Source organism: Phaenicophaeus curvirostris, chromosome 5 (genome assembly GCF_032191515.1).
Source record: "Phaenicophaeus curvirostris isolate KB17595 chromosome 5, BPBGC_Pcur_1.0, whole genome shotgun sequence".
Taxonomy (NCBI): domain Eukaryota; kingdom Metazoa; phylum Chordata; class Aves; order Cuculiformes; family Cuculidae; genus Phaenicophaeus; species Phaenicophaeus curvirostris.
The window spans coordinates 67830106-68114095 of NC_091396.1; the positions used below are offsets into that span (position 1 = coordinate 67830106).

At 47.8% G+C, this 283990-nt stretch overlaps 8 protein-coding genes and 1 non-coding gene across 23 annotated transcripts in view; 3 read left to right on the forward strand and 6 right to left on the reverse strand.

The window, feature by feature from the left end:
• Positions 1 to 3841: 3841 nt before the first annotated feature.
• On the reverse strand, positions 3842 to 93334 carry KTN1 (kinectin 1). 10 transcript variants are annotated; one of them, XM_069856763.1, is made up of 43 exons: positions 93276 to 93334; positions 63513 to 63963; positions 61694 to 61831; positions 59146 to 59313; positions 55983 to 56113; positions 53775 to 53891; positions 50737 to 50877; positions 46642 to 46748; positions 45070 to 45202; positions 43992 to 44079; positions 43518 to 43684; positions 42779 to 42847; positions 40325 to 40362; positions 39687 to 39777; positions 39309 to 39377; positions 38571 to 38608; positions 38363 to 38453; positions 35969 to 36037; positions 34273 to 34307; positions 34045 to 34135; positions 33103 to 33171; positions 32153 to 32190; positions 30900 to 30990; positions 30668 to 30736; positions 29059 to 29096; positions 27970 to 28057; positions 26670 to 26707; positions 24626 to 24716; positions 24460 to 24528; positions 23998 to 24035; positions 23009 to 23099; positions 20922 to 21008; positions 18992 to 19081; positions 17837 to 17917; positions 17080 to 17169; positions 16898 to 16990; positions 15621 to 15692; positions 15082 to 15165; positions 14799 to 14882; positions 12343 to 12426; positions 10729 to 10821; positions 5060 to 5183; positions 3842 to 4335 (listed from the first exon to the last, which is right to left on the reverse strand). In XM_069856763.1, the coding sequence occupies exons 2-43, from the start codon at positions 63928 to 63930 to the stop codon at positions 4331 to 4333; spliced, it is 3906 nt and encodes a 1301-aa protein (XP_069712864.1). In that variant the 5' UTR covers positions 63931 to 63963; positions 93276 to 93334; the 3' UTR covers positions 3842 to 4330. The 10 variants fall into 10 exon arrangements, with proteins under 10 accessions (XP_069712864.1, XP_069712860.1, XP_069712859.1 ...); XM_069856759.1 differs by having other exon boundaries at positions 59146 to 59247; positions 63408 to 63963; XM_069856758.1 differs by having other exon boundaries at positions 63408 to 63963.
• An 18135-nt stretch (positions 93335 to 111469) lies between these two features.
• On the forward strand, positions 111470 to 122928 carry TBPL2 (TATA-box binding protein like 2). Its single transcript, XM_069856907.1, has 7 exons — positions 111470 to 111520; positions 115574 to 115980; positions 117071 to 117158; positions 117809 to 117900; positions 118779 to 118946; positions 120646 to 120740; positions 122779 to 122928. The coding sequence occupies exons 1-7, from the start codon at positions 111470 to 111472 to the stop codon at positions 122856 to 122858; spliced, it is 981 nt and encodes a 326-aa protein (XP_069713008.1). The 3' UTR covers positions 122859 to 122928.
• TRNAG-UCC (transfer RNA glycine (anticodon UCC)) lies at positions 111848 to 111919 on the reverse strand. Its single transcript has one exon. It is a non-coding gene; the product is annotated as a tRNA-Gly (tRNA).
• Positions 122929 to 126864: 3936 nt separating the features above from the next.
• On the forward strand, positions 126865 to 152725 carry ATG14 (autophagy related 14). 3 transcript variants are annotated; one of them, XM_069856870.1, is made up of 10 exons: positions 126865 to 127077; positions 136390 to 136452; positions 136577 to 136619; positions 137031 to 137112; positions 142594 to 142831; positions 143496 to 143725; positions 144227 to 144348; positions 145583 to 145669; positions 145781 to 145866; positions 149971 to 152725. In XM_069856870.1, exons 1-10 carry the CDS (start codon positions 126881 to 126883, stop codon positions 150275 to 150277), a joined length of 1455 nt encoding a protein of 484 aa, XP_069712971.1. In that variant the 5' UTR covers positions 126865 to 126880; the 3' UTR covers positions 150278 to 152725. The 3 variants fall into 3 exon arrangements, with proteins under 3 accessions (XP_069712971.1, XP_069712972.1, XP_069712973.1); XM_069856871.1 differs by lacking the exon at positions 126865 to 127077 and adding an exon at positions 129182 to 129274; XM_069856872.1 differs by lacking the exon at positions 126865 to 127077 and adding an exon at positions 129337 to 129355.
• Positions 152726 to 155518: 2793 nt separating this feature from the next.
• On the reverse strand, positions 155519 to 204636 carry FBXO34 (F-box protein 34). 4 transcript variants are annotated; one of them, XM_069856813.1, is made up of 5 exons: positions 204541 to 204636; positions 187178 to 187256; positions 172398 to 172492; positions 169219 to 169418; positions 155519 to 158333 (listed from the first exon to the last, which is right to left on the reverse strand). In XM_069856813.1, the coding sequence occupies exons 4-5, from the start codon at positions 169293 to 169295 to the stop codon at positions 156164 to 156166; spliced, it is 2247 nt and encodes a 748-aa protein (XP_069712914.1). In that variant the 5' UTR covers positions 169296 to 169418; positions 172398 to 172492; positions 187178 to 187256; positions 204541 to 204636; the 3' UTR covers positions 155519 to 156163. The 4 variants fall into 4 exon arrangements, with proteins under 4 accessions (XP_069712914.1, XP_069712913.1, XP_069712916.1 ...); XM_069856812.1 differs by lacking the exon at positions 172398 to 172492; XM_069856815.1 differs by lacking the exons at positions 172398 to 172492; positions 187178 to 187256; positions 204541 to 204636 and adding an exon at positions 185709 to 185851.
• An 8137-nt stretch (positions 204637 to 212773) lies between these two features.
• On the forward strand, positions 212774 to 237728 carry DLGAP5 (DLG associated protein 5). The gene is made up of 20 exons (XM_069856791.1): positions 212774 to 212792; positions 214157 to 214214; positions 215624 to 215874; positions 217662 to 217870; positions 218896 to 218985; positions 220456 to 220540; positions 222718 to 222822; positions 223903 to 223973; positions 225558 to 225853; positions 226091 to 226212; positions 226289 to 226418; positions 226789 to 226874; positions 227477 to 227637; positions 229112 to 229204; positions 230890 to 231109; positions 232649 to 232895; positions 233567 to 233624; positions 235080 to 235248; positions 235635 to 235684; positions 237246 to 237728. The coding sequence occupies exons 3-20, from the start codon at positions 215634 to 215636 to the stop codon at positions 237366 to 237368; spliced, it is 2556 nt and encodes an 851-aa protein (XP_069712892.1). The 5' UTR covers positions 212774 to 212792; positions 214157 to 214214; positions 215624 to 215633; the 3' UTR covers positions 237369 to 237728.
• Positions 237729 to 239643: 1915 nt separating this feature from the next.
• Positions 239644 to 245491, reverse strand: LGALS3 (galectin 3). Its single transcript, XM_069856915.1, has 7 exons — positions 245445 to 245491; positions 242876 to 242929; positions 242733 to 242755; positions 241562 to 241882; positions 240941 to 241029; positions 240536 to 240704; positions 239644 to 239914 (listed from the first exon to the last, which is right to left on the reverse strand). The coding sequence occupies exons 3-7, from the start codon at positions 242748 to 242750 to the stop codon at positions 239759 to 239761; spliced, it is 753 nt and encodes a 250-aa protein (XP_069713016.1). The 5' UTR covers positions 242751 to 242755; positions 242876 to 242929; positions 245445 to 245491; the 3' UTR covers positions 239644 to 239758.
• A 4948-nt stretch (positions 245492 to 250439) lies between these two features.
• On the reverse strand, positions 250440 to 263351 carry MAPK1IP1L (mitogen-activated protein kinase 1 interacting protein 1 like). Its single transcript, XM_069856916.1, has 4 exons — positions 263267 to 263351; positions 255563 to 255590; positions 254337 to 255050; positions 250440 to 253179 (listed from the first exon to the last, which is right to left on the reverse strand). Exons 2-4 carry the CDS (start codon positions 255584 to 255586, stop codon positions 253168 to 253170), a joined length of 750 nt encoding a protein of 249 aa, XP_069713017.1. The 5' UTR covers positions 255587 to 255590; positions 263267 to 263351; the 3' UTR covers positions 250440 to 253167.
• A 19242-nt stretch (positions 263352 to 282593) lies between these two features.
• SOCS4 (suppressor of cytokine signaling 4) overlaps positions 282594 to 283990 on the reverse strand; it is a 2043-nt gene continuing 646 nt past the window's right edge. The window contains exon 1 of the mRNA XM_069856884.1: positions 282594 to 283990. This exon is cut by the window's right edge and continues 646 nt beyond it. Coding sequence (XP_069712985.1) covers positions 283228 to 283990 — 763 coding nt within the window. The 3' untranslated portion in view covers positions 282594 to 283227.

The following is a 283990-nucleotide window of genomic DNA, read 5'->3' on the forward strand; positions in this document are numbered from 1 at the left end:
GGAGGCTGAGGGGAGACCTCATCACTCTGCAGCTCCCTGAAAGGAAGTTGTGGTGAGGTGGGTGCTGGGCTCTTCTCCAAAGTAACAAGCGATGAAAGGAAATGGCCTCAAGTTACACCAGGGGAGCTTTGGATTGGATATTAGGAAGAATTTCTTTACCAGAACAGTGGTGAAGCCCAGGCAGAGGCTGCCCAGGGAAGTGGTGGAGTCTCCATCCCTGGAGAGGTTCAAAATATGTGTAGACGTAGCACTTGAGAACGTGGTTTAGTAGGCGCAGTGGTGTTGTGCTGATGGTTGGACTGGATGAGCTTAGAGGACTTTCCCAACCTTAATGAATCTCCCTGCTCACAGCTTCCACCCAGACCTGCAGGAGAGCCCCCCAAGCATAAACCCCGCGAAAGGCCAAAACTGGCCCATCAAGAGCTTCAGTGACCAGCCAACGATTCAAGGAAATTCACAGCTGACTGCAAGCGACACCGCGAGTGCTGCAGAAAATGACCAAGGTTATGCACAGAGCAAATGAGGCCACGGGGACGACGGTGGCGTGACCACCAGCAGCCCCACGGCACCAGCCGCCCTGTGGAGAAAACTCAGCTGCGTCATTGCCAAGGGGATTTATGGCAAAAATCATTTGAATTATTTGGGGTTGAATTAACAGTGCATGAGGTTTCTTTTTTAATCATGAAAATAAATAGCTGAGGGAGTCGCTGCCCAAGAAAACCCAACAGCAGCTACTGGATGAACAACTCGCTGCTCATGCCTGCTGGAGACAGGTGGGAAGGGTAGGAGGGGACGAAGAACCATAGAATCACGCGCTTGGAAAAGACCTTGAAGATCGTCGAGTCCAACCGTACCTGTCCACAACTAAACCAGATCCTTGAGCACCCCATCTACCCGGCTTTTAAACCCCTCCAGGGATGGGGACTCCACCACCTCCCTGGGCAGCCTCTGCCAGGGCCAGAGAACCCTTTCCATGAAAAAATTTTTCCTCATGTCCAATCTGAACCTGCCCTGGTGCAGCTTGAGGCCGTTTCCTCTCGTCCTGTCCCCTGCCAACTGGGAGAAGAGACCAACACAACTTCAGGGAGACCAAGCAGACAGCTCGGAGCCTTCCCCTGCGTTTCTCATTTCCAATTTGGATTGAATTTCTGTGAAGAACAGAAAGCAAGGGAAGCCGGGTTTGTACCCACGTAAGGGACACTGGAGAGCCAGCACCACATTGGAAACGGTCAGCATCGCATCACACACAACTTCCCTTTTCCACTTTGAAGGGACCGGTTAAAAACAGAAAGCGAGGGAAGGCTGGTTTGTACGCGCATCACGCTCAGCAATGTTGGGTGATCAGCACCGCGTTGGAAATGCTCAGCACCACAAGTCACCGCAGCCTCGCAATTAAAACCAAAAATCCTTCACTCGCATCTGAACATCCCCATTTGGGCTTTCTGTATCCATTAGCTATTGTCTCCCTCTAGCGCGGGTAGAGCCCGACCTGCCTCCTGCCACGGCTGCAGCTCCAGCCTGGCTGGAAACCAAGGGCTGAAGCTCTGCAGAGAACTAGGGGCTCGTGGCAGGCTCGGAGAACACGCTGGGTACCAGCGTCTACCTTTGCATTGATGAATCAGCTTCCCACACACACGCTTTTCTTGGTCATTAAATTTTATCTCAGCAGATGCTTCAGAACAGGAGAGATTCCTTAGTGACCGAAGCGGCAAGCTGAAGCATTCCAAATGTGAGAGAGCTGCCAGCAGCCGCATTTTAGCAAGGGCTGGAGAGGACACTGAGCTGAAACAGCATCCATCCCCCTGCCCGCTGCTCCAGGGGAGCCATCCTAACCCTCCTCACCCTTCAGAGAGGGGATTAGGGTTGGCTCAGCTGGGATTTTCAGGGGATCTTCTCCAGCTGCCTCTAACACCTCTGCACATCTCCTAAAGCAAAATAAAAACCTGCACTTACATTTCAGAATGAAAGGTCTCGCGTCCCCCTCCTGGGAGGATTTCTGCCAAGAGAGAAAGCAAATGACACTGCAAATCTCTCCCCTTTTAAAGTTAGCACTGCAGCAGCACCTTCACCCCCTGCTCCGCAGCTTAACCCAGCACCAAAATCAAGAGTCTGGAGAAATAGCCAGGTTTCTACCTCCAAGCTGTCATCTTTGCTCCTCCAAAGGCTGCACACAGAGACTCTCCAGGCACACCTGCCCCTTCCAGGAGTGTTTCCTCCTTGGACGAGGCATCATCAGCACTACAAAACTATCTATTTGAGGAAAAATGGATGTTTTATCTAGAGACCCCAGCCTTGCCAGGGACGTTATCTTTGCCAAGCTCCAGGGAGTTGTTGGAGAGGGAGGCAGGATGAAGGCAGCAGCTCCTCAACCCGCTCTGCCTTTGCACAAGGCCCTGAGCACCCCTAGACCAGTTACTTACAGACAGTAGGAGAATTGTTACCAGGCAAGTCCAAGAGGGATGGGAAACAGCTCCTTCTGATGATTCCCTGTGTCCATTGCCCTTACGCATCAAAAGAATGGAGAGGAGTAAAAAACACAGCTGAGACCCAGATGCATGGAGGACCCAAAGGAGAGCATCTGATCCAGGGGAAGGTTGAGCTTCCACCCAAACTCACATTAGAAAGCAGATACGACAGCAGAAACTCACATCTGGTCTCCCACACAAACCCCACAGCCAGCACCTACCTCCATGACTGTGTATTTTATGAAGTGGTGGAGCTTCCAAGAAGAGTTGCCCAGCTGGGGTGGCTACAAGGACTCTCCAGATGGGCAGGGCTACAACGACAGCACCACCACAACACCCCCAGCCCAAACTAACATCACTGAAGCTTGAGGGTTACGTTCATAGTTTGAAAACATTCAAATCTACGTGGATCTACGAAGCTGCTACTTACCCCAAAAACAGGAGTCCCAGTATCTGCCAAAGGCTCCGCTGCTGACCACGGGCAAGTGTGAGGATCCTCCAGGGTGCAGGTTTCCCTTAGATCTCATTGCAAGGAGTGTCCCTGATACTAGAAATGTTTGCCAGTTCAAAGCTCCTATGAAACAGATAAGACTGGAGGCATCTGAGCTTTACTCACTGAAATAACAGCTTCAAGGAACACAACAGTAACAGCTACAGGTGAAACCCCAAAGGTGGCTGCTTTTGTGAAAAAAACACGGGCTTCTCTCTCACCTGAACTATTTCCTAAGTCTCAACAGGGCTTGGGTCTGTTGGAGCAAGTCCAGAGGAGACCATGGAGATGATCTGAGGGCTGGAACACCTCTGCTATGAGGACAGGCTGAGAGAGTTGGGCTTGTTCAGCCTGGAGAAGGGAAGGCTCTGGGAAGACCTTAAGAGAGGCTTCCAGCACCGAAACGGGCTCCAGGAAAGCTGGGGAGGGGCTTTTGAGCAGGGAAGGGAGGGACAGGGTGAGGGAGAATGGTTTTAAGCTGCAAGAGGGGAGACTGAGATGAGATCTTATGAAGAAATGTTTTGCTGTGAGGGTGGGGAGGCCCTGGCCCAGGTTGCCCAGAGCAGGGGTGGCTGCCTCATCCCTGGAGGGGTTCAAGGCCAGGCTGGATGGGGCTTGGAGCCCCTGATCCAGTGGGTGGGACTGGATGGGCTTTAATTTCCCTTATGACTCAAACCACTCCATGATTCTACGATATTCTTTAAGTGGAAGAACAGCTCTGAAGCTTCTAAGTGCCCATGTCTGCCTCTCCTCAAGCTTGTACCTCCTCCCCTCTGCCCAAACCCAAGAACACTGAGTGCAGCCCAATGCTCATTTCTTGGAAGGGAGAGTTGGAAACCTCACCCAAGACATCCCTGTTCAGTTAAAAGACAAGAGCAAGAACACCTTGAATAACATCATCCCTTTATTTGCTGACACCATTACAAAAACTGATGAACATTAGCAACAAAAAAAGGAGTGTTTACTTGAGGTTGAAGTCAGAGGCAGCTAATCCCAAAAATGTAATTAAGTAAAACAGTGTACAACATCAGTATTAAAATGTTATAACCCATCGGTGACTTTAACACGTTGGAGTTTTCTGAACAAGTTTTACTGAGCAAAATAAGACAAAAGGTTATGTGTTTACTGTCTCTCCAGGAATGTAGAGGTCTAATTATCCAAACAGGTTTGGTTTTATTATAAAACTAAACTCTGGAGGTGTCTACAGAGTCGGGTTTTTTTCTTTAAATCAGTAGTCTAACAAGGATTAGAAAAGACAAAACTCTGTTCAGTGTTTGACGAAGTAGAAAGGGTGAAAACATAAATAAGGCCTTAATTTGGCAAAATATAATACAATGCCTTCTGCTATCCTCAAATTAACGATTCCCCCGTGACTTCATTCTGCAAGAGAGACACAAAACGCCACGTCAGCCAAGCAGCTCCTGAAGGGCAGTGTTGAAGCAAACCCACGCCTCGTCAGCTGGTTCGTTAGCATCAGCCTGCGATGAAGCCCAGAGGAACGGGCTTCCTCAGAAAAATGTGGTGTCTCCAGTTTTTCCAACCCTTAGCTAACTTTGGGTCACTTAAGAAGTTTACCAGCATGATGCAATTAACCACAAAGGCCCAGGTTTCCAAGTTCACTGAATATGAAAATAAAATCTTTTTTCATCCGTCCATAATTGGATGATGAAGAGTTCATGCCAGACTGGTGCTTCATATTCTCATATCCCTGTGACCACAGCAAGCCTGAAAGCCCAGTGGGTTATTCGATACCCATCATCCCAAAGCAATCGGAGCATGGAAGTGTACATGGAAACACCGCACAGGCACTGGGAGAACAAAGCTTTTGGAAACCTGTGGGAAGTGGGAAGTAGCAGAAGGGAAGGACAAAGCGTCATGAGCCCAAAGAGGGACCTGAAGATGTGAGACTGGTCCCAGCTAACCGAGCTATGGATCCAAAGAGAGACAAATCTAATGCCTATTAGAAGCTTTTAATGAAATCCACATAGACAGGCTCAGCTTTTGACACCGGACTTACTAAATCTGATCCGGGTCCCAGCGTCACAGACCAGTGTCCTTCCCAGCAGCCACCCAGTTCAACTAGACGACCAGCAGTCACACCTACCTACTAACTGGTAGTGTTCTCGTCCCTTTGACAGCATTTGGCTTACTGACACGAGCAGCTTCTTGAGATGACCTACGTCCTGGTTAAGATTCACCGCCACATTTTGTCTTTTATCAGTCAATTCCTAGAAGAAGAGGAAAAAAAGAAAAAAATCATTAAAAGCTCATTTACAATCTAATTACCAAGAAAGCCCAGAATTAGATCCGCCGTATAAAATTACAACTCCTTGCGCAGATGGGAACAATTCTTGTAAGTCAGAGGGTTATGGCCACATTTAAAAAGAACATGGTTCAAAGTCAAGAAGCCACTTCCAGGGAATTACGTGCACACGCCAGACACCGGCTAGAGCATCGCTGACCTCCGGATCCCACCTGCCCTCGCCTAGGAGCCCACAGCCCCCCACGCCTGGCTGAAAACCCACGCGGATGAGAGCCCACGGTTTATACCACAGGCTGCTAAGGACACTGAGCCCAGCGGGAAGGATGATTCCTGACCCCACAGCTCTAACAACAAGGCTGCTGGACCACCAAGGACCTGCTTTTGCGGGACGGTGCCCTCAGCAGTGTGTGATACCCTAACACGAGGCAGCTCCAGCTGTGAAACCATCTGGATCAGCCGGCTGGAGATACGGACTCTTCCTCACCCACGTGGCAGCATCGGTGCTCCTGCTCAAGGTCGGGACACGGGTTGCAGCCCACCAGCTGCCCCGTGGGTTCACCCTCTGCTCCAAGCCCTGGGAAATCCCTGCTTGCCAGTAACACACTTGGATGAGGACTTCACAAAGCACCAGTCACCATGGAAAAACAGAAACAAGAACAATACCTGAAACTAAGAAAACTGGTTTCCTGCACCAAAATGAAAATGCTGAGCATGCTTTTTTTAAACTAAAAAAAAAAAGTGCTTTTTTTCAGGAGTTCAAGTTTATTAATAGGGAAGTGTCACAACTCGAAATGGACTCTTCCTGTCTTGCCTGCCCTTCTCCCCAAAGTCAGCCTTGCTGAGCTAGCAGTGATACAATCCCTGTTTTACCACCTTTATCGATTAGCTCCTCCAGAGACGTGCAATGAACTTCACATCCAAAACACACACTATTGCTCCTTATTCAGTTCGTAAGGCAGACGTGCAGGTAACCTGTAGGGAAGCTTTCCCTTTGCAATTTAGCAGCTAAAAATAAGCAAATCTGCCTTGGTGCCAGCGATATAGAAGTATCCAATTCTCGACAGGAGCACGGGGTGTCCACAAGCACTCGGCATCGCCCAACTCCACGTCAAGTGAACGTGGTTTCCCTAATAGAACAAGACTGATGCATAACGCTGTTGCAAATCTCTCCCTAGAGTTTCAGGGAAATTAGAACGAGTTCAGACAGGGCCACTTTCCCAGCTCCCATTTGGCTGGAAATGCCGCTAGACTCGCTGTTACGCAGAGCAGGCAGTAAATCAAACTCAACCACCTGCACCATTACAGAAACTACTCTGGGCTCAGGCAAGAGAACAAAGCAATATATTGCAAAGCTCTTAAGTTCAACTGGTAAACATTTTTATACTGCTAAAAAAAAAAAAAATCATTGGAAATCCATAGGGCAGCCCAAACATTTTTTTGCCCTTATTAAAGTAGAAAATCAAGTCTGTCAGGATTGAGAATTTCCACAGCAATCTCATACAGACTGACGGAAGTGGAAAGGCAAAGGCAATTAGCATCCCGGCAAATGAATGAATTACAGCACTGACCGATAGTGCTGGGTATCAAAGTGCATTAGCACAGAAACCATTGCGAGCAGAAGCAGTGAAGGAGCTTTTCAGTTCACACTCAAGCCCTCATGTCTCTGCTCTCCCCTTATTCGCTTCCTCTCCCTTCTGTTTCTTGGCTTCACTAATCCCTGGCAGTATTTACTCATCAATTACAGACACATCCCTAACTCTCTTGGGGCTAATCCCGACTAGCCTCTGATGGATTTAGGCTCAACACAATCACACTCAGTTTCTGCTAAGCCAGAGGTGCAAGCCCCGTGCTCCCCAAGTGTAAAATCAAACTAAACCACTCGCAGGGAGCCACGCAGCTCATGCACCCATCACTTCAACCAGACCAGCCTGGAAGAATCTGCTCCTGCAGCGACTGCCCATTCCTGAGGAACTGCAGTTGTCCATTGATGTGGTGACTCTTTTTCCCTTCTCTCTCTTTCCTCTCTCTCTTATTTACCTTACAGTGTTTTCCTGACAACTATCAGTGCGTGTCGGATTGGATCTGAGTGACCCTGGCTGCATCCCAGGATCAGATTGTGATCTGAGCGGAATGAAATCTGTTTTCTGCCCCATGGGAAGTTGCACCCCTATATCTCGGCTGAGCACCTGACTATTTTGTTCTGTTTATTTTGGTCGAAGCCAGAATAAATTTTGCTTTTGATTCGCACCCTGAGAGTGACCATGTTGGCCTCCAGATCATCGCACAGATAAACAAACCACCTTCTTTCAACTGTGCAGGTTGAAAGAAGGTCCAGACACGAGCGTGTAGCTTGTGGTTTCAGGATGTGACCCAAGGAAATCACGTCCTTGGGACACAGAGATGAAGAGAGGAAGAGGATGGGAGCAGGGAACTCCCGAACCACAGACCCAGGGGTTAAAAGAAGCACTGAACTGACAGATTCCCCTCCACCACACTTTACAGCATTTCCAGTTTTCAGTGATGGAGCATTTGACACTCAGATTTGGGGGGGAAGCACATTAGATTTCCTATAAGCCTCAAAATAACTTTACTGCCTAAGCAAGTTGCTGAATATAAATGCCTTGCTTAAAGCGCACTAAAAGCCACCCTTTAGTCGTCATCCAGTCCCTTAAGTGACAAGGAAGCTGATTAGAAAAACCAAATGGTCTATTTTTAAACAGAAAGAAAAAGACTCTAAAACAAACACACAGAATGTGTTTGAGGCTTTACGCAAGCATCATTTCTCAATTTTGTGGGTTGGTTCCAGTATCCAGAAGGAACAAATATGCTCATTTTTGAGCATGTGTTTTCAGGTCCTTAAGAACGAGAGATACTGTTGCTAGGTGGAAGTGGCTGGAAGACTTGCTTTTTTAATCTGAGAGCTATTTTAAGCTGGGGGTTTGGGCTTCCGGGGAGACAGCTTCTTTATTTCCTCCAAAAAAAAAAAAAGAAAGAAAGAAAAGGCAGCAAAAAGGGCTTGGGGAAGAAGATAATGTTCTAAATTCCAGCCTCTGCCAATGGCTACCTGTCAAAAGCACTGTTTAGACAATTAACATTTTCACTAATGAAGGCTTAATTACAGGTTTATTAGGACTGTTTTTCCACAAGCCTCCTTAGAATAAAGCCATGGATATTCTGGAGGAAGCCTATCTAGGGTTCAACAATGCACCCACGCAGCTACAGCCGAACAATGCAAGAGCCCGATAGGTTACGGAAATTCAGGCTAAAGGAATTAAATCAAACCAACCACCCTGAGACCTGCACAGGGCACGTCTAATGACACCCAGCTCAGGAAGGGTGGCCAGAGACATCAGCCACACGATGACCATGCTCTGGGCTGCATCAAAAGCAGCGTGGCCAGCAGGGCGACGGAGGGGATTCTGCCCCTCTGCTCTTGTGAAACCCCAACTGGAGTTCCTTGGCCAGCTCTGGAATCCTCAACATAAAGATATGGAACTGCTGGAATGGGTCCAGAGGAGGCCATGAAGATGATCCAAGAGCTGGAGGACCTCCCATACGAGGACAGGCTGAGAGAGTTGAGGTTGTTCAGCCTGGAGAAGGCTCTGGGAAGACCTTAGATCAGCCTTCCAGTACCTGAAGGGGCTACAGGAAAGCTGGGGAGGGACTTTTTACAAGGGTATGGAGTGATAGGACGAGGGGGAATGGCTTTAAATTGGCAGGGGAAGATTTAGATTAGACATTAGAGAGAAATTCTTCACAATAAGAGTGGGGAGGCAGTGGCCCAGGTTGCCCAGAGAAGTGGTGGCTGCCCCATCCCTGGAGGCGTTCAAGGCCAGGTTGGATGGACTTGGAGCCCCATGGGAGGTGTCCCTGCCCATGGCAGGGGGGTTGGAACTGGCTTTAAGGTCCCTTCCAACCCAAACCATTCCATGACTATGGCAACACGGCTGATGGCATCACTGTCCTGAGTTACCACTTGATGAGCCATAAAGGCACAGCAGACAGCAAGCAATTCAGCACTGGTTTAAGGAGGGCTTTTTTCTTGCTGCAGACAGGGACACAGAGCACCTGGAGTGTCACCATCACCACCTCACTTCCTGCTGGCAATGCAGGAGGAGAAGGCCTGGCAGATCTGCCACCCTCCCAGGAAACCCAGCTCATCTGTGTCCTTACAGGCCCAGCTGCATCTCCGGTTTGGACAGTGAGCCTACAACACAAGGGTCGATCAGCATCCATGACTGATCACTCTAGAAAAGCCGTTTAATTTCTGCTAACGACTACAGAGGCAAAGGCTTTTCCACAGTACTCCTCAGAGGACTCCCAGCTTCCTCTCACAGCTGATGAAGCTACTTACTTTCAGCAGCTAAAAAGAGTCGATATAAATTATGTCCTATCAGCAAGTGCTCCTCTCCCTCCCAAACAGCGTTTCCCTCCACTCCATCCATCAGAAGCAAATCGGTAATGAGTTCCATTGACACCACTTAGCTGCGTAAAACATACCGGGGGAGGGCATCTGTTTTAGCTTTCCCCTTCCCAACTGCCTTCTGGAAAGCGGTTTTGAAGCTGGTGTGAAAGTTCTCCTTCCCAAGAGATGGAGAAGCCCAGCTACAGAGCCACAACTCAACCACTCCTACCAGCCGTGTCCTTCCAGGGCCAGGACTCAGCACACCAGCTACACGAGCGGTTCAGCAATTATCCACGTAAACAGTAGCCCCCCAGGCTCAGGCAAGTCACCTGCAAGCGTGGAAACGGGCACCCCAGACCGAGTCCAGCCAATTCCAGATCCTGCATCTGCAACGCCTTTACTGGGGGATATAAACACCCCATCAGACTGCAGATTTGCTCACCTGCAGGACAAGGCAGTGCTAAAGCTTCCTAAAGCTCATGCAAGTAAGATTTTCCTGCTGGACCACTTGCAGATTCCCACAAGGAGACCTGAAGCCGAGTCGGAGCACCTACCAGTGGCTGAGAAGAGGCTCTTGCCCACAGCTGCAAAGGACCAGAAGGGTCAAGGTTCTGGCTAGAGACACTGTCTCCTCAGTGTTACAGAGCATGCAAGGCTGCCTTCTTTTGTGAGCATTACCAATGCCACAAGTGCCAGCCCAGCAGTTAATATTTTAAGCCCATTTAGGAATCAGCAGATTTGGTTTTAGACTCCTTTGCAAGGAAAAGTCGGAGGAACTTCCCCAGACTCTTCCCAATTTTGCCCAAACCAACCCAAAACCCGTCTGGAAGCCCTGATCTCATGTCTAGAACCTCTCCCCTTCCTCCTTACACATTTGAGCTATGGGAAGGAGGTCACAAACCAGATGACAGCAGAATGCTTAGAACGATGTCAGCATCCTTGGGATACAGCTCCAGGACTTCACCCTGACAAGCTGTAGGACAGGAAACTTCATCAAGCCTTAATTTTCTGTCTGCAGAACATGGCCTGTTCCTTTCCTGGACCTTACTTCCCCCAAGGTGCACACTTGGCATGAGATTTGCACGGGCTCCAAAGCAACACTCACCGACTCTGTGCAAACGTCGCTGTTTTCAATAACATTGGCATCCCCGACAACTTTTCCGATTTCTCTCTCAAGAGATGCCAAAGACTCCTGGGCCTGCAGGGGATTAAAAAAAAAAAAAAAAGAAACAGGGGAGACAACGATTAGCTAAGGCTGAGAAGAAAACCCACATCTCTCCAAAAGCGACAAAGACACGGGAAATCACTATTCAGGAGGAAATCTGTTTTATGCCAGCTTTGCTCAGGGGACCAACACGCTTGCCAGGATTGACATGTCTCCTTACAATCAGCGTGTTGCATGTCAGCCTGCCTGCGTCTGAAAGCAACTCTACAGGGAAGCTTTAATAATCTCATGTCAAGTTATTAGGTAAAAACTGTGCAGGGAATTTTATTGTGCAAGAGTAACAGCACAGGCAGGTCTTCAAAAGCCTAATCATAAACCTGCATTTATATAAATTACACCACGAATCATGGACATCAGCAAAGCACTTCACATGTCAACATCCAACATTATTGACCTGAGCAGTGTGTTATAAGTGCCTTATTCAGCAGGTCTCCTTTACTTCCTCACCTCCTGGCAGTGCTTTTGTGATCTTCCGTCCACATGCATTAAATTGGAAGGGGGAAGATTTAGATTAGACCTTGGGAAGAAATTCTTCACAATGAGGGTGGAGAGGCACTGGAACAGGTTGCCCAGCGAACTGGTGGCTGCCTCATCCCTGGAGAAGTTCAAGGCCAGGTTGGATGGGGCTTGAAGCAACCTGATCGCGTGGGAGGTGTCCCTGCCCATGGCAGGGGGTGGCAACTGGATAATCTTTAACGTCCCTTCCTACCCAAGCCATCCTATGACTCTACGCTTGAACAAAACCCACCCCACCACCTGCAAGAACACAATCCTATTTCCTATTCACCTCCTGCAGAAGGAGGAAGGTGTTACACAGTCTGCAGCCAGAGCTCAGCCACACCACAGGCTATTCTTGTCTCTATTTATCAATACTCCCACGAGAGGTTCGTTTCTGGGGTGACAGATAGCACTGAGACCTCTCCTGCTTAAAGATTTCCCACTCCAATCCATCTTGGGAGAGCAGCCACTGAGGAAGAGCAGAGGTAACCCACCTGCTTAGCTCTGTGCAAGCTTGATGAGACAACTTTAAAGATTTGCAGTCTCCTGCATTACAGCAGATTCGTAACCTCGCGTAAGCGGGCAGATGGCTTGTAATCCAACCTGTAACCACTGCCGTTTGAGACTGGATTTCAAAGCTGCAGGCTGCGGTGTGGGTGTACGGCTGTGGGATGGGCTTTTGGTTAGGCTGGGGTTCTTTAAACAAAGAATTACTTGTCAGACCCAAATCGCTTGTTCCCATTGCCACAAAATTAGCATGAACGAGAGAGTCTTTCAAGACTGCCAATTAAAGAGAGCTCTTTGTTGAGTTTTTATTACCTAAACAGACATGCAGGTGTCTTGCGTGAGCTCTTAGACCCACAGTCCCAGTCATTTGGGGAACCAGGCAGGCAGCTCAAGCTGCTCCAATCACCACATTTTCCAGTAGTACAAAACTACAGATCTTGAGGGCTTCACGGATGCTTAAATCTGCAGCTGTTCAGGGTCTCTGCTTACCTTGGGCAAGTCACCGGCTACCTTCTGTCTCTCATTTTGATCAACTTTGAGTTTTGATAGTGTTTCATTTAGCTGTGTTTTCAGCTGCAAAACAGTAATAGAGAAAATCAGATTCCCTCACGCACAGAGATTTCATTTGTCTGTCCCACAGAGTAACCCAATGCACACTGCAACGGGAGTAAGATCACTAACGATTACGGCACACACTGGATTAGTCAACAGGTATGATGAGGTTTACAGGGACAGTCAAGGAAGAGAGATTCCATCTGTAAAGATAAACATAGAGAATGGAAACTACAGAAGAAAAGAAAAGACATGGTTGGCATCAGCTCCATTACAAGTGGATTCAACTTTTAAACTTTATTGCCAGTAGGAATATTAGCAATACTGACAGAGCATACGGTTGTCCACTGCTCTCATCACAAAATCAGCCCAGATTTCGCTGCAATTCACAGCAAATATGTGAAAATGTAGATGTCATCTTAATTCTGGCTAAACAGTCACTTTACTGTTGAATAAACTAAAAAGCTCTACTTGTCATCTTAATAAAGCACCACTTACTACAATTATGTTGACTTAACCAGTCTGTTAATGTCACATCAAGGCATGAGTCACTGACAAGGGCGTATTAAGTTGTCGATTGTGTTTAGATTCAATCTAAAAAACTGAAACTATTTCAGTCAAGAGGGATGAATACTTTGTACCGGCTGCCCTTAACCTGCAGCCTTCCAGAGGGAATAAACATTTCTTAAAGAATATTTCAATTGCTCTTCATCACAGCATGCAGAAGCAGCCACAGCACTCAAGGCTTGAGCCGCAAACAGGAGAGCTAACAAGAAGCTTGAGTGCCAATTTTGGTGGATTTGTGCCTCTGAAGAGCACTGTGCTAATGTTCACTATTCCTGCTGTCAATCTCCTTGGGAGCCAGCAGGGGATTAAAGAAGCGAACAATAGGCTACTCAGAGCCCTGGCTTCTCATTGATTCTAAACCTACGCGTTGTGTTTGTCTCACCCTTGGAAGGTTTCCCCACTTTGGAGCACCTGGGCTGGCAGATGGTGGTTTTCTACGTTTTGGAGAAGCACCATTGAGCTCCTCTGCAGTTTCAACCTCTCCTTGCTCACCTTAGAGATTAGTGGGAAACACATTCTGAAATCCCATCATTTCTGTTCCTCAGCCTCTTGCCTGCTGCAAAACCCACACATATACAATACACTGGATAACGTTCCAGAGCCCTTTGCTTGAAGGTGCTTGTTTACCACCTCCTCACGCTCCTACCAGCGCAGCAGCATCACATTGCAGAGTCAAGTAGCCCTTTTAAAGCTTTTAAAGCTTTGGTTGTTGCCCCTTACTCTCAAAGAGATGGCATTTACCAGTTAACTGAAAGATACGCATTCAATTCCCATTTCCCTTGTTTTCAAAATGAGCAGCTTTGGTTCCTGAGGCAGGATGCTAATCGATACCACACTAGACTTGCCAAGCACACCACTAACTTAAGCAGCCTGTTGTGGTGGTGGTTTTAAATCAACTATTTTAACCCCGTACATTATGGTTGGACTCGATGATCCAGCGGGTCTCTTCCAACCTGGTGATTCTATGATTACTGGCAGTACCCTGGTGACACCAGCAGCCTGCAGTTACAAGTTGTCCCATCACCTACTCTAAAACCCAAAGACATGGTGACGGAGGCAACTTTCCCCGATTCTAGCTCAAGAGCAAGACAGTGCCATTCAAACACAAGCAGAGGAAGGATCTGACTCCTCCTGCAGCCTTAAAAAAACCACATCACTCAAACAAACGGGAAGTGAAAGGACTCAAACTGGACAAGCGTGCATTTTGCGGTCTGTAGGTCCGGCCTTGGTTAACCCAACTCCTTGAGAAAATCTGGTACAGGAGGATTATCGGCTGGATAGCTCTGCAAGCCAAACACGGGGTGACACAGAGCATGCACCAAACCAGAACTGCTATTCAGCCACATCAGGGTGCCAGCTGCTGAATGGCTGGATGCTCTGAATTAATCTAACGTTGCTTTTGGCCAATTTCTGTACATACACAAGGAGGATGGAAAAGGCTCTGCAGAGCCACAGCACAGATACTACAGTTGGTTTGAGAGGAACCAATCAGAGAATAATCTTCAAATTAAACCATTAAGAGCATGACTTTTGTTGCTCCAAGGACATTGTATTTGCTGGGGTGTCTATACTGCAAAACATCGATTCTCAAGAAGTTTCAGGAATGAAAGTCTTACAGACTTTGGAAAAAGTCTTAAGAACCAGGCATGCTATTGTTAGGAGCGGAGAAAGAGACAAATTGTAAAAGTCAGACTACATAAATGATTGCAATGGACAAAAATATCAAGCTGGAGAGGTTAGCAGAACAGACAGGATTTGAAATAAGTCTCCGCTTCGTAAGTATGTTGGGAGCCTCATTTGTGCCCAGCGGAGAACAAGCTTCTTACCAAATTTAACTCTTCATTCTGTCTTACTGCTTCAGAATATGAATCATCAAGTTTTTTCTGCAATTCAGTCAACAGATCTTTGAGCTGAAATGAAGTTTAGAGTTTTAGGATTTGTCTCCTTAAGATGCCCGCTTTTCTTCTGCTCAGTTATTAGTGTGTTGCTCTACCCTAAGGTCACAAGCACATCAACTCCTCAGCCGCACGGGCTAAGCATTAGATTAGTTGGCCAGTCAACCAGTAACCAGACAAAAAGAGCAAGAACAGTTTGGTCAATAAAGTTTACCTCTCTGACTTCTGAAACATAAGTAGATCGTTCTATTTCTGCCTTTTCTAGTTCACTTTCCAAATGTTCTCTCTCTTTTTTAAGCTAGAAACAGAAAAACAGAGTTAAAACAGATGGTTTTGAAGCTTTCGTGCAGTATCATTGTCTTGATTAATTATAAGCTATGAATTTCTATCAGACATTCCATGACAGAACATCTCAAATCCAGTGAATGCACAGCACAGATTTAAACTGGTCCTTTCCAAAGGGATATCAAGGCAAAAGAACTGAGCCCAAGACCATCACCAAGCAGAAAACTGCTCAGCCTCATGAGGAAACAGACCCAATGGGTGAGTACGGACATAAAAAACAGGTCAACATCCAGCACCCAGCTTCTGTTTCTTAGAAAAGAAAAGATCCAACCAAAAGATCCAGTTTAAGCTGCAGGACAGGCTGCACTGCTTGGAGGAGTCCCAGGAAGTTTAGACTTGCAGCATCAGCCTAAATCATATTTTGGTTAACAGGAAGCTTTAAGGAAGAAAAAAACCACCTGCACGTACATTTTCAACTTCTTTGATTTCTTCCTTTAACCTCTCTACCTCACACTCCAAAGAAACGACCGAAGAACGCATCTGCAGTTTTCAAGAGAGATAAATACATCGATTAGTTGGGTTGGACAAACTCTCCAGATACAAACAATGATTCTATGTAGCGGACAGGGATGGTTGGACTCGATGTCAAAGTTCTTTTCCAATGAAATGATTCTATGATTTAAAAGTTTTAAGTATTAAATCACAGCGCCTGAAAACAATCAGACGCTCACTCAAATAACAGAGTGAGTCTCTTTTAGAACACCTTCCCTTCCATATCCCAACACAAGTTCTCTGACATATTTAGAGCCTAGATGCCCAAAAGATTTGGAATATAAGGACTGAGCCAGATGTCCATTACTCATGGTAAGGGAAATATCTTTGCTATCCTTCATCCGCGTGCTACATGTAGCAAACCCAGCGTATTTAGCTCTATCAGAGGCTGCATAAGTGCAGTAGATGGTGGCAAATCTATAGTTCAAGATCTGACAGTCTTTGATAATCCCCTCAAACAAGTTGATTTGAAATGATCTAATCGATCCTTTTGCTCCAGTCTCTCACTCTGGCACTCAAATTTACTAAGCAGAAGTACTTTAGAATTCATTTCTTTCAAAAAAAGAGTTTGACCTACTTTAACTCTAGATTAGGAAAGAAACATAAAAGGCTTTTTTCTTACCACTTTTGCTAGCAATAGAGCTTTCCTAAAGACGAAAGCTTTGCAGGCAATTTCAAGTACAATTAGTTGACCATAATGGATTAAGCACAATAGTAAAAATAGTTACAATTTTACGATACTTTACAATTTTAGCACAAAGAGTCTGTATCTGTTCACACGCAGACTTTAAAAAAATAACAGGTGAACAGAAATACAGTCTGAGTTGCCAGGATCACAAAAACATACGTATTCCTGGGCAAATTAACGTGACACATGTACATTCCTGAATCTTCAGTTTCCTATCCTACCAGTATTAGTGTTACTACAGGTTATTTAGCCGCCTCGTGCATCACCTGCAGAGCACTGGCCCAGGTTGCCCAGCGCAGCGGTGGCTGCCCCTTCCCCGGAGGGCAAAAATCCTATTGTTATAAGGAAGAATCATTCCTGTTCCACGGGTTGCAGACTTCACCTTTTTCACCCACTGGACGTACACGCATCAGAAAAGGCAGCCAGGGCTGTCCTGTGCCTACATCCTCTGCAACGTCAAGCAGAAGCTGCCTGGCTGTTATAAAAACCAAACGTTCAGAAATACCTGTTTAAGTTCCTTCTGTGATTCTTCAAGTTTTATCTTCCATTTGCTTTCTTCCTCTTCCACACTCCTCTGTAGCCTTTGTAAAATCCCCTCCTAAGAAGAGAGTGCGGTTTGAAAGCTCAGAGCAGAAGAAAGGCAGCTCGCAACATCACAAGGCAGTGGCGACCAGGCCTCCTGCTTACCGTCTCCGCCAGAACCGATTTGTATTTCTCGCACTCCAGTTGCAGCAATATGTGCATTTCCTCAGCCTCCTTCAACTTCAGCTGCACGGCCTGGCAAAGGAGAAAAGGGACCAGAAGAGTCACTTCTCAGCTGATAGATTTAAGTTTTCTTATTTAGTTGTATTTCAACAAGCACGTTGGCACCATTCACATTAGCAGGTCTTTACAACCCATGAAGACATCACGTTGATGAAGACACCAACAGCAAGAGCAACGTTCACCTACAGCTCTCAATACTTAAATCTCAACCATTACGGGAGTTACCACACCAAGTTACCTGAAAACAAGCAGATTAGAATCATAGAATAACCAGGTTGGAAGAGACCCACCGGATCATCGAGTCCAACCATTCCCATCAAACACTAAACCATGTCCCTTAGCACCTCGTCCACCCGTGCCTTAAACCCCTCCAGGGAAGGTGACTCAACCCCCTCCCTGGACAGCCTCTGCCAGTGCCCCATGACCCTTTCTGTGAAGAATTTACTTGCAAAATTTACTTGCAAGATTACTTGCAAAAGAGTTGGGATTTTGCATTTCAAGGACAACTCCAAAAGGCACTTCTCAAAGATGCAAATACACGCTTGATTTAAAAGATGCAAATATCCACAAAATCGTTTACCTGTCACCTGTTCACCAATCTGAACTTCACAATCTAGAGCACGATTTGCAAGATTTATACAGGAAAATATTCCTGCAGGAAAATATCCTTCGTGCCTACCTTAATGTCTTCAGATCCCGAAGCCTGTTGTAAGTATTCTTTTGCCATCTTTTCAAACCCACATATCCATTCACTGTGGCTCTGTTGGGAAACACATTCAGTCAGAGCAGAGGAAAACCTCAATAAAACTATCTTCAGGACGTTTGCCTCCCATCTGAAGGTTTACGGAGCAGTGTTTCAGTCCCCTAATTTCCCGGAGCTAACATAGCCTGAGCAGTTTTTCAGCAGTGCCGCGTGCAGCCAGGCTGAGCCGACAGTCAGCAGGGAGCAATCCGGGACCACAAGGCTGTGAGACACATGCAGTTCCCAGGGGTCTGGAAGTGCTGAAATACAACTGGGTGAGGGAGATCTCCCTGCAAGCGTCGAGGCTGTACGAGAAGTATTTGAAGACTTAAGGGAACGTTCTCCAAAAATTCCCAAGCGGTGAAAGCAGACGCTTGCCACATAATTCTAGGGACCTCACCAGGAAGAGTGAAACCTTCCTGGTTTCACTAACTTGAGCACATTTGAGAATACTTTCAAATATGAATATCCAAACCCCCTAGATGTAACAAATAAAACGCTGAGCCCAGTTTTCCAGCCTTACTTTACATCATCCACACAACATAAACCACACGAACCCAGTGCACTTCCCTTACAAACAACCGAAAGCCACCAAGGATATAAAAGAGGAAACTGGTGGTTTTCCAAGGAACTTTGGGAATAAAACGAACCCTCCAAAATTGTATTAAATCAGCCTTGAGGCAGCACAGTCCCTCTGGAACGGGGGGGCAGCCACTATCAGCACAGCAGTTGGGGAGGAGGGATCCCCACCGTGCCAGACAGCGAGCAAACACTCAGCAGACCTTATCTACCCCTGAAAATTTACTACCTCAGTCAGACACAAGGTAACACAGGCAGATGAAATAGCTATGAGGGCAATAAAGCGAACAAACAAGATAAAAACCCTCTTGTTTTAACACTTTTCTTGAAGTAACCATCTGCAGCTTTGTATCTTTGCTGGTAGCACGTGTTGCCAGCAGAAGACACTCAACATCCCACTGCAAAAGCCTTGGGACAGATGGGACTGTGGAGAAATGCTCCGGACTGCCCAGCGCGGCAGGAGCCGAGCTCCCTGGCCCCAAGCAGCCGAGTAGGAAGAGCCTCTTCTCTTACCATGTTAGAAGGAAGAGAGACTTTAGGGAACAGCTTCTGGAGTAATTCACGTGTCTCCACCTCAGCAGCTTCCAAATGCTGTTGCTTCTCCTAAACCAAGAGAAAGGCTCACGTGAAATTGGGCAACAAGCTCCGCAGACCTGGCAATAGCCTCTTCTATGAGTACAGCAACTTACTTAACCCAGAAAGGCATTTTTTAAGTGTGAAAGGCCCTATAGATTCTAAAATTGCCAGTAAACTGCTTCAGAAATTGACACTGGATTGCTTCAGAATTTGGCCTTCACTTTGTATGTGCTTTTAAGCTTTTATTTTCATCCAATCTAGCCTGTTTGTACAGAAATCACATCACCATTCACTTGTTCACAACACAACACCAACTACACAAAGCTTTGTAACTGCATCCCCAGATCACACCAACCCTGCTGCTCAAGCTGAGTGGTCTCAAACCCAAGAAATTTGGTCAATCAACAATTTTTTAACTCCATATTTATTTTCAACAATTTTAGGTGGGAAAAAAAAAATCACCATTAATTAACGTCACCACATCAAAAACTAAAGTCAAAAAGAAACTTTGTGTTAATGCACATTTGAACCAGGCCAAGAAAGTAAGACTTATCTTCTAAACATTACTTTTAAAGTACTCAAGAGGGAGACCCTTACAGCCCCTAGCTTGGATGCAGTAGGAAATAATTATCAGAGCTGTGTGACAATCTCCAGGTTTTCTTTGTCATTGCTTTGCAAACATAAATGCACAGAGTCAAGGGCCCCACAGATCCATCATTCCATTTAATTAACATTAAATGCAGACCAGGCATGGGACGTTTGCTTGCTGTGCTCATGGCAGATCGGTTTAATTTAGCCATACGATGCTCAGGCTCCTGTATGATTTTAAAAGCAGGAAGCCTGAAACCCCGCACAAAAGGCAGTTTTCAGCAAAAAACCTAGGTTTTAGGGGTTTTTTTTCTTTGCCATTCAGTGTTACTGTGCCTTGCTGCTCTGAGTTCCTCTGCTGCAAGAGATCGGTGGCATTAGTAGGTTGAGATTCAGAGACAAAAACAGACAGGAGACACTAGGTTGTGAAGTTGGGCTAAGTGGGTTAGTTCTCAGCAATTTAGGAACCACCGAGAAGGGGCAAATAGCTGTTTGATGAAGTCTTCCGACTGCAAGAGAAAGCAGGCAAGCGTTAGCACGTGGCAAAAGCAGCTACACAACTTCTCTGAGCACGGGGCCAAGCAAAGAGAACGGAGACGTCTCCGACACACACAGACGCACAATCCCAAACTGGAGCTCCTCTGCTTCTAGCTACCCGACTTGGGTTTTTAAAGTTACTTTGATTTTGGTTTTGAAGCCTGCGCAGTGGCAGTTAACACCAACTCAGGCTCACAGCAAATTCAAGCTCCTTTCAGAGCAATTCACGCTCTGAATCATTTTGAACATTGGCTCCGACGGGACCTGTCGAGCTCCATATGCTTCCGAGGAAGAAATTCAAAGCTGTGGTGACGCTGTTTTCCTGAGTTGCTCTTCTCAGGTTTTTAAATAATAATTTAATCCTAGTTCTTCAGGGGTCCAATAAATTTATTGGAGCACAGCGAAAGCCCAGTAGATGAAAGCAGGTTGCTCACCAACATGGGTTTTTTTATTCTAGAGCTCCCCACAAAATAAAAACGATTCACAACAGCTCTAACAATTATGCAAACAGAAATCAAAAAAATCAGCATGCCCACAAATTAAGGATTAAAAAAAAATATATATAAAAGAAATCTAAAGACAACAGGAAGAAGCAGAGGTGAGAGTGTATGAGTGATCACTCAGAATAGATTATATTTAAATTGCAGTAAAAGTTAAATGCCTCTGTTTCATTTAAAAAAAAAACCAGCTGCAGATCTGCTTCTAGCTTAAACGCATCGTTTCTAGCAGTTAATATTACAACCTTGGCAGTCTTGTTCACTTTGTCCTGCAGCAATTTTTCAGTTGATGCCAATGCCTCCATTGCTTTCCAGTTTTTCTCCCGAAGGTCCTAATCATTTTTAGAAAGAACGATTTCAGTTCAGCCAACATTCAAACTGGTGCCGCTTTTACTTCAGAGAGATATTTTTGCATTACATTCCACCACTTGCATTTAAATGCTGGTTACTGCAAGATGATTTTGCCGGGGAAGATGACATACACTAGTCAAAACAAGTGTGATGTTCAAAGAATTTGAATGAAAAGCGGGTAAAAACGCCAATTTTTGCCCAACTTGCCCCCATATCCAAAACAGATCCAAGTGTTACTGCAGACCGTTATCGCTACAGCAACCCCACACTTTGACTGCACTTGTAAATAAAAAAGAAAGAAGTTTTCAGTGAGGAACACAGACACCAAAACCACAGATTGCACAACAGAGTGTTAGGCATGTTGTGTTGCAGAACCCAGCGTGGACCCCACTCCACATGGAGGTGCGCACATTTACGCCCCCGATCTTGCAACCAGATCTAGCTGCGTAGATCCTTGGGCCTCAGCCCAAACCGACCACACCAGGGTCGATTTTAGAAACTCAAAGCTCAGGGTCTTAGTTTACAGCACTAACCAGGCAGCGCTCTGGACTGCGCCCAAAAGAAAAGCCGTTTGCTGCTCACCAGAGCCCTCCTGGGAGGTTTGGGGATGTCACCAGTGGTCAAGCACACCCCAGATCCACATGGAAACACCATCGTGCTGCGCTCCTACATCTTTCTTGGCGAGGTCATCAAACGTGTACTCCACAAGACATCGACATGCAAGCTCAATGAGGCTGGGAGCTCTTATAAAAAGAGCCTCGTAGCTCTTATCTAGGTATGATGGTGGGCCTTGTGGGGAGGTAATTTTGGTCCTTGGGGCTTAGATTTATTTTTTTTCTCCCCATCACCCTCAGAGCAGTCTGTCTTAGCAAAGGGCTGGTTGTGAAATGCTGTATTTTATTTTGCTTTAATTCACCGTGCAAAGGAGAATCCAAATCCTAGTCTGTACCTACACTGGTTTTACCTCACCACTTTCACTTGCCTTTTACCCTAAGGGCTGCTTCACAGGACATAAAACCAACAAAACTGCCATGTGGAAAGCTGGGATCTACAGGTATAACCTGCCTTTAGCAGTAACCAGATTTCTGCCTGCATGAAGTATATTCAGACTTTGCAATTCCCTGAGAAATAGGCACACATATGTTGCACCTTTACAGCTCATCTGTTTTCTGATAACACCCAGCCACTTTCTTTCTTCTTTATTTCAGCTCTTAAGCAACACTACTTGCTCAAAAGCATACGTTCTTAATATTTCCCTTGTGTATCTTCCTTACATTGTCCCAGTTTTAAGCAGTAAGACTTACTGCATGGTATTCATTGGGTTTTATAGGCTATCAAAGAGAGAGTGGGTTTTTAACAACTCTTCTATATAAAACTTGAGATGCTGTTCTCTTGCCCTGCACAGGTGATGTATTACAGGGAACTACCCAGCCCTGTGACAGAAGCTAGAATCTTTATTTCCACCCACAAACTACACCATTAACAGCTGCTGTGAAGCAAGGCTGACTGTCCTTCCCCTCCCCTTCAGAAGATCAGGTTTAATCACTCTCAGGAACGGGAAGACCCAGATCCTGAAGGTAACACCTCCTCCCATATCCACAGACAATGACCATAACTCAAAGTACAGCACCCTTTCATCCTCCCACCCTCCAGCCCCACACACATTCTTCTTCCTTTGGCAAAGGATGTGTTTCTGAGCTAAAACCAAGCCTGAGAACTTTCTACAGGATGTGTCCCACAGCAAGTCTCCTCTTCATCAATTCAGAAACTCAAAGAGCTGATGAAACTTGGAGCAGTAAAGTAAGATAAGCTCAGTCACTCCCAAGCAGAGAGGAGAGGATGGGACACAATAAAGCAGACAACAGGCAAACGTTTTCTTAGCATAACATCCTAGGCACTGAGGAGTGCTGTGCACGCAGCTTTAGTTGTTTTGGGGAATACGGGGGGGTTTTTTTGAGGGGTAGGGGAAGAATTTCCTTACATTGTTCTTTTTCCTCTGTTGCTCAACAGCATTTCTCTGAGAGGCGAGTTCGTTTTGGAGAGTGGCGATTTCCTTCTCTTTCCCTGCAACCCTGAATTAGCAAAGAGAACCAGAAACAAGGCAGGAGACATTTAAGACACTTCAGGTGAGGTATTGACACCCTTTCACATCTGCTAACTTGCCTTCTCTTCCAGCAACACACTCTTTGAAAAGCTGCTTTCACTGCCTTGACAGCACCGCTTGCTTCCTACCACTCTGTGAACCGCAGGCTGCCAGAGCAAAGCCCAAAGCAAAGCTCTTTGCCTCCACCAGGCATCTCCACACATTTATCAAGGCCACGGAAGGGTAATGCACGAGATGAGGATAAGTCAGCCAGCCCACGCTAGTACAACGTCACAAAACAGGCACTGCCTGCTGGATAAGAGCATTCTCTTTCAAGCACCTACTCCACAATAAGTCATTTAAAAGAAAAACAATTCAGCCAGCCATAAAAGCATGACAGGGGCAATTGGTGTAGCTCAGTATAAGCCGGTACGGCTTTAGCTTCCACACAGTTCTTAAGTGTATTTCAACTCTACATTATAATGCACTTTTACCCCCCAAGATTTCCCCTGGGAAGAGATTTCCACCTGACTATTTTATATGATGAACAACCTTCAACTAAGCTGAAGTTCCAAGAAAACAGCCTGTCCCTTTGTCTTGAAACACCAACACTTAACTCTTCAGACATACAGATGAGCTGGCATGCAGTTAAAATTAAATCAATCGTGGCTTGCTGACTTTGTGGGCACAACACAGTGCAAGCACTGTCTGCAGAAGACTGCAGCCGAGCATTATTAGTGTGAGAAGAATATCTATGTTTAAGTTTCATTAGAGATTACTTATTTACTGGCCGATATTGTACATTTGGCATTTCATTGTTGAAATTCCCCAAGCAGTAAGTGAAATAAAGCGCTTATCTGTTGCCATCAACTTCAGAAAGTACTCACACTCGCAGAAGCTCTTCACTTTGGACAGCCAGTGACGCCTACAAACAGATCAGAAACTCATTAGGGGCAGATCAGCAGCGGAAAGCGATGCAGAGAGCAGGCTCTGCTTCGTCAACCAGGCTTTGCACTAAGAAGCTGCACTCCTGGCCTTCCAGGGCACCTTGTCCAGCTTCCTTCAGCCAGAAGCAGCACAGCTATGATGCAGCATGTGAAAACAGGGGTGGAAAGCCAGACAAGAACACAGCAGGTGTAAGAAAGAGCACAAGGCTGCAAAAACCCACTCAATAAAGGGAAGAAAGAACAGATATGCAACAGCCAGTGAAGCTGGCTTAGTTCAACTCCACTTTGAAGCTGTCCTTGGATTTGCATGACCAATGAGACTACTGGTTTTCCGTGCATCCATACAAGTCATCGCCACCCCCTTTAATTTCACTCATTTAAAGCTGCAACTGGAAGCTGTACCTGTTTGCAGTTCTCCTGCTTTAATTCTTGAAGCTGAACTTTAAGAGATTCGTTTTCCTTTTGCACATCCTGTTGAAAGAGAAGAGGTAATTTATACACGTGCATGCACGCACACACGCACGATATGTACACTCCTCATCACAGAACATTTCCACCAAAACTGTACCTGCAATTGCTTCACTTGGCTTGCAATTTCTCTTTCTTTGTCTTCCACTACAGCCTTCAACATCTTCATTTGTTCTTCTTCCGCTTTCAGCCTGCAGAGATAGTTTGGAAAATAAGAAAAAAGGATTAAAGTAAGAATTTACACTGAAAATGGAGACACGCTAGCTGGCAGTGTTTTCAGTGGCAGAAAACAAGTAACCTTCAGAGGTCATATATAAGCAGCCACATGAAGAGCATGCACATGGAGGAAACCATTGCACTAAGGCTCTAAAGCAAGAAAACTAAGAAAAATACATGCTAGCTGCACCAACATGGACTGCAAACACTTATCTGCTAATAAGCAGTCTGGAGCAAGCTAGGAATTTCACGTAGAATCATAGAAGGGTTTGACTTGAAAGGGACCTAACAGATCATCTAATTCCAACCTCCTTGCCATGGGCAGGGACACCTCCCACGGGATCAGGGGCTCTAAGCCCCATCCAACCTGGCCTTGAACCCCTCCAGGGATGGGGCAGCCACAGCTTCTCTGGGTAACCTTGGCCATGGCCTCACCAGCCTCATTGTGAAGAATTTCCTCCTTATGTCTAACCTAAATCATCCCCGTTCCAATTTAAAGCCACTGCCCTTGAAAAAGGTCCCTCCCCAGCTTTCTTATAGGTCCCCTTCAGGTACTGGAAGGTCGCTATAAGGTCTCCCCGCAGCCTTCTCTTCTCCAGGTGGAACAACCCCATGTCTCTCAGCCTGTCCTCATAGCAGAGGTGCTCCAGCCCTTGCAGCCTCTTCTGGACCTGTTCTAACAGATCCATATCCTTTGTATGTTGAGGATTCCAGAACTGGACACAGGACTCCAGGTGGGGTCTCACAAGAGCAGAACAGAAGGGCAGACAGAATCCCCTCTCTCGCCCTGCTGGCCGCACTTCTTTGGATGCAGCCCAGGACACAGTTGGCCTCCTGGGCTGTGAGCGCACATTGCTGGCTCATGTCAAGTTTCTCATGAATCAGCACCCAAGTCGTTCTCCTCAGGGCTGCTCTCAATCACATCATCCCCTATCCTGTACTGAAACCGCGGATTGCCTCAACCCAGGCGTAGGACCTTGCACTTGGCCTTGTTGAACCTCAGGAGATTCCCACAGCGCCACTTCTCCAGGTCCCTCTGGATGACATCTCATCCTTCCAGTGCACCAACTGCTCCGCTCAGCTTGGCATCATCTGCAAACTCGCTGAGGGTGCACTCAATCTCCCTGTCTATCATTGAGGAAGATATTAAACAGCACTGGTCGCAGTACGGACCCCTGAAGGACACCACTTGTCACTGATCTCCATCTGGACAATCCACACTTCAATCAGCAAACCTACTGAGTCATAGCTGATCTCCACAGCATTCAGAACACGAGTGGGAGAGGAGCCATTGATCACCTGAGCAAATCTGCAAGCCAGCTGGCTGGGAAGGTGCCAGGGCCAGTCTCCCAAAGGGGATGCTACCTTAGGGACCGTGGACTGGCTACAGAGGCGCCCTGCAGGCAGGGCACCCCGTTCCAAGAGCTGCATTGAAGACACAGCCCTTGTTGGCACAGCCTCATACAACTTTCCTCTGACTTAGAGCAGCCAGACAAAGCAGAGTCAAAACAGAGGAAAGCCTGGCAGCTTTTCTCCATAAAACAAGAGCTAGAGAATTGGCTATGGCACCTCAGACCAAAAATGGCAAACCATAGCTGTTTGTTGCTTTTACCAACTCAGCCACAGGCACTGAAATCCATACTCTTTTTAAACACGCTAAACAGAAGGAGAAATTATCACTAAACACAAGAAGTAGCAACAATTTCATTAGTTAGTCAAGCCCTGGGCAACCATTCACTTTCACAAAGCGCTTGAGCACTGCGGCTCAGGGACGCCAGACGCACTGGTTGGTGAACGTCCATCGGCACAACCAGCTTCTTTCAACAAAGCCCATAAAATTGAAACCCATTCATACATCCCTGTTCAAGATAAACCCCAGCACCGAATGCCAATTATCAGCAAGTGTTTGAGAAACAAAGCATACTCACTGGTTCTCCAGGTCCTGGACTTGGGATGTAGCAGGTACCTGAAAACCAAAGCAATTCCCAATCATTTGGATGGCACACAGTAAAGCTTTCAAATTAACAGCAACTCTTGGCATGAGCAGGGGCACCACACAGGCTGCAAGTTACCTGCCAAATACCAGAAATCTTGCATCACTCATTGCTCCGAGAACATCTAAACACATAATGGATTTTAGAAGCACAGCTTGCACTAAATACATCCCAAACTTCACACCAAATAATTTCTCTTCATTCCACCTTTCTCCTGGGATAAATGCCTGTCTAGAAATCTACCCAAAATAAAAGGGAGAAACTGAGCTTCACGCTTATCATGGACAAAAATCCAAACTGAGCAAGAAAACCATCTTATCAGATAAATTCTTCTATTAAGCAACACCTTGCTTCAAGGATGTCCAGTTTCCTGTTCTCAAGTCTAGTGCAGGAAATCAAGAAGATAAAACATTCTGATCAATTGCAGATCCTGCAACAGGTAAAGGCAGGATTGCAGCAAAGCCTGACCACTTCAAGAGGAGCTGCTGTGTTCAGTTCATACACTCATAGAATCATTAGGTTGGAAAAAGACCTTAGAGATCATCAACTCCAACTCTACCTGTCCACTACTAAATCATGTCCCCAAGCACCTCATATACCAGTTGCAGAAGAAGTTCCTCCACAACCATAGTCCTCCAGAGATGCTACTGGAGTCTGAAAAGGAGGTACTAGGGACACAGCTATGATTCTGCCTACGAGCTTCAGAGTTTTCAGACCAAAACTACTCACTAGGTATAATTATCTTCCAGGTTAAAGCAAAGCTCTTGGAACTTGTTATCCATGTAAAATCTGTTTTGGATGAACACAGTTAACTAATGGGCTCTCTGCACTGCAGACTATCAATTGAGTCAAGTAGGATTTAAAACAGCTCTGTAGGTTGAAGCCAGTGCAAGCCCTTTGTGACAGGTAAAGGACAAAAGCAACATCTTCCAGCTCAACTGAGCAGCACTCCCAAAGCACAAGCACCCTGCAATTCATAGCTGTTGGAGCTGTTGCAGGTTCTGTTGTTCTAACTCCTGAACTTTACTGGTTAATTGTGCAATTGTATCCTTCTGTCCCTCCAGGATAAAAAAAAAGCAAGTTTAGAAGTATAAATGTAACTTTTCCACAGCTAGAAATACTGCAGCAGAATTTATGATTGGAATCCATGATCTCAAAGGTCTTATCCAACCAAATGATTCTATGGTTCAACGATTCTATTATTATTTCCCTTCAGAATACCAAGGAAGCTTACCTGCAGGCACTCTCCTTGCTTAATCTCTTTCTCTTTCTCTTCCAATAAGGCCTCCATGGCTTTCATCTGCTTTTCCTTCCCCTTCAGCCTGTACAATTAAATACATACACACAGCATAAACCCTTTCTTTCTCTTTTATCCATCTGAAAAAGAGACACCCTATGCTTTGCAGTATGTAACAAACAAAAGCAGCCTGTGCAATCAAAGGCACAAAAGCAATTCACCTGCTAAAAATCAACATGTGAACACTTCCACTTGAGGCTGGGTTAGCAGGAGGTGCCCTGGATCAATGGTACTGCTCATCAAGTGACAGCAGACAAATTCTGCACTTGCAAGGATTTCACACATGTGCTCTCCTCATCTGAAAATGCTTCCTGACCCCTCCCCAGCTGGGGACACGAGGGACTGATAACCACGGTGACTCAGTTCTCACTAACCCATCCAGTTACAGCACAGATATTACCAAAGTCATAGACTCATGGAATAGTTTGGGTCAGAAGGGACCTTAAAGCCCATCCAATCCCAATCCCCTGCCATGGGCAGGGACACCTCCCACTGGATCAGGGGCTCCAAGCCCCATCCAACCTGGCCTTGAACCCCTCCAGGGATGGGGCAGCCACAGCTTCCCTGGGCAACCTGGGCCAGGGCCTCCCCACTTCATCGTGAAGAATTTCTCTCTCTTTTGCCTGGTCTAAATCTTCCTCGTTCCAATGTAAAGCCATTTCCCCTCGGTTCTATCATTCCACGCCCTTAGAAAAGCCCCTCCCCAGCTTTCCTGTGGCCCCCTGTAGTCTCCTCAGAGCCTTCTCTTCTCCATGCTGAACAACCCCAACTCTCTGAGCCTGCCATTCTGACTTGAATTTAACCCCTTTAAGTTAATTCGGGTTCACAAAGTCCACCTCATTTGCTCCCTCAGACAGGACCAGGTATTTATTAAGGACACACATCTACCAAGAGCAGTGTTAATGGCTTGGCTCACTTCATGCAAAACGCAAACACTAGGCCAGAACATTTTGTCTTAAAATTAGACTGGAGGAGGGAAGCGAGGGGGGCACAGGGCAGATCAGCCACTTCAGCAACTGTACTTACAAAGTCTGAAGTTCTTTGACTTGTGATGCAATTGACACCTAAAGAAAATAATAAAGAACTTCAGTTCGATGCACATGGTAGACACACATAAATGCTACAAACTGCTTTAGGAAGAAATACAGGAAAAAAGCCATTAGACATTACTAAAATGGGCACTATTCGTTACAGTTCTGTAAGCATAAACAAGCTTTTTTTTGTGGGAAAATAAACTACGAGAAGCCAAGTTTCTCTGCTATTTACTTTCTCCACATATTTTAAATGTGACTTCAAGAGCAGAACAGAAAACAGTGCAAATGGGAAGACAAGCAGGCCCACCAAAGCACCCTTCCACCACGAGAGACAAAGGAAGCAGCAGACACTGATGACAACCATCTCACTAGCAACTGCAGGTCGTATCAGAGATCATCCCTGGTCATTTAAACCTTTGCATTAGCAAGTGTTATTTTAGATGCTCTCTCAATGCCAGCACTCACTGAAATTCCCATTCCAAAGCTGAACATGGATTGAAGAAACAAGATTTATGGGAATATTTGCATTAAAAATGACCGTGGCTCTCTGTGCAGGTACTGCTGTCCAAACAGCCTAGTTAATCCTCTACCATAAAACGGCAGGAGTTTCCACATTCCCAAAGGTCTCTCTATTCTGCTTGCAAGATACCACAAAGCTACAATATCCACCACCTGTGGAGCAAGCATCCCTCATAACCAGTTTTCCAGAGATGGCAACTCTAAATTGCATTTTGTTCTGGGCTCTGCACCAGCTCCAGGGAAGGAAAAACCACACAAATAATTCCTCCAGTTCCTGGGAATTTGCTTTGGAGGAAGAGCTCAAGAAGGAAACATTCTGTGAAGCTTTGCCCAAAAAGGACAACAATTACACTAAGGAAAGAAGAAAAGGGGGTGATATGTTGGAATGCAGCTAGGAAGACTGGGAAGCGCAAACCAAAAAAAAACACAGCAGTCCACACAAACAAGCGAGCAAACTTCCTGACAGCACGATGGATTACGCTGCCTGCAGAACAGGTTCCAAAAGGAAACACAGGTTCCCATTGTTTTGGATGCTAGACAGCAAGCGTGCCAAAAAAGCTAATCCTCCTCTGTTTCTGCATTCCTGATAGCTACAGTAAATCTGATTCAGCCTAGACAGGCTTTCTTTGGACACTAGGAAGAAAACTCTTACGTCTACCTCGAAATGAAACACTATTTGGGCCAGTGGCATTGTTCTAGCCACGCAGAAAAGCCAACAAAAGAAGCACCTTCAGCACTTGAGATTTCCAAGGTGCCAGCCTCAAAGGATGCCCCAGGGTTTCATGTTTAAAGAGACAGCATGCAATGTGCCCAGCCAGAGCTAATGCTGTAATACTTCAAGTTATTACATTCTTGCCGAATTTCATAATAAAAGACCAAAAAGCTCAGACATCCAGGGAAATGTGGTTTCTGAAGGGCAGCAGTAGTTACACTACATATTTACGGCTTGATATAGAAAAATAGTGTAGCTCTATGATTAAAAGTGACATTCACCAGTGAAAAAAACCACGCTATAACAGAAACGAGTGAGCAGCGCATCCAAGGCAAGGCTGTTTCACACTTCTGGCACTAAAATGTTTTACCTGCTTTTCCATCTCAAGCTGGGTATTTCCTATTTCTTCTTTCAGAGCCTCTATTTCCTGTGTCAAAGCCTTTTTAATGACAAAACAGACAGGATTGGACAATGGAAACATAAAAACGACACAAAAAATGGATGCTACATGTTCATCTCTATAGAATGCCATGCAGTAACAAATAAATGGTAGTCAGTGGCATAGACACAGAAAGGAAGGGAGGCATTGCAGAAACAGGTACCTGAACAGACTTCTCCTTGCTTGCTACCTTAAGGATTTCAGCTTGTAGGAGTTCTTCCACTGATTTTATTTTTCCATCCTTCTCATGGATCCTTAAAAAGAGCAGAGGAACATTCACTGGCTGAATGAATGCACTACACGAGCAAACTCACGAGCTTTAATTCTGCTATCCCATCACAACACCAGGCTCCGAGATCCACAGCGGGACCCTCACCTACAGCAGCTGCCAGCACTCACTGCAATCCCAAATCCAGATAGAACAAGGAGGAGAAACAAATAGGAGAAAGAAGACTAGGAAAAGTGCAGAACAAGTCGGCTCTATATAACTAGCAGTTTACACTCTGAATAAAATGATGGAATGGTTTGGGTTGGAAGGGACATTAAAGCCCATCCAGTTCCACCCCTGCTATGGGCAGGGACACCTCCCACAGGATCAGGCTGCTCAAGGCCCATCCAACTCTGAACCTTTCCAGGGAGGAGGCATCCACAACACCTGTGGAACCTGTGCCACTGCCTCCCCACCCTCACAGGAAAAAATTTCTTCCTCCTATCTCATCTCAATCTCCCCTCTTTCACCTTAAAATTGCTCTACCTCACCCTGTCCCTGCACTTCCCGACCAAGAGCTCCTCCCCAGCTTTCCTGGAGCTCCTTTCAGTACTGGAAGCTGCTCTGAGGTCCTCTCAAAGCCTTCTCTGCCCAAGGCTGAACAACCCCAACTCTCTCAGCCTGTCCTCATATGGGAGGTGCTCCAGCCCTCTGGTCACCTTCGTGGCCTCCTCTGGACCCATTCCAACACTTCCATATCCTTCTTACGTGAGGGGTTTCAGGACTGGATACTATTACTGCCTAAAAATGCAAAGGTGAAGTATCAACAGCCCCTGGAAGAACACACACACCCTTCAGCCTCTACTGGACATTCCAAAGTACTTATTAACTTCAGATGCACACACATAGAGCAAAACAGCTCCCCCCATTCAGAGCATCTACCAAAGGCAAACAATTAGCTGACAATTAAGTGCAATTCCTCATCTATTCAAAGTTAAGCTGATGCAGTTAACTGCTCAGCAGAGAAGGAACTGGATTTTCAAAAGGTATTGATCTGACTTCATGTGTTTCCAAAGCGAAAATGCTTCCCGACAAACACACACTTCAAGTTAAAAGGAAATAATTTCAGGGAAGCAAAGAATCTGTAAGTCACAGAATAAAGACAGACAGATGTAACAATCAGAAATAAAATCTGTGTAGGAACTTACACTTTCTGCAGTTCTTCAACCAGTGACTGGAAGGAAACCTGTTGAAAACAGAACTGAAACTTAGAAAAACAGAAGAAAAAAACAGTCTGCAAGTGTTGAGAAGAAAGAAGTAGAGTGCTTGAGCTCTTTGGCACTAGGTAAAGTATGTAGCAGCCTAAAGATTGTATCTATCTGACTGCTCTGGAGAAAATCAGCTGTTGGTCTCCAGTTTCTGGCAAACGAATGATGCCAGGCCTGCCGTGAGTTCCAGAAAAGTAAAAGCAAACACACACCATCTGTACAAGGAGAATCTGAGGATGAGGACCAGCATCCAATCCGCTAATCTTTTTATACTGGCACCACTGTACACCTCTCCACAGTGACTGTGCTTCTCCTTTCCCATAAATGATTGTCTAGAAACTAAGTGCTCTCCTGAGCTCTCTGGATGTTCAGGAAGGGCACTTCCCAATCAGCACCAGACGTGCATTAAAAGCAATAATACCATGACAGTGTCACTGAACAGAGACAAACAGAAGGGGCCATCACAGCAGCACAAGCATGGATTAACATTAGAAAGCTCAAAATACATGAGAAAAAAATACATATACGCTCATATATATGCAAAATACGCATAAAACAAGCTGGTGCGGTGTGAGCTGCCTACCAGCCATGTCAACTGCACTAGGCTTCTGGAAGAAAACAACCTCAGCCATTTCAGTACGTGGCAAACTCAAACCAACCCCGAGCCACTGCCGATTGGAAGCTTCACATCTGCCACGCTTCTGACACTCATGCAAAGGAAATATTTAACAGAACTATCAGCTTCCAGACCAACACTGGAAGAAAACAGGATGCTTTGCCAACAGGCTTCAAAGACATCTTCACCTTTTTCCCTTAACTTTTGCAGCCGCAGCAAGATTCTTTTTCGATTTAGTCTAGGTGTAATAAAAGTTGGAGATGAAAAGTACTACCTGCTCCGATTGCTGAATTTGCAGACTTTGAAGTTCTTTTCTCAAGGATGAATTTTCCGTTCGCAGAGCCTTTGAAAGCAGACACACAGATAATGAAAGACTCATTTGTTGGGGAAAAAGTGTTAAGCTTGACAGAAAAGTCATTTCTTTTAGAACAAGCAAAAGACTTTGAAACCCTCAGACCCCCTCTGCAGCTGGATTCCAAGTATTCAATAGACTAATTATTCATTATGCACACTCGGAGTGGATTGCAGCCTATGGGAAGTGGAGTTCAGGGCAACATCAAGGTGATGTGCTCTTATCTGACACAGTTTTCCAGTGTGCAACTCCTCCCCAGTACAGAGGCCTCAGTGATGCACCTGGAATTTGGGGACATGAAGAAAGCGAGCATTGTCTTAGCTACGTACAGACAGACAGGACACAGCTTTCCAGCAAAATCCAGCTGAAAACAGATAAGGATTTTTGGCTTTCCAGATTTCTCATCATTAACTTCTCTATCAACAGACGAGGAAGGAAGCACCTTAACAATCCCCATCAGAAGTGTCACTAGCTTAAGATCCATTTAAACCTTCAGATCACAAACTAAGCAAGAGCTCCAATACTGCTGAGTTTCCACAAAACATCCTTCCCTAAAGGCAGATCTCTTGCAGATTAGGCAAAATATACAGCTCTAAAGATGTATTCGCTCTATTCCAAAAGGCACCAAGTAAACAGACGAGCAAAATCTGCTCTAGACCAAGTGGAGAGAAGCACTTGCTGTGTGCCATCCATGCTCACATTTAGGTTTTATTACCAAAAGCGCATAAGCCTTGTCTCCACAAGATGCTTTTCCTAGACAAAGGGAACAATCTCAGCCTGCACTATAGGCACTCAAAAGATATACTTTGCATAAGAGCACTTAATCTCTATTTTTCCATTAAAAGATAACATGAGACATTTTACCTTCAGCTCCTCCTCTTTATTAGCCACCTGTATGAGTCCTGTCTCAAGCAGCTCTTCAACTGTCTTGATTTTATCATCCTTTTCTCTCATGCTGAGAAATCAAAATGAATATTAGGAAAAAGAGTTAAGCTCTGAAGGCAGCTTAGCTGTCAACATTAACCCTCCTGCCAACAAAACTGCACTTTTACTTTAGCCTCTGATTCAAAAGGAAACAAAAAAGTTTCTCACCTTCTTTCCATCTGCTCCAATGTGTCTTTGCTTGCCTATAAAAAAAAAAATAGAGTGATTTTTTTTTAGGGTGATTATAGGGAAACCCTAGAGCAGCTTCCAGTACTGAAAGGGGCTATGGGAAAGCTGGGGAGGGGTTCTTGATCAGAGAGGGCAGGGATAGGATGAGAGGAAACATTTTTAAGCTGCAAGAGGGGAGATTGAGATGAGATCTCAGGAGGAAATGTTTTCCTGCGAGGGTGGGGAGGCCCTGGCCCAGGTTGCCCAGAGCAGTGGTGGCTGCCCCATCCCTGGAGGGGTTCAAGGCCAGGTTGGATGGGGCTTGGAGCCCCTAACCCAGTGGGATGTGTCCCTGCCCATAGCAGAAGGTTGGAACTGGATGGGCTTTGAGGTCCCTTCCAACCCATTCCATTCTATGGTTCACTGAATCAACAGTGGTTTGGGATTTTAAAAACATAAATAACTAGAAAGCAGCAACTTAAGCAGAGGTTCACCTACCACACTAACCCAGAGGAAAATAAAACAGGGACAGAACATCCCTATGGCATGTGGGTCTAATAGTCACACTGGAAAGATGTCAGTCCTTCACAGATCTGTCCTTGATGATTTTACAGTGATAGACTCGAGGAGTTCTGACAACAAGATGCTGTGGAACACAGGATCCCAGTGATCTCGGGCAGGGTCAAGCATGCCAAGCACTGTGTAGCATCTAATCCATAGCAGCCAGCTCAGTACCCGAAAAATCTGCCTCTCGAGCATTTATCAAAATCAAAACTCCCACCTGAGGCTCACTCAGCAGAAAATTTAAGATTTCTCACCACCACCACATTGTGAGAGGCTGCATGAGAAACATAAACCAGCTAACAAGAAAAAATGAGCCCTATTTCAGAGAGGGCATCAAATCAGCCAGACCCAGGGGAATAAAGACGCAAATCTGGTTCTCCACCAGAAGAAAGGGAGCTGCTCCAGACAGGGAGCCACTGTCTAGCAGACAGCGATGCAGAAAAGGAAATAAGTTCCCTGTCCTGCACGTCTTTTTTCAGCGTTTCAGGGAGTTGTACCATTGTAGAATGAGTAAAAGTCGGGACTGTTGACAAGAGCTCTCCCAGACAGCACTTGCAAAGGAGATGGGGTTGAGCAACACCGCTTTGAACCTACTGCATCCTCTGTGAGCACCAGCTGAAGTGGCTGCAGCAGGCATGGCATGGGCAAAAACGTAGAAGAGAAGGGACTAAAGTCATCATGACATAAACAGTTCCCCCACTCCACGTGGGTCTGCTCTTTGGTTATAATCAGTTTGAGAATTCAGCTCTAGGATGGAAGAAAACAGGTAGGGTGAAGATCTTACTCTGGTCTCTCCACCACCCAGAAAAAGCAGGAAGGGCTGGTTGTTCATGGAATTTTTTCACTCCAGAAAATTGCCAATAAAAGTGGGAGAAGTTGCAGAATTAAATTCTTATGTTAACCTAGCATTCTTCAGGGGAGAGCAAAATCCACAGTTTGGTTGGATACCCTTGTCTAGGTCTAGAGGAGAGTTATGCCTGCCTTGCTCAAAACCTCCACAAAAAAAATTTACCTAAAAAGCAACAGGCTTTGACACCAAGCCACTCACCTAGGGCCAGCTTAAGAAAAAAAAATACTTAAGAAGTTAAAAAGAAGAGATGTTTGATACACCCTCAGCAAACACTGGCTATACCTGCTCAGACAGGAGAGTTTGCAGCTTCTGAACTTCAGCCTGCAGAGTTGCGTTTTGATCCTTGAGAACCTGGAAAGGAATTTAAACACTATCAGTTCAGAACCCTAACTGCAACATTTTCATTACAGCAACGAGGTACTTAAATAGCAGAGAAGTCATTACAGTGAGTTCTGTGGAAGCTACAAGACTACAAAGAGTCCTTTCCCCTTTTTTCTTGCTTTTCTGTATTAATACTTTTGTCCTTATGTTCCCGTGAGAAACTCAGCTGTTGCCATCTTTATTCCCTGGCAGAGAATCAGACAGCACCAAGCGTGAGAGGCAAGAGAAACTGCCTTTCCCTCCTAAAGCAGCTATCAAATCTTGACACGATGCTGATACTGCCTCTTACAAAACAGTCATCTGACGAAGCAAATGGTCTAGAATCACATCTCCCATTCTCTTCAGCTGCCTTAACACTGCGGATGCAAAGCAAGGAACTGGCAGTCCAGCAGCAGAGAGGATTGCAAAGCTCCCACACTTCCCAGACTGCAGGCTGGCAAGAGGTGAATTGGGAAGCCAAACAGCCCTTCTGCAGCCCTTGTCTCCCCTCCAGCATTCCTGCTCTGTGCAACAGACCCAGCAGCCCTTCACAGATACCCTGCCAGTCTGGATTCCTCATATCTGCTTTACAATCCTCCTCCACTACTTTACAGACTTGCTTGGTGCTTTACAAAAGCAAAAAGCGGGACACGTGATCTGTGCTTCAGACCTGAAGCCTCAAAGGGACAACACAGGCAGGAAGGGACAAAGGTGAGGATTAAAAGAATTGCTCTGTTTTTTGAACCTGGCTTTCCCCTCTTTCACATGCCTGGAAGAAAGCAGCCCTTCCTCAGGTGGAAGCATTTAACGCAGAGCTGGTCTGGCTTATGTTTGGGATCAAAGGCAAGAGGAAGGAGAAACTAGAAAGGCCTGCAACAGCCATGCTGAGAGCATGCTATGGATTCGCACAGTACCATGACTATGACAATCTGTGTTCAGTTCCCTATTCACTTCCCAAAAACTTCTAGAATTCTTTCTCCGTGATTTTTGCCATTACTTAGCACTGAGTCGATGTCAGCACGTAACCACCAACACCACGAAGGCCTTCTCCCTGGGGAAGTGTTACTGCAGAGACCATCCCTCTAAGGGAAGCTGAGATTATTCCTCCTGGTATTCACTTTCACCATTTTGCCTGCCATTTTGAAGTGTTCCACCACACTGAAACCATAATCCTAAACCAGATGCCTGAGCACCTTATCTACCCATCTTTTAAATCCCTCCAGGGATGGGGACTCCACCACCTCCCTAGGCAGCCTCTGCCAGTGCCCGAGAACTCCTTCCATGAAGAAATTTTTCCTGATGTCTAATCTGAACCTCCATTGATGCAACTTGAGGCCATTTCCATTCTATTAATTAGAAAAAACTTGCTCCCTCTTATTCTCCAACAGCCTGGAGAAACTACAGAGCCTTGCAAGGGACTCTAATCAAAACCTCTTTGAAAGTCCCACTTTAATAAATGAATCGAGCTTACTCCCTTCTTGTTAACACCTTCAAAGAGCTCCACGACACTCATGAGGAACAGCTTCCCCTACAAAATCATGCTGCCTCTGCCACTACCCACCAACTCTGCTCCTCACCAGCAAACCTACCAACCTGACAGGAGACTCAGACCGAGCGACCTTTCACCAGAAACAGAGGAGCAGGAGTACCCAACACTGGCTTTAGAGGAGAGAAAAAGATGAAGTCATCACCTTTATCACAGAAAAGGTCTATTTCTAACAGCTAATATTCAGAAGAAAAAGCCTAAGGTGGCAGAGGGAGAAGAGTTAAGCTGCTCTCTGTTCATGCCATCAAGAAACAAGCATCATTTCTGCTGTGCAAACCCCACATGTCACAACTAAAAGCTTCAACAATTTAGCTGCAGCCTTAGGAGAAACAATTTGGAAGACGGCAAGAGAAAAATAAGCTGTTTTATACCTACCTTGACAGAAAAAAGACTTGACAACGTGATAACTGAAGCAACAAAAGCTCACACCAAGGCCTTGAAAGTCAGATGAGAAGGTGAAGTGCAGGAAAACCACAAGAGCTTTTACTGAACAAGCTCCTCTGCCAGATTTCAAAGACCTTGCTCTTCACAACGACACCGCACTTAACTTGTGTCACCCCACCTCTTACCCTGCTGCACAGCCTGCTGCCACTGCTGTGACATCCCACATCGCTCCTGCCTTGTAGGCAGAGTACTGTAATTTACCTTAACACCCCAAAGTCAGGTCTATTTTATGAATCAACACTCAATTGTTGCTGTTGTCCGCAGCTTCTGAAGCTGGAAAACCTCCTATACGTAAGCACAAGGATAGCAGCTATTCTATATCTTACCTTGAATTCTTCTTTTGTGCTTGAAATCTGAGCAAGTTCTTCTCGAAGCTGATCTTCAAGGGTTCTTATTTTCTCATCTTTGATGTGAAGGCTGAGATACAGCAGAACAGTTAAATACGTTTCCTCATCCAAGTCTTACAAAAAGCAGTGAATCAAAAAAACATAAAAGACTGGCAAACATTGTTTACCATGTCCCAGAGCTATTTACCTTTTATGCATCCTTTCCAGCTCATGTGCAGCAGCAGCCTAGATTATAAAGAGGATTAACACGGACTTAGGATACATCACATGATTCAATCAACCTTTCATTCCACAACATTAAAAAGCTAGAACAAGTCATTTGGTCTCTCGGCACATGACTCGCCAGCGAGAGGGGAAGGGGTAAGCTTCTCTCCGTATGCTTTTACACCACCGCTACACACCAGGCAAGCACGCAATTACACAAAGGGAAGAAGATCTCAGATTCATTTGACAACCAGGATTATCTCTAAGTAAATACAGCATTCTCACCTCTGTAACAAAGCAGTAATAGAGGGACAGCATTTTGTTTGGTTCTAAGAATCTGTCCAAGGAGAGGCGGGCGGGTTTGCATGATTTTGAGTATTTTTAGAGGGATTCTTTACAATCCTTGTACGCAAACACCAGGACTGCATACTCTAGCTTCACCTCTGTGAAGCGCCCTGCACATCTAAACCAAGCAAAGAGCTTCAGTAACTTGGATTTCCAAGTAAGAAACATTCTGCTAATGAAGGAACGGTAATGAGGAACCCTCCCACCAGCTATAAGAACTCCAGGGAATCACATATTAGCCTGATTCTGTATTCTCTCACCTTTAATGTGCTTAAGCACAGCTCACTTAAAGCCAATGGATCTGCAGTTGAATTTCTGACAGAACAGGTAGTGGTAAAGGAATAAAATTAAATATTTAATGAAACAATTATTTTACCTGTTCATTTGTCAGAGCCTGTAACTTCTGTACTTCTGATTGCAGGGATAGGTTCATATTCTGCAAGACCTGAAAGAAGGAGAAAAATAAATACACCTGCACTTTGCATAGAGACAGTATTTCAGGTAAGTTCACTCTCCGGTGCAAGGCATTGTGGTCACTTTATGAAGAACTTTAGACACAATAGCAACGAAAAAACTAAAGCTTTCACATCAACTGCACCCCAGCATCAAGCGCTGGTGCTGCCTAGAACAGCAAATCAGCAGAGTTGTAGCTGAAAGAGCTGGTTCAAGACCCAAAGGCAGCTTCACAAACTTCATCTTGTACACACAACCAACAAGGCTCTCCCTGTATCAGCTGGCAGGGCTTTTATTATACCTTGAGCTCCTCCTCCTTGCTGGTTAAGTTGGCATGTTCATTGCTTAATGAGTCCTCCATCTGCTTTATCTGTTTGTCCTTTTCTGCAACCCTGCACAAACGAGAAATGATGAGCTGTCAGTACAAAAAGGTCTTGGATTAAGCGGTACAAGAAGCATCAGGCTAAACATGAGATACACACTGGTCCGTATGTCCAGCTCTACTCTAACTCCTGCTGACAGTACACTTTGGGTCTGAAAGCTTTTCCATCCATTTTAAATGCTGTTTGCTTGCCAAAAATTAAATGGGACGTTCTTTAGCTCTGAAACACAACAACTACCCCATCTCCTAAAGGGAGAAACCTCCTGGCATGGCCACACAGCCTGAGAATTCACAATCCTCATGGTCATGGACACTCCTGCACACAGGCAGTGGCAAACAAGGGGAGACATTGCTTTCTACGTAGCAAACACAGCCACAGACTCCAAACCTGAAGCCAGATACGGAAGGGAAATCCGCAGGAAATCAATCTCGTGGTGAGAAGTTAAAAGCCTAGACAGCAACATTGCCTTCACCAGTCCCTCCCAAGTGCAGAGGAAGAGTGGGGTGCGCTAAAAACCAGTCACACCTCCCAAACACCAGAGGAAATGAATGCTCACACTTTGTGTAGTTCTTCTGCCAGGACTGAAGCTGAAGTCTGTAAAAGGAAAACAAAAGAGCTGAAAATAAAGCAGGTCAAAGCATCATCACCTACAGTGAGCCAGGAATCACATCTGGAAGACTCGTAATGTTATGTAAATTGGCATAGGGCATTTCCAACAAGTAATTCCTGGCAAAGGAACACCAGCGCAAACTAATGTCCCTTCTCTTTAGGCCTAAGGCAACTTGAAGGGAAAACTGAACCAACTCTTTTCAGCGTCACAGAATAGTTAGGGCTGGAAGAGACCTTAAACCTCCTGCCATGGGCAGGGACACCCCACTAGATGAGGTTACCCAAGGCCCCATCCAACCTGGCCTTGAACACATCCAGGGATGGGGAGGTGTTTGCCCTTTATCAGATTCAATCGAGCCATGAGGATCACCAGCACTTGCCTCCCAAGGAGTAAGTGCTTTACGGGACATTCTGCTGACAAACCACTTGAAGAATTTCAAGAAAATCCTGCACAGTGCATCGGAAACAGCAGCAGAAAACCAACAAGTGGCACTGTTTCTCCCTGGAAAAAGCCTGTTCCTATGCAGTCACCCGCAATGGGGTAAGAAACTCATCCCACTAGTTATCAAAGCAGTGGGACCTCTGCAGACTATTTCACATTCAAGTTGAGTAGCAGCTGTGGTGGAACTTGCACATTCATTTGTGTTTCAGATATATCATAGAATCATGGAATCACCAGGTTGGAAAAGACCCACTGGATCATTGAGTCCAACCATTCCCATCAATCACTAACCCACGTCCCTTAGCACCTCATCCACCCGTCCCTTAAACCCCTCCAGGGAAGGTGACTCAACCCCCTCCCTGGGCAGCCTCTGCCAGTGCTCAATGACCCTTTCTGTGAAAAATTTTTTCCTCATGTTCAGCCTGAACCTCAGCTTGAGGCCATATGGCTCTCCACACCCAGCATTACCCTCCCCCAGATGCTGGATCTCACAGAGCTTGTGTCCATGCGGTCCTGCAACAATTCCTACACTGCCTTACCTGGATAGAACCATAGAATGGTTTGAGTTAGAAAGGACCTTAAAGATCACTCGGTTCCCTCCCACAGGATCAGGTTGCTCAAAACCCCATCCAACCTGGCCCTGAACACCTCCAGGGATGAGGCAGCCATTTCTCTGGGCAACCTGGGCCAGGGCCTCACCATCCTCACAGGATAACACTTCTTCCTAAGATTTCATCTACAGCTCCTCTCTTTCAGCTTAAAACCGTTGCCCCTTGTCCTACCGCTATGCTCCCTGATTAAGGGCATCCCCCCAGCTTTCCTGTAGACTTTTTAAGTAGTGGAAGGATCATACACCAGAGAAAAAAGCCAAAACCAAATAGTTCATCCACAGGGTCTCCTCAATGACTAAAAGTTTCATCAGCTCTGATGTCCAGAGTGGTGTTCCCGTCCAACTTCACTTCTGCAAAGTGCTACCTTCACACCCACCGTCCACGGGGGAAAGATGGCCTTGCATTTTCACAGCCAGTGGGGCTAAGTGGGGAAAGTACACACCTTCTTCCAACAGACTCCACATGAAATCCAGAGCAAACAAGTAAAACTTCCCTAGGGATTTACTCCCCAAGCCCTTTTAAAGGACTAGGATGAGGAGTAGGAGTAGGTCATGAAAAAGCCATAAATCCAGAGTATCTCTTCCTTTGCTACTCTCCCCACTCAAAGCACTAAAGCACCAAGCTCTTCAAAGCCAAATGACACCTCTGTAGTCTGATGTTGAATTGAACCAAACTACATGAAGGGTGCCTCTGATTAAAAGAACATAGCACCCAACTGCACCAGAACGGTCTCCGCTTATGCCCATGGAATTACAGCCCTTCTGAGCAGATTTCTGTGCCCTAACTCTTCATGGAAGCAACTTCAGTGACACTGAGGTTTTACATAGTGTCTACCACAGAAGCCATGGCTGAAAGAAACTATTAAAACTAAAATTTCAGATATTAAAAGAATTTAGAAAGGCATTGTGCAGGTTTGTTGGTTTGGTTTTTTTCCTTCCATCACTACCAGAACGAAGTAGCAGCTTTATACGGAGCTGCCATAAGAAACTGCCTTTCAACCTGATGCACCGGAGAAAAGCACAATTGGATGGATCGCAGGAGGACTGCGAAAAGACCAAAGAACCACAAGACAGAATTGTACACATGCAAAGCTACAGAAAACAAACATTCCATGAAGTATTGTATCCCTTGGTTATAAGTTAAAGCCAATACAGGAGGAAATAATTGGATTTTTTTTTTCCCCAACAAGCACAGAGGCTTAAGTCTTACACCAGTTGGAGAAAAATCAGAAAACAGGATGCTGAGTCTTCACTTTCAGCATTACATATCTCCTATCAGGTACAAAACCATCTTTCATTACATGTTCACAATTCAAGACTGCGAAAGGAAGTCTGAGAACACGCTGTACCTGGGCTGCCATTTGTGAATGGAACTTCTGAAGCTGAGCATTCAAAGCATCGTTCTGCTCAATCAGCTCCTTGTAAGAAAACACAGAAAAGAAAAGCAGGCTGAGATCTGCAGCTAGTCAACTTCTCCTAGGTTTAGTTTTTTGCCTTGATTATGTTTTGTAAAAATGGTTTAGCATTTACATGTCAGACACTTCTCAAAGATGCTACTTTTCGCCCCACTAAGATCAACCAGTTTGAGGCACGAGAACCTGTTCTGCATCAAAAGCAAAATATTCCCTGTCCCACTATATGCAATTTGGTTTCCCTGAAGCTCTCAAGATCTGTGTCCATGCTGCCTGTCACCACTTGGTGCCAAGAGGAGAGAAATCACTCCAGAGAGCTCTCACAAACATCAAAGGCACACGGCTGCTCTCCCAGGGTGTTCCCCAGACCATAGCGTCATTTCACAGCTGGGGAAGTTGCCTGGGTCAGCACGTTCTCCTGACTTGCCTGGAGTGTTTCTCAGGTGCGAGATTGCCCCAGACCTCCTCCCAGCACCACACACAAGGTCTCACTTCGTATGCGGTCAGAAGACAGACTGGCACAGTTTTTCTCATTCTCTATTCACTGGGAAAGCTTTACTAAAGCAGCATTTCAAGGCTATTACCATGTTTCCACAGGGAAAAAAAAAAGAGGGGGGAAAAAAAAAAAAGAGGGAAGAAAAAAACCCAGACTCTTGAGATACTCGAGCAATCCTACCTGCACCTGCATTTGCATGGAGTCCTCTGCAGAAGCTCTCTTCTGCTCAGCCTCCATTAACTGCAACATCCTCTGCTCCAGCTGTTGTTTCGACACCATTGTATCAGTAAGTTTGCTGTGCAAGCTCTGGATTTCATTGTCTTTGGCCACAAGCTTATTCTGCACATCTGTAGAAGAAACGTCAGGATTTTAATTCAGAGGTATATATTTAACTCTGGGGGAAACAGCTTTCCCTATGAACAGGGAGGTTGATTAGAAGCCTCATTCCAGCAAGCCAAGGTTTGGTTCCCTCATCAGCATTCAGGCTAACCAGTATCACAACACACTATTTCTCCAGGGTGCTGGAGCAGCACCGACTTCACTTAAGCTTAATTTAAGCCATTTACTTGATAATGCCTTTTTTTAAACAAACAGCAACAGCCAAATCACTGCGGCAAGTGTTATTTGGGAACTATGTTACTACGTGATACGTGCCTTGCTGTGCTGCTTCATGTTCTGCTGTTCTTTTCCTGAGATAAGCCTGGATTTCTTCCCATCTTCTCTCTGCTTCCTGCTGCTGGACCTTCACATTGAAGAGAAATTTGATGAATAAGAAACAGTCACACCTTTAATTTATTTTTTAAGTGCATCTCTTCAGTGCTATTCCCAGAACACATGGCAGTGAAGTAAAATTGTTTCTTGTTTCCATTAGGGCACATCAGAGAGAGAATGTCCTGTAATCCTCCTCCTAGAGCAGTTTAGCCTATTAATTTGAAAGGCAAATTGTGAACAGGATTTCTTTATAGGCTCCTAACAGGGTGGTTTCTGTAATATCAAAGTGTAGCATCTTTGCCCTGCAAGTTCAGAATTAACAGTAGAAGCCCAACTAGCCAAGCATCACATAAACCTGCATCTAGTAATTAAAACTTGTCTCCACTCTAGATACCAACTCTCCACCTGCAACGGCTTGAGGCACAGAGAACTCTGGGTAACTATGACTTAACTGCAAATATGAAAGAAGTATTGAGCTCTGGACTGGAATTCTCACCCAAGAAAAAAAAATAATAAAGACTTTCTTCCAAACAAAAGGAAAGGGATGCATCCAGAAGCCAGTCTATTTAGCCTTTAACTCTCACAATGCATATTTATTTTAAAAAATACGCATACATTTAGGCAAAACCATGGAGTTTCAAATGAAAACCACACAAGGACCTCACCATCTGGATGAACAACTCCAAAATACTGAACCTTGCTGGAATTGTATGCTCATAGAAAGCAAAGTTCAATGCCACAAGTTAAGCTTTCTAAAAGGTATTTATATGGAAGGAGAAGTTTCACGTCATAGGGAGGTTTGTCATAACTCAAAACCCAGAGCATGGGATAAAAACACTAAATAAACCATAGGCTGCCTCAGCTTATCTGAAAATAAATACTTGCACATAAAAATATGACAGATTTAGCGGCCGGGGAAGTGGCTAAAGCAGTTCTCACACACCTCATATCCCACCCCATTCAGACTTGGCTCAGATAAAGCCTCGAGAGCAACTCAACAGGCAGAGAAAACCCAAGTCACCTCTAGCTGAGCAACTGCCTGCTCGGCGTTCTTCTTCTGGAGCTCCTCTTGCTGCAGTTTGCTGTTCTTCTCTCCCAGCTCATTTACCAGGCGAGCACAATCCTGGCGCAGTTTGTTCAGCTCAGCCGACTGCCTAAAAATAAACATTTCCACAGGGGTTTGGTTTTGTTTTCATTAGGGGTTTTTTAACACAAAAGGCATATAGGCCATAACAACAGCTACTCAAATATCAACACCAAGTTCTGTATTTGCAGTCAGAGGACTGTGCTAGGTGGGTTTTTTTTCCTCCTACACTGCTTCATCCTAGGGAAGGGATGAGCATCGGGTACTCTTGGCCATCAGCACTGAGACAGAAACAAAAGGTCAGCAATAAGCCACAAGCATCAGTTCCTTTAAAAGGTTTGCGAGCTGATGGGCGTAATTTCTACAGGGTTACATAAACTGAAGAGCCTCAGCATAAGGAAAGGTCTCTCATTGAAATTCACATTCCTTTCCTCTTCCTATAAGGATTATTGATCTCTGACTTACTCAAGACAATTCCTCCTGGACTGCTAAACGCACGCATCTCTTCAGACTATACCTTGTCTCCTGTCCTTGACTTATCTACTAACTTATGAAGGTATCTGATGCACTGCGGAGGGAAGCAGCATTTGTATAGCCCAAGGGAAGAATTTAAAAGGCTCCCCTTCGTATCTAAGCAAATAAACAGGATTTTATTTTTATCTTGAGTTTGCTTAAATTAAGCATTTTGTGAGATAACTGTCTAAGAGATAACGATGCTTCATTTCTCTGAACAGGACAGCTAAAATCAAGGTAACAGCACCCTTCTCTGAGCGCTGTATCAACCTGCTGCAGGAGGAGGCACGCGGGGGGCAAAACACAGCACTGCTGAGCTGCAGAAACTGTTAACAAAAAGGTCTACATAGCAGCAACATCTCTGCAAGAACAGCATAGGCAGGAAAGGAAGATACAGAGCCCTTTCCAAGTCCTGACAGTGGGTTTGATATTCTGGTCTCCAACAATAACAAATCAAATATTAGAGAGCATATAAAGCGTCAGGTTTGCTTTATGCAGGCAGAAGCCCACTGGCAGCAATTCACCCATCTTACCAGGATGCTCAGCTTTTACTACAATACACACAATCCTCTCTGCCAGCTCAGGGCAGCCTAAGTCATAACTCACAAGAAATGAAACCTCGAGATGCAGTTTTGTTTCTCCAAGCATATGCAACACCAGCAGATAAATCCAAAGTACCATTAACTGTAGGGTGTTGAGTTTTTTTTCCTTATTGCATGACTGATTTACGACTACAGTGCCTCTCCTGAAGCCCCAGGGGAAAGAGCACCCTGCCAAAAAAATCAACCCTGGCTGCCTAAAGCTCAAACTGATAAGAGACAGTAACCCTTTTGAAAGCCTTGGCTCAATGCAAATACAAATAGCTACCGCCCCAGCCCAAAATAACTCTCTTTCTGGTTTAACCATAAATTCAGAGACAGTCAAGGAGACGGAAACAAAAGGAGCAGCTCTTCGGGGAAGAATTAAACACAGAGCTTGGAGTAGCTGCTAACGTACTTGCTCTCCATTTGATTGGTAGAAGTACTGACAGCATCTCTCAGGATACCGTTTTCCTGCTTCAGGTGGCTTATTTCTGCCTCCATCTGCTCACGGAGTTGCTGGAACTGACAGGGAGAAAAAGATCAATTCCACAACAGATTAAACTAAGAAGCAATTGAAAAAAAAAACAAACCACAACTTATAAAAACAGATGTCACATCAGTTTAAATAAAAAAAACTAAGTGGATTTTTGGAAGTGGGGAGAGGAAGCTTTACCTCCTCACACACCCACTCTTAAACCACGCAACTCAGACCCTCCTGTTTGATTAAAAGCACCAGTTTCCTTTTATACCAACTTATCAACTTGTGTATCAAGGCAATCCTACTTTTTTTTTATAGAATAAACAGTTGAAAAAATACCTCCAAGACCATTAAGTTCAGCTATCAATGCAAGATCAACGAATTTTGAATAAACAACTGTTGCTGACTATACCGAGCACTCAGCTCTATAACTTCAAATTCCTGTTAATAACTGGATAGCAATATATTCTTTTTCCAAACAGAAATAAAATGAATGCAGTGTGAATTAACATTAGAAATTTACAAAACCTAAATTACACAGAAAAAGTAAAAAATAACTAACAATATACAGAGGATAACTGGAAGGAGGTTGTAACAAAGTGTTCGCTTCTTCCAAGCAAAAAAAGATGAGACGAGAGGGAATGGCCTCAAGTTGCACCAGGGGAGGTTTACATTGGGTATTAGGAAAAATTCCTTTACTGAAAAAGCAGTGAAACACTGGCAGAGACAAGCCCATGCAGTGGAGTCACCACCCCTGAAGAGGTTCAAAAAGCATGTAGACGTAGCACTTGGGGACATGGTTTAGCAGACACAGCGGTGTTGGGCTGGTGGCTGCACTGGATGAGCTTAGACATCTCTTCCAATCTCAACAATTCCACAATAGCATGTAAACTGCAAAAAGCTAGTGCTGATCTAATATCCTGAAGTCAACATTATGAAACAGAGCCTTTATTCAGGCAATAACGTGTTTTGATTGCACTTTCAACATAGTTCCAAACTGAGGCAGAAGAGTGTCCCGATAACCTAAAGTGGCTTCAGAATAGCGCAAACAAAATCAAAGGAAAGGATTCGAAGGAAAAGATGGACTCTGTATATAAGCAGACAACAGCAAAGCTGATCTTAGAGCCCAACAGGCTGCTCTGAACATCCTCGAGCACCTGCAGCTGTAACACTTTCTGCCCCCACCAACCAGTGCCAGTTTGTAGATACGATGACACCATGTCCAACGTCCAGTTTCAAACAGCTGACTCACCAGTGAGAAGTCTGGATATACACCTCGAATCCTGGGTTCAGTTTTGGGCCCCTAACTACAAGAGGAACATTGAGGCGCTAGAGCACATCCAGAGAAAGGAACAGAGCTGGGCAAGGGGCTGGAAAACAAGTCTTGTGAGAGCTGGCTGAGGGACCTGGGGTTGTTTAGCCTGGAGAAAAGGAGGCTGAGAGGAGACCTCACCATTCCCTACAATTCCCTAAAAGGAGGTTTCAGCAAGGTGGGTGTTGGTCTCTCCTCACAAGTGACAGGATGAGAGGAGATGGCCTCAAGTTTCACCAGGGGAGGTTCAGATTAGGCATCAGAAAAAAATTTCTTCACATAAAGGTTTCTCAGGCACTGGCAGAGGCTGCCCAAGGAGGTGGTGGAATCCACCCCCCGGGGGGGTTTAAGAGATAGGGAGATGAGGTGCTTAGGGATCTGGCTTAGTAGTGGTCAGGTAGGGTTGGACTTAATTATCTCAAAGGTCTTTTCCAACCAAGCGATTCTATGATTCCAAATCCAAACAAAACAGCAGGAGACAGCAGTCCCTTGTAGAGCAGCCACCGGCAGCCCAGCCCCAGCACAGGTAACATTCCGTTCCTTGGACCTTTGTTATGGAGTCCTTTCCTCTTTTCCATCTTTGGTAGAGCCAACAGGCACACAAGACTGCAACAGAATCCCTCATCACTGGAATCATAGAATCATAGAATAACCAGGTTGGAAGAGACCCACCGGATCATCAAGTCCAACCATTCCTATCAAACACATAAGCCCCGACTATTTCAGCTTCTCTGCCGTGCCACAGCGTATCAGCAGGGGGAGCAGAACCAGAACACTGGTTCCTCTGTGCATCCTTTCTCCAGCTGTGACCATGACAGGAGTGTTCAAAAGCCACAGGGTCATGCCCACATATCCTTCCCCGTCCCCAGCCCACAGTTAACACCCTCTCAGTGTGCAGCTGTCTGTATAGGTTCAAAGGAAGTTGTCTCTGCTCAGGAGAATGCAGTCTGCTCCAAAACTGCAGAGATGCTGCTCTCTGGAGTGCCAAAACAGAAGATACAGGGCTGGAGCACCTCCGCTCTGAGGCCAGGCTGAGATAGTTGGGGTTGTTCAGCCTGGAGAAGAGAAGGCTCCAAGGAGACCTTAGAGCAGCTTCCAGCACTGAAAGGGACTACTAGAAAGCTGGGGAGGGGCTTTTTACAAGGGCCTGGAGTGGTAGGACAGGGGGGAACGGCTTTAAATTAGAAAAGGGAATATTTAGATTAGGCATTAGAAAAAATTCTTCACGCTGAGGGTGGGGAGGCCCTGGCCCAGATTGCCTGGAAAATTCACGACGCCCCATCCCTGGAGGTGTTCAAGGCCAGGTTCGATTGGGCTTTGAGCACCCTGATCCAGTGGGAGGTGTCCCTGCCCATGGTAGGGGTTTGGAAGATGATGATCTTTGAAGTCCCTCCCAACCTAAACCATTCTATGACACAGCATTAGATCTGTGAGGTTCACATGCTGGGTTTGACGCTCTGACAGTCGTATAGCAAAAAACACTAGAATGTCCAATCTATACCAGTCTGGCTGGTGCTTAGGAGGGGCTGTTATTCTTTAAAGTCTGATTTAAGAGCTGTCTAATCAGATGAAGCATCTTTTGACATCACTCTATTACAACACAACCTCAAGAAAGAGAGTAACAAGAGTTTTAATGTAAGTGTCTGCCCTTCAAATACTTTCAGCAAAGCCCTTTCCCAAGCAATGGTATTTCTTGTACGTTTTGCTATGTTGTAACTCTGTATTCCAATTTAAAAAGGTAGATTTATCAGCTAGTAAACAATCACCAGCATTAGTGGCTCTCAAGTTGAGTATTCCAATTAGATTTCACACTTTAATTGAACAATACCTCATCAGAATACCAAGAAGGAAAAGCAACCAGATCAGAGGCCAGCTGCCTAGCTAGCACTGGTCTTTTACAGGCTACAAAAGTCACCTACAAGGTCATTTTGTCTTTCTTTTTAAACCAGGAAACTGCCACAAAGCATCCCATCCTCACACAGATGTGTGATACCATCAGCTAGCAGCACTCTGCACCCAAGGCTCAGGGTAACCAGTGCAGCCAGTTTCTGTAGGAGCAAACAACAAACGCTAAAAAAAATGATTTCTCAGTGATGCAAGAAGTAGTTACTATTAAAACAACTGGGGTATTTTTATTTAAGCTAAAGTACGGTTAAGTTTCGTCTAAACAGTTGTGTTCTTTGAAAGTTAGACAGAATATCCCTCTCATAGCACATACTCTTTCTCAGATGGCATGTTTTCTCTAAAACTGTGTTTTCCAGACACTGCTCATGCCTTGAAAATGATAACGTCTTGTGTGAAGTATGATCTGTGCTGAACAGATGTCTCCTCTTCTGTGATCACCTCTGTTTGGAGTTTTCTATCTCAAATCCAAGGCTAAGGAGAGAGCTGGAGTCAGCTCCAAATTACCAAGAGTTTTGACTGTTGCACAGTTTCATAACACTCAAATTAGACCTTGGAAAGCCATAGAATATGCATAAGATTACTGGGAAAATACATACATATTCATGTAAGTGGGAAATACATTCTGTAACCAGCTCACCTCATTACCATGATTGATGGAGATCACTCCCGCATGCAGCCCAGGCCTGATAAAGGATGCTTGCTCTCAAACTCTCTAAGACTTGTTTTGGAATTTATTTGCCAGCATTTTCAGTATCATCAGCACTGACCTGCTTGTGCATGAACATGAACTCCAAGAGTTTTGGTAAAGCATTTACCTTTATCTTCATCTGCTGAAATTCTTGGAAGCTAACGTGGATTTTGCTCTGGAAAGTGCTGTGCTCCTTTTCCAGCGTGTTGATGCGTTCTCGCATTTTTGCTGTAATCACGCCGTTCCTCTCCTTTTCTGCAACCAGCTCCTTGGGTGGGAAGTGGAAGGAAAAAGGGAAAGAAGTCACTTACTGCCCCTTTCTAGATTTTAACCATGCTTTAAGACAACTAAAAATACAGCAAGCGTGCATCAAACCAGAGTCAGCACCAATCTTCACTCAGACAAATCAGTGTTAGACCTGACCAAACTTCCAGCACCTTTATAGAATCACAGAAGGGTTTGAGTTCGATAGGACCTCAAAGCTCATCCAGTCTCACCCCCTGCCATGGGCAGGGACACCTCCCACTGGATCAGGGGCTCCAAGCCCCATCCAACCTGGCCTTGAACCCCTCCAGGGATGGAGCAGCCACTACTGCTCTGAGCAACCTGGGCCAGGGCTTCATCACCCTCAGCATGAAGAATTTCTTCCTAATGTCTAATCTAAATCTTGCCCCTTCCAATATAAAGCCATTTCCCCTCATCGTATCACTACAGGCCCTTGTAAAAAGTCCCTCCACAGCTTTCTCGTAGGCCCCTTCAGGTACTAGAGGGCTGCTATAGTCTCCCCAGAGCTTTTCTCTTCTCTTTATGAGGATTTAGGATCAGCATAATTTCACATTTCTTAAAAAGAGATTTGCTAATTTGAACACTGGTCTTCTGTTGTCTCAGAAGTGCTGGATTCTTATTTCTACCAAGTTTGGCCAAATTATAGAGAGTCCTAACAGCTGCAAGCACAGATATCGTACAGGGCATAGATTTACATCCCAAGTTTAGTAAAATGGAAGCACACAGGTAAAGAACTGGGGCAAAACTATAGAGCTGCTTCGTAGAAGGTTGCAAAGCCAACACTAAAAACAGGAGATGGGCTACAGAACCCAGCAGCAGTTCTGGATCTCACCAGCACAACTCAATATGACAGCTTTCAAATGAAAATACACATTGCTATTTAGATTAATCATTTATCAGCCAGTAATTCAACACAGACACCTGAGAAATCCATAAATCTGCTCCTCTGCACTACAAATGCAGCAAGCAAAAATATTAAGTGCAGCTTTCAGCAAGTTCCCATCGCTGAATGAGCTTCAGGTGTCACCAGCTATGCCACACAGCATCTTACAGTGTCAAGGAGCCTCGACACCCAAGTGCTCTAAATTATTAGCCTGAACACCTTCCATCTCTTCAGACTAACCATGGCTTTTTCTCATTTTTATTTAAATAAAAGCCGCTGTCTCTTTCAGATCCAACTTTCCACCTCCACGAGGCCGCTTCCCCTGAATAAAACAGGTGACACGAGTTCCCAAGCCCAGGTTTGCAGAGGCTCTTAAGAACCTGAGTCACAACCAAAGATTTAAGCCACTTCTGCAAATACAGTCTAAACAGCTTGACACAAAGCCTTCTCCAAGTTATATTTGCACCTGCAAAGACGCAACAGAAATAAAGGTAACAGGACATATTGCAGCTTCTTCCTACCCCTTCACCAGAGTTCCACCATCCATCTGCAGTCCTCACTAACTCAGCCATGCTGCCAAGAGATCCTAGAGAGATTAACTTTCACCTAGCCTGTGTTTTGCCAAATCCTTCTGAGGTCAGGCAACTCTTACTCTTATTTATCCTCTCCAGTTATCATTTTTATCAGCATTCCTGCAGGCACATCTATGTACCTTGAAGTCCCTCCATAGCTCTGGCCTGGTTTCAGAGAAACATATTAAATAGCAGACAGGAGCTTTTGGTCAGTCAAGCTAAGCTTTTTCCCTTGTTTATCTTGATGTCTTGACACCGTAGCAACTCTGCTTTTACCCACTTTCTCCTGGCTTTCAGGAACACTCATTTATTTCTCCTTTCCTTCCCCCAATCCAGATGGCAAAAGATCCAGCAGGTCCTGCCTTGCCTTCACAAGCACCACTTTGCAGATGTTTTTTCCCAACCACAGCGGCTTCCTTCACACCCAGGCTCCGTCACGCAACCCCTCTGCTCCTTCACCAGCAGATACCTCCCCACTTTCATCCTGCAGTCCTGGGCCAGAGATCTTTTTGCACGCCCACAAAGACATCACAAGTTCTCTCTCCCTCCTGTTGCGTATGGACTATCCCAAACCTCTCGATCCCACCTGCACACGCACACCCTACCCATGTCCTGCCAGCAACTCACTCCTTTCTTCCTTCCCCATTTGCCAAGATTTCCAACTTTCACGTCCCTCTGGCCAGTGCTCTTCTTCAGTCACCTAGCTTTCTGTGCCCAACTCTTGTCCCACAACACAACCTAACGCCCGTGTGTTTCAAAACAACCTAAAACATAAAAATCCTTCCCACAAGAGTCCCCAGTTAACTCCACAGCTGCCTTATTATTTCTTCTACCATAACTGGTTCTTCTAAAGTCTCCATAAAAATGAGAAGTCAGGTTTCATTTGAGTCTTGACAGCATTACATCAGTAGCCCTGTAAGCTGAAAGCGATCAGAGCTGCAAATCAAGGGGCTAAGGCAGCACCCTGAGCCTTCTATACCTCCCTCCTTGAAGAAAACTGATGACGGCTGTGCCTAGAAGCACACAAGCATCTGAATGCTATAAAAGAACATGTAGCAAATTAAAAGTGCAATGCAGAAAAGGTGTTCAGTATTTGCATCCACAGATCCATATTATACTCATGAAGGAAGTGTTTTTAAAGTAACCTTTTGAAAAGATAAATAGTCTCAGCTTAAAAGTCTCAGTAAACAAACTCCCTGGAAAAACTACAAGAAAATAACTCTGCATAAATACATTAATAGCATCATAAAACCAAACACAGTGTCTTAGCAAGCTTTCCCAGCTTTTTCCACATTAAAAAAAAATAAAAAATCCATCTTTCAATTTATGCTAAGCTTGGTAAGCCAGCATTTGCTGGCTGCTAGTCCTAAAAGCCTCTGCTCATCTCTCACGGCTCTCGCTATGCATGAACATCTTTAGCTTTACCTGGGTTAGCTGCTTGCACTGCTCCTTCGCAAGGGCTGCCTCCTCCTTCATCGCAGCGAGCATCTTCTCTTTGTCTTGTAGCTGTTGTACAGCTGAATCCGACACAGCCTTGCTAGCCTGCAGCAAAGGTATGTAAAAATGATCATACATGCCACAAGAGCAGCACAAGAGCAGGCAGCAGAGTGAACTTGAGAGGAAGAACCCCCCCTTCCCACCCCTCAATAGCTCGTGTGCACGGCGTATGCGGCACCACCGGTACCCAATTCTGCCACTAATGGATCCCGCAGCACCGATTTCATTACATGAGGAAATGCATTTTCAAACGCACTGAAACCAATAAAGAGAATAAATGGGCTCTTAAGGTGCTTCCATGTTGGAGGAAAGCTGCTACGGTGGCACTGGGGAAAATAAAGAACAGCCATTAAGAGAAATAAAGGAAAGAGACAGAGAGATGCTGAATCATTCAATAATTGAGGTTGGAAAAGACTTCTAAGATTGCCTGCTCCAAACCACACTCAATGCACGTATAATCTAAACTTAATCTCTTGAAACACCTCACTACAAAGGGAAAAAAAAGGGAACACTGATCTGGTCTCTCCTTCCACTTCACAGGAGAGCCCCCAGATGACACAATCACATTGCCACTGGCACACTAACACACAAAGTTTCAGAGATCCTACAGGGAAGAGAAGCAGAGCAATCCCCACAGTCTTGTCACTTGTACACTGCTCCTAAAATGAAACAGCTCCATGAAGGGGCAAACCTGCTAAAATCTGTGCTCTGACTTCACTCCATGAAGACTGATAACTGAAGCAGCAAAGCAGTGGCAGCCCCACAGATACACTCAGAATTTCTTTGGAAGTTCTCCTTCAGTCCCCATATTCAGCTCAAAACACGCTGTCGGTATCTTACATGAGCTACAGATTAGAAAACATTCATGGTTCCATCTACAGAAACCTGTAACGTTTGGTTGTATACCAACCCAGGAACCCAATTTGATCCTAAAGCTTTAGCTCTAACACCAAGCCTTCCTTTAAAAGAAAAAAATACAGACAGCAAGTTGGCTGCTGTTCCAGATAAAACAGGTAATATCATTTCAAGTGGTATTCTACTACTATTGGGTGGCCAAGCACTGAAACAGGGGCCCAGAAACAACGTGAAGTCTCTGTCCTTGGAGGCTTTTAAGTCCCAAATGGACAAGTTCTTGTGCAACAGCTCCCAATCCAACATTGACCCTATTCTGAGGCGGCGACTGGACTGTATGACCTCCTGAAGTCCCCTCCAATGATGTCATACGCTACTATTTCACGTTAACTGCACTGACACACATCCAGTTCTGCATTTCTGTCCTGGTACCGTATCTGCAGAAGAACAGAGAATTACAAGACTTGGAGTGCGACAAACAGGATGTTGCAGGCACAAAGTGACAATCGTAATGAGTCATGGGATGGAGAGTAGATATTTGTAAGACATTGGTAGTCACCACTCTCTTCTGTCTTAATACAAACATTTAAAAAAGGAAAATAAAAAAGTGCCAAGTACTGGCACAGGCTGCCCCGACAGGCTATGCAGTCTCTGTTGCTGAAGGTTTCAAACGAGACAGGATAAAGTGCTGAGCAGTCTGGTCTGACCTCAGAGCTGGCACTGCGTTGAGTAGGAATGCTAGGCTACAGGCCTCCTGAGGTCCTTTTCAAACCTGAATTACCCTATGATGCCATAAAAAAATAACCACAGAAATCAGCAGACTGGAACATATAGACCTATAAGAGAGATTCTTGCAAAGCACAGAATTAGCTGGCCCCAGTGCACAACCACAGCAGCTTTTTCTTTACTCCTACCACAGCTTATCCTGTTTACGCACTCGCCAAAGATCACTCCTGGAAGCCACCAGCCAACCTTCTACCATGCCAACACCGCTGCAGCAGCAGCCCCACGTTAAACACCTTATTCTCTATGGTTATGTCTGCTCTTTAGGAGCAGTCAAAACCCATCAGCCGGTCTAGGCAGCCCATGGGATGGCAGATGGCGGCACACAGACATCTGACAAGGGCTTTCTGCATGCAAAGCAAGCACAGACCAGCTGGAAACAGTCTTCTAAAGACAGAACACTGAAATGACAACAGAACGTTGATAAAACTAATTTGACAGCAGCTCTTCCAATTTCTGCTTATTTAATGGTCTTCTCCCCCCCAGCCCACAGTCATTCACCTTTTGCAGGATGTCATGAAAGGCACTGGATTCCTCCTTTAACACCTCCACTATGTAACAGGCCTCGCCTTCGGTCAAGATCATGTTCTTCACGGACATTACAAAGTCTTTAAATTTCACTTCAGCGTTCTCTGCAAGACAGAAAGGAGGATATATTTGCTTTGGACTCCATGCAGAATTATCTATATTGCCTCAAAACAGCATGTGGTGAGATATCATTATGCATTATATTGAATTTCAGGCTGAAATGCCAAGAAAAAAAGGGTCAGGAACGTTACAGCAAAAACATCTCTACCACTTAAATCCAATAACAATCGACCAGCTGACAGTTTTGGGGGAAAATCCTACCACTTTGTTTGTACAGTTGGTAACATTTATAGTGCTGCTAGCAAGAAGACAAAGCATAACACAGATTTTGGAAGGAAAAAATAGCATGGATGTGAAAACTTGAAGAGTCCTTTCTAGCGTATCAGAAGCCTGTATCAGCCATGGTGTGGCCAGCAGGAGCAGGGAAGGGATTGTGCCCCTGCACTCACCACTGGTGAGGCTGCACCTCGAATCCTGGATCCAGTTCTGGGCCCCCCACTACAAGACGGACATTGAGGGGCTGGAGCATGTCCAGAGAAGGGAACGGAGCTGGGGAAGGGGCTGGAGAACAAGGGTTATGAGAGGCAGCTGAGGGACCTGGGGTTGTTTAGCCTGGGGAAAAGGAGTCTGAGGGGAGACCTCATCACTGTCTACAACTCCCTGAAAGGAGGTTGTAGCAAGGTGGGTGTTGGTGTCTTCTCCCAAATGACAGGACAAGAGGAAATGGCCCCAAGCTGCATCAGGGCAGGTTGAGATTGAACATCAGGAAAAATTTCTTCACTGAAAGGGTTCTCAGGCACTGGCAGAGGCTGCCCAGGCAGGCAGTGGAGTCCCCATCCCTGGAGGGGTTTAAAAGATGGGTAGATGAAGTGCTTAGTGAAGTGATTTAGTAGCACACAGGTACAATTGGGCTTGATGATCTCATCGGTCTTTTCCAAGCTAGCAATTCCATGATTCTAGTGTACTACAACAGTAATTCCAATTAAGCTCTCAATTTAAAGGACAGTCTGGCTCAACAAGCAATATGCAAATGACAAGGTAATTAATATAATAACTGGCATGTTTCTGATTGCAATATATGGAAACAAGAAAAATATTCCATCAGTCTGAGTTTGGGAATGCAACTGCTGCAGGAGTTCAGCAGTAGGAAGATAAATCAGCAAGTGTTTCAACAGACACAGACAAGGAATAACAGTTCAACTCAACTAATGCTATTACAGAAACAAAAAGCGTTTGTTCATAAAAACCAGGCTGCACATACGTAGGTCATTAGGTGGCTCCCTAACTTAAGTAAACGGAAGCACAAGAGTGAGGCATCCCATATCTCTTGTCAAATACCCACCAGCACGTGAAAGTACATAAAGGGACTGGAAGGGACAGGTGAGGAAAGAAAGGAAAAGCTTCAAAGTGATGCTTGAGATCCGAAAAGTGATCTTAAAGTCACTTAAAAGTGATGTAGAGATCATAAAACAGAATCACAGAATCATTTTGTTGGAAAAGACCTTTGAGATCGAGTCCAACCGTACCCGTCCACTACTAAACCAGATTCATGAGCACCTGCATCTGTCCATCTTTTAAACACCTCCAGGGATGAGGACTCCACCATGAGATCATGGAGAAGGATCCAGGTTTCCCACCACAGGTACTAAACCAAGCCACACATCAAATCTCTCCAGAAAGTGAAAAATTAATGAAGAATTAAGAAGTACCAGCGAAACTTAGCCCTTAGGAGAAATCATGGAGCATAAAACAAAATAACTGAGTAAGAGTCCAGGGAGAAAGGCAGGGAGTGCTGAGAAATTCTAGCACACTCTCTCCTAGTCCTAAATCCAACTTCCTCTTGGCCACAGACTTCAGATCCCATCAGTGCTGCACTGACATCATCAATGATGCTGGTACCAGGAATATGTCAAAATTCTGAGACCACGGTTCGGTTCGACCGGAGTCTGCAGCAGCCTGGCCTGGGTCAGCCCAAGCCCTGCACTCCCTGAAGACGAAAAGGCCTTGCCCTTGCACCCAAGAAGCTTACAATTAGAAGAGGGGAAGATTTCTATATCGGGAGGACAAATCCCAGCTGACACAGGAGAATTAGAAGCTCATGCAGAAGGTTACAGCTCGTAAGGGAAATGAGAGGGGACGGGCGCACACGAGAGGCTTTGAAGCTTCAGGGCAGGAATACGCAGCCACTGAGCTAGAAGCACAAGAGGAGCCTCAGCAAGTGGGAATCCAATCTAGGAACCATAAAGAATTGCCAGCAAGCTTTCACGACAGTGTTTTAGAAGACAAGTCTAAAGTGAGAGGTTCCAAAGCGTGCAGAGAGTGACCAGGTCACGTTGGGAAGGCAGCCCTCCGCACAGACTCGAGCAGGGAGTCGCTGCTCAGCCACGGCACTCGGCTTCTCCTCCCCAGCTGCCCAAAAATCCAAGGCTCTTGCCCCCGTGGCTCAGGCAGCCTGGCTTGTTCTGAGCAGGTCAGCGGCCTGTTTAAAGTTTCAGGGGGTGACATCAATTACTCCAGGCCTCCAAGGAAGCTCCTGTGTCCCACCCAATTCCAGCTGCATCAAAAGGAAAAATCAAAGTCTTGCTGGAGGCTGCCAGACTCCATCTCCACCAGCAATTTGATTCAGGTAACTCTGAACAGCACTCAGTGATACACGCTGGCTGATCAGCCCCAGCTAGCTCCACAAACAGCCCCAGAGCTGCACTCCCACTGTCAAGCAGACTCCCAAGAGCCCATGCTGAGAGCTCCAGAGTCCATCGTTGTTAGCAATGCCTGAACTAGCGACTGTAAAACCAGCTCGCATGCCTCTGTGTGGTCTGCGATCACCCATTTGGACACAAAAGCCTCCAGTCAGCGTCAAAAGGATTCAGATGGCACAAAGCCCTTTCAACAGTGCCAAAGACAGGGAAGAAATGAGCACAGACAAGACCAGTGTCCTGAAGCCACAAATGTTTCCCTCAAATCACTCCTTAGTAGCAAATAAAAGAGGATTTCCCTCCCCACATACACAACGTGCTCTCCCGGGTCAGGTTTGCAAGCAGGCTATGCCAGAAAGAATGTGTTATTGGTTTCTTACCTTTATCCGTTTCATTCTTCTGTTTCTTGCCACTGCTCTTATGGATCCCTTCGTTCACATTTTGTTTTGCTACTTCAACCGCTTCTCGCTTTTCCAAAGTGCCTGCGTCAGAATTATCCATCAAAGGAATGTAAGTAGTTGGTTGAATGAGAGGTTCATCCACCAAAACTGTAATCAAAAGTCCACAGGATGAGTTAAAGCTTTGTAATAATTAATACCGTCTCTAGAGAAGGGACATAACATACTAGAGAGTTGGATTAAAGCATCTCCAACCACAGCAGTTAGTTGGTTACGCTCTCTCTATTTTTATTACTCTTCACAGCTTAACTCATTAAAGCACTTCAGGTAAGTTCATTGAATAAAGGTCTCTAATGCAGAGTAATTTAATAGCTTCAATTAAATTTCTATTTCCAAAGTTGCCTTTTAGCATTTTAAAATGTAGCAGAGAAGAACCGCCACATTTTGACTTTCATTTCACTTTAATGAGAAAGTTGCACATAGCACAAATGAGAATGGTTTACTTGTGGCTGTGTGTGAAATCATTCGGCATCCTTGAAGCTCGAGTACAGTCAAGTCATTTTGTCCCCATTCTGCTAAAGGCTGGGATCGTCCTGCCAGCATTTTCCACCAGATTACATCACCTGCAAACTAATCCATTCATGCAGAACATGCAGTAGGGACAGCAACCAAGCTTTTTGCATGCAGACAAACTGCACTTAATGAAGGTATCTCATCCGTCAAAGCAGGCTTTAGGCGTCATTAATATTCAGAGAGGAATCCAGAGGTGCTGCCTGACCTCGGGTTTCCATTCATACAGGGCTGTATAAACACGGTGAGGATCGGCCTTTGCCCAAAGAGCTTTTCAGCCTGCGCTGCCAAGACAAAAGCGGGGAAGGGGAGAGGAAGAGCCCAGGAACAACAGATACGACCAGCAGAGCTGGATTTGCTGTTTGCCCAGCTCCTGAGCTGCTGGTCTACACCACTTGAAGTACACAAGATGATGTGCAGAGCCAGGCCACAGCAGGAAAGCTCAGTGACCCAGCCATCCCAGACTGAAGGGCTGATGGACAACAGATGCCACGCAGCCGACCGGAAAGGAGAAATTAGGTGGGATGCAAGGTTTCAGGCATCAGTGCAAGAACAATACATATTCCTGGCTGCCAGAGAGCCAGTTATAAAACACTTTTGTATTCTGGCTGCTGTTACAGAACAGAATAGGCCAGATGGACCTTTCATGTCACCTGCTAGAGCCTTTCCACTTCAGCAGCCAGCAAACAGCTGCAGGCACGCTTCAAGCTCAGAAGTGAGGAGACTTCACCTCTAGCAAAAATACCCACCACCTAATCCAGTTAAAATCCCCACCTTTCCCCTTCCTCTCCTTTCAAAATCTATTTAATATCAGACATTCAGTGTCAGTAACATCTGAAATTCCCTGTAGCACTGTCCTAGCTAACTCAGATGCCCATGGCAGCCAATTCCTGCTCTGTCATTTCGGAGAGGTGGCTTCAAAAGCAAACAGCCTGCATTCAAATAATGCATGAGATCTTCCCACGTAGCACTGATAGCTCAGCTTTAACGCTGGCTGAGCTGGTACTGACACTTGTTTGCCACACACAGAGAAGCGTGTGGTCCATAAAATCAACCCTCAGAAAAAAAGGGCAATCAAGAAAAGCAATCAGGAAAAGTCCATAAAAGTCAACCACATCCTAGATTCCCCATGACAAGGTTTCTTCTCAGAATAATTCAAAAGTTTTTCAGCTGTTATAATATTCTTGGAACCTCACCCTGCTCTGACCAGAACCCACAGCTGGTCTGGACCCTGATGACCTGATCAAAGCATAAAGCAAAGAGTGGCTGATACTTTTGCTCCAGGAGAGTTCACCAGCCACCAGCTTCTTCATAGCTGTCCCAGTAAAGAAGAGTTCTGAGAAGCTAACAAGGTGGCCTTGGAGAACTTTATGGTCATGCTCTTCGCAACAGCCGCAGACACAACAGCACTCATTGTAAAAAAAAAAAAAACCAAACACGGAGGCAGACTGAGCCAAGAAAAAGCATCTTGGCAGAGAACGAGGGCTGACAAACAGTAAAGGCCTTGACAGCAAAGATGAGCAGTTTATGTTGGAGCAACAGCTAGCTAACAAAAGGACAATAAGAGAGGAAGGCAGTCAAAGCAGCCAGTTAGAAAATGCAGTCTTGTTTGGGGTAGATGACTGCAACCACTACACACATGCCTTGCTCAGAGCAACTTTGAGGCTGCTCAGCTTATGCCTTAAATCAATATATCACTCCTCAAATCGAGTGTGGATGTTTGGATATAAAAGCACTCTGAGGAGCTCACAGCATCATCCCATGTTCAGTGGTAGCAGACGTTCACAAAATAAAACAGCCTCTCAGGCCAAACAATCTTTCCCACCTGGCATTCCTGCTTTTCAAATTAAAAGTTTCTCTTCCACGAGTTTCTTTTCTAAAGGAAGACAAACTAAAGCATGGATGGCAAAAAAGGCTTAACAGTCAGGTTTATCTGAATTAAGACAGTCTGTATTCTCACCATTATCAACTTTCTGCTTCTTTGCAGAGACTTTCTTCTTTCCTGACACGTTTTCTTGCTTTATCTCCTGGTGGAGCAGCACTGGGTCTTGCTTTTTGGCAGGAGATACAACAGAATCAGTCTTAGTCTCTTGATCATCTGTAACAGACAAGTAAAACAATATGCTTTTCTGTATATTCTTATCATTTTTAAATCAGTAAATCAGTAATAACCACCAAACGCCACTCCCAGAAAGAGAAAAACCCATGTATTTTAGATCAGAACACAAAGCCATCCATACATATGCACACACTCGCACTGACAAGCGCACACACCTCCCTTATCAGACAGGACCACAGAGCAACAGAAAGGTTTAGCAGACTCAAGAGCCACAGCACGGAGTGTTTTGACAGACAGGAATCTTCTGTGCAAGCAGAACACACGGCAATGCAAGTGACAGTTGAACAAATCCAACCGAGGTCTTGCTGCAGCCGAGCAGACAGCATGTTACCCGTATTAGTTTCTCATTTGTAAGAAGGATTTCATACCCCCCCCACAAGGAACCCACTCGGGTATTTTACACACACACACCCAATAGCTACTGGGACTGTGAGAAGCAGAAAATAAGCATTTCACATTAGGGAACGGGGTTTTTTTAACAGTTGTTTCTAGAGAGAAGGTTTTTATCATGCTGGACAGCCTGTGCTATGCAATCTTCTTGTCAGAGCTGCCAGAGACAATACAGGGTTATGGTGTTCGCTCCTGTAATCCAGGATAAGAGTCAGTTGTGGCTGCCCTCAAACAGTGCTTGCAGACCACATTTTAACCACGCCACAGAGATTTTTCAGAGAACACCCAGAAAGAAGATTTGATTCTTTTTTCTGTTGGGTCTTTTTTCTCCCTTTTTTCAGTAAAAAGAAAAATCCACCAGCCAAAGCAGCAATTTCGTTCTTTTTCCTCACTCCTCGTAGCAAACCTGTTATGCCTGCATCCCAAAAGGACGATCTGCAAATACCTCACGATTCCCTTATTTCTGAAACTGGGTATTTTTACCCTTGTTTAACTAGTCAGACAACAACTTCTGGATGTGGTAAAGGCAAGTCACAGGCAACTCTGTTTGCAGTTCTCTGTTCTAGGTTAGATGTTTCAGTTACAACAGCTGGACCAGTTTCCTTTTAGCATCAGTTCCATTCAATTATAGGGGTGTAGCAGGTGGGAAGCAGCTGGAAGCACTTCTTCCCATGAAGCAACCACCAAACACCTCTCTGTACATTAAGCCTGCACTTAAAGAGTGATCCATTTTGCAAGCTCTTCTCTCTGAAGTTTCCCTAGACGCCTTTCCTTATCAGAGCAATCTTAGGACTCCACTTTGTCATGGCTTGACATCAGAATGTACGCATCAAACATCTAATAATTCCTTTCAGGTAATCAAAACTTTGACAGCTCGAGAGCAAAGTAGCCAAACCATAGAGCAAAGCAGAGATACAAGCTGCTGTTTCCCCTCAACAACCTTTAGTAGAAGAAAGCAAAGACGGGAGGAGGAAAACCAGAGCGCTGCTGCCAGATGAAAACAGAGAGAAAAAAGCAATAGCTCGTAAAAAGGAAAAAGGTTAGAAGTGAGCTTTGCCCAGCAGAGATCAGGCAGAACAGTTGTGAGAGAGACTCTGTGGCCTTGCAAAAAAAGCAGAACACTGTTTTGGCGTTCTGTGCAAGAAGCATATGCAACATCAGATACCCATTCCATTTTTCTGCTTCTTCTGCCCAGACTTCTTCTTAGGTGCTCCTGATTCAGATGGTGGAGTGGGCTGTTTTGTAACAGGGACTGGATCTACTTTCTTGCCTGAAGACTTGGATCCTTCTGAATCCCTAGTTACGTGATCATCCTGAACGGCCTTATGCTTCTTCTCCTTCTTCTTCCGTTCTCTAACACCAGTAGATGCTTCGGTCACGCTCAACGGAACAGGAGTAACATGCTCTTCATCCGTACTCAGGGCATCAGAGAGCTTAAAGTCCCGAGGTGTACTTTCAGAGTCAGACTCGTGGATGTTCCCATTCTGAGCTTCTTTCTTCTTATTCTTCTTCTTCTCCGTTTTCTTTTTATCAGTCTTGGTAGGTGGAAACTTTAGGTCCCTTTTCTGTTTTGCAAGGACTTCATCATATAAAGTTTCTTTCATGGAAAGCCAGAAGAAAAGGAAGATGGCTACAATAACCACAAAAGGGACGAGGACGATGAAGTAGGTAGACTCGTAGAACTCCATTGTGCTTTTTCTTAGCTCTATTTAAAAAAAAACCTATGGGGAAAAAAAGAAAAAAAAGTTAGGTTTTGAACAGAATCAAAGTAATTTGGTTGGAAAAGACCTCTGAGATGCAGCCCATCCACACTAAACCAAACCTCCAAGCACCTCCTCTACCTGTCTTTTAAATACCTCCAGGGATGGTGAGTTCATCACTTCCCTGGGCAGCCTCTGCCAGTGCCTGAGAATCCTTTCAGTTGAGAAATTTTCCCTCATATCCAATCTGAACGTCCCCTGGTGAAACTTGAAGCAACTTCCTCTCACCCTATTACTTATTACTTGGGAGAAGAGACCAACACCCACCTCACTACAACCTCTTTTCCAGGAGCTGCAGAGCACGACGAGGTGTCCTCTCAGCCTCCTCTTCTCCAGGCTAAACAACCCCAGGTCCCTCATCCACTCCTCATAAGACCTGTCCTCATCCTCCAGCCCCTTCATCTTCATTGCGCTTTTCTGAACATGCTCCAGTGCTTCTTGTAGCCAGGGGCCCAAAACTAAACAGGTTTTCCTTAATATTATTTCCCCTTCTATCTACAGTAACAAAAAGAAGCTTTGCCATTGTTTTACAGAAGCCTTAACATTGCTTTTAATAAAATTATTAAACTATATCAATCATGGAACAACTTCTGGAACTACTTGCCATCTGCTTCAAAGCTGTTAGCCTGGATAGGGAGGAACTGCACTTTGCAGGATTGCTGATCTTGGAGGAGGGCAGTTCTCTTCCTCTACTTTTTGTAATCTTCCTCATTCATAGAATTATGGAATGGTTTAGGTTGGAAGAAAACTTAAAGCCCATCCAGTTCCAATTCCCTGCCATGGGCAGGGACACCTCCCACTGGATCAGGGGCTCCAAGCCCCATCCAACCTGGCCTTGAACCCCTCCAGGGACGGGGCAGCCACCCCTGCTCTGGGCAACCTGGGCCAGGGCCTCCCCACCCTCATCATGAAGAATTTCTTCCTAATGTCTAACCTAAATCTTTCCCCTTCCATCTTAAAGCCATTCCCCCTCATCCTATCACTCCAGGCCCTTATAAAAAGTCCATTCCCAGCTTTCCTGGAGCCCCTTTCAGCACTGGAAGCTGCTCTGAGGTCTCCCCGGAGCTTTCTCTTCTCCAGGCTGAACAACCCCAGCTCTCTCAGTCTGTCATTCCCCTATCCCCAAGTGAATTCCATAAAGACAAAGCTTTTGGTTTCAGAAATACAGCCTCTCCTTGCTTCTTGGTGGAGAGTGAATTACTCTTTAAATATTTGATAATATTACGTTTAAAGTTGTTCTATCTCAACTCCTGGCTGTGCTGGAAGCTGCTATCATGAACCAGCTCAGGATTCAACCACACCGACGTGCAATGGTTTGGAGTCTGGCTCTAGCTCAAGAAAAAGACTTGTCACATGTAATAGTTTCTAGACAGAGAGGAGTTACTGTGATAATATATTTATACAGTGCAGTGAGCAACACAGAAAGCAAAGAGTGGGAACGCTAATTTGGCTATTAAGTTATCCAAATAAAAGACTAACAATTCAATACATTAATTATTCATCAGTTGTCTTAACATGAAGTTTCCTCCCAGTTTGTACTCTTTTCTGCGTGTGCACGGATCACTGAAAAGGCTTGAGTCTGGAATTACATCCAGCACAGTTTCAGAAGAGCTGACAGGGATGGGAGGAAAAGCTTGTCTTTTGGGGAAAAAAAAAAGCACAGATGCTTAAAACCAACCTGGAGCTTTCAAAATAATCAGTTACAGCTACCTGATAAAACCAGCCTCCTGCACTAAGTGATCCAATATTAGTCATGTCTTGAAGGAAGCCGATCTTGAAAGTTTGTCTCAGCCAAAGTCAATACTGGGTGCTTACGGGAGAAGCTAATCCCCAAAGCAAATATGTAATTAAGCAGATTTTCCACAGGTGTAATTAAGTCAGTCATTAAAATACATTACTGCAACAATTACAATACCTAACCATGAGGAGCCCAGAGCAGCCCACCCCTGCCTTGCTGATACACAAGCACCCAGCTGGCCATAAACTCATCCAATGGCTTCAGCCAAGCCAGGAGGAACCAACCCTCCAAGCCGCCCTATGCTTCTACCAGTACCCAACATCAGATGCTCAAGTCAAAACACACGCTCAAAGAAACACAAATTCATATAATCACAGAATGATTTGGGTCAGAAGGGACCTCAAAGCCCATCCAGTCCCACCCCTGCCATGGGCAGGGACACCTCCCACTGGATTGGGGGCTCCAAGCCCCATCCAACCTGGCCTTGAACCCCTCCAGGGATGGGGCAGCCACCCCTGCTCTGGGCAACCTGGGCCAGGGACTCATCACCCTCACAGCAAAACATTTCCTCCTAAGATCTCATCTCTATCTCCCCTCTTTCAGCTGAAAACCATTATCCCTCATCCTATCCCTGCCCTTCCTGATAAAGAGCCCCCCAGCTTTCCTGTTGGCCTCATTTCAGTCGTGGAAGGGGTTATAAAGTACTTTGTAAAGCCTCAAGACATGAGTGCCAGGAGGTGCGATGGCCATCACAACCACAAATAAGCAGAAAGTGATGGTTGCCTTAAGACCAGAGAGACTAGACACAGTTAAAAGCTTCAGCTGCTTTCAAGAGGAGCCATAAAATACATAATTATAACACCTCAATCAAGTGGGGAAGATGCACTGGACAAGAGCTAGCTGAGCACCACGAGCTCTGCTGAGCCTCTGTCCACCACCAGGCCTCTCCCCTCCCTGCACATCACTCCACTCGTGCAATGGGACCGTCTGCATCCTCCACTGGACCCAGAGCGTTGCAACATTGCATTTCAGACCCTTCATAGACTCAGTTACTGCTTCTGTCTTCTTCCTCACCAGGGCAAAGGAAAGCAGAGCGCGAGCCAAACGAACGCTCCCACCACAAACACTGATCAGGGGGACACAGATTCGATCTCCAAACTCCAGTAGAGAATTTCGCACACACAAATCCAGCTTTTCACATGGAAGCAGGGTTCAGAAAAAAAACCCAAAAACAAATAAAAGCCTCAGGATGTAACTGGAATTGATTAAAAACATCCAGGAATGGTAAACGAGCTCTGCTCTGATGGCAAGACGCTGATTTCTTTTCTCAGCCCAGCATGAGCAAGGACATTTAAAATTCACCTCTAGAAGGAGGATACCGCTTCTGCTGGCTTGTGTGCAGAAGGACAGGATGCCATCCCCCTCATCCGCCCCTTGTCAAGGTATCGTGACGAGGTGGCATCCTTGCCATAGGGAATTTGGCTCATGTAGCTTCCAGTTGTCCTCTGACAACCTACAATTGCTAGAAGAGTTTCTCCACTCCCATCTATATTCCTGTATTACACTGACAAGCCATCTAGGAAAAAACAGAAGCAACCTATAAGGGAGAAAGACATCCTGTGCCATACAGAAAGAAAAAGGACAATGCAGCTGCTTTTATTAAACCAGAAACAAGCGAATGCTGCATTAAAACACCTTTACATACCAGCTGAACTGTTCCTCAGGATTCAGTTTTACCATTCCTCCCATTCCCGTCAGCTACGGAGCAGGAGATAACCTCATAAAAATAGTATTTCTCCCCGCTAAAAGTGCTGCAAGGGGACTTTTATCATCACAGCCCTTTCTGCCCAGTTAGAGCCCTGCACTCCCTGATTAAGACCCCCTCCTCAGCTTTTCTGGAGCCCCTTTCAGTACTGGGATGCTGCTCTAAGGTCTCCCTGGAGCCTTTCATCCATTTCTGATATTTAACCCGATATTTATCAGGTACATTTCTTCGAGTCCAGCTGCCCAGTGCCTGTGCCAGGCAGTCACACTCCCGTCTTGCCCATAAATGCAACAACTCGCATCACCCCTTGAGTCATTCTGAAAAAGGGGAACAAACCACATCTGTCCCAGCCCGCATGCACACTCGGTTACTGCTTCCATCCTGCATTTAACAAAAGAATTGCACTTCTGTTACCCTGAACAGAGGCCGTGCCACAGAGAAATGCCCATTTCTGAACACGGGCGCAGTGCTATTGTTCATACCTGGCTTCCTCCATCAGTTAACACTGCCCTGGATTCTCTAACACACCCTCCACTTTCTGCATTTCAATCTTGAGTTTCACCCTACACAGATACCACATTTCACAGTACGTTCATCCTGTTTAGGACCAGGGGATTAGCTTACTTGAGAAGATAGAAATAAATTACAGCTCCATCTGGCTAATGAGTCACTGCTAGCTTAGCCCCGGCACGTTAGAAGCACAACTTCTGTAAATGCTTGGGTCCCAAGATGCACATTAATCTCTAGGGATTTGTGTCTCTCTGAAAAACCAACATGAAAGGGGGGAAAAACATAGGTACCAAGCTTGGGTTTATTTTGTTTAAATACTAAGTAGTTTAAGAGATAGCACATGTACAATTTAACAAAGGCAACAGCTTCTTTAATTGGGGTATTTTCCCTGGGATTTTCTCAAGCTGGCAAGCTTCCTAAAAGGAAGCCCTCACATTCAACAGTCACTGAGAGCACAGCAAGGAGTATCTCTAGTAAGAGTATTCTTTCCTTGATCCATACCCAATTAGCAACACACTCCGAACGAACCAGCTGCGAAGACGAGGCTCTAAGATCAGCTTCACTATCAAACTCACCTACCCCAAGAGCTCTTCAGGAAAGTATGCCTGGCATCTTAGGCAAGACAAAGAAATTACACCTAAATCTCCCTTCTTTCAGCTTAAACCCCATTCCCCCTCATCCTATTGCTGCACTCCCTGATAAAAAGCCCCTCCCCAGCGTTTCTGTAGCACCAGATAAATCCATAGAATCATAGAACCATTCAGTTGGAAAAGACCTTGGACATGGAGTCAACCATACCTGTCCACTATTAAACCAAATCCCTGAGCACCTTATCTATCCATCTTTTAAACACCTCAGGGGATGGGGACACCACCACCTTCCCAGGCAGCTTCTGCCAGTGCCCGAGAACCCCTTCCATGAAGAAATTTTTCCAGCCCCCCAGTGCCTTTCTTGTAGTGAGGGGCCCAAACCTGGACACAGCATTCAAACCAGACCTGTCACAGGTAAAATATATCGATAAACGAGATGTTTAGCCACTCCACTCAAACTCCTCACCCACACAGCAGGAGCAACTAGCTCTCTGACTTCGTTGATTAGCCAACTAAAGCACTGCTGGGCTCAAGATCTTGAACCTAGAGGTTCTAGAACTTAGGTTGGTTCAGGTTTTATTTTTCAAACAGCCCTAATGTCACTGAAAACCCATGATGTGCTCTTCACACCCCAAGATGAGACACAAAAGCCAACAGAGCTTCTGAAACGGGACACCAAGAAGCAGAGAGTAAAAGCTGAGCTGTCAGAGCAGGAAGCGATTCCAGTCCATCAAATCTGCCCTGAGTTCATTAACACCTGGCTAACTTCAGCAGGTGAGCAACATCAGGAACAAAGGAAGCAACAACTTGACACCCTCCTCAGCCTTCGCATTCAAGGATAACCCATTCCTAAAAACCAAACTGCTCAGGGAACACCAGTGAGGAGCCAACTACATTCAAACACCGGTTTTAAGACAGGAAAATAACACATCACCTATCAATCTCACCTGCCAGGTACGGAAGGAAAAAGACACAATTCCCAATAAGATCACACACGATCTCACAGGTCACTTCTAGAATTGTGCAACTTAGAGATACGCAAAAAGCACCCACAAAAGCCAAAGGTCTAAACAGCTGGGCCAGTTTTGATCCAGACAGCAAGATTTAATCTTCCTTTTTGTATTCTTTCTAAACTCTACTTGTATATATATTTCCATGCTCTGCTTACAGAAGTTGTCTCAAAACTAAGACTTGGGGGGGGAACAGCAGTTCAGGCTCCGAGTTTCTTGTATTTAAATACTTGCCCTGACAGCGTGATTTATGCAGCAGTAGAAGAAAGCTGCAGACACACAAAATTACACACACTTCACATTGAAGTCACTCTTCGCTGGGAAGGAGACCTGCTCAAGTGAGGCTCAGCAGTGCTGCAAACTGCAAACAGCAAGAGGAGGATGAGACTTGTCAATAAATCTTGCTCTTCTTCACTTGATTACACTGATACAATTAAGCCATTTGCAGAGCGCAACCTCAGTGCTTCAAATGCCCTCTAGGTAAATATTTTTCATTCCAAACATGCTGCTGTTTGTACCATCTGTTGGGCTCTAGCTGCTCTCAGTTGCTTGATGTTGGTTAACACAGACATGTTATTTATTAAATTACAGAAAGAAAGAGCGTTGCTTCAACAAAAGCCTCTACTTTTAGGAGTTTTTAATACACCTTTAGAGCCAACACCTGACAAAACGCAGCAGCAGTGCCATGAGCGAGCCGGGAGCGTAACACTGCTACAAGACACGGCCACCACTACCTGGCAGATGACCTTGCTCTCATCCAAGGGTTTGCCGGGAGCAGGAGGGAGTTTTCCACCGCAGCCCGGCTGTCCAGGCAAGTTCACACAAGCTAAGGCAGGGCAGGGATTCACCGTGCGGCAGCTGACGCCCTGAAACCACCTGGGCTACAGGATAAAGCCCAGAGTTGGAATTAGCATCAGTGAAAGTGGAACGAGCAACCTCGTATTTATCCAGGGGGATAAAAGCATGCACAGTGGCTGTCGGCACAGAGCAAGGAATGGGCTGGAAAACCACACTCTGCCCTCCTGCCCAGCAGCTTGCCTGAATCCTCCAAAGCTGCGCAGGCTGTTACACCACGGGGTTCACCAAAGCATGAGGAACAGACACTCACGTCTTGAAAAGTCTTCGGAAAACTAAGCACTTCTTGCAGCTTTCGCGAGGGGATGTTATTTGGGATAAAAACTGGCACCAATCAGGGCCAGAGGAAAGAGTCCTTGGCCCCACCAGGCTCCAGAAACTGCAAGTTTTCCCTTAAAAACCACTGACTTCAATACACATCTTATCTCCAAAGTCAGAATTATCTTTACGCTACCTTCTTCCACAGTGTGAAGATTCAGAGGTCCCTAACTTCCAAGTAGAAGAGGGCTGGGGAGGACTGTAACACTCTCAGCGTTACACAGCATGGCTGCATCTTCCTATCGCTACTTCCAGGCAGTTTCTGAGGCTTCCCCAGCTCCTTCCTTCACATGCTCACTTACAGACACACTACCAACACCACTGTGAAGTATTCAGGAGGCATTTGAACACGTGAGCAGCCAGCTTGCAGTCTTTCAGGTAAGCATCTCCCCTTCCCTGCTCTCCTTGCAAGCTGAGACCTGATCCAGCGTTTGCTCTTCAATCACCACTCACTTCTGTGCACAGGGAAGTGGGAAAATACTTCCCAAAACACAAAAAAAGCGATCGCTGCACTTTCTCAGACTCTCAGAAAGGACCTAAACTAGAGGTTTAATGCAGATTTTCTCAGCTTGTGGTTTTTTGTTCATATCCCAAGCGGGCAGCAATAGCAGCCAAGGTCACTCCCTCACACAGTAGCTCCGAACAGCCACAAGATCCCTCATTCCATCTGTTGCGTTACACCAGACAGCACAGTTCAACAACAAAAAAAGGCTATACAAGCAGCCATACAAACCTACCAGCCCGCGTGGTTCTGCTGATGTTCAGGCAAGGAAAGATGCTGGTACAGCCACTCATGGAGATGCTGCCTCCACGAGCTGAGCAGCAGTCAAGCCTCCCTTCTCCAAAGCTGCCAGACAGAGCCAACAATCCCAGCCAGCAAGGCAGCCACCCCTTTCAGCCACATTTTAGAAAAGAATTAAGTTTACGTTTTTAATCACCTCTAACATACTGACTTGAATAAAACCAGCCTTCCCTGTTCACACCACAGCGCTGCCCAGCTGCCCCGCAATGCAGGTCTTACGAGGAGCAGCTGAAAGAGCTGGGGGTGTTTAGCCTGGAGAAGAGGAGGCTGAGGGGAGACCTCATTGCTCTCTACAACTACCTGAAAGGAGGTTGTGGAGAGGAGGGAGCTGGGCTCTTCTCCCAAGGGACAGGGGACAGGACAAGAGGGAATGGCCTCAAGCTCTGCAAGGGGAGGTTCAGGCTGGACATTAGGAAAAAATTCTTCACAGAAAGGGTCATTGGGCACTGGCAGAGGCTGCCCAGGGAGGGGATTGAGTCACCTTCCCTGGAGGGGTTTAAGGGACGGGTGGACGAGGCGCTAAGGGACATGGTTTAGTGTTTGATAGGAATGGTTGGACTCAATGATCCAGTGGGTCTCTTCCAACCTCATTAATCTATGATTCTATGATTCTAATGCAAGGTTTACACGGGTTTGTAACAACAGAAACATGGAATACTTTGGGTTGGAAGGGGCCTTAAAACCCATTCAGTCTGACAGCTCCCCCTGGATCAAGTTGCTCAAAGCCCCATCCAACCTGGCCTTCAACACCTCCAGGGATGGGGCAGCCACCACTGCTCTGGGCAGCCTGGCCCAGGGCCTCCCTACCCTCACAGGGAAACATTTCTGCCTAAAAATCTCATCCCAGTCTCCCCTCTTTCAGCTTAAAATCATTCCCCTTCGTCCTATCCCTGCATTCCCTGATCAGGAGCCCCTCCCCAGCTTTCCTGGAGCCCCTTTCAGCACTGGAAGCTGCTCTAAGGTCTCCTCAGAGCCTTCTCTTCTCCAGGCTGAACAACCCCAACTCTCTCAGCCTGTCCTCACATGAGATGTGCTCCAGCCCTCACATCATCTTCATGGCCTGCTCTGGACTCTTACATCTTATTTTCCCATCTTAAAAACAATACATCACAATAAGCCCAACACTGATTAACTCATTCATTCTGGCTGTGCAGGTAATGCCAGAGGTTGGGGTTTGGCCAAGGCCACCGTAAGGCAGGATTACGTACTAAAAATAAGAGACAAAGCTAGCAGATTACTGGCCAAAGCTGAGTTCAGATTCCCAGCCTGAGCAGCAGCTCGGCATGTCGTGTAGTTCTCAAGCATCCAGGGGTCTCCTGTAACATAAACCCATCGAGCAGCAGGAGCCGGGTGCAGATTTAAGCCAGGAATCTTGGATCAGCCAGGCAGCAGCATTAAACATGCAAAACCACATCTTAAGCGTGTTTGTACCCAGTACCTGGACAGGACAGAGGAATGAGGCCTGTTCTGCTATTCTGATATTTTGCTGTCTGCAAAGCTGGCAGAGCTTTGTACAAGCCCAGTTGATGCGACAGTCCATAGCAGCTTGGACTTACACTACACAAAAGCCATTTACACAAGTGTAAAGCCACTATGCACCTCAACAACATCCCTTTGACATCTGTCACAGCCTATATTCACAGTATATTCTTCACCTTGGCTTCATAAAAGCATCAGAGCACAGCTACCAGCTCCTGAAACCAGGGGCAGGTGCGATACGGCAGCGGCGATGCCGAGCACTGCACAGCCCGGGTGGCTTTGCTCAGGGTTTTGCCAGAGCTCTTTCAGCTGGCACGGAACGCTCTCCTGGGGCACGGAACGCTCTCCTGGGGCACGGAACGCTCTCCTGGGGCACGGAACGCTCTCCTGGGGCACAGGGTTTCTGCATTAGCCACACAACTGTTGGCATATCCTTCGGCTGCAGTCACATAGTTGCTCGTCACCCACCTTTATCCCCTGCTCTGCCTGCTGACACAAAAATCAGAGAATGGTTTGGGTTGGAAGGGACCTCAAATCCCAGCCAGTTCCACCACCTGCCATGGGCAAGGACACCTCCCACTGGATCCAGTTGCTCCAAGCCCCATCCAGCCTGGCCTTGAACCCCTCCAGGGATGGGGCAGCCACCACTGCTCCCCTAAGATCTCATCTCCCCTCTTTCAGCTTAAAGCTGGTCCACTTCATCCTATCCCTGCAGTCCCCAATCAAGAGCCCCTCCCCAGCTTTCCTGGAGCCTCTTTCCGTGCTGGAAGCTGCTCTAAGTTCTCCTCAGAGCCTTCTCTTCTCCAGGCTGAGCAACCCCAACTCTCTCAGCCTGGCCTCAGAGCAGAGGGGCTCCAGCCCTTAGATCATCTCCATGGCCTCCTCTGGACTCCTTCCAACAGGACCGTGTCTTACTCCAGCACTCCTTAATCCTTTTCTGACACAGGAGTAAGTCACTCTAGCGTAAATATATTTATTCTGAAACTTCTGCCCCTACCCTTGCTGTGCTCTATTGCTTTAGTTTGATGAAAGCAAGCTCTACAGCACCCACAGCAATTACACAGTTGACTCCTCTCTGAAGCACAGCCTTGAATTCCAAGTAAAAAATAAACAATTGAAGATCATCTATTGAGAAATTTGTGGCCGCTGCAGCCCTTTCAACTATTCACAAACACTTCAGCCTCTGCAAGCATGGAAGAACAGAGGGAAGCAGGTACAAGCAGTAGCTGCTCAGGACTCAAATTCCTCTCATACTTGCACAGCAACTGGCAAAGAAGAAACATCTGGAATGAACCCTTTTCCCTTTCCCAGTGTATATAGCAAATATAACTAAATATACATTCCTGGATTGTGCATTCTTGTTCAGACTTTAAAAAAATAAATGTTGAATAAGAGGAGACAGAAACAAAGGAAGAAAAGGCCTCCGGTCCAGCTTTTCTTTTTAGCAGAGCGCTGTGAAAGTATGAGGGGCATTCGAGAAGTTCATTAAATAAAACCAGCCCGAGTTTTTATGTATAAGAGCTGCAAATAGCCAAGGGAAAAACCAAGTGTATGATCTTCTTATGCATCCCAAAAGAGGCGATTAACTCTCTGTGAGCCTCCTCAGGCTCCCTGGCAGGAGCAGCACTGCTGCCAGTACCTCACCTCCCCAGGCAGGCACAAGCTGTCCCCCACTCTGAATTCAGGAGAAAGCAGATCTCCTCAACACCAGCACCACAGGAAAACCACAACAAATTGCTAACAAGGACAGCATTTTGAGTAGGGGATGTTTTTCTGAAGTTTGCACGTACCCACAAAGAGGTTGTTCTCCATTTATTGTTCAATTCTTCTAACTTCTCTTCAATTCTGCCCTTAACCATATTGGCCAGATGACATTTTATCCTAATTGCTTGAATTTCTCCAGACACACCAGAGTTTCCAACCTACCACTCGTTCTGTGGGGCTCCGTGCTACAGCTTTTCTCCAAAACTCTCACCAAAGCAGCAGCAGAAAAGCCAAAAATATCCAACCTTGAAGGGTTAGCAAGCCACTCAGAGCAACGTTTAGCTGAGCTTATTAACCTTTCTACCTCCACACCCTGATGGCACGGAGCCTGCCAAAGCTGTCCCACAAGCGAGCCACGTACAGCCCGAGCGTCGCGCTGCTCACACGGAGTTTCCGCCCACGCTGAACGAGGTCTCGCAGGCGCTCGGGGAGGGGAGAGCGTGCGTGCGCAGAGGAGACGGCACAGGAGGAAGAGAAGAAGCCTCAAAATAAGTGAGAGCAACTGGATATTTTCCTACAGCAATGTAACACCGAAGTTTTCCTGCCAGAATGTATTTAATTCATGGAAGGAATATTAACTTTGCTCATATTAGAATTTCTTTCCCCTACAAAAATAAACCAAAGTTATTCTCAGTATGGATATCATAAAAGTGACTTTATCCAGACTTGGTTTCAAATGTGGATTTAATGGATTGAGAACAGAAGAATTCTTCTGCCAACAAAGACAGGTATTAACCCAGGAGGATCTACTTAGCATCAGACTCCTTAACCATACCAGGTTTTACTGCAGCATGTGCCCGCAGCCCTTTACCCTGTTGCGAAAGGAACAAAGGAAGAGGAAATGACTAATCACGGCAGCAGCGCATTAATATATTTTGGTATGTGGAAAGGGGAAAAAATGTAGCGTATATTTTTAACATTCCCAACAGGAGAAGGCACTGCCATACGTACACCAGCTGCCACAGAGGCTTGGCAGCTCCTGGGAGAGGAAAAAGTGAAGTTGCGTCCCAGAGAAGAGTTCTGTGTTTTCCATTTCCCAGCGTGAGCTCTGCTGGAAGCGCAGGGCAGCGCGGCAGGAGCGCGGTTTGTGAGCCGGCCGACGATGCCTTTGCCCAGACACGCCTGGAAAGGAGGCACGGCTGGGGCAAACAGCAACGTCTCAGCGATACTGGGTGCCCTTTGATTCTACCAGGAGCTGAAGCCCAGCCTGGAGAGGTGCTCCAGAGGGAAAAGGGGAGAGTTTCTTGGAGCGTTGCCACCGGCAGGCACTCCTGCAAGTCCCACTGCCACCCAACTCTGCCAAGTAGGGGATGTCCTCCTTCCCCCCCCGGGCTGATTAGGAGAATCATGGAATAGTCTGGGTTGGAAGGGATCTTAAAGCTCATCTAATTCCACCCCTGCCACGGGCAGGGACACCTCCCACTGGATCAGGCTGATCAAAGCCCCATCCAACCCAGCCTTGAACACCTCCAGGGATGGGGCAGCCACAACTTCTCGGGGCAACCTGGGCCTAACCACCCTCACAGGAAAGTATTTCCTCCTAAGATCTCATCTCAATCTCCCCTCTTTCAGCTTAAAACCCTTCCCCTTCGTCCTGCCCCTGAACTCCCTGATCAAAAGCCCCTCCCGAGCTTTCCTGGAGCCCCTTTCAGTGCTGGAAGCTGCTCTAAGGTCTCCCTTCTCTTCTCCATGGCAAACAACCCCAACTCTCTCAGCCAGGGGAAGAAAAGTCTCTCACCGTCCCAGTGGAATCTGGCGAATCACAGCTCACCCACACCTTGCAGAGCACAACCCCGTCCCACACCTTCTCAAGCTCAATTCCCCCAAACTCCTCACGACTCTCCATCACACACACATGCCAAGGTGCCAGGCTGCCAGCAGAACACCATGCCTTTCCTTCTTTCCTTGCAAGAACTTTGCCACAGCACCCACACCAGCCAAGACACCCATGTCTTGGTCCAACTGGACTTAACAGCTGGTTTTTAATCCCCTGATCCCTTCAAGGGGAGCTCATTGGGGCAGCCACGGTAACAGATTTGCTCAGAGGAACAGGGCAGAAGCCTGAAGGACCACAGCGATGATAAAAAAAAAAAAATCATCACAGTTCCAAAATTAGAGCTTTCAAAATCCTTTCTAAAAGAGATCAAACCCAATCAGTCCAGCAACAGCCTGCTACGGTCGCTTGTGCGGTGGGATGGCAAACACAAAAGCATTGCTCGCTCAGTAAGAGAGGAGTTGGACCGCTGCCTGTCTGTCCGGCTGCAATTGTTCCTGCACTTCATAATTAAGGGCTACAATTCACCCTTTTTCTAGTGCCAAACCCCAAACAACTCATAACCAAGCCATTTTAAATACTCATGTGAGAAGCTGCTGCTCAACCAACTGTAATATTTCGAATCCCCCCCAGCTCCAACACTGCTAAGTGCAAGAGATGCAGAGAAACTAATATTTCATGTTCCTGCAGAGGGATTTGTAATCAACCACCCTGTACACAGCCAGAAGCTTGAAGCTTAAGCAAGTCTTCACCCTAGTATTGCAAAATGACAACCCCAGTCATTCCATCAACACTATTTTCCCATTATTTCTGTTCAGTCTGCTGTTCCACGCAGCTATACAAAGCAATTGGACCACTGACAAAAATAAAAGGGCTTCGTTAACCTCTCAGTGACTCAACAATCCTATTGTTAAACAGCAATGGACAAAAGGAGAAGCTGACAGCAGAGCGATGCTCTCCTCTATCTGAATTCCTGGAGGAAAATGAGATGGATCCGAGCTGGAAACAGGCTGCAAGTTAAAGGAGAGTTGTTAACTCATCAAGGGAAATCAGATCTCTCAAGCGACTCTGAATCACATTGGAACTAGATGTGTTTATGTGGTTTCTTCTAAGTACCTGAAGTTTTAAGACACTTGATGCGGGCTGCCAGGTGCCCACCAAGCCACTCCTTGCCCCCTGTCCTCAGCTGGAGAGAGGAAAGAAAGTACAACAAACAGCTAGTGGGCTGAGATAAGGACAGGGAGAGATCACTCACCAACTACCATCGCTGGCAAAATCTAACTCGACTTTCATTTATTGGATCAGAAGGGTAATGAGAAATAAAAACTGCTTCTTGAAACACCTTCCATCCATCCTTCTTTCCAGGCTAAGCTTTACTCCCTTATTCTCTTCCTCCACCCCCTTGTCAATGGCACAGGGAATGGGGGTCATGGTCAGTTCATCAAATATTGTCTCGCCTGCTCCTTCCTCCTCAGGAGGAGGACTCTCACTCTTCCCCTGCTCCAGCGTGGGGTCCTCTCACAAGAGACAGTCCTCCACAGGCTACTCCAATGCCAGCCCTTCCCACAGGCAGCAGTTCTTCAGGAACTGCTCCAGCATGGGTCCTTCAGGAACAGACCGCTCTGGTGAGGGTCCCTCACGGGATCACAAGTCCTGCCAGCAAACCTGCTCCAGCGTGGGCTCCTCTCTCCACAGGTCCTGCCAGGAGCCTGCTTCAGCATGGGCTTCCCACAAGGACACAGCCTCCTCCAGGCATCCACCTGCTCCAGCATGGGGTCCTCCACACACTGCAGGTGGGTATCTGCTCTATTCTGGACCTCCACGGGCTGCAGGGCACAGCCTGCCTCACCACGGTCTTCAGCATGGGCTGTAGAAGAATCTCCGCTGCAGGACCTGGAGCGCATCCTCCCCTTCCCTCTTCACTGACCTCAGTGGCCAGAGTTACATCTCTCACACATTCCCATTCTTCTCTCCTGCTGCAACTGCTGCTGCATGGGGTTTTCTCCTCCCTTCTTAACGATGTTATCCCAGAGGTGCTACCACCATTGCCAATTCACTCAGCCTCGGTGGGTTCATCTTGGAGCCGGCTGGCATGGTCTCTATCGGACAGGAGGGAAGCTTCTGGCAGCTTCTCACAGAAGCCACCCTGGCAGCCCCCTCACTACCAAAACGTGGCCATGCAAACCCCCCACAAGACTATTTACAGCACATACTCTGTCTGAGTAGTTAAGTGATTCCAGTTTTCTCTGAAGACAGAGTGTGATCGCTGCATGAAAACTACCGTAAACGTGGCACAGACCCAGACAATGAGAGCATCAGAAGAGAGCACTTGAAACAAGATTTCTGCACCCCATTATTAGGCTAAGTCTGGCTAATTCTTCAGCTGGAAAGGGAGAAGAAATCAACAGGCAAGGCTCTTCTCCTTTTCACTACATATGACACTGTGAAAAGTGAGAAAAGTATCCGTCAGTGAAACAACCAAAGTGCACAGAGCAGTAAAACTCAATGATACGCAGTTAGTTCTCAACCTTGAGAATTTAAAAAGGCAACTTCAGCGTAGGGTAGGCAACAGGAGGAACTCAGGCTCAACACAGAAGTTGCTATAAGTTGACAGAGGCATCATAAATAGAGTTGCCGTCAACACGCACAGTACAGATACCAAACTAGGACTTCGGAAGTTCGAGTACTACAAAGGCTGGAATTGCCGCCTCCTCAGCCTGCACAGCTGGGTAAGCACTGCATCAGCCAGCCTATTTTTGCTTTTATTACTGTAAACCCAAAGCCATGATTCAGAAAGACAAAAACAACAGAAAACCCAAACAGCCAGGCTTGAGTAGGCATTACTTGCCACCCTCACTTCACTCTGTGCGCGTACAGCTACGCTGTTCTAACTACACCCGAGCCAACGGCCCATACCCATTGGATCAGCTTCCTCCAGCTCCTACCTTGCAGGGTGGGGTTGAAGCCAGAGAACAATGCTGGCTGAAGAACAAGTGGGTAATAATGAGCCATGAACACATTCTGATGGTAAGTTGGACAAGAAGTTCTCAGTCTTTAATACAATGGGGTGCTCAATGCAGTAATGTTGCATCTTCAGCCTCCGAAGAGCATGGATGCTGCATTTTATTTCCCCTGGCCAGGCAGCAGTAGCGTAGGATAATAGAATCATTTAGTTGGAGAAGTTAATAGAGTCCAACCATCCCTGTCCACTACTAAACTAGATCACTCAGCACCTCATTTGACTGTCTTTTAAACCCCTCCAGGGATGGGGACTCCACCACCTCCCTGGGCAGCTTCTGCCACTGCCCGAGAACCCTTTCCATGAAGAATTTTTCCTCACATCCAATCTGAACCTGCTCTGATGCAGCTTGAGACCACTTCTTCTCATCCAACCACCCACCACTTGGGAGAAGAGACCAACACCCACCTCGCTACAACCTCCTTTCAGCAGTTGTAGCAGACTCCTACTCACCGCTCCTGTCACTGACCTACAGGAGGAAGCCAGAGCCCTAGGACTGCAGGGCACACATTTTAACAGATACGAGGCATCTACCACTTTTGCTAGCAGCAATCACTGAGTTTTAATCCATAATCACACTTGGAATGACACCTGCAAAAAGAGGGGTGGATTCTATTACAATTGTGCATTGAAATTAAAATAATTTGCCAAATTAAACCCTTGTGCTTTATTTATAAAACCCTCAAGCACGGGGAGCATGTAGAGGTGCATTCACTGGTAGAGGCTGCCCAGGGAGGTGGTTGAGTCACCATCCCTGAAGGTGTTTAAAAAGACAGGCTTCAGGATAGGATTTAGTAGTGGACTGGTACAGTTGGGCTTGATGATCTCAAAGGTCTTTTCCAACCTAGGGATTTCTATGATTCAGATCTTAATTTCAACCATAGAAGCTTCTGCTGCTGATGGGCTCCCTGCAACACCCTCTTCTCCAGCACCAATGTGCACCAAATGAAGGCTGAGCAGACTCCCATCACCCAGGCTTCCACAGCAGACAGGGGTTAGTCTGGCTGCTCCGTAGCGAAGCCGTCCTTCAACATTCACCCTCAAGTATGTTATCACACAGGCATGAAACACTTCCACATCCAAGCTGTAGAGCATGGTGCTGTTGCTACTCTTCGAAATATTCATTACAAGTTTCAAAACAGTTAAGGATCAAGAAAGGCTTCAGAAGCAATCCCTGCAGCATTGCACCCTGCGAGTTAACCCACTGTACTTCCAAGTATAAATCACATTATGAGCTCAAATTTTTAACTCTGTTTAAAAGCACAAAATGAAGTTTAAGAGATTGTTGCTGAACTGTGGTCATTCGCCTACTGAAACAGGTGAAGCATTGAGGTTCCTCTCTGCTCTCCTTCCAGACACTGCTTGTAGCCCATTTATCAAGGGCAGCACTAACAGGTCACCTCATCATCCATCCCAAACATCTCCTGCTCTGCCACACGGACCTCGCTGGCTATAGCTCCGCTGAGATACCATCTTTTCAGCTTCCGCACCAAGGAGGCATGCTCCTAAGCAGCAGCATCACACATGCCTCTCCACAAGGTTTCTTTTCACCTTGTTAACCTCTTCATGCTTCGTTTAACAGTCTGCTGAAAGGGCTCACACACTGTGCGATGATAACACAGCAGCATCGTATTGTGTGGACCCTTTGGGATCTGAGCAGGCACTCCGAGAAGGTCACACGCACTCAGAAACCTGTGCAGGACTCCAGCAGGCTCCAAGGCAATAACCGCATCTTGTCTCAAACACCCTGAGCAGGAAACTAAGCTCCCCTCCAGCACCAGGAGAAAAGGCTCCAGGTCCTCCACAAACCTGCTTAACACATTTGAATTACGCCTGGGCCTCATGGTTAAGCACCACCTTCCTCTTGTGGATTCCCCAGGTGAGCGATGCTGAGGCTTGCTGACCTTTCTCCAAGCAGCAGCAGCTCAGCAGAGCCTGTAACACCCCTTTGCCATACTGGTTCCCATTCCACAATCCAGTTGACTGCACAACCCCATGGTCCAGCATGATGTTAAGAGCTGGGAAGACAACACACAAGAACTACCCTCCAAAAGCTGCATTCAAAGTGCACCTCTAAGGGTTTCCTGTTTTTTTCCACTTGTGACCATAAGGACCAAGCTTGTGAGAGTTTTCTAAAGGGACTTCAAATATGCATTTCACCCATGACAGGGGAGGTGGAACTGGATGACCTTTAATGTCCCTTCCAACTCAAGCCATTCTATGATTTTCAAAATTTTGAGTTCAAGTCAGTAATCCAACATCCCAGACTTCTCCCCCAAAAGTGGCCTCATAACACACACACGCACTCTCATCCCAACACCCTCAGCCCGACTGATCAGCACAGCACCCATCAAAGCTTGACAACATGCCAGGTTGTTAAGAAGGCCTAAAAATCCTCAGCGACAGAAATGCAGAGTAATTGAGGTCATTCCTCTCATGCTTCTCTGAGTTCTCACTCTCCTGGCTTTGCTGTCCCACAATCTGCTCCTCCTTTGACATGTGATGACTGAACAAACACTGCCCTGCAACTAGAGAGATCTGAACTTAGGTGCCTCCAGCTTTGGTTACACCTCAAACCACGACTCCAGTAGCCTGTAATGGGGAGCAGGGATTAAGACATCAACTTTGAAATGGGTACACCAGACCCAAAGCCAAGAAATTCTTTTGACATACAAACACCATGGAGAAAAGGTAGAAACCAGGAGATGGAAGGGGAGGCTGAAAAGGCAAGCACACAATGGAAACATCTCACCAAGACTTTTCATGAGCCTTTAAAACTTCTGAAACCAAACCCCTTCAGTAGCATTTTTCACAGGCCTGCTTGAACTGCAGACCACGCTACACAAGTCTTAACTGCAGCTCAGCAACACAACGCCCTGCACCTCCTCAAATCCACGTGGTGTACATCGAGGTGGAGAATCACACAGAATCACAGAATGGGCTGTTTTGGAAGGGACCTTAAGGCCCATCCAGTTCAAACACGCTGCCATGGGACACCTCCCACTGGATCAGGGGCTCCAAGCCCCATCCAACCTGGCCTCGAACACCTCCAGGACGCAGCAGCCACCACTTCCCTGGGCAACCTGCAGCAGTGCCTCCTCACCCTCATTATCAAGAACTCTTTTCTAATATCTAGGCTAAACCTTCCTATCTCCAGCTTGAAGCCGTTCCCCCTTATCCTACCGCTCCATGCCCCTTCTTCCCCAGCTTTCCTGGAGCCCCTTTCAGCACTGGAAGCTGCTCTAAGGTCTCCTCAGAGCTTTCTCTTCTCCAGGCTGAACAACCCCAACTCTGTCAGCCACTCCTCAAAGAGGCAGCGTACCTGCTCCTCCCACCGCTGACCTGCTGTCCTGCCACCTGTGCAGCGAGCGTCTGGCTTCATTGTGCATCTTCAACCAGGCTCTAACCCAGTAAAAGCTACTTCAAAAAAGAGCAGGTTTTACGTACACAGGCGCACACTAAGCTGTAAAGAGGTTTACTAAATTTAGCAGGCAACCCAATCCTAGCAGTAGGGGAGCACAGGCTGTCGAGATGGAAGTGACCTTAGGTGAAGGTAACAAGGGAAAGCTACTGGTTCTCCCCATGGAGCCGCCGTGGGAAAGCCCAGGGCACCCAGTAAAACCCTAACACAACCTCCATCAACCCTTGTCCTGGTTTGAACCAATTCTCCTCTAACTTTCCGGTTAAACCTTCTCCAAGTGACTGCATTTTCCCAAGAACGTGTTTTTCAGATGGCGTCTGCCTCTCAAAGTGATAACACTTAATATTTATGGTGATTGCCAAGTAACAGGACCACAGCGCGCAGAAAAGCTGCTGCTTCTGCTTATTTCTACAGATATCAAGGCCATTCTTGAGCTGGTGGAATGCTGCAAGGCAAAGGGGTGAAAAAGGGTTGCACTGCAGGGAGGCGCAAACAGGACAGGTGACCCAAACCTGGCCAGGAGAGGATTCGATGCCATTTACATCACACTCAGTATAAAGCTGAGGGATCACGAGGGTCAAGCCCTCTTCTTCTATGGCCAGCGTCCTGAAAGGACTCTGTTCTCCTACATTCAATCTGTGCATTCCTGAATCCAGCTCCTGTCTGCTGCTGAGTCCAGGCTGGGGCTTTCCCTGTGCCTGCCCTGAAGCATCTGTGGTGACGTGACCATCACCAGAAGACTCAATACTAGCTTTGTAGATAATTGAATATAGTAATATTAACAAGAAAATAATAAACTATCTTCTCTTTTTATTGCTATTACTTCACTACAGCTGCTCTAATTTCCAAACCACAAGTCTCTCTCCTTATTCCCTTTCCCTGGGGGAAGAAACAGCTCCGTGTTTAGCTGTCCACTGGGCCAGGGTGGTAGGGTCTTAACCAAGACAATCTTCCCTACAGTTTGGTGGACTGCCAGGCTTTGAGACGCTACCTCTGCTTCTCTTCTGGACAACGCTCGTCATTGTCCATGCTAGGAGAGGCTTGATACCTTCTGAGCAAACATACAATCACAGAATCATGGAATGGTTTGGGTTGGAAGGGACTTTAAAGCAGAGACACCTCCCACCAGACCAGGCTGCTCAAAGCCCCATCCAACCTGGCCTTGAACACCTCCAGGGACGGGGCAGCCACGACTTCCCTGGGCAACCTGTGCTGGTGCCTCAGGGAGAGCAGCTCCTCCTCAGACTTTGAACACGAAGAAGTGAAGCTTTGATGGACTTCCACCACTGCTGCTGTAAATACAAAACAGGACAGTGCAGAGCAAAAAAGCATCATATGCTTTTATCAGTCCATCACAGCTGAAGCCACAGGAGCTGCAAACAGCTATTTAAACAAGCAGAGGTCAGGAGGTGTGAGATGGGATACAGGGTCCACCCGTAAACTCCGTTCTCTGCCAGCTTCCCGGTATCACACTCCACCGAGACCTGCAGATGCTGCCTGGTCCAAAAGAAGGATGTGCCGAGTCTTGTCAAAGAATGGCAAGATAAAGGAGGCAGAAAATCCCTGCCAAGCCCCAGAGAAAAAGGCCCTTCCTGGCACTCCACCGCTACACTCCCCTCATTTCTCAGGTTGAAGATGCCCTGCGAAAGGCCAGCTGGGTGTGATCGGCACCCATAGTGCTGCTCTTGGGTGCACCCAAGGCTGAAACAGAGAATGGCAGAAGAGATGATGCAACTGGTTTCCCATACCTGGTTTTAGGTCCATGCCCAGCACTGAGGATAAAGGCGATGCCTACACGAGAGCCAAGCTGGAATGCTCCCATGCACCACAAGCAGTAGCTTAGTGGACAAGGCAGGACTAATCACAGCAACCTTTCAAGCATCGCTTTCTGGGGCCAGGATTGGCCTCCCACCCATGCTGCAACACAGGAACAGCCTCGCTCATCACAGAACAAGAGGTTCCCACTCACCAGACAACTGCCAGCCTGGCAAATGCAGACACAAAGAGGACCAAGAGAACAGCAGCTGGTCTACTGGTGACCCCTTGGCACCTTCAACCACAGGCACTTGGCCCCAGCTTTCCCCTCTGTTCAACTGGAGGGTAAGCGATTCCATCCTGCGTACACCAGGCCAGGTGGACAACACCAGGTGAGAGCCTGGCAGAGACATACCCATGCGAGTCGAATGCAAGTCACAGGCTTTAAACATACCTGCCCCCCAGCATTTCCACCAGAGGCTCAGGAACCACCTACTTCCCCCAATAAATCAGGCTTTTTTGTTTGTACTCACAAAGTACAGACTTCTCAACTTAAAACCCCGCAGAAAATAGGCTGAGGGAAAAAAAGCAGTCATGGCCAGTGGTCAGATTTAACCAGCAATAATAAAATTATCAGCTGAGTGACGTTACAGGCTCTTTTATCAGTCAGTCACAATCCAGTCCAATCCTGGCGCACTCCCCCAAGAGCTGCACCTTGTGCAATAGCTTAGTCATCATCTTCCTTGACAGCTACGCACTTGCAAATAGATTACGAGCGCACTCACATTTTCCCATGAACATTTCCCACTCCACCCTGCTACAAGCAGGACAGGAGCGGGGTGATGCCGAGCAGAGGAGCGGGCAGCCTTCCCCCCTTGCAGGGGAGGAGATAGCGTTTTTATCTCCTGGACTCAACAACTTCCTTCCTGTGTGACTGCAGGCAGACAAAAGACACCTTTCCACATCACGGACAAGATGTATGACATCTGTCACATCCCTGAAATACAACACCCCACTTACCATTTTCAGTCCAAATGGAAGGGCATGAAGCAGAGTTAAGCCAGCATTTCTTCCCCACGAAACCATCGCAGGGTGGGATTTGGAAGCAGAAGAATAAGGGGCCCAAAATAACTCAGGTTCAGTTTGTACTTCTCTGGCAGGTGACACAACTCAACGAAAGACGATAACACCAGACCGAGGTACTGCCCCCTCCACAGGATGAGAGCTGGATTGTTTTTGGAAGCACCGTGAATCACGGGCATAAATTTACCAGGCTTTAAAAGCCTTCGACACCCACGTAATTCTGAACTCACACTCTATTTCCCTTGGGTCATTCAACAGATGCTCAAGGAGCTGGACACCAGAGAGGCAGGCTGAGAAGGTTTGCTCTTCAATTAATACATGCAATCGGAAAACGAGAACGTGTGTTCTGCTGGACAACATCAACGCACCTCTTCTGAGACGGAAAAAGCCCTCCCTGATGCTCAATTAAGCCATTCAGCTACGGCTTGAAGGAAACCAGAAGTTTTGCTCCGTTTCCTCCACTTTACAGCATACAAGGGCTTAAAGATATTTCCTGCAGCAGGGGAGCAGTTAGCAACGTACCGGCTGTTGGAGCGAAGCAGTGATTTGCGGGATTGCCTGGCTCTGAGCAGATCCAGACAGGGCAGCGCAGGCAGCAGGATCAGCCAGGAGGGAGGATGCCAGATGGGAATAAGCAGAAACCTGCAGGAAGTGCTGCTTTCCACGCTTTACTACCACTAAAAATCCTGCACGCCCAACAGCGGCAGGGAGCTGGTAATGCCAGCGGAGGGCAACGCTATTTATAATAAGGATTATTAGTGCAAGAAAATGAGTAGCTTGCTCACATTACTAATTTACAGACACTTTCTCCCAGTTATAACGCAGCCTCAGTGATCTGCAAGCAAAGATGATGCTTCATTTGAAAAAAACGCTGTGCTAAATAAGTCTTCTTGGAAAGAAATGGGGAAGGAACATCGTCTACTTCTCTTCAGCAACAGGAATTTAGAGCAGTGAATTTTGATAAGCAGCGTAGCCACAAAGCACTAGGAAAGAACACTGCAGAAAGCAAGGAGGACAGCTGCATGAAACTATTTTCTTTCTGATTAAGCCACCAACCTTACAGCTCCTGTCTCTCTCCTCTCCCTCCCATCCCCCACACATTGCACAGCAAAATTCAAGGCTCGAAGCTCCTCAACTCCTCCTTTGCATCACAGAGCTGCAAGGAGAGGCGATATTATTCCTTATTTGTGTTAACAAGAACTGAAGAAGCAGCTTTTCAGAGTTCTCATGTGCAACAGAAACCATTTCTCTTTTTCCCCCGCTTTCCACAGAATTCAAGACTTAATGGAAAAAAAAAAATCACCTTTAGCTAAATGGGAAGCATTAAAAAGGATCATGTGCTTTGCATTCTTTAGCACCTCAGATTAGTGCAGTTTCCACAACCATGACCTCCCCTTCCAACTCCCCACCAAGCTTCAATTAAACCATGCCTATATTCAAGTAGATTTTGGCATTTCTTGTACCAAGACGCTGAAGCATCCCGACCGATGAGACGGCAAGGCAGTAGAATTGATGTGTTCCCAGGAGATCTGTTTAATTTTGCTGCATAGATAGATACTGCACTCAGCCTGCACTCTGCCCAGTACCTAAATTTAGGGACTGAGCTGACCTGACAGTGCCCCCATAAGCTCATTTATTAAGATTCACTTATTCATTCTAATATAATCTAATTAGACTGCAGCGCTCCCGCACACAGGCAGGGCAGCGACCGAGAGAGGACGAGTTCAAACGCAGGGAACCTGGCCCGGATGCTACTTTAGTTCTCACATGGAGGGGGGAAAAAAAAGCCTTGCAGAGGAATGGCAGGAATTGCGGATGTCTGCATACTGTCTCCCCTCTTGGAGCAACACCTGGATCCACTTTGCTTCTCCTCCACAGCAGCTAAAGACCAATTCAGCTGGATGGAGCAGAGTCCAGATCAGCGGATGGTGCTTATCGATGCGAGGGTTGCCGCTCCTGCTCCGAACCCACTGGAAACAGCCACCACCATCAAGTGGCACAGAGAAAGATGAGAGAATAAAGAGTATCCCTGGCTCTTAGGCAATGCCCAAACCAGCAGGGCCAGGTATGTTCCCAAACCAGAGACCGTAGGCATCAGCCTGAAGAGTGCCAACAAGTCTGCACTGTACGAAATCACCTTCAAGGCTCCAATCTCACATGAAACAGCAAGTTTTGAAGCTCGGAAGCACCCCTGCTCCTGCCACCAGCTGTAGATCGGGAATGCTAACAGGAATAAGCTTTCACATTTCTAAAAACATAAATAAATACCTTTTTTTTTATTTTTAAAAAAAGGCATTATGTGTTTTATTTGCTTGGACATCTTGTGTAACGATGAGAGGCGAAACAGATTCCTGAGAGCCATGAGCTGGGAGCTCTCCAATCTATCATCTCCGTAGTTTATGCACAGTCATTAACAAGAAGTGATTCGGCTGGGACGGATTTAGCCCAGCAACTCCCTGTCTCGTTAGCCTAAAACAATGACCCGAGGAACGTCAAAGAGCTTGAGTACTTCGTGCAGTGAGTAGGCCCCCAAAAATATTCATTCTTTTAAAAATAGCCCAATTCTGCTGCTTTGCCAACACAGGGCAGGAAGTTTGAGAGCTAAAAACATGCATAAAATTCCCTTTATATTAAAAACGTGATGGACAAAGGCAGAAGGTTTTACCCGGACAAGGAAATCCTGAGAATATCAATAAGAGAACAACAGGAGGAGACTTAAAGCCTTTGACTTGTTTAACCTATCAAAGCAAGTGGTCAGGAGGGGATCCAATTGCTCCTTCTAATGACACCAGGGAGGGAAAACAACCTTTCACACCAAATGGCAACGCTCAAACGAAAACAGATTATACGAACCAGCCATAAACAGCATGAGGACGGAAATTCAGCGATTGCTCCGAGACTTGGCTCTCCAACAGCTCTCCCACAGAGTTGGGGCAGAGAACACACCGGTCACGTTCCACCTTAAGCGCAGTTATGTTACGAGAGGCATCCACAGGATGGATGGATGCTATAAACAGGGAAACTAAACTCGATCGGGGCTCTCTTCCGCTCCCGGGTTCTTATCAGCCTGCTCGCTGCCCTGGCTTTTGGAGCAGACAGTGGGAATGAGGAACTCCCCTCCTGTCTTCTGCTTCTTCCCCACCCAGGGTGGCACAGGGGGCATTCACACTATTTACTCTGGCACGTAACCGGGGTATGATCAGGGAACTAAACTTGGGAGCTGAGGCTCTCACAGAGTCAATAGCGAGAGGTGGGTGTCTTGGCAGCAGCCAGGAAAGGGATTAGAAGCAACCAAGTTTGATGCTTAAAATAAAACAAGTGTCCTCTCCCCCCCACGTCCTTACATGAAGGGTCTTGGCCAAAAACATGTTTAATCTACACCCACAACCTCTGAAAATTCAGTTTTTGAGGGGTTTTGCTAATCCTGGGTTTACAGTACCAAGGGCCAAGCAATGATTGGACACTTTTGAGCCGTAATCATCTCATCTCCCAACAGTGAGAGATGATGCAAAGGAAAGCTCTTACACAGCTAACCGAGCCACACCACGGTTTTACACACAGCTTGAGCAGGTCTTTCCCTTCTCTTTCAAAAATGAGCAAGTTACCTGGCTAATTTACCTGTAATAAGGTGTTTGAGACAGTGGGGACAAAGGATCATATTAAAAACTGTGTTCTTCATATCCTGCTGCTGCCTACAAGAGTAGCAAGTATCTTGGTGAGACTGGCTGGATAAGGGGGGGGGGGGGAAGAAAATTTAACAAAAAAAAAAAGGTGATTGCTAATAACTCTGTAACAGAGAATGAGCGTTTCTGTCCAAACCCAAACCTTTCCCTGCTGCAGTTACGCACAAAAGTTATTTTAATCACCCTATGCGGAAAGCAGCATCAGCATATGAGGCAAGAGAAAAAATATGTGGTAAAGCCAGTTGCATAGCCTGTTCGCCGGCAGAAATTACAGCGCAGTTATAGGGAAGAGGTCCAGCAGGCAGAGAAATGCTTCCAGCCCAAACCAAACGGGAGCGACCCACCAAGAGATCAGAAAGGAGAAACACGGGAAAGAAAATGGAACGTGGGAACTGAGACCCCTTTTAACTTTCGCAGCCATCTACGCAGGCTTCCTAGGGAGGGATTTCTGCCTCGTCATACGTAAAGAGACGTTAAATGGAACTTGCCGGTTGTGTCTGCTAAATGCCACGTGTGTGGCGTTGGATAGAGGCGGCGATGGAAACACTAAAGGGAAAAAGAGAATTTTAAACAGGGCTACAGCAGAGCACCAGCTCAGCTCCTCTTCCACCAAGCAAGAAACGATCTTCTTCACGTTTTTCTAACAGCTGCCTTAAAACAGACAGAGCCTTTGGTAAAGAGGGTTATAAACGGACAAGCCGAGCACACACAGGTGTATCCACATCCCTAGGAAGCAGCGTTTGGCACTGCCTAATGCAGAAAAGACGCTAAGCTACGTTACTAAAAACCACCTACTTAATTAAAATATTTCATCCATTAAAATCAGCCGGGTACAAATGATGCAGCTTTACCACCCCAACTTTTCTTCCCCACACGCTCTGCTTCCCCCTCCAGAACCTGGATACCTGAGGAAGAATTCCAGCAGGGAAAAGCCAGGGGTATCGACACATCCAGGGCTACTGCAGCCACGCAGCCTGCGCTGCTGCTGTTCCAGCAGGCACAAGATGCTTCCAAAACTAAAACGCCCCTGACAAACACAACGTACGAACACGGAAAAAGCATCCTTTAACACCACTGTGGGATTACAAAGCTAGGCCAAGGCCACATGAGGCACTGAGTAGCCAGATCCAGTGGGAGGTGTCCCTGCCCACGGCAGGGCGTTGGGACTGGATGGGCTTTAAGGTCCCTTCCACCTCAAACCATTCCAGGACTCCGACTCCAGCAAAGCCGCTGCTCCAGTCAGCAAAGCACAGAAGTTTGAGCAGCCTCCGGGTGCTGCAGCACAGGGCTCGGGCCCAGCAGCCCCAGCAACCACAGAATGGTTCAGGCTGGAAAGGATCTTGAAGTTCCAACCCCCCGCCACGGGCAGGGACACCTCCCAGTGGATCAGGGGCTCCAAGCCCCATCCAGCCTGGCCTTGAACCCCTCCAGGGATGGGGCAGCCACCACTGCTCTGGGCAACCTGGGCCTCCCCACCCTCATGGTGAAGAAATTCCTCCTAATGTCTAGCCTAAATCCTTCCCCTTCCAATTTAAAGCCATTCCCCCTCGTCCTATCCCTGCCCTCCCTGCTCAAGAGCCCCTCCCCAGCTTTCCTGGAGCCCCTTTCAGCACTGGAAGCTGCTCTAAGGTCTCCCTGGAGCCTTCTCTTCTCCAGGCTGAACAACCCCAACTCTCTCAGCGTGGCCTCAGAGCAGAGGTCCTACAGCCCTTGGATCACCTCTGTGGCCTCCTCTGGACACACACCAACAGACCCACATCCTTCTTATATTGAGGATTCCAGAACTGGACACATGGCTCCAGCTGAGGTCCCACCAGAGCAGAGGGGCAGGATCCCCTCCCTTGTCCTGCTGGTCCCCCTGCTTTGGAGGCAGCCCAGGACACGGTTCCTTCGTAGCCCATATTCGTGATGGGACTTGCCACCTGCCTGCCCTTCACGGGCTGTGGCCCCGCCAGCGCACAGAACGTGACCCACACATCGTTTCCCTCCCCCTCCATCCAGCCCTGTGTTCCATGTCACCCCCAATCCCTGTGTCCCATGCCCCTTCATCCTCATGTTCCCCCCCCGCCCCATCCTCACAGCTTTGTGTCCCATTCTCCCCATCCCCGTGCATGTCCCCCAACCTCTCTGTCCCCGTGTCCCCCGTGTCCTGGCCCCCCACCCACACAGCCTCGTGTCCCCATGCCCCTGCCCCCCCATGCCCCTGCCCCCCCCATCCTCCCACATCCTCGTGTCCCCCTCTATCCCCTTGCCCCCATCATGTCCAATCCCCCCATCCCCACCCACAGAGCCATTTTTTCCCCAACTCCCCCACCCCTGAGCATCCCCATCCCCTTGCCCCCCCACCCCCATGGCTCCATCCTCCCCCTATTCCCACATCCCATGTCCCATCCTATTCCCCTCACCCCTATATCCCCATGTACCCCCATCCCTATATCCTAGCGTTCCCCCTAATCCAGCCCTCCATCCCGTCCCCATGCCCCCCATCCCCATGTGCCCCCCTAATTTCCTCCACCCCCATACCCCGCATCCCTGTCACCCCCATTCCTGCATCCCTGTATCCCCCCATCGCCCCGCATCCCTGTGTCTCCTCCCAACCCCTTGTTCCTCCCCATTCCTATATCCCCGTGCCCCCCTAATCCCCTGCTACCCCATCCCTGCATCCCCCCCACTCCTTGCTCCCCCATCCCTGCATCTCCATGTCCCCCCAAACCCCTGCTCCCCACATCCCCATGTCCCCCATCCCTGCCTTGTCTGTCCCCTCTATCCCCTTGCTCCCCAAACCCTCTGCTCCCCACATCCCCCCCAAGTCCCCCCATCCTTGCATCCCTGTGTCCCCCTTCCTCCTGTCTCCCCCATCCCTGCCAGTCCCCCCCACATCCCCCATCCCCTTGCTCCCCATCCCTGCATCCCATGTGTCCCCCCATCCCTGCATCCCATGTGTCCCCCCAAATCCTCGTGTCCCCCCATCCCTGCACCCCCATGTGCCCCCCCAAATCCTCGTGTCCCCCATCCCCTTACTCCCCCCATCCCTGCACCCCCATGTGCCCCCCCAAATCCCCATGTCCCCCATTCCCTTGCTCCCCATCCCTGCATCCCATGTGTCCCCCCAAACCCTCGTGTCCCCCCATCCCCTTGCTCCCCCATCTCTGCACCCCCATGTGTCACCCTAAATCCTCGTGTCCCCCCATCCCCTTGCTCCCCACCCCTGCATCCCCATTTGCCCCCCCAAATCGCCGTGCCCCCCATCCCTGCACCCCATGTGTCCCCCCAAATCCTCGTGTCCCCCCATCCCCTTACTCCCCATCCCTGCATCCCCATGTGCCCCTCAAATCCCTGTGCCCCCATCCCCTTACTCCCCCCATCCCTGCACCCCCATGTGTCCCCCCAAATCCTCGTGTCCCCCCATCCCCTTACTCCCCCCATTCCCTGCATCCCCATGTGCCCCCCAAATCCCTGTGCCCCCATCCCCTTGCTCCCCCATCCCTGCATCCCCCTGTGCCCCCCCCAAATCCTCGTGTCCCCCCACTCCTGCATCCCCGTCTGTCCCCCCGCCTCTCCCCCCTCCCCGTGCCCCCTCCACCCCCCGCTCCCCCCCATAATCCCCCCCATCCCTTTGCTCCCTCCATCCCCGCACCCCCCAAGCCCCCCCCGTCCCCAAGCCCCCCCCCTCCCCGTGTTCCCCCCCCCATTCCCCGCGGACTCACGGGGCCGCGGGGCTCGCAGGGGCCGTTGCGGCTGCGGCCGCGGCTGCGCGGGCGGCAGGAAGGGGGGGGGCGGGGAAAAGGGGGGGGGGGGCGGCACCGCCCGCGCCCTGCGCTTAAAGGAGCCGCGCGGGGAGCGCCCCCGGACCCCCCCCGTGCAGGGGGCTCCCCCCCGTGCAGGGGGCTCCCCCCCCCAGGGACAAGGAACATCCACACAGACTCCCCCAGTGCAGGGATCTCACCATCCTTGGACACGGAGCATCCACACAGACCCCCCAGGGCAGGGATCTCCCCACCTATGGACAAGGAACATCCACCCAGACCTCCACATGCAGGGATCTCACCATCCTTGGACAAGGAACATCCACCCAGAGCCCCCCCGTGCATGGATCTCCCCACCCATGGACACGGAGCACCCACCCAGACCTCCACATGCAGGGATCTCACCATCCTTGGACAAGGAACATCCACCCAGAGTGCCCCCGTGCAGGGATCTCACCATCCTTGGACAAGGAGTACCCACCTGGACCACCCCGTGCAGGGATCTCCCCACCCATGGACAAGGAGCACCCACCCAGAGTCCCCCAGGGCAGGGATCTCCCCACCCAGACACTCCCATGCAGGGATCTCCCCACCTATGGACAAGGAGCATCCACTCAGAGTGCCCCCGTGCAGGGATCTCACCATCCTTGGACAAGGAGTACCCACCTGGACCACCCCGTGCAGGGATCCCCAGGTATCTCACCACCCATGGACACAGAGCACCCACCCAGACCTCCCCGTGCAGGGATCTCACCATCCTTGGACAAGGAGCACCCACCTGGACCACCCCGTGCAGGGATCCCCAGGGATCTCCCCACCCATGGACATGGAGCACCCACCCAGACCCTCCCATGCAGGGATCTCCCCACCCTTGGACAGGGAGCACCCACCCAGACCTCCTCCATGCAGGGATCCTCAGGGATCTCCCCACCCATGGATAGGGAGCACCCACCCAGACCTCCCACGTGCAGGGATCCACGGAGATCTCCCCACCCAGACGTCCATATGCACAGGGATCCCCAGGGATCTACCCACCCAGGTCTCTTCCATGCATGGATCCGCAGGGATCTCCCCACCCAGACCTCCACATGCAGGGATCCCCAGGGATCTCCCCACCCATGGATAGGGAGCACCCACCCAGACCTCCAAATGCACAGGGATCCCAAGAGATCTTCTCACCCATGGGCAAGGATCACTCACCCAGACCACCACGTGTAGGGATCCCCAGAGATCTTCCCACCCAGATCTCTTCCATGCAGGGATCCCCAGAGATCTTCTCACCCAGATCTCTTCCATGCAGGGATCCCCAGGGATCTCCCCACCCATGGACACAGAGCACCCACGCAAACCTCCTCCATGTAGAGATCCCCAGGGATCTTCTGGCCCAGACATCCACGTGCACAAAGATCCCAGGAGGTCTTCCCACTCATGCGCAAGGATCACTCACCCAGACCTCCACATGTAGGGATCCCCAGGGATCTCCCCACCTATGGACAAGGAGCACCCACCCAGACCTCCAAATGCACAGGGATCCCAAGAGATCTTCTCACCCATAAACAAGGATCACTCACCCAGACCTCCCCCATACAGAGATTCCCACAGATGTCCCTACCCAGACCCCATCCTTGGACAGGGAGCAATCACCCAGACCTCCTCCGTGCAGGGATCCCCGGGGATCTCCCCGCCAGAAGCCACCCATGGACTGGGAGCACCCATCCAGACCTCCCCATGCAGGGATCCTCCCACCCAGGTCTCCCACATGTGTAGGTACATCCACCCATACCTCACCCCCAAGCATGAGGATTCCCTTCCAAGACCTCTGTGCAGGGATTCCCAGGGATCTCCCCACGTATCTGCGGGTCCCACAACCCCCTTAGGTGTCCCCAGGTCCTTCTGCACCCAGACACCCACCCTCCCTAATTAGCTCCTGCATTCTCTGGACATTGTCCTAATTTCCTAATGTCTCTGGACACTGGCACTGGCAGAGACTGCCCAGGGAGGGGGTTGAGTCACCTTCCCTGGAGGGGTTTAAGGGACGGGTGGACGAGGTGCTGAGGGACATGGGTTAGTGTTTGGTGGGAATGGTTGGACTCAATGATCCCGTGGGTCTTTTCCAACCTGGTGATTCTATGATTCTGTGATTCTCCACCACCTTCTGGGGAGCTGGCAGGGCAGGCGGGCATGGAGACCCCATGGACCTTAGGCAGGCAGACACGAAGGACACCTCCCCACGACCAGAAACTTGGGGTGCCCCTAAATTTCTCTTAATCGCCTTAAACCAGCCTGGATCTGCAGCGTGGAGCAGCCCTGCTCGCGTCCCAGGGCCTCCTTCAATCACAGCCCTGCTTGTCTGCAGCCGGGGGGGAAGCTTAACCAGATTTTTTTCAGCTCTGACATCTTAAAGCCTTGAGTTTTCCTACCCTCTGCCACAGATCCTTCCCGAAGTGCTCGCGGGGCAAATTTCTTTCACATTAAACACGGCAGCATGGGCCCAGCAGCTGACCGCGGAGCTGTGGGTACCCACAGGGATGAAAACTGATGCTCCGTCATAGAGTTACTTGGGGACAACGGAACAGCACAAGAAGCCACCAAGGGCACCCGTCCAGCTCCATCGCTGGGGGACTGACATTAACTCTCAGCTTCCCAAAGTCCCACGCTTGGGTGGGAAAAGTAGCATCCTGTCCATAAGAGGCAAAAGGGAGTGAGTCCAGTGAGGTGAGGAGGCTGGTATCACCCCAGGGCTTTGAAAGCACCCTTCTGGCATCTCTACAGACCTCTAGTGCCACTGTCAGACCTCAGAGCAAACTGTTGGTTTGTTTGTCCCAAAGCATCTTTGAGAACTTAACCGCTCCGCATCATTCTGCTCCGCATCATTATGGCCTCAAGCTCCACCAGGGGAGGTTCAGGCTGGACATTAGGAAAAAATTCTTCACAGAAAGGGTCATTGGTCCCTGGCAGAGGCTGCCCAGGGAGGGGGTTGAGTCACCTTCCCTGGAGGGGTTTAAGGGACGGGTGGACGAGGTGCTAAGGGACATGGGTTAGTGTTTGATAGGAATGGTTGGACTCGATGATCCGGTAGGTCTCTTCCAGCCTGGTGATTCTGTGACTCTTTGGGCCCGGCCATCCAGCCCCTTTTTAACCCAGCGGAGGATACGCCTGTGCACACCACCACGTTTCCAAACGATCTGGAGCACACAGAGGCAGCAGCGCAGGGCGGATGCTGATGGAAGCTGTGCCTTGGATGGGAGGAGAAGCCAGCCCGGAGGCAAGGCCATGCCGGTGGCAGCTTGCTCAGGGACACGCAGGAGGCAGCTGCTTTGAATGCTGGACCGGTGTTTTGCTGCTTCATCCCAGAGCTTCCCTGGTTCAGCACATCCCAGCTGGTCACTCTGCTCTTGCACGAGCGCTGCCGAGAGCCAAAGGCAAATTTAAGGCCAAGTCTAGCTTTCACTGACCGTTTAGGCAGCTGTAGTCGTTGTGGTGGGGCTCAGCAGCAGCAGATTTTGCCGCTATTTGAATGCTGTTGCCGACAGTAGAGTTTTCCAGCTGGCATCAGAACCAAATCACTGTTTTCCACGAGTAGGAACAGATTTGCTGCCCCACAGACAGGGGATGAGGGAAAAGCTGGGACTGAGAGCCAGGGGAGGGCATCAGAGGGACAGGGCTGCCCCTCCTGCCAGGAATGAAAGAGCACAGAGTGCAAATCCAGCTGATACAGTCACAGAAGATCCTTCTCGTTTGGTTGGAAAAGACCTTTGAGATCATCAAATTCAACTACTACTAAACCATATCTCTAAGAACCTGATCTACCCTGTCTTTTAAACCCCTCCAGGGATGGGGACTCTACCACCTCCCTGGGCAGCCTCTGCCAGGGCCTGAGAATGATTTCCAGGAAGACGTTTTTCCTAATATCCAATCTAAACCTCCCCAGCACAACTTGAGGCCATTTCCTCTCATCCCATCACTTGTCACTTGGGAGAAGAGACCAGCACCCACCTCTCCACAACCTCCTTTCAGGTAGTTGTAGAGAGCAATGAGGTCTCCCCTCAGCCTCCTCTTCTCCAGGTTAAACAACCCCAGCTCCCTCAGCTGCTCCTCATAAGGTTTGTTCTCCAGCCCCTTCCCCTGTCTGCTCATTGCTTGCTCCGAAGGGCTCTCAACTGAGAACTTTTAACACTACCAGCTCTAAAGTTTCTGGTCCTTCAAGTGTCTCATATAACTGCACAGCATCACAGATAAGGCATGATATAAGGACCTGAAAATGCTTTTAAATCATGTGTTGCATACCATAGTCCAACATGTACGGCAATAAAGCACTTGGATGACGTGGACTGAGAAAGCTGGTGGAACAACTCGCTGGAGAGGTACCACTGTGCAGATCTGCCAGCCGGGCTAATGATGCTGAATATCCCCAACCGCAGGGAGGAAATAATGCAAATAGCCACTGAAATCCCTATCACATTAGGCAACCACTCATGGGGAAAAAGGGAAGGTTTTAAAATGCTGCAGGAGCCCCAAATCATTAGTTTTGTGAGGAATTTCGCTTTCTCAGATCACACGGAAAAAGCCTGCAAATCTGTGGATTCAGAGAAGGTCCAAGAGGAGCCATCCTCAACACAGGAAAGACACAAATCTGTTGGAGCAATTAAACAGGAGGGCGACAAAGATGATCAGAGAGCTGGAGCACCTCCGGGTTCAGGTTGCCCAGAGCAGTGGTGGCTGCCCCATCCCTGGAGGGGTTCAAGGCCAGGTTGGATGGGGCTTGGAGCCCCTGATCCAGTGGGAGGTGTCCCTGCCCAGGGCAGGGAGTGGAACAGGATGGGCTTTGATGTCTCTTCCAACGCAAACCATTTTATGATGCAATGATAAGGGCAAGCTCCTCTTTTAACAGGGCTGTAACTCATGGGAGATGATTGTTGTTAATGCAGCATTTTATACAAGAACATTAGAGTTCCTTATCGTTGCCAAAAACAAATGCCCTGCAACTTTCAACGCCTCACTGATTCGACCTCTCTTTCCTGGCTGGAAAAAAGTACTAACAAACAAACACCGGATTTTCTTTCTTTTTCTCTGTCTCTTTTTATTTGCTTTTTTATTTAATATACTATTTACAAGCATGGACTCCTACAATGAGTAGGAAGTGGAAATTCAGTGATCACACACACATGTGCCAGAAAGATTTCAACCGCTGCTGAAGGAGGTCACAAAAATTACTACAATTTCCTTCTCAGAGTAGTAAAGTGGGATAGCTCCACTGTGGAAACTTGAGCTACCTGGAAAAAACATGCTTGATCCAATCTAACTGTAAAGGAATAAAAGTACATCTGCCCTAAGTAGCCTGCCAGCAGAAACTAACCTGCCAGCAGAAACGATGCTGGAAACTCTTGCAAGAAGAATAAAAACTCATAATTCTTCTCCCAAGTAACAAGCGATAAGATGAGAGGAAACGGCCTCAGTATGCCCCAGGGGAGGTTTAGATTGGCTATTAGGAAAAATTTCTTCACTGAAAGAGTGTTGAAGCACTGGAAGAGGCTGCCCAGAAAAGTGATGGAGTCTCCATCCCTGGAGGGATTGAAAAACATATAGATATGACTCTTGGGGACATGGCTTAGAGGTTGGGCTAACAGTTGGACTGGATGAGCTGAGGGGTCTTCTCCAATCTGTGATTCTGTGATTCTATGATAATAAAAACCAGTGATCTAAACCATGGCATTGTATCTATGGATAAGAATCCATCAAGCTAATCCAAGCCTCCATATAGTCTACGCTCTATCACAATGTACATATGTTTTTAATTAAACTGAGATGATCAAGATCGCATTTTGTACTGCTGAAAATCCAGCTAATAAAATGAATTGATAGAAGCTGTTTCAGAGCTCAGTGAAAAAAATGTCTATCTATAAATGACATTCACCTTCCATTTCTGGATTTTACCTCTGTAACAGCACTGAAAAGCCCGAAACGGGGAGTTTGAGGATGTTCAATTCTATCATGATCAAAAGAGGATCACCTACGAGCAGCACCATTGAAGACACCCAAACGTTCGGTGCCCATGTCAGTGATTGATGTTTCCAGAAGGCTTACACTTAAACAATGATTTCTGACCGTTTCCCTTCAGACTTTTCAGTCCTTGCCTCCTAGCGCACGAGCTTTCACATTTGCAATAAAACATGGAAATCCCATGGGGAATCCCAACAGGAAACCCCTTTCCTTCCCTCTCCAGGCTGCTGTTCCAGTAACAGACACTCAAGCCACACACATACCTGTTCCCAAAACGCTGTGTTTTGTAGCCAGTGGAGCAGCAACATCGTCATCTGATGCTCTCAGCGCTGCATCTCACCCAGCTGCCCAGCTCCTCGCCTCTGCCTACACCACAGCCACCCTAAACCCCCCCTCCAACCCAAGGCAGAGCTAATGCGTGCCAAGAGAATAAAACAAGTATCTAAATCCTCGCAAGATCAGGGCCTGCCCACCAGTCTGAATAACCCCTGCTCATTTTCAAGTCACTAATTACTCTTACACTTGCATCACACGACTATAATTATCTGCTTTTCCAAAAGAGTTCAATCTTGACCAAAAAGCAACAGCTTTAGCTGGAAAAGCTCACTGTGAAGGAAAACCTATTTGCTCTTACTCCAGGGAGTCATCAGGTCTGGCCCATAGAGGTGGAATTTCATTTCTAACCTGGAGATTTCAAGCCCTCGGAATCAGAGAAGGCTAAAGGGATCCCAGGGAAGCTGTGCAGGAAAGCAGCTTTCAAAGCAGCACAGTAATAACCATGCTTTGAATGAACATGAGGAGGAACCATTCCAAAGCAAGTTTCAAATAGTCTTCCCCTTTCTTGGTAGCATCCTTGTGGAAGGTGATTTTTTTAAGATGAGATGGGTATCATTAAGCAAAGCAAATGAAGAAATGACACGGGAAATGCCGTGTCTCCTGTAAAACACTCGCTGTGTGGTATCACAATGATGGTTCAAGTTTTTCTCTCATTTATAGCATCCAGTTGTTATTTATGCTGTTCTACATCAATCTGTAGCAGGTTTGAAATTAACCTTTTTCTTCATCAGTGCCTCCAGAATGAAGATATTCTCCTTTGGGGAAAAAAATCATGTTTGCAACATGAAGGCACAGACCTGTAACTCAAGTGAAACGTTGGGTTCCAGGTCTGTGTGTTCATGTTGGTTGAGTTGCAAAGAGAAACACCATGCAATGAGAGATGGGAGGGAAAAAGAAGTAGGAAGCCAGACAGACCTGCTCCAAGGGATCTTTCGGGATGAGGATAAACTATTCCACCACCGAAGCAGCCTGCGAGACCAGCTCAACACGGTTTCCTCCTGCAACTAGGGAAGAACATCGATTGAGGTCTGCAAAGCATCACAGGAAAGGCGTGTGTCAGGCTGTGACAAACTTCTTAGCCAGCGTGGAGCAAACATGCTCGTAGGCTGTCTGGATAAATCAAAGAGCGCAGGAGCCATCCCAGCTGTTTGTGCCACCGCAGAGTAAGTTAATGTTGAAGTGTTTTGTCCGTGGCTACACAAGGGATGCAGCCACCTGCCTGGAGTAATGAGTGTCATCCCAGAGAGAATCTTTCTTCTCCAGTTTGCCACCAGTGGTGGTGATACACAACCGCATCCCAAGGGTGGCTGGAGGCTTGGAAGTGTTTGCAGATCCTTGGTCTGAGGAGACGTCTTGCAAACAGCTTAAGGATCACCAGTGCCCCAGGAGATCCAGCAACAATTTTCAGTGGTATCACAAACTCACCAAGTTGCTGGTTTAGCACCTCATACTTAAAATGAACAAATATTCTTCTCTTCACCTATATCATAGAATTATAGAATCATAGAATAACCAGGTTGGAAGAGACCCACCGGATCATCGAGTCCAACCATTCCTGTCAAACACTAAACCATGTCCCTTAGCACCTCGTCCACCCGTGTCTTAAACACCTCCAGGGAAGGTGACATCCAACCTTTTTAGACAGCGAGAAGACTCCTCCTAGAGAGCTTACCATCTTCCCCCACTGTGTCTAGACTCGTAAGACATCTAAGGCTTTCTATCATATATCTACCATATCCTAGGCTGCATCAGAAGAAGTGCAGCCAGCAGGGAGAGGGAATAGATTCTCCCCCAGTGCTCCACTCTCATCACACCCCATCTAGCACCCTGCATCCAGTTCTGGAGTCCTCAGCACAGGAAGGACATGGATCTGTTGGAGCGGGTGCAGAGGAGGCCACGGAGATGATTCAAGGGCTGGAGTGTCTCACATTCAAGGATAGATGGAGAGTATGGCTTGTTCAGCCTGGAGAAGAGAAGGTTGCAGGGAAACCTGAGAGCAGCTTCCAGCACTAAAAGGGGCTCCAGGAAAGCTGGGGAGGGCCTCTTGATCAGGGAGTGCAGAGATAGGATGAGGGGGAAGAGTTTCAACCTGAAAGAGGAGAGATTTAGATAAGATATGAGGAAGAAATGTTTTCCTGTGAGGGTGGGGAGGCCCTGGCCCAGGTTGCCCAGAGCAGTGGCGGCTGCCCCATCCCCGGAGGTGTTCAAGGCCAGGCTGAGGCTTTGAGAGACCTGATCCAGTGGGAGGTGTCCCTGTCCATGGCAGGGGGGTTGCAACTGGATGACTTCTCTTCCAACCCAAACCGTTCTGTGATTCTATTCCATTTGTAGGTCCTGGAGGACAGAAAGGGTTAAGAACGAAGTTGGATTCTCTAGAGAAAACAGAAAGGCACCAGAAAAGAAGCCAGTTCCACTGATTTTACCCAAAGGGACAAAAGGAGGTTTAGAAGGTCCTTTGTAAAACATCACAGAGGAAAGCGTTATTGTTCTAGAGGGAAAAATGTACCCATTAACAAATTAGGTGAGAGTCAAGTGAGACGGAAGAGGTCTGAAACAGCTGCATTCCTCAATGCCTTTAAACTGTCTGTCTTCTCACACTTCATTTATTTTGGATTGCAGCACTGCCCATGCCAAATCGGGAGTAAAGGGGACTGTAAAAATACCTGGGGATAACTGTGATTATTTTGAATGTTATCAGGCAAAACCTGCTGGATCTGAGCAATATGATTTGGGTTTTAGAAAACAGCCAACTTCAGTCACTCCCGTACCCATGCGAGTTCCTCGTTCTCCTCAAAGCATTGCAGAGCGTACCTTAGCATCTCTACCTGAGCCCTGTCACCTGAGCGGAAACAGAGCTCAGGAGAGCTACTATTGCATTTATGAGTTGGGTAAATGCCTGCTGAAGGGAGACCAAAGCAATCACAGCGTTTAATTATTGCTGACAAGTCACAGGGAAGTGAACCAAAGGAATAAAAAAGAGTAAGAAAATGACACTTTCACGAGGAAGGGCACTGTGACAAATTAGCTTCTTCCATAATAGCATCTTGGATTGTATGGGGAAAATTAACTCATCTTCCACTTCCATACATTGAACATAAAACCAAAGGTGCAAAGCATGATGTCCATACTCCAATGTCATAACCCAGTCAAGGGAAAACTTATTGACCACAGAAACCAAAAAGACAGCAAGGAGGGGTGAGAAAGATCCAAATGGAGGAATGAGGCTGTACCAAAAGGGATCTCAGCCCAGATTCCTTGGCTGGGACACGTACTGAAACAAAAGCAGAAGCACACAGCGGCAGCGCTGGGCGCGGACTCCTTCGTCACGGCTAAGCTAACTGCATTTATTGGCAGAACCCCCGGCTAGAGTGACGGAAACACGAGGGTGTTAACTGTTAATTATGCGTGTTAGAAGTGCAAAAAGGTCAAGGCGGGGGGATCGGAGCGTCTGCTGACATCTGAGAGCATTTTGAGGAAGTCTAGTTTCTCCTGAGGTCGGTGTTGACTCAGGAGCACTGATCTGTTTGCCATTAATTGGAGAAAGAGGTAATGAGAACTGACTAATTGCTGAGCTGTGCACCCTGCAGACTCATTGTGGTGCAGTCATTATATCTTGCCGATCACTCAGACAAAACTGAGTTTCAGGGGGATTTCAGTGACAGGTCAGCACCCTTCCCTGCCTCATTGTCTTTGCATAATACTCAGCTGTCGTTCCTGACACAATAATCACAGAATGCTTTGGGTTGGAAGGAACCTCTACAGGACATCTAGCCCAACCCCTCTGAAGGAGCAGGGTCATCTTTGATTTGACCAGGTTGCTCAGAGCCCCATCTGACCTGACCTTGAATGTTTCTAGGGATGGGGAATCCATTACTTTCCTGGACAACCTCTTCCAGTGTTTCACCACCCTCATTGTAAAAAATTTCTTCCTCATACCCAGTCTAAACCTCCCCACCTTTAGTTTAAAACCATTACTCCTCATTCTATCACAACAAGCCTTGATAGAAAGTCTATCCAAGCTTTCAGTCCTGGAAGCTGCTCTAAGGTCTCCTCAGAGCCTTCTCTTCTCCAGGCTGAACAACCCCAACTCCCTCAGCCTGTCCTTGTAGGTGAAGTTCTCCAATAATCTAGTAAAGACTCTAGTGGTAGCGTAACCCAGCTGACGCAGCAGAGAAGGCAGCACAGTGCGTGCTCTAATTCCTGGAGAGCTTTCGCTGAAAGTCCCAGACACGCTAAGGTCGTTGCTCATCTCTTCAATGTTACTGCAACCCCTCCAAATTCAATTAAGAGAGGTCTGTTAGCATCTGCTATATGCACACCTCTCTGCTTTTCTGTGCAAACACGCCTGAGTGCTGTTACTATATTGTTTTTTCCAGATAAGGCTTAAAGGATCAGTATTTAATTGCAGCAGCGAGTTCAAGGTCTGAGACACGGTGTTTGCATTAGAGCGATTTGTCACAAAACTTGGAGGGAGACAGCAGCAGCCGGGTGATCCATCGCACTCTCACCTCATTTAAACGCAATTCAATTTCGACAGACCATTTGGCACAGAAATGAGAAAGATGACTGAACAAAAAGCACGGGAGAATACTTCTGTACCCAGGTGTCAGATAGATTTCTGTGCAACATTCATGGAGGAGCCGTTCAAGAAAGTCTGTAGACACTAATTACTAGGGTGCACTTAAGGTGGCAGCTAATGTTTAAAACTCGCCCATCACCCCCTTTTCTGGCCATATTTTAAATGTAACACAATGAAAAATAAAAACAGATCAGTGTCCTCTTCCCCACAGCGCAACACAAGGCTCTGGAGAGTGGCTGGGCCAGCGTGAGTGGATTTCTATGCAAACAATATGCAGAATCATAGAATCATAGAATGGGTTGGGTTGGAAGGCACCTCAAAGCCCGTCGAGTTCCAGCTCTTGCCATGGGCAGGGACACCTCCCACTGGATCAGGTTGCTCCAAGCCCCATCCAACCTGGCTTTGGACACCTCCAGGGAGGGGGCAGCCACCACGTCTCTGGGCCTTCGTTTAATCTGTTTCTTTGCACCAACAGAAAAATTGAATTAAGTTAACTGTGTAGTTTTGAAGTCACCACTCAGCCTCTCAGCTGAGACAGATGGCTTTTACTTACAGTGCTTCTTCTGGCATTCAGCAGAGGATCTGGCAACCCTCTCCGGGTCTGGTTCTCAGCGATTCTCTGACAAGGGGGCAGTCAGTCTCTTCATTGCACAGAATAGTGCTGTAGAAGCCAGAAAAAAAATTGCTCTTTTACTTCTTGTCCATCTGACAGAAGTGACTTTCTTTCCTGGCCCAGAAGTCAACGCGTGCTGGGCGTTGACCTCACGCTGGTCTCTGCCAGCAAGCACGAAAGGCACATGAGTTAGCAGGGAAACACTGAGAGACCACTCACAGAATCACACAGAATCACTAAGTTGGAAAAGACCCACAGGATCATCAAGTCCAACCATTCCCATCAATCACTAAACCATGTCCCTCAGCAACTCATCCACCTGTCTTTCAAACCCCTCCAGGGAAGGTGACTCAACCACCACCCTGGGCAGCCTGTTCCACTGCCCAATGACCCTTTCTGTGAAATTTTTTTTCCTGATGTCAAGCCTGACCCTCCCCTGGTGGAGCTTGAGGCCATTCCCTCTCGTCCTGTCCCCTGTCACTTGGGAGAAGAGCCCAGCTCCCTCCTCTCTACAACCTCCTTTCACGTAGTTGTAGAGAGCAATGAGGTCTCCCCTCAGCCTCCTCTTCCCGTTAACGAAGAGCACCAGATCTCCCACTACTGCTCTTTCCAGGGACTAAAGAAGCCCCAGTTCAACTGGGATGAAGAAGGTAGCCTCACCACTGTGTGACCAGGGTTGTATCGTTCGATACAGGGAGGGACACCTGGAACTAGGAGGGAAATGAAGAGTTACATCATCCAATAAACCTGGATAATTAAACTAGATTCTGACCCAATTTCAAATCCTTGTAACCTCACTACTCCTCATTTATACAGGCGGCAAGTGAGAACCAAATATCAACTCTAATGGACCTGATTCTGTTTATATTTACACCAGCATAGCCTAGTGATGATACACTTAGTAATTCACAATTAGAAGTGAAATTACTCGCCGTTATTCAAGGAGTAGTCACGGTGGCCTCTTTCCTTCCCTGGCAATGTCAGTGTCCCCACTGACACCAAGCGTTGAGCAGGTTTAGAATGGATCATTATGGGACAAACAAGTCAAAAAGTCACATAAGACAGTGATGATCATGCTTGTCGAACTGAAGGCACTCCAATCAACCTCTGAGTTGCCCGTTGGGTTGCAGCTGCTTCTCAAGAGCCTTGCCAGCTCCATGCAGGTTTGCTCCCTCAGAGCCCACCGACCTCACTGTGGCTCGTCTGCTCCTCTCTCTGACTCCCCTTTGGGGTCCTCCTCAGCACTTCACTCTATTTATATCCCTGGCCAGCAAGGAATCGAGGCGCAGGGACCAAAACAGGGATAAGCCAAACAGAAGGAATTACCTTTACAACAAAACTTGGATTCTGCTGTTGACAGAGAAGTGTAGAGTCCCGGGGTAATTGGAAGATGCTGCATTTGGAGACATCTTGTGCATAACATCTTGCTCTTTTCTTGGAACACAACCCAGCCCTCAGTTGCTCTTCTGCCTCTTCCAAAGGCCGGGGTTTAATGCTGCAGGCAGCAAAGGCACCAGGAGATGCAAGCTCCACTCATCTCAGACAATTACAGCTATAAAAGTTTAGCATAAACCTCAGGAGAGCACAAAGTAGAACGTTGTCAGTCACAAGCTGTTAATTCTCAACTTGGCTCCTGAAAAAGATAAGATAAAGCCAAACCAGATTAACCAACTTCAAAGCAAGCAGCAAGGCATTGACGGCACATTAGAATAGAAGGCAGCTGTTGAGAGCGCTAATGAATAAAACAGGTAGAGCTTCCTTATGGACTCACTCCTTGTCCCTTCCAGGTTTTTGGAAGTCTCCTGGGGTTACTCCTGTCCAATAACTGGCTTACAGCATCCAGGCAATGCAGGAATGTCTGGACCAGAAATGTTTAAGAGCTCCGTGCAGGAATGGTAGTAGAAGCTCTATGGAATAGCCTTCTCCAATTAGTTTTCCAAAGAAGAACGATATTGAATGACTCTTACAAAGAACACACAAAGTGCTTATTGTACTAATCAACTTTGTAAGTAAAATTAACCAGTTTGCTAGTTAAAGCTCACGGCAATTCATCATTACCCTAACTACGCGCTTCAGATGATTCATCACGCCGTAACCAGCTCCTGCCACTCAGAGATGTGCGTAACAGCTGCCTCCAGCGTGAAGGACCGAGCGAGGCTTCTTTCCTGCTCTGAGTAGTCCTGGTCATGAGTCACCCTGGCTGGCTCCGGGCAGCTGCTGCTTTCCAAAGGGAATTTAAAAAAGAAAAAAAAAGGGGGGGTGGCAGGGGGAGCAGCTTGAAACAGAAATAATCTTCTTTCGGTTGGGATGGGAAAACCAGTTGCGATTTCTAATGTTATTTGGCCCGGATGATCAGAAACGGAGCAGATAAGTCTCAGGAATCCCAAGTGATACATCTTAAATTAACATCAACTGATGACAGGGGTCAGTCTCCAGCTGAAGGAAGGAAGGACCAGGGCCACAAAGATGATCCGAGGGCTGGAGCACATCTCCTGGGAGGACAGGGTGAGAGAGTTGGGGTTGTTCAGCCTGAACAAGAGAAGGCTCTGGGAAGACCTTAGAGCAGCTTCCAGTGCTGAAAGGGGCTCCAGGACTTTTTAGCAAGGTCTGTTGTGACAGGACAAGGAGTAATGGTTTTAAACTAAGGGAGGGGAGGTTTAGATTGGATGTAAGAGACCTTTGTTACACTGAGTGCGTTGAGGCACTGGCACAGTCTGTCCAGGTAGTGAAGGCTCCATCCCTGGAAACATTCAAGGTCAGGTTGGACAGGCCCCTGAGCAACCTGATCAAGTCAAAGATGCCCCTGATACTGCAAGGTTGGACTGGATGCCCTGTAGAGGTCCCTTCCAACCCAAAGCATTGTCTGATTCTACAATTCCAACACTACCTCACAGCCCAGAGCAGACGATGCCTGTGATGACTGAAAGGGGAAAGCCCAGAGACTGGGAAACCCAGGGAGGGGGAAGCCCAGAGACTCAGTGCCTCCTGCCCGCTGGGTCATGCCTCTCTGGTCCTCATACAATCTGGTTCTCCACTCCCTGGGGCTTCCCGTTCACTGCACCCTGCACTCCCTGAACCTCCACGAGCGGAGGAGGCTGCAAGCACAGAACCCTCCCGAGGCACAGCCATGCCTCCTCCCCCTTGGGTAGCATCCAGAGGAACCTTCCCCTACATGAAAGCGTCCCTGAGAGCTTGAATCACCTGCATAATGTGACTCTTGCCTCCTCCGATGATCTCTTAGCCTTCTAAACATCTTCCCTTCCTCTCTGCCTCAAGATGGGTAAACAACCTTACGCCCATTGCTTCCCACTGGTGCCCGTGCCTTTTGTAGGATTCCAAAGGCAAGAAGCAACACCAATATTAAGACATTTGTGTTTTATGTTCACCTCTGATGTAGCCTTTCTCCACCACTTAAGCACCATGGTCTGACCCCTCCATCTCAGGCTCACAAAATGCAGACAAATCATAGAATCATAGAATAACCAGGTTGGAAGAGACCCACCGGATCATCGAGTCCAACCATTCCTATCAAACACTAAACCATGTCCCTCAGCACCTCGTCCACCCGTGCCTTAAATCCCTCCAGGATCCCTCCAGGAAGGTGACTTCCCTGGAGGGGTTTAAGGCACGGGTGGACGAGGTGCTGAGGGACATGGTTTAGTGACTTCCCTGGAGTCCCCACGAGCTGCAGGATAAACATAGCTCATCTCCAGGGGGTTCTGCAGTACAACAAACGATTAATTAGATGAGGAAACTCAAAGGTACCATGGCTGCAATGCCACAGGCAGGGCCACTCCAGGGAAACACCGTGACCACTGCACGGTCCAGCTTCCCACCTCCAGCACAGCGATAACCTTCACGCACTGGGGGAACACCAACCTCCTGTCCCTGTGAGGTGTCACTGCGAGGATAAAGCAAGCCTCAGCACAATCCCTGTGTTGAACTCAATGACCCCCCTGCGCATCGCAGATCCACGGTGTTATTGGAGAGCCTGCAAGGGCTGGGCTTGCTGCTGCCAGTGAGAGCAGGACCACCCACCACAGCCTTGGCTCCCCATCCCACCCTGTTGGCAAAAGCAGCGGACGCCGTGGAGCTCTCTGCAACCATCCCAGTCACCCACCAGCTCCAAATGGGATGGTTTAGTTTGAACCATCATGAACTGGTCTGAGCCAGCTCTACCAGCCTCCATAATTCAAGGCACAGCCTCTCAGAGAGCCTTCTCCTCGCTTTGCTGCTCAACTTGCCTCCTGGGTGCTCTGGGACGAGCTGCGTGATGTAAATCCACCTGCTTCAGGCTGGATTTTTCTGAGGCCGGGGGGGGGATTTGGCACCTGCAAAGCACCAGGTCAAAGTATGTCCCAGAAATACCACGAAACCAGCCCAGCAGGCTGTGCTGAGCGGAGAAAGATGCTCGTCAGCCACGTACGCTCTGCCCCACAGATAAAGGATATGAAACTAATCCTTCACACCTCTGGGGCAGTGAGAAGAGCCTGACAGCAGCTCCCAAAGACCTCATAGAATCACCAGGTTGGAAAAGACCCACCGGATCATCGAGTCCAACCATTCCTATCAAACACTAACCCATGTCCCTCAGCACCTCGTCCACCCGTGCCTTAAACCCCTCCAGGGAAGGGGACTCAACCCCCACCCTGGGCAGCCTCTGCCAGTGCCCAATGACCCTTTCCGTGAAAAAATTTTTCCTAATGTTCAGCCTAAACCTCCCCTGGCGGAGCTTGAGGCCATTCCCTCTCGTCCTGTCCCCTGTCACTTGGGGACACCTGCTGCATGCTTGGGCTGTGCCACCTTATTCTAAGGGTTTTCTTCAGCTCAGCCAGCCGCTTGCAAGCAAGTCTCACAGCAGAAAACAAAGCAACAGGTACATTGATCATGGCAGTCAGAGCATCCAGCAGCCCAGACAGGGACAAGGACATGTTCCCAGCTGCAGAAACCCATCCATCCATCACCGCGCAGTGACAGGAGAGGAGAGAAGGAACAAGTTAGACAGCAACCGCTGGCATCGAATCAAGCAGCGCCCGAGCCGAGCATGAGAGTCCTGCAGCATCCATCAGCACTCCAACGTGAACTCCCTCCCAGGAACACACTGCCTCACACTCTCCGCACAGGAATCTTTTGAAAAGGGGGCTACAAAGATGATCTGAGGGCTGGAGTACCTCTGCTGAGAGAGTTGGGGTTGTTCAGCCTGGAGAAGAGAAGGCTCCAGGGAGACCTTGGAGCAGCTTCCAGTGCTGAAGGGGCTCCAGGAAAGCTGGGGAGGGGCTTTTCACAAGGGCCTGGAGTGACAGGACAAAGGGGAATAGCTTTAAATTGGAAGAGAGGAGATTGAGACTAGACATCAGGAAGAAATTCTTCACAATGAGGGTGGGGAGGCCCTGGCCCAGGTTGCCCAGAGCAGGGGTGGCTGCCCCATCCCTGGAGGGGTTCCAGGCCAGGCTGGATGGGGCTTGGAGCCCCTGATCCAGTGGGAGGTGTCCCTGCCCATGGCAGGGGGTGGGACTGGATGGGCTTTGAGGTCCCTTCTAACCCAAACTATTCTATAAACGCCGTTAAATCATTACAAGGGGCAGAAACAGTGGGGAGAACCTCCCCAGGGGAGAACAGCATTAAACATACGGAGAAATGGCTTCCTCCCCATGAACAGCATTATCCCAGCTGAGAACAGGCCATTTCAGTGCAGTGCCTCGCGTTTGAGGTTTATGGTGTTGGGCTGGAGCTCCTCCCAAAGGACCAGATGTGTCTCATCGTGTTCGATGAGGCAGGTGGGAGAAATTAAGGGCACATCACACTTGCTGGTGAAAAGGTAGGAGGAGTTAGAGGTGAGGCAGTGTCTTCAAGGTCTAAGTCACAGCTCTGACTTCCCAATGAGAGGAGTCCGAAGGAGGCCCCAAAAATGATCAAAAGCCTGGAACACCTCCCCTGGGAAGAGAGGCTTAGAGAGTTGGGGCTATTCAGCTTGGAGAAGGCTCCAAGGAGACCTTACAGGAGCCTTTCAATAGTTGAAGGGGACTGAGAAGAAAATCGGGGAAAAAATGTTTTAGCAGGGCCTGTAGCAATAGGACAAAGGGCGATGGTTTTAAACCAAAAGAAAAGTTTAGGCTAGATGTTAGGAAGAAATATTTTACACTGAGGGTGGGGAGGCCCTGGCCCAGGCTGCCCAGAGCAGGGGTGGCTGCCCCATCCCTGGAGGGGTTCAAGGCCAGGCTGGATGGGGCTTGGAGCCCCTGATCCAGTGGGAGGTGTCCCTGCCCAGGGCAGGGGTGGGACTGGATGGGCTTTGAGGTCCCTTCTAACCCAAACCATTCTACGACTGATCCCCAGCCCTGCAGTTTAGAAGGGGCTCGGAGATGCTCCAGGTTATGCTTGTCAAGTAAAGCCCAAAGGAATTCACTGATTTCTCCAGCTCTTCCACAGGACGGAGCAAACCCCAAGGGCAGGTGAAAGGCTCTGTTTGATGGCAGGTATCACTCACAGCTGTGCTTTTGGCTTTAAACACACCCCAGCTGCTCTGGCCTCATTCCCCAATGAGGGGCACCTGCCCATGGTGCCACCTTTGGCATTAAAGCAGAGCCTGGGATGGGGTCTGAGGGGTTTGGGATGGTGGCTGTGCCCATGGATGATGCATCACCTCTGGAGCAGTACCTGGAGAGCTGTGGTGGGCAGGTAAAGGGGAAGGGCAGGTAGAACCTGGAAGGCTGTGGTGGGCAGGTAAAAGGGAAGGGGTAGGTAGTACCTGGAAGGCTGTGGTGGGCAGGTAAAAGGGAAGGGCAGGTAGAACCTGGGGAGCTGTGGTGGGCAGGTAAAAGGGAAGGGGGAGGGAAGAACCTGGAGAGCTGTGACAGGCAGCTAAAAGGGAAGGGGTTGTAGAACCTGGAAGGCTGTGGTGGGCAGGTAGAAGAGCACGGGGGAAGAACCTGGAAGGCTGTGTTGGACACATAAAAGGGAAACAGAGGAGAATTAAAAAAAAACAAAAAAAAAGAAAAGCTAAGCTGCGTTGGCCGGGAATCGAACCCGGGTCAACTGCTTGGAAGGCAGCTATGCTCACCACTATACCACCAACGCCTGCTTAAGTCGATTTTTCCACCCGCAATCCAAGTGCATTATTCCAGCCCAAACCCTCCTCCTGCTGTTTTCCTTCCAGCCTTCAGAGGGGGAAAAATAGTTTATAGTGGCTGCTGAGGGCATGGAGAAGCCCCAGCAGGGCGCTCTGCTGGGGAAGGTTGTCCTCTGCTGCTGAAGAGATGCTGCTGCATTTAAACTCTTGCCATGGAGCTGTTTGTGAGGGGCAGCCTGGCTGCTGGGGTGCAGGGGGCTCATGTCTTTTTGTGCTGGTTGGTAAATACGTGCAAAAATGTCTCTTTTTTTTTTTTTGGCATTTGGAATAGCCTCCTGGTGTTAGGTGGCTGCAGATGCAGCAGGGTGAGGAACTGTGGGAGGGCTGGACTCTGCAGCTGAGCATCACCTTCACCCAGGGAATGCAACTTCTTTCTGTGAGCATGAGAGAGTTGGGGTTGTTCAGCCTGGAGAAGAGAAGGCTCCAGGGAGACCTTAGAGCAGCTTCCAGTACTGAAAGGGGCTCCAGGAAAGCTGCGGAGGGGCTCTTAATCAGGGAGGGCAGGGAGAGGATGAGGGGGAACAGTTTTAAGCTGCAAGAGGGGAGATTGAGATGAGATCTTAGAAAGAAATGTTTTCCTGTGAGGGTGGGGAGGCCCTGGCCCAGGTTGCCCAGAGCAGGGGTGGCTGCCCCATCCCTGGAGGGGTTCAAGGCCAGGCTGGATGGGGCTTGGAGCCCCTGATCCAGTGGGAGGTGTCCCTGCCCATGGCAGGGGTGGAACTGGATGGGCTTTGAGGTCCCTTCTAACCCAAACCATCCCACCATCCTTGTTGTAAATGACTTTTCAGCTCAGAAAATGAGTTTAGCCCTGGCTATTTAAATCCAGAGACCACCTTGTGGCAGCGGGGAAAGCCCTCTGAATATGGCCCTATAAAGTGCAGAATGTGGTGAGGCGTAACAAGAGTTTTCCAAATGCTACTGAGCTTTTTGTGTTTCCAACTTGCTGGAATACTTGATAACAACAGATGTGCGGGATATCACTGCAGAAAGCGGGGAGGAAATCCATGTGTGTTGCTTAAGGCAGCTGGGTTTGATTTACGTGCCCCTGACTTGCAGGGGTTCCGGCACTGGGAGTGAAAATGGCCTTTTCCACTCAAGCTGCCCCAAACCTGGTGATTTCGGGCAGGGTCTATGTGTGAAATCTCCTTCCTGGAGCCACTGGGAGATGCCCAAAGCTTGATGGGGCCTTCAGTGAAGTCAATTAGCCGAGAGTCCGTGGCAATAACCCCTGGCAGCCAGCCCGGCATAAATGTGGTCTTGTGCCTCCTTTTGCAGTCCTTTCCTGAGCATCTGCAATCACAAAGGCAATTCTCCCCAGCGCATAACCCTGTGTGGCCTTTCCCAGACCAGTTAGATGGAAACCTGATGAGAAAGGGAGATTTGCCTCCTGTTTCTACCTCCTCCATGCAATTTCCTTTCTGCTACTTGTTTTACGGCTGTTTAGTACTTCCAGCCCCCTGCACCAGTCACTTCTGCACCGCTGCTTCTTTAAGCCATGCCAGAAACTCTAGGGGTTTTCTGACTGTTAAATTTACTGCATTCTCTGATGCCTCTTAGTTTATGTGAGTAGTCCTACCGGCTTGCAGTGCTGAGGCTTTTTTTGTATTGTCTGCAGCACAGTTCATACAAAGCTTTCCTAATTAGCTCCTCTATGGCTAAGCTTTAGTCCACTGGAGGTCTTGCAGGGACTGTACCTTGCTTCCCCTGTTGCTAATTTGGAAAATACCCATTTAAAACAGGTGTATTTTAGTTTATTGTTATTTGTGACTGTTAACGTATCTGGCTTCTTAATTCTCAGATAGTGCTCTTGGATCCTGTTTTCTAAGGAGCCAAGGGGTTAAGGAGCACCTTGTCTTGCTCGCTTGCACTGTTAACTGATCTTATGGGGCTCTGCATGTAGAAGCCACTCCTAGAAGCAGTTTTCAACTGAGGTCTTCATGATGCTCTTGGAGCTGGACATAATCACATCTACGCTCAAGCTGCTAAGGGTCCTCTGGGAAGATTTGTCACTTAGTGAGACTTTTCCAAGTGTCTACAGGCAAATATACGGCAAAGGAGGAGCAGAGAACTCCCCGTGTGCACGGTTGTGTTGCTAAGTGAGCCGATTAGCACAGAACATAGAGCAGCACTGGCTCAGGGCTGAAAAGCACTGATCTGGAAACGCGGCTCCCACTGCAGCCCAGGCACTTGCTGCCAACTTGAGAGCTTTGGTCTTGCGTGTTCTTCCCTCTTCTGATTTGTGCTTGGACTTCTCAAGCCCTTTTGGCCTTCAGGCCCCAAAAATGAACACAAAACCTCACGTATGGATCATCTTGTCCAAGCTGTCACCTGTTATGTGTGTTGGCAGAAACCACCTTCTTGGAAGAAGCTTTCCACTATCTACAGGCTTATGACTTAATGGAAGAGGGATTAAATCCTTTCCTAAACTCTTGCCTCTTCAATATTATGATGCCTCTTAAATACTTTCTAATAATAAATAGCTGATAAAGGAGGACACTGTGCTTTTCCAGCCCAGAAAGCCACATGTGTCCTGGGCTGCGTGAAAAGTGTGGCCAGCAGGGTGGAGACTCTCCCCCCTCTGCTCTGGTGAGACCTCACCTGGAGTCCTGCCTTCAGTTCTGGAGTCCTCAGTGTAGGAAGGACATAGATCTGTTAAAGCAAGTCCAGAGGAGGCCATAGAGACAATCTGAGGGCTGGAGAACCTCCTGTAAAAGGATGGGCTGAGAGAGTTGGGGTTGTTCAGCCTGGAGAAGAGAAGGCTCCGAGGAGACCTTAGAGCAGCTTCCAGTGCTGAGAGGGGCTCCAGGAAAGCTGGGGAGGGGTGGGGATAGGATGAAGGGAAATGCTTTGAAGCTGAGAGAGGGCAGATTTAGATTAGGTATCAGGAGGAAATGTTCTCCTGTGAGGGTGGGGAGGCCCTGGCCCAGGTTGCCCAGAGCAGGGGTGGCTGCCCCATCCCTGGAGGTGTCCAAGGCCAGGTTGGATGGGGCTTGGAGCCCCTGATCCAGCGGGAGGTGTCCCTGCCCGTGGCAGGGGTGGGACTGGCTGGGCTTTCAGGTCCCTTCCAACCCAAACCATTCCATGATTGGTATGCAAGAACTTGCTTGCAGATGTGTTTCCTGCCAGGAAAGAATGCTGGCTTTGCTGACTGTCTCTCGCTTAAATCAGTCTGGTGACCTCCAGCAGCTGAAAGAAAACGCTGCTTCTGAATCTGTGAGCTGCTGCCCTCTGTTGCGCAAATCCAACACCACACTGACACGGTGCCCTGGCAGCAGGGAGAAGAAATAGTTATATACAGAATAGGAGTTGAAGCCAGCCAGGGAATGTTAGCTGTCTTCTTTGGGAAAGCTCATGAGCAATTACTTTAGGCTGCCTTTGAAGTGTGGTGGGAAAAAGCACCTCCCCTGTTATAGGAGCTGTGTAGATTTTTATATACTGATAGACCAACAAATTACACACTTTGGAATGTTAAGCCTATTCTTTAGTATAATACATATACAGAAAAAAAGGATTGAAGTTTCCTCACTGAATAGATTTAGCCTTTTGGTCAAAGTAAATGCTTGAATTACAATATCCTTAATGACATTTTTTCCCAATTCAAGGATGACCTCTCGACTAGTCCTCAGCTGTTTACTTCCATAAGCCCGTACGATGTAGACCTTCCGATTCAAGCAACTGAAGATGCATTGTATGGTCCTCACTTCAACCAGCCCAAGGAGCTTCCTACAGACTTCTCCTCTGTCGACCTCAGCTTTCTTCCAGATGTTACCCAAGATAACAGAGAGCAAAAAGTATCTGAAGATGGTCACAAAACGCAGAATGAGCTTGATGGGTCGATATCAAGAAACGAAGACAGTGGTGTCTTCATGGATGAAAGCAGCTTGTCCTATCCAGACAAAACCCAGCCATCCCCTGGAGCACCTGAGGTGTGTCCTCCCCTGACACCAATGACTCCTGTGACCCCAGTGACACCAGCATCAGAAAGCTCTGGCATAGTCCCTCAGTTACAGTAAGTTAATGTATTATCTACGTAGCATATAGAATCATAGAATAACCAGGTTGGAAGAGACCCACTGGATCATCGAGTCCAACCATTCCTACCAAAATATGTAATAGTCCTAGTTTTGCTTAAACTGTGAGTTAGTGCTGTGACTCCTCACTTTTAAGAAATGTTGTGAGCGCTGTTTGGCCTTAAATAAGCCAATAAAAAAATAACAGAGGGGCAGCTATTCCTCCTTTCGGAGAACTGGAGCAAATGAGCTGACAATATTGGAAGGGACCTGGATGCTGTACTGATCCATGCGATACAAAAATGGAAGTGGCACGGAACAATACACAGCTTAGAGGAACAGGGGAGAGTGGATTTGATAAACATGCTGGATGAGCGAGTATCTGAAACACCTCTGGCTTGTTAAGGGGGAAAAGACTCTTTAAGGAGACAGGAGATGAAGCCTCACAGGGAGAAGTGCTTGGTAGAAATTATTTGTATGTAGTATGTACCACTGCTGACTTCAGTCTGCAGGATGAAAAGACAAAGATACTTGAAGGAGGATTTTTTTCTAGCACAGAGAACGTTAGTGCTGAGAGCGGACTCCAGGGGTTTGAAGATGATGCTTTGCTTTTCTGAGTGTAGAAACAGTCTGAGCAAGTGAAAGCGGCATGAAAAGAAGTGCGGGGACCTCTGGCCTTGATATAAGATCCTGTCCTCCCTAGGCCAGAGGAACTATGGGGTAATTCATGCCTGTAGAGACCAACGTGCCCTGACCCACTCCGAGTGCTGTAGTAACTCTGTAAGCACTCGGTAACGGTTCAATTCAAAGCTGTAAGCACTTCAGTGATGTAGTTACTGGAAGACACACAAACTTAGTATTTGGGGACTAATCGCTTCATACCTCATTATCTCCTCCTGTTAGAAACTAACTCTGGCATTGAATTATTTCAGCTTTGCCAAAAGTAGCTTCACGCTAGACTGGGAAAGAGGTAGGCAAGAAATGAGTCGATGCCCGTTATTAATTGGAGTGCGACTTCATGTTCAGCCGGAGGTTGGCTCTGCAGCGACTTGCTTTTTGCAATAAGAGAATTCCTCTCTTGTTCTTCAGGAATATAGTGTCGACTGTAAACTTGGCTTGTAAACTAGACCTGAAGAACATAGCGCTGCACGCCAGAAATGCAGAGTATAACCCAAAGGTAAATATTCTGGATACGAAGCTTCACCTGAACTCCCCTTTCTTGGTGCTGCTGGGTTCTAACACACAGATTCACAGTTGGCTTTGTCCCTTTTTCCCTTATGGGCCATGCTAGTGCTATTAGAAAGCAAAGTTGTGCACCTTGGACCTGTTAAATTTAAAGAAATACAGAGATTTTTTTTTTCTTTGAATAAAACCATAGGAATGAGATGTTATCAAGCTGTTGAATAAAGGAGATGACCTCTCGCACCGGTAGCCAGCTACCTCCAGCTGAAAGGGCTCAAGCAGCCTTCGCTGTAGGGGGTAAAACTCTTGTCTGAATTAAAAAGGACTGATATTCCATGATAATTGCAGCAAGTGGCCTGGATTGAAGAAGTTTACTGGGAATAGTCTGGGATTCCATAAGTGACTCCAGGCTGGTTAACAAAATCTACAGGACTAGGTCCTGTGATTGTAGTTTTAAGCCTCCTGGCCCTAGTGGAGTGGAAAGTAACTTCAGAGTTGGAAATTACACGAAAGGAATTACACTTACACAAAGGAAATATATGCTGTATTGAGCTTTGAAAGTGACAGTTTGTGAAAGAATGAACAGTGAAATGGTACTGCTGAGATCCCTCAGCAGGACTGCAACATCTTCCTTTGAATTTGTAGAGGTTTGCTGCTGTGATCATGAGAATCAGGGAGCCACGAACAACAGCCCTCATCTTCAGTTCAGGAAAAATGGTCTGCACGGGAGCAAAAAGGTATTTGTTTTGCTTTTCCTTCCTTCTAAAGGTCTGGATCTTGCAGCTATGCTTGTATTCTGGCAAAAAATGTCAGAAGCCCACGTTTAAATTATCTAGCAAAGGGCTGTCATAATTGTAAGGAAAAAATGAAGCACTGGTATTGAAAAATGTCTAGCTTTCCTCATGATGGAGTCCTAGTAATTACTGAACTGCAGGCTTCTGTCCCTGAATATAGATTGAGCTGAGCCGACATTAGCAGAAAGCTGCTAAAATGCCCAGGGCTTGTTAAGGGGTTATTTGCACTTCTCGTTGACTTTCAAGTGAGTTAGGACATAACTTGCATCTGTCAAGCCTCTCTTTAGTGTCTGTGTTCAGTAGTCAACACATCTGCCTCTAGAATATGGGAGTTGGAGAAAAGCAATGATTTCTGTACTTGGAAGCTTGTTTTCTCAAGTTCATCAGCTGCCTTGGCTTTTATAGCCTTAAACTGTCAATGAGAGAATGCACAAACTTATAAGTAGAGACCTCTTCTCCAACCTCTTCCACCATCCCAAACTAGCAGGGTGATGGTACCAGCGTCTGCCGTCTGCTTCTTGGATCAGCTCTGAGAAGCTGTTGTAAGGAAGCGAGAAAGAAACCTCCAAAGAGGGGAACTCCTGGGTGATGCAATGTGCTCCAGCGTGCTCAAACAGACTGCAGGGAAGTGAACCACAAAGTGCCTTTTCCCTTTCAACTCACTAAAGCGGCTCTGGGGATAGAAACTTTCTGGTTTGAGCAGTAGCGTATATTTTTCTGGAGCAGATTAGCATGGTGGTGGCTCTAAACCAACTTGCATCTTGAAAGGAGTTAAAAAAAGGACTAATCAAAGCTGCTTTCCCCTTCTGCTCTTCCCTCAGTGAAGAGCAATCACGGCTCGCAGCCAGGAAATACGCCCGCGTAGTGCAGAAGCTTGGGTTCCCTGCCAAGTTCCTGGACTTCAAGATACAGAATATGGTTGGGAGCTGTGATGTGAGGTTCCCCATCCGGCTGGAAGGCTTGGTTCTCACTCACCAGCAGTTCAGCAGGTATGTGGAAGTCACAGTTGCAACCTCATGCAACTTGGCACAGCGTCCTTGTATGCAGCAGACGGGCTCAGATTCTGAGGCTGTGCAAGCCTGGCAAGACAGTAATAATTAACCCAATACTGAATATCAGGCTCGCTGGTTCAGCAAGGAGGAAGTGGCTGTAGACATCACGTTGCAGTAAAGATAGATAGATGTTCTGCAATAACTCCTGTTCTGAGTGGGGCACAGGCCAAAAGAGCCCTCTGCTTAATTGCTAAGTGATGTACAGCAGTCTGGCATAATTCCTTGGAGTCTTCTCTTCTCCAAGCTGAACAACCCCAACTCGCTTAGCCTGTCCTTGCAGGGGAGGTGTTCTGGGCCTTTGACCATTTTAGTGGCCTCCTCTGGGCCCTGATCCAGTGGGAGGTGTCCCTGCCCATGGCAGAGGGGTTGGAACTGGATGGTCTTTAAGGTCCTTTCCAACCTGAACCATTCCATGACCTGCTCCAAGAGGTCCATATCTTTCCTGTGCTGAGGGCTGAAGAGCTGGATGCGTTATTCCAGGTCATGTTTTACCAGAGCAGAGTAGAGGAGCAGAATGACCTCCCTCAACCTGCTGGCAGTGCTTCTTTTCTCAGCTGGTTAATGAAGATACTCCTTTGCACAAGGTTTTTTTGTGAACGTTGATGTAACTTCCATGTTGCTGCATATCAACAATGTGCCCCAGAGACCTTCATTAGCCTGAGCAGTGTTGGTGACTGCCCTTTCAGTTCTTGCCAAGTGCAATATCAAGCCTTAGTGGGTGTTTTTCTTCACTGCAGACCACGTTAATATGAAAATAACCACTCGGGTTTAATCGGAGCAGCTCTTAAGCTACTTGAACCTGGACTATGCCCTTGCTCAGTTGTGAACCTTTAATACTAAGCGGGTCTTAACTCCAGTCAAACCTGATGCCTGTCTGCAAGGATAAAGGCTCTGACCTTCAGGCATGAAGCCAGTCTGCAGCTGCAAAATACAGAACTGAAAAATATAGTGTTTCTGGGATATTGCCTCAGTTCTTTCTGTCTATATGTCTATTAGCCATCAGTTTAAAGTAAACATGTAGTTGAGTGATGGCCATGCTGTGCCTTCAAGGTGGGCTTGTTCAGAACTAGTTATTGCCATCGCTGAGGAAAGGATGAAGATTTTGGCACTGACAAAATCAAAATTTACTTGTCTTTTATTGGCACTTCGTTTAATATTTTGCATTTAATTTGGGGATTAAATATATATTATATATTCACTTGGCTGTCATCTTTTGTTAGTTGCACAAGATGCTTCCTGATAAGGGTGTTTTTCAGACTAAGTAGGATTTGAGAGCTGTTTGAAGATTACAATAATGGTTTCAATGCTATGGAAAATTCACGCTCAGAAGTCAAATAAGCACAAACTCCTACCAGGCCCAGCTGGGACTAAAGGTTTCTCTTGAAGATGTGCAAAACCTGCCTTTCTCTGGGTATCATAAAATCACCTGAATTGGAAGGGATCCACAAGGATTATCGAGTCCAACTCCTGTCCCTGCAAATAGCAACCCCAAAATTCACACCATGCCTCAGTTCCAGTAGCTAGCTAACATATTTGGGTTTAATTACTCTGTTAGTACAATTAGAGAGGACTTCATGCATAAAACACTGAGACAGTATTTGCATTTTACTAATCTTACGTGTTTGCTTTGAAACAGCTATGAACCTGAACTGTTTCCTGGCCTTATTTATAGGATGGTCAAACCACGGATAGTGCTGCTTATCTTTGTGTCTGGAAAAGTTGTACTGACTGGTAAGTGGTCTCCCTCCATCTATCTGCAATCAAGTGCTTCCATGTATTCTGAGAATGCTTTTAAACTGAACGTTAGCTACATTAGTATCTTGCCACAGTAAAGCCACTCAGGAATCCTTTTAATGCCTGCTGCTGCGCATCTGCATTTTCTGCAGGTAACAATATCTGTATTGATGCACTAGAATCTTGTATTGCTTCTTATAGCATCTCAGATTTCCATGTTGTTAAAACTGAGTATTTAATTCAGGGCATAATGCCACGTGTCAGTGTTCAGAATCCCAACAGGATGCTGCCACGCTAGTAACTCTCAGTTATTCAATTGCTTATTGTGATAAGTTAAAATTGCTTGGACAGGAAGCAAACTTCTTAAAGCACTTTGCTGACAACATTTAGCAGGGATTATTAGAGGAAAGGGTGGAGATGTAAGAACTTGTTCCAGACTGTTTGGCAAAACCCTCATGAGGCAAAAGTCTTGCTGAGTAATTTTGCTCAGTAGATAACTGTACCTCAGATCCCACGTCAAAAGCATTGAATTCCTGAGTGCGTGTTCCCAATGTTTAGCCTGGAGAAGAGGAGGCTGAGGGGAGACCTCATTGCTCTCTACAGCTACCTGAAAGGAGGTTGTGGAGAGAAGGTAGCTGGGCTCTTCTCCCAAGTGACAGGGGACAGGACGAGAGGGAATGGCCTCAAGCTTCACCAGGGGAAGTTTAGGCTGGGCATTAGGAAAAAGGTTTTCACAGAAAGGGTCATTGGGCACTGGGACAGGCTGCCCAGGGATGTGGTTGAGTCACCTTCCCTGGAGGGGTTTAAGGGACAGGTGGACGAGGTGCTAAGGGACATGGGTTAGTGTTTGATAGGAATGGTTGGATGTGATGATCCGGTGGGTCTCTTCCAACCTGGTTATTCTATGATTCATGTAAATACCTTCATTCAGAGGAACTGAAAGGTAAAGTGTACTTGTTCCCAGAGGACCTGAACTCTATCTGTATATTCACAACACAGCTCTGAGGTATTGGAAAGACAAAAGAGAAGCTCCTGCCTTAGGCAGGGATTCTCATAATTGTAACTCATGAATGAGCTCAGCTAACTGAAGAGTAGGGGACCTGGAACCAAGCTTAAATACTTCCTCTACCTTCTTAGGTCCAGTAAAATCATACTGCTCAGTTCTGCTCCACTGACACTTGTGGTTTTGGGCTTGCTAATTGCAGCACCCTCTAAAGCATGTAGCAGGCCCAGAGGAACCAAGGTAAATCATCCTCCGTGAGCACTGCTCCCATCTGTAATGACAAAATGGAATTTGCTGAGCTGTGAGGCTTTCTTCCCTAATCAACAAAGTAACTTGAAGGTAATCGCCCTTTAGAAAGTCAAAGTTGTAGTAAAACAGATGAATTAGTCATGTCCAAGGTTTATATGCTTACCCTGAGCACCACTTAACCCAACTGCCAGTTCATTTAAATGCAGTTTTCTTGTACCTAATGTTTGCTACTCTAGCATGTAGAGCAGCCTCACTGGTAAGGAATGTTCCTGCTTACGGCAATACAGTCAGTGTACAGGACTTGGCATTAAAGATTTGCTTGCACTGACGTTAAAGAGGCCAGTTTTGAAATCACACATGCCCTATCAGAGCTGAAAAGTGAAAAAGCTTCTCTGAACAGAAGAGTTCTCCAGCTGTGGGTCAACTTCTAGTAACTGAATAAATACCCTTCATTTCTTGTTTCTATCTTTCCACCTTACTTATCAACAGGCAGAGCTGTTACTGTTATGCAGATAATACTGTGGTTCTTCTAACTGTCAAGAGTAGCCAACTCCTTATTTGATTCCACAGATCAAACAAGTCTAGTCTTAAAGCAAAGCAAGGTAGAAATTGTTCTTCATGAGATGGCAGAAGTATGATAGAAATTCTGCTATAAGCTAACAGTAAGTTGCTTTTGAACTCCTGCGTTTCTTCATGGTTTGTAATCTTAGGTTTGAGTTGCATTCAGTTATTCTCAATGCTTGGCTAATTCATGACCTGTTTTTTTCCCAAATGCCTTTCTAGGAGCAAAAGAGCGTTCTGAAATCTATGAGGCATTTGAAAACATCTACCCCATTCTTAAAGGTTTCAAGAAAGCATCATAATGTGGCCCATAAAGCAACTGAGTGCATTTCCATTATTATGCATGGAACAGAAGCAAGGCTATTCCTGGACTCAATGGTACAGTTAAGGATTATTAAGCAGTTTATTCTGAATGTTACAGATGCCTTTCTATAGTTTGTGGGGTTTTGCTTTCAGATTAGCTGTCTGTAATCCACTTGAGTTCTGACAACTTCTGTCAAGCTGTCAAAAAATTGCCAAATGGATGTACTCTTAATAGAATGCATATTAAGGTGGCACTTAAAAGTGTTTTGTTATATGAACCATGTGTCTCCTTCCCCTGTTGAACAGGTGAATTAAAGCTAGTTTGAAGTGCAGGGTTATCAAAATCCTCAGCTCTAAGTGTACTGAAACCTGGCTCCTATGTTGTTTTTTCATGTTAGAACTCGAAATACATTTTTATCTACAGTCTAGCTGACAAAACTCAACACACATAGATTTTAGTGTTCTGATTGTAGAGAACACATACCAAATCCCTCAGATCCTACCAGTTGGACAAACTCGTGTGTAAGCATGTTGGTATTCCCTTTACAGAGAAAGCCCCTAACAGTGCTGGAACACATCCAGTAAGCCTGTGGGCAGAGGGGTAACAAAGCAAATGAGATAATTTGTTGTGTCCCAAATGAGACTTTAATAAAGTGGTACCTATTTATATTACTGAAGCCCCCTCAGATAATGGGAGTTTGTTACTTAGCCGAGACAAACACATTGGTTAGGAGCTGCCTTTAAAATGGGCTTGAGGAAAATAGTCTTGGATGATCAAGGCTTGGTTATCTGGGTTATTTAACCTGAGTTCAGCCAACGGCATTATCAAAGCCTTTGGTACTGTGCAGCTAAAAGGGATTTGTTTTATCTCCAAGTGAACTGAAGGTTTCCTTTGCAGAAGGTGTCACACTCGGACTGGTGATGTGACTAGGACAGCCTGATGATTATCCCTTGACTGTTCCAGCACCTCCTAAGATTCTGTGGAAGCAAGTTGTGGGGTTTTTTTTCTAGGTCAGGGTTTTGGTGTTGCTGGATTATTTTTGGGTCCTCCCATTCTCCCTTGCTGAAGATGGGACAGGTCTGTCAGGAAACTCCCTGAGCCACTAGAGGTTGCTGTTAGATGACTTAAAGGTAACCCTGTCCTTGATGGAAATAGAAAATACAGACAACAGCTCCCTACAGAACAAGGTGTCACAGCCTTCCTGGGCCTAGTTTTGCAGTTACAAGCTTGTTTTGGATTCAGTGGGGATGTGATTTCAGCTTCTGTGTCTGCAAAACGTGTCTCACAAGTGCTTTTATAACTGCTTCTCTTGGAAAAAAAAGTTAGGAAAACTTCGTGCACTTCCTTATGATAAACTGGTCTTAACTATGTTATCAGTTTCTTTGTCAAACTGGATTTCCACCTCCAAATCTATTCTAAGCAGAGGCTTACTTTTCTGTTTATTTTCTATTACTGCAGACTTTCCACAGTTACGGGCTGGACTTCTATTTGTGCTGTAGCTGTAAAAACTGATAAACTTGAGCTACAATAATCTTTTGCAAGTGAAAAACAACCACCTGTTCTTACTGGGATGCTGGAAAAAGTTTGTCTAAAATGAGCCCTCTTCAAGAAATGGCATTTTCATCAAGAGCTTGCCACGTAATTTCATGAGTAAAGTTAATGCCCTTTGAAAGTGGATAAAGCTATAAAGATAAGAAAAGGGCTCTGTGCCTTTTTGCTGAACTCCTGATAACTTCTCTTAAAAACAGCTGTCTTTGTTCTACCTACACAGTTCATGCTTGTTTTGTAGCATTTAAATACACTAGGAAAGGGAAACAAGGGGATTATTTGTTCAAAGTTGCACATTTGGGGTTTGGGGTTTTTGGTGGTGGTTTGGTTTGGTTTTTTTTTTTTTTTAGAGTGGGGTATTGTTTTATGTTACTCCGATCAGTGAACTCTCTTCTCATTGTCTGGCGTTTCCCACTCCATCCTGATACAGGCGACTGGTTCTCTGCTTTTAAATATTAGCAACCATTTTATACGTGTGAGGCTGGAGTGAGAAACCTTGCAGCATTGTCACTCTTATTGATAGACTAGTTTAGGTAGGAAGGGACCTTAAAGCCTATCCAGTTCCAATGCCCCTGCCACCGAGTCATATAATTGTTTGGTTGGAAAAGACCTTGGAGATCATTGAGTTGAACTGTACCTGTCCACTACTAAACCAGATCCCCGAGCACCTCCTCTGCTTGTCTTTTAAACCCCTTCAGGGGTGGGGACTCAACTACCTCCCTGGGCAGCCTCTGCCAGGGCCTGACAACCCTTTTGGGGAAGAAACTTTTCCTAATACCCAGTATAAAGCTCCCTTGGCATGATTTGAGGCCATTTCCTCTTATCCTATCCCTTCTTACTTGGGAGACCAACACCCACCCTGCTATGACCTCCTTTCAGGCAGTTGTAGGCAGTGATGAGGTCTCCCCTCAGTCTCCTTTTCTCCAGGCTGAACAACCCCTGGTGCCTCAGCCACATCTCGTAACCCTTGTTCTCCAGCCCCCTAACCAGCTCTATTCCCTTCTCTGGATGTCCTCCAGACCCTCAAGGTCTTTCTTGTCATGAGGGGCCCAAAAAATCACAGCATTCTAGGTGTGACCTCAGCAATACCAAGTCTAGGGGCACAATCCCTTCCCTGGCCCTGCTGGTCACACCATTTCAGATCCAAGCCAGGATGCCACTGGCCTTCTCGGCCACCTGGGCCACTGCTGGCTCGTCTTCAGCCACTGTCACCCAGCACCCCCAGGCCCTTCTCTGCCAGGCAGCTTTCCAGCCCCTCTTCTCCTTGCCTGGAGTTGCATGGAGTTGTTGTGACCCACATGCAGGAGCCAAAGAGAAGAGACTGCTCTGGGGAGACCTCGTAGCAGCTTCCCTGTACCTGAAAGGAAGGGGGAGGCTACAAGGAATCTGTGGAGGGAATGTCAGGAAGCTGTGCCAGGGGAGGGTGAGGTTGGACTTTAGGAAAAGGCTCTTTGCTCAGAGGGTGGTGGAGCACTGGAACAGCTGCCAAGGGAAGCAGTCACGGCACCAAGCCTGACAATATTCCTGAAGCATTTGGACAACAACCTCAGACACATGGTGGGAATGTCGGGGTTGTCCTAGGCAGAGACAGGAGCTCGATTCGATGATCCTTGCGAGTCCTTTTTCACTCAGGACATTCTGTTGTAATTCTATGACTTTTTTTTCAAGGGCTGGGAGTGATAGGATGAGGGGGAATGGCTTTAAATTGGAACGGGGAAGATTTAGATTAGACAGTAAGAAGAAATTCTTCACGCTGAGGGTGAGGAGGCCCTGGCCCAGGTTGCCCAGGGATGGTGTGGTGGCTGCCCCATCCCTGGGCACAACACGCAAAGCCAGCTTTTCCACTGCTATCACTGATTTGTCCCTTCGTGGTGGGGTTGTTCAGCCTGGAGAAGAGAAAGCTCCAGGGAGACCTTAGAGCAGCCTTCGAGTACCTGAAGGGAGCCTGCAAGAAAGCTCAAGAGAAAGTTTTTACAAGGGCATGGAATGATAAGATGAGGGGGGAATAGCTTTAAATTGAAAGGGGGAAGATTTAGATTAAACAGGCTGCCCAGAGCAGTGGTGGCTGCCCCATCCCTGGAGGGGTTCAAGGCCAGGCTGGATGGGGCTTGGAGCCCCTGATCCAGTGGGAGGTGTCCCTGCCCAGGGCAGGGGTGGGACTGGCTGGGTTTAAGGTCCCTTCCGGCCCAAACCGTTCTGTGACTCGAAACACCGTGGTCCCAGAGTCGTTTATTTGAGTGCTTGAGGTACTACGTTTGCCTCTGAGGGCCGGCAGGGGGCGAGAGGGGGAGGGAAGGCAGAAGCCTCGCCCCCCACCCCGCCATTGCCCCCCTCCTCCCCCGCCCATCGCCGCCCTCCCACGTGACCGCTACCCGCCGTGGGGATCACGTGACACCCCCGGCTTCACGTGACCGGACGCTCGGCGCCCCGCCCGGGCGGCCGTCACGTGACCGGCGGCGCGCGGGGCCCATCATGGCGGCTCCCAGCGGCGGCGATGGCGGCGCCGGGGCCGGGCCGGCGGCTCTGCGGGGCTTGGAGGAGGACGCCGAGGGCCTGTACGTGGCCGTGGAGCGCTGCCCGCTCTGCAACACCACGCGCCGCCGCCTCACCTGCGCCAAGTGCGTGCAGAGCGGGGACTTCGTCTTCTTCGACGGACGCGACTCCGAGAGGTACCGGGCGGCCGCGAGGGGACGGGGCGGGACGGCCCCTCCGGGCCCTCCCCGCCCCCGCGCTGCCCCGCCCCGCGTCGCTCAGCGCCGGGGGGTCCCTTTCCTTTCCCTTCCCCTCTTTTTCTCTTTTCATTCCCTCCTCTTTCTCCCTTCGTCCCCCCTCTCCTTTCTCCCTTCGTCCCCCCCTCCCTTTCTCCCTTCGTCCCCCCCTCCCTTTCTCCCTTCGTCCCCCCCTCCCTTTCTCCCTTCGTCCCCCCCTCCCTTTCTCCCTTCGTCCCCCCCTCCCTTTCTCCCTTCGTCCCCCCCTCCCTTTCTCCCTTCGTCCCCCCCTCCCTTTCTCCCTTCGTCCCCCCCTCCCTTTCTCCCTTCGTCCCCCCCTCCCTTTCTCCCTTCGTCCCCCCCTCCCTTTCTCCCTTCGTCCCCCCCTCCCTTTCTCCCTTCGTCCCCCCCTCCCTTTCTCCCTTCGTCCCCCCCTCCCTTTCTCCCTTCGTCCCCCCCTCCCTTTCTCCCTTCGTCCCCCCCTCCCTTTCTCCCTTCGTCCCCCCCTCCCTTTCTCCCTTCGTCCCCCCCTCCCTTTCTCCCTTCGTCCCCCCTCCCTTTCTCCCTTCGTCCCCCCCTCCCTTTCTCCCTTCGTCCCCCCTCCCTTTCTCCCTTCGTCCCCCCTCCCTTTCTCCCTTCGTCCCCCCCTCCCTTTCTCCCTTCGTCCCCCCTCCCTTTCTCCCTTCGTCCCCCCCTCCCTTTCTCCCTTCGTCCCCCCCTCCCTTTCTCCCTTCGTCCCCCCCTCCCTTTCTCCCTTCGTCCCCCCCTCCCTTTCTCCCTTCGTCCCCCCCTCCCTTTCTCCCTTCGTCCCCCCCTCCCTTTCTCCCTTCGTCCCCCCCTCCCTTTCTCCCTTCGTCCCCCCCTCCCTTTCTCCCTTCGTCCCCCCCTCCCTTTCTCCCTTCGTCCCCCCCTCCCTTTCTCCCTTCGTCCCCCCTCCCTTTCTCCCTTCGTCCCCCCCTCCCTTTCTCCCTTCGTCCCCCCCTCCCTTTCTCCCTTCGTCCCCCCTCCCTTTCTCCCTTCGTCCCCCCCTCCCTTTCTCCCTTCGTCCCCCCTCCCTTTCTCCCTTCGTCCCCCCCTCCCTTTCTCCCTTCGTCCCCCCTCCCTTTCTCCCTTCGTCCCCCCTCCCTTTCTCCCTTCGTCCCCCCCTCCCTTTCTCCCTTCGTCCCCCCTCCCTTTCTCCCTTCGTCCCCCCTCCCTTTCTCCCTTCGTCCCCCCTCCCTTTCTCCCTTCGTCCCCCCTCCCTTTCTCCCTTCGTCCCCCCTCCCTTTCTCCCTTCGTCCCCCCTCCCTTTCTCCCTTCGTCCCTTTCTCCCTTCGTCCCCCCTCCCTTTCTCCCTTCGTCCCCCCTCCTCCCTCCCCCCTCCCTTTCTCCCTTCGTCCCCCCTCCCTTTCTCCCTTCGTCCCCCCCCTTTCTCCCTTCGTCCCCCCCCTTTCTCCCTTCGTCCCCCCCCCTTTCTCCCTTCGTCCCCCCCCTTTCTCCCTTCGTCCCCCCCCTTTCTCCCTTCGTCCCCCCCCTTTCTCCCTTCGTCCCCCCCCCTTTCTCCCTTCGTCCCCCCCCTTTCTCCCTTCGTCCCCCCCCTTTCTCCCTTCGTCCCCCCCCCTTTCTCCCTTCGTCCCCCCCCCTTTCTCCCTTCGTCCCCCCCCCTTTCTCCCTTCGTCCCCCCCCCTTTCTCCCTTCGTCCCCCCCCCCTTTCTCCCTTCGTCCCCCCCCCCTTTCTCCCTTCGTCCCCCCCCCTTTCTCCCTTCGTCCCCCCCCCCTTTCTCCCTTCGTCCCCCCCCCCTTTCTCCCTTCGTCCCCCCCCCCCTTTCTCCCTTCGTCCCCCCCCCCCTTTCTCCCTTCGTCCCCCCCTCCCTTTCTCCCTTCGTCCCCCCCCTTTCTCCCTTCGTCCCCCCCCCCCTTTCTCCCTTCGTCCCCCCCCCCTTTCTCCCTTCGTCCCCCCCTCCCTTTCTCCCTTCGTCCCCCCCCCTTTCTCCCTTCGTCCCCCCCCCTTTCTCCCTTCGTCCCCCCCCTTCTCCCTTCGTCCCCCTGCCCCCTTTCTCCCTTTCCCCTTCTTTCTCCCCCTTTTACCCTCTGCCCCCCTCCTTCTCCCCCTTTTCCCTGCCTTTTCTCCTTTCTCTCCCTGTTTTCCCTCCTTTTTCTCCCCCTTTTTCCCCTCCAGGTGATAAATGGGGGTCAGGGGCTCCATGGTTTTGTCAGGGGAAGGGGCTGCGGAGTAGGGCCCACGTCAGCATTGATGATTGTAATAATTTATAATAATAATTAATATAGTGCTTTGATTTTCACCTAATTAGGTATAGCTGTCAGAAGCCCTTTCTGTACTGATGCAGCAGGCGGTTTCATCCAGCTCAGGGCAGAGAGAGCGAGCTACGTGGTGGGATATTTGAAATGTGTGTCTGTGATCAGCAGCAGGCACTAAACCGCTAGTGTTCTACACAGAACCACAGAATGGTTTGGGTTAGAATAGACCTTAAAGTCCCTTAAGTTCCAACCCCTTTGCCATGGGCAGGGACACCTCCCCCTGGATCAGGGGCTCCAAGCCCCATCTAGCCTGGCCTTGAACCCCTCCAGGGATGGGGCAGCCACCCCTGCTCTGGGCAACCTGGGCCAGGGCCTCCCCACTCTTACAATCTGTCCTCTCACCTTCTAAATCTGCCCTCTTTCAGCTTAAAACCATTATCCCTCATCTTATCCCTGCCCTTCCTGATAAAGAGCACCTCTCCAGCTTTCCTCTAGGTCTCTGTTAAGTACTAGAAGGACATCATGAAACAAATTCTGGAAGGCATACAAAACAACAGCACCTTTTTTTTATTATCTTTCCTGCCTATGTAACTATCCCTAATCATAGGCCTGTTTTTAGAATGAGAAAAAATACTCCACTTAAGTTCATCACACATCTCCCTGTGCTGTTTTGGAAAGCACTGGCTCTGCAGGAGGGCGGCAAAATGGGTGATATGTTTTCTTTATATGACTCAGATCGCCCTTCTGTAGCTGTGGTTCACAGTCTGGGCATCCCAGATTCTTGAAAAGCCTCACCCAGTGCCTTCTCCAGAATAGTTCCCATTTCTGGCTGATGCCGTGCTCGTGGTCCTTAATTTGTAGCTTCATTAGCAGCTGTTGAGAGTGATTTCTTGGACTATTTTGGGAAGGTGGTAAGCAGCATGTGGTACGGTACAATCCGTGCACCAAAGGCTCCTAGGATCCTTCTGCCAAAACACGAGAACCGCTACAGGAATGGCCGTGCCTTTTTTCCATTAATGTTGGTGGGAGCAGGCACAGGGTGTCGGCCAGTGTGAATTAGCTTCTAAAATTGAGACTTTCATCTGCCACTGGACGATCATGCTGTATTTTTACATGAAAAACTGTTTCATAGAATCACAAACCCTATTGTCTTTTGAAGATAGATGGAAAACTGCTGCTTGTGTGAGACTGCTCGTGTTTGTCTGCAGCTTCCGTGAAAAAAAGTGGAGTTGGAGTTCGGATATAAACCCAAGTATTGTTTTCCTTTTGTAGCCTTAATATTTTGGCTAAACATCAGGCTTCATTTTAGGAATTCAGTGGAACTGCTATCATTCTGTATTAACCAAGGCTGAGGAAGTTTCTTTACCTGTAAGAAAAATGGTACCAAAGAAGCAGCCTTAAAGTACCAGAAGCAACGGCTTGTTGGGAAAAACAAAACCTTTTTTCTTCGTTGTGTCTACTCGCATGAGCAAGATCAGCTTTTCTGTCGGACAGTTCTCACTGCATCCTCCTGAGATGCTTTAACTGTCCCACTTTCTGTGGGTAGAAAACGTTCTGTCTGTTTACACTGTGGTTCTTAACTGCAGGAACTAAGTCTCTTCTCTTTTGTGTGTGTTTTTTTCCCACCCTCTGCCTGGACGCTGTGGTTCCATTTGTGGGGATGGATCTCTGCTGCTCTGGTCTCCCGCAGCCTCCGTTCTGGGGGCCCTCCCTGTGCGCTCAATTCCCCCAGGCTTTGTCTTTCTCACTGCTCCGAACTTTCCCAAGCAGGAGTGCAGTTCATTGGAAACACCAAATCCATATTAATGAATTAAACGAACAACATGACGTGTATGAACAACACAAGGTGAATAATATAAGCATACAGGAATGCTCGGTGTCGGGACAAAGCCCTGTAAAGCCCGTGGTGGTTCTTGTGCACTTGAAAATTATGGAAGTGCTTATTTTTGAAGCTGTGCTTGAAATGTTGTTTCTGAATCCTGTAATTAATACTCAGAATGACTGATAGGAAGGTGAGAGAGAGCGTCTGTTGCTCCAGAGGTCGATTCTCTTTGTTTCCTTGTGTGCAGCAAGTGATTTCTATGAATTCCTTGAGATGTGAGCAGAGAGGGGGAGCGATTGTAACTGGTAACTGCACCCTGGCAGGGTCACATGGGGCCAAGTGCTGTCAACTGTCTGGATTCCAGGTTGTGTTTACTGTCAGTGTTATTTATTGGTTTATTTTATGCCTTCTAGTAGCATTGGGGTTAATTTTAGATCTGCATTACAGCTGGTGCTGGAGGATGCCGGCAGGGTCACAGCAAGGGTTTTTCTGCGTGCTGTGGAGTGAGAAATTCAGGATGTAGAAGCATATAGAATTGCTCAGGCTTCCCATTTGTCTTTTTGAAGGGTTGCAAACTGTGGAAAGGGGTTGTTTTCTCTCCTATGAAAAATAAAGCGAGCGAGTGTTGCCCCTTGTAACCCATCGCGGTTTATTTGGAGAAGCTTCTCATGATTTAACCTGATAAGAAGACAGATTATTTCATGTTCTAGCAATAGGAATTATTCCAGGTTCCATTGGGCTGCGTTGTGTGCTAATTTTTATAAAAGCTACAGTACAATTGCTGTTGTTCGTATGTCTGGCAAAACTCCCACCCTGTATCCATGAGAGATTGAAGAGCTGTTAAGGTTAATTATTGAAGTGCAGCTACAATTAAGGATGAGCAGTCCGGAAGTCCTCCAGCAAATAACCACTGGTATTCTTCTTTTCATTAGTAACGTGTTGCATATTCAACAGCTAAGCTGGCATCTTGATGTTTGGTTTCAGCTCAGAGACTCTTCTTCCTCCCAGGAGTTCACTCCAGCCTGTCATGTGCATAAATTTGTGGAGCATATTTACAGGCGTACTGAACTGCTTTGCTTGACGTGTCTGCGGATGGCAAATGCCAAAGACTATAATTGTGACATCTCAGCCTGTCTGACTTCTCTGAGCTGTTGCTTACAATTAGAAATAGCGACTTTTTTCAGTGATGGAGTTTTACTGTAGTGAAGGGGAGTTTTATTGTAGTGAAGGGCTAGTGGATGCGTCTATCGCTGTCCTCAACTCCTTCAGCATTCACCAGTTCCTAAGGATTAGGATGTCTCTCTTCCTGGTTGCTTCTCTCTAATTACGAATATGTGGAAATAAGCCAGTTACTCGTAAAAAATTGCAGCTGAAGGTGGTAAGACTTGAGGAAGGGAAAAGATTTAATGGATAGTTTGAGATGTTGAGTTCTCAGCCTCTCTCAGTTTACATTTTATGGGAGTTCCTTTAATAGTTCATCCAAAGTTTTGGGTTTTTGTCAAATTGGAAGGCTGTAGATATATAGAGAAAAATCAGTTATGATGTGCGATACAATTAAAATTAGGGCATTGCCAACCAGGCAAGGGAGGGGATTGTTCCGCTCTGCTCCACGCTGGAGCGGCCCCACGTCGAGTGCTGGGTGCCACGGGATAAAAAAGGATCTAAAGCTACTGGAGAGCATCCAGAGGAGGCCACAAAGTTGGTGAAGGGTTTAGAGGCGAAGCTGTATGAGGAGCGGTTGAAGTCACTTGGTCTGTTCAGCCTGGAGAAAAGGAGACTGAGGGGAGACCTCATCACAGTTGCAGCTTCCTCACAAGGGGAGGAGGAGGAAGAGCAGGCGCTGAGCTGTTCTCTCTGGTGACCAACGACAGGACCTGAGGGAATGGCAGGAAGATGTGCAGAGGAGGGTTAGGTTGGACATTAGGAAAAGGTTCTTCCTCCAGAGGGTAGTGGAGCACCAGAACAGCTGCCCAGGGAAGCAGTCATGGCAACAAGCCCAACAATATTCCAGAAGCGTTTGGACAAGACCCTCAGACACATGGTGTTTATGTTGGGGTTGTCCTGCACAGGGACAGGAGCTGGACTCAATGATCCTTGTGGGTCCCTTCCAACTTAGGACATTCTATGAATCTATATAAAGAAATGGAAACGTTTGCTTAGGAGAAACCTACTAAAGAAGTTTGTAGAAGCTGCTTGACGGAGTTGTAGAAGCACATGGTGATCTGTAATTTTTGCAGGCTCTCGCAAATATTTCTACCTTCCCTCTCCAGCAAGAACTTAATTTAGTCTCTGACTCTTAACAAATCATTCACCTGTTTGCTGATGTGAGGGATGTGATTCAGGTAATTGCGTGTAGTCAGACTCCGTGCCCATTAATCCAGCTCTGAAAGCAAGAATTACCAAACCACCCCGTGCTCTCTCCTTGTGCGGCCACCCAGCGTTGTGTTTCTGGGCCAAGTTATTTTTAGTGGCAGCCAAAGGGCAGGGGTGCAGGAGGTGTGCACCGCTCTGCGGTAAACAGGAATCCGGCACCATGCGCTTTTGTCATTTCCAGGATGGCTACGAGGATGAGGACACAGAACTCTGCTGCGTTGAGGGTTCCAGTTGCACCACTTTCCTCCAGCTCACGCGCAGCCTCTGGCTTTTATGCCAAGCACCTGGTTTGGGAATTTGTTTTGGGAGAAAACCAGATATTTTTGGTTGGCTACCAGTGCTTTTGTTGTTGTTTTAATGCTAATGTTATCCAGAAGGGTGATTACACATTTTCTGAACCTATAGTCTCCAAGCTTTCGGATTTCAGCACTGCAAGGGAAAAAATGAAGCATTTTTAAAGCTTTGCCTGAAATCAAACCCCCACAGTTGAGCAGAGAGAGAAGGGGAGGCCCAAGATGCCATCCTGTCAATAGGACGAGAAAAAGCGGCCTCAGGTTGTGCCAGGGGATGTTTAGACTGGATATTAGGAAAAATTTCTTCACTGAAAGAGTGGTGAAGCCCTGGCAGGGGCTGCCCAGGGCAGTGATGGAGTTTCCATCCCTGGAGGGGTTCAAAAATCATGTAGCTGTGGCACTTTAGGACATGGTTTAGCAGGCACGGTGGGGCTGGGCTGATGGCTGGACTGGATGAGCTTGGAGGTCTTATGAATCCTTAATGATTCTGTGATTCCATCAAGGCTCACTGTATAATTCTTTCCAAATAAAGCGTAGACATCCCTGAAATAAAGGACTCTGTGGGGTTTTATGTGAAATATTAGGCCTCTGTTGGGATGAAATTGTCAGTTCCACATGTTCCAGAGGGAAATTCATTAATTTGTTTTCTCTATCTGGACTTCACCCAAGACACACTTTGGAAGCCTGGATCAAGGACGGTGCTGTAACGTGGCAAGCACAAAGGAATGCTGGAAAGCCGGGTGCTGGCAGAAGACAAAGCACACTTGCTATTTTTTATGCCATCTAAATCTCCTGCCTGTCTGTTTGACTGTTTACTCTTGCTGTTAGCTCTGTCACTTTATGGTTCACTGTGTTTTCTCAATATGCATCGTTCATACCCTGTTTTCTCTAAATGTATTTCTCAATACATTGCGGAATGCAAAGGGGAGCAGAATGTGGCTGCTGCTTCTTCAAAGAGTGGAAACACAGAAAGATGAATCCCTCCTGACCAGTTCTTTGCAGTTCCCATACCTCAGACTTCTGATGAAGCAGAACTTCCAGCAGACATTTGGGTCATGGACTTGTGGTAGCTACAAGTGCCTGATAGAACTAAGTAGAGGACAATGCAACTCATTGCTGTCACTGGTACAAGAAAGGTTTGGATTTCACATAAAAATCTTGAGATAGTGCTGTCCTATTTGGACACATTAATGAGTAGAGTGTGAGACCCACCCTTATGCAGATTTAACAGAAGGAAGAAAACGCAGTACGTAGCGTATGGAAGCCTGCATTTCCCACTACCAGAGTGGACTCAGTTGATACCATCACAGCTTGTGAAGTAACACAGTTCATGCTCACTGCAGTATTTGAGATGGTGCTGTTACTTTCTCCCATCACTAAAGGTTTTTAGATTGCTTTTTTTTTCTTAATACACAAAATATTGATATTGCTAAGTTATACATCTTCTAGAAATAGTATGTAATTTGCTTACACGTTTGCAGGTGACACTAAGCTAAGTGGGCTGCAGTTGTCACACCAGAAGGACAGGATGTCATCCAGAGAGACCTGGACAGGCTGGAGAAGTGGGGCTGTGTGAACCTCATGAGGTTCAACAAGGCCAAGTGCAAGGTCCTGCACCTGGGTCAAGGCAATCTGCAGTTTCAGTACAGACTGGAGGAGGATGTGATTGAGAGCAGCCCTGAGGAGAAGGACTTGGGGTGCTGGGGAATGAGAGGGTCAGCGTGTGTGCACTTGCAGCCTGGAAGGCCACCTGTGTCCTGGGCTGCATCAAAAGAAGTGTTGCTAGCAGGACAAGGGAGGGGATTCTGCCCCTCTATTCCTCTCTTGTGAGGCCTCACCCATGTCCAGTTCTGGAATCTCCAGTGCAAGAAGGATATGGAACTGTTGGAACAGGTCCAGAGAAGGTCACAAAGATGATGTGAGGGCTGGAGCACCTCTGCTCTGGGACCAGGCTGAGAAAGTTGGGGTTGTTCAGCCTGGAGAAGGGAAGGCTCTGAGGAGACCTTAGAGCAGCTTCCAGTGCTGAAAGGGGCTCCAAGAAAGCTGTGGAGGGACTTTTTACAAGGGCCTGGAATGATAGGATGAGGGGGAATGGCTTTAAATTTGGTGGGGGGAAGATTTAGATTAGACATTAGGAAGAAATTCTTCACGATGAGGGTGGGGAGACCCTGGCCCAGGTTACCCAGAGCAGGGGTGGCTGCCCCATCCCTGGAGGGGTTCAAGGCTGGGTTGGATGGGGCTTGGGGCCGCTGATCCAGTGAGAGGTGTCCCTGCCCATGGCAGGGGTGGAACTGGGTGAGTTTTAAGGTTCCTTCCAACCCAAACTGTTCTATGGTTCTGTTCCTCAGCTGAGAGGTTCTGCTGCCATTCCTGCAAGACAGATGCTCTAGAGTTCTGCAAGAGCTTTATAAATTTAGTCATTACTTCCAAAAGGTTAAGACAGTTGAGGTTTACAGACTCCCACAAGCTTCGTGTTTTTTATTGTTTCAGACAACTCACAATGCCATATTGTGCAAAATATCAATAAAAACATTTAATCTCTTCCAGGTTTTCAGACAAGAAGGAAAGGCTGATGCATCTTAAAACCAAACAGAGGGAATTCCAGAAACAGTAAGTTGTAGTTATTAAATGAAAACAAATTATAGGAACTCTCTGAAAAACAAATGTCTCTCTAGCACAGAGGCAGATGGTGTCCAGATAGTCATAAAGCTTTCAATCGTGTTTTTTCCTCTAGTGTTTTGAAGGCCATGGAAGGGAAAGAGGTAACTGATCAGCTGGTGAGTTCTTCAAAGCATCCTGTAGTTTTTAAACTCTCTAAATTCCTAGATCTCATAGTTTAAAGTTACAATTTACCTTGAGGGCATTGTGTTGCTTTGCCAAAATGCTGATTGTAAGCAAAACTGAAATTGGCTTTGCAAGCAGACTCCACCAAACTGTCAATGGTTTTCATTTCTTATTAGATGCTTGTTCAATAACTTGTTATACTGATTGACTTTATACTAAACATTTGGTTTGTTTGTGGCATTTTTCTGTGCATGAAACACTACATGAAATATTTATTTGTTTGCCTGATCCAATTAAGAACACCCTGCTACTTTTGCACTGAAGCTGCTGGCGTTGTTGTTAATCATTAGTCAATGTTGTTTGAAGTTGTTTGTGCCCTAGAGTTGCTGAATGTTCTTTTTCAGAGATGGAAAATAATGTCTTGCAAGATGAGGATTGAGCAGCTGAAACAGACCATTTGCAAAGAAAATGATGAAATGGCAAGACGTGAGTAGAGCCTGCGCTTTTGTGATGTGTAAGACTCGGTGCCTTAGAGTGAAAAACTGTTTGATATGAATTTAAGTGTTAGTTTTTAAAAAGGGTGAAGTTCCAAACTGTCACTTCTTAAATCCAAAATCCACTTGAAGGCAAATCAGTGAGTGGATTTTAGCCTTTTCATGCTTGGGTTTTAATTAGCAAACAGCAGACATCATTCAGCTGGATGGAGATCATTTTGCAACGGCTTTAGAAGTAAATGCTTAGCAGCCTGTGACTTTGGCTTTGTCCCTAGAGATGGCTTTATTCAGTGTGGTGTTTCTGATTGCTTCCTCTTGATAAAGAGGAGCAAACAGCTCTGCAGCTGTTACGATTTCATGTAACAGATTAACTTTAACCCCCACGAGTCTAGAAATCCTAAAGCCCTACCTGAGCAAGACTTGCTGAAATATAGCATAGGCTGGTGAGTTGCTACCAGTCAGCAGCTTCGGTCTGGAAACTCATTAAATATTTTACACATGAGAGATCTTTAGGGTCACTTTTCAGAAGAGAATGTGCAGCCCTCCTGACATCCTGCATACAAAGGAAAGATAGGAAGCATATTCATTCAATTTGGGAGCGTTTTTATTACCTGAAATTAAAGAGAAGCTATACAGAGCGTGGAAGAGCAGTCATGTACCTGAGAAGAGTTACAGGGGAATAGCATGAACTTGCATTGATAACGTCAAAAAGGCTGAGATTATAGGATGGTTTGGGTTGGAAAGGACCTGAAAGATCATCGAATTCCAGGCCCCTGCCATGGGCAAGGACACCTTCCGTTAGGTCATAACCTCATCCATCCTGACCTTGAACACCTCTAGGTGTGGGGCATCCACTGCTTCTCTGTGCATAATGATTTTCCATTAATAAGGAGGATGGTCAGTAACAGTAAGACATGTATAATGAGAAAAAAATGAAGGAGTAGGCAAGACTGTTAGTTAACAGGAAAGAGAGCAAATAACAGTGCAGAGCCACAGAAGCATTCAGTGCCTTCTTTGCTTCATCTCCTGGCAAAGAAAATGTGATCAACTGCTTAGCCAGATTAAATTTTGCATCATGAGAGGACTGCAGGCTAAGGAAAGAAAACAGCCAGCTAAATATTGGTTTGATTATGTCAGCAGGGCCTTACAAGATTCACCTCAGGGAACTTACAGAACAAGCTGGAGCAGTCTGTGGAGCACTTGAGAACACAGGAGAGAGAGAGAGGTTGTCCCAGGAAACAGTGAAAACTGTGTGTTTTCAAAGAGCGGAAGAAGTGAGAACTTTTAAACTGATGACACAGTCATCCCATTATAAACCTCTGGCCACTTTGCAGGTAGCCAGAAGATAAGGTAATTAAAAGTAATCATCACTTTGTTAGGAACAGGCCATGTCAAATCAACCCCTTGCGTGGGGATCGGGTGGTCTAGTGGAGAATAAAGCAGAGGATGCAGGCACTACCCCAAACTGTCATGTGAGAAAGCGAAAACATTTGCTCTGGGTTTAATCACTGTAAGGCAAGAAAGGCCACACTCAAAGTGTGGTGATACTTGTCCAGCCGAGGAGGTGGGACAGGTGGAGCTCAGCAGGAGCTGGTTCCTGGCCCAGTTTTGTTCAGTGCTTGCTTGGTAGTAGAAGGTGGGATGGAGGGAGCCAAGGTGGATAACGTTGGAACTCCTGCGGAGAACAGGATCAAATTCCAAATCATGTAGATAAATTGACAATATCATCTGAGAAGGACCAAGTCAAATGCATGTTGCTTAGGAAAGAGAACCGTAGAAACCCAAAGTGGGGGATGGTGGTGAGATTTGTCAGGAGAGAATCTGGGGAACTGCAGATTAAATAAAAATAATCAATGTAATGCTGCTCCAGAAAGGTGCAGTCCTCATTCTGGGTTGTACGAAGCGTTCTATTTAAGATGGATGCAATTATCCTGCTGTGCCTGGTATTGATGTTGCCTCTGTGGAAGTCTGATGTCCAAACTGAGCAATTTAAGAAAGATACAAGTCAACTGGAGGAAGTCTGGAATAAAACACAAGGAATGTCTAAGAAAAACTATGTTTTATTTGGTTAAGAAAAACGATGTTTGGTTTGGTTTAGAGAAGAGGAACATGAAGAAAAGCAAGCTTTCCACTAGGTAGAACATTATTGTGGAGGAGATAGCTCCTTTTTCTCTTTAGCTTATGAAGAAAGGAGAAGAGGAGGTCAATGTGACTTTGAAGAACTTTGTCCCCTTTTCTGAAACTGCAGCTCTGAATGTGGCAAAATGTTAGGAACAGCTGGGGAGTGGAGTTTTCTATTCTTCACAAAATAGTAGAAAAGTGGATTGTCTGCTCCTTTTGCAACTTTTATGATTCACAGTGAACTTGGTTAGATTTAACCCATGAACTGGTTTAACTATTGTCCAACTGACTTGTTAGCTCAGTTACCCCAAAATTGCTCCCTGGAGATAGACCTAAAATGAACTCTTGCTATGAGTAGCTGGTAGATTGGGAACCCAGCTTGGTTCACTCTTGGGCCACATTAGAAAATGTAAATAGGTTATTTCTCTTCTCTTGGACGTCACATTATTTAGTTTTCTGAAATAAGAGCAATTTCTAGAACACTGGGTTCCTGTCTTTGGAGTTGACTCTCCTGGATACCTCAATTATATCATAGACTAGTTTGTGTTGGAAGGGACCTCAAAGCCCATCCAGTTTCAACCCCGCCATGGGCAGGGACACCTCCCACTGGATCAGGGGCTCCAAGCCCCATCCAACCTGGCCTCGACACATCAGTTGCCACAACACACCCTTGTGGCATCCAGCCACAACTTCCCTGGGTAACCTGGGCCAGGGCCTCCCCACCCTCACAGGAAAACATTTCTTCCTAAGGTCTCATCTCAATCTCCCCTCTTTCAGCCTAAAATCATCACTCCTCCTCCTGCCCCCACCCTTCCTGATCAAGAGCCCCTTCCCAGCTTTCCCGGAGCACCTTTCAGTACAGGAGGGTCCCTATAAGGTCTCCCCAGAGCCTTCTCTTCTGCAGCCTGAACAACCCCAACTCTCTCAGCCTGTCCTCCTATGGGAGATGTTCCAGCCCTCGGATCATCTTTGTGGCCTCCTTTGGACTTGCTCCAACAGATCCATATCCATAATTGGTTCTTCTTAAAATAAGGTTTTGAAATAGGTGTGTTTGCCTTCTGCCTTTGGAGAACAGTTCAAGGAGATGCTCTTGGGAGTGTCTGGCACAGCTCTGTTGGCAGAGGTTGGTGTGCCTGTGCTTGCATTTATCAAGCAGCGCAGACGTGTGGAACATAGCAGTGTTCTGAAATACTTCTGCAGACGGATTTAATCACCTCATAAAGTGGCTCATAAAGCAGAGTTGCTATGCCAAGAAAAAGGGACAGTTGTTTTTGCACTGAGACTGCTAAAGAGGAAACATGTGCGTGGTGTTCTCTCCTCCTTCTCAAATGGTTGGACTCGATGATCCGGTGGGTCCCTTCCAACCTGGTGATTCTATGATTCTATGAAATAATTGCTGTTGGATCTGCAGAAAAGAGAGTTCACCCTGTGAAAAGGGTAGCCTTTGAAGGACAATATGAATGTGCAAGCTGAAGAGATGGACATTGTGCTCTTCCTCTGTCTCTTACTCTTTACACAAAGTGAGAGTTTGGGAATGAGAGTATAAGCATTAATTGATTTTCTGTTGGTGTTACAGGAATAGTTAAAAGAAAAGCTAACACATAGGGACTCTTGGCATCGCTCAGAGAAAAATCCATTTTTCTATGGTTTCTTTAACAGGGGGTCAATTTATAAACCTGAGGATCACTAGTTCTTATCTGCATGGAGAAGCTATTCTTACATTCATTAATTTGGGGCTTAGCATCTCCCACATATGGGATCTTCCTTCCTACCGAACACGTATTGGATCACAACAGATAAGTTAGATGACTTGGAATAATTCCTGGCGTTCAGAGAAAGCATCCTCTGTGTCTGCAGAGACAGGCGTGCTCTGAGCAGACCAGCAGTCCTGGTCTCCCACCCTGCCACACCAGGTCTGTGCAGTTCCAGCTCTGCAGGTGGAAACCCGGAGTAGCAGGAGGGTGTCACTGGCCCAGGTTGCCCAGAGCAGGGGTGGCTGCCCCATCCCTGGAGGGGTTCAAGGCCAGGCTGGATGGGGCTTGGAGCTCCTGATCCAGTGGGAGGTGTCCCTGCCCATGGCAGGGGTGGGACTGGACGGGCTTTAACGTCCCTTCCAACCCAAACCATTCTACGATTTTATCCCGTGTTGAGCAAGTGTGGTTGGGCACAGGTTTGCAGATGGGAATTGATCTTGGGTCCTGTTCTTCGGATGTAACCTGTAATTTTTGTGCTTCCCTATTGGGAAGGCTGAATGTGTTGTTTGAGGGACCTATAGCTGCTTAGGAGCTTTCTTGATTTCAGTAGTATATAGTGCAGCTTCTCGAAGCAGCAGATGCCACAGACCATTCTCACTATAGCTCTGGTCTCATCTCGTCCTTACAATCAATTATACCAGTAAAGCAATGTTCGGGCTTAGCGCTTCCCTTCTGCCACAGGACATTTATCCCACTTCTTGATTACTGGAAAGCAATGCCTTGCTGCAAGAGAACCAGACTAACACTGTTTCTTTTCAGCTGTAAAAACAAAAACTGAGTGACCAGTGGGTGAGGGCTCTCAAACTGGAGTACATTAAAATTTTTAGGCGTGTTTATGGAGACTGCATATAAGAAATGTTCTCCTGTGCTTTTGAAAGACAGGTGGTTAACTCACTCTCTTCAGCACTATATGCTTGTGGAAGCATTGCTGCAGTGAATTATTTGATAGGAGAATCAACAGATACTCTTGATGATCTTTTTTCCAAGCCTCAGTGTGCCCGATGCATGGAGTAAATTCAGGCAGTTGCAGCACTTCAGTACATAAGCACATTTCTCCTTGTGACTGGAAAGGGAGACAGTCAGCATTCCCTTGTGGTAACAAGAAGCCTGCATCGCTGGGATCCAAGTGTTTCAAGAGCTCATAAAGTGTGGAGCCCAAATAACAGACGCTGATGGCAGCGGTGGTGCCTGAAATTGTGAATGAAGATGCTATCTGTGCTTGATTTTAGCTGCAAGCAATGAGTGTCTTTTTGGCCAGCACCGTGTAAACGTGTACAGTCAAGCTATTTCTGTCATGATGATTACCTCAGAAATTTAATTAAACTGTGCAATCTTGGCTTTTCTGCTCCAAATCCAAAAATAACTGGGTTAGAGATAGGGAAAGAATAACCCTAATTTCAGTCTCTTTGGAGATCTTCACAAAGGATTAAAAAGTTGTGCCACTGAGCAGCTGGAAATGTTAATAGTTTAGCAGGGCTTTCTGTTTTAAGCTGCTGTAGATCTTGTTTTCTATAAATATTAATACTGCCTTTCTCAAGTCTACTTCAAGTACCTCGCAGCTCCTTTTTCAAGGCTAACATCTGATGCTGTTTTCACAGACGCAGAGGGGCTTCTGAGAATTAAAGAGGAGAACCAGAAGCATTATCGCAGGGCTCAGCGGCATCAGGAGAAGAAAGAGAAGATCCAGAGGCATAACCGCAAACTGGGAGACTTGGTGGAGAAAAAAACCTATGAATTGAAAACCCATTATGAGCACCTGGCAAATGTTCGTCGGGTGCATATCCTGGAGCTAACGTCAGTCATATTTCCCATTGAAGAAGTAAAGACAAGCATGAGGTATGGAAGGCTTATCCTTTTGGATTCATTTAGCTTTAGATGCCCAGAAGTGAGTCATGTAAATCTAAGCTAGATGCTCTGGCTCCCTCAAGGTCTGTGGGGAGAAGGAGGTGTTTCCCAAAGGCAAAGCATCTCACCCAAAGGTAGCAGTCCAGAATAGCAGAATCTGGAGCTGCTTGCACTTCCCCACGGAGGGAGCTGAGTGACGTGTCCAGTGTTAAACTTCCTTAAAATAGGTGATTAAAAATCCGAGAACAAAGGAAAGTAGTTTTGGGAATAAGGAGTTTTGAAGGAGGGTTTCTTGAAGCATCCCAAGTGACAGGGGACAGGACGAGAGGGAATGGCCTCAAGCTCCATCAGGGGAGGTTCAGGCTGAACATTAGGAAAAAAATTTTCATGGAAAGGGTCATCGGCCACTGGCAGAGGCTGCCCAGGGAGGGGATTGAGTCCCCTTCCCTGGAGGGGTTTAAGGGACGGGTGGACAAGGTGCTGAGGGGCATGGGTTAGTGTTTGATAGGAATGGTTGGACTCGATCCACTGGGTCTTTTCCAACCTGGTGATTCTATAATTCTATGATTTTGTTCTCTGTGATATCTGGTTAAGTGTCTGCCAGGTGCACCCCTGGTTATATTTGAAACACTCTGTTCCTCTTTGGGTGCTACAGAGATCCTGCAGACGTGTCTTCTGAGAGTGACAATGCCATGACCTCTAGCACTGTGAGCAAGCTTGCGGAAGCCAGGAGAACCACATATCTCTCTGGGAGATGGGTGTGTGATGATCACAATGGGGACACCAGTATCAGTATCACAGGGCCTTGGATAACCCTTCCGAATAACGGAGACTATTCAGCCTATTACAACTGGGTGGAAGAGAAGAAGACTACACAAGGACCAGGTAAGAGCAAGGTGGGATTAAGCATCTGAGATACTTCAGAAACCATAGACCTTGCAGCCCTGGATGACGCCAAGGAGCCAGTAGCCCAGTCCATATCATAGAATCCTAGAATAACCAGGTTGGAAGAGACCAACTGGATCATCGAGTTTGTTCTCACTCAAACAAGCCTGAGTCAGAAGTAAATGCCAGTATAGGGATTAGTCCACTGAAATACTCTTCTGCAGAAAACACTCGCTGGGACACTGCACAATGTAATAGAGAGAGAGAGAGTTAATTATTCACAGTTTTGACATGGTTCACATACCGTCGTTTTAACAGGAATTCCAAAAATTACTATTTTCTACCAACTTCTGACAGATTTCACTGTAAATGATTGCTGGATTCAGGCTGTTCTCAATGCTTACAAATGACATTTTCCAGAGTAGACTTCAGTAACACATTAACCCACCCACTGTGGCTTCAGTGCAAATGAGACTTTCATGATGGTTTTATTTCTTCTAGATACGGAACATAATAACCCTGCTCATACCATCAGCGCTGCATTGTGCTATGCAACTCAGCTCGTTAACACTTTGTCTCTCATACTTGGTGTAAATCTTCCCAGGAAGCTCTGCAACAGGCAAGTAAATGCACGCCTCTAAGGAGGTGAATCAGTGACCAGGTTTGACTGATCTTAATTCAATTCTGTTTTGTGAACAAAGTCACTACTTAGAACAGCTTTTACGGTAACGGTTGATGGCTCGTGGATTTTTGTGCTGTTCAGTTTTGCAAGGAGGGCTTAACAGGATTTTAGACCATAGTTAATAGTTCCTCCCTCCTTTTTTACCTCCTGAGAGCATCATAGTTGGAAGTAAGAGCTTTCAAACTGATGCGTTCAGCATCCTCAAATCAGAAATTAAACATGACAGGCCATGAATAGCACTTTTCATTTTATGAGACCCTACTGTGCCTTACAAAATCCCACCCAGCCCAGTTCAGCAGCTCTTAGTCATCTCCAATAGCTCCATTACATTAAGTGCTGTAGAACAAGGCCTTATGACGTGGCATGACAGCAACATAATTCTCTGGGATAAAACACCAGCGTGCGTGGCTGCCAGATGTCTGGGACCGTATTGCGTAAACCCTTTTTGTGATGAAAAGCACTGTTAGGTTTTTACTGTCTGCATAGAATCACAGAATCATTAAGGTTAGAAAAGGCCTCTAAGCTCATCCAGTCCAACTCAGCCCAATGCCAGCGTGTGGACTAAACCGTGTCCCGAAGAGCCGCAGCCACAAGTTTTTTGAACCCCTGCAGGGATGGAGACTCCACCACTGCCCTGGGCAGCCTCTTCCATTGTAGTGGTGCTAAGGGAGCTGTAGGCAAGGTCAAGTCTTGCAGGGGTCTCAGTTATATTGCTGGGATTCTTTTAAATGATTAAACTTGTAAAGCTCGTCAAAGAGAGGGCACAAAAGCTGTGTAGAGTCTCTGCTCTTTTTTTGTACCATTATTTAGGTGCTTGGTTGTCACAGGAGGCAAAGGTTGGGAACAGGAAATGATGCAAGGTTTAAAAGGAGAGCTGAAATAGCTTGGCTGCAGTGGATCTGTGTGTTTCATACAGTTTACATCACCTGTCCTGTGGAAACTGATGAGATGAGAGCGAGCAGGGCTTGTTGAGGAAATGCTAGCAGTCTTGCAAGGTGAAAAATTAATCTCTTGAGTGCTCTAAAACTGGTTGTACAGTTTAAACAAGTGCTTGCCGCAAGGATGTTTACTCTGGGATTTGTTAGGAAGCCAGGGCACGGAATGCTGATGTCTCCAGCAGTGTATTTTCACAACGTTTTGATTTCTGTGTGTGTTTGTGGTGTTTCAACAGCGAGTTCTGTGGAGAGAATCTCAGCAGACACAGGTTCACGCGGGCGGTGAAAAAGCTGAATGCTAATATCCTTCACCTTTGCTTCTCTCAGGTAAGGGAGGTGCACGTTTGGATTGTTTAAACAGCTTTAAAATGTCAAGTGTGCCTGCAGGTTTCCTCCAGGAAATGATCATGTTTTTTTTTCTTACCTTCCCCACGGCAGCATGTAAATTTAGATCTGTTGCACCCACTGCATACGCTCAGGAACCTTATGTACCTGGTCAGCCCAGACACTGAGAACTTGGGCAGGTAAGAAAAGCAGCATCTCATCTCACCTATGACCGAATCCCTTTTGAAGTTCTGCATTTGTTACCTATGAGGGAAGTTCTCTTTTGCTGTACCTACAGATTAGTGCTCAGCACATCAGAAATCAGGGTAGTTCCAAGGAGAAGAGAGGAGAGCTTAGAAAAAGAGGGTCCCGTGTAGGAAATTAGAGTTCAGAGATGTGTGTCTGCTGTGCTTCTGCTGACTCAGCCAGAGGCTTTGTAGCTGATTATGGACTTGTTTCCCCTACGCCCAGAAGCAGGAGCTCCTTCCCTCCAGGGGAGAGCAGCACGTACACCAGGCAGTCTTCCTGCCCTCTAAATATGACCCAGCCCCCATCTTCCCAACATGGAAATAGCTGAGAGCTTCCAGCTCTTACAGTTCTTTTCCAGGGTTGTTCAGCCTGGAGAAGAGAAGGCTCCAAGGAGATATTACAGCGACCTTCCAGTGCCTTAAGGGGCTACAAGAAAGCTGGGGACTGTTTACAGAGGCTTGGAGGACAAGGGGCGGTGGGTACAAACTGGAGAGGGGCAGATTTAGACTAGACAGAAGGAGGAATTTCTTCACCATGACAGTGGTGAGACACTGGCCCAGGTTACCCAGAGCAGGGGTGGCTGCCCCATCCCTGGAGGGGTTCAAAGCCAGGTTGGATGGGGCTTGGAGCCCCTGATCCAGTGGGAGGTGTCCCTGCCTGTGGCAGGGGTGGGACTGGATGATCTTTAAGGCCCCTTCCAACCCAAACTATTCTATGATTCTATGAGTATAAACCCTAAACCAAATACTAGGTAAGCCTTTTCTAAAACGCTTCCTGTCAAGGAACACCTTAGACCAGAGGCAACAGTTCAAATAGTATTAATTTATATGTAAATTAAGATTAAAGACAACTTTTCTATTAACTTAGTACGTGATGAAAAGAACGTCAGTTCCTGTGGCTGCATGCACCAGATTTAATAATCATCTTTTTTTTTCGTTTGTTTTAACACCTTAAATATAAGGGAGCCAACAATATTCCTTTCCCATTGGGATAATCCAGTCACAAGTAACTTGTGCCTGAGACAGTTTGCAAAGATTTGTTCAGACTAGTGCTTTATTTCCCTTTAAACACAGTCAAGTTCTAAAATCTGCTTTTCCACTTTCTTCTCAAGTACAGACCTAGTTTTATTTAAAAACCTGCAGTGTCACTGAGGGACTGAATGCATCCCTCTAACCTCCTACCTTGCGTTCTTTAGGTGTTTCCCCACTGATTCAGCCCAGAGCTATAGGGAGTCAAATTTTTATAACACACCTCAGTCTGGAAGACGTTATGTGCTTGCCTGAAAACAAGGGAAGTACAGGAAATAACCAGAGAGAGAACCATGTCCTGGAAAGCAGCTGCTGTAGAAGGTCCAAGAGCCGCAGTGGGGCTCAATTCTCTGTGCAAATGAGTCATAGAATGGTTTGGGTCAGACCTCAAAGCCCATCCAGTTCCACCCCTGCCTGCAGGGACACCTCCCACTGGATCAGGGGCTCCAAGCCCCATCCAACCCAGCCTTGAACCCCTCCAGGGATGGGGCAGCCACCCCTGCTCTGGGCAACCTGGGCCAGGGCCTCCCCACCCTCATCGTGAAGAATTTCTTTCTAATGTCAAATCTAAATCTTCCCACTTCCAATTTAAAGCCATTCCTCCTCATCCTATCACTCCAGGCCCTTGGAAAAAGTCCCTCCATAGCTTTCATGGAGCCCCTTCAGGTACTGGAAGCTGCTCTAAGGTCCCCGTGGAGCCTTCTCCAGGCTGAACAACCTCAACTCTCTCAGCCTGGTCTCAGAGCAGAGATGCTCCAGCTCTCGGATCATCTATGTGGCCTCCTCTGGACCTGTTCCAACAGTTCCAGATGCTAACAGAGCTCCACATGCCTCAGCCAGGTCCACATAGCAAAAGAAATCATTATAGGAAAGGGTCAGAGAAAATACCTACCAGTGAGGGGCATTGTTTAGTCTGTATTAAACTGCCTTGGCTCGCTAGAGGTAAGATTGGGAGATGACTTGATTTCCAGGTCTTCCTGGGGAGAAAGTGCTGTGAATGGCTTTATAGACCCCATTGGAAGCAGAGAGTCTGAGCTGAGTTGAAATGAGGCACGTGCGCCTATCGCAGAGTTAAATTAAACGCAAGAATGCAGGAGGGGATTCTCTCTTTCCTTATGTCATCCTTATCCATGTCAAGACTGGATAAGTTTCTGGAATGGGTGCTTTCATCAGGCAGAAGTTACTGGGCTCAGGACAGGGGGAGCGCGTGGAACGTCATGGCCTTTGTTATAGAGGAGATGATCTAATGGTCCCTTCTGGCCTTAAACCTGATGACTGTCTTCTTCTATTGCCTTCTTAAGCAAAACGCTTTGCCAGAAGGCAGCATTCGCATTCCTTTCCAGGTTGTATAAGGGGAGCATTTACCTTTAATTTCTCAGCTTTCTGCAAAGTTTGCAAAGCTCTCTTTAGTTTCCTTTTGATATCTATGCCTATAGTTGCCCAATAGTCACCTTTTTAAAGTTCTGTCTTCAGATACACACAACTTTACCAAGCTTTAATTGTCTGGATTAAAAATTTTCCACGTTAAATTGCTGCTTCGGGCTCTTTCTCCCACTAAGGCTGTAGAAACATGATTAGCTGTATTAAGTTCTTGCTCCTGTTTCATTGAGCAGCTTTGTGCTTCGGAATGAACTGTGGCAGGGACTCTCCTTGCCATGGTGAATCCACCTTTCTTCACCTCTTGGTGAAGAAAACTTGAAAACTTGGCGCTCGCTGACCACGGGTCACAGGCCTCAGAAATTGCCTCTGTGAAGATGTTTCAGATTTTGGCTGCCTGCGCTCCAAGCAGTGGGGTGGAGGGGGATGCAATTGCTTCTCACACCAGGCAGTGGCAGCAGGGAACTCGGAGTCACAGCGCAGGTGGGTCTGGCCAGGAGCTCTGGAGATCCAGCCCATCACCCCGCTCAAGGCAGAGCCAAATAAAGCGAATGACTCGAAACCAGTGACCGCTGGGGTTTTGAGTATCTCCACTGACAGAGACTCCGCAGCCTCCCTGGGCCCCGTCCGCTGTTTGAGCAGCATTGTTGTAAAAAAGATCTTGAGATGTTGCTGCTGTGAGTGGTGCCAGCCCAGTTCTGTAAGCTGTAAACTGCACCCTTCTCTCGCTGCCGGAGCCGCAGAAGTTTTGGCCTGCCCAGGGCTAACGTTAGAACGTTTGGCCTCAAGCTCCACCAGGGGAGGGTCAGGCTGGACATCAGGAAAAAATATTTCACAGAAAGAGTCATTGGGCACTGGCAGAGGCTGCCCAGGGAGGGGGTTGAGTCCCCTTCCCTGGAGGGGTATAAGGGACGGGTGGATGAGGTGCTGAGGGACATGGGTTAGTGATTGATGGGAATGGTTGGACTCGATGATCCGGTGGGTCCTTTCTAACCTAGTGATTCTATGATTCTAAATAAAAGCTGTTCTGCATCGAGCTGAGATTTCCACCAGTGGAGCTGTGAGTTATTATCAGCAGCATTTTATCTTGTGTGTGTTTCACTGCCTGCTGCCAAAGCAGAGCGGCTCTTCTGCTGCTCCGTGGATTGGAACCGAGCTGTCACCCATTTTGTTTCACCATTGTCCTAGAATCATGGAATAGAATCATAGAACAGTTTGGGTTGGAAGGGACCTTAAAGATCATCTAGTTCCAATCCCCCTGCCATGGGCAGGGACACCTCCCACTGGATCGGGGGCTCCAAGCCCCATCCAGCCTGGCCTTGACCCCCTCCAGGGATGGGGCAGCCACTGCTGCTCTGGGCAGCCTGTTCCAGGGCCTCCCCACTCTCATCGTGAAGAAATTCCTCCTTATGTCTAGTCTAAATCTCCAATTTGTAGCTGTTTTATCGCCATTATACTCACACTGCAGTTATCTCTGTAGCCAGCGAGTTTTTCTCTGCCAGCTGATAAACCCCGAGGTGTTTGAGTTCCTCTGCTCACACAGGACAGAGCCAGGAGCTTTCTCGTGCTGCGGCCTCGCACCAGCGAAGCAGCAGGTGGAACCACCACACGACACCCAGCGGGCTGACGGCGTTGTGTCCGTGTTCGCAGGTCTGGACCTTTCGAAATCAGCGCTGACCTCGAAGACTCCATGGAGTTTGTGGATCCCAGCGCCACCGGCGAAACCGATGAGAGCGGAGACGAGCACGTCAGCGACGAAGAGACGGACCTAGGGACGGACTGGGAGAACCTGCCGAGCCCCAGGTTCTGCGACATCCCCTCTCAGCAGGTGGAGATGCTGCAGAGCCAGAGCACGCAGGCGTCTCAGCCCATCGCCAGCAGCAGCGCCGGCGGGATGATCTCCTCCGCTGCTGCCTCGGTGACCTCGTGGCTGAAGGCGTACACCGGGCATCGCTAACGAGCACGGGAAAAGGAGCAGAGGATGCAAGGAATCCCTCCCCGACAATGCTGTAGTAAACCTTACATATTCAGTAAAAGTAGTGCCTGGAACAAAGGAAAAAGGTCAGACTTGCATTTTGTAAACTGGAAAAACCTTTTTATTTACCCAAGATGACTGTGATGATACCGTTTTGTAAATTAGCTAGTTACATCCTCCTGACGGATTCCGTGATGGCACTTTGTGTCTTGGTTCTGTCTGCGTTGTTGAGTATCGAAGAAAAAGGACCCGGTAGCCTTCAGCTCGACTTTTTGAAGAAGAAACGGATTTTGGAGTCCATGGATCGGGATGAGGACAGCGAGAAGGCTGCTCCGTGTGCAGTCTGGACAGTGGTGCAAATGCAGTTCACATTTTCTTAACTCCTTACAGGGTTTTTTGTTTGTGTGTGTGTTTTAAATCCGTCTTGAGTAATGCGAAAATGCATATTTCTAAATTTTTTCCATTCAGGACATGAAAATTACGCATTTTTAACATGTTTTCTAATCTCCGTTGCCATATTTTTAATACGAAGAATCAGCATGAGCGGGAATTCACACGGCAAATTGCTCTTTTACGTTTGGTTGTGAATCTTCACCCAGTTTTGCTGTAGAAACTGGTTTGTTTCATGCTGTTTCCACCGTAGGTAGTCTAGAAGTTTCATGTTGTGCTGTAAAGAGCACACAGGCTCTTTACTCTTGATATCATACACCAAAGAAACACTGGACGTTCTCTTAGCTAGACCCACATCTGACGCCGATCTGGGATTGCGTTGTTGCAATAATACCCATCACTTACACCACCACGTTGCCACTTCTTAATTTTAGAAAAACCTCATTTTGAGCTAGTTTAATGAAGTCGCGCGGTCTCCACACTACATGGGTTTTAAACCCTGTTCTATTTTATGTTTAGGGTAGGGGTTTGGTTTTCTTTTCTTGTTTACTGAAGGCCAAGGGGTTGATCTCGTTTGGCTGCAGAAATGCTCAGAGCACAGCTGGTTGGCTTGCAAAATGCCAGGAGGTGAAATATGGGGTGATGCCCAAGCCACGTCCCTGCCACCAGGCAGTGTCCTCGTGTGTCTTTGTCACCTCAGCTCCAGGGCCTGCCCCTCTCTCAGAGTTCTGTGCTGGTTTTGCTCTGTTTCCCCCCACAGACCTCCCAGCGCTGCCTCCTGAACCCACCCAGGAAGCGGTTTGGTGCCCACGTACCCTCGCGAGCTCCACGCCGGGGTTACCGGCCAAGGACTTTGTCTCCCAGCCCACTGCCCCCCTCGTACGGCAGCTTTTCCTCTCTGGCCTTGGAGATGGGCAGCTGTGGGTGGTTCTTTTAATTTCTCTATTTTTTTTCAAACCAAAGACCCTTAACTCTGCACAAAAGGCACACCCACACCCTTGCTCCTACCGTTGTTTTGCTCTAAATCCACCAGTTGGGTTTGTTTTGAGAGAAGAAACAAGGCTCCCTCGACTACTGCAGCCCGACCAGGGCCGAGGCCGCCCTGCTCGGAGCCAGGAGCTTCGCTCTCGGCTCCGTCCACAGCACTTTACTCACTCGCAGCTCTTGGATCCTTTTCAGTGCTGAGCACAGACCCACCAGCACTGTCCTTTGGGCTCTTAGCGTCGCGCAGCCCCTTCTGGTTCCCCGTTTATTTTGCACTGGACCCCACCATCTAAATCTCTCTTGTTTTTAATATGCATTTCACTCACTCTTTCATTGCTGCCTTTGTGCTACTTCAAACCCCTAAACGTCAGGCCAAGACTCAGCTTCGTACCCGGTCGTTTACTTACTTAGGGAAAGAAAAACCAACACAAAAAAAACCCTTTTGAAGCCATAATATTTCATCACCTTTTCCAAATAATTTATTTGCAACCATCTCATCTTCCGAAAGCGCACGGCGGCTCTGCCGGGGTGTTAACACGCATCGGGATGGGGTTTTTCACGAACCGGTTTTGTAACAGAACCCAGCTTGCGGGCTTCTTTTTCGAAGTGTTTTGCACTTGTGTAGCTAAGGAAGAATCGTGTCGTGGCCAAACCTTGAGTGCAATCGCCAGGATTCGTTTTCCATATTGGTTTTTGGGGTGGGAAGGGGCCAGCAGGAATCTCTGTAACGATGGGTATTTGGAGACAGCCAGCTGAGAGCTGACAAAACACTTTGGCGTAGCAGGGATGTGGGATTCTCAGCGCAGGCCGCGGGTTTTGTCCGTGACCAGCGATCCGGGGTGGCCAACGGGAGCTGCCGAGAGCCCGATTCCAAGAGCCGAGCCCTCAGCTTCTCGCATGGGACACCGCGGGTCGCTCATCACCGGCAAATCCTCGGGGCCTCTCTCTGCGATTCCCGAATGAGATGGAACTGAACACGGAAGGGTTTGGTCTTTTTCTAAATTTTATTGTATTATTGCAATAAATCTTTAACAGTAATTTTTTTTTTTTTTTTAACGTTGTATATTTATGCTTTGTTACTCCTGCGTGGTTTGTGACAGGGGCCGGGGAAGCACACATGGATTTCCAGCCTCCGAAGCATCACAGGGACCAGACCTGTTACAGTGCAATCACACAGCGGTGGGGTAAGCCGTCTAAAAAAATAACTCTTACATAAAATAACTGCATCTCCATGGGAGCGGGTAGAGAGGAACACGTGTAAATGGATCGATGGCTCCTGCGAGCCTGGTTTGGGTCGACTCCACGCGAGGGAAGGCGCTTTGCTTCGCGAGGCCGTTCCAGAAGGGCGCGAGCGTGTGGCTTTTGAAGGAGAGAACTATTAAAGTGACAATTAAAGCGACGAGGAAGGGCTGTTGGGCAGCAAGAAAGCAGCAGGCTCTGCCCGCGGGACCTGGCCGGCCGTGCTTCCCTGGCTGCTGAGGGAGGGAGGAGGAACAGCCATCCCGCTTAATATTTTGCCGCTGACCCGGGATAAAGCCTTGCCAAGCCTCGGGAGAGCGAGCGGAGACGCAGCACGTGGGATGGAGCAAGAGCCCAACCACAAGCCTCAGCCCCGGGGTGGCTTTTCCAGTGGTGTCCGTGCCAGGAGACCCTCAGAGCTCGATGAAAACTGGCAGCTTGCAAACAATGGGAGTATTATCACAATTTCTTCCCAGGCATATCTGGAAATCCAGCCCAGACACTCCCCAGGCAGGGAAACCAAGCGCACAGCGCAGTCTTTACTCCTCAGCTCTTCTGAACACTGGATTTTTAAAGTTTTAATTACCTCTTAGGAGAAAACAAGTCCATGAGACCTTGGGTTCTCCCCGAACTGGCCCTTAAGGGAACAGAAAATCTGTGCTTGAGTTGGGGGGAAGCTTGCAGGCAGCTCAACACAGCGACATTGAGACCCAACCCACTTCTGGATTCAGGCATTTGTTCTGGAAAACAATTTTGACCGGCAGCGCTGTGCAACGGGGACGGTTCCGGCAAACAACACAATAAATGATGTAAAAACCAGCCCGCGCTCCTCAGCCGGCGTGGGGGGAGAGCGGGGACAGGGTAGAGAGCAAAGTGTCCTCAGGATTTAACTGCTCCAAGGAGGAAAACAGCCTGAGGTTGTTATCTTAATCTCTTTTTCAACGAAGGTGACCAAAATCTCACACCCTGTTCTGAAAAAAAAATGACCTCACTGGCCCCTTATCGAGTTACCAAATATTTTCCCTGCCGCAGGGACTTTCCTCGCTGCTCAGCCCGGGTGGTTATCTCAAGTTTTCCAGTCTTGGGTGGGGGGCAGGAAAGCCGTTTCTTCCCCCTCTTCCTTAATTGAAAAGAAGCCGAAGGCCCTGGATGCTGATGGCTTTAGCAAGACAATTCCTTCCCTAAAGCCATTTTGCTGCTCGTCCCAGTGCAGCCGGAGCAGAGCGAAGCTTGGGAGAAGCCTGCACCCCGTTAGAGTGAAGTCAGGAATTAATGAGGACTCCTGCTTTCCCTCTCCCTCACCACAGCTGATTACAAGGCCCCCACACCCTCCTTTTCGATGCCGACTGTCGCTCCTCCTGGTTGTCACGCCTGCTGCAGAGGTGGCCAAGCAGCATGAGCAGCACCGGGGACGGATCCCACCACCCAAGGCCAAATACCATTTAAATCGGCCGTGAACATCCTGAGCTCAACCCCACCTTTCAGGATGCAAGGGCTCGGTTTTCTTTCTCTTCCTGTGAACAGAAAGAATCAAAGCATCCGCCTCCAAAGCTCCCGTGTCCTCCCAACTCCACATGAACCCACCTCGGTGGAGGCAAAGCCAAGGGAGGAGGGAGGTTGAGCCCGGCTGGGGCACCAGCAGCTTCGCTCCCCATCCCCACGTTGCTCCAGAGGTCGGGGGGCACGGCTGCTCCATCCAGATGTTGCTGCAAAGCATCCTCGCCCTCTGCCAGGTGCTCCCTTGGGATTTGCAATGTGGAGAAGGACCCTGGGGGAAGGTGCCGCCAGCTCAGCTCAGGGATTTCCTTCGCTCTGGCTCCAATGCTGATTTCCAGGAGGCCACAGGCAGAGAAGCAGCCACGGCTTGAGGAGCAGGGACTCGGGCAAGGCCGAGGCACAAGCGCTGCTGCCGATTCAGTTCTGCTCCGCTCCCAGGAACGGCTCCGGAGTTGTCCAGGAGACCTTCCCACGTTTCAGACTCTGCCCGCTGGGTGCCAGGAGGGCTGGAAGTGGAGAGCGAAGCCTGGAACGCGGCGCTGCCGGAGAGGATGCGCTCGAGGGACCGGCTGGAGAGCTGCCCCCGCTCAGCTCCCAGGAAAAGCTCGAGGAATTACTTCCAACACTAACGGTCACAACCTCGGAGATGCCAGAGGCTGCAGCAGAGCGACGAAAGGCAAGGAATCCTCTTAAAAGGAAGAAATTCCATAGAGAGTGAAGCCTCCAGCCCCTCACGGAGCCAACACGACCCGCTTGGCTCCATCCTCCAGCGCCCGGGGCACAGGCGAGCGGCCGACACGAGTCGAGAAGCAGGAGTCGAAGCGCGGCAGCAACCCCTTTTCCAAAGTTTTACACCCCCGGCACCCACTTCTCAGAGAAGAGGAGCCCCTTGGGGAGCCTCTGCTGCTCGCGCGGCCGACGGGAGGGGAAGGAAGAGCTGGAATTCCAGCAGGGAGTTCTCCAAGTCAGACAGGTTCGGGGTGTGCGGCTGTTTCTCCAGGAAGCACCGTGCGAGGCTGAACTACATCACAGGGCTGAGTTCCTGCCACGGAGGTTTACAGGGTTTTTATTTGGGGGCAAAATTTGACAAGAGAAAGGCCGGTAAGGCAGATGGAGAATGCACGTTTTATTTAAAGTAAAAAAAAAAACCAAACAAACCAACCAAACAAAAAAAACAACAAACAAAAAAACCCAAACAAACAAAAAAACAAAGAAAAGAAAACCAAACCAACAAGACAGCAGGGGTAGGGCAGACAAGAACTTCTTATATTCTGACTATACAATAATATTCCTCTCTTTATCCACTGCCACACTACGATAATGGATCTGCTCTAGCCTAAATCATAAAGTTGTCCAGTTAAGTTGTCAGAAGACTCTTTAACCAAGGTGACCTTTACCTATTTAGAGTTTCTTCTCAGAAACATTCATATATTATACAGGATATACAGACTTTTTTGAAACGAGACACTTTAAAACACACACAACTATAGCCGCAACACTAGGGGAGCTGCATTGTAGTGATTACGTTGTTCAGCCAGCTGTAGACTCTGTATGTACAATTAGTTTTTATAGTGTTATTTACAGAGATGGACTAAAAGCTATCTTTCATCTAAAAGGTAAAGGCTCTTGGGTTTAAGTATGTGCAGTTTCATAGCCCTGTGAAAGAAAAAAAACACGACAATTATATACACTGTAAACAGCACAAGGCATGAGAATCGACTCCTACCCCAAAGAATCTCGCAGGAAAGTGTATGTGCACTAATATTCCTCCTCCGCCTCGGCTCCCGCTCCTCTGGTTTTCTTATGGATCGCGCGGTTAAAGCTGTGGCAGGCGGGAACCCAGTGATTGTCATGGAGCCCCAGCTTACAGCCCGGGATGCCCTTCTGAGAGCGGTGACAGCACATCCAGTACCCGGGGCCGTAGGGTAAAGCTTGGCAGTAGGGTTTGGGATGCCACCGGCAGAGGGACACGTCCCCTTTCACGTATTTCTTCTTGCACTGCTTGCAAGGGTCTTCCCGGTAGCGGGGATCGCGCACCCAGCGCGAGTCCGCCGGGCGGATGTTGTAGTACTCGATGATGAATTTGAAGTAGTAGCAAGTGCATTTTAGGGCGACGAGGCTCCTGGTGGGAAGCAAGCCGAAGATCTTCACGATGATGTGGTGGGGCAGGAAGGCCATATACTGCTGAGGCTCCAAAAGCTGCTGGATTTTAAACCTGGTCTCCAGAAAGTCATGGGAAACCTGCCTTTTTAAGCAGGAAGCATCAAGTACTTGCAATGCCCCTTCCGTCGGAGGAACAGAAAGGGCCGATGGCTCTGGAGGGACGTTTCTCACGCGCGATCTATCAGATGCCAAAGCGTCCTCATCCTCATTTTGGGTTGCTTCTCCCGGCTTTCCTTGGGTGCTTTCCCGTGGTGGCTGCGGCTCGCGAGCGGCCGGCGGGTCAGCCTGGAGGAAAAAGAGCCTCCCTGGGAGCGGATCTTCACCAGAACCGGAGTTGGAGACCTTCTCTTTCCTGCATCCTTTCTCGGTCTTGGTGACTGAGATGCTGATGCATAAGGGCTCCTTCCTAGCAGGATGCAGACTCTGCTTTGGGAAAATCGCAGGCTCTTTCGACATACAATCAAGAGTCGCGTTCTTGCTCGGCAAGGAAGCCGGCGGCGACCTGGCAGCAGATGGCAGAGGTCTGGGAGGCTCCATTCGCATTTCGGAACCGCTCCTGCCCGCCGTTATGGCCAACACCGCGTGAGCAAGTCCCGAATTCACATTCCCCATCTGAGTATCCAGCCCAGGAGAAAAAGGCTGCCGAGCGGAGGCAGCTCCATCCCACAACTCGGCGTCACCCAGAGCGCCGCACCGTCCCCCGTATCCACCCTCTGCCACCCCTGCCTCCTCCAAGCCCTCGCCCCGAGCCAGGACCCCCGAGGAGACCTTCTCCCCCTCTCCCCCGGGCTGGGTGCCGTTGGCCAAGAGCACCCTCCCCACGTTTCTGCGGAAGCTGTTGTTGCGCGAGAGGTTCCCGGCCTCCCGCTCGCTCTGACGCCTCAGGCACTCCGACTCCAGCTTGGCCACCATGTCCAGGACGCGCACGGGCTCGCTCTGCTGCTGCTCGCCCTCGGGTCCCCTCTCCGCGGGCACCTCGCCCGCCCCGCCGGAGGAGAAAGAGTCTGAGCTGGGAAGGGCACCTTTAGGCTGAGCGCTCAGCCTCGTGCTCGAAGCGGGCGCGCAGGTTTTAGCGCAGTCCACCAGTAAAGCGCTTGCTCGTTGCTCCAGAAAGGCCACCATCTCTATCACCGAGAGGGACCGGCCCGGGAACACCCCCTCGCCGTTATCATTCATGTAATGAACCGAACAGTGCTCGATTCCGCAAGCGAAAGGCTCCAGCTGGGAGCACCTGGCGTTGGCCTCTCTCATCCTTTCCAGTTGAATTTTGGCTTTTTTAAGATCTACCGATTTTTTCCTGCGTTTCGCCGTTCTTCCATCGATGTCCCACGTGCTTTTGATCTTCATGGAGCCCAGACGGGTGCTGCTGCCGCACTGCTGGGCTGCAAAGAACGCGATCTTCTCCTTCGTGTTGCCAGGTTTCACTACAGCCCAGACATCCAGCGGCCCTTCCCCTTCTTCTCCCTGGTGGATCGTTGCAGACAGGGCGTTCTTCTTCTCCCTCGCGCTCGGAGCATCCGCTGCACCTTTCCCAGTCATATTGCACATAGTATTTGGATAAATAATCCCCAGGAACTTTCGAGATGGAGCCACGAGGGAGGGGTTTGGGAAAACGCTCAGTTTGGTGCAGTTGTTGGTGTATTTTTCTTCTTGTGCTGACCTCTGATGGCTCATAGGTGGACCTCGCAGGGAGTCCTGGCTTATTTCTGGAGATCGCTCTTTCTTCTGTAACTTGAGATATGGCTTTAAGTGCATACCAGAAACCCTGAAAAGACAGGAAGGGAAGAAGTTTTAGTTGAAAAATGTCCCTGCCTGGAATTAGAGAAGGTGGCCCAGAGTATCATAGGATCATTTGGCTGGAAAAGACCTTTGAGATCATGAAGTCCAACTGTACCTGTCCACTACAAAGCCAGATCTCTGAGTACCTCACCTGCCTGTCTTTTAAACCCCTCCCAGGGATGGGGACTCCAGCACCTCCCTGGGCAGCCTCTGCCAGGGCCCGACAACCCTTTCAGGGAAGAAATTTTTCTTGATATCCAACCCGAACCTGCCCTGGTGCAACTTGAGGCCATTTCCTCTCGTCCTGTCCCCTGTCACTTGGAAGAAGAGACCAACACCCACCTCACCACAACCTCCTTTCAGGCAGTCGTAGGCAGTGATGAGGTCTCCCCTCAGCCTCCTCTTCTCCAGGCTGAACAACCCCAGGTCCCTCAGCCGCCTCTCATAACCTTTTTCTCCAGTCCCTTCCCTTCTCGTAGTGAGGGGCTCAAAACCGAACCCAGCATCTGAGTCCCAAAGCGACAGAAGCATCACGTAGAGCTGGAGAGAACCTCTCTTGAGCACTTGTTTTATAGTTAAGAAATTAAAAGCTGTGAAGGAGATGCTCGGAAGCCGCTGACAGCACAGCAGCCCCTCTCCTCTGACATTCCCAGACACTCGGCTCCTGCCGGCTCTTCACAGGGATCTTCCACTCAAAGCTCAAACGCGCGGAAGCCAGGGCACGGCCACATAAGGTGCCGTTATCAGGAGACTTCAGGCTCTCCTCCCAGGAGTGTTGTGTAAGCACATCACAGAACTAACCATAGATTATGTTTCCATGGTAATCGCTGAATTATTACATTAAAAGGCCTCCTTTTTGAAAAGGGGATAATCCGTGCTTGCTCGTTCAAGAACAGCAGGGTCAACGCTACATTTATCATGAGCTGATACGGACACATTCAGACACTGAATGTGTTTCCCTTGACAGTCACCACCAAAACAGTTGCTTTGGTATTGCATTTCTAGCCTAAGAACAGCTTTTAATTAAAACCTCAAGCCTTAACATCCATAAAATGGAACAAATTGACTGTTGTAACACCTGCAGTCAACACAGGCGGTAGGTTTGTTTCAGACAAACGCAGCCCGAGTCCCACCAGATGCTCTCCTGTCGCAACACAGAACAACCAGGACGTGCACCGACCTAGACAGGGTGCAGGATAAGAGGGACACGCGTAACGGCTGACCAAGAACACACACGGATGTGATGGACAAGCAACCTCGAGTGCAGCTTGGGGACCTTGCATGCAGCCCTGCCCCATGGATCATCCAGAGGAACCCATGGCAGAACAAAGAGCTGAGTCAGCCTGGAGAGCAAGATAGAATCATAGAATAACCAGGTTGGAAGAGACCCACTGGATCATCGAGTCCAACCGTTCCCATCAATCACTAACCCATGTCCCTCAGCACCTCGTCCACCCGTCCCTTAAACCCCTCCAGGGAAGGTGACTCAACCCCCTCCCTGGGCAGCCTCGGACACTGCCCAATCACCCTGGCCGGGAAAAATTTTTTCCTAATGTTCAGCCTGAACCTCCCCTGGTGGAGCTTGAGGCCATTCCCTCTCGTCCTGTCCCCTGTCCCTTGGGAGAAGAGCCCAGCTCCCTCCTCTCCACAACCTCCTTTCAGGGAGTTGGAGGGAGCAATGAGGTCTCCCCTCAGCCTCCTCTTCTCCAGGCTAAACACCCCCAGCTCTCTCAGCCGTTCCTCATAAGGCCTGTTCTCCAGCCCCCTCACCAGCTTGGTTGCTCTTCTCTGGACTCGCTCCAGAGCCTCAACATCCTTCAAACCGGTCCCTCTCATCCTACCGCTGCCTTTGCGCTTGGCACTGCTAACACTCGAGGACAACGCCTGCGCCTGTCCCAGCTGAGGACGCCTCCTGTGCTCGAAGCAGCCACCCTGCTTAACCATCGCTTTCCCTAAGGCTTTGGTTCCTCCTTCTGGCCCTAGGGATGAGGGGATCATAGAATCATAGAATAACCAGGTTGGAAGAGACCCACCGGATCATCAAGTCCAACCATCCTTATCATGGTGATAAGGATGGGTGATAAGTACGGGCAGAGAGGTTTTGGGAAGGTACATCAAGACGAAGGGGTTCCTTCTGCTTTCTACAAGCCTAGGGGCCCCGCTTGGTCCCCTGCAGCGCTTGGAAGGCTAGGAGGCAGACACCGGGAAGGATGCCGTCATGTTCTTTTCCCCTCTTGATCCTACAGGAAGGCCATCACCTCGCTCCTGCAACCACAGCATCAAAACCACCTGAACTTCACCTACAGACAGCGGGGAGGAGAGAGCTCCCGCACCGCAGATATGCCTGCATCGTCCCTGGGTTAATTCTCTCCCCATGCCTTCTACGTGCTAATTCCAGCTCTTGTTGGAACTGGGTCATCTCCCAATTTAGTCTCCTCTGCAAAACGCGACCGAGCTGTTTTGTTTGCCTTCTCAGTTGGCTGCTAAACACTAAAATAATCCGATAAAAATAGAACGGTAGGGTGCTGAAGCAGATAAATAAAAGAGAATGAGAAATCAAAGCTGCTGCCGTTTGCTTCCGACTCATTGTCCGTAGGGTCTGCCCTATCTTGGTGGCACTTTATAGGGAAGCAGGGCCAGGCCACCAAGGTGCTGGGGGCAGAGCTGAGCGCAGAAGCGCAGCAGGGGAAGGATTGCATCAAGGTGCTGCGGGGAACGGTGTCTCCAGCCCTGCCTTCCCCAGCCAGAGCGGCCTTCAGGAACGATGCTTTTCAGCCTAGAGAGGAGCTGTGCTGCCTGCTCACCACCCTTCTCTGGGGAGAAGAGGGGACTACAATTAAACACATGACTTTGCACGTTGATATCTCCCAAGCGAGGAGCAGAAGATCAGATTTCATTCACGAGTTTTTACGCCAGGGTGTGTGGAAGATGAGCCGAACGCCTTTTAAGAAGGTTCTTTCTCCAAGCAGCTTTCAGGAATCCAGCAGGACAATGGGTTCAACACCCTTCATTAAGAGAAGCTGCAAACGAAGGCGAGACCAGGTATTACACGAATGCAAACAGGACCAAACTGGTTAACCCGCCACGCGGAGAGGACACGTTTAGCCAGCACGGTTGGTTCAGCTGCTCCCGGCTATTTCTGGTCTACGGAGAAAGACAAAGGGCAGATTTATGCCTCACCTATTAGGGATTTCTCCTTTGAGGTTATATATCCTCCCGTGTTTCAGTTAAGACATTGGCTTGGCCAACAATACCATTTAAGGTTGAAAAGTTCTAATTTACATAACAAAATTATGCCTTAGTCAGAAGTTCTATTGCCAGAGCAATTGCCTTGTTTGAATTCAGTGTTTAGTTCACTGCACGTTTCAATGAATCCAGATTGAAGGAAAACCTTCATCTAATAACTTCAGAGAGCTCCAGGGCACTGCTAGCCCCACCTGGAAAGGCTGGGGAGGGGCTTTTTACAAGGGCCTGGAGGGATAGGATGAGGGGGGATGGCTTTAAATTGGAAGTGGGAAGATTTAGATTAGACATTAGGAAGAAATTCTTCATGATGAAGGTGGTGAGGCCCTGGAAGAGGTTGCCCAGAGCAGTGGTGGCTGCCCCATCCCTGGAGGGGTTCAAGGCCAGGTTGGATGGGGCTTGGAGCCCCTGATCCAGTGGGAGGTGTCCCTGCCCAGGGCAGGGGTGGGACTGGCTGGGCTTTGAGGTCCCTTCCAACCCAAACCTTTCTATGAAACTGCTTTGATGATGAACCAGAGCCCATTCCCCACCACCACCCAACCCACCTTATTTCTGCCACACTTCAGTGCTGAGAAGCTGAGAATCGTGGCAGCTGCAGCGAAGTTTTTAAATATTTAAAACCACCAGAAATAGTTGTTAAAAGGTGAAGTCGCTGACAATTCCTGTGATACTTAATTCCAGAATAATTCTGGTTGCTTTCCTCCACCCTTGAAGTTATCAAGCTTTCTAATTTTATCTTTAGAGACAACAGCTCCTCAGAAGTTCATGGAATAAGGTTTTCAAACCTGAGCGTGTGGGTTTGAACTGCTGATAAGAGCAATTCTGCCAGGAACGATCGGCACCGAAAGAACCAGCAGCGCTGCCTTTAAACTGTTATTCCATCCTCAAAGCTAACGAAATAAAAGGGCCAGGTTTTTTTTTTTTCTATTTCTAATCAGCCGTGTCTGAAAAACAGGATACTTGCACTTGTGGAATGACACTGCTGTTTTTACAAGCCGTAACTACAGCTTGTTTCCACTACACTTTTATCGAGTTGGTTACTAAACAGGGTTGATATAGAAATCTCTGCCTTTATACAGGCACAAATCCTCCTCTCCCCACGGAAGGGAAGGTGCTGTGCCAAGCTGAGCAGACTCTTTTTGAATTCTTCTGCATTTACAGATCTTCTAAATCACGACAGCCCAAAAAAATAACATATTTCCTTTGGTGGAAGCTCCAAAGTGGGAGGAAAAACTGGTAGAAAAGGCTCGATGTTCACAACTCCTTTCTAGGGTCCACAAGGAGCCTACACGTAGAATCACAGAATGCTTTGGGTTGGGAGGGACCTTTACAGGTCATTTAGTCCAAACCCCAACATCCCTCGCTGCACCCACGTCAGGGATTCTCACGATGCCCCGAAGGTTTTATTGTGGGGAACATTTCAATCGAAACCCTGTGGATTCCTTTTTGTAAACACAAACTCCAGTCAACAGGAGTCGCGAGCGTTGCTGACTGCACGAGCAGCGCCAACTACGACTCTGAGAGAACCCTCAGGACATACTCACACAAGGCAGGAGCCAAGAAAAGAAAAAAAAAAAAAAAAGGAAAAACCCAATACCAATAAAAACCCACACCAAACATAACCTCTGGCGAGGCATTTCTCCTCCCTGGCATCCCATTGCTCCATCTGTAGAGCTCAGCTCCTCCATAAAGGACACCAACAACTAGGAAGGACTGAGTGCAAGTTAAACTATGGTCAACCACTTGTTATTTCTGGAAGGGGCCCTTTGGGCTGGATCTCCAGTACCATTTCCATCCCTTCTGCAGCGCCGGGGCAAGGCAAAGCAGACGGAGAGCGGCTTCAAAGGCATTCCATGGATTCTGCCGGGGCGGGAAAGTCCCAGCCAAGCAGCCGGGATGGACGACGCTCCGCTACTCACTGCAGCTTGTTCTGGCACGTGGCAAGCATCCAGGCTTGGAGAAAGGCGGGTTGGGAAGCAAGATACTCCAGACCAGGGGCGGGTTAGGCTTCAACAGCTGCAGAGGAATCTGATTTCTGGAAAATCCGCTCCCTTCGCAGCAGTAACTTCATAATAAAGGAACTGCTCCTGACCCACCTTCCAGCATCTGCGACATGGCCTCTCGCATCAGTCAGAGAGTAAGCGAGGATTATCGCGAGCTTTGAATGGTTTTAAACTAAGGGAAGGGAGATTTAGACTGGATATAAGGAAGGAATTTTTCACAATGAGGGTGGCACAGGTTTCCCAGGAAGGCAGTGGAGGTCCTATCCCTGGAAACATTCAAGATCAGGTTGGATGGGGCTCTGAGCAGCCTGACTGAGTTGAAGATGTCCTTGCTCCTGCAGGGGCGTTGAACTGGATGGACTTTAAAGGTCCCTTCCAACTCAAAGCATTCTATGACTACGATTTGGAGGTAAACAGAAGGTATCCAACTGCTGAAGCAGCGCTCGCCGTGGGGCGGCCAGCCTGGGGAAAGCAGGAAAAGCCCAACACATGGGGCAGAGCTGGCCCAGGAGAGCTGAGGAGCTGCACACAAAACAGGTGCCTAACTCTTAACTCTGGATTCCCCCACCACTTGTTCATCCATGTCAGGTGTTGAAATAACCTGGCTTTGGGTGACACAACAACCAAAGAGCAGAACAGAGGAGAAGCTGTAAAATCATTAAGGTTGGAAAAGACCTCTACGATCATCCAGTCCAACCATCAGCACAAAACCACTGTGCCTACTAAGCCATGTCCCGATGCGCCACATCTACAAGCTTTTTGAACCTTTCCGGGGACGGTGACTCCATCGCTGCCCTGGGCAGCCTGTTCCAATGCTTCACTACTCTTTCAGTAAGGAAATTTCTCCTAATAGCCATTGCCTTCTAGAAGCAGAGGTTTCAGGTGACAGATTGCACATCCCAGCCCCGCGCACAGACCACTCCAGTTTGAAGGCTCCCACCCGTTATTAAGTTCTGAACACATTTTAAAGTAAACACACCTGCATATTCATCATTCAACACAAAGCACAGTTGCCTCAGCTACTTTCTGAATTTTACACGGGGATAAGTGCCGTTGCTTTGCCAATCTTTTGTATAAAAGCACTTACTGCGAAGCGAGTGACGCAGAAGCGATTTTGTGTTGAGCCTGAGGAAGCTCAGCCCCCTGCTTCCCAACCACACTACAGATGACACAGGAATGACAAAGCAGAAGAGAGCGAAATAAAGGTTTGGTATTCAAAGGTAGAAGCTGCTCCAAAACTGTTTAGCTCGCAAATGATGGGATAGCACACGTGCTTCTGGTGGAACAAGCTAAGGTGAGGAAAAAAAAAAAAAATCACAAAAGGGCACCAAGACAAAAGAAAAGTAGTAGTTTAATAAGGCTACAAAGAACCATAGAACTGTTTGCACTGGAAGTGACCTCAAAGCCCACCCAGTTCCACCCCTGCCATGGGCAGGGACACCTCCCACTGGATCAGGGGCTCCAAGCCCCATCCAGCCTGGCCTTGAACCCCTCCAGGGATGGGGCAGCCACCCCTGCTCTGGGCAACCTGGGCCAGGGCCTCCCCACCCTCACTGCAAAACATTTCTTCCTAAGGTCTCATCTAAATCATCCCCTCTTTCAGCTTAACATCGTTCCCCCCAATCCTACCCCTGCACTTCCTGATCAAAAGCTCCTCCCCAGCTTTCCTGGAGCCCCTTTCAGTACTGGAAGCTGCTCTAAGGTCTCCCTGGAGCCTTCTCTTCTCTTCTACCCAGAGCAGCACAGATAAGTGACATGTTTCCTTAAGGAAATGTTTTATCTTTCTTAATTTAACATTTGTTTTCTAATTTATTAACTACAAGAGGACCAAAATCTTTCTAGATATCATGGCACAACACGTTTCTTCAAACAGTTAATGAATCAACACAAAGTGATGCTATTTAGTCTTCCTTTCTGCGCATACATAATGAGAACACATGAAAGGTTGTTGAAATTAACCTTGGCCGGCACTATCATTAAGAGACTCAGAGTTCAAAAGAAAGAACAAGCAAAAGTAGATCTGAAGGGAAGGCACCAGTTTGTTCTTCTGCAACTCAAGACTGAAGTGAATTGGTTCGTGAAGCCAGCTGCACTGCGGCACGGGGGATTTTGCTGCAGACAGCACAACCTGACAGGCATTTGCCAGGGGTCAAAAGGTGTTTTTGTTATTAAGAACACATCCCAATCGAGAACAGAAGAAAATCCAATTGAATATTGCCATCCAGAGGGACCTGGACAGGCTGGAGAGGTGGGTGTGTGCAAATCTCACGGTGTTCACTGAGGCCAAGCGCAAGGTCCTGCGCCTGAGTGGGGACAATCCCAAGCACAATTACAGGGTGGGTAGAGAATTGATTGAGAGCAGCCCTGAGGAGGAGGACTTGGGGTGCTGGGGGTGAGAAGCTCAACAGGAGCCACTAATGAGTGCTTGCAGCCCAGAAACCAACCGTGTCCTGGGCTGCATCCAAAGCAGTGGGACCAGCAGGGTGAGGGAGGGGATTCTGCCCCTCTGCTCTGCTCTGGTGAGACCACATCTGGAGCCCTGTGTCCAGCTCTGGAGTCCTCAGCACAGGGAGGACATGGATCTGTTAAAGAAAGTCCAGAGGAAGCCACGGAGATGATCCATGGGCTGGAGCACCTCCCATACAAGGACAGGGTGAGAGCTGGGGTTGTTCAGCCTGGAGAAGAGAAGGCTCCAGGGAGACCTTATATTGGCCTTCCAGTACCGAAAGGGGCTCCTGGAAAACTGGAGAGGGGCTCTTGATAAGGGAGCGCAGGGACAGGACGATGGGGAATGGCTTTAAATTGGAAGGGGGAAGATTTAGATTAGACATTAGGAGGAAATTCTTCACAATGAGGGTGGGGAGGCCCTGGCCCAGGTTGCCCAGAGCAGGGGTGGCTGCCCCATCCCTGGAGGGGTTCAAGGCCAGGTTGGATGGGGCTTGGAGCCCCTGATCCAGGGGGAGGTGTCCCTGCCCATGGCAGGGGTGGGACTGGATGGGCTTTAAGATCCCTTCCAACCCAAACCATTCCATGATTCTATCAATATGTTCCTTCTTCAGGAAGGATACAAGAAGCAGGTTTGAAGCCACCAATTCACATCACTTGGAAAATTGTATCTTGGAGAGCAAAATTCTAGGAATGCACGTGAGAACCGGTGCAGAATTAAGTCTCAGTGAAGGTATTTAAAACAAAGAAACAGTAAAAGGTTCTTCAGTTTTCGAGGAAGCACAGGGAGAGAAAAAGGTCTGCAAGCATAGTCAGGGCAGAGATTAAGGCTAAGTACAACACAAAATACTAAACCTGAGCTTGCATTGTTATTCAAGAGGGGCAATAAGGGTGATCAGGAGGACAAGAGCCCAGGGGTTTATTTGGAGACAAAGTTAGGCAGGGAAAGGATTAAAAAGCTACACCAAAATTGTGAGGAGCGGCTCACCTTGTTTTTAGAATCTAAAATAGACTCATAAACCACAGGCTAAGAAGCAAGATTTATAAACCTCTTGAAAGGCAACAATATGAGCTCATAAAACATGTGGCACCTTGGAGATGGCACTGCAGGGGAGAAAGAGAAAGGAGAAGAATTGCAGCCTCTCCAGGCCTGGTGGTCTGGCTTCCATATAAAGGTGCTCTGAAAGCAAAGAGGATTAATGCGACACAGAGAAAAAGGCAGAAGAGGGAATAATTCAATATGCCAAACTAACCTGGAGGTTCTCAAAAAAGGGATCTTTTTAGACAAACGTACTACATCATCTTCACACGGATTTTAGAGGCAGAAAGAGATTTACTGGTTAGGACAGATTGGCAGAAGAATGGGAAAGCAGACAAAGGAGCTGGCTTAGCAGCAGCCAGCGCCAGGTGATGCTGGATAAGAAAGTACCAGCCTGGAAACCAAAGACGCGCCTCAAGAATCAGCCTTGGGAACACTCTGATTGTGTTAGGAATGACCTCGGCACAGGCGCTCCAGGCACATCCCGAGAGCGAAAGGCATCGCCAGCAAGGCAGAGGCGCAAGAAACAGGCGAGAGCTCAGAAATGTGGATGGTGACGCGCCAGAAAGCCGAACACTGCGATCGGGAGGTGACTTAGAAAGGCATGTTGGGCCCCAGAAACACACCTATCGAAGAGAAAAGCAGAGGGGATTCTGTGATACAAGGTGTCCCTGCCCATGGAATTGGGGTTGGAAGTGGATGATCTTTGAGGATCCTTCCAACCCAAACCAAATTCTAAGGCAGGAGCAAAAAGCCCTCCTACCAGATCTGCTCCAGAGTGCAGCACACACATTTTGCCATGACTGGGAGGGGATTCACCCAAAAGAGAGAGTTGGAAATGATGACAGTCGTTATTGAAGGAGATATTGGATAACACTTGGGTCATTTAACACAGCAAAGCCACAGGTGAGGGTACGCAACCGTGTTTCACAGAATACAGCAAATGAGGGAAACCATGAAAAAAACCCTTATGCCAAAAAATAAACAGAGCACAAGTTCAAACGAGGGTATGAGCTGGCACGTATCAGTCTGGGAATCAAAAGAAGAGTCCTAGTTGCACAGCAACATCTGTCATAGAAACACAGAATCATTAGGTTGGAAAAGATCACCAACTCCAACCCTACTCTTGCTTCAGTAATGGTTTCATCTACAGGAGGAGAGAAGAAACAATGTGTTTTTAGGCTCAACTTCTAAATTTACAAAAGGGATGAGATGCTGCTTGGGAAAGCAAGGAGCTGGGTGACCCAGGAAGTCATTTCCAGCGCTAAATTACCAAGAGGCTAACACAGGGAGTGTATGCTGCCTGCACAGCCACAAAGAACAAAGGCTGAAGTTTGCTTTAAGCCCACACAGCTTTTGGAAACCAGAAAGCTGGCTCTCTTCCTCCAGACTGAGGAAGTTTAAGAGTCTTGGTTTCACAAAAGAAGAGATAAAAAAAGATACACATATATTTTCAAGTAGCTTGAACTCAAGCAAACTGGCGTGTTCTTGCATTTGCCTAAGGACAAGTTGTTCTGCACCGTGTTCCTATAACAAGACACAGTGAGAGGCGTTCACTTAATTGTCACATAAGCACAAGTGTTTGAAATCAATCGTGCATTTCTTCTTAATAAGAGACACAGGAAGGCAAGCAATACAAAAATCTGAGCTTAAACTAATCTAATTACTTACTCCATAGTAAGACAAACCGCAACAATGATTGCCAGTATTTCTACTTGCTTTAAGCTGACTGCCATGTAGGACGAGCCATTCTCCAATTCAGTTTGACTTTAAAGCTGTGTTCTCAAATTAATTCACAGTTAAAGAACTCAAAGATTTCTCCAAGTACCGTGCCAGCTGTAGTGAATCTGCAGTTGTCATTATCAAATCAAAATGTCAAAGAACATTTTTGCCCTTAAGCCATTCCAACATTTCATTTAGGATCGTCGAATCATTAAGGTTGGAAAAGACCTCTAAGATCATCCAGTCCAACCATCAGCCCGTCACCACCATGCCTGCTAAACCATGTCCCAAAGCGCCACTATCTGAAAGTAAAAATAGACCAAATATTTAAGTGGCATGTAAGATAATAGGAAAATAACGAAAAGGCTAAATCGGTGCTAGATGCTTGACTACAGGTAAAGGAGCTGGTCTGTTCATACCGTTTGACTTGATGGAAAGTGGAGGATGTGGAGTTCAGCGGTTCCCTGTGGAGGCCAGCTCTGCAGGAACTCTTCATCGTCACCACCTCTCCAGCTAAGGCACGCTGTCACAGCCAGTCCATCCTGGGCTACGCGCGGGGATCCCCCATCGGCTCTCCCAGCCTCGCACAGAGCTTCACCCTGTCTCTGCCACCTAGAAACTGAACAAACACGAGGTACATAAGATCATCGCGTTCAAGTACAGCAGCGATGGAAGCACAGATGATCAGGACAAGGGAGCCTTCCTAAGAGAGAGAAAAATACATGTGTACACACACATATGCATACATATACAAAGAGATATATAAATAAAGACAAAAGAACTTAGCATCATCGTGCCATTGTTGCAGCTGCAGTTTCTGAACACCATTAACACACCAATTAACACCTCCCAAAACAGCCTGTCTGCACATACCATGCTTCCTCACCCTATATACGGCTGCAGCGCTGCCTTGGCACCTCCCATGTAACACGGCGTCTTCTGAGCTCCGTGCAAACAGGACGCACGAGACCCTTCTGCGTGTTAGCACCACATCAGGCTTTGAAGGGAAATCACTGTTAGCCGTAAGATCTGATGCTGCCAGGAGTTACGTTAGCGTTCTAATCAAAATAACGTGATGGATTACATAAAGGACAGAACTCATGCCACCGTGCAGCCTCCAAGCCTTGCGAAAACTGCATCGCACGCAGATAAGGCAGCAGCTTTCACCAAAACAAAACTGTTCTGCAGTATCTCTCGTTCGCACTAGGCTGCTGCCTTCTACGCCTTGTCCTTGGAGTGACACTGTTAGCAGCGCTTTAAGGTACTCTGATGGTGAAAGAACAACCACCTCGGAGCTGGAACACAAATGGAAAAAGTGACACAGCAAAAAAAACGCCCTGGAAAAGCTCAAATAGCCCAGCCTGAGCTGCCAGCAGATTGTTTTAAAGATCGTTTGCTTCCTCTCTAAAGGACACGCACAATGAGGCTGTAATAAAGGAATGCCATTTGAAGATGCTAACTACTGCGCTGCGTCCCCAGGGGCTTCGTGATTTAGTGTAGCAGGTTCTTCTCTCCTTCCCAGCAGCTTTGCCCGGTGCTTCTACCGCTGCCCTATTCCTGCAGCCGCGTTCCCACAGCGCAGCCTGGCACAGGCACTCGCTGGAGGCTTGTGCTGCCGGCAGCAGAGGTCTCGCAGAGATGGAGCCTCTCGCATCGCCCCCTTTGCAACACCTGCAAAAGACCAACTCCAGAGAAAAGACTCCCACGTAGGAGAGCTCCTACCTATGCACAACTCAGGGCATCAGCGGTTTGCAGCTCAGCGCTGCCACTGAACACTCCTTGCCAGGAAAGCCTACTCTAGCTCATCGAGAAAGCGATGAAGGATGACTTTCCAGACAGGAAGAATGGAAATGGGATTAGATCCAGCTGATTTGATGTCTTCTATAGCAATTTAGACATTAGGAAGAAATTCTTCACAATGAGGGTGGTGAGGCCCCACCCCTGGAGGGGTTCAAGGCCAGGTTGGATGGGGCTTGGAGCCCCTGATCCAGTGGGAGGTGTCTCTGCCCGTGGCAGGGGTTGGAACTGGATGGGCTTTGAGGTCCCTTCCAACCCAAACCATTCTGTGATTCTGTGATGAATTTCACGTTTCCTCTAGTGATGGCGAAGGAGAGGTTAATCATTTGCCTACACTGGAGTAAGCAGGAGCCTATAATAATATAGAAACTATTATACAAACACATTCCAGTCTTCATGAAATCTCTGGTGAGCTCCACACATGGCAAGAAAACACGCTGGCCAGAGAAGACAGAGGCATTGCACTGGCAGAGGATGACAGTGTCCCCTCTGCTCCATCAACTCAGAAAGACACAGTCGTGCTGCCGTGGGTAACAGCAGCAGCAATTGCAGCTCTGTAGTTAAATATCATTTTCATTAGCCTGTGAGAAGGATCTACCTACAAGAGCGAAATCTAGGCACAAAATTTAGCCATTTCTGATGTTTTGTGGGCTGTAAAACACACACTCACAAGCAGTAATTCCAAGTAAAAAGCAGATGCCTAGTGCTTTATGAAAATCAAGTTAAACACTAAAATCATTACTTTCCCATGAACCACCAGCAAGAGGCACTGAAATTCTGACTTTTATCCAAGCTTTTGTCTGGCTTCCCCTCCTGGCTTTACTGACACCAGCATTTCAGACTCAGCAGGAGCTGTATCGCAGAAACATGATTATATCCACACCCAAATAAATGCAACCACACCAGTTCAGGAATGCCAGCCCCTGTTTCAATAGCTACAACTCTCTCCTTATATTCCTGGTTAGGAACACCACATGTTTTGTCCCAGTCCTCCTCCTTTGCAGATCGACTGAGAAGTAAACAATAAAAGCCAGACAAAAAAAAGAAAAAGAAAGAAAGAAAGTATCTTGTTTGCAGTAAAGAGCTTAAGAAGCAAAAACATGGAGCAAACTCATTCAGGTCAGGGACAGCCACAACCCTGATCCAAGCGCAGGCACCTTCTGGTGGGATGTCACCGAATCATGGAATCACTTAGGCTGGAAAAGACCTCTAAACTCATCCAGTCCAGCTGTCAGCCCAACACCACCGTGCCTACTAAACTGTCCCCAAGCGCCACATCCACATGTTTTTTGAATGTCTCCAGGGACGGAGACTCCACCACTGCCCTGGGCAGCCTCTGCCAGCGCTTCACCACTCTTCCAGTAAAGAAATCTTTCCTTGTATCCAACCTAAACCTCCTCTGGAGCAACTTGAAGTCATTCCCTCTCATCCACCCCTTGTTACCTGGGAGAAGAGACCAGCACCCACCTCACCACAATCTCCTTTCAGGGAGCTGCAGAGAGCGATGAGGTCTCCTTATGCATTTAAGAAGGATCTCACACCTACTAGAGGGAAGCAAAAGCTGACAAAATAGGCAGAGACAAGTTCAGATGGGCACTGCAGCACAGATCCAAACACAGCTCCATACAAAGCTCGCTTTTTCCTCTCCTCAAGCTGCCGGGCTATAGAAAAGAGCTGAAATAGACTATTAATGCCAGCAAGCTACCGACAAATTCCTACTGTGTAAGTAGTAAAAAGCCCTGCTTGTGAATTAAAAAAAAGGAAAGAAAATCAGTATCCATGCTAACACAGCGATACTTACTGCCTTTAACTACCACAGTGTGTTTCTTTACTCCTTATCAGTAGGTGCTGCAGCTGATTTGTCAGTTTTGCAGAGATCTGGGTACAGCCCTAAAACTGAAATACAGATGCAAAGAGAAAGAAAACATTAAGAGGAAGTCAAAAACCTAATCTTGTTGTTCTCCCTTTCTGAAACCACCCCCAAACATATGCCTTTATGCATAAGATGTGGGAAGGACGCGGATTTTGGCAGCCGTAAGCATCACGTCCCCTCGGCAACGGTCGGCAGTTTGCTGAATGGTCCCACAAAACTCCCTGTCTTATCATGAGGTTTGGGAAAACAAATGTATTAACTCAGCTAGCACGGGGATGACAAGGTCCTTCATCTGCACAGCAACACACCAGGGCTTTAGTATTTTGATAGCTAAGTCTTCACTGCAAGAGCGAGTGTTTTTTAAACAGTAGCAACAGTAACTGATAAACAATGGAATCCAAAGGGTGGGCATATCCTTTCAGGATTTGCTTTCTAAGAAGGCAGCGGTGGCCTCAGGACCCGTCCAGAGCAGCAATCGCCTCCTGGTAGAAGCCACTTTGACCACCCCACCCATGCAGGGCCAGCTTTGGGATGCTATGCAAGGCTAAATACTCCTTTAGAAGTAAAAAGCCAGAGCTGAGGTCTTCTAACAAAGATCTCCACGTGGGTTGCTTGTTGTTTTCTTGCAAAAGCAGATTTTGCCTGCCCGTTCCCCCACCACCCAGCTGACGCTGAAAGGTGAACACGTGATTCTTGTCTCTAGAAGAGTATTCCACCAGCCACGCGATTCCACCGCTTCCCAGCCTATCCATCTCCCCAGCCCTCTCCAAACCTTGCCCCACGGACACCCCTAACGGCATCAGACTCTCCAGAGCAAGAGGCTTTCACAGAAAACTCTCCTTAGCCCCAATGTTCACATCCAACGGTGACAACTGGTGATCCACAGCGGCTCCTAGACTGGGCTGGCCAGCGAGATCAAATCACGGACTCACAGAATCATTAAGGTTGGAAAAGACCTCTAAAATTGTCAAGTCCAATCATCAGCCCAACACCACCGTGCTTAATGATGCATCCAGTCCTCAGCCTCGTAGATACCTAGAGGAACACTTCCCTTTCTCTTAGCTGTTCTCCGTGTAATATTTATGTATTTTAAACCCCTTAAAGAAAACACTTTAACACTAAATTCACCAGCTAGGTTTTAATTCTTTTATTTATTACAACAGTCTTGAGTAGAATAAAAGAAAAGAAGCCCTTTTTAGATAAAGCTGTCTTACAAAGAGTGTCAGAGTGACCTCACATTTCTCCTTCCACCCACCTACAGCTGGCAACAAACCCTCACGTGAGACCAGGTATTTAGTAAAGACACTGTATCCAACTTAACGAGCATTAAGAGACGCGAAGATTAATGCTGACAACCCGATGAGATTCTCCTGCAGAACTGCAGGCTGGCCTTGTCATCGGCGGCAGGAGCCTACAGAAGCCACCACAGACATCTCTTGCTTTGCGAAGCCTCAGGTGCTCAACTTCCCTCCACTTGATGGTCACAAGGTGTAACTGTGCATAGACCTGATGTTATCTCATCTAAAAGAATAACTCTGCCACAGGGGCTCCAGCTGGAATGAACAAGAACGGCCTCCTTCGTCTGCTTACGCACCAAAACCTGCTGGTACCACTTCCAGGCACCTGGAATCAGAGCTGGCCAAGCAGCAGGACCTCATCACCACAGCCCTTGGCTCAATTCACAGAATCAAAGAATGGTTTGGGTTGGAAGGGACCTTAAAGATCACCCATTTCTGACCCCCCTGCCATGGGCAGGGACACTTCCCACTGGATCAGGGGCTCCAAGCCCCATCCAACCTGGCCTTGAACCCCTCCAGGGATGGGGCAGCCACCACTGCTCTGGGCAACCTGGGCCAGTGTCTCACCACTGTCATGGTGAAGAAATTCCTCCTTATGTCTAGTCTAAATCTGCTCCTCTCCAGTTTATACCCATTGCCCCTCGTCCTACCACTCCAAGCCTTTGTAAACCCTCCCCAGCTTTCTTGTAGCCCCTTCAGGTACTGGAAGGTTACTAACCGAATTCCCAACCAAATTTGCTCCAGTCCTTCTCAAAGCTCCACCAAGCTCCCATCCACGCCCTGGATAGCACCTGTCAGAGCAGTTATTTAACTGAAATCTGGAGATTCCCATGTAAATCTGGAGATGCCCAGCTTTGGCATCCATGTCAGCAGGGAGCACATGGATGCTCCAAAACACTGCGCAACCCCACAACCATTTCAATCACGGTAATTCCTGCCGTGATGGGGTCTCGTTCCTCTCTTCCACCCAGCCCTTCTCCTGTATCACCACTGGTTCCCATCTGATTTCTCACCTGATGCAGCACAAGGAGCTGAAGTAGGAGAAAATTAACTCTGAAGAGGCCATGTCCCCGAACCCTCTTACCCTGGACCTGGCAGGCACCGGTGAAGCCCAGTGGGATGAGGTTCTCAGCAACTCAGCCTGGACTCAGCTGTCTCCAATCCACACCGCGAATCCTGCCAGGAAAGGTGTCTGCCACGAAGCGGGTTTTATCGCCTTCCCAGTCAGTGGAAAGGAACACTTTTGAATGTACAGTGTGGAAAATAACAGCGTTTTGGAAGCAGGGAAACAAGCGTGTAGGGCTGTAAGAGACTGATTCTTTTCAGCTGCCTTAAACCACTTGTTTTGCTGCCTTAAACCACTGTTGAGACTGCAGCAGAAGCATTGTCCTTCAACACCTTATCTTGCTCTCACAAGCAGCCCGGCTGCGCTTGCTGCCCAGAGAGGTCGCGGAGAGCAGGGGCACAACGATACCTTGGACCCATCTAAGACCCCAGAGTCTTCCCCTAAGGCCCTCCAACTCAATTCCAGAACTTCCCAAGAAGAAGCACTGAGCAGGCCCAGCAAAAAAAATATAAATATTAGGCTGGAAGATGAGCCTTGAGCAGCAGTACCCATCACCCTGGGAGAGAGAAGAGGATGGGAGCCCAGGTGGTGTCCTTGTACCTTTCTCTCTCTCTCTTTCCTCCTTTTTCTCTCTTTCTTTCTCCACCTCCTATACGAGGACAGGATGAGAGTTGGGGTTGTTCAGCCTGGAGAAGAGAAGGCTCCAAGGAGACCTTAGAGCAGCTTTCAGTACTGAAAGGGGCTTCAGGAAAGCTGGGGAGGGACTTTTTCCAAGGGCCTGGAGTGATAGGATGAGGGGGAATGGCTTTAAATTGGAAGGGGGAAGATTTAGGCTACACATCAGGAAGAAATTCTTCACAACGAGCGTGGGGAGGCCCTGGCTCAAACAGCACTACCTGATGTACCGATAAGCATACGGAATACTTTTCCTAATGAAACACTACAGGGAGGGCCTGTCTTCCTTCCAAGATCATGTCAATGAGAAAACTGAGCCTTGAATTTGTAGCTCTCCTGCTCTCTCTTCTCTAGATGCGGTTGGTGTTGGAAAGACCAAATCGTTCCCTCTCCCCTCCAAAGAAAAAAAAATCTCAAAAGGGCAAAAGAAAATAAGGAAAGACGAGCTCTGCTTCACCTTGTTAACTCTGTACTTCAGTACTGGAAATAACATATCCCAAGTGTTTCAGCTATTCCTGAAAGGCTTCAGCTGCCTTGCACAATCCGGGTAAGGACATCATCTGTTGCTCAACTGGGATGAAGTTAAGAACTGGCTCATTAGATTTGTTCTGCTTGATCCAAGAGGAAAACAAAACCAGTAAATCCCTTCCTTGCCAACAGTGCTGCAGTGCCGGTGACAAACGCACCCGGATCACACATTACTCCGTTTTCTAGAAAGCTTCCACCTCCTTTGGCACCCCTCGTCACGGCACGATTTACGGTGTGCCCTGAATGATAAACAGGGGGTAGCCAAGCACCCCAGAACGGGGCCACAGCTGCCACGTCCTTGGGTTACAGGGTAGGAGACTCACGGCAAAGCCGTGCAGTCAGCATTGCGTCATCCGTGAGCCACGTCCGAATTATTTGGCGTATAAAACTAGGTTTGTTTTGCCATGCAGGTTCTGAATTAATGGAAGCACGGCTGAAAGGCTATTTTCCTGGGGCAAAGGGAAGGAGAAAGCTTCCAGAAGCCTTCCTATTATAGAAGCGATAGAGCTGGTTCCAAAAATAGGAGAGAAGCACTCCCAGAGCTCCGGAGACGTTGTGCCCTCGTTTTGTAAGGCTGAGGTCTCGCCGGGTTGCTCCTGTGCATGCAGAAGATGGTAGAAACGACTGCAAGATGCAGAATTGATTCTAAATGGCAATTTTCGGACAAACACCAGAGGCAGGAGACCAAAAAGCCTACCTGAAAGACACCTGCATGTATGAGCCAACCTGTCCTGCTCCAGAGGAAGCCAGACAAAACAAGAAAGAACCATCCCATCTTTTTCAAGGACACTGAAGAAGATACTGATTATTATGACAACAGTGACGTGGCAGATTAGGATTGTCAACAATAATTTCATCATTATTCTGCCTGTGGATGTTCAGGATCCTGGCTGAAGAGATCCACTTGACTCATTCTGGCACACATTTAGTAGATTCAATGCCAACAAACTGACCGTCACATGGCCTGCCTGCCTAATTACTCACCAGTTAGCCTGAAGTAGCTTGCTAGCGATCCAACAGCACAGCATAACGACCCACCCTAATCCTGAAAATTAAAATCTCCGTAAGCTTAGTGGCAGCTCTAACAAAATAAACTCATTTTTAATACTCCTCTAGTCAAAAGCATCTCTCTCATCCATGTGCTCAAGCACAGGAGTGGCCATTATATTGGCATATCCTGACAACATAAATGCCATCAGGAAACCAAAATTCCTGTACTTGGCACTAAACAGGCAAGAAGGCATTATATGGTTTCTAAAGCAGAAGAGCAAAACTATAGCTAAATTCTAAATTTTCAGTAAATAAATAAATACAGTTCATAAATACAGTTTCTTCTTTAGAACTTGGGTAATGAGGAAAACTTCACAACAGGTGACACAATGTTAAACACTAAATTAATCATAGAATCATAGAACGTTTTGTGTTGGAAGGGACCTCAAAGCCCACCCAGTCCCACCCCTGCCATGGGCAGGGACACCTCCCACTGCATCAGGGGCTCCAAGCCCCATCCAACCTGGCCCTGAACCCCTCCAGGGATGGGGCAGCCACCACTGCTCTGGGCAACCTGGGCCAGGGACTCCTCACCCTCATAGGAAAATATTTCTTCCTAAAATCTCATCTCTATCACCCCTCTTGCAGCTTAAAACCGGTCCCTCTTGTCCTGCCCCTGCTCCCTGCCCTCCCTGCTCAAGAGCCCGTCCCCAGCTTTCCTGGAGCCCCTTTCAGTCCTGGAAGATGCTCTAAGGTCTCCCTGGAGCCTTATCTTCTCCAGGCTGAACAACCCCAGCTCTCACCTTGTCCTTGTATGGGAGGTGCTCCAGCCCTTGGATCATCTCCAGGGCCTCCTCTGGACCTGTTCCAATAGTTCCATATCTTTCTTATCTTGGGAATTCCAGAACTGGACACAGGGCTCCAGGTGGGTCTCACCAGAGCAGAGCAGAGGGGAATAATCCCCTCCTCACCCTGCTGGTCCCACGGCTTTGGATGCAGCCCAGGACACGGGTGGTTTCTGGGCTGTGAGCACACCTTGCTAGCTCACGTTGAGCTTCGTACCCACCAGCACCCAAACTCCTTCTCTTCAGGGCTGCTCTCGATCCATTTTCCATCCAGCCTGTAATTGTACTTGGGACTGCCCTGACAGCTCTGAAAATTAATTTACTGAATTAAACATGGCTTTAACTGGTTTATATAGCTCTAACTGGTTTGGAGCAGCCTTTGGGACAGCCGTTCTCTTGCACAGAGCGGCCCGTATACCCAGCCCACAGGGCCAGCCTTGAACGGCTCAGCAGAATGAGCTGTATTTCATTTTCATTTACTTCTGTGCAATCTTATCCTTTAAGCAAAAGGTCGTGTTGTGGATTTCTGTGTCCTATACCACTGGGGATACTTTCCCCCGTGACAGGGGAGTTGGAACTGGATGTTCTTTAAGATCCCTCCCAACCCAAACCATTCTATGATTTTAAAACCCAGGCACAAAACAAACCAAAAATCACACAACTTCCCTAAAACCAAAACAACGCACATACTCAAAGCAAGACTCAAAGCAGAAGGATATAATTTTGTCCACATGGATTCATTCTGCCAGTACATTGCGGAGCTCAGAGGTTACAATATTCATGAGGTATCTCTAAAGCATCCAAATTTATCCTGAGGGTCTCCAAAATGAAATCAAACAACCAGAAGCCTTGCTCAGCGACACAAACACTATATTAAATATAACAGCACTCAAAAAACAGTTTCATATGTAACTGTGCCATTAGTTGGAGGTTTTTCTGTAAATCAAAATGCTCAATTTTTCATAGAAGCATGGAATCAGTAAGGTTGGAAAAGACCTGTAGAATCATCCAGTCCAATCATCAGCTCAACCCCACCGTGCCCACTAAACCACGTCCCCAAGTGCCACGGCTACATGTTTTTTAAACACCTGCAGGAATGGAAAGACTCCACCACTGCCCTGGGCAGCCTCTGCCAGGGCTTCACCACTCTTTCCGTAAAGGCATCTTTCCTAATATCCAATCTAAACGTCCCCTGGTGCAACTTGAGGCCGTTCCCTCTCATTCTATCTCTTGTTATTGGGAGAAGAGACCAACATCCACCTCACCACAACCTCCTTCCAGGGAGCTGTGGAGAGCGATGAGGTCTCCCCTCAGCCTCCTCTTTTCCACACTATACAACTCCAGGGTCCCTCAGCTTCTCCAATTAACTCTGTGCTCCAAACCCTTCCCCAGCTCCACTCCCCTTCTCTGGATGTGCTCCCAGCCCCTCAATGTCTTTCTTGTAGTGAGGCACCCAACACTGAACCCAGGATGTGAGGTGCTGTCATGATCCTGAAACCACCCTGTTTTCCCAAACTAGCATTTTCCACATTTTTTTTTGCATTAGTTTCTCATGATTTATCATGAAATCATTAATCCTTTCAATTTTCAGCTTAAACTAGGACACTGCTGATGCCTCAACATCATCAAACTACTTTTCATCTTGCAAGGATAATGTAAAAACACTCAACTCTGAAATTTCAAATTCATACCTAGGCTGCAAACTTGGGAGAAGAGTTGCACGGAGCACACCCAACTTCGATGGTTTCCAGATTTCACGGAAAAGGAAGCTCAAGCTATTTTTCACAGAACATTTCATAACAAGGTGCATCATTACAACCGCTGAGGACAGAAAACTTCCAACACAACAGATTGTCTAGAAGCATCTAAAAAAAAACCACCCACAATCAAGACACCCCACCATTCACACCTTCTCCAGACTCTTTGGGTTCACTAGTCTTCCCACTGGTATCTTGTAAAACAAAGTGAAAGCCCCACAAGAACAGGCTACAATCCAAGACAAAAAAAAATCAACTAACTAGCATCAGGTTCCAGCACGGCCTCAGTGGGAAGAGGTCACGACTGCCCCAGCCCCTTCCCATCTGGCTCCACAATGACCATCACAAGACACAGCCGACATCAGCCAACCAGCACCACTTGAAAGAGCGAAAAAAACGATTGAGAGAGAGAGAAGCAGAGAAAAAACCCATGTGAAGGAAAAACCCAAAGAAGGAAAAGAAGGAGATGCTTCATGGCAGGGCAGGTATTCCCCTGCAGAGAAAGGGCAGAGGGAAGAGCAGGTCTAGAGGAGGCCACGGAGATGATGTGAGTAGGAGCACCTCCCGTACGAGGCCAGGCTGAGGGAGTTGGGGTTCTTCAGCCTGGAGAGGAGAAGGCTCCAGGGAGAACTTAGAGCAGCTTCCAGGACTGAAAGGGGCTCCAGGAAAGCTGCGGAGGGGCTTTTTACAAGGGCGTGGAGGGATAGGACAAGGGGGGGAATGGCTTTAAATTGGAAGATGGAAGATTTAGATTAGATGCTAGGGTGAAATTTTTCATGCTGAGGGTGGGGAGGCCCTGGCCCAGGCTGCCCAGAGCAGGGGTGGCTGCCCCATCCCTGGAGGGGTTCAAGGCCAGGTTGGATGGGGCTTGGAGCCCCTGATCCAGTGGGAGGTGTCCCTGCCCATGGCAGGGGTGGAACTGGATGGGCTTTGAGGTCCCTTCCAACCTAAACGATTCCGTAATTCCATGATGCTTCTCACTCCTAAGCTGCTCTGCAGCCTGCAAACCACACAACCTGCTCAAGGAGACCAGAGAGACTTTTGAATACCCAAAAGCTCAGGCGTGTGACCAGTGACATGCTAAGGCTAAACTGCTCAAGATGAAGACAGAAGGCAGGCAACAGTACATGCTAAAAATCTTTCCCAGCCAAAGGATCTGCTTGGGTTTACAGAAATTCCTATAGAAGAAGATAAACGATGTCTTCTGCTGCACTAACACAGCAACAGGCAAGCCTGGAGCTTTGGCAGGTAAATTGCAGCAGAGACCAACATTCAATCCCATACCTTTTTGCACCATTGTTTCCAAAGACTGTTTAAAATCTAAGGTAATTTAGAACCCTACCAATCCCGGGGACCTTCAATCTTTTTTTGGCAACATTTTAAAAGACTTCTTTTTCCATTAATAACTCAGGAGTTACTTGAACTCAAAAATAGTTTGATATTTTCAGAGCTTTGCAGTCAATTCGCCTAGCAACTAATACAATTAAATTTGCAGAAATTCCAACTGTAGCACGAATTCAGTTGTAATTCTTTCTTAAAATACAAGACAAAGGCCCCAAAATAGCACTTAGGTTTCAGTGAAGGACAGGTTCCCCACGCTCAGGTGCCTCCTTCTTGACTGTGGGAAGTTTTACTGCAAATTTATCAGGGAATGCAGAGATAGGATGAGGGGGAATGGTTTTAGGGTAAAAGAGGGGAGATTGAGATGAGATCTTAGGAAGAAATGTTTTGCTGTGAGGGTGGGGAGGCCCTGGCCCAGGTTGCCCAGAGCAGGGGTGGCTGCCCCATCCCTGGAGGGGTTCAAGGCCAGGTTGGATGAAGCTTTGAGCAACTAGATCCTGTGTGAGCTGTCCCTGCCCATGACAGGGGGTGGAACTGGATGGGTTTAAGGTCCCTTCCAACCCAAAGCACTCTATGATTTTATAAATCTTTCCCTTTTCATGTTTCATCTTCAAAATTCAGTCATGCAGACCTACAACAGGACACCAGAAACTGTTCCGGTGCAATTCTTTCCAGGTAATGACCATCTGAGAAGTATGAACTTGCCTAGAAGTTCATCTGAAAAAATTCTTCACTGAAAGGGTTCTCAGACACTGGCAGAGGCTGCTCAGGGAAGTTGTACAGTCAACATCCCTGGAGATGTTTAAAAGATGGGTAGACAAGGCGCTCAGGGATCCGGTTCAGTAGTGGACAGGTACGGTTGGACTTGATGATCTCAAAGGCCTTTTCCAACCGAACGATTCTATGATTCTATTTTCTTTTCGGGGTTTCTTCCTCTCAGACAGGACAGAGAAAACATGAATGAGCAGTACAAGACCAGCAGGAAATCGAGCAGAAAATATGGTACCCACAACTGTGTTTTAAAATAAGATGGTTTAAGTGAATGAGACTTTCAGCTGCAGATTGTAACTCATTGTGAAAATACTCAGCGCGATTCTACCCCCAGCGAGCAGCACACCGTGTAGTAGAAGACCATAACCTTACCCATCTAAAGCACCGGCTCCAGAGCTCCTGCTCACCACACTGGCTTTTGTCAGCAATTTTTTACCAAATCCCTCTCCCAAAAGCCAGTTTTCTAGCCTGAAAACTAAATTATAGCAGTCATAACCAAACCCCTTCAGCTTCATCTCTCGCCATTAAACGACTCTTACTGATTCTCTATGAGCTTGCAGGAAATTGTTTCAAAAAGCTCCCTCAAGAAAACAAGTTTCAAGCCTTAGTTTTTCCATTCTGAGCCATCCCTGCACTATTTCATAGCTCTGATAATTGTACCACTGACTAACCTCCAACTGGGAATAACTGTTTTTATCATCACTATTAAAAACAGTCCCTCACACTGCTAGGAATCTGGAAACTCATTGTAGCCGCATCCCACCCTTCAGCCTCTCAAAACACTACAGAGCGATGAAACTATGTGCTGAAACCAGAGGATCCCTGTGCTGAACAACTCTTGTAATTTCTGGATAATTGCTCCTAAGCAAAGTGCTTTGGAAAAGTGCTGCAAAGGCAGCCACGGAGGTTTGGTTCTTGACATTAGAGGGACAAGCGATACAAGATCTTCAAAAGCCAAAGTGAACTTAGTTTTCCACACTGGACTGAGAAAATTCAATTATTTTTAGAGGTGTAGCAGTGAGGTGTATATTAAAAAGCCTCACGCATCATAGAAGAAAATCATGGGATAGTTCGGGTTTGAAAGGACCTTAAACCCATCCAGTTCCACCCCCTGCCACGGGCAGGGACACCTCCCACGGGCTCAGGTTGCTCAAAGCTTCATCCAACCTGGCCTTGAACATCTCCAGGAACGGGGCAGCCACGACTCCTCTGGGCAATCTGGGCCTTACAGGAAAAAAACCTCTTCCTAATATTCAATCTAAAACTTCTATCCATCGGGTTTTGCGGTTGTTTTGTTTTTTTCTGAAGCAAAAAGACTCACCTGCAGCTGCCTTTCCAAACACTACATTACCTTGTTTTTTAAACACTACCCAGAAGAGTGACTGACAGCTCTCGGAGAAGTAGCAATATGCAAAAAAAGTAAGATTGAAAGATGAGTGGATTTAAAAAACAGCTTTTAATTATCTGAAGGTACGTTGCCAAGTAGACAGCAAAGAGGCTGTGCATCACATACAGACAGGAAAATTCCCCCAGGTTTATTCTGCAGACAATTAGAGTGGATTAACCTACTCGTAAGAGCAGAATACATTTTATTTTTCCTTTGGATGCAAGTTTCAACAACTTGAAAAATCATTGCCACTCGTACTTTGATACACAGGATCAGCAATCTGTTTTATCACTCTTTCAGTCATCACAACCCATAAACACACCCTACAAGCAACCTCTCCCTCTTTTTTACTGCATCTCCTGTCATTATTTCCTCCTTGGGAACGGCATCCCTCTTGGCTCCCTGCTTTGAGTATCATTTTAGACATCCATTAAGATTTGTTGTTATTGCTGTTAATGAGAAGCATCAGACACCTCCGAATGCTTTCGCACACACCTTTGCTCCTGTTACTCCTTTCTGCCTCTAACAACATCACACGACGTATGCGTCAGAGGGGAGCATCCAGCTTTCCAGGATCCCCGTGCTAAACACTGGGTGTGCCTCCTTTTTGTTTGGTATCATGTTCCTTCAGCTGGCTCTGCTGCAAGAGCAAACTACATGGATAGCAAAGTTTTCCCCCCACCTCCAAAAACATCTGCTCCTTTCCCAAGTTCTCCAGACTTCCTTCCCTTTCCACGCCTCCGTTTAGCCAGGCTGCCTTCTTGATAGTCCATCACCGTTATCTCCTTGTTCCCAGCCTGAATCGCTGCATCTTGCAGAGCTTCCAGCCTTTTCAGCTCACGGCCAGGCACTGAATTCAAGCATCCCGATTTAGAGGGAGGGTTGTTAAACGCCTTCCCTGCCTCTTTTTAAAGCACTCTACAGCTTCCTGCCCTGGGAGGCAACCCAACTGCTGTAAGAAATGCCAGTTTCTGTTAAACATCCTCAATTCCTTTGACGCTGAACATGTAAAACAATCGCGTTACTTCCAAATCCATGGAATCGAGGCTCTTCTAGCACAAAAGTGCAACCATGAGCAAAAATTATTTCAGCGCAAAGGAGTTTTCGTTGGTCATTTGCTGAGTCCCGCAGCATTTCAAGTTAATTCAGGCTTGGCACAGCCAGCCGACCGCTCAAACACACAGCACAATGTCACCCCTGAAAACCCCACTGTTCAACCTAAAGGCACTTGGGTTTTTATTTTGAGGGCGCATCAGCTGCTAACTGAAAGGGGGAAATGCTTCATTTAGCACACACACTTGTTAAACTGCTCACAGCATGCAAATCAAATACCGCATTGTGCAAAAGTCATTCAGCCTCCCCATCCGTAGAGTCGAGCAATGGAACCGCGTCCAGGAAAGAGAAAACTTGGAACAACATACAAATATTTCAGCCCCTTATTCCCAATATTCACATCCTACACCGAAGCCCACATCCCGGTCATGCCGAGGGGTGACCGTGTTGAGAATCTGCTGTACGGAATGGGTGGGAAAGCGACCATTATCTCTCTTGCCCCAGCACTGCACCCTTTTATTTGTAGTTATTACTGCAAACTGCTTTTTTTTGCAGACAATGGTTGTGTTATTATAGGTACCTTCATGCCGTGCCAAAGCACATACACACAGCAATTCAGAACAATCAGCCTTGTTTTCATGGGAGCAAAGGTTGCAGCCAAATGAAATGGGTGGAGATCACATTAAACAATCTTGGAATCTGCTAATAGGATATAGGAAAATGTGACCATAATGCAGATGCAGAGTTCCCCTTTCACCTTCCAATGTTATGGATAAAATAAAAGCTTTGGAAAACCAATTATACTGTTTGAACAACACGAAGCAAGACAAAGCATTCTCAGTATGCTCACAAGACCACTGAGAAGTTCTTGAATATCAAAACAAAAAAGTGCCCTAAGCTCTGAAACCAGACAGCAAGTTTCCCCATCCCAGAATACCGCAAAGATCATAGAATCATTAAGGTTGAAAAAGACCCCTAAGATCATACCCAGTCCAATCGTCAGCCCAACACCACCATGACTACTAAACCATGTCTTGAAGTGCCACCTCTGCATGCTTTTTGAACACTTCCAGGGATGGAGACTCCATCACTGCCTTGAGCAGCCTAAACCTCCCCTGGGCACAACTTCATAGAATCATAGAATCATAGAATCACCAGGTTGGAAAGGACCCACTGGATCATTGAGTCCAACCATTCACATCAATCACTAAACCATGTCCCTCAGCACCTCGTCCACCCGTCCCTTAAACCCCTCCAGGGAAGGTGACTCAACCCCCTCTCTGGGCAGCCTCTGCCAGTGCCCAATGACCCTTTCCATGAAAAATTTTTTCCTAATGTTCAGTTCCTCTCGTCCCACCACTTGGAGAAGAGACCAACACCCATTTCACTGCAATCTCCTTTCCGAGAGCTGCAGAGAGTGATGAGGTCTCCCCTCAGCCTCCTCTTCTCCAGACTCAAGAGCCCCAGGACCCTCAGCCGCTCCCTATACCCATGTGCTCCAGACCCTTCCCCAGCTTAAACAGAATACCTGGATCAGATACAGGATGCCCGCAAGACGTCTGCTTGTCCACGGTAAAGAGAAGCTCATCACAATGACTGTTCCTGTCCTAAAGACAGGATCAGCCTCTCCTCTGCCTAAGAGGGGAATTTTCATCCTGAAGCACCTTGCTCAGTCAGCTGTAACCTGCATTCCCCTTGTTTGCTTTTGAGATGTGCATTAGTCAGCTTTCTCCTTCATAAATCTGATCGTGCCCCTGCGTGATCATAAGCTGAAGTCATGTCCTTGAGTCCGTGACATCAGTTTGTTGCCATGGTAATGTACAGGGCAGTCCAAAATTCTGTGTTATGGCATCACTGCAGGATCAGGCAGCAGAGCAAGCCAACACCTGGTTAATGCGGCACAAACAGCTAGGACTTCTCATTCTAAGTGGTCAAGTGTAATAGCACGTCATCATGATATTCTTCATAAAGCCAACCATATCCTGGGCTGCATCCCAAGCACTGGGACCAGCAGGGAGAGGGAGGGGATTCTCCTCCTCCACTCTGCTCTCATGAGATCCAGCCTGGAGTCCTCTGTCCAGTTCTGGAGTCCTCAGCACAGGAAGGACATGGAGCTGTTAAGTGAGTCCAGAGGAGGCCACAGATGATATGAGGGCTGGAGCACCTCTGCTCTGAGGACAGGCTGGGAGAGTTGGGGTTGTTCAGCCTGAAGAAGAGAGGGCTCCAGGGAGAACTTAGAGCTGCTTCCAGTGCTGAAAGGGGCTTCAGGAAAGCTGGGGAGGGGCTCTTGAGCAGGGAGTGCAGGGATAGGATGAAGGGGAACATTTTTAAGCTGAAAGAGGGGAGATTGAGATGAGATCTCAGGAAGAAATGTTTTCCTGTGAGGGTGGGGAGGCCCTGGCCCAGGTTGCCCAGAGCAGGGGTGGCTGCCCCATCCCTGGAGGGGTTCAAGGCCAGGCTGGATGGGGCTTGGAGCCTCTGATCCAGCGGGACGTGTCCCTGCCCATGGCAGGGGTTGGAACTGGATGAGTTTAAGGTCCCTTCCAACGCAACCCATCCTATGATTCTATGACATACAGACAGAAGCCTCTCATCAAAAATGATCCAAAAGGTCATTAAGCTGAAGACAAACAAGCAAGCCATCCTGCATCACTAAAAGGAAGGGTAATATGTTTCCAAGGATGGCCACCAAGTATGAAGACAGCTTAGCTCAGCTCTCCGAATAGAAACAACCATCTGTTCCTACAGCAACACCAGACCTGCCTGAAGTCTTTATATGCGGAGAAAAAGGGATGGCCCCTTGGCATCCTGGATGAAGTGCTGGGCTGCACGTAGCTTTTCTGGAAATCAGAGAGTGGAATGTGACAGCTCTGTCACCTTTTTGAAAGAGAGGGCATTGTATAGGACATGGTTCTTCAACCTCAAACTTTGAAGCAAAGATCAGTGCATCGTTAACCCAACCTACAACGAAGTCACGTAGTTAAAAAAGGGTGGTACCTTCAAAGAGCTGTTATTCCATGTAGGGTTAGACATTACAGTTCTGTGGGCTCCTTGCACACTCAGGAGGATGGCATTTCTGAAGAGCAAAAGGGAAGGAAAGACATAATTAGTTACACGTTAACGGTGTTACAACTACTAACCAGCTGTTAAAACCCCAAAGATCCAGTTTGCCCAGCACAAAGGGCATGTGGGAACAACGATCAATGCATCACCGACACATGGAGCACCACCAATTCCAGGTCTTCAGTGCTGGCTGATCAGATACACCCCAAAGAGTCCAGCAACTGCAGGCGAAGGGAGTTGCCCTCCCACAAGAAGAAGTCCCACTGGGGTGGGAGGGCAGAATGCAGTACTGAGAGTGCCCAGGCTGCACGGACAGCAAAGAGGAGAGGTCACAGAGCCCTTGGGAGCCACACTGGACCCCTTTCTTCACCTGTTCTTCCATTCACATCAAGCACACGTGTTTAGGGGTCTGGGTGAGGGTTTCCCAGTCACTGCTGCAACATCCAAACTCCTCAAGACCCTTGAGCACCACTGCTTCAGTGTGCTCAGCCCCGTGCAAACCCAGCTACTCCCCGTACACTTGACTAGCTTCAGTTCACCTCCTTCCGCTTTCTCTCCTTAATCCACGCGTCTCCTATAATTCCCTCAACGCTTCCTTCTGCAGAACTGACCTCCATCCTTTCTACAACCTCAGACGCACCCACAATTTCTCAAGAGTGCCATTAAGAACAGCAGAGCGCAAGGAACACTTCATGTTCTCCACGCGGATGTAACCCTCACCCTCTCCTAACCCCTCCACCCAGGTCCCTGGCTGTATTTACCCCGTGCCTCGTTATCTAACGTCGAACACAAGCCTAGGGGCTGGAAACCAGTGTGTGTTTGTCTCCGCAAGGCCACACGCCCCAGTGGTGGTGTATAAATAAATTCCTCAACCTGTTGGAGCCTGAGTCTGAGCTTGATTCAGACATGAATTATACCAGTTTCTGAACGACTGCTGTTTCTAAACACCTTCACTCGCTGCCTGCTCGCTTTAGCAATACCGGCTTGCGCAATCAGCCACCGTCAGCAGCTCTGGTGCCAAACGTCACAACGGCTAATTGCTCCCAGAGACCACAACTGCAGAGAAAACAAACATTACATCCCTCTGCTTTTAAATACAATTTGCAAATGATAAAGGGAAGAAGAGATGGGCAAGAGGCACACTGCTCTCAGCATGAGGACATCTGAGTGATAAGTTCCATGTGCCAGAGTAACATCTCTCGATCACCAAAGGATCCAGGCTTTGCCCCACCCTCTGCCCTTAAACACCCAACAGGTTCATAGAATCACAGAATGGGTTGAGTTGGAAGGGACCTTAAAGTCCATCCAGTCCCAAACCCCTGCCACTGGCAGGGACACCTCCCACTGGATCAGACTGCTCAAAGCCTCATCCAACCTGGCCTTGAACACCTCCAGCCACGACTTCTCAGAGCAACCTGTCCAAGTGCCTCCGTGAAAAAAGATGATGATGCAGTTTGTCTCGTTAAAAAAAAACCATCTCGTTCTTATCAGAGCTTGGATCCACTCCAGTGCCAGGCACAGGCCAGTCTGCAAAGCAGTCTTGGGCCATTCTCTCTGAAACCTACTCTATAAATGCATGACCCAGCTAAGGGGGCCTCATGCTCTTTAGTTCTTGGAAACTCACCATTGCTTCACGTTAAGTTATTCCAAGATCTTAATCACAGAATCATTAAGGTTGGAGAAGACTTCCAAGATCAACAAGTCCAACTGTCAGCCCAACACCATCATGACTGCTTAACCACATCCTCAAGGGCCACATCAACATGTTTTTTGAACCCCTCCAGGGATGGAGACTCCACCACTGCCCTGGGCAGCCTCTGCCAGTGTTTCATCATTCTTGCAGTAAGGAAACTTGTCCTAATATCCCACCTAAACATCCCCGGTGCAACTTGCTGCCGTTTCCTGTCACTAGCTACTTGGGAGAAGAGACCAGCACCCACCTCACTACAACCTCCTTTCAGGGAGCTGTAGAAAGCAATGAGGTCTCCCCTTAACCTCCTCCTTCTCCAGCATAAACAACTCCAGGTCCTCAGCCACTCCCAATATCCTCTGTGTTCCAGATCCTCCACCAGTTTCACTGCTCTCCTCTGGACAAGCTCCAGGCATCTCAATCTCCTTGTACTGAGGGTTACAAAACTTAACACTATGGTTGGATTCATACAGAGTCAATCTACATGATCAATTCTGTGGGCCAAGTTACACCTAACACAAGCAAGTCCAAACTTACAAAAACTACCAATGTTAAAAATGTTATTTTCCTTTCCCAAGACATCTTACCTGTCAACAAGTATCTCTCTTAGTGGGTCACCACCCTCCCATCACCCTGATTTGAGTTGCTGTGCTTATGGCACTCTACCCAGAGCCCAGGCAGTCCTGCAAGAGCAGATCCCCTTCGGAGCAGTCGAGTTGCCTTTAATGAGAAGAAAACTTCCTTTTCCATTCAAGTCAAAAGCAGAGACAAAGAACTGTATGTGGCTCAGACTGCAGAGTCAGCGGTCTTTTTAGGAATAGAGCAGATTCAACAGTTCCATGGTACTCCAGAAAAAGTCAGCCTGGTGGGAGTTTAAGCTTTGTTCCGTACTACGCTACACAAAATCCTGGCAGTTGTCAGTGCTCCTCTCATGGCCTCAAGCCAGTAACTCAAAATCATCACCATGATCAACATCCATTCCAAGAAGGAATTTTATCAGGATGCAACCCGATGCACAAATGCATTTTTTTCAAAGACAAAAATTCTCTCCAAAGCTCTGCCCAATAATTCGCAGTTCATAGAATCATAGAATCATTTGGTTTGAAAAGACATTTGAGATCATCGAGTCCAACCGTACCTGTCCACTACTGAACCAGATCCCTGAGCACCCAGGAACTGAGGTGTGGCCTCACCGATGCTGACTCCAGGGGCACAATCCCTTCCCTGCTCCTGCTGGTCACGCCGTTTCTGATCCAAGCCAAGATGCCACTGGCCTTCTTGGCCACCTGGGCCACTGCTGGCCCATGTTCAGGCACTGCCAACCAACACCCCCAGGTCCTTCTCCTCCAGGCATCAGATGGGTTCCATACATGGCCATTTCTGGGGAACCCAAACTATACATTTCTGCTGCTGAGCCCTCAATGTGAACACTCTCACCACGGGGACTCGTGTTGAGATGCAGCAGATGTAGTAGTGGAGGGGAGGTGTGCTCAGGCTGTTTCACTTGACTATTCAGGACCTAATGCAGAGAAACTAATTAACGTGTGTCATTATTGAAAGCGAATACAACCTGAACACTCTGTGGTTTGTATCTAAATGCTTGGAGCTGGATCCATACTGAGTCGCTCTACATGATCAACATGACATGAGACATGGAATGTCAAAGCTAAAAGGATCTTTACCTGCCAAACTCCTTGGAGAGCCTGCAGCTGAAGCTGCAAGGTAGGAGAATGCAGTATTCTAGGCTATTTTTGCCCCATGCACTGTGGACACACTCCCTACCATGCCCAGAGAAGCAATGTGACAGCTGCAAAACCCAACTTTCTCCTGGCTAACATTCACATAATGAAATTACAGTTTCACTCCAGGGAAAAAGGAAAAAGCACTTAAGTTTTGTTTAGATTAAAGCACTGCAAGCCACAGCACTTATCTGCTATCACAGCAGATTGCAGGGCTGCTCCAGTCATTATCCAGTAACCAGGTAACTGCAGTTGGGAGGTATGCAATTAGTCCCATCTCCTCCTCGAAAAAGGGAAGAGCCAGCACAGACGTTATCACCTCTCCCTCCAACACTCACCCCTTAAAATAGAATCATAGAATGGTTTGGATTGGAAGGGAGCTTAAAGATCATCCAGTTCCACCCCCTGCCATGGGCAGGGACACCTCCCACTGGATCAGGGGCTCCAAGCCCCATCCAACCTGGCCTTGAACCCCTCCAGGGATGGGGCAGCCACCCCTGCTCTGGGCAACCTGGGCCAGGGCCTCCCCACCCTCACAGCAAAACATTTCTTCCTGAGATCACATCTTGATCTCCCCTCTTTCAGCTTCAAACCATTCCTCTCATCCTCTCCCTGCCCTCCCTGACCAAGAGCCCCCCAGCTTTCCTAGAGCCCCTTTCAGAACTGGAAGCTGTTTTAGGGTCTCCCTGGCACCTTCTCTTCTCCAGGCTGAACAAGCTCAACAAAGCAAAGCTGGGCTGTTGCTCTCAAGCTGCTACCAAGCCTGGCTGGGCCCTGCAATATTCCCTGCAGCTCCCCAGAAGAAAGTTGCTGGTTTACTTAATGGAACGATTTCTCAGGTACCCACACATGCATATGTTAAGCTGAGCATGCCTGCATTTAGCTGTTCCAGTGAAAGCAGACTGCTTTTCCAAGGAGAAAAAGGGCACTGCTGTTTCTCCGAGCATCCAGTTATAGCATCTATCTCTAACCCTCCTTGGTACAACACTACAAAGGGAATATATTGAACTGAGGGGCTGGAGAACAAGTCTTAAGAGGAGCACCTGAGCAACCTGGAGCTGTCGAGCCTGGAGAAGAGGAGGCTGAGAGGAGACCTCATCACTCTCTACAGCTCCTGGAAAGGAGGTTGTGGTGAGGTGGGCGCTGTTTTCTTCTCCCAATAACAAGAGATGGGACGAGAGGGAACGGCCTCATGTTGCACCAGGGGAGGTTTTAGATTGGATATTAGGAAAAATGAAAGAGTGGTGAAGCCCTGGCAGAGGCTGCCCAGGGAAGTTGCACAGTCTCCATTCACAGAATCGCAGAATCACAGAATAACCAGGTTGGAAGAGACCCACCGGATCATCGAGTCCAACCATTCCTATCAAACACTAAACCATATCCCTCAGCACCTCATCCACCCGTGCCTTAAACCCCTCCAGGGAAGGTGACTCAACCACCTCCCTGGGCAGCCTGTTCCAGTGCCCAATGACCCTTTCTGTAAAGATTTTTTTCCTAATGTCTGGAGGTGTTCAAAAAATGTGTAGATGTGACACTTCAGGACATGGTTTAGTAGGCACAGTGGTGTTGGACTGACAGTTGAACTGGATCATCTTAAAAGTCTATTCCAACTTTACTGATCCTTTGAACTGAAGACATGCTTACTGACACTCCGTCCAGCTTTACCGACACCAGCCTGAGAACTCTGTCTCATTTTACCTGAGCAATTTGCACACCACCTCCTCTCAGAGCTGTGCTTCATGGTTGTGAGGCAGCTTCTTCTAGTGGGAGGTGTCCCCGCCCATTGCAGGGGGGTTGGAACTGGATGATCTTTAGGGTCCCCTCCAAACCAAACCATTCTATGATTCCATACCCACAACTAACATAAGGAAGACACAGAAAGGAGGAGGGCTGGGGGAATCCCAGAATTAAAAAACCACCCTTAACAACCAATATTGCTGCAACCAGCAACATCCCTGAACTTGCTCCACTACGGATACAACAATTTTACACTCAGATTAAGATCTTTGACTTTTTTCCAAGTGAAGTCCTTCCCAACCTCTTAGAAGTGTTTTCCTCAAGTCACGGGCCACCCTCGGAGGACACACTGGTGCGTTCACGTCTTTGGATTCAGTCAGGCCAGGGATGAAGTCGTGTTCACACACAACCCTTTCCTTGCTGGCTACCCCTATAGAACTAAAACAGGAAAAAGTAGGGGGGGGGAACCTTTAAAGGTGGGAAGAGCAAGCAGAATGCTGAGATGTTTGCTCCAAAGTTAGGTAAACTACTCCTATTTATCCTACAACTTACCCAGAGCTGACACAGTTTTAACAATGCCACTAGCTGTGAGAGCCCAAGAAAGCAGTCCTTAGGAAAACCGGTTTAGCCCAAGGTCAGTGGAAACCTCCAGCAGAGGAAGGAGTGCGACTCATAGGGCTCTGAGCTCCCTGTAAAGTGGCACAAAAAGAGGATTCCCAGTAACATGTACCAAAGCCACATCTCCAACTGCTCCTGCTGCAAGACCAATTCGAAGCAAGTTATTACACATTTTAATACGGGTACATCTGCAGCCCTATCGCATCTAAAAAAACCATAAGCACTCTAAGTGAAACACGAGGATTTTTTCTTCACACATGGATCCACTGCCATGAGTAATCCTCCCACAGCCTGAATTTCAGAAGTGGTAGCAGATTCACTTCGATTTCAGACGCATAAACAAGCGCTCTCTGCATCGCTTCGTTTGTCTGTGTGCTAAGATAAAGTTACTCCATTAAAAGAACAGTGATAGAGCAGCATCGTGCTTGAGAAGGGAAATTAAATCTAAAAACAAGTGAAACCAACAGCCCGTCCTACACTTGATGGCAAGTTCTGGCACCCTGAGAATTAAACCAAGGTCTTGAAACCCATTTTTCCTTGAAGGCTTTCTTTGAAGTCTGTTTAAGAGCTCATTTCTCCACTCCCTGATGTTTGTTTCAAGCTACCACCGTACCTTGCACACCCCGACTGCCTGGCAGCGGGACGCTTGCGGCACAAACACGTCTCCCCAGGACATGGACACAGTCAGGAAGGCAAATGAACAAGAAAATTGGAAGCACAGTGACAGGCAGCTATGCCAACCAGGAGCAGCCTAGCACAGGGAGAAGGGGCAGCTCTACGTGTTTACAGGGAGCTTCTCAACCTCCAGAGTCAGGATGGGGGAAAGCACAAAAGGGATGAAAAGATAAATACTGGGAGGCCAGGCTGAGAGAGTTGCGGTCGTTCAGTCTGGAGAAGAGAAGGCTCCAGGGAGATGTTAGAGCGGCTTCCAGTGCTGAAAGGGGCTCCAGGAAAGCTGGAAGGGCCTCTTGATCAGGGAGTGCAGGGATAGGATGAGGTGAGGGGCAGTTTTAAGCCAAACGAGGGGCAACTGAAATGAGGCCTTAGGAAGAAATGTTTTCCCGTGAGGGTGAGGAGGCCCTGGGCCAGGATACCCAGAGCAGGGGTGGCTGCCCCATCCCTGGAGGGGTTCAAGGCCAGGCTGGATGGGGCTTGGAGCCCCTGATCCAGTGGGAGGTGTCCCTGCCCATGGCAGGGGTGGGATTGGATAGGCTTTGAGGTCCCTTCCAGCCCAAACCATCCCATGATTCTATACACAAAGACTGTGGTTCCAGCACCAGAGGGGAGGCTTCATGGTGGGAAGGATCTCTTTGCTTTGCAATAAAGACACAGGTGAGGCAAAGTTGAGAGCAAAGACCTCAACTAAGAGCTTTATGAATCAAAAGGGAAGCGGTGTGCCTCTGGACACACGTGAGCCAGAGAACACCAATCCCTGTTTGGCACGAGCTACCAACACTCCACCTACAGCAAGTGCTGTTTGAACCTAGTGTCCACACTCTTTTTTAGAACACAGCCTCCAGTATTGCAGAAAAGTCAAACCACAAGCACAAGCCACGTGCTGGCCTTTGAAGTTTAGACACAGCAGAAAATGTTTTCAGCTACCTGGATGCAGAGGGATAGCTGCTGCCTTTGATGCTACAAGGAATTGTGGTCGTAAGCTGCCCAAGGACTTCAAATTGTCTGCTGGGCTGCAGGGCAGCAACACTCAAGCTTATGCATCCACACGAATGTAATTATGCCTGGTCTAGACTTGGGGATGAAAAAAAAAAAAACCTCAGTGATGTTAGCATGCGAAGGAAATAATAGCGCGTACAAAGAAATCTCCAGAGTGACTTATGAACAAGATTTTATGCTTGGCTTTCTGCCAGGTAGAAAGGAATTAAAGAGCCCAGCAGTACAAGCCCATCCATCTCAAGGAAGAAACTGCATCCGGAAGCGATCGATGGAATAAGAGGGAGAAGGAAAGAGGGACAAATAGAGTCAGGACTCCCATTGTACATGGCCAAATAGGGAGTTGATACTAAGGGAGAAAGCAGGCTAAAACCGTAATGCAGAAATTCAGATTTTAAGGTAATCCAATCTACTGCATTAGGAGGCCTACAGGAAAGCTGGGGAGGGAGCTTTTATAAGGGCCTGGAGTGACAGGACGAGGGAGAATGGCTTTAGATTGGAAGGGGGAAGGTTTAGATTAGACGTTAGGAAGAAAATCTTCGCAATGAGGGTGGGGAGGCCCTGGCCCAGGTTGCCCAGAGCAGGGGTGGCTGCCCCATCCCTGGAGGGGTTCAAGGCCAGGTTGGATGGGGCTTGGAGCCCCTGGTCCAGTGGGAGGTGTCCCTGCCCATGGCAGGGGTGGGACTGGCTGGGCTTTAAGGTCCCTTCCAACCCAAACCAGTCTATGATGCAAAAGAAAATCAGCCAGTAAATAACAGCATTCCGATAAACCAGACAGCATTTTTTACTGTAAAATCCCAGCCTTTTTAGTATTACAGATTATACACCTTCCCTGCCTGCCAACCAGCAAAACCAGCAAAAGCAGGAGGTCACAAGAACAAAAGCAAACCGAGTGGAAAAGGCACTGCCAGGCACCTTGAGAAGCTGAAAATGTGTCAAACCCAGTCTTATCGTAGGTGAGAACACTCAGCAGCTTTCTGCAATGACGAATTTTACATCTAAGCTTTTTGGAGCCTAAAAATTCACATCATGAGACTGGCTTTTAGCAGAATAAGGACCAGACTTGACATGCCCCACTTTCCCCAGGGTTACTTCGTAAGAATCGTCTACACCTGAAATACTTCAAGCACTCCTCTCACCTTGCAGACGAGCAACTGAAACCCAGCTCCTAATTTTACCGTTTTAACATCTGTTTTATGAGAATTTAATTCCAACACTTCTTGGAGTGACAGAAGGAATTTTGGAGGTTGAAAGTCACTGGAAATGGCAGCGAGTTGCTGTTATAGACACATAAGGTCACTGCAAGGGGAAAAAAAAAAACATTACTGAAGCTTTTAAAATCAAAGCTTGTACAACACCAAGGCCGCAAAATGAGCCAGAAGTAGCTTAGGAGTTGCTAAGGATGTTTAAAGTTTAAAAAAAATCCTGAATTAAATGGTGACGCTTCAGTTTGCCAAAAAATTATGTAAATTTCCCGAGTTCATACATAGTAATTAGTGCAGCAAAAAGCAGGTCCCAAATAAGCGATGAAGTTAGCCTCGCTCTTTATTTTTCCAGCAGATGGAATTAGCTATGTGCAAAGATATTTTTTGCAATCGGAGATGAAACATTCTATCCTGAATACCAATTCCGCAAGGGCGGCACATTGGATACACGCGTATGTGGTACCAGGAATATGCAAAACCCAATCGGAATCCTTCTTTTCCATCACTCTAAGCAGGACACTGAGGAAGCTGGGGGAGGGTTTGCATATTTGATATTTCATTTTATCTGCCACCGATTCAGCTGAAACAAGTCCTCTGCAAGTCCGTTAGTGTTAATAGTCCAAACAGGTTTTTCCAATGAAAAATGTCTGCCTTGACTAAAAATACATCTTCTTGATGTGCTAATCGACAGAACATAAAAAGTCATCCAAACTGCAAGTTCAGACAACGCGCACAAAGCCTCCAGTTCCTGCTCATTACTTCTCCAAAGCCTGGTTTACAAGCGTATCCAGCACCTATCGCGTATCATACACCACAACACACAAAGCCAACTTTTCCACTGCTATCACTGATTTGTCCCTTCGTGTCGGGGTTGTTCAGCCTGGAGAAGAGAAAGCTCCAGGGAGACCTTAGAGCAGCCTTCGAGTACCTGAAGGGAGCCTACAAGAAAGCTCAGGAGAGACGTTTTACAAGGGCATGGAATGATAGGATGAAAGGGAATAGCTTTAAATTGGAAGGGGGAAGATGTAGATTAAACAGGCTGCCCAGAGCAGGGGTGGCTGCCCCATTCCTGGAGGGGTTCAAGGCCAGGTTGGATGGGGCTTGGAGCCCCTGATCCAGTGGGAGGTGTCCCTGCCCAGGGCAGGGGTGGAACTGGATGGGCTTTAAGCGCCCTTCCAACCCAAACCATTCTATGATTCTGTGTTTAAAAACGCACAGCCTCCTCCTAAGTACTGCATGTCAAGCTCCCCGAAGCACTGAGCAACAGCTGAACCTCACACCTGCCCTTGACCAAAATACTCTGCCTGCGTTCCACATTCTGAATTTAGTTTCCCTAAGCACGCAAGCCACAAGCTGCCCCAGTACAGCAAGATCCTCTCAAAGACACTGAAAGACCCAGCAGCTCCTCAGTTGTTCCCTGACTTAACCTTGCTATTTCTATTGTGCTTATAGCAGCACAATGCATAAAGATGTAAAGTCAACGCACGTATTGACCTCATTGCTCTCTACAACTCTGTGAAAAGAGGTTGTGGTGAGGCGGGTGCTGGCCTCTTCTCCCAAGTACCAGGGGATAGGACAAGAGGAAATGGCCTCAAGTTGCACCAGGGGAGGTTTAGATTGGATATTAGGAAAGGTTTCTTTACTGAAAGAGTGGGGAAGCACTGGCAGAGGCTGCCTGGGGAGGCGGGGGAGTCACTGTTCCAGGAGGTGTTCAAAAAACGTGTGGCCGCGGGACTTGGGGACATGGCTTAGTAGGCACAGTGGGGTTAGGCTGACTGTTGGACTGGTTGGATGATCTTAGAGGTCTTTTTCAACCTTAATTATTCTATTATTTCACCCAGGCACCCAACAGAGGAGCATTCTATTTCCTAGCGTGAGCATCAGTAGACAAACAAACCCTGAGAAGGTACAGAATCAACTAAAACCACAGCTACCACACTCAACATGAAGAGAGCGGGCAGGGTGGTTCTCATGCCTACGGGCATCAGCTTCTAAACAGAATGGAAGCAAAGGACAGGAAAACAAGGAACAAGTCTTGCTACACAAGCATTGCTTTATAGCTCCAGGTAGCCTAGAAAAGGTTTCCAGATCCCGTGGGCTCAAAAAAGAACCCAAAAACTACATAATTAAAGGAAGATGGGGAGGGGAAAGTGGAGTTTAATTTAAAAGTCAAGTAAGTGACCCACTGGATTGAATGCTACTAACCAAAATCCTGCAAATTAGAAGTAGATGTACTGAAAGCAGCAGAAAACCTGCCCAAGAACTCTCATACAAAAACACTTCCACAGCCAAACGAAATACTGAGTTTAAGTAAGAAAGCAAGCACTTATACCTATCGTGCTTCTTTTTTTACCCCCCCTCTCCACAACCAGGGAGTCTCATTTATCTCAAAGCAATCAAAAGAAAACACTTGGATTTTTTAAGCGAGAAAAGCTGCAGAAACGAAAGCCCTGTCTGGCACGAACAAATAATATTTGAGAAATCAAAAGGAGATTCTCCAAGTTAGGGGAAGGATGAAAACAGTTCTGAATAATTTACTTCGCATAGCCCAGTTCCTGCCAAAAACAGTTCCGTAAATCCCATGGCAGTTCAGATAATTTCCATTCTTAGACGAAAAAAAAAAAAGCTAAATTGAACATTAGCGACATTAATTGTGTGATATGACCTGAATGATGCAAGAACAAGTAGTTAAGTGAACCACAACATCTGCTGAATTTTTAATCGCTCGTTGTTTTGCTGGGAGGCAGGAGAATGTTGGATATCGGCTTCCCAGCACCGGACGGAATGGCACGTTAGGACAGCAAGATCTCACCTGGCAGAAATTCAGCCTCCGTGCTACCTAAATGCCATTACTTTGCAGCGAACTACAGGCACAGCAGCTTCTAAAGCAGGGTATGTTTTAATCACATGGAAAACGGCACCGGTTTCTGCACCCTGAGATAGCAGTCAGCCATTTCTGGGTAATGTATTTATTTATTTATTTAAGAGCTGACATTTTCTTAACAGCCATGGTCCCTCCATAGCGCATTCCTCCCCTCCGAGCAGAATTAAGCAGCAGCTGCCTAGGGAAGAGGGAGCCGAACCTCGGATGTGTAGGAAGGTGATCCATGTAAACGTTCCTGTTACATCCGTACTGCAACAGGAGGTGCAGCTGCAACCCCTTTTAGCAAACTTGAGCTGTATTCAATCCTTCTGCCTCCCCTGCCCACTGCAACGATGCGGCTTTCAGCGTGCACTGGCTGCCCACGTGAGCGCCGACAATGCACGTCATAAAATCACGGAATGGTTTGGGTTGGAAGGGACCTTAAAGATCATCCAGTTCCAACCCTCCTGCCATGAGCAGGTACCTCTTCCACTCAATCAGGTTGCTCATAGCCTCATCCAACCCAGCTTTGATCAAGCTCACCCCATACCAAAGACAGTCTCGCCATGATTTCTCTGCGTATGATCCTCAAAGCAGCCAGATCAAAGCCAACCACCGTGCGACAAACACGAGGTGGTGAGGCACTAGAAGAGTCGTGGCTGCCCCATCCCTGGAGGTGTCCAAGGCCAGGTTGGATGGGGCTTGGAGCCCCTGATCCAGTGGGAGGTGTCCCTGCTCATGGCAGGGTGTAAAACTAGATGGGCTTTAAGGTCCCTTCCGACCCAAACCGTTCCGTGATTCTACGATCTCCAGTTACACTCCAGGCATGAGATTGCAACAGCAGGACCGGCAAGTGACACAGCAGATATTCCCCTTCCACAACAAGACAAAAAAGCAAGGTTATGTGAGGAATAAACACAAACTTAACAACTAAAACCACAAATTCCAAATACAAATCACGTAACTACCCCCAGAACGTGTACTATGGGCAATTCCCCCAATTCATAATTGGACATTAAAAAAGGACATAATAAACACAATAAAGTCTGTCATGCTGACTTCAATGGATTCCAACATTAATAAGTTAATAGAATCAGAATAGCTTAGAAAAAAGAGTGAAACACAGTACATAAAGACTGTACCAAAGCAGCATTCCTGTGCCGTCCATGCTGCCGAGCTTCCAAAACCGGGAAGCTGGTCTCCAACCAGCAACTAAACTAAACTAAGATCCCCTTCAGAAGCAAAAATGTAGGGATAGGAACACCCAGTAACACATCCAATGACCAAATAATCAACAAGAGCTATGCTAACTTTAATCATCAGCTTCGGACCAGCCCCATGTTTTCCTTACAGACTCAGCTACTGGGTACAAGAAAAGCTGTTGTCTTCTCTGAACCAGGTATCAAAACCACCTTCTCTGATGGAGAAGGGGATGAAAAGAAGCAATGGGAACACTGAAATACATTGTATCTGTCAGTAACAGAGCAACTGGCATATGAGGTTTATATCACATTGCTTGTTTCCTTAAGCTACAGGGCAGCGGGAACTGAAAATAACACATCACGATTAACGTGTTGGCACCTGGAACCTCAGGGACAGTAAGAACTGTGGTGGTGTTGTGTGTCTACTACACAGCGTTCAGCTTCACAGCACCAGAAATCGATCTTGGCACCTCTAGACCCCAAACCACAGCCCTTCCTGTCACAGAAACTCCAGGCAGGTCTCTATAAACACACTCTCGCTACTAATACAGGATCATAGAATGATTTGGGATGGAAGGGACTTTAAAGCCCATCCAGTTCCAAAACCCCTGCCCTGGGCAGGGACACCTCCCACTGGATTAGGTTGCTCCAAGCCCCATCCAACCTGGCCTTGAACACCTCTAGGGATGGGGCAGCCACCCCTGCTCTGGGCAACCTGCGCCAGGGCCTCACCGCTCGCACAGTAAACATTTCTTCCTAAGATCTCACCTCAATCTCCCCTCTTTCAGCTTAAAATCATTCCTCCTCATCCTTTCCCTGCACTCTGTGATCAAGAGTGCCTCCTCAGCTTTCCTGGAGTCCCTTTTCAGCACTGGAAGCTGCTCTAAGGTCTCCCTGGAGCTTTCTCTTCTCCAGGCTGAACAATCCCAACTCTCTCAGCCTGTCCTCATATTGGAGGTGCTCAACCTTCGGATCATCTTCACGGCCTCCTCTGGACTCCCTAACAGATCCATTTCCTTCCTGTGCTGAAGGAAACAGGCTGGCAGAACACTCACCAACACGAGCTACAAGCAGAGCTTCCCATTTTAAGGGACACAGAAAGACATTTTATACGCCTGTAAGAAAATTAATTGCAGTTTAGCACTTGACAAGTCACTCGCGCTTCCTCGTGATCCTTATCTGAACTGAGAGGTTTTAAAGAGCATTTAGTGACAGCGAAACGCACGCAGCTCCCTCCTGAACCTCTGCTCCTTCTCCAATTAAATATGAAAGAGACAACTTAGTCATAGAGACCGTGCAAGATGATTTTAAGATGCTGGTATTAAACCAAATCCCACCACTTTTCACACCTATTAAAAAGGAACGGTGTCATATGAAGAGGCAATTTGGATAAGAGCAATTAACAGACACCGCCTTTGTTACCAGGCTGGTGGTGATGAAGCCCAGGCTCCCTGACATTCCATTTCTTTCCCCTCCAAGGCTCTGCGCCACAGCAAATTTATGGGTTTAGCGTGTAAGAGGAGAATCGGGCACGTTACCTGCTCAACGAGTCAATAAGGCTCTTTCACTCGGGGCCGGGGAAGGCGAGTGGCTGCTGGAAAGCAACACCAGGCGCTCCCCTGCTCCCTTCCCCCTTCCCTCAGGACCCAAAATCGCCGCATTCAAAACACTCCCATCCCCTGCAGCAAGGGATTAGCTATTTATTAAAAAGGAATCAAAACACTGGAGAAAGCTTCCAGTTAAGATATCAAGGGCAAAAGAAAAAAAAAAAAAAACCTGCGATGCTGGTGCAACTGGAGTCACGTTCAGAATTCTTCTGGGCACTGAAGAAGAAACAGCTCAAGCGTCAGCAGGATGTCGTGTGTCCAAAGGCTCAAAAGCAGCTCCGAACAGGATCATTTTTGCAGCCGGGCGTTGTGCTGTCACCACATTAAGCAGCGACGACCTTAAAAAGCTACCGGCATCGACGGGTTTAGACTTCAGACTTCCAAACCAAGTGCCTGTCTCTGTGCTTATGTTTCAGGCTCCTCCCAAGGGGCAGCAGATGGTTATAACAGCAATTATAGAATCACTTGGTTGGAAAAGACCTTTGAGATCATCGAGTCCAACCATACCTGTCTGCTACTAAACCAGATCCCTGAGCACCTCGTCTGCCTGGACGTGGACTCCACCACTCCCCTGGGCAGCCTCTGCCAGGGCCTGAGAAGTCTTTCAGAGAAGAAATTTTTCCTGATGTCCAGTCTGAACCCGCTCTGGCGCAACCTGAGGCCATTTCCTCTCGTCCTATCCCCTGTCACTTGGGAGAAGAGACCAACACCCACCTCGCTACAACCTCCTTTATGTAAAACCTCTCAGCCGCGAGCACACCAAGTGCAACCCAAACGCTTATTACAACTCCCAACTGGAGCCTGCGCCACACGTTAGCCAGTTCAACGCCAGCCTGGATACCTCAAAGCTACCAAACCTGCACACGGAGCGTTCTGGCAGGGTTAACCGCTCTGGGGAAGAACACGGCTTCACAGGCGGGTTTTACAGCCGGGGCTGGGCTCCACGGCCCCGTCCGAGCTGGTTATTCCAAAGCAAAGCAGGGACGCACGCTGCTGCTGGGCGTTGCACGAAGCACCTGGCAGGACAAGTGTCGGACCCGCTCCTCCAGCTGATACGCGGAGATTCTTTCCGACACGGCACAAGTCAGCAACCTCAGTTTAGCGAGGAAATTAAACCCTACGATCACTGTTTCGAGTAAGGCCTCAGAGGAGGAGGCAATTTTGAGAAGAAACCACTTCCTCCTAATTGTACTTTTACACCATAATTGTACTTTTAACCTTTCCTGAGGTTCTTACACCATCCCCCCCACGTAATCAGAAGTGTTAATCTCCCATATCTAATGCTGATTAAAGCTTATTTGGGGTTGTCGTTTCTGTTCCCCCACTCTGAAGGACAAAGGGATGTGTGAAGTGAGGGAAAAACACAATCAGGAAGTAACAGCACTCAGGGGATCAAAATCTGGAGAGAAACACGCCAGGTTTTGTTGGTTTTTAAGGAAAACGGCTGCCCACAGACCCAGGAGTTGCAGCGACACGCAGAAAGTGGAACTGTACCCTGCGCCTGTGGATCTGGGGAGGGGGCTTTGGGGTGTAGGGAGAGGTTTCGGGGTGTGAGGAGGGGTTTTGGGGTGCTCTGTGGTCTGGGGAAGGGGTTTTGTGGTGCTCCATGGTCTGGGGAGAGCATTTTGGTGTACTCTTGAGAGGGGGAGGCAGGGTAGAGAAGGGGGCTGGGGTGCAGGCAAAGGTTCTGTGGGACGTGGAGAGGTTTTGGAGCACTCTGTGGTCTGAAGAGGGTGTTTTGGAGTGCAGGGACGGGTGGTTTTCATGCTGCACGATCTAGGCTGGGGTTTTATGGTGCAGGGAGAGCTTTTAGGGTGCAGGGAGAGCTTTTAAGAGTGCTCTGTGGTCTGAGGAGGGCGGGTTGGTGTGTTCTTGAGAGGGGGAGATGGGATACAGGAGGAGGTTGGGGTGCGAGGAGAGGTTTTGGGGTGTAGGGATGGGCTTTGGGTTCTGGGAAGGTTTTGGGGTGCAGGGAGAGAGGGGGTGGGATCTGGGGAAAGGTTTTGAGGTGCGGAGAAGCAGGCAGGGGCTGGGATTTGAGGAGAGGTTTTGGAGTGTGAGGAGCAGGGTTTGAGATCTGGGGAAAGGTTTTGGGGTGCATGAAGGGGTTTGGGGACCTGTGAAGCAGGTCTTGGGGGGCAGGGAGCAGCTTTTGGGATCTGAGAAAAGGTTTTGGAGTGCGGGGAGAGAGGTTTGGGGATCTGGGAAAATCTTTTGGGGTGCAGAGAGAGGGATCTTGGGGTGCAGAAAGCAGGCTTTGGGGTCTAAGAAGAGCTTTTGGGGTGCAGGGAGCAGCTTTTGGGGTCTAAGAGGTTTTGGGGTGCAGGGAACGGGTTTTGGGGTCTAAGAAGAGGTTTTGGGGTGCGGGGAGCATGTTTTGGGGTCTAACAAGAGGGTTTGGGGTCTAACAAGAGGTTTTGGTGTGCGGGGAGCAGGTTTTCGGGTCCAAGAAGTGGTTTTGGGGTGCGGGAAGCAGCTTTTGGGGTCTAACAAGAGGTTTTGGTGTGCGGGGAGCAGGTTTTGGTGTGCGGGGAGCAGGTTTTGGGGTCTAAGAAGAGCTTTTGGCGCGCGGAGAGCAGGTTTTCGGTTCCAAGAAGTGGTTTTGGGGTGCGGGGAGCAGGTTTTGGGCTCTAACAAGAGGTTTTGGGGTGCGGGGAGCAGCTTTTGGGCTCTAACAAGAGGCTCTGGGGTGCGGGGAGCAGGTTTTGGGGCGCGAGGAGCAGGTTTCGGGGCGCAGGCTGGGTCCACGCGGGGGTGGGTGGCCGCCCCGAGCTGTCCGAGCCGCGGGGAGGCCGTGTGAGGCAGAGAGAACGGAGGAAACGGCCCCGGGGGGCGGCGAGAGCCCCGCGGCCGCGGAGCCGCCATGGTCGGCGGGAGCGCGGGGCCTGCTCGCCGCCCCCCCACCCGGCCCGGCCCGCGGCCCCCCTCCCGCCCAGGGCCCCGTGTAGTCCCGAGAGGAGCCTACCCGGAGCGAAGAAGGAGGAGGAAGAGGAGGAGGAGAGAAGGACGCGGCGACCCGGTGGCGAGCGGCGCGCGGCCCCAGCGCGACCAGATCCCTGCGCGCGGCCGCGGCGGCGGGGGGCGGGGCCACGGGCAGGCGGGGCCAATGAGGTGGGAGGGACTGGATGAGAGGCGGGGTCAGGGGAGGGGAGTGGCCAATCGGATGGGTGGTGCTGAATGAGGGGCGGGGCCACGGGAGAGGAGCGGCCAATCAGATGGGAGGAGTGCAAGCTCGGGGGCGGGGCCTATGGATTGGTGTGGCCAATGAGATGGGAGGGACTGGTCTATAGGCGGGGCTATTGGGCGGGGCCTACGGGAGGCAGGGCCAATGAGAAGGAAGGAGGGCGGGATGGGGTCTTGAGGGGCGGGGCTTAGGGAGACACGTGGCCAATGAGGAGTAGGAACAGCCTCGGTAGAGGGGGCGTGGTCTGTGGGCGGGGCCAATGGGGATGGGGCAGCAGGGGTGTGGCCTCGAAGGGGCGGGGCCAGTGAGGGATAATGGCTCGTTAGGGAAGGGGCGTGGTCTCTGCGTGGAGGGGCGTGGCCTAAGTGGGGGGGACCAATGAGATGAGACCGAGGAGGCCCAGGAGGTGTGGGGCGGGGCTCCAGCGGAGGAGGCGTGGCCAAGCGGAGGGGGCGTGGCCTCCTGGCTGGGAGGTCGCTATAAGGTCTCCTCAGAGCCTTCTCTTCTCCAGGCTGAACAAGCCCAACTCTCTCAGCCTGTCCTTGTATGGAGGTGCTCCAGCCCTCGGATCATCCTTGTAGCCTCCTCTGGACCTGTTCTAACAGCTCCATCTCCTTCTTCTGTTGGGAATTCCAGAACTGGACACAATCTTCCAGGTGGGGTCTCACTGGAGCAGAGCAGAGGGGCAGCATCCCCCTCCTCGTCCTGTTGCCCACGCTGCTTTGGATGCAGCCCAGGACACCGTTGGTTTCTCAGCTGTGAGCACATGTTGCCGGCTCATGTCAAGAAGAGCAACGAAGCTGGTGAAGGAGCTGGAGAACAAGTCTTATGAGGAGCGGCTGAGAGAGCTGGGGTTGTTTAGCCTGGAGAAGAGGAGGCTGAGGGGAGACCTTATTGCTCTCTACAACTCCCTGAAAGCAGGTTGTGGAGAGGAGGGAGCTGGGCTCTTCTCCCAAGGGACAGGGGACAGGACGAGAGGGAATGGCCTCAAGCTCCACCAGGGGAGATTTAGGCTGGACATTAGGAAAAAATTCTTCACAGAAAGGGTCATTGGTGCCTGGCAGAGGCTGCCCAGGGAGGGGGTTGAGTCACCTTCCCTGGAGGGGTTTAAGGCACGGGTGGACGAGGTGCTGAGGGACATGGTTTAGTGTTTGATAGGAATGGTTGGACTCAATGATCCGGTGGGTCTCTTCCAACCTGGTTATTCTATGATTCTCACCCCCCAGCACCCCAAGTCTCTCTCCTCAGGGCTGCTCTCAATCACATCATCCCCCAGCCTGCATTGAAATCAGGGATTGCCCCAACTCAGGCGCAGGACCTTGTACTTGGCCTTGTTGAACCTCATGAGGTTCTCCCAGGCCCACTTCTCCAGCCTGTGACCCACTTATCCAGCGTGTAAATGTTGGATTCTCCAACCTAAGATGGACATGGAACTGTCGGAATGGGTCCAGAGCAGGCCACAAAGGTGGTGCAAGGGCTGGAGCACCTCTGCTATGAGAACAGGCTGAGAGAGTTGGGGTTTTTCAGCCTGGAGAAGAGAAGGCTTCAAGGCAGGAGGACTGGAACTGGATCGCCTTTGAGGTCCCTTCCAATCCAAACCATGAAATACGTGCCCTGTCATATTAAAAAAGGCCCTGTAAAAGTACAGACCCAATCTTTTGTTGGAAGTTGATAAGGACAACTAAGTGCTGTTTGCCGCTAAGTGACTTCTAATGATTAAATAACCTTTCTCCCTCCACCCCCCTCAGGGCTGTTAATGATAATATAAGAAAGATTTTGCACATTGTTTAACTTACATGGCCATCTGGCACTTTTGCATTTCTGTAGCCCTGAAGATTAAAAAAACAATAGATAAAGAAAACCAGTCCTATCTTATCGGAGACCTGAGAGAAGTTTAAGACTCAGGATTAACCGAATCGTTATAGCACTTTTATTGTTTCCATCTGAATTAGCAGTCATATTCTTCAAAGCTTTGTGTAATTGTACTCTGTAAACTAGGGTGTTCATTATTGCCTTTCTGCTTGTTTTAGCCTTGAAACACTTCACTCGAGCAGTCGCATCCAGCTTCCATACAAGACAGAAGCGTAGATCATAGAATCATAGAATGGTCTGGATTGGAAGGGACCATGAAAGTCATTTACTCCAACCCCCCCTGCAGTGAGTTCCTCCTTATGTCCAGCCTAAATCTGCCCATCTCCGATTTAAAGCCATTCCCCCCTTGTCCTATCACTCCATGCCTTTATAAAAAGCCCCCCTCCAGCTTTCCTGTATCCCCTTCAGGTACTGGAAGTCACTATAAGGTCTCCTCGCAGCTTTGTCTTCTCCAGGCCGAACAACCCCAACTCTCTCTGCCTGTCCTGATATGGGAGGTTCTCCAGCCCTCCGATCATCCTTCCCATTCCCACAGCTGCATATCCTTATTATGCTGAGGATTCCAGAAATGGGTTTGTGACTGAAAACACTAACAGCAGGGAGTATTCAGTGCAAACGCACCGTAAAGAACAGAGGATGTAAAGATATGCTGAGATAAAAGCTACTCAGGCTTTGTTTCCAGCTGTCCTTTGCCTTATAGGATTGCTAGTTTGCATTTTAGACCAGCTCCAGTGAAAGCTGGGAGCTCAGAAATGAGCTACACCACCTGGCTATTGAGTATCGGGCTGCCAGGGTGCAATATCACACCCAGAGTCGGGTACCTCGACTTTCTATTTATAGCTTGGAGAGTGTCAGACACCTCCCAAGGGCGAGTGGAATCTCCCGAGGAGCACAGACCTGGCTGCAGGAAACCTCAGACAAGTGTGTTCCCATCAGCTCCGGTCCCAGGCCCACCCATATGGGGTTTAAGAGTCTATAAGCGCTCTTCGAAGGAACAGAGCAGGGTTTCAAATTCCTTTTTAAAGCTGCAGGGGCTGCTTTTGATGTCATTTGTTGCATGTGCGAAGCTGCGTGGTAGAGCAAGTGCTCAGGAAAGGGAAGATGCTCTCCAAGCTTATAGAATCACAGAATGGTAAGGGTTGGAAAATCCAGGTGAGAACCTGAATGTCCTTCTCTCCTACCTGCACAGACCATGCTCTTCTCCCAGGCCACAGGCATTACGGACTGGTGGAAGTCTCTCTCACGTTCGTGCTAAAAACATGCTACTATTCAAGATTAAACTCAGAGAACAGAAAAGAAAGTGCAGCAGAAGGCGTAACTGTGTCCCCTCACTGTTGTACAACAGAAATTTAGCATCTATTTTCTGTTCCTAGAATTTCTTCTGGTTCAAACCAGCAAACACTTCAGACAAAAAGCATAAGCAGAAGTGGTAAAAACAGTCAATGAGCTGTAATGTTTTTGCTGCATGACACTTGATTAAGAGGTTATCAATTAAATCCAGCAGGAGGGCGAGATTTTCATTGACTCCATAGAAGCGTCAAGTATGCGTCACTCTGGGCTACAGCTTTGTAACTCCAATTGCCTGGACTTTCACCAAATATATGTTCAGAAATTGTTCTTTATGTCAGGGCTATATTTGCTGACAATTTTCTGTACATACTCCGTATTGCTCTTCAGTAAGGTGCATTTATGCGAGGGTGGGAAGAATTACCCTTAGGAGAATGGTGGAACAGTTTGTGTTAGAAGAGACCTCAGAGCCCATCCAGTCCCACCCCCTGCCATGGTCAGGGACACCTCCCACTGGATCAGGGGCTCCAAGCCCCATCCAACCTGGCCTTGAACCTCTCCAGGGACGGGGCAGCCACCACTGCTCTGGGCAACCTGCGCCAGGGCCTCCCCACCTTCATGGTGAAGAATTTCTTTCAAAAATCTCATCTCAATCTCCCCTCTTTCAGATTAAAATCATTCCCCCTCATCCTATCCCTGCACTCCCTGATCCTCAGCTTTCCTGGAGCCCCTCTCGGCACTGGAAGCTCCTCTAAGGTCTCTCCGGAGCCTTCTCTTCTCCAGGCTGAACAACCCCAATTCTCTCAGCCTGTCCATGTATGGAAGGTGCTCCAGCCCTTGGATCATCTTCATAGCCTCCTCTGAAGCCACTCTAACAGATCTGTGCACCTCCGGTGCTGAGGACCATTATTGTGTTTATTCCTTTTATACAACATAATCAGTTGCAATCAGGAATTCAGCTAAAAAAAATTTATAAATATACTGGGTTTTACCTTAAAGTGATGTCGATATACTTTAAAACCATAGCAGTATTCAAATCCACTAAGACTCTTGCAGAGACCTAGATATCATGAGTGGAAGGTATTACTTTAGCATGTTAAGGAAACCCATTCCAGCTTTCACCTGGCTGGCTCAGGTAACAGCCAGTGAAGCACATGGCAGAGTCTGAGCTCCCCCAAGGACCCGAGTCAGGGAGTCAGGTACTCAGTTTACCATCCTGCTGTGAAATGTGTTATCGCTGAAGTTGTCATTTGAGCTAGAGAGATCAAAGCCTTGGCTGTAGCGCAGCCCTGCTTCTGAAATTCAGCATTAACACCCATGCCCAGGAATTAGCACTGGTCTAGGTGCTCCGAGGAGCACACTGGTATTGTTTCAGCATGAAGGAATCCTTCAGAAGAAGGTATGCAGTGAGGAAAAGTGATTTTTGATTAGAAAACACTCCTAAACTCATCTTTTCCCTAAAACTTGTGGTTCAGCAAAGCTCACATCGTTGGACTAGGTCCTGGAATCACAAGGTAAAATGGCTGAATGCTCTGAAATTCCAGTGATTTGGGGAAAAGAAACAAGGGAATACCAAAAATTAGCAAACACCGAGGACTGTATTGGATTAGACTCTGTGGGCAGAGCCTACAAACCTGAAATCCTGTTGTTTAATTGGACCACTTTCATACCACTTGGGGAACCTGGCAGCAGTCAATAACCTCCATACTCGCCTTTGTTATCTTATAGTAAATCAATGATTTTAGAATCACTGCCGATGTTCTAAGACTAGAAATCCTTCTTATATCACCCTGCAGTCCATCCATGGAACCACAAGGTGACATTTCTGTGATTGCCACAGTTGGTGATGCACCCAGCCACTTCCCAATGATTCAGGATGGATTGCTGCTGTGAGGAACAGCTCTGTGCTCTGACCAAACGGTCCTTAGTCCGCTTATTACTGTCTTCATCCACAGTAATCACATTTACAAAATCAGGGAATGGGTTGGGCTGGAAGGGATCTTGAAACTAATCTAGTTCCAATCACCTTGCCCTGGGCAGGGACACCTCCCACTGGATCAGGGGCTCCAAGCCCCATCCAACCTGGCCTTGAACCCCTCCAGGGATGGGGCAGCCACCAGTTCTCTGGGCAGCCTGGGCCAGGGCCTCCCCACCCTCACAGCAAAACATTTCTTCCTAAAATCTCCTCTCAACCTCCCCTCTTTCAGCTTAAAACCAGTCCCTCTTGTTCTGACCCCGGTCCCTGGACTCCCTGATCAAGAGCTCCTTCCCACCTTTGCTGGAGCCCCTTTCAGTACTAGAAGGCCACTACAAGGTCTCCCTGGAGCCTTCTCTCCTCCAGGTTGAACAACCTCAACCTGTCCTCACAAAAGAGATGCTCCAACCCTCAAACCATCTCCGTGGTCTCTCAATCCATTCTCCACTCAGCCACTGTTTGAGTTTGGGATTGCAGGGCAGTGCCACCAAATGCCGTTTGTGCAGTGACACCAAGCGGCTGGTCTCTTCATTGACGCTTCTAACCTTTTAATTTTACAGGTTATAGTTTATAATGAAAGGCAGAACAGGCTCTCCTGCGGTGAGGTTTGTGGTGCACCAGAAGATGCAGACGCAGGAGGAGGTGTGACCAGCAGGGCAACAGAGGGGATTCTCCCCTTCTACTCTGGTTCAAACCAGCAAACACTTCAGACAAAAAGCATAAGCAGAAGTGGTAAAAACAGTCAATGAGCTGTAATGTTTTTGCTGCATGACACTTGATTAAGAGGTTATCAATTAAATCCAGCAGGAGGGCGAGATTTTCATTGACTCCATAGAAGCGTCAAGAAGACCCCACCTGGAGTCCCGTGTTCAGTCCTGGAATCCTAAATGTAAAAAGGATATGGAACTGTTGGAACGGGCCCAGAGGCAGACACGGAGATGATCCGAGGGCTGCAGCATCTCCTTGCACAAGGCCAGGCTGAGAGAGCTGGGGTTGTTCAGCCTGGAGAAGAGAAGGCTCTGGGGAGACCTTAGAGCAGCTTCTAGCACTGAAAGGGGCTCCAGGAAAGCTGGGGAGGGGCTCTGGATCAAGGAGTGCAGGGATAGGATGAGGGGGAATGGTTTTAAGGTGAAAGAGGGGAGATTGAGATGAGATCTTAGGAAGAAATTCTTCACCACGAAGGTGGGGAGGCCCTGGCGCAGGTTGCCCAGAGAAGTTGTGGCTGCCCCATCTTTGAAGGTTTTTGAGGCCAGTGATACTGAAAAAGTTGTCAAATAAACTCTCTAAGATTTTTTTTGGCATTTTCGAAAGTAAGCATCCTTTCTCAGGCCTGGGCAACATGAGGGAGTGATCTCCATCAATCATGTGCAACGAGCCATGATATGTTTACAGAATATATTTCCTGCTTACATACATATGTATAATTTTTCCCAGAAACCTTCTGCATATTCTATTACTTTCCAAGGACTAATTTTCATGATATTAAGAACTTCACAACATTCAAATCTCATGCTAATTTGGAGCTTTGGAGCCAGCTCTCTGCCTGACCTTTTATTCGAGATAAGGAAAAGCTGCAAAAAGAGATAATCGCAGAAGAGACATTCCTATAGAACAGATTATGCTTACAAAGTCATAGAAAACCTAGATTGGAAAAGGTCTTTGAGATCATCAAGTCCAACTGTACCCGTCCACTACTAAACCAGATCCTGAGCACCTCATCTGCCTGACTTTTAAACACCTCCAGGGATGGGGACTCCACCACCTCCTCTGCCAGTGCCGGAGGACACTTTTGGTGAAGAAATTAATCCTCATGTCCAATCTGAACCTGCCCTGGTGCGACTTGAGATGTTATTATCTCCAAAGAATGGAGGAACTCTGCTTGAAAGAAAACATGCTATCAGAGGGACATTCCACCTAACTTTTGAAGAACACAATGATTTACATGAAACTTTACTTTAGCTTGAATAAAAAATTTTCTACTTTTTGCAATAGTTACTACTTCTGCCTATCAGTTCAGCCAGGAGAAAGCTGTGGGAAGAACTTAGAGCACCTTCCAGTGCTGAAAGGGGCTCCAGGAAAGCTGGGGCGGGGCTCTTGAGTGCAGGGATATTACGAGAGGAAGTTTTAAGCTGAAAGAGGGGAGATTGAGGCAAGATCTTAGGAAGAAATGTTTTGCTGTGAGGGTGGGGAAGCCTGGTGCAGCCTGCCCAGAGCAGAGGTGGCTGCCCCATCCCTGGAGGGGTTCAAGGCCAGGCTGGATGGCGCTTGGAGCCCCTGATCCAGTGGGAGGTGTCCCTGCCCATGGCAGGGGGTGGGGCTGATGGGCTTTGAGGTCCCTTCTAACACAACCCATTCTGTGATTTCTACGACATAAAGCCCCGGCACCACCCCAGCCTCTGCTAATGCGGCGGCAGCTCCTCGCGGGGCGGCACAGGGAGGCCCCTCAGGCCCTAATCCTGCCTCGTAGCCCCGGGACAGCCCGAAGACACCGACACCACCACCCTCCCCTCGCCCCCCGCCGCCATCTTAGCGCGGCGCGCGCGCGGGACGCCGGGAAGGCCCCGCCCCTACGCTCCGTCCGCTAATGGACGGTAGGGCGGTGGGCGGGACAACGCTCGGAGCAGCCAATGGGAAGCGAGCGTGGCCGTCGCCAATTAAACAGCCCGCCGCCTATCAACGGCCGGGCTGAGCCGGCCAATGAGAGCCCGGGGCCGGGCTGAGCCGGCCAATGAGAGCCCGGGGCCGGGCTGAGCCGGCCAATGAGAGCCCGGAGCCGGGCTGAGCCGACCAATCAGAGCCCGGGAGGTACAGGGCGGACCAATGAGCGCTGCCGGGTGAGATTTGAAAGTGGGGCGGCGCGGGGCGGCTGGAGGCGATTGCGGTGCCCGGGTCCGTGCAGGTAGGGGGGAGGCTGGGAGCAACGGGGGTGGGAGCTTGGAGCTTGGGACTGGGAGCAAGGGGAGGGGTGTCTATGAGAGCAAGGGGGTCTTCGGGTGCAAGGGGGGGGTCTCTGGGATCGAGAAGGGGGGGTCTCTGGGATCGAGAAGGAGGGGGTCTCTAGGATTGAGGGGGGGGTCTCTAGGATCGAGAGGGGGGGAGTCTCTAGGATCGAGAAGGGGGGGTCTCTGGGATCGAGAAGGGGGGGTCTCTGGGGGCAAGAGGCGTGTCTCTGGGAGCAAGAGGGGGGTGTCTCTGGGAAAAAGAGAGGGGGTGTCTGGGGGCGAGATGGGGGGGTCTCTTGGGGCAAGAAGGGGGGGGTCTCTGGGAGCAAGAAGGGGGGTCTCTGGGATTAAGAAGAGGGGGGATCTCTGGGAACAAGGGAGGGGGGTTCTCTGGGAGCAAGAAGGGGGTGGTCTCTGGGAGCAATGGGGGGTCTCGGAGCAAGGAGCTCAGGGAGCAAGGAGGGGGGTCTCTGGGAGCAAAAAGGGGGGTTCTTTGGATGCAAGGGGGGTCTCTGGGAGCAAGATGGAAGAGGGTCTCTGGGAGCAAGGGCTGGGTTTGGGGCCTAGTCCTGTGGCTGCCCCTCAGAGCCATGATAGGTGTCGGGGCCAGGGAGGTGGTGTTTGGGTCAGCGTCCAGCCTGGGCTTTGCTCAGACCCTAAGTTTGTTGGGTTCCTGCTTTAAAAATAGCCCCGTCTGCTCTTCTTGCTGTATTTTGTTGCTTCCAATGCCAAAAGGGGCTCCAGGAAACCTGGGAAGGGGCCCTTGATCAGGGAGGGCAGGGACAGGATGAGGGGAACGATTTTAAGGTGAAAGAGGGGGGATTGAGATGAGATCTTAGGAAGAAATGTTCTCCTGTGAGGGTGGGGAGGCCCTGGCCCAGGTTGCCCAGAGCAGGGGTGGCTGCCCCATCCCTGGAGGGGCCCAAGGCCAGGCTGGATGGGGCTTGGAGCCCCTGATCCAGTGGGAGATGTCCCTGCCCAGAGCAGAGGTGGAACTGGATGGGTTTAAGGTCCCTTCCAACACAACCCACTCTCTGATTTTCAGGCTAAAAACTGCAATATGGGCACCTGAATGTTTTTTCAATGTGTTTCTCCTTTAGTTCTTGCAGTTTTGCTGGTCAAAAGTAGTTCTTTTGACCCATGTTTTCCTAGTTATTGTAGTATATACCACTGTTTTTCAGTCTCATAAATTTGCAGCTTTAATATCATTGTATATCCCTGCCAGTTGCAAATCGCTTTTTTTTATAAACTCTTTGTCCCTTTCCTGCTTATAGACTTTACTTGTACTTATGCAGGTTTAAATTCCAATTTAATCTTTTAGGTTCCTGTCTGGGAGAGGTGCTACTTGGAAACCTTAACCCGGAAGGCAAAGGAGGCAGGTATTTTGGTGCTGTAGGGGTGTTTACGACACTGAGCATGCTAGGCGATCCATTGCATTGCTGACCAGGAGTGTGAGTTAATACCTTTGTGGGAATCTCTGTCTGCATCTCAGTCACGGAATTGTCCAACTCCTGTCTCTGCACAGGGCAGCCCCAACATTCCCACCGTGTGTCTGAGGTCATTGTCCCAATGCTTCTGGAATGTTGTCAGGCTTGGTGCCGTGACTGCTTCCCTGGGCAGCTGTTCCAGTGCTCCACCACCCTCAGGGGGAAGAACCTTTTCCTAATGTCCAAGTAACTTCAGTCATTTCTCATACGGCTTCTCTCTAAGCCCTTCACCAGCTTTGTGGCCTCCTTTGGATGCTCTCCAGTAGCTTTAGATCTTTTTTATTCTGTGGTACCCAAAACTGCACTTAGGCCTTGAGATAGGGCGTGCGGAGCAGGGCAGGACAATCCCCTCCCTCGCCCGGCTGGCGATGCTGTGCTGGATGCACCCCAGGACATGATTGGCCTTCTTGGCTGCGAGGGCACATTGTTGACCTGTACATCCATGGTCAAGGCTGGTCTTTTCAGTTCAGTTCGATGATGATTCCTTTTGCTTGATGAAACCTCGCTATCTTGAAATTAAGAACCTCGGTAAATGACCAATTTACAGGTCACTGAGTAACCATTGGCTGTTTAGTTTAGCTCTTTCGCCTTCCTTGCTTTAACACTGTTTTCTATGAGTAACGGAAGATGAGATCGCTAAAAGACCATGATTGAGGTGGCAGAGTGAGACCTACTGCAACAACTGGCCCTGATCTCTGGGGAGAAAGCATGAAAATGCTTGACAGGTCAGGCTTCAGCAGGTGCGAGGGACTGAGCTTTGCATGCTCCTGTTAGCACAGCAGTTACAGATCAACTGATGTTGTCATCAAGTCTTCCTCAAGTTAAAGTAGGGAGAAATCCTGCTTGAAATAAATGCTATTGTATTGCAGTTGCATCCTGGCAACTCAGCTGAGAAATACTGCCAAGTGCTTGGATGCACGACAAAAATTTCCTTGCCATCAGATAGGTTACAATCAAAATGCTCAGTGGCAGTGCTGCTTCCAAGTATTGTCCTGTAACCTTGTCATTTACTGCTTGTCTCCATGACATGAAAACCATCTGTGTAGGTAACAGGCCAGCCAGCCACTCTCTGGCACTGACAGTGCCCCCTCCTAACTGTTTCAGACTTGTTGACGTCTTAGCAAACAAACTAACCCCTTGAATGTATAAAATCAAGAGAAATAACGAAGAGTCATTACTGAAATTGTACAGAGACAGCATTGGAGAGCCTAGGGCTTGCTTTGTTTGTGTTATGAAACTGTAATGAAAGGGGCAAACCACATGTGACTGCTTTTTCCTTAATCACTTTGGTTCCGGCCTAGGGCCATCGAGATGGCTGCTACCTCCCAGTTCGCCAGTCGATACAAAAGGGATTTGAGTACAGAAACCCTCAGAACGAAGGTTGCGCGCAGGAAATCCATGCTCCAGAAGGAGAACCGACACAAGATGTTTGAAAAGGGCAGGCAGCTCAGACTGGCAGATGTCAACACCCAGCTCTCAAAGGAGAACAGAACTGCTCAACTAAATGAGGCAAGCGAGGCATGCTGTAAAGAGAACAGCAATGTGAAACAAAGTGAGTAAACACTTGTCATAAAGCCTTTTTTAATTGTTAGCATGTCTTTGAGTTGATTTAGTAATATTGTCACAGGAACCTAATTGTAGTCAACGTTTTAATTTGAAAACAAGGGTTAAGATTTAAAAACCAATGACTACCAGCTCTTCTAACTGTTAAAAAAATCGTAGAGTCATTTGGTTGTAAAAGACCTTTGAGGTCATAGAGTCAAACTGTACCAGCCCACTAAAAAACCAGATTCCTGAGCACCTCATCTATCTACTTCCACCTCATCCAGAGTGATGTCCCTGCCCATGGCAGGGGAGTTGGAACTAGATGATCTTTAAGGTCCTTTCCAGCCCTAACTATTTTATGATTCTATGATCTACCCATCTTTTAAACCTCTCCGGGGATGGTGACTCCCCCACCTCCCTGGGCAGCCTCTGCCGGTGCCTGAGAACCCTTTTGATGAAGAAATTTTTCCTGAGGTCCAATCTGAACCTGCCCTGCACAACTTGAGGCCATTTCCTCTAGTTCCTGTCACTTGGGAGAAGAGACCAGCACCCACCTTGCTACAACCTCCTTTCCAGCAGCTGTAGACAGCGATAAGGCCTTCCCTCAGTCTCCTTTTCTGCAGCCTAAACGGTTTCAGGTCCCTCAGCCGCTTTTCATAAGGCTTGTTTCCCAGCCCCTTTACCAGCTTCATTGCCCTTCTCTGGATGTGCTCAAGAAAATAAAGTGTTAATAAAGCTTTATCTTCTGCATGGCTTCTGTGGTGCGTATGAGGCAGGAAGAATGCATTTTGCTATTAATATTGATTGAAGTCTCATAATGATTGCTTTGTCGTTCAAAAAGTGAACACCATTGATTTAAAATCTTGTCTAACATACAACTGGTGTGGGTTATGCGCTTAAAGGATGCTTAGAAGTGGGTAACTACATGCTCTAATTGGGAATAGGTGATTACAAATGGATAAGTGCATGGTATCATTTTATTTTCCATTTTGCTTGGTTTTGATGACTTATCTTTCCTCCCAGAGAACAGACCCTGTGAATGAACTCAATTCTGCCTCCCTTGCCCTCCTTAGTCTTTAAAATTATTAACATGCTTCTTTAGAAGTATTTTCACCTTCAGTACTTGGATCATTGGCAGTAAGAGCGCAATCCCTGTGTGATCATGTCAAGTATGACATTTGAGGAATTTATACCTTTATTATCTTCAATAAATTTTAACTTTAGGTAGTTATTAATTTTTCAGATAGATATGTATTTCATTTTACATCATCTTAAGGCTTTATTCTCTCATTTAACTTCTGCCTAACTTGTTCTCAGCCCAAGGCAGACTTTGGTATCTAAGGGTGACCTAGAGTTCAGCTACCAATGACATTGCAAGTGTTTGAATAGGGAAACTGGTACAAATAGACTAAATAAGTCTTAACTTTGATATTTGTAACCTTGCAGGAACAGCCTGTAGAGTGTAAAATGGATGTAAATTTGCGGTATCCCCCACATGCAGATTTGGGGAGGTGTATTTGCAAGTTGTAATTTACCTTTGAATGTGTTTTTAGTGGGAAGGATTAAAACAAGAGAACTTAAGCTTTTAGCAATCTAATGGGTCGCATGTATTTACATTATGAGACTTAAATTGAAACTTGCAGGCAGAGATTCCAGACAGTTTTCTGCTCTTTGACTTTTTATGTTTCTCTTCAATCTTCAAAAAGCTTTCTTGACATTTTCTGACTTGCTTGTTGTTGGCTGGAAAATCTCTTCAAGACTTTATAACAAGCCTGTCTGCTGTCTTTGCTTCAGAACAATCTACAGATGCAGGCACCAAGAACATAAATCAACGCAAGGAAATGCTCCAGCGCTATAAGGAAGAAAAGGAGCTTCGGAAACTGAGAGAGCAGAGAGAGAAAGCAAAAAAGGGTGTCTTTAAAGTTGGGTTATACAGGCCCACTGCACCTGGCTTTCTATCACTCGTACCTGAGGATCCAGTGATAGTGAAGCCGAGAGAAAAGGTAATGAGTAATATTAAATGTCTAAATGAAGCACATGTAGCACTATGTGTGTATATATATATGCATATGTGCTATATTTAAACTTCTATTTGTATGTGAAATGATGAGTAGGTGATGCCAAATAAACAGTTTGTTTTGTAAAATATTTATGTTATAATAAGGAACAATAAGGGAGTGATTTGGACTCATTTTTAAAAAACAAACTGGAAATAGTACTAGGGATATGTTAGCTTTTGTATTGATGACTAAAAGCTGCAATGATTCATCCACAAATGAAAAAGCTAAGTTAACAATACGGAACTGTTGCAACAGGTCCAGAGGAGGCCACAAAGGTGATCTGAGGGCTGGAGCACCTCTGATATGAGGCCAAGCTGAGAGAGTTGGGGTTGTTCAGCCTGGAGAAGAGAAGGCTGAGGTGCTAAGGGGCATGGTTTAGTGTTTGATAGGAATAGTTGGACTCGATGATCCTGTGCATCTTGTCCAACCTGGTTATTCTATGATTCTATGATTCTAAGGCTCTGGGGAGACCTTAGAGCAGCTTCCAGTGCTGAAAGGGGCTCCAGGAAAGCTGGGAAGGGACTTTTTACAAGGGCCTGGAGTGACAGGATAAAAAGGAATGGCTTTAAATTGGAAGGGGAAGATTTAGACTAGACATTAGGAAGAAATTCTTGATGGTGAGGGTGGGGAGGCACAGGTTGCCCAGATGGCTGCGCCATCCTTGGAGGTGTTCCAGGTCAGATTGCATGGAGCTTGGAGCCCCTGATCCAGTAGGAGGTGTCCCTGCCCTTGGCAGGGGGTTGGCACTGGATGGTCTCTAAGGTCCCTTCCAACAAAAAACGTTCTATGATTATAGAACTGGTAACTTGCTCCTATTTAGTCCACTTGGCACTGGAAGTTTTTCAGACTGCACACTTGACGAGTTTTGCATGGACGTGTTGCTTTTCACACTTTGGCTCCTTGCCCGCTCTAACAACGATGGGGGCTAAAAGGAGTGTTTTAACTCGTTTCCTTGGGGCTGTTTTCAGGCAGCTCCTGCTCCGTCTGGGAGGATTACTCGATCAAAGGCCAAGAACCAAGAAGAAAATGTGGTACCAAGTGGATCTAAGCCCTCTATGGTTTGTTTTATTTAAACGTTAGCCAATAAATTTAGAGACAAGGATGCAATTATCCCTCAGACCACAGCTCAGGGTTTATACTTAAAAGTTGAATGCTGTCTTTAAGGAGGTTTTCCTGTTGAAGAAGACCAGTCAGGTGAGAAAAGCTTTCAGCCAGCTGATAGACCTCATTATGTTAGTTTGAGCGTTGTGCTGAACTGAACTGCAGATTAGGTCAGTACAGAGAAGTGCATGGATCTTCTGCATCAATTTTTTAATACAAAATATTGTAGTCAGCAAGGACTGGTGGAAGTATGTGCAGAGGAGATAGTGAGGCTGAAGTTATGTTATGAAATTATGGTGTTTGCTTGGAGAACCAGCACATCTCCCACTCTACTCAGCGCTTGTCAAGGCAGCCTGGAGTAGTGCAGCCAGTTTTGGTCCCTGACATATAAAAAAGATGCATCCAGGCTGGAGAACGTGTACTAAAATGATCAGAGGACCAGAAAACCTTCCATATAAACTAAGGCTGAGAGAACTGGGTTTATTCAGCCTGGAGAGAAGGCCTAGGGGAGACTGTATTACCATGTACCAGTGCATGAAGGTCTGCCAGGAGGATGGAGACTCCCTTTTACAAGGAGTCGCATGGAAAAGACCAGGGGTAATGGGTATAAGTTGCTGCTGGGGAGATTCTGATTGGATCCCATAATGAAACTTTTCCCCATGAGAACAGTTAAACATTGGAATAATCTCCCCAGGGAAGTGAGGGATTCCTCTGCACTGGACACTTTGAAGGCTCAGCTTGGCAGGGCGCTGGGCCATCTTATCTAAACTTAGATCACCTGAAAAGATTCAACCAGATGATACTTGAGATCCCTTCCAAGCTGGTGTTCTGTGATTCTTGAATGCAGAAAGTCTGTCATGAATGCAGAATATAGAGTCAGTTCATTTTTCACTCAAAAGCTTCAATGCTGGCTTATTTTTACTGTGAATCTTCGCAGTCCCTTCTGCTATTGCTTGTATTAAAAGTGGGATTGTTGAGGAATATCAGCAGCAGTTGTTATAAGAAGCTATGTTTTGAATCTAGGAATCTTGCTTTACAGAACTTAAACATATTTGAAGGATTTCCAGTCATAACTGTACAAAGGGACAGCAGAGTTAATATTGACTCTTTTTCTGAAAACTGATTTTTAGAACACGTGATGTGTCCTAAGATGCATCAGTAATTGGCATTGCACTTGGTTTCATAGCAAACTGAAACTGTTTCTTAAATGTTTTTCTTTATTCTTTTTCTGACACTCTTAATTATTTGGATAATGCACGTTAATGCACGTCTAAAATGAGCTATTTTAGTTATCCTTGATGTCTCTCTACTTTTCTAAAGCCCTTTTTGCCAAATTATTTGCTAGGACAGAAAGATGAGGAAAGGAATCAGGCTGCTTCATGTCTGGAAATCTGATGCTTCACGCAAGAAACGATCTTCTCTTGTAGGTTGGTGGCAATGGGCATAGTGCACGCCCTACGCAAGGTGGACGTAAACCAACGGGTACTGACAAAGCAGCTGAAAAAGGGAAAGGTAGGAAGGCGGTGCGATTGCTATTTCTGAGTCTGAAAGGATGCTGCTGGGTTTTTACTGCATCAGTAGTTGTGACATTATTTGTGGGAGGCAAGGAACAACTTTGGGAGAGAGCTGCAGTACATTTTAGGGTGTAGGAAACAGGGAGTAGCTAGGATGGCCATTCCTACCAACTGTGACAAGGGCAGCAGCTGGCAGGTTATCAAGCACGTGGCTCTAGGAACTGCACGTTCTTGCCTCTAGGCGGAGAAATGGAATGCAGGATACTATCTATCCTGGTTACTGATTATTCACCCTAGGAATCACAGAACGGTTTCAGTCAGAAAAGACATTTAAGATCACCAAGTCCAACCACCGATTCAGCCCTGCTAAGTCTACCACTAGACCATGTCCCCAAATATGACAACTACCTGTCTTTTAAACACCTCCAGGGATGGTGTCTCAACCACCTCCCTGGGCAGCCTGTTCCCCTGTTTGACAACCCTTTCAGTAAAGAAATTCCTCTCAATATCCAACCTAAACCTGCCCTGGTGCATCTTGAGGCCATTTCCCTTTGTCCTGTCACTGGCTACCGGGGAGAAAAGACTAACCCTCACCTCGCAACAACCTCCTTTTAGGTAGTTCTAGGGTGTGGTAAAGCTCCTTTTCTCCAGATTAAACAACCCCAGCTCCCTCAGAGGAAAGGGAAAGAGAGGGAAAGGCAAAAGGTCAGTAGCAGAACTGCGTGACTGCTGCTGCCTTACCATCTGGGGCTGTACAGAGCCTTGTGTTGGTGCCCAAGAAGAACATCACCTGCAGTAGCTGCTGCTGTTACAGAAGAGCAAGTAATTTCGCCTGGAATGATGAAGAGTAGGAGTTTTCTTTGGTATTATGGGTAGCCTGAAAAGTAGCTGATTGTATGAGCTGTAAATATTTTGAGTGAAGCCTTCTGCCTGTACAGTAGATACGCTGTTGTCTGTGGTCTCTAAATGAAACTGATTGTGTAGCTCAGCATTAAATAAAGCTTGGAAAAGACTAACCTACTGATAAAGCACATAAAATGATAAATAGCGTTATGTTTTTGTATTTTACAACAGCCTCTTCTGTTTCTGTCACTTTCTGTGTGACAGTTACATACATTTCCTAAGAAAACAGCAAAACCCAACCCAGGCCATCCATAAGGGAGCAGAATGATTTTTATTAGAGATGCTTCCTGATAGCACAACGATATCCATGCTGTAAGTTAAGTCATGTGAAATACTGGCATTAATGCAAGGTATTCAGTAATTCAGAGCTAAATTTCTTTCACATCATTAATTAAATTGGCAAGCAGCAGACCTTTTTTGGGCTCCTCACAGCAAGAAAGACATTGAGGTCCTGGAGCGTGTTGAGAGAAGAGCAATGAAGCTGGGGAAGGGTCTGGAGAAGAAGTCTTATGAGAGTGGCTGAGGGACCTGGGGTTGTTTAGGCTGAAGAAGTGGAGGCTGAGGAGAGACCTCATCACTGTCTACAACTGCCTGAAAGGAGGTTGTAGAAAGGTGAGTGCTGGTCTCTTCTCCCAAGTGACAAGATGAGAGGAAATGGCCTCAAGTTTCACCAGGGCACATTCAGACTGGACAGCAGGAAAAATTTCTTTACCGCAAGCGTTCTCAAGCAGTGGCAGAGGCTGCTCAGGGAGGTGGTGGAGTCCCCATCCCTGGAGGTGTTCAAAAGATGGGCAGTTGAGGTGCTTAGGGGCATGATTCAGTAGTGGACAGGTACTGTTGGGCTTGATCTCAAAAGTCTTTTCCAACCTAGTGATTCTATCATTCTGTAAGTTATTATTCCAGGAATCTTCATCTGTAAAATGGGGTTAATGTTGACTCTGATTGCAGAAACATTGAGAAGGTTTCCTTGAGCTGTGTACATGTCATCTTGCACACTGATACCTTAATGTTATCAGGTCCTGGAAATGCTGCGTACAATAATTTCCAGTCAAGATCTATCTGAGCATTGCCTTGATGCCAGGGCTGAGCTGTGCTGTTCGTATTTAGCTCTCCTTGCACTGAACTGACAAAACCCCCTGTTGTTTGGCAAACTAATGCAACTAATAATTGCTGGTGCATTTTTCTGATTTCTACAAAACGTAAACTTTCAATCATATAACTTGAATGCAGCTTCTTAAGCTTTGAAATCTCTGGAATTAACATTTCTTACAGTGTTGCAGACTGCAGTCCAGCCAAATTCAAATGTAAGAATCACCAGAGCGGCCGCCTCTGCAGCGAGGCAGATGCTGAAGACAACAGCTCCTGCAGCTCCTGCTGGTAAGTGAGGCAGTGAGTGTAATTCCTGCTTGCGCAGCAGAAGCCTGATATGTGAGTATTTGAAGTAGCATTCTGGAGGGTGACCATATCGTACAGGGTAAGCGAGCAATGGAAACAACACGTACATTTATAGGCTGATGTTAAACCCATAGCCCTGTTGTCTTTAGGACCTTGCCTTGTACCTCAGGTGTTCTTGTGCTGTAGATACATGTCGGCTTGTTCTGGACTGTCTTAGCTGTGTAACTGTCTCCTGTATGTAAATCATGCCAAGTTGTCATGTAAGAAAAGGTTACTGTGTCACCTAGACTCTCATCTGGAACTGTATTGCAATATTTACATTGAGATGTTGAAACAACATTGGACAGTTTCCCATAAAATCCATCAGTGTGGAGCAACAATATCCACATGGTGATTATAAACAGAAAGAACAAAACCAGAACTGTTTAAGATTTGCTAGTTTGGTGTGTCACTGTGTAAAGACATATGATCAAGTCTGTCATCAGGAAGAGATCTCTGGAAGAGAAGAGAGCTTCTCAGGTCAGGAATTTCTCTTCATCCCCCCAGAATAGAGGTAAGCTATGTTTACTGAAGAGGCAATTTCTAGTGTATATTCCTCTTCTCAGCATATTCTCTGGAGTGTTTCATGGTGTTCCTTGTGTTATATATGACAGAATTAACCCTTAGGCTGAAAGCACCACAGTGTTAGTAGTGGTTTCAGCTCACCCATGGAAATCCTGTGCCATACATGAAATTAAAAATGTGGACTCAAGTTGGCTTGCCGTGATCTCTTCGTCTTTTAAGGAAATAAGATGACTTATTTTTTAGTGTATGACAACGTCTAAAGACTAATGGATCTGTTTGCCTTTCTTGGTGACGCTTCTCTTAATAAGCTGGTAAATCCTCAGCCAGGTTTTCTTTTGAATGAACTTTTGCAATTAGGTGTCTGCCTTTAAGCCACCTCCTACTCAAGAAACAAAAGTCTCTCCGTTTCTCTAAGTGCTGGACTTTATGGCAGCCTTTTGGTGAAAGATTATCTTGATCAGTTGCCTTTTTGACCTTTGGGAGTTTCTTTCATTCTAGGTAACCAGTCCCAGAAAAAGACAGTAGATGTAGGAAAGCTGAAGAAAGCAGTCAAACCTGGTGTCACAGAGGTGGGTTGTGCAATATCTGAAATGGAAAAGCAGTAAAACTGATTTAAGAGCCAATAAGAGTATAATTGTAGCTCAAATATACTTCTGTTCAAGCATAGAAGTAATAAGTTCACTAATGAGCTAGATTTTGAGAAGGAGCTCTGTGTATTTATAATGTTGTATGTTAAAAATTAGGATCAAATATAGTTTGTATGGATGACTTGCTAATCAAAATCTGGACAATGACTGAAATTAGATAAGGAGTTTTTGCATGACATCTCATGTCTAATGTTTTAACTAATAAAAAAAGACTAGTGTTTGTTAATTTTGTGCAATGTTAAGGTAACGATATGGCACTTCGGAAGCTAGAAAAGAAATGTGCTTTTACGTTTTGAACCATGAAAAAATAAAGGTGCAAGTGTTATTCCCTGCAAGGGAGATGTCATAATTACAGGGAGTCATTGTGGTTCTCGGTGTCACAGCTACAACAAAACTTTCCTGCCTCTACATAGACACAGCAGTACAGAATTCATCATTGCCAAAATGGGTTCCCAAACAATTTGCATATGCATTAATGCTTAGCAGTCCTGTGTGAGAGCTATCCATTGTTTCCCTCCTCCTTTGCGCTCCACTGTTGCCTCTCACCTTGTGTCTCCCTTGTGCCTCCTATCTCCACTCCTGTTTCCATAACTGCAGCTGTGCTCTTGTGTTGCTTTGAAACTGGTGTAATTGTGCACAAACACTGGCAGGAGGTAAGAGGCACTTACGTCTTCGCTCAGGGAAGTCCCTCCTTGCTGACAGGAGCTGCTTTGTGCTGCCAGGTGGTAAACTCTTGCTGTAACCTCAGCCATCTCATTACAAGTGTGGCAAAAGTTGACTTCAAGGCTTACGTTCCAAGCAGGGGTGTCTAAAGTGTAACAAGACGTACAATGGCTCAAAGATGCATATTTCCATGAGAAACAATCTGAGCTCTCTGGGCTGGTTCGAGCTAGCGGTATCTCAACATGGGTATCTCAGAAACGTGTTCTGTGTGACTGCCTGGTCACTCATCTCATAGGAATGTGGATTCAATCTATTGATTAAATTTCTCTCCTCTTTTAATGACATTCTGTAGTCCTAACTGCATTTGTCTTGAGCTGCATTCCTCAGCTATCTGTTTATTTTATCTTGTTCTTCAATTTTTGGATTAAAGTGTGTGTATAAGGTGTGATTATTCAACAGGCCTAATTGGATTTGGAGCCAGTAATTCTGCTCTTGAGAAGCTTATCACCTCAAAGTGTAATTTTTCTAACGTTGGGAGCAAGCCTTTGCTAATTCTAGTTGCTGTTTTAGCAGGTGAGGTGTTCTGCTTTAGGCCCTTCAGTGGATTGCTGCATTCTTCTAGTGAAGTGCTGTATCCCTGTTGCTGGAATGATTTGCAGGTGTCAAAATTAGTTGGGCTCACTGGCAAATCATGGCTTCTGTACCCCTGTGCTGTTACAGGAAACCTGAAACCATTCCTTTCCTGATGGCTTTCAGACAGTCATGTTCTAATTCAGCCCATACCTACAGTAAACATTTGATTTGATAATGTAGCATTAGCTGTTTCTGTTTGTGCTGTTACAGGTAATTCCTTCTAAACATGAAGTGAATAAAAATGCTCTACTGGATCCAGCAATGAAAGATTCTGCACCCGATTCCAAACATTCTGCGTCAGTAGGACTTCAACAGGAGGAGACTTCAGTGGAAAACAAAACCGATTCTCCTCCAAGGAGACCCAGAACACGCTCCTTTGCACCTCAGAACTTTGTCTTTCAGCCGTTAAATGGATTAGCGACCTACAAAGTTACACCCATGTCTCCTTCTAGGGCAAATGCATTTTTGACACCTAGTGCCTTCTGGGATTTTTCAAAGTCTCCAGTGTAAGATTCTTTATTCTAATGGCCTAAAATGCAAGTGAAACTCTGGTTCTATAAATCCTATCAGCTTTCTGTAGAGAGATTCCCTCTGTAATGGAGTGATTAATTTTAATAGGAATTGCTTGCTTTCTCTAGTGATGAATGCAAGAGAGCCAAGCAAATGGGGCATTTTTGTGTATCTGGCCATGTTTGATATCAGTTTCTCTATGTGTCTTAACTCTAAATATACTTTATTTCCAGTAAAACAACTGGAAAATCCAGTGAAGCTGGAGCACAAGAGCCTGATTTAAAAAGTCAAATTTCACTTGCTGATAAAGGCATTGAAGAACAGAAAGTCACTACAAGCTTGAAAGGAGAAAAAGGTAGGAAGTTTGTGTTTATTGCTCTGTTTTTATTTTTAACTAGATTCTGAACAAGTGCCTTTGATTTTTTTTTCAGCAGGTGAATCGGATGAGAAAACCTTGATTCAGAGATCAAATGAAAGAACTCCTGTCTCTACAGACATAAAAGGGCTTGAAACAAAGTCAGATGATGTAAGAGAGCAAGAGCATGATGTGCCCTATTTCAGGTTTGTGTTTGTTTCAGTTCCTGGTGGCTCTCCGTTCTAAGGTCCCTAATTTGAGTAACGAGGCGTCTTGTAAAGCTTGGCTTATGTGGGTTGGTGTCTGTCGGTAGGGACCTCAGTGGGTGCACAGCCCCCCGTCTCCCTTTTTGCATTGCTAGTGCAAGTAAAGAATTTAAAATTCTGGGGACTGACACCTTGTCCTAACGAACATGTGCTTGAAAGCAGGAGAAAAGAAATTGCTTCTCAGCCAGTCAGCAAACTAAACCTGTCCAATGGCTTCTCAAAGGCAGCATAGTCTCTCTAAAAACAAAAGGACGGTACCCGTCTGGAAATTCTCCAAAACCTGATTTTTTCAATATCTTTCTGTTTTTAGAAACATTCTTCGGTCAGAGACAGAGAGGCTGATGTCTCAGTGCCTCCAGTGGGAAGGAAAATCTGAGCTGGACATTCCAGAGGATGGTAAGATTAAGCTGTAATGAGTGTTAGAAAGGGATGTTATGGTAACTGGAGGGGACAGAGGGAAATACGTGCGTGTATCTGGATATAGTTTCCAAATACCTTTACAACACTCAGTGAAAGTTGTATTAGATAAATTTAGAGTTGCATCATGTCTGCCCCGTCCCTGGGACTTACAGTAAAGTTTTTACTACTGCTACTAAACTTGTAGACTTGACAGGACAGTGGTTGACACTAAAGTGAACAAAGTGCCTGGTGAATTAGTTTTCTGTTGTCAGTTTTAAGTATATTTCAATGTATGAACTTTAACCAAGCTGAGTTTTCAAAATGAAATTAGATTTTAATGTGGAATAAGTGTCCTTAGTGGGGAAAAAGAACATGCTTCGTCAATGCTTATCTGAAAGACCTAGGGAGATGGTAACAGGTTTTTTTGAAGGAAGCAAGTTTAGGGCGGTTCAAGGGGTAGGTGGGTTCCATTGGAATTGTATGACAGGTCGGCAGTAGACAAATATAGTTCAAACAAATTCCAGACTCTTCAAACACTTAAATCAATTATGACGTGATGGCTTATTCTTTTTTCTTTGTTGTTTTCTTGTTGCTGTCAGCTAAAGACCTTATTCGCACCACGATTGGTCAGACAAGACTGCTCATAGCAGAAAGGTTTAAACAGTTTGGAGGACTGGTGGATAATTGTGAGTTTAAACGGGGTGAAAAAGAAACGACATGTACAGACTTAGATGGATTTTGGGACATGGTCAGTTTTCAGGTAGGTACTTGCACGTTAACCTATTGGAATAGAGTTGATGGGGTTATTTATGAGCAATGCATTCAAACTGTTTTTTTGTTTTCTGAATATTCAGGTTATGATTTTTTAATGTAAAAAAATGCATGTCTTTGTTTTACACTTTCTGATGGCGAATAGCATCAACTGGTATACTATGATTTATAATTCATGGACCTGTTCATGTGTTGTGTCTTTTTGTGGCCTGTCTATCCATATTTTCTCTGGAATTAAGGCATGAAGCCAGGTCTTATTCTGGTTTGGAGTTGAGAATACAATCACAAATGTCTGCCTGGACCAAGAGCTGGGAGCTTTTGGAAAATTCCTAGAGCTCCTCTGAAAAGCAGGGGTTCCGTGGTTCAGCATGAGAATAATGCAGGAACTACAATGGCCTTATTTAGGGGTGAGCTTGGGTGGTAGAAAATCTTCATCTTGCTTTCCGTTGATGCTTCCATTGGTTTCAGAATGAAGTATGATATTCTAAAAGATCAAAATTTCTTTCAACAATATTTGTAAACAGTGTTCAACCAAGGAACTTGTAACTGGTTAAATTAAATGCAAGGATGGATTTATTTTGAAGGTCCTAGTCCTACGTCTTGAATTCCCTCCTGAAAGTGTAAGGGTTTGATCTGCTTTTTCAGAGATACTTTGCTAGAACCAGTAACTGAAAAACAGGCCTTATTTGTGCTTACTAAGTATCTGGGAGCCACTCAAGCTTCTCCTGAGCATCCCCAACTTTTCCTTTAGATACACATGAAGTAACAGAATTACAGGCTTTTTGCCTTTTTCATTTGTGGCCTCTGAGTTTCAGGGAGGATGTAGAAGTCTCGTCTGTGCGGTGGCTGCCCTGCTGTACACAGATAAACCTTGTGTGGCTTCACTTGCCAATGAGCGAGTGTCTCCGTTACAAAGGCTGAGCAGAGCAAGGCTGCTGCATCGGGTGTCAGTCAGGGAGGAGGTGATGCTGCAGAGCCAGTTTGTCACCAACAAGCTCTGACTGCGTCAGGAAGCTGTTCAGGCCAGCAGTTTGAAAGAGAAAACAAGCTTGCGTGACCTGTTTCCTGCTTAATGGAAGACTTGTGCTTGTTTGGCATTATGGAATGTGTTCTTTTGCATTCCTTAAATGCAATCATTGTCAAAGTGCTTCAGTTCAGTAGAAGAACAGGTTGCAAACCAGGTCCTTCATTTTAGATGTTAGGTCTTACTGGCTATTCTGTACATCCCATACTGATCTTTACACTGCAGAGTTGTGACCAGTCTCGTCAGGCAATCTGAAGGTTTGTATGTTAGTGTAACCTTCATGAGTCAACTGTTTGAGAATCTCGATACTCAATATTGGCTGAAGTACCTAAATGCATAACTGTGCTTAAATCTGTTACCTGATTTTATGAAACGCTGTTCTGTTGTGAATCTGGTAAGTCTTGAAACTTAAAACTGAACTTTTCTGGCATTCCCATAGATAGAAGATGTGAATAAAAAATTTGACAATCTGATGAAGCTTCAAGACAATGAGTGGCAACCACTTGACGTCCCAAGCAAAGCAACTGTCAAGGTATGAAGAGCCCCTAGAGTGTGTCTCCTAAGGCATCAAGGGCAATAACGTGCTGAGATATTTAAAATAACCCATAACCTGCTACTGCAGTGATGAATACCCTTCTTAAATGGCACCTCCTTCTAAAGCCCTACCCATCAGGCTGCTTTAGATGGCAGTGTTTCAAAAACTCAGTGAAATTCCTCCTGAGAGCATCCCCTTCCTCCTTGCATCTCCCAAGCCTGCTTGTGTTAGTTCCTGTTTGTTACGTTCCTTGCCTCTTGCGGCTGGGAGGATTGGAACTGAGAATAATGAATCTTGGAGTCATGGGACTCTGCTACTAAGGCAAGTCTGTTAAATTCAGGCTGGAAATTTACCCTTCAGATGCAGAACACTTTCTCTGGGCCACTGGTGTTGGCACAGAATTAATGGAAAAGGAAACTACACAGGGATTTGGCAGTCACTTGTGAGACATGAGTGCTAAATTACAATGGTGTCCCATTAATGCAGTAGCACGGGTAGCATTATACTGCTGATTCCCTAAGCACAAATGGTTCTACACAAAATAAGTTATTGCTTGTTGCAAAATAAGCTCTACTGTGAGCTCTTTTATCTACTCTTTCTTTGGTGTGGAATATATCCCACCTGGAGTACTGTGTCCAGCTCTGGAATCCCCAAGATGAGAAGGATGTGGAACTGTTGGAACGGGTTCAGAGGAGGCCACAAAGATGATCCGAGGGCTGGAGCATCTCCCATCTGAGGGCAGGCTGAGAGAGTTGGGGTTGTTCAGCCTGGAGGAGAGAAGGCTCCGAGCAGCTTAGAGCAGCTTCCAGTTCTGAAAGGGGCTCCAGGAAAGCTGGGGAGGGGCTTTTTACTAGAGCATGGAGCAATAGGATGAGGAGGAATGGCTTTACGTTGAAAGGAGGAAGATTTAGATTAGACATTAGGAAGAAATTCTTCACACTGAGGGTGATGAGGCACAGGCCCAGGTTGCCCAGAGCAGTGATGGCTGCCCCATCCCTGGAGGGGTTCAAGGCCAGGTTGGATGGGGCTTGGAGCCCCTGATCCAGTGGGAGGTGTCCCTGCTGATGGCAGGGGTGGAACTGGCTGGGCTTTGAGGTCCCTTCCACCCCAAACCATTCCATGATTCTATGATTGTTGCTTCTTATGACTGAACATCAAGTCATCTTCATGTTGCCTAAACGCCATCCAGTTCCTCGAGACGGCTCAACTCATTGTGAAACCGATATGAAGATAGGCAAGAAACTCCCAACACAGGGAGCTGGAGGAGATGTAGTCTGTGCGAGCTGACCATAATGAAGAGAACCCTACAGATGGTGCAAGATGCATCTTCCACTGAAAAACTGAGTGCCATGAGGGCCTTGGCTGGCTGGCTGGTGCCTGTATGTGCTTGCTTTATCTCCCTGCCACTAGGAGTCCCTCTATCCTGCTGTTTTCAAAAGTGCTGTTAGAAAAAGCCTGTATTGAGTAGTTCTGAACTGCAGACTCAATGTGAAAAATCCTTAATATTGTCATCACAAACTTAATAGCTGAATGGTGGTCTGAGATGTTCTGGAGATGAACAGAGATCTTGCCTCCAGCATGGTTTGCCTGTTGCTCTCTGGGCAGCAACTCTGTAGATGCTCATGTGCAATTGCTTTGATCCAAAGCTTCCAGATGTGATCCAGACTTTCTTACAATTTCAGAAAAAGCCTGTTCCAAATAGGGTATCCAAACCAAATCAGGGAGCGGCTGGAAGAACTGCTGCCCGAAACCGGCTCGCTGCTATAAAAGCAGCTATGAGGGATAAAATGAAGCAGGATGGAGCTGCTGATTGTTCACAGCAGGAGAAGCTGCCGGAAGTAGAAAAAGTAGTTTTTGAAGGAGGATTTTTCAGAATCGAAAGCCCTGCGAAAACTTTTCCAGGTGAGTGAAGCTTTATTGTGATTTGTGATGTGAAAGTACTGAAGAGCGTCTCACCAGTCCCACTGGGGAGAGGATTTAGGCTGTTTCTAATGGATACAACTCCAATACTGGTCACTGTTTCACCTAGTGGTTAATTACATCAGGGATCCGAAGTAAACTATGAATGTGCTGATTTGAGTGATTATGTAAGCATCAAATCTCTGCTTAGACAGAGGGAAAAGTGACTGCCTTGTGCTTTGTCAGCTTGTGTTTAGCATTGGAATTTTAGCCTGGGTTCTCCCAGACTTAGCTGATGAACCTGTTCATCAAAGACACTGCTGGCTGATGTCCTCCATCTGTAAGACAGAATGGGGATTCTTTCGAACTAAACCGCTTGCACTGCTGTCTCCAAAGCTGCAAACAAAGTGTATCTATAAGCTGTGTTTGCGTCCAACAAGAACATAACAGTTCCAGTCTGCTATAAAAACTGTTTAATAGGGGGTTTTTAAGCAGATGCTCGTAATACAACTTTATTTTCCATACCTATCTTATGGCAATCTATGTGAAGCCAGTATTTTTGATAAACTTTGCCTCTTTAGGAGCTTCTCTCCCATTCCTAGTTCATAAGCTGACTTTGAATTTCCCACTTTATTTTTCTGTGTAGACCTTGTTCCTCACCACACAACCAGCAATTTTTTTGTCAGCAGAGCGGACCTTCTGCAAAGCTTTGAACAATATTGGCTTTAAGCAAGGAAGAGAATCCTAAGAATCAGTTCTGAATCTGTCTTTTTAATTCTAATAAAATTATCTAATGTAAAAGATGGAAATTAATGGCATGTTTCACCAGGTGGACTATTTAATAAGAGCAAGTCTCATTATTTCAGGTGCTTTGTGAAGGAGTTAAGGAAACTTTGTAAATTACTGACATTTGCCATGCTTTTTTCAGTTTCTTGTTGCAGTATATATAAGATTTCAATATAATATAACATATTATACGTATATTATGACACACACACAAACACACACATATATGTGTGTGTATATATATATTATATATGAGAGAGTTGGGACTATTCAGCCTGGAGAAGAGAAATCTTCAGGGAAACCTTCCAGTGGCCATCCAGTACCTGGAAAGAAAGCTGGGAGGGGACTTTTTCAAAGGGCATGGAGGAATAGGATGGTGTGGAATAGCTTTAAATTGGAAAGGGAGGATTTAGGTTGGACATTCTGAAGAAATTCTTCACTGTGAGGGTGCTGAGGCCCTGGCCCAGGTTGCCCAGGGAAGCTGTGGCTGCCCCATCCCTGGAGGTGTTCAAGGTCAGGTTGGATGGGGCTTGGAGGCACTGGATCCAGTGGAAGGTGTCCCTGCCCATCACATGGGGGTCGGAACTGGATATGCTTTGAGATTCCTTCCAGCCCAAACCATTTTGTGACTCTATAATATTTGTACAAGACAATTCAGCAAGCAGAAAACAACAGCGTTCCTTGCTAGAATCCAAACAGTTGATTCTGTCTTCTGGAAGCTACTGTAGTAATGAAATATTAAACATGCTTTTTCAGGCTTGCTTTCAAAGACACCTCACAGATCGCTTCAGCGGACTTCTGAAAAACTAGCCACTCCAAGGTCATCAAGCAGAGCTTTGCTTCCGAGCGTTGCTTCTCTTCCCCGTAACTCTGAGGATACAAGCGCAGATCAAACACCAGTGCTCAAAGGCTTCCACCCAGCTCAAAATTTGAAAATGCATCAACTTTCCACTGGAAAAACTCCCCCTTTGGAAAAACTCCCAGACTGCTTTCTTGAACCAAGGTAGACCTGTTAAGGCATTTTTAATTAACTTTGTACAAATTAAAATTTATAGTTTTAACTGAAAGAATTAATATAAATACCCATTAGAAATTACCTTCCAATTTAGCAGTGATAAAGGTTGCGAAGTCCTTGTATCTCTTCCTTCCCTCAAGCAAATATCAAGAGCTCTGCCCAAATGTAACTTTGGTGCTGGGGTAGAAGTTTATTTCTTGCCCAGAAAATGTGATAGAGCTGACCAGTGCCAAACAAGCAAGCGTAGTTACAGAACAAATTTTAAGAGCAGTTGAGTAAATCAAAAGGTGATTGATGACGATTCATTGAATGTTGATGATAATTCAGGGAGCACAGAGAGAGATAGGATGAGGGGAAATAGTTTTAATCTGAAAGAGGGATGATTGAGATGAGATTTTAGGAAGAAATGTTTTCTTATGAGAGTAGGGAGGCCCTGGCCCTGGTTGCCCAGAGCAGTGGTGGCTGCCCCATCCCTGGAGGTGTTCAAGGCCAGGTTGGATGGGGCTTGGAGCCCCTGATCCACTGGGAGGTGTCCCTGCCCATGACAGGAGTTTGGAATTAGATCGTCTTTAAGGTCCCTTCCAACCCAAACCATTCTATGATTCTATGATTGATGAAGGTCATTGAAAAGAATGAAAACGTTTTGGTTTCTCTTTCAGCATTTCCATAGCTGCAGAAGAAGACAGTCCTCTTACTGGCACAGCAGAGGATACTAAGGTAAGCATGCATAGTTCATCTGTGTGCTTTAAATATATTATTCTTACCCCAAAAAAATAAAAATAAAAGTAGTTGTTTTTGTTAGCCCCAGACACTTGGATTTCTGATCAAATCCTCACTTAAGTATCTTCTATATTCATCAAGCTGCTGCTTTTTCCTTCTTAGTATGGGCTTAGCTGGGGACTGCTGTAGTTTGGGGACCTTGTCTAGCTCTGGGGGCTCTCTTTTGGTGGCTGCTGCTATCATGACACTTGCTGCTTGGGCAGGTGATGTTGCTTTCAAGTCCACTGCCTGTTTTTTCGTGTGAATTTTTTTCAAATGCGTTTGCATTCGGGGACCAGGACTAACAGCAACAGTAGTGGTGAGCTTTGTGCATGAGGCTATTCTACTATTTAAAGGTATTTAAAGAACACTGTTATTAATAAAAGTGCAGGAATCCATGCTCTGAGATGTCTAGTGACCTGCCTGCATCTGAGTAGCCTAAAAAAAAAGGAATGGGGCCTCCATAGTTCAGGAAATACTGTGGTGCTTGGTGAAAGCCAGAGCTTTGCAGCTCATTGTAGAATCATGGAATGGTTTGGGTTGGAAGTGACCTTAAAGGCCATCTAGTTCCAACCCACTGCCGTGGGCAGGGACACCTCCCACTGGATCAGGGACTCCAAGCCCCATCAAACCTGGCCTCGAACACCTCCAGGGATGGGGTAGACACCACTGCTCTGGGCAACCCGTGTCAGGGCGTCACCACCCTCACAGGAAAATATTTCTTCCTGATATCTCATCTCAATCTCCCCTCTTTCAGCTTATAACCATTCCCTTTCATCCTATCCCTGCCTTCCCTAATCAAAAGCCCTTCCCCAGCTTTCCTGGAGCCCCTTTCAGTACTGGAAAGCTTCTGTAGGGCCTCCCTGGAGTCTTCTCTAGGCTAAACGAGCCCAGCTCTCAGCCTGTCCTCCTCAGAATCATTTTGGTACTTTTAAGTTCAAATCTTCTTTCATGTGGAGGAACCTCCTTTATACTCTCTCAGAGATTATCAGACTTACATGGGTGTTTTGGAAATACTTCAAGTGAAGTGGATCCCATTTCTAAGCTGCGAGCCTTGTCCTGCCTGTCCTCTGTACGGTGTCTAGAGGTAAAACCCAGTCCTTCCTGAATTGTCTATAGAAACTGTGGACTTGCTTTGACATCAATAGGGACATACTGGTTTCTGTTAACTCACATCCATGGCAAGTCCTGGCTTCATTTTCACCTTTACTTCCTGCATCAAAAGCTGACAAACCTCCTTTTATTGCGGACAAAACAGAAAACGAGAAAAGCTTCCTCATGTCATAGGTGCTGTCTCATGTCCCTCTGATTTCATGGATCATTTCCTTGTGGTTCTCTGTGAAGCAAATATGGTTTCTGCAGGCATCTTGGCCTCTCCAAGGGCAAGAAACCGGAAAAATCCCTCTTTTTCAGGTGCTGGAAGCATATAGCAGTGAATTAAAAGTTATGGATGGCATGGAAGAGATGGAACTATCTGCTGCAGAGCAGCAAGGACAAGATATTGTCATGTGCAGTCCAGAAAAGGAAACCTGCAAGGAGACTGACTTTGCTCAACCTGAAGAACCAAAAACACATCAGACAGGTGTGTTATATTACTGCTGCTTAGCACAGTTTGGGTGGGATTGCTGAGGCCTTATGATTCTTCCAAATTTTTATCATAGTCTGAGTGTTACACTTCATAATCCCCCTCATTGTAGCTCAGTTAATCTGTGTGTCTTGTTAGCAAAACCTCCTGTGGCCGGTCTGACTTGAACATACTCTGCACACAAACAGTGCCCCTTGGGTTCCTCTGATTTCAATGTGGCACTTGGAGGAGAAAGTTAACATAAAAGGCATGAAGTAGAAGTCAATTCAGACAGTTCAGGGCTGGTTCTTCTTCAGTCAATGCAGAAAACAGCGTTATTTTTTCTGATTTGGCAGCATCAGGCAAACTTTTTCAAAACAATATGAAACATTCTTATTTTTCAGATGTTTCCTGTAGTGATTTGACATCCGTTGGCAGAAATCCATTTGATGTGGTAAGCTGACCTTCAGGTTTATTTGACCAAGACAATCTGCATGTTACATTACTGTAAATTAATATTCCATAAGTAAATCAAACTCTAAGAGCTTATGAAGCCAATCCATATAACTTAAAATAAATACAAGCCATGACTTGGAGCGGCCTGGGCTGGTGGAAAGTGTCCCTGTCCATGGCAAGGGATTGGAACTGGATGGGCTTTAAGGTCCTTCCAACTCAAACCATTCCATGATTCTGCGACTCCTGTCTCCTGGCTTGGGCTCACACTGTTGTCACTTATTGCACACGATGAGTGTGGGATGAATCAAGACATTTGCAGCAGAAGAATGTCTGATTCCTATCAGATTGTTCCTTTATATTTCTCATGTTATTTCATTGTAAATATTTAATAACATAATGAACGGCCTGGCCTTCCTCCACTTGCTTCTCAGAGTTTTTCAGGTCTGTCCCATTCTGGTTTTATAGCTTTAACTTTTAGAGCTGGAAGTGAGATTCACCAAGGAAAAGTGGCTGTGCAAAAACTTTGAAGTTGTTAAAAGATTTTGGGTGTGGAGTTTCACAGGCCTTGAAGAATCCTCTTTTAAAATACAGATTACTAATTTAAGTAAAGCGTATCTTCAAAAAGGACCGTATATTCCCTTATTTCATAGAATCATGGAATGGGTTGGGTTGAAAGGGACCTTAAAGCCCATCCAGCTTCCACCCCCTGCTATCCCTTCCAGGGATGGGGCAGCCACTGCTTCTCTGGGCAACCTGGGCCAGGGCCTCCCCACCCTCACAGCAAAACATTTCTTCCTAATTCAATCTCCCCTCTTTCAGCTTAAAACTGTTCCCCTCACCCTATCCCTGCCCACCCTGCTCTGGAGCTCCTCCCCAGCTTTCCTGGAGCCCCTTTAAGTACTGGAAGCTGCTCTAAGTTGTCCTTGGAGCCTTCTTTGCCAAATTGCTCTCAGGCAAGTCATGGTCTTTGCAGTGGTACGTGATGCTGAACTGCCGCTGCTGCTTTGAAACAGCATCATATATAAGCAAGCATTTCTTCACTATGGGGGTCGGGACGCCCTGGCCCAGGTTGTCCAAGGGAAGTGGTGGCTGCCCCATCCCTGGAGGGGTTCAAGGCCAGGTTGGATGGGGCTTGGAGCCCCTGATCCCGTGGGAGGTGTCCCTGCCCATGGCAGGAGGATTGGAATGTGGGATGATCTTTAAGGTCCCTTCCAACCCAAACCATTCTATGATTCTCTACTTTAGTATGATTACTGAACCATTGCAGGTTTTGGATCTGCCTGACAGGTCTGTGCTGTGCTTATTCCAAAGCTGCTGTGTGCCCATGGTACTGAATGAGAGGCAGGGGAATTAGGTGCTTCTCCAGTTCCCTTGTGAAAAGCCTTTCCTGTTGCTTTTTGTCCCGTGACGTTTTTTGCCTCTGCAGCAGGCAGGCACCTAACAGACATTGCCTGACGGTGATTGCTGTTGGTCTGGTGTTCGTACAGATGTCGTTAGAGAAAGGGGAGTCTGTTTATTTGCTCCTCAAACGCTGACTTCACACTCTGATTCCTCCACAGCCGATGCTGGATGCCGAGTTCCCCTTCACTCCAGTCAAGAGCCAAGTCCAGAAGTTTGCAGCAGCCGAGTCTTTCAGTGACCTCATTGTGTTCTCTCCCCTCTCGCCCTCAGGGGGAAACTGAAGAGTGCCTTGAAATTCAAAATGTGTAAATTATATTCACCAAATACCCACAGAGGGGGCCTGGCATAGAGTCTGCTACCCTCGTGTTGCGTGGCTGAATGCCTGTAGTGTTTTGTAGTGGAATTTACTAGAACATTTTGTAACGTTTTATGGGGCTGTTGTTCTGTGCTGTAAGCACAGCTTTATATCAGTAGCAGGGTGTTTGCTGCTCACACCTGCTGTATCCAGTGACTGCCTTATTGTGACTACAGCCTGAAGTATTTTTATTTTTATATAATTGCGTGTATTTCCTGTCAAACTATTAATGTTTAAGCTTTTCTCTGTCCTGACCGTCCTTGCCTCGTGAATTATGAGTTGCCTACCTGCCTGGCTGTACCCGTGCCTGATTCCTGATGCAAGGGCAGTTCCTGCGGATCAGACCCAGCCCGTTACCTCCCCTGACAAATTGCTTCATGCTGTCTGTGGGCCTTTGCACCGCACCCTTAAGCGCCAGCATTCTGTTCGTTAAGGACTCTGCCTCATCAGCAGATGTGCCAGGGTTGGCTGTCATTCTCCCCCAGGGCAGTCACCTGGTGTTTAACCACCACTTCCTTTATGGCAGGTTCAGGACAAGGATTTCACAGCCAGGTAGTGTCTTTTCCTGGCAGTGTAGCCTAAGCATTGGCCATTACTGCCTTTAAAGACACGGTTATCTATGGAATAACTTCAATACCTTCACACCAAACCCCCTATTCTTGCTTTGCTTTTTCAGGTGAAAAATCTCTTAACCTCTTTCCCTACACTTGACGCATTAACCTCAGCCTCTCACATCTTGATCCTCATGAATTCTCCTCTGTGACTGTAATATTTATACACAAGGATCGCACCAGTTGCAGATATTACTGCTCATCAAAGAGAGATTATTAGAGCACCTCCAGTGGTTATATTTTTAACAAGTACCTGACCTGATGCCCTTAGGGTAACACACACCTTCTTCTGCAAGGCTTTATTTTAACCCAGGCACAGGTAACTTGAAACCCTCTGCGGAAATCACTGCCCCTACAGCTCGGGGAGCTCATCTGACTTCAGTTTTAAGCTGGAAGCTGTATACTGGTTGCACTGAAATAAACAGAGGATGCTGTGACTCGATGCTGCTGTGCTGGAACCCACTTTCTTCATTCCCAACTCCAGTTATAGGGATAGTTTCAAACAAAGAGCTCCTCATGACCTGCCTGCTCTGCTCCAGCCTTCAATGCTGTGCAATGAATGATGGTTAATGAGGGATTTCTGATGTCTACGCTTGAACTGATGTTGGCTGTTGCATCTGTTGGGAATTTCAACACCGTGCTGCTTTTGTACTGGGCGATGCCAAGTTACATGAAGCAACTGTTACAAAAGAGTCTGAGATGTCGAAGAGATCCTCGAAAACCTCAGCAGTGGCTGTTGCGCTGTTCTTGTTTTGCAGATGAGACTAGGAGGATGACTCACAGCAACAAGGGAACTTGTTTTATTTTTTACTAGCCTGACTCACGAGGTGGACTTGCCAATAAACCCCACCCTTTAAACCGGTTTGGACAGCCACTGCAGTGATAAGGGGAGAGAAGCATAAAGCTGGTGACCTGTTCGTATCATGGTGTATGGAATGCTTCTATCAATTTAATCTCCTTTGGGAAGAACGTGTGTTCAGAAAACTATTTGGGGCCACACGTGGGAAGAATGACACGAGAGAGGGATGACTTCTGTAGCCATGGTCTAAGGAAGAGCTTTTGCTTCCTTCAGCTCTGAACCCCCTCGAAATACCTAATTCTGGCCAGGATCACCATGGCTCGTGAGTTTTCTGTTTTTCAGTGTTTCCTAGTGGTCAACTGCAGTGAGGTGACACTCCTGTGAATTGCGTACAACCCATTTACAGCCTCATCGTGTGATGACTCCACCCCCGGGAGATGGACTGAAGCCCTTTGCTGGGCTAATTTGATTCTTTCACTGGAAAAGGATGCCAGGGGCAGCTTGAAGGGGTTTGGTGTTAGCAGAGGAGCTGAGGCTAAAAATATCGACTTGCTGACTGGTACTTGGAGAAGATGGGGTTGAAGATCACTGTCCAGTTCACAGAACCAGCGGCAGCACCCCAGAGGCTGCTCTCCGGAGTATTCCTCTCCGTGTAAACCAAGCTGTTCCTACTCATCATCCTTGAGCAAAGGGATTCTCTGTCTCTAGAGCAAGAACTTGGATATTTCCACATTTAGACTCAGCTTGCTGGAGGACAGCAAGCTCTTTTGATATTTTATTGAAAACAAGTGTTACTTGTGAAAATATGTTTTATTACCTCGAAGTATTCATATAAGAAGGCACTTCTGTTACAGCCACGTTAAAAGCACTGAATTGAATGAAAGCATTAGAATTAAATCTCCATAGCTATATCATGGTCGGCATAACGCTGGTGAGGGTGATGTCCCCAGCGATGCAGAGCTTGGTGATCTCGTTCAGCTTCTTCTCACGGAAGTTGTACTGCAGGAAGTGAGCGTCGTTGACCGCTACCTTGAAGTGATCCACCTCGCAGAGGACCTGGAGCTGAAATAAAGACCTCAAAAATCAGCCAAAAGATAACCATCAGATTTGTCCTAGGAAGAAGTTCTGAGCCAGAGCAGGAGCAGGCTGGCACTGGCTAAAGGTTTCTGCCAGCCTGGTGGCATGCAGATGAGCTGGTGCAGCAACTCTGGGCTGGAAAAACACTGATGACCTTTGACTTCTCCAAAGCCCTGCTCTGTTCTTCCTCCTTTGCGTTTTAGCTTGGAGTTTCTGTCTCCTCGTGACTATGACAGCATCTTGAATCAGAAGCACCCTATGGTTTGCACAGGGAGAGCTGAGTTTTCGCCAAACATGAACCTATTTTGCTTATAAAGAAAGCCTGGGGAGAAAAATACTTTATAGAAACCCGCCCAACGACTGTGTAAATAACAAGGATTTACTAAGAAATGGGAATAACGGAGTGAGGAGAAGCTTTACCCTGGGCACCTGGACTGCAGGAGAGGGTAAGCAGCTCAGGGAAGGTGCTGCAGGGCTGCCCCAAAAGCACCCCAGGGAGTTGATTCCTGTGTCCTTACAGTAAATCTCATTGCACAACCAAACCCTCCCAGTGTGCGGTGCAGGTGCCGTTGGTGCGTTTGGGTTGAGATGGGGGAGCTCTGCTACCTTGAAAGGTTTTCCAGGTTCGAAGGGAAACCTCTGAGCTGTTCTCTCCTCCTTTCCCCAGTTATCCCGGAACATTGAATTACAGACGACGACTCCCCTGTCACATTCCTTGAAGCGGGGATTGAAGTGGAAGGCAATGTCATGCCCCCTCTTGAAATCCAGTGAAAACCTGCAAAGACAATCATGGATTCACTGGTTTTCCTACAAAAGCTCTGGGCTTGCTGGAAGTAGCACCGAGCAGGCAGAATCCCCGGCACAGACCCCATTAGAGGATAACGGAGCATTTATTTAAGGTAATATTTGATTTTACACCAGCCTGGTGTTATTCAGGAACAGAAAGCAAATCCCAGCTCCCCTGTTCCACCAGGCAGTGCCCCACGATCTCCCCTGCTCAACCCCCCATACCTGTTTGGGTTGTGATTGACGGTGCCCGTGATGGTTATGAGGAGCCGAGGGATGAGTCCTGCCTGCAGGGGCAGCTCGAAGGGGAGTTTCTGGGAGGCAACGGGGATTTGGTGTTAGTAGAAAACCGTGTCTGAAGCCAAAGCCTCAAGCCCAGGCTGGGGCATGGTTTGACAGCCCTGGGACACAGCAATGACCACCCCATCCCTCTGGGGACACTCAGCCCTGCGTCCCTCCCGGAGCCAGGATAAAATAGGCAGTGAATCACAGAATGGTTTGGGTTGGAAGGGACCTCAAAGCCCATCCAGTTCCAATCCCCTTGCCATGGGCAGGGACACCATGCTCAAAGCTCCATCCAACCTGGCCTTGAACATCTCCAGGGATGGGGCAGCCACCACTTCTCTGGGCAACCTGGGCCAGGGCCTCCTCACCCTCATGTTGAAGAGTTTCTTCCTAATTGTCTCATCTAAATCTTCCCCTTCCAATTTAAGGCAACCCCCTCTCGTCCTACCCATCCATGCTCTCGCAAAAAATCTCTCCCCAGCTTTCTTGTAGGCTCCCTTCAGGTACTGGAAGCTCCTTTAAGAAGACACAGAAACCCATATAATTAATAAGAGTCATTACCAGGGGAGGAGCTGGTCCTCCCTGTGGAGGAGGGTGCCCAAATCCTGGGGCAGGATGTGGTCCTGGTCCTCCTGGTCCTCCAGGACATGGCCCTGGTGCTGCAGGTCCTCCAGGATATGGTCCTGGTCCTCCAGGGTATGCTCCTGGGCAGCCAGGGTAGGCTCCTGGTCCTCCAGGGTTTGATCCTGGTCCTCCAGGATACAGCCCTGGTGTTCCTGGGCAGCCAGGGTACATGGGGAACGCCCCAGGAGCCGGGGGGTAGCCGTGGGGTGGGTGCGCAGAGGGGTTGGGGTTGTTGCAGGAAGGCAAAGCGTCAGATAGCTGGAAACAGAGGGGAGAGAGGGTTTAGGTGGACGACATAAATCCTGAGGACAGGCTGAGCCCTCCAGCATCCCTTGTTCAATGCCTGCAGCATGTGACAATGGCAAGAGCTCAGCTGGTCTCCAGATGCTGGAGGGCAATGCCTGGGCTGGGGCATTTTTTTTTTAACCCTTCCAGGGATGGTGACTCCACCACTGTCCTGGGCAGCCTCTGTCAGGGCTTCACCACTCTTTCAGCAAAGAAATATTTCCTAATACCCCATCTAAACCTCCCCTGGTGCAACTTGAGGCCATTTCCTCTCATCCTATCACCTGGGAGAAGAGACCAGCACCCACCTCACCACAACCTCCTTTCATGAGCTGCAGAGAGCAATGAGGTCTCCCCTCAGCCTCCTTTTCTCTAGGCTAAACAAGCCCAAGTCCCTCAGCTGCTCCCATAACCCCTGTTCTCGAGCCCCTTCACCAGCTCCGCTCCCTTCTCTGGACTCACTCCAGTCCCTCAATGTTCTTCTTGTAGTGAGGGGCCCAAAACTGAACCCAGGATTCGAGGTGCAGCCTCACCAGTGCCGAGTGCAGGGGCACAACCCCATGGCTGATACAAACCAAGATCCCTCTTGGCCACCTGGGCCACTGCTGGCTCCTGTTCAGTCGCTGTCACCCAGCTCCCCCAGGTCCTCCAGGCAGCTTTCCAGCTGCTCTTCCCCAAGCCTGGAGCTGCACGGGGTTGTTGTGACCCAAGTGCAGGACCCTGGCACTTGGCCTTGTTGAACTTCATCCCACTGACCTCAAGAAGCTGCGCTCCCACCCCTGCTGAAGGTCCCCACTTTGTGTTTAACCAAAGCCGTACTTACAGAGAAACCGTGTGACATTTTTCCTAAAACAAAAAGACAAAAGGCTCCGTTTTAACAAACACCATCCAAAAAGCACAGATTTTTGGGGAGATTTACAGCTTCCAGCAGCAGCGGCTGGAATGGGTAAGTCCCCAGTCACATACCTGCCTGTCAGAACCAACAGCTCTGGTACCGCAGAACAAACCCTCACCTGACACCTGTGGGAGAAATTGAGGGTCACCGACATGAGCAGCCTGAACGGCTCTGGGGGTGAATCCAGCCCGAAGACCCTCTGGATGAGATTGGCCACTGCAGGGTTGATGTTGATGCAACCACTGTCGACCTTACAATGATGCTGGTGTCAAGCAGAGAGGGGGGACTGGACTACAGGGACCTGGTGCTGCTCCACCCTGAGAGCTCTCACCTCCTTCCAGTCTCTCCATGGGCTTTCACCTGTTTTATTTCTTAATGCTCACAGGGAAGCACCACACAGCATCTCAACACTGCCAAAGCTCCCTTGTCCTCTGAGACCCACGGGTCATTGAACCATAGAATGGTTTGGGTTAGAAGAGACCTCAAAGCCCATCCGGTCCCACCCCTGCCCTGGGCAGGGACACCTCCCACTGGATCAGGGGCTCCAAGCCCCATCCAGCCTGGCCTTGAACCCCTCCAGGGATGGGGCAGCCACCCCTGCTCTGGGCAACCTGGGCCAGGGCCTCCCCACCCTCACAGTGAAGAATTTCTTCCTAAAATCTCATCTCAATCTCCCCTCTTTCAGCTCAAAACCATTCCCCCTCATCCTGTCCCTGCCCTCCCTGACCAAGAGCCCCTCCCCAGCTTTCCTGGAGTCCCTTTCAGTATGGGAAGCTGCTACAAGCTCTCCCTCAATGTTCTCTTCTCCAGACTGAACAACCCCAACTCTCTCAGCCTGGCCTCGTATAAAAGGTGCTCCAGCCCTCAGATCATCTCTGTCACCTCCTGTGGACTCGCTCCACGTCCTTCCCGTGCTGAGAACTCTAGAACTGAACGCAGACTCCGGGCAAGGCCTCATGAGAGCAGAGCAGAGGGGCAGAATCACCCGATTTGGTGATTTGCAAACCCTCTCTGCAGCCCTGCTGGCACCCTGGAGAGCTTGGCAAGGAAGCCAGGAGGGTACACGACCACCTCCCTGGACCGACGCATGGGATGGATGCTTGCAAGAGGCATGGAAAGGCAAACAGAGGATGGATTCCCTTTTCTCCCCCCACTCATCCCTACAGCAGCCAGAGGGAACTTTGAGAGGGACGCAGATGCCACCGGCCGCTCCGGGCCAGCAAATCGAAGCTGTTTTATAAGTTTTCTGAACCCACCCTGAGTCATACCTGCCTGCGTGCAGAAACAGCCACAGCCCTGAGCTGAATTCCTCCCAACAAAGAGAGCATTCATGAAAGAAGAGGGGGGGAAAAAAAAAATAAGGGAGAGGCAGAAACTGGGAAAGAAAAGGAAAATTCCAAACTGAAAACAGAGATGGAAAATTCTCTTTGAAAGAAACATTTGGATGCACGAAAGTCACAGCAAGTCTCGCTCAGGAATAACGACAGCCACAAGTTTTCACAAGCAACAAATAACCTCGTTCCCAGGAAAACATTCCTCCCTGCGAGCCTGCGTGATTTTTGAGGCAGGCTTTCAACCCCCACCAGGAGCCCCGGCTGTTTGAACAGCTCATATCTTGCAAAGCTCTTATTTGCCTTCTGGGGATTTTGAAGCCCTTGGGTTTGCCGTTTGTGCAGTGGGGTGAAGCCAAGGGTGCGCAAAGCTCCTGCCGACTCCTTGGAGCTGGATCCCGCTGGATTGGGTTTGGTGGAGCCGCAAGGACACAGCAAGGGGTCCTGTCTGCTCCCCCCTCTTCTCTCTGCAGCCTCAGGGATAAGAGATTTTGCTGCTTTGCATGGATTTCTTACTGCTTTAGCTCCGTTGGGATGGAGCCTCAGGTCTCCCTGTTGGCACTGGGATGGCCACTTGGATATTTGTAAGCGAAGCCTTGGAAAAAAGGCTGTTCCTCTGCCACTAAATGGTGGCACCGGATCCTGCGGGTCACCCCATCCCTCCCTGTCACTGCAGCCTTGTAGCTCTTGGACGTGGCTCCCTCTGGAACTGCTCCGGTGGGTGATGTGCCCGCTGCTGGGCTGCCACAGCCGTGGGAAGGGGATTTCTCCCAGCTCTGCTCGGAGCCACCCGGCATTCCCAACACCCTTCTGGCCATCAGACCCGAACGCCGCGATCTCTCCCCAGCAGCTCCGAGCTCTCACCCACCCGAAGGGAGATCGGCCACGGGGAACGTCCCAGGGCAGACACCTACAGAACACCCCGAGTGTTTCCTATATTCAGGGAAAACAGAAAAACTTCTATTTGGGGATGAAATAGGTTTCCTCCCCTCGGTGCTATTCCTGCAGGGACGTTCCGTGTGTCTCAGCCTCCCACGCACCGATGCTCGCTCCCACTCCTCCGTCTTGTTTCTTGGGGCATGGGCAGGGCTCTCCTGACACCCTTTTTTTTGGATCCAGGTTTGTGCCTCCTTAATTTCCACCATCCCACTGTTATCCCAAGCATTCTCTGAAAGCAGAGACCACATCCACTCATGTCCCAGCTCCCACTCCAACCCACCCAGGGACGAGGGCAGCTTTAACCCCAACGAATCCTGCCTGATCCCATTGGGGATGCGCTGGATCCCACCCTTTGGATGCATCCACTCACCTCCTGCTCCCAGGGGCAGCTCTGGGGCTGGAGTCCCACGGCAGCCAGGGTGACACCGAGGTGGCACTGGGCACCCCGCCTGCTCGGGGCGGGGACGGGGCGGGGATGCACTGGGAGATGCCACCCATGGGCATCCCCAGGGTCCCTCCCACTGGAAAAATCACTGGCAGCAGCAGGAGAGCATTCACTTTCTCTTCACTAAGTCGTGACACCATCAACGGGCAGAACTACGCAGGGAAAAAATTGAGTTTCTCATGTTTTATGTCTATATCTGCACATCCGAGGTTTTCGTCTTCCTCAGAAGCTCAGTAAAATACAGATTTGATTTGTGTTTTCTGCTTCTCTGCAGCAACTGGCAAGGAAAAAGAAAAAAAAACAGGAAAAACTTTGGATTTCATTCGCTGCAGCAAGGCTGACAGAGACTCGGTGCTGGAAAATCCTTGATGAAGCTGTAATTTCAATGAGTACGACTTTACTGCCGGTTAATCAGGGTGAATCATCCTCTGTTTGCTCAGCTGGCTTCACAGCTTAAAGCAATAGAAAAGAAAAAGGCACAGAAAAGGGGCAATGGTTTTAAACTGAAAAAGGGGAGATTGAGATGAGATTTGAGGAGGAAACGTTTTGCTGTGAGGGTGGGGAGGCCCTGGCCCAGGTTGCCCAGAGCAGGGGTGGCTGCCCCATCCCTGGAGGGGTTCAAGGCCAGGTTGGATGGGGCTTGGAGCCCCTGATCCAGTGGGAGGTGTCCCTGCCCAGGGCAGGGGTGGGACTGGATGGGCTTTGAGGTCCCTTACAATCCAAACCATTCTATGACTCTATGAAGTTGCACCAGGGGAGGTTTAGGTTGGATATTAGGAAAAATTTCTTTACTGAAAGAGCAGTGAAGCCCTGGCAGAGGCTGCCCAGGGCAGGGGTGGATTCTCCATCCCTGGAGGGGTTCAAAAAGCATGTAGAGGTGGCACTTTGGGACGTGGTTCAGTGGACACAGTGCTGTTGGGCTGATGGTTGGACTGGATGAGTATAGAGGTCTTTTCCAACCTTAATGATTCTATGATTCTAATTATCTCGCCACTGCCTTATTGCTGGGTTGCCATTTAATACCACTTGGCTCTTTCACAGTCAGATAAACACCGAGCATTTTAAATGGGGACAGTAAATTGTGTTTATAGAATGTTTAGCCACAGGGAGGGGCACGTTGGCGCCTACATCCCTGAGAAACAGTGTGATCTGGTGGCCAAGCCACCTGCCTGGGACCGTCACCTCTCCCACCACTTGGGTCTGCAATTCCAGGCTTCAAATTTTACGCTGTACTGAGCGAGGCTGCATTTTACATCAAGTAAATTCATCAGAAATTCATTCTCCTACGAAACTGGAGAAGAGGAGGCTGAGGGGAGACCTCATTGCTCTCTACAACTCCCTGAAAGGAGGTTGTGGAGAGGAGGGAGCTGGGCTCTTCTCCCAAGGGACAGGGGACAGGACGAGAGGGAATGGCCTCAAGCTCCACCAGGGGAGGGTCAGGCTGGACATAAGGAAAAAAATTTTCACAGAACGGGTCATTGGGCAGTGGCAGAGGCTGCCCAGGGAGGGGGTTGAGTCCCCTTCCCTGGAGGGGTTTAAGGGACGGGTGGACGAGGTGCTGAGGGACATGGGTTAGTGATTGATGGGAATGGTTGGACTCGATGATCTGGTGGGTCTTTTCCAACCTGGTGATTCTGTGATTCTATGAAACCTGACATGAAACAGGGCTTGGATTTAAGCCTCATGCGTAATGCGTTGCCGTTTCATCCAAGTCTGCGCAGCTGCAAGTTATGACATCTCCAAAAAGCACCGTCGCTCACTAAAATGTTGCTGGTCTTCCCCGGATTTTGTCAAGTTCAGTGCTAAAAATAATCCCTACAGACCCAGCCTTCCCTGCTGGGGAGGATTTAGCAAGAAATGATCAGCTGGGAAGGCTTGGAGCAAGCACCACTGCCACCTGCTGATGGCAACAGCACAGGGGGTGTCCAGAGAACAGCTCGGAGAGCAAAAAAAATCATAGAATCATAGAATCACCAGGTTGGAAGAGACCCACCAGATCATTGAGTCCAACCATTCCTATCAAACACTAACCCATGTCCCTCAGCACCTCGTCCACCCGTCCCTTAAACCCCTCCAGGGAAGGGGACTCAACCCCCTCCCTGGGCAGCCTCTGCCAGTGACCAATGACCCTTTCTGTGATAGTCATAAACTCTTTTTTTTTTCAGCACCTCGTTTTCCTTTGACCCATTCGGGTGGTTTTTCGCTTGGTTCCACCCCACAGACACTCTGATTTTAGCAACTGCTTGTGCTGACAGCCAGTACAGACCAAGAGGAGAGCATCGAGACGAGGGGGAACACAGCGGCAGCGCAGACCTGCTGATGGCATCAACCCCAAGTTCCAGGTTACGTGGTGTTGCTCCCACTCAGCTTTCCGAGTGGGAAAATAAGGACAGCACCAGGGCTGAAGTGCAAATGTGGAAGCATGAAATGGAAGCAGCTAAGAGTTAGAGGTGTACGCATTATCATAGAATGGTTTGGGTTGGAAGGGACCTCAAAGCCCATCCAGTCCCACCCCTGCCATGGGCAGGGACACCTCCCACTGGATCAGGGGCTCCAAGCCCCATCCAACCTGGCCTTGAACCCCTCCAGGGATGGGGCAGCCACCCCTGCTCTGGGCAACCTGGGCCAGGGCCTCCCCACCCTCTTCTCCCGAAGATCTCATCTCAATCTCCCTTCTCTCAGCTTAGAACTGTTCCCCCCCATCCTGTCCCTGCCTTCCCTGATCCAGAGCCCCTCCCCAGCTTTCCTGGAGCCCCTTGCAGTGCTTGAAGCTGCTCTAAGGTCTCCCATGAGCCTTCTCTTCTCCAGGCTGAACAACCCCAGCTCTCAGCCTGGCCTCATAGCAGAGCTGCTCCAGCCCTCAGATCATCTCCACGACCTGCTCGGGACTCGCTCCAACAGTTCCATGTCCTTCCTGTGCTGAGGACTCCACAACTGAACGCTCCAGGTGGGGTCTCACCAGAGCGGAGTGGAGAGGGATCTTTAAGTATTTAACATATTAAAAAGCTTTTAGGAGAATCAACTCTGACACCCTGTCAGGCACAGCTTGACCCAGGAGCTCAAGGTTAAGTTCCTTATCTCCACCACAGCCCATGAACCAGGTCAGATCTTTTGCAGACAAGAAGACTGGGACCCGCAATTAAGCCCCAAGGCGTGTCGGCCCTGCTGGGCGTCAGGAGACAGCTGGCAAGGGGACAGAAGCACAGTTATGGAGGTTTTATCTCTCCATCTCTCATATAACAGGGAGGGAACCCTCTGGAAAGTGATAGCGCAGAGCTGAAGTGCTTTTACTGTCCCCCTGACTCTCCCTTTTCACTTATCTCGCTGTGACTCAGCCTTATCTAGCAGGACATGTCCCTGCCCACGGTGGAACTGGATGATCTTCAAGGCCCCTCCAGGCCCAAACCGTTCTGTGAATCATGATTCTATGACTTAACTTCACTACAACTCACAATCTGCTGCACGGAGGATCCAAAGTCCTCGTTCTTCCATCTTCGCTGTCATCAAACAGGTCCACGCCATCAGCAGATCCCTGGGGCGCGAGTCCCAGCTTCAGCAGCGCCGCCTCGGGGCACACGGCTTAAAGCCTTGGATTCCCCCCCAGCGGAGAGATTCCGCAGGCTGGGGGGACCAGAAAAAGAACAATTAACCTTGTTGTTATCAGCTGAAGGGGTGTGACCATGCAGGGACACTTCTAGACCAAGTTAACTCCAATTCCACTGCACCCTTATGGCAGAGGAAAAGGCAAAGTCAACCCTCCCACTGCAACTACCTTGAAAATGTCTTTGGGAAAATCAGATTAAATTGTCCCATCCCTGGAGGGGTTCAAGGCCAGGTTGGATGGGGCTTGGAGCCCCTGATCCAGTGGGAGGTGTCCCTGCCCACGGCAGGGGTGGGACTGGATGGGCTTTGAGGGCCCTTCCAACCCAAACCATCCCATGATTGTAGGGTTAGGATAAAGCATTGGCCACGCACTGCATTGCTCCCCTAACGGATGTAAGGACGCCATTCCATGCAAGGTCTAAGAAAAGCTTGTGTTCTAAGCCTTAAACTGGATAACTATTTGTTTCCACTCTTCACTTCTCGCTGCTGCCACTTTTATCTTCTGCAGGGGAAAAGGCAGGGACAAAGGTAGCAGCGCTGGCCGCCTCAGGGCGCACGGCTCCACACGCCAGTATCGAGGAGGAAGGTCAACGTGGTGATGAGCGACGGCCACACTCCGCAGTTCACACCCCTGCCACACCCTGGAGCAGCCCGAGCGCTGTTACCCACCCAGTCCCACCAAGCTCCTGATAAACCTATAAAACCAGGGGTGCGGGGCACTCACACAGCCGCGTGCGTCAACCCAGCACAGGAACTGTTCAGAGCCAGGAAAGAATCCACACCACAATGATCACAGGTAAAAAAAGACAAGTCCCATTCCTCCTCTAGAGCAAAGAAGACCTTACGGTGGCCTTTGAGTAGCTGAAGGAGCTCCAGGAAAGCTGAGAAGGGGCTGTTTACAAGGGCCTAGAACGATTGGATGAGGGAGAATGGCTTTATGGTGGAAGGAGGAAGATTTAGATTAGACACGAGGAAGAAATTCCTCACAACGAGGGTGGGGAGGCACTGGAACAGGTTGCCCAGAGCAGTGGTGGCTGCCCCATCCCTGGAGGGGTTCAAGGCCAGGCTGGATGGGGCTTGGAGCCCCTGATCCAGTGGGAGGTGTCCCTGCCCAGGGCAGGGGTTGGCACTGGATGGGATTTAAGTTCCCTTCCAACCCAAACCATTCTGTAATTCTAAGATCAGATGTGTTTTCTTTTAGTTAAGGAGGCAGCTGGTGAAGAGGCTACAACGCAGCAAAGTTCACATCCACCCTTAACGTGCCTTATGCAGAGGCTGCAAGAACCACAAAAGGAAGAGGAAAAACACTCACAGGAGTCACATAATTCTGATTTTATATTCAGTCTTTGCAAGTCAAGGATGTCCTGTTTTTACTGTTCATTCCAAGGCAAAAGGCTACACAAGCACGTCAAAAGCAGTAATTGAAAAGCAGTGAACGCGACAGTCTTGAAAATACGTTTAATGTCTAATCTTATACAAAAGTGACAGCATTTTCAAAAAAATATCAAATCCTGTATTTATAGCTCCTCACTATCATACAGCAATATTTGTTTCGTCTAAAGAAAATACAGCAGCAGGTGATAACCTCTACTTTAAAGATGTGATTGCTTGTGTTCCATCTTGTAAACAAATGCAGTATGGCGATCTCCAAGCACAAGTCAAAATGAACTCCTCAGCGCTTGAACTCAAACGATGCGTAGAAATGTACAAATTCCATTGCGAAAGCGTCAGGCCAGAAGTTGCTCACACTTGACATAACATGTGATAAAGTTACTACACCGTATATAGTGACAACTGGAGTTTTTTTATACACGATAGATTCAACAGGAAAACCCTTTTCACTGCTATGCAAAGAACTCTTGCTCACAAAAACAAAGGGGTTCTGAAAACGGTTTTCATGACCTCAAGAAATACGAATATACATTGAAAAACACCCCATATATACTGAATTTTAGCCTAAATGTTCCAGTAATAAATCCTGCCTATTTCAGGAAGAACCTACAGATCTACTTACTTTCACAACCCCCCTTTCCAAACCTCATCACTCGCTACGTTTGCTTTATCCTCTTCTACTTCTTCCCATTCCCCGCAAAGACAGACGGCCAGTGCAATTTCAAACTGGAGCGCTGCTGCCACGTGACCCATTCATTTGGAATAAATATTTGTTCATTGTATCCATTTACAATCTAAGGCTGCAGGTATCAAAAAAGCACTTGAGCAAATGCATTCAGTGTTCTCTTATGCTTATTTTTAACCCGTCTTGCCAAGATCCTGTTGTTCGGAGGGGCAAATGGGGCTTGTTTAAGGTCAGCAAGGACTCGCGCTTTTGATTCCTGTTTCTAGGGGTACAGATGCTAGGTTTTAAGCTGAAATGTTAAGTATTTTTGTTCAGCTCCAGTATTATCTTCCTGAAACAAAAAAAAAGACACGTACCTTTGCTATTAGTTTTCACGACATCATGTTAAAACAGCCACAGCTAAGCTGACTGCTCGCTTCTGCAAAACCACCGCAGGACTTTGCCATAAAGGCTGAGACGTCACCGCCGGGTCACCCCGTTTGTTTTTATGAAATCCATCACATGCATGCAGGAAGCCACGACAAGGTACTGGAAGAGAATTAACTCGCTTTCACAGTTCCATGATACAAAGACTCCCTAACGAGCGACCGTGTTAAGCGAATTTTGTTCTACCTACAGAGGCTGAGTGAGGGCATCCCCGGCTGGGGATGAGCCAAACCGTCCGTGGTCAACGTCGAGGCTATGAAGTACCACAAAGTGCCAGAGCTCCTCAGCGACACGCGGCCGAGTCTCGGTAACGCGGAGCTAGCATCGCGGCAACCCCCTGGCGTGCGCTTCGCACGGATATGGCAAGAATACGAAGACTTAGCGCAGCGCCCCGTGCCGAGGGGCGGCCACCCAGGCTTCGCGACATTCAGCTCCTCCCGGGTTACAGCTGCTCAGTGAGGTATGCAGACACCCGGCTGAGAACAGAGGACTTCTCCCCAATAAACACGCGGCGGAGCCCCCTGACGAGACCTCCTCGTTCTCAACCATGGCCGTAAGGGTGATACCAAGGATTTTTGCGGCCGACAGAACTAACGCCAGGTCAAAAACTGCCGGGAAGGGAGCTGTCAGGTTGGGTTTTTTTTGATCTTAAGCTCAGTTTCCAGGGACTCTGAAACCTGCTGAATTTAACAACCCAGCAGCAAAGTCAAATTTTACATGACAAGGAGGGAAGTACCTTACCTAAGTGGGAATCGGTTTCTCTTTACACAGATCAAGCCAAACTTCCAACCACCACAGAATGAGAGCTGGCAAAACAATGTCCTCATTGGCATGCATAAAACTCACATTTGTTGATTCGAAGTTAACTGCACATCCAGGTTGTTTAATCTGCACAATAAACGCCTGTTTGTGAACACGAACAGCGTGCTGACAGGTCAGACCGAGTATTCCGAGCGCGTTCTCTTCCGCAGTCCCAGACCGAGCGATCCTTGCGAGTATGTACAAAATGCTGAGAAAGCCTTCGAGTTCACACGCTCCACCTCTTTCCTTTGAATTACTGTAGCGTGTTCAAAAATTAGATTTCTTGACAAAAAACAACCCCTTGAAATACTTTATTGACAGTTTACAATAACCTGAAAGTAGACAAAATATGACTATCCACCCATTCCGTGACCAGCGCAAAGCTGGCAACAAGATTTAAAGCATTCATGGAAATTTAATGATTCACTTTAAGTCCTTGGGCCTGATTCTTTACAATCCTTACTTGGCAACTCTCATTTTTCCAAGGAATGCTTGCCAACGTAAGAACCGCAGATGTTATATTTATTTCTGCTCTTTGTGATTCATTTTATTAAACCCAATGATTACACCAGCAGACGAGCAAGGTAAATTTACGCCAACTGCTCCTTCATACCTCAAACGCACTCACGAGAGGCAAGTGTTCATCATAGCCCCAAACATTACCGAAACAAAAACTGTAAAAATCTCTGTAAGTAGTGGATGAAGGTGGAAAGCTACAGTATTTTGTTGCCTGGAATGTATTCAACGGTAAGGCTGCAAGAGATAAAAATTCACGGTCAATACAGGCTTTTTGCAAAGCAGTTAATTCACAGTTATAAAAAAAAATGATAGAATTGCTTGGTTGAAAGAGATCTTTGAGATCGAGTCCAACCATACTTGTCCACTGCTAAACCAGATCCCTGCACACCTCATCTGCCTGTCTTTTAAAGGCCTCTAGGCGTGGGGACTCCCCCACCTCCCTGGGCAGCCTCTGCCAGGGCCCGAGAACCCTTTTGGGGAAGAAATTTTTCCCATATCCAATCTGAACCTCCCCCAGCACCACTTGAGGCCATTTCCTCTCATCCCATCACTTGTCACTTGGGAGAAGAGCCCATCTCCCACCTCGCTACAACCTCCTTTCAGGCAGTTGTAGATGCTGATGAGGTCTCCCCTCAGCCTCTTTATCTCCAGACTAAGCAACCCCAGGTCCCTCAGCCACTCCTCACGGGACTTGTGCTCCAGCCCTTTAACCGGCCTTAATTTAATTAAAAGCAAAATCACCCTTATAATTTGTTATTTTCCCCCTCTGTGTGCCCTAGAAGCAATCTCTCTAGGTTACAGAGATGAGAATATTTTCTCTTTCAGGGATGATTACAAGGCTTTCCCCCCTCTTCTACCTTTCCAAGTAGCGGAAGCCCACTCTAATGTGATCCTTAAGACACATTCCAACTTGATAGCGTTTCACTGCTCTGGTATAATTAGTTAAGCACTTAATAAGTTGGCTGTTATTCCACTGACTACAAAAATAAGACAGATGCACTGAAATTCCTTACCTGCACTGACAGGTCCTCTGCTACTCAATTTCCACACTTTCACAGAATCATAGAATCACCAGGTTGGAAGAGACCCACTGGATCATCGAGTCCAACCATTCCTATCAAACACTAACCCATGTCCCTCAGCACCTCGTCCACCCGTGCCTTAAACCCCTCCAGGGAAGGTGACTCAACCCCCTCCCTGGGCAGCCTCTGCCACTGCCCAATGACCCTTTCCATGAAAAATTTTTTCCTAATGTCCAGCCTGACCCTCCCCTGGCGGAGCTTGAGGCCATTCCCTCTCGTCCTGTCCCCCGTCACTTGGGAGTATAAGTTTTTTTTATACTTTAAAATAAAAGTTTTTATAGTAATCAGAGAACAAAATGAAATACTTACATGGGGAGCACCAGGCATTGACGGAGCACCAGCAGGACCAGATGGCACTTGAAAAGGATTAGGGGGTGTAGGATATAGTCCTGGAGCTGGATATGATCCTGTGGGTGGAGGAAATGGACCCGGCGGTGAAGGTCCCCACGTTCCAGGTGGGACCGTGCCCCACGGTACCGTCGGCGCGGCCCCTGGAGTCTGGGTAGGAGCGGAATATGGCCCTGGGGGTGGATATGGCATGCTGGGTGCAGGATACTGCCCTCCCATTGTTGGTCCCCACGCTCCAGAGGGCATGGATCCCCACGGCCCAACAGGAGCAGGAGGCGCAGCCGGCTCTGTTGGACCACCATAAGGTCTTGGAAGCTCTGGAAAGGGCAGATTTGGCGGCGGATACTGCCCTGGCGGGACGGGACCCGGCACAGTTGGGGGTGGATACGGACCACCAGGAGGAGGGCAAGCGGGTCCGGTAGGAGGAGGAGGAAATGGAGCAGGCGGTCCAGGGGGCATTGAAGGATACATTCCTGTTGGCGGAGGTCCGAACGGCACGCTGGAAGCAGACGTATTTGGTGGCAGTCCGGTTGGCGCCGCAGGGGGAGCGCTTGGGTTGTTCCAAGGATTAGAAGCCGGCCAAGCCTGCGGTGGCTGACCGGCCTGCTGGCCGGGTTTTGTGCTGCTCACTTTGGAGGATTTAGCAGGCGACTGATCTGGTAAAGCATCTGCCAACTAAAAGACAAAGCATCGGTGAGAATTTAAAAGCCTCCGGGACGTTACCAGTTGCAGACATTCCCCCACTACGTGTACGTCTTGCTAAAAATGGGAGGAGAAGAGCAATTTGTGGCTGCACGGCATTGATTACGTTCATTTTTGTGCAGCTTCTATCATTAAGGTAGAAGAGGCTTTCCCAACATGCTGCAGTTGGAAAACCAAAGGTAAAAGGCGACCTATCACGCGTCCAGAAAGGGAGGACTTTCATAGATTTCCATTTTAGCTATTCTGACACGATTAAAACACAACTCCTTCGTTAACATCACGCAGAAGAGAGCCCACGGGGCACCTAGCAGCCTCGTGTGTTTAGTCCACAGATTGCCACATCTACCCAAAAGGAAAGCATCACTGCAACACGGAGGAAGTCGCCTCTCAGCCGTAAGCTCCCCTTCTTCTCAAGAAGGTGTGTTAGCTTTTAGAATGAGGCAACACAACTGGCTGATCTTCAGGAAAGAAAAACTGTTACTTACCGAAAAATCATCAGTTCCAGACATTTTGCTGAAAAGTAAGGTAAGATAAAGTGAAATTTGTTGAAAATAAAAGTATTTCAAGCAAGAGTGCATGAGAAACTCTACATCTGCCTCATTCAAACCACAGTAAGGTCAAACTGGCAGCGCTTTTTAGCAGTGGCTTTGTTTTAACGCCTCTGCCCCATGCAGATGCGCTACCCAAATACTTTCCATCGCGATAAAGGTCTCAAGAAAAGGAAAATCTTCAGCCTCTACCTGTCTCATCTCAGCCAGGACCCACACACAGTGTAAACGGGCCATCTTACACTAAAGAAAAACATTTCAAGCATCCATTCCTAGCAGGCAGACTACCCAGTGATGCCTGTAAAGTATGCAAGGTCTCTTCTAAGGTGGGGCTCTAAAAGCTGTGGCAGGCTGCTTGCATGTGAAGTTAACACACCTCTAACAAAGCATTATTAAAACCCACGCAGATCTTATTGCCAGAAATAAAAAAGCTATAGTTTGCTGATGCTTTATCCTCTGGTTATTTCACAGAATCAAAGAACCGTGGTTGGAAAAGCCCTTTGAGATCATCCGAGTTCAAACATACCTGTCCACTACCAAACCAGATCCCTGAGCACCTCATCTGCCTTTTAAACCCCTCCAGGGATGGGGACTCCACCACCTCCCTGGGCAGCCTCTGCCAGGGCCTGAGAACCCTTTCAGGGAAGAAATTTTGTCCAATTTGAACCTCCCCTAGTGCAACTTGAGGCCATTTCTTCTCATCCTATTACCTGTCATTTGGGAGAAGAAACCAACACTCATCTCACTACAACCTCTTTCAGGGAGTTGGAGACGGTGATGAGGTCTCTCCTCAGTCTCCTTTTCTCCAGGCCTAACAACCCCAGGTCCCTCAGCCGCCTCTCATAACCCTTGCTCTCCAGCTCACAAAAACAGAGCAGAGGGACAGAATCACCTCTCTCAGCCTGTTGGCCACACTCTTCAACAACGCTCAGCAGGGAAGAACAACAACAGCAGGGATGCTCACCGGGATGCCTCACTGATTCCAAGCTCAGGTAATTCTGAGTTGTAGGCAACTTCTATGGAATAACAAGCCCCAGGTAAGTCTTTTCCCACAAACAGACCTACCTTCACCACTTGTACCTGCAACAGCCGTTGGCGAGGAACGCTAGAGAGATGCTATTTGTCACATGAAAATGTACTTCCTTCTTTTATTCTAAACCTGATTCTTATGAGTTTCAGTCATTGCTTCCTTCGCCCTCACAGCAAAGGAAATCAGCTAAGCCTATTCTTATCCACCCTGCCCATGCTGCTCACTATCCTACAGGTTTTTACCCTTTTCTTTCAGCTGCTCCTTCCCCAGGCTGAGCTCCGGCTCATTTCACTGACCCATGCGCAGCAGCTGTTCTGTACCTTTGATTATTCTCGCTGCCTCTCTTTGAGGCTGTTCCAAGTCCTTTGTACCTTTTGAGATGAATGACAAGAACGAACCACATGGAGCTCAAGATGTGGGGAAACCATTGATTTATACAGTTTCCTAATTATGTTGTGGTTTGTCCTCTATTTCCTTCCTAATCCTTCTTAATGTTTCATCTGCTTTTCCATCATCACTGAACTGGCACTTTAGTGGCAATATTTCATTCCTCACTGTTAAGGGTCAGCCCATCATTTTATATCTGAAATTATTTGCACTGCTCTACATTTATCTACTCTGAATTACATCAGATTTATTGATGTTGAACTACTTCTGCCATTCTATTACCTAATCCTTACTTTCCTGAACGCTTTCCTATCAACAAGACACTGCTCATCTCATTTCCCCGAGTGATTTATGACCACGCCGAGCAACCCAGACCCCTGTGGAAATAGAGTGAACTTCAAGTTATACCTAATAATTTAAATAAGCCTTGTAAGAAATACCGATCTAAAAAGCCAGTGCCTGACCACATGAATCCAAAGGTTTGTTAAAGCTCCATTAGCTCCAGTGCCTGAGAATCCTTTCAGGGAAGAATTTTTTCCAAATATTCAATCTAAACCTCCCCTGGTGCAACTTGAGGTCATTTGCTCTTATCCTATCACTTGCTACTTGGGAGAAGAGCCCAGCTCCCTCCTCTCCACAACCTCCTTTCAGGTAGTTGTAAAGAGCAATGAGGTCTCCCCTCAGCCTCCTCTTCTCCAGGCTAAACACCCCCAGCTCTCTCAGCCGCTCCTCGTAAGACTTGTTCTCCAGCCCCTTCACCAATTTACCTATACAGGAGCCATTTAACCCACAAAAACCTATAGGAAATCAATCACTAATACAGAGACAAGCACAAAAATAACTTTTTACGTAAGTGTGCACGTAAATGTGTGTACAAGTAAAGAAGAAAAAAAAACAGGTTAGCAAACAGCAGCACCAAAACAGGCCCAGAGGATCCTCCTTGGAGAGACAGGGTAAGAGCAACCAAGAACAGACCTACAAAGGATTGAAAATAGCCCACGGAAGAGGTTTGAACGTGTGCTGCAAGGGAGAAAAGAGAGGGGGAACAAAGCTGATGGAGGACAGAAGAAAATCCCATGATGTGCCGCAAAAGTGACAGAGAGGAGTAAACCTGAGTCAGAGGACCGGATGAACACACTTGGAACAGGCCCGCTCACAAAACACTGACACATATCCCTGATGTCTGTCAGCAGACAATTCCAAAATACTTCTGTGCCATGAAAATTAAGGAGGCAGTTGGGCTACATGACATGAAAAAAATGTGTAGTTAAGCATTGCTTATAATGAGCGCTAGCGGCTTTTTTCACTTTGGCAAGCAGAGTGGAGCAACAGTTGTTGGCAACATTTGGGCTGCCTGAGCTGGTGCCAAGCATGTCAAGGATCCTCTCGCAGACAGCATGGCCTGCTTTGGGGATGTTTTTTAAACACACATTTCATCTGGTACTGCCACTTAATAAAAAAGGCCCTGAAATCACTGCTAGACACGTTCAGACAGCATAGGAACTAAGCTGGACTTAAATCTTGAAAAGTCTATAGTCCATTCAAGGTGCTCAACATTAAAGACCTGTGATCAAAGTCTTAGAGAATCATAGAATCATTAGGTTGGAAAAGAACTTTGAGACCAACTCCAACCTGTCCACTACTAAATCATATCCCCAAGCACCTCATCTGCCTGTCTTTTAAACATCTCCAGAGATGGGGACTCCACCACCCCCCTGGGCAGCCTCTGCCAGTGCTCAATAATTCTTTCTGCAAAGAAGCTTTTCCTAAACGCCCCCTGATGCAGCTTGAGGCCATTCCCTCTCGTCCTGTCCCCTGTCACTTGGGAGGAGAGACCAACACCCACCTCACCACAACCTCCTTTCAGGGAGCAGCAGAGAGCGACAAGGTCTCCCCTCAGCCCCCTCTTCTCCAGGCTAAATGACCCCAGGCCCCTCAGCCGCTCCTCATAAGGCCTGTTCTCCAGCCCCTTCACCAGCTTCATTCCCTTCTCTGGACTCGCTCCAGCCCCTCAATGTCCTTCTTGTAGCAAGGGGCACAAAGCTGAACACAGTATTCAAGGTGCAGCCTGACAAGTGCTGATTACAACTAACAGTTACATTTGTAAAAGCCTTGCCCAAGGCATTTGCACGCTCAGAAATCACTCGGAGAGAAGACTTCCCGGTAACCCCGATTTAATGTCCCCACTGGTCACACGTGGGCTCAAGATTTTGTAGAAATGAACTGAATGGTGCCTTGAGTGGAGTTTTAGAGTCTGAAGAGTTAACAAGCAGTCATGTTCTCTTCAAGCTTCCCTAGAGGAGCGCTGCACAAGCAGGGATAGGAGCAGAGAAAAGCCGATTCACGCAATAGCCGTCCGTTTCGCCATGTTTAAATCATTCTTTCCTGAAGCTGGGAGGAAGAAAGAGTGAGGAGAAGGAGGAGGGTTCAGGAAATTAAGTCATTTGGCAGGGAGCAGAAACTGGCAGCATTCAAACTGAAGTCCTGCTCGCATCCACCACCCTGTAAGATAAGATTTCCTTTGTTTTCTGAAGGCCGCCACCCCTGGGAACATCCTCTACTTCCCAGAAGCGTGGAACCTGCCAGGTCCTGATGGGCACACCAGGACACCATTTCTCAGCCACCTCTGAGAACACACACGGCCAGAAGTGCTAAACTAAAGCGAGGGAAAGAGAAACAACCAATATATGAAAAAAGCATCCTGGAACAGCAGCCTTTATCCTGAAGAGCAACGGGAAGGCATGCGGGATTCCCATCAGAGCTTTCCACCCACAAACCACAGACAGATCACATCTTCAGGCCATGGGCCTGAAGATCACATGGACCTCCAGGAGCTGCTCTCGAGGGTGGGCTCCACACCAGAGGAGGGCTGAGAAGCACCCCTCCCACACGGCACCTGCAGGCTGGTTCTACCAACAGCATTCGAAATGAACTGGTGATTTTCAGAGCTGTCTGTGAAAACCCCATTGCTGGAAGCACAGTGATACGTGGGGCAAACTAAATCCTTCCTGCTAAACAGCTTCCACGATAAAACAGCACCACAGGTTTGTTTTTTTTAAACTCAACAGCCTCTCTGATTACAACCAGCCCAACTGAAACCGAGGGGTGTCGTAGCAGCAGCTTTCCCAGGCTCTGTCCTCCCCTGGCTTTTATCTACCACCAGTCCCTAGAGATCCTGGCTAGACAGAGCTCTCCAAAACACTTTTCCTTTCTCTTCCTACAGCTGTCCAAACCCAAGCATCAACTGCTTTCACAATTTTGAGTTATGTGACATTTCTGTGCCAGATGTAGTCCCTGTCTAAAGCTCTCTGGATGCAACAGGCTCTGTTGCCTTTCCTCGGGGTGGCACGGCTTGATCAGCAGAGGTTCTTTTGTCACCAAAACATGACTAATCCCTACGAGTAGAACCTCATCCACAACAAGATTTCTGCCCACATAAGTGCAACTACCCAGAGCTACAGGGATAAAATAGAAGAGAGACCCAACCTCTGACAGCCTCTAAATGTTTTCTATAATATGCAAATCTCTGCGGCATCTACCTTCAGATCAACATCTTGTAGCCGGCCTTCCCCATCTTTAATGCCTTCTCTAACTGATGCACTTGGGTACCACACAATCTTCTGACCCAGATGTTTATTCACTGGGAGAAAAATACAACTGGTCAACGAACTGACACGAGGCAGAAGGGGCAGCAATTACAGCACTAGCAGCTACCTGAGGTCTAGTGATCTTTTTGCCCCTTCCCACTTCTGTCTGGAGTGAAAAAAAAGAGGGTAAGTTAGATTTCTAGTTCAGTTTTCATATTTTCTGGACAGATTTAATTAAAAATGACAAGCAAAATGATGCATGTTGGTGCATTTGCTATAAATTATCAACTACCAGGAAAAAAACCCCAACTATTCTGAGCAAAGGTCTTTGGTATCAGCTTCCAAGACCTGCAAAACATAAAGGCATAAGGAGCTGTAACCTGTTCCAGTTTCCCACCATGACCTTCGCAGCTGCGTCCCCCACCAAGACCAGACCTAATCCCTTTGGATGGTTCCAAACCCAGCAAACATCTACAGCTGCTGAGGGGCATTGTTTGTGTGCCTGCTGTGACACAAGCCAGAGGAGAACAGTGAGTCTCCACTGCCAAAGTTGATCCTGTCCACACCATCCCACCCTATGAATCTTGAAAAAGATGTATTAGGCAAGCAGCACAGAATAACTAAACACATCTTCCAGTTGCCTCTGAACTTTCTTGGGAGCTATGGAGCCCATTCTCATCATGCTCTCATCATTCTCCTCATTTTTAAGAGCATGCTTTGTTTCTCTTCTATGGCTTTAGCTTCCAACTCTCAATATTTCCAAAGGCTTCCAGAACTATAAAATTTATTAAAAGAATATCTGTGTTCTCCTCCTACCAAAGCTAAAATTCTGCAATTATCAGCTTAATTATTTCCATTTGTTTTGGATGAAAGTGGACCCAAGCGTGAGTGACTACCAGACACCTTCAGCGTATTTTTGTCACACCCTCTCCCCAATAAAAACATCAAAACCGTGTCACATTCCAGTTCTAGCATCAACACTGACAACCAAACCTACACACCTTCCTGCTCCTTTACAAGACTCTCTTCCAAGATAACCATTTTTCAGGATACGATTGCACTTCACAGACATCATCAGCATCTTTCACATCTTGATACGGCACCAAACTCAAGTGAACTAAAGTTTCAAAAGTGCCTAAGACTTTATAGCTTTGATATTTACCACACATTTTAGCAACAGCCATGGGTCTCGGGGTCAGATTTGTTTTCTTTTTTTAAAAAGCAACCTTTGTTCTTAGATTCACTGACAAAAAAGTCGAAGAGCATCAGCAACGCTGTTTTCCATAGAATTCATAGAACGTCCTGAGTTGGAAGGGACACACAAAGATCACTGAGTCCAACTCCTGTCCCTGCACAGGACAAGCCTAAGACCCACGCTGTGTGGCTGAGGGCATTGTCTAAAGGTTCCTGGAATCTTGTCAGGCTTGGTGCCGTGTCTGCTTCCCTAGGGAGCTATTCCAGTGCTTCTCTGGGGGAAGAACCTTTTACTGATGTCCAGCCTAATCCCCTCAACCCAGCACAGCTTCCTGCCATTCCCACAGTTCCTAATTCACCTAGAAACATGTCACCTCTCCGAGATGAAGCCTGTCAGGTGAGCAGCTCCCTCTACATGCACCCTGCCCTTTGACACCACGCAGTGCTGCCTTTCCCACAAAATCCTCAGGTACAGTAAACCTTAACTATACCTTCAGCGCACTGACATTTGATAAAACGAATCAACTTCTCACAAACAGCAAGAATCTGGCTTCCGAGACCTTCTTTAGTGCAGAACCCTCACATTAAACAGTTCATTATATGTGATCCACACTCATATATTTTCATGTATACTTAAAAACATATAGCATAAGCCAGCAAGAACACAGAACAGTCTGGGTCAGAAGGGGCCTCAAAGCCCATCCAGTCCCACCCCTGCCATGGGCAGGGACACCTCCCACTGGATCAGGGGCTCGAAGCCCCATCCAGCTTGGCCTTGAACCCCTCCAGGGATGGGGCAGCCACCCCTGCTCTGGGCAACCTGGGCCAGGGCCTCCCCGCCCTCATAGGAAAATGCTGCTTTCCAGTGTGCAACCTAGATCTTCCCCCTTCCAATCTAAAGCCATTCCCCAGCATCCTATCACTACAGGCCCTCGGAAAAAGCCTCTCCCCAGCTTTCCTGGAGCCCCTTTCAGCGCTGGAAGCTGCTCTGAGGTCTCCCTGTAGCCTTATTTTCTCCGAACTGAACAACCCCAACTCTCAGCCTGCCCTCAGAGCACAGCTCCAGCCCTTGGATCATCTTCACGGCCTCCTCTGGACGGGCTGTAACGGATCGATACCCTTTTTACGTCGGGGAGTCCAGACCTGAACTCGGGACTCCAGGTGAGCAGAGGGGCAGAATCCCCCACCCCGCTCCCACTGCTGCGGGTGCTGCCCGACTTTCTGGGCGCACATTGCTGGCTCACTCCCAGCTCCCCATCCCGTCACGGCCCAGCAGCCCTCACCGCAACCCACACCGAATCTCCGTCCCCGCTTCACTCCGCAGAGCTCAGGCCGCGGCTGGTCCCGCCCACCCACCCTCCCACCCTCAGTCTCGGCCCCGGCTCCGCATTCGGCAGGGAGGCCACTCGGTGCCCCGTGAGGCGGCTGCCGGGGCGGCGGTACCTGTGGGACGGGGGGAGGAGAAGGAGGTGGAGGAGGAGCAGGCCCGGACCGGAGGGAGCAGGCAGCGGCCTCAGCTCCACCGCCACCCGCGACGCCCAACCGGAACCGGAAGCGCGTCACAGGAGCCCCGCCTCCCCGCCGGCCGCAGGGACGCGATTGGTCACGGCCCCTTTTCCCCGCGTCACGTGACGCAGGCCCCGCCTCGCCGGCCGCTACCGGCATGCCCCGCCCCCCTCCGGTCACGTGACTTAACGCCCTCCTCACACCCGCCCCCCGCCCCAGAGCGGGTTTGGCCCCGCCCGTGCGCACCACGTGACACCGCCCCGCCGCGCGATTGGCTCCGCCCACTTCCTATCGGAGCCCCGCCCACAACCACGTGACGCCACCGGGGGCTCGGTTGGCGCCTCCCCGCAGAAGCCACGGCCCGAGACCACGTGACCCAGCAGGGGCCGCAGTCAGGGATGGAGTCTCTGATCAGAGAATCACCAGGTTGGAAAAGACCCACTGGATCATCGAGTCCAACCATTCCCATCAATCACTAACCCGTGTCCCTCAGCACCTCGTCCACCCGCCCCTTAAACCCCTCCAGGGAAGGGGACTCAACCCCCTCCCTGGGCAGCCTCTGCCAGGGACCAATGACCCTTTCTGTGAAAAATTTTTTCCTAATGTGCAGCCTGAACCTCCCCTGGCGGAGCTTGAGGCCATTCCCTCTCGTCCTGTCCCCTGTCCCTTGGGAGAAGAGCCCAGCTCCCTCCTCTCCACAACCTCCTTTCAGGGAGTTGTAGAGAGCAATGAGGTCTCCCCTCAGCCTCCTCTTCTCCAGGCTAAACACCCCCAGCTCTCTCAGCCGCTCCTCATAAGGCCTGTTCTCCAGCCCCCTCACCAGCTTTGTTGCTCTTCTCTGGACTCGCTCCAGAGCCTCAACATCCTCCTTGTGGTGAGGGGCCCAGAACTGAACACAGGATTCGAGGAGCGGTCTCACCAGTGCCGAGTCCAGAGGGAGAATAACCTCCCTGGACCTGCTGGTCACGCCGTGTCTGATCCAAGCCAAGATGCCATTGGCCTTCTTGGCCACTTGGGCCCCTGCTGGCTCATGTTCAGTCGCTGTCAACCAACACCCCCAGGTCCCTCTCCTCCAGGCAGTTTTCCAGCCAGACTTCTCCTAGTCTGGAGCTGCTCAGGGTTGTTGCGCCCCAAGTGCAGGACCCGGCATTTGGCCTTGTTAAAGGTGTCAAATAGCACACCTGAAAGCTTGGCAGCTTTTCTCCCCCTGGACAACTGCCTCTCCTACCCTCAGGCTGCCCAGGGAGGGGGTTGAGTCCCCTTCCCTGGAGGGGTTTAAGGCACGGGTGGACGAGGTGCTGAGGGACATGTTTTAGTGTTTGATAGGAATGGTTGGACTCGATGATCCAGTGGGTCTCTTCCAACCTGGTGGTTCTATGATTCTATGACTCTCGTGGTAAGGAGGGCTGAATCCATAGCGCTCTTTTCCTGCCCTTCCCCTCCGAGCTATGGTGCTAATCCCACAAGCATTTGCATACGCAGATAATTCTAGCAAACTCCACGGAAAAGCGGGCGTGGGCGCTGCCGAGCACATGCCAACAGCCACATGCCATGTGCTGGCACCCTTCCCCTCGCAAGTGCACATCTATTTGTGCTTTCCAAGGTCATTATTTGGCCTTTCCCGAGTCAACGGAGAAAAATCAGCACTGGGAGAAGGCCCCAAGCACTGTGGTAGCTGCAACGAGCATGAAACTGCAATATTTTTACTGATTTACTTGCATAAGTCATTACTACCTGAACTAAGAGGTTATTCACTACAGGACCAGTCCCATGATGGTGTGATAACTCGGTTAATCTGCTCCAAAATTTAATTAAACGCCATAGCAGATGTGTTATTGTCTCCAATAAGTACTAAATGTGCTGTTGTCCCTGGAAAAGTGCTAAATCAGACAATTTCAGTATTATCTGTTGGTCTTTCCACAGGACCATGGAATGGTTTGGGTTGGAAGGGACCTCAAAGCCCATCCAGTTCCACCCCTGCCATGGGCAGGGACACCTCCCATGGGATCAGGGGCTCCAAGCCCCATCCAACCTGGCCTTGAACCCCTCCAGGGATGGGGCAGCCACCAATTCTGTCTGCCTCCCCCCGCTGAAACAGCAAGGATGATGAGTTTTGGTACAAAAATTTATTTGCATGCACAGCTTTCCCCTCCTTTAGGCAAAGGCGGCTCTTCCATCTGTGTGTACGTATGTGCTGAAGGTTGTAAAAAGAGCTGTGGACCCAACTTTACATCATTTGTCCCATAGATCCATATTAGGACTTAGGGGGACAATGAACACCGGCCACATTCTATTGGAAGACATAACTTTGCACTCCAAATTATGTCATGGAAAAAAAAGTTGAGATGAAATGGCATATTTAGAGCTCACGTGCAGCTCTGACTCGATGATCCGGTGGGTCTCTTCCAACCTGGTTATTCTATGATTCTAAGAGAAAAGGAAGCTGTGTGAAAGAAATTTGGCTCCCAGTTAGTAAGAAGCATCATTTTCCATGCTTCCGTCATAGGACCTGCGATGGGATGGTTTAAATTATTCAGCCAGGCTGCATGGGGTGGCAGCATGAGGGCAGTTCTTGAGTACAGGTTCTCGTGGAAAGGCTGGTGCTCTTGCAAGTGCAAGTCACTTTGGTTTTAATTCAGTATCGTACAAATATTTGGGTTGGAAAGAAGCTCTGGTCTAACTCAGCCTAATAGGGCGAGCGTTGAACCTTGTCTAGCAGAGTTTTGAGTGTCTCCAAAGACAGAGATTGCACAACCTCTCTGGACATTCAGTCCGGTCCTTAAATACCACCACTGCGAACGCTACCATTATTCCTTCCATCCTGTCAGCCTTTCCCTGACTCATCACTGTTGTTGCTTGTCTTTGCGCCACGTACCTCCACGAAGCATCTGCCCGCTCTGTAACCCCGCTCGGGGAGGCTGGAGGCTGCAGAGACATCCCTTCTCCTCCTTTCTCTGAGCTCAAATGTAGGATTTTCAAAGCCTCTCTTAATAGATACACTCCAGTCCCCTTCCCTGTGCCCCCACTCTGAACTCCCTCTGCTTTGGCAACATCTTTTAGTGTCAAAATTGAGCATAATTGCCTGCTATAGCCTCATTTTGGGGCAAAAAAAATAGCCCCTTATCCTGGGCTTCATGTGGAGAAGTGTGGCCAGAAGGACAAAGAAGGGGATTCTCCCTCTCTACTTCGCTCTGGTGAGACCCCACCTGGAGTCTTATAACCAATTCTGGAATTCTCAGCACTAGAAGGACACGGATCTCTTGGAGCAAGTCGAGAGGAGGCCACGGAGATGATCCAAGGGCTGGAGCACCTCTGCTCTGAGGACAGGCTGAGAGAGTTGGGGTTGTTCAGCCTGGAGAAGCGAAGGCTGCAAGGAGACCTTAGAGCAGCTTCCAGTGCTGAAAGAGGCTCCAGGAAAGCTGGGGAGGGACTTTTTATAAGGGCCTGGAGTGATGGGATGAGGGGAAATGGCTTTAAATTGGAAAGAGGAAGATTTAGATGAGATATTGGGAAGAAATTCTTCACACTGAGGGTGAGGAGGCCCTGGCCCAGGTTGCCCAGAGCAGGGGTGGCTGCCCCATCCCTGGAGGGGTTCAAGGCCAGGTTGGATGGGGCTTGGAGCCCCTGATCCAGTGGGAGGTGTCCCTGCCCAGGGCAGGGGTGGGACTGGATGGGCTTTGAGGTCCCTTCTAACCCAAACCATTCTGTGATTCTATGAAAAGACCAACAGACAATACTGAAATTGTCTTATTTAGTAATTTTTTCAGGGACAATAACACAGATCTTGAAGTGTGACAAGCATCGGCGTCAGGACATTTCATCGCACCCAGAGGGCTGTGCACGCCACAGACAATAAATTCAGAGGAACAATAAGAGAATTCTTGTACCTCCTGATTTTCCAACAGCTAGTCAGAAGGAGGAGATCCAAGACACAGTGGAGGCTTCCCTTTTCCATCCAACCAGAAAAGAAAGGGATTCATTTATTTTTTTTTTTAAACAAGATTAAAATTATGGAATGTAACGTCTGTTTTAGTTAAGAAGATGCCTGTCTGTGATGATGGGCTGGACCAGTGAGAGAGAAGACACTAAGCCTCAGTGACAGTGTTGGTTCTCACTAGGCGATGTCACTTGGCTTTTAGATTTATGCTTGGCTGTGCCCTGTGAACATGATGAAGAATTAGCTGATCCGCCTTGAAGCTGGATTTTAAAGCATTACCAGATGGTAAGTTTGATGCATGGGGTGAGCTTTTATGTGCTTTTCCCCGATGCCCAATCACTGACTGATCAATTATTTCAAGACCCTCATAAAACAAATCACGTTGAGCACGAGGCCGTCTCTAGTTCATGAGGCTCTTTCTCAAGGCACAGGCTTGTTGCCATGAAGATAAAATCATAAAGCCGGTTCCAAGTGTGTTGGGATGTCAAAAGCCTGTGGAAGACACGAGAAAAACTGGGGTGTGCTGGAGAGGAAGCATGGCTGGCTGCTTGTTATGGAATTATGGGCAGGTAAATTGTCGTTAAGGACACTCAGACAGTCGCTTGGGTGCTAATGCGTGGGCTGTCTGTGACAAGGAGTGAATTCCACCTTCAGTCCAGCTTTGTGGCTGCCCCATCCCTGGAGGGGTTCCAGGCCAGGTTGGTTGAGGCTTTGAGCAACCTGATGCAGTGGGAGGTGTCCCTGCCCATGGCAGGGGTAGAACTGGATGGGCTTTAAGGTCTCTTCGAACCCAAACCGTTCCATGATTCTATGATAACATCCAGCTCGGAGTCAGGGATGTGGCACCGTGGGCTGAGTTTCCTCTTCCTTGCATGTGGTTTGGTAGAGAGCCTGGCTCTGGAGGCTGTGGTTTTACTCACACATCAGGGAGGTCCATAGCAGCTGAAGAAGAGTTGCCAGCTGACCCCAAATCCTCTAGGTGAAGATCAAGTTGATGTTCACTTCTGGATTTTGGTAGTTTCAGTCATCTCTCAGAGTGGGTGTATCTCCCTCCAACACTTCTGTGCTAAACTGGGATGGACATTTGCCGGATTCCTGGTGCAGCTGAGGGAGTTTGCTCCATTCTAGGACTGCTTTCATAGAATCAGGGAATCACCAGGTTGGAAAAGACCCACCGGATCATCGAGTCCAACCATTCCCATCAATCACCAACCCATGTCCCTCAGCACCTCGTCCACCCGGCCCTTAAACCCCTCCAGGGAAGGTGACTCAACCCCCTCCCTGGGCAGCCTCTGCCAGTGCCTAATGACCCTTTCTGTGAAAAATTTTTTCCTAATGTCCAGCCTGACCCTCCCCTGGTGGAGCTTGAGGCCGTTCCCTCTCGTCCTGTCCCCTGTCCCTTGGGAGAAGAGCCCAGCTCCCTCCTCTCAAGTTTTGTCTCTTACTTTTCCCCTCCCTGCTCCAGGCAGGGACTCGATGGCTGCAACCTTGTCAGTTCTGGGCTGCCCCATCAAAAGAAGGTGAATTTCATCCACGGAAACTTTAATACACTAAAATCCTGGAGAAGCCTGGAGAAGCCAGGAGAAGAGGAGGCTGAGGGGAGACATCACTGTCTGCAGCTACTGAAAGGAGGTTGTAGAGCGGTGGGTGTTGGTCTCATCACCCAAGTAATGGGTGATAGGACGAGAGGGAGTGGCCTCAGTCTGTGCCAGGGGAGATTCAGATTGGACATCAGGAAAAACTTCTTCACCTAAAGGTTTCTCAGGCCCTGGCAGAGGCTGCCCAGGGAGGTGGTGGAGTCCCCATCCCTGGAGGGGTTTAATAGACGAGCAGATGAGGTGCTTAGGATTACGATTTAGTAGTGGACAGGGATGGTTGGACTCGATGATCTCAAAGGTCTTTTCCAACCTAGGGATTTTATGTTTCTATGATCAGCTAACAGTCATTAGAGGAAATCTGTGGGAATAACACCCATGTCCTTCCTCCTCCTTCTCCTCAGCCCTCAGGCCCTGATTCCACAAAGACCAGCCTCGCTGTGCCTTTCAGTCTCTAAAGCCGTGCAAAAATGCTCCAAGAATAAAGAAGTTTTCACAACTGGTTAAGAATTTCCTTCTTTCTTTGGCTCTTGTTTTTCCATCAGCCTGTTGGAAGAGCACAGCCAGAAACCAGATTAGCCCGGGAAAAACTCTTCTTAGCTAATAAACATCCCACAAATACACTTTTTAGTCCTATTTTAGGTCAAATGGATTTGTCAAGTCAATAGTCACCCACGTATGAGGGATTCCTATAAATAGGAGAGACTTAAAATATTTTTAGTGTCTCCCTGACAGAGCTCCTTTAAAGTGCAAATGTGGCTGGAATTAACTGAAGGTGGGATCATTTCAAGCAAGAATCATTAAAAAAAGGAAAGGAAACAAGCATTTGAACTTTTAACCTTGGGGTTGCTTCCAGCCACAGCCCTTGCAGTGATAATTCAAAGAATTCCATGAAAATCTCTGTTCTTGGGACTCTTGAGGCATTTACCATAATATTCTCAGTTCCTCTTCTGTTATGAAGACAGGAAGAAATTATGCAGGGGAGTAGCTGTTTAAGTAGGAGAAAGTCTCCCCGGGGAGAATTGCAGACATTTCAGTGATAAATTGAAGCCCAGAAACCAACCGTGTCCTGGGCTGCATCCAAAGCAGCGTGGCCAGCAGGGCGAGGGAGGGGATTCTGCTCCTATGCTCTGCTCTGGTGAGACCTCATCTGGAGTCCTGTGTCCAGTTCTGGAATCCCCAGCATAGGAAGGATGTGGAACTGTTGGAAAAGGTCCAGAAGAGGCCAAGGAGATGATCCAAGGGCTGGAGCACCTCTGCTATGAGGCCAGGCTGAGAGAGTTGGGGTTCAGCCTGGAGAAAAGAAGGATGTGGGAAGACCTTAGAGCATTTTCCTGTATTGAAAGGGGCTCCAGAAAAGCTGAAGAGGGGATTTTTCCATGTGTATGGAGGGATAGGAAGAGGTGGAATGGCTTTAAATTGGAAGGGGAAAGACTTAGATCAGACATTAGAGAGAAATTTTTCACACTGAGGGTGGGGAGGCCCTGGCCCAGGTTGCCCAGAGCAGTGGTGGCTGCCCCATCCCTGGAGGGGTTCAAGGCCAGGTTGGATGGGGCTTGGAGCCCCTGATCCAGCAGGAGGTGTCCCTGCCCATGGCAGGGGCGGAACTGGATGGGCTTTGAGGTCCCTTTCCACCCAAACGATTTTATGACTCTAAGATCTCAGTTCGAGTGCTTCTCCTCCCTGGATATGTTTGCAATATTGTCTGAAGAAACAGATCTCAAATCCCTGCTGTGATCTCTTTCCCCCCAGGAGCGAATGCATCCTGATTAATTAGCAGGAATACTCCTGTCTGCAGCCATTTAGGAAGCAAAGGAAGTGGCTATTGTGATGAAGCACAGCACGCACGCTGGGTTCCACTCAAACAACATCGTGGGGATCCGAGGATGTAATTGCCGTGGTGTTTCATGCTCCCCGGAGCTGTGCTGGAGGCAGTTTAGTGGAATGGATGCTTAAAAACTGCCTCTAGCAAGCCCCGCTGCCTGCTTTCCCAAGTCTCCCATTGCCTTTGCTCCGCTTGGCAGGAGCTCCTTCTCCTCCTCCAGGAAATCCCCGTCCTTTCATTCCCCATCCCATGACTGCTGCCCTGGACTTGGTTAGCGCTGCAGGAACCCCTCCTCCACCGCTTCCATTCATCCCTTGTTTCCCATTTGATGCTTAGACTTCAAATTCCTCGGGAGATGGAGCGTCTCCGTGTTTTAGTTCCGCGATGTGGAGCTGCTGTTGCAATACAAATAACAAACGCAAACAACTCTTCCTTGGTAAAGTTTCAGCCCAGCGTCACGGGGTCCAGACCGGTTGGTGACCTGAGTAAACCAGTCTTGTTCCAGACCATGGCACACTCCTTCCTCAGCGCTAAATGCGTCCTGGGAGAACAACAAGATGTGCTGCCAAAACAGCAGAAAGAACCAACTCCCCAAACACGAGGCCGTCCTCCAGCTCCGCTATTGGAACCGCAGGTTTAAAGAAGTAACAGGAGGTCAATAAACCAAGCGCAGTGGTTTAAACTTCTGGTTTAAACCAAAGTTTAAACTTCTGAATAGCTCCTGACCACAAAAATTGTTGCCACTCAACAAGTGGGCAGCCTGATGCAGTGGGAGGTGTCCCTGCCCACGGCACAGGGGTTGGAACTGGATGATCTTTAAGGTCTCACCCAACCCAAACTATTCCATGATTCCATGATTCTATGATTCTATGATTCTAAGTAGGTAGTGAGGATCAGACTCCAGGACAATTATGCTGAAGCAGAGTGAAAAATGAATGGACTCTTTCCTTTCCCTCTCAGCAACGATTTAACAGCCACCGTAGTTAGGTCTGAGACTGCTAGAAACCACTTTTCTTTCAGACAAAAATATACGCTACACGCCTGCTGAAATGTATTTTCATGGTTAAAAAAGAGCTGTAATTGGCAAATGAAATGAGTGTGCTTTTGTGATCTGCTCTCATTCATTCTAGAGAAGAGGGGGCTGAGGGGAGACCTCGTCACTGCCTGCGACTGCCTGAGAGGAGGTTGTAGAGAGGTGGGTGCTGGTCTCTTCTCCCAGGTCACAGGTGACAAGATGAGAGGGAATGGCCTCAAGCTGCGCCAGGGCAGGGTCAGATTGGACATCAGGAAAAATTTCCTTCCCGAAAGGGTTCTCGGGCCCTGGCAGAGGCCGCCCAGGGAGGTGGTGGAGTCCCCATCCCTGGAGGGGTTTAGAAGACAGGCAGATGAGGTGCTCAGGGATCTGGTTTAGCAGTGGACAGGGACGGTTGGACTCAATGATCTCAAAGGTCTTTTCCAAGCAAACGATTCTATGATTCACTGATTCAGAGTCTGCTGTTTGAAATGAGTCTCCCTGCTGTTACAAATTAAGACACACAATCAGATTTAGGCTGTAAAAGCACCAGCATGCCAGCATTTAGAGCCTCATTCAAAGTGGCTTCTTGACATTTGCTCTACTAGTAATGCTTATTTTGATTGTGGGACCAGTAAAGCACCAACTGCTGAACTGGGGTGGCCGCTGCCTGCACCACTCTCAGAATCATAGAATGGTTTGGGTGGGAAGGGACCTCAAAGCTGATCCAGTTCCACCCCCTGCCATGGGCAGGGACACCTCCCACTGGATCAGGGGCTCCAAGCTCCATCCAACCCGGCCTTGAACCCCTCCAGGGATGGAGGAGCCACAACCTCCCTGACTCTTCCTGTGTAGCCACCAGTGCGGTGAGCTCCTCAGCCACATGGACTTTTGGCCCAGCCTGGCGTGGCCGTTCACATGTTCTGCTGCATAAAACCAGATAATTTAGTGTTTATGTCTTGTATTGCAGTACAAATACCATGAAGCAGAAGCTGGTAGAGGCAGTGAAAGAATCTGGGATGTGTGGATGGTGCTTGAGCCAACACGAAATGGAGGGAGGTGTTAGAATCAAGGAATGTTTTGTGTTGGAAGGGACCTTAAAGCCCATCAGGTTCCAACCCCTGCCATGGGCAGGGACACCTCCCACTGGATCCAGTTCCTCAAAGCCCCATCTCGTTCCTACTTCACTTCCTACTGCTGTGCGTGTCAGGTTGAGGTGGGTAAGCAACACTCATGATTTCAGCTGCTGCGATATTAAATTTCATCTGCTAATGCCATATGTTATTTGTGTGATAACAAATGTCCTGTTTTTAGCTCGTAAAGTGTTGAATGCTTTCTGGAATAATTTCTACCCTAACATGGCCAAACATTTGACAAACAGTGTTCCAAAATGTGCTTTGGGAGTCTTGTTTGATGCCAGCGTGTGGGTATCACAGAATCACAGAATGGTTTTGGTTGGAAAAGACCATTAAGATTACTGGATCCAACCATCAATCCAGCCCTGCTAAGTTTGCCACCACACCATGTCCTCAGGTACGACATCTACTTACTCATCTTTTAAACATCTCCAGGGATGGGGACTCAACCACCTCCCTGGGCAGCCTGGTCCAAAGCTAGGGAACCCTTTCAATAATGAAATTCCTCCTAAGAACCCCCCTGCCATGGGCAGGGACACCTCCCACAGGATCAGGGGCTCCAAGCCCCATCCAGCCTGGCCTTGAACCCCTCCAGGGATGGGGCAGCCACCACTGCTCTGGGCAACCTGGGCCAGGGCCTCCCCCCACCTCATTGTGAAGAATTTCTTCCTAATGTCTAATCTAAATCTCCCCACTTCCAATTTAAAGCTGTTCCCGCTCATCCTATCACTCCAGGCCTTTGGAAGAAGCCCATTGCCAGCTTTCCAGGAGCCCCTTTCAGCACTGGAAGGAACTCATCAGAAAAATATTCACAAACCTGAAATTACCTCATTTTTCTGCGTGCTGATGGAGACCACGATGTCAGATTGAGCAGAGCTATTCCTGCCCTCTCTCCCCATTTTTTTTTCTAGAGTTCTTTCCTCCTTTCCCTAAGTCAGAGGACATGAAGTTTCTGATGGCTCCAAACAAGATTTAGAGCGACACAGCCAGTGCTTGAATTGATTTTTCTTCACTAAATTTGCTTCATCTTTTCTTTTCTAGGCTCTGGATATCAATTAAAAGAACACTGCTCTTTTGTCTTGTGTTGCTCCCCTCCAAAATAATGAACTGTTTAATACACCAGAGGCAATTTCACATTATCTGGTTTAATGAGGAAGGTTGTGACAGAAGATTTATTGCCCTTTCTGATCTGCTAATGTATTTTCCCAACCATCGCAGTGAACCAATCCCCGTGTTTTCATTCCACACTATTTTCAGGGGTTCATTAGTTGTGGACTAAAAATAACAGCGAAGGTCTCACTTTGAGAGCTAATCCAATTTTTTTTAATTGGAAATAAAATTTGATGAGACAACTTTCTAATCACAACAGCATCGAGCACTGAGACCCTTACCGAGTGTTTTGTCCAATGTGAAGCTTCCTGTGACTGCACATAAAGACCTGACCTAGAAATACAAGCCATGACGGACAAACCTAGACTTTTCCTTAGACAAAACACCCTGTGTCACCCCAAGCAATTGGGCTGTACTCAATTCCAAGGCCGTAGTCAATTCCAATTGAGGCACATGAAAAAACGGGGCTGGCAGTGGACCGGTGCTGCCCAGGGAAGTACCAGTGGAGTCACCACGGAATGGTTTGGGTTGGAAAGGACTTTGAAGCCCATCAGTTCCACCCCCTGCCATGAGCAGGGACACCTCCCACTAGATCAGGGGCTCCAAGCCCCATCCAACCTGGCCTTCAACACCTCCAGGGATGGGGCAGCCACTAGTGCTCTGGACAAGCCCAACTCTCTCAGCCTGTCCTCAGAGCAGAGGTGCTCCAGCCCTCAGATCATCCCTGTGGCCTCCTCTGGACTCACTTCAACAGATCCATGTCCTTTCTGTGCTGAGAGAGTTGGGGTTGTTCAGCCTGGAGAAGAGACGGCTCCAAGGAGACCTTAGAGCAGCTTCTAGTACCTGAAAGGGATTAGACATTAGGAAGAAGTACTGCACAAGGAGAGTGGTGATGCCCAGGTTGCCCAGAGCAGGGGTGGCTGCCCCATCCCTGGAGGGGTTCAAGGCCAGGTTGGACGGGGCTTGGAGCCCCTGATCCAGTGGGAGGTGTCCTTGCCCATGGCATGGGGTTGGATCTAGATGGGCTTTAAGGTCTCTTCCAATGCAAACCATTCCATGATTCTATGAATTACATTGTGGCTCCATCATGGCAGCTAGAGATCCAGACACTACTCCAGCTGATCCAGACACCACTCGGACCAGTCCCAAACACACCTCTTTCAAGGGATTCTCCCCAGCAATAAAATAACCACAGTACTCGCGTGAGGACATCCTTGGGGCACGACAGTCTTTTCCAAAGCTGCCAGGATCCCCGTAAGAAGGTGTTACCCATGACGTGCCTGCGGGGAGGTTGGGCTGAGGAGGCGTTTTGGCCAGACAACGCATCGCTCAGACACCCAGGGGATTCCTCAAATGGATGTAGGGACGAGGGAAGTTATTGCACCTAACGTCAGCCCCACGCTATGGATCTTACATGCATAAGTTATATATTTACGTTCAAAACTCCATTATTCATAGAGTTGAGTAAACAAGTATTGATTTTTACACTGTAGAACAGATGAGTATTGCTAATGATGCAGACGCTTCTCTTCTGTCCTCGGTAGCTCTGACCTCATCGGTGCTTCCTGAGAGTCGGATTTAACAAGGACAATCAAGTTGAAAACCAGTTCACTGCCGCTGTTTGGAACGGAAATCGATGTGCATCTCTTTCTGAATGGACAACTCCTCCACCCACAGCACGTCACGTTTGGCTCATCCTACGGCTGGATTGGATGCTAAGCCAGAGAGATGCAGATGGAAAGCAAGCGAAGAAAGGCCGTGGGAAACCATCTCAGCCCCTACAAAGTAACCTTAGCTCTCCTACCTTATGGGAAGAGGCAAAGCCACGCTGGTTGTGTGACTATAGCAGAAAAAGGAAGCGTAAAGGTATTTAAAAAAAGATAGAATCTTAGAATCGTGGAATGGAAGGGACCTTAAAGCCCATTCAGTCCCACCCCTGCCCTGGGCAGGGACACCTCCCACTGGATCAGGCTGCTCCAAGCCCCATCCAACCTGGCCTTGAACCCCTCCAGGGATGGGGCAGCCACCCCTGCTCTGGGTAACCTGGGCCAGGGCCTCCCCACCCTCATTGTGAAGAATTCCTTCCTAATGTCTAGTCTAAATCTTCCCCCTTCCAATTTAAAGCCATCCCCCCTCAGCCCATCACTCCAGGCCCTTATAAAAAGTCCGTCCCCAGCTTTCCTGCAGCCTCTTTCAGTACTGGAAGATGCTCTAAGATCTCTTCGGAGCCTTCTCTTCTCCAGGCTGAACAACCTCAAGTCTCTCAGCCTGTCTTCATAGGACACTACTCTTCAGAAAGGCCCTGCTATCAGTATGTGAGCTCGCGTCAAGATTTCTCTTTATTAAGTATTTCTGTCTATTAAATGCACGATACTACCATGCACATTTAGGGGTTGTAGAAAAAAACCTTTAACTGCCTTTCCCAATACTCCGTTACTTCAGAGGTTAACCAAAATCACTGCCTTCACCAGTAACTTTGCTCTAGTGAATCAATGGACAAGTCCCTTATTAGATTTTTATTGCAGATAAAATTGAGAGAGAAAATCGCTGGGATATACTTAAAAATGGGAAGGAAATGTACGTTTACACTAAAAAGGTCTCTGAAGGTCTCTTGTTTCATAGGAAGGAAGCTGTCATTATATTGCATGAATGATAAAAAATGATTAAAGTTGAAGCGAGACAGGAAGCTGATAATTTGATTTATTGTCTTAATGGCTCTGATTCATGAATAAATAATATAATGGTTTATGTCTCTCTTGTAAAAGAAGTAGAGAAGAGCAATTTGTCTAATAAATGACTCCAAAAATTACAGCTGAGTCTTGTTTGCCACATTTGTTCTATTTAAAAAGAACGAGCGAGTATCTTATTCCTTATTACTTACTAAGACATTTGTTGTATTATTTATAAGAGTCAAAACCCTTAACTAAAAGCCACTCATCTCTGACCACAGTCTCCCATTAGCTTTAAATTCAGGAAAGAGAAAGGGATTGATCACTGGATCAATAAATCTAACCTGAGAGATGACTAAAAGCTTCCTTTAACCTCCTTCCTCCAGCATCCTCTTTCAAAAGTATCCCCCTTCTTAATTATTTAAGAGCACATCGGTTTTACAGGAAGGACACGTATGAATGCATCACACAAGGATTTCTTCTTTCTGTTGGGAACACACCAGCATCTTCAAAAGGAAAGCATTTACATGATGATCACTAGTTTGGGGTTTTTTTAAGTTGGATGTGCTACTACACATCAGAGAATCATGGAACGGTTTAGGTTGGAAGGGATCTTAAAGCCCATGCAGTTCCACCTCTGCCATGGGCAGGGACACCTCCCATGGGATCAGGGGTTCCAAGCCCAACCTGGCCTTCAACACCTCCAGGGATGGGGCAGCCAACACTGCTCTGGACAACCTGGGCCAGAAGAATTTCTTCCTAATATCTTATCAAAATCAGACATCTTCCAATTTAAAGCCATTCCCCCTCGTCCTATCACTCCAAACCCCTGTAAAAAGTCTCTTCCCAGCTTTTCTGTAACCCCTTTCAGTATTGGAAGCTGCTGTAAGGTCTTTTTGACTGAACAACCCCAACTCTCTGCCTGTCCTCACATCAGAGGTGCTCCAGCCCTCGGATCATCTCCACGGTCTCCTCTGGACCCATTCCAAAAGTTCCATGTCCTTCTTATGTCAAGAATTCCAGAACTGGACACAGTACTGTGGGTGGGGTCCCATGAGAGCGGAGCAGAGGGGCAGAATCCCCTCCCTCACCCTGCTGGCCACAATTCTTTTGGTGCAGCCCAGGACATGGTTGGTTTCTGGGCTGCGAGCACATGCTGCCAGGTCATGAGCTTCTCATCCCCCAGCACCCCAAGTCCTTCTCCACAGGGCTGCTCTCAATCACGTCACCCCCCACCCTGTATTGATACACATATCCTGTCCCAAACATGCCCTGGATTTCACCAAGCCAAGTGCTGAGAACAAGAAAAACGAGAAGAAATGCGTACGCCCAATAATCGGACACGCAGACTGCCCTGAACCCATCAATGATTCTGATGGAGTTGAAGTTGCTGTGTATCGACGGCACCAGGCCAACAACTGACATGACTGTAGAGCTGCAAAAAGTCACTTCAGGCCAAAGCAAACTCCAGAGAACACAATTAATGGAAAGAGTGTTTAATTTTTTTGAAACCGTCCTGTAAAAATAGCTCGTATATGCAGTTTGCCCAGCACGCAGCAAGAGCCTGGCCTTCTTTCCCCCTTTATAGCAAAATAATCTACCAAGACCAGATCTCTTTTCTTACCAGACGCTGTTCACACTGATTCAATATACCATGTTTCTGCTGTCCTCCTATGGAACCACCTCCAAACCAACACAAACTTCTGCGTGTGGACACAGTTCCTGATGCAAACCAGGGGGGCTGTGACCTGAGGTGACATCCTCGCTCAGCCACTGACGTGCTACATAATCTCGAGCACGTGTTTTTCCACACGTTTCCATACCTTTCCTTGTTTCACATTTCATCTTCATCCTGAAGAACTTGGGATCTGTCCCTTGCAAGAGCTTGGGCTCAGAAAATGGAAGTTCTTACCCTGTTTCTGAGGTTAATTTTTTAGAGGGCTTCAACACTGACCTCCAAGACTTGGTTATCTTTGGATCACACTTCCGATACAAGGTGTTATAAAGTGTTAGCAGAGTGAGCAGCACCGTTAATGACAGTGGAGGGGGAAACCTTAGGACAATAGCTATCGACATATTGTAAAACCAGTTAATTTCTACAAGGCTTATCAAAAAAAAAGAGAGACAGAGAGAAAAGGCCACAGGGATGGAAGCAAAATTGACCTTTTGAGCTCCCATCCTTCATCAAAAATGGGCACTTCATGAACGGATCCTTCTCTCTCAGACTGCACGCATAACACAACATCAGTTGGGAGAGATGTCGCACAGGTATGGCGCGGACAAAGGAAACAGGAAAAAATGGTGAACTTCCACAAAACCCAATCCATCAGTATTTTCTACATAGGCTTTTTCTAAGTAAATGCAATTAACTGGCCACCAGTCCAAAGGCACTACTCTTACACACCACACCTTCTTCCCCAGCTGCTGTGTTAGAGAGCTCTCCTAAAACTGGAGGGCTCAGTGGTTTTAGGGTGAGGGATGCAGCAACTACTGTCAAAACAACATAGGCTGCATACAGAATGGCCCTGAAAACACAGCGTGATGCGGAACTACAGCCCCTAAAAGGTTCTTTCGCAGCCTTTCATTTGGAAGGGATAAAAACTTTGCTGATTCTGAAAGAGACAGTAGCCTTCCTGAAGGTCCAAAGCAGGGGCGACTTTTGGTCAAAGCCATTTTTTGTGGTCTTGCAATAAAAGTGCTATTTTATAAACTCTATATCCAATTATGAGCTTTTTGCCCTAATTAAGAGGTCCTGAAAGAGAATTTTAATCAAGCAGTCTGCAAATAAGATGGGTAGATGAAGTACTCAGGGATATGATTTAGCAGCGGACAGGTATGGCTGGGCTTGATGAACTCAAAGTTCTTTTTCAACCCAGTGATTCTGTGAAATATCTCTGCTGTCACTCTGTGAAGTCAGATTTGAACCAGCCACGCAAGTCGCAGGCCACCACTCCTCCCCGATGGGTATCACGTAAAGGAGCAGAGCAAAGATGATCCCTGCTCCTCACTCCGCTTGTGTTTGGAAAATGGCAGTGACAGATAAAAGGAGAAAAGGATTTACTGGTATGAAGTCGTCCTGGGTAAAATACAGTGGTGGCTGCCCCATCCCTGGAGGGGTTCAAGGCCAGGTTGGATGGGGCTTGGAGTCCCTGATCCAGTGGGAGGCGTCCCTGCCCAAGGAAGGGGGTTGGAACTAGGTGATCTTTAAGGTCTCTTCTAACCCAAACTATTCTACGATTCTATGAATCTAATTTCCACATGGGGGAGGGAGACTCTTAGCTGGCATAAGCTGGTATAAGCGTATCAATAAAGCCACACTGATTTATAGCGGCTGAGTTTGTCCTGTAGCGCATTCATTCATGTGCGAGGCGATGGATTGATGTGTTAGCGTTTTCTCCCTGGAGACTTTGGTTCGAAACCTATTTAAAACACAGTGAAAACAAACGGGCTGGTCTCTAAGCAGATGTCCCTGGAAATCTGTTTCTATCATCACAGTGACAGCAGTTGAGTGGAAAGGACATTCTCTGCTAGGGGGGCAGGGGAGCAGGTTCCCTGGTGGAGCTGCATGGCAAAGCCTCCTCGATAACTCCCAAGGACACCGTTTGCAGGATGGATTTGACATCCACTAATCCACAGGATTTTGTACAAGGTGAAATGAAAAGGTTCCAATAGAAATATCGCTTGGTCTCAGCCTGCGCTCTGGGAGTGAGACTCCACAGCACTGTGCTCTGCTGCTCTGAGCCTGCACGTGTCAGTAACCTCAGGCACACAGGTAATTGCTGATTTGTGATAAGATCTTTTGCATGCCTGAAATTAAACAAACTTGTAATTCTGCAGGGTCGGGGTCTCAGTTTCAAAAGGATCCTAAGAGGATACAAACACTCCCTGCCATCAAAGGAGAGGAAGCGTTGTGGTTAGTGGAATGACAATTACAGCACAGAATCACAGTATCACTAAGGTTGGAAAAGACCTCTCAGCTCATCCAGTCCAACCATCAGTCCAACACCACCACGCCTGCTGAACCATGTCCCCAGGTGCCACGTCTACATGTTTTTCAGCCTTTCGAGGGATGGAGACTCCAGCACTGCTCTGGGCAGCCTCTTCCAGATGAAATGCTTCCTAATATCCAATCTAAACCTCCCCTGGCACAACTTGAGACCATTTCCTCACATCATATCACTTGTCACTCAGGAGAAGAGACTAACACCTTACTCCAACTTCCTTTCAAGGAGCTGTGGAGAGCAATGAGGTCTCCCCTCAGCCTCGCTCACTCCAGCCTAAACAGCCCTCAGTCATGGAATCACAGAATGGTTTGGGTTAGAAAGGTCATTAAAGCTCATCCAGTTCCATGGGCAAGGACACTTCCCAGTTCAAAGCCCTATCCAATCTGGCCTTGAACACCTCCAGCCAGCCTCAGCATGAAGAATTTCTATCTAATATCTGATCTAAATCTTCCCCCTTCCAATTTAAAACCATTGCCCCTCATCCTATCGCTCCAGGCTCTCGTAAACAAGTCCCTCCCAGGCTTTCCTGGAGCTCCTTTCAGCACTGGAAGCTGCTCTAAGGTCTCCTTGGAGCCTTCTCTTCTCCAGGATGAACAACCCCAACTCTCTCAGCCTGGCCTCACAGCAGAGGTGCTCCAGAGGTCCCTCGGCTGCTCTCAGAGCCCCTGGGCTCCAGCCCCTTCCCCAGCTCCGTTCCCTTCTCTGCACGTACTCCAGCCCCTCAGTGCCCTTATAGTGAGGGGCCCAAAACTGAATCCAGGATTCAAGGTGTGGCCTCACCAGCACCAAATATGCCCTGACCTCACCATGGCTGATCCAAGCCAGGATGCTGTTGGCCTCCTTGGCCACCCGGGCACATGCTGGCTCACATTCAGCTCCTGCCAAACAGCATCTCGCATAGTTGCGTCAGAGAAGTTCTGGGTCCAGGTTTGCAAAAGGAGATGAAGTGAGTACAAGCAAAGACAAGGGAACTGCAGGTTGCTCCTGCACTGCCTGGAGCTGCGCCCCGAGGCCAGCCTGGAAGCAACAGAGTTTCTTTTGCCTGAACACAGATTCACTGACGCCTCATTGGGATTTCACCACTACTTCAGCAGCAGATCTGCCTATCTGTGTAACGCAAGCAATGCTTTTAGGGGCATTATCCACGCATAGCTTTTCCGTACGTGGAATTTGGCAGGAGGCCAGTCCACCAAATGCTTCACATTACAAGAAAAATCTGTGGACTTTTAAAAGTTTTTTTAAAATTTACTTATTTGACAGATAATCCTCCCACTAACAAAGTGAGAACATTATTCATTTTCCCCTCAGGATCAACCAGGCAAGGTCAGATAGTTTAATATGTGAGTTTTAAGGAAGTCTCTCCTTTCTCCTCCTCCCACTCCATGCCTTATCATTCCAGAAGCAGCAGCTCCCAGGGTGAAAACTGGGTGTCTTCTGTAATGAAATAGTAACACAGAAATGGAGTTATCACGTCCAAGCCCCATCTATCATAAGTAACTACATCATTACCCCTTCCAGACACTGATCAAATCCTGGTTTATGAGCAGTTTGCTTTTTACTGCTATTACACCTCATGAAAAGCCGTTCCAGAACCCTGCTGCTCGGGCAATGACAAGCCTTGCTCTTTTCTTAGAACCATAAAATGGTTTGTGTTGGAAGGGACCTTAAAGCCCATCCAGTTCCACCCCCTGCCATGGGCAGGGACACCTCCCACTGGATCAGGGGCTCCAAGCCCCATCCAACCTGGCCTTGAACCCCTCCAGGGATGGGGCAGCCACCACTGCTCTGGGCAACCTGGGCCAGGGCCTCCCCGCCCTCACAGCAAAACATTTCTGCCTAAGATCTCATCTCAATCTCCCCTTTTTCACCTTAAAACCATTCCCCTCATCCAATCCCTGCACTCCCTGAGAAGGAGCCCCTCCCCAGCTTTCCTGAAGCCCACAGGTTTTTCCAACCAAAATCTTTCCAAGACTGGTTTCTACATGTTTGTTCCTGTCCTGAGCGTTGTCCTTCACTTGAATTGTTTTTCCCCTCCCTGGTGTTTAGTCCCCTGATGTATTTATAGAGAGATTGTATCCTCTTTCAAACTTCATTTTGCTAGGAATAGTAATGTTAGAAATAGACTGATGAATTTACTGGAGCGGATAGGGACAGACACACGGACACACACACAGAGACAAGAGCACTCGTTTTAAAAGAAAGGCAGAAAATACAGATGAGTTAATCTTCAGTGAACAGTGCATTATTTCAAACATCTGGAAATACAATATAAAAGACAGATCAGGTTCAAAACTGATTTTAAGGGGTTGTAGATCTAAAGACTATCCATCTATAGAAATACCAGAAAGCCTACCTGAAATTCCATAAAACACTAGTCTGGGAACAGTACCAAAAGCCCACAACGAATATAATCTCTAAAAAAGGGAGCTGGGAAGAGTCAAAGTACATCTGGATAAAAAAGCCTTAGACAGAGGCTAGTTTGGGGGGTAAATAATCTGCAGAAATAAAAATAAATCAAATCGCTATGAAAATAAAACCCTAGAAGGAAGAAAGACTAAACAAACTATTTTTCTGTTTAGAGACAATTTCATTCTCTCATAAAAGCATTTCCTAGCTTTGCTGCTCTGGTACGTCAATCCGGAGAACTCTAACTTTCGACTTGTAATGATATTCCTTCAGATACAGCTTCACTGATGGAGGAACGGGAAGCGCGTCAATGCCATCGTATGTCGTACAGTTGCAAATAACCGTTCTACAAATATGCTGAAGAGAAAAAGGAAAAGTCCGGTTCAGCGGAGTGGATAAAAGTGGCTCAAAGAACATACAGGAACTTGGATCTTTGTAGTGTTCTAGGAGTCCCGTGATGTCAGGAGAATGGAAGACACAAGGATCGTGGGCATCGAAGCTGAAGTTGTGATTCCACTGCTCTATCCGCGCATGGAGGGAACGACTGTAGCGCCTGAAGCTCACGGAAAACAAATAGTCTTCCTGGGCAGAATCCCGTAACAAAAACGTCCCCTCTGGCTTTCCTTCCAGCAGCGCCTCAGCTGCGTATTTATCCATGACTCCCCAGTAGCAGGGATTGTTATTGATCTGGAGGAGGTCTGGGACAAGGCAGTGGACATAATCGATCTGTGTATGGTATTTTGGAGGCGTTTCCATCCGTAGCAGCTCATCATCCGTTTCCCATTTGGGCTTGTTTCTCTTTCTGGAACTCGTGCACAGCGTTATAACTTCGTCGTCAGAGTCCATATCGCTCTCGTCTTTACTGCTCCTTCCCACCCTACCTGTACCCAACTCAGACCTTGCGTCACCCCTGGAGGAACCACTGTCGGTGAAATCGCAGGATGGGGAAGGAGAGTCCGTTCCCCCA

What these genes read in the sequence shown, in the direction of transcription:
- LGALS3 (XM_069856915.1), bottom strand. An exon ending in GAGGACCAGCTCCTCCCCTG is followed by an intron (nt 241,030 to 241,561) that starts GTAATGACTCTT and finishes GTTGCCTCCCAG; the next exon opens with AAACTCCCCTTCGAGCTGCC. An exon ending in GTCAATCACAACCCAAACAG is followed by an intron (nt 240,705 to 240,940) that starts GTATGGGGGGTT and finishes TTGTCTTTGCAG; the next exon opens with GTTTTCACTGGATTTCAAGA.
- DLGAP5 (XM_069856791.1), top strand. Translation starts at nt 215,634, where the DNA reads ATGGCTGCTACCTCCCAGTTCGCCAGTCGATACAAAAGGGATTTGAGT. An exon ending in GAACAGCAATGTGAAACAAA is followed by an intron (nt 215,875 to 217,661) that starts GTGAGTAAACAC and finishes TCTTTGCTTCAG; the next exon opens with AACAATCTACAGATGCAGGC. An exon ending in GTGGATCTAAGCCCTCTATG is followed by an intron (nt 218,986 to 220,455) that starts GTTTGTTTTATT and finishes CTTCTCTTGTAG; the next exon opens with GTTGGTGGCAATGGGCATAG.
- TBPL2 (XM_069856907.1), top strand. Translation starts at nt 111,470, where the DNA reads ATGGATGATGCATCACCTCTGGAGCAGTACCTGGAGAGCTGTGGTGGG. An exon ending in TGGAGAGCTGTGGTGGGCAG is followed by an intron (nt 111,521 to 115,573) that starts GTAAAGGGGAAG and finishes TCCCAATTCAAG; the next exon opens with GATGACCTCTCGACTAGTCC. An exon ending in ATGCAGAGTATAACCCAAAG is followed by an intron (nt 117,159 to 117,808) that starts GTAAATATTCTG and finishes TTGAATTTGTAG; the next exon opens with AGGTTTGCTGCTGTGATCAT.
- KTN1 (XM_069856758.1), bottom strand. Translation starts at nt 63,930, where the DNA reads ATGGAGTTCTACGAGTCTACCTACTTCATCGTCCTCGTCCCTTTTGTG. An exon ending in AGAATGAAGAGTTAAATTTG is followed by an intron (nt 12,427 to 14,798) that starts GTAAGAAGCTTG and finishes ACTGTTTTGCAG; the next exon opens with CTGAAAACACAGCTAAATGA. An exon ending in TAGCCGGTGACTTGCCCAAG is followed by an intron (nt 10,822 to 12,342) that starts GTAAGCAGAGAC and finishes AATCCCCTGCAG; the next exon opens with GCCCAGGAGTCTTTGGCATC.
- FBXO34 (XM_069856812.1), bottom strand. Translation starts at nt 169,295, where the DNA reads ATGAAGAGTTCCTGCAGAGCTGGCCTCCACAGGGAACCGCTGAACTCC. An exon ending in ACTTTCCATCAAGTCAAACG is followed by an intron (nt 158,334 to 169,218) that starts GTATGAACAGAC and finishes CTGTCTTTTCAG; the next exon opens with GGTTTCTGGTATGCACTTAA.
- ATG14 (XM_069856870.1), top strand. Translation starts at nt 126,881, where the DNA reads ATGGCGGCTCCCAGCGGCGGCGATGGCGGCGCCGGGGCCGGGCCGGCG. An exon ending in AAGAGGTAACTGATCAGCTG is followed by an intron (nt 136,620 to 137,030) that starts GTGAGTTCTTCA and finishes GTTCTTTTTCAG; the next exon opens with AGATGGAAAATAATGTCTTG. An exon ending in GGAAGCTCTGCAACAGGCAA is followed by an intron (nt 144,349 to 145,582) that starts GTAAATGCACGC and finishes TTCAACAGCGAG; the next exon opens with TTCTGTGGAGAGAATCTCAG.
- MAPK1IP1L (XM_069856916.1), bottom strand. Translation starts at nt 255,586, where the DNA reads ATGTCTGGAACTGATGATTTTTCG. An exon ending in CTGGAACTGATGATTTTTCG is followed by an intron (nt 255,051 to 255,562) that starts GTAAGTAACAGT and finishes TTTGTCTTTTAG; the next exon opens with TTGGCAGATGCTTTACCAGA.